This window comes from Gymnoscopelus microlampas, assembly GCF_963454915.1.
Source record: "Gymnoscopelus microlampas genome assembly, chromosome: 2".
NCBI lineage: Eukaryota > Metazoa > Chordata > Actinopteri > Myctophiformes > Myctophidae > Gymnoscopelus > Gymnoscopelus microlampas.
Genome location: NC_139939.1, coordinates 54,676,663 through 54,936,662, shown reverse-complemented (window position 1 = coordinate 54,936,662; position 260,000 = coordinate 54,676,663). Strand labels below are relative to the sequence as shown.

Below are 260,000 nucleotides of genomic sequence, written 5' to 3'. Positions count from 1 at the left end.
TTATTTGGATCACACAGCAGCCAGCATTCCTCAACTGGGAGTTTTTTTTAAACGGGTCTTATATTGGTGCAGTCAAGACTCCAGTCAATTCAATTCAATTCATTCATTCATTCAATCAAGATTTATTTATTCTCGAAATTACACTGAGTAATTAAACTCATTTGCAGTGTCGTCGAGTAATACAATACAGTGCAAATTCAACAACATCACAGTTTAAAAATACATTACATCTGGGAATTGGAAAATTTCCAGATGTAATGTATCTACAAGCTTTGATCTACAAGCTTTGAATTCAATTCAAAGGAGCTTTTATTGGTATGAGAAAACATACGTTTACATTGAGTAAGTTTACAGTGTGTGTGTGTGTGTGTGTGTGTGTGTGTGTGTGTGTGTGTGTGTGTGTGTGTGTGTGTGTGTGTGTGTGTGCGTGCGTGCGTGCGTGCGTGCGTGCGTGCGTGCGTGCGTGCGTGCGTGCGTGCGTGCGTGCCTGCGTGCTTCTGTTACGATACTTGTGATACCATGGCTTTGTTTAGGAAACAAAGCCATGGAAACAAGCCATATAGGCTTTCTTGGGGTTTTAAATCCTATTAGCTGACCTCGTATTGAACTGCACTTCCATGTGCTTTTTTATGCAAACTTATAATAAAGTATATTCAATCAATCAAAGCCAAAGCAAGTGTCAAAATATAATAAAAACAGTTGAAAATGGGGAAAGTATATACAGTTGGAGGGGGTAGAGCATCGTGTTAAACAGAGCTATGTCACATTGCGTTGTTATATACATGTTTATATGTACAGGGTATGAAGCTTTTTGAGACAAATAGCAGCAATCTTTTGCAGTCACTTTGGGACAAATAGCAGCATTTTTTCTCAAAACTATTTAAATAGTAGGCCTATATACCAATAAAGACTCACATGAAGTTTTAGACTATCCATCTATAGTGGTTCTCGAATCTTTTCTTGTCAAGGACCTCCAAATTAATTTTGTTGTTGTTGGGGCAGAAACCCCCTATTTAACTCCATATTTTAACTTTAATTAACGCCCTACTTGATCTACTTGATCATTCTACAGCATCACACGAAAGCATCAAAAGTAGCAGATCTACAAGCTCAAAAACGCGGCGCAATGCGCCACGTTTTTCAGCTTGTAGATCTGCTACTTTTGCTGTTTTTGATTTTGAATCCTGAAAAGTAACAGTTTTGGACATAATATGAGGTTTCCACCCGACAGAGACGATATTGTATTTGACCCCCATCTGAAATATGTCTCTGCCAGCTGCAGCAGGGACCCCCTCCATACAAGATTATGTGTTGTTAAAATGTTTCCAAACTTTACACATTTTCTCAAGATATAAAACTAAACAAAAAACAAACAGCAAATGTGAGCTGGTAGTTCGTTTACTTTCAAATAGCCAATGTATATGGGTTTAACTGGTTACAAAACACTTGAACCCCAGCATCAATATTCTGTGGGAGCCAAAACGCTGCATTGTGAGCTTGTAGATCGGCTATATTTGGCATCGAGATTTGGAGGGTTAAAGTGGTTAAACTAATTTAGCTGGGGACCCACGGGAACCCATTCAAGGATCCCCATGGGGGTGGTCCTGGACCCCACATTGAGAACCACTGTCTCTATCTGATATCAAGTGATAAACATCAGCATTGTCCCAGGATGGAATGCTGTGACCCTTATCTCCTCCCTACAGACCCTCACTACCTTTATGGGCGTGGTGGGCTGACGATCACATTCTGTGGGTGTGTGTGTGTGTGTGTGTGTGTGTGTGTGTGTGTGTGTGTGTGTGTGTGTGTGTGTGTGTGTGTGTGTGTGTGTGTGTGTGTGTGTGTGTGTGTGTATGTATAATGCTATAAGGACAATTCTTTACTTTTCCTCACTAACAAAATTGTTGTTTTTTTTTACAGTGAATCAGGCTTACAACTAGGAAAGGTTTCAGGTTCAGGTTTATTTTAGGTTTGTGGGTCAGGGTTAGAGTTATACGCCTGATTTATACTTCGGTGTCATGCTCCGAGAATAGTAGATCTACAAGCTCACCACACGTCACACAGTGCGCTTGTAGATCTACTATTTTTTGGCTTTAGGGTTATGGTTAAAAATGGCAAAAGAAATTCCAAAATGGCTTTCGTTAAATTGCTGTTCTGAATTGTTGACGTCCTCACAAGTTTAGTGATACATGTGTGTGTGTGTGTGTGTGTGTGTGTGTGTGTGTGTGTGTGTGTGTGTGTGTGTGTGTGTGTGTGTGTGTGTGTGTGTGTGTGTGTGTGCGTGCATGCACATGCATGTGTGCACACACAGGTGAGAGGAACCGGTTTCTGAACAACCTTATGAAGCCGGGGAGCCAATAGGGGACAGGCACGACCAAATATAGACATTATGTTCTGCAGAAAGACACACCTGTCTGTCACCAGCACTGTGTGATGATGATGTCAGCACATCAAGAAAGACACTCCTGTTGATGGCTTCACATAATCTGTCACAGCTCTGTGTGTGTGTGTGTGTGTGTGTGTGTGTGTGTGTGTGTGTGTGTGTGTGTGTGTGTGTGTGTGTGTGTGTGTGTGTGTGTGTGTGTGTGTGTGTGTGTGTGTGTGTGTGTGAGAGAGAGAGAGAGAGAGAGAGAGAGAGAGAGAGAGAGAGAGAGAGAGAGAGAGAGAGAGAGAGAGAGAGAGAGAGAGAGAGAGAGAGAGAGAGAGAGAGAGAGAGAGAGAGAGAGAGAGAGAGAGAGAGAGAGAGAGAGAGAGAGAGAGAGAGAGAGAGAGAGAGAGAGAGACAGACAGACAGACAGACAGACAGACAGACAGACAGACAGACAGACAGACAGACAGACAGACAGACAGACAGACAGACAGACAGACAGACAGACAGACAGACAGACAGACAGACAGACAGACAGACACTCTTGTAAAAGTAAAAATTCAGAATTCAAAATTTACTTGAGTAAAAGTACAAAAGTATTGGCATCAAAATTGGTACCAAAAGTAAAAGTACTAAAATGTTTGAAAATAGCAGATCTACAAGCTCACAACGCGTCGCGATGCGACGCGTTGTGAGCTTGTAGATAGGCTATTTTCAAATAGCCTAGGTATAAAATAGGGCTAAAGTGGTTAATGTGTGTTTTATAATGTAATAATTGATATCTGAAAAGTAACTAGTAACTTAAGTTTTCTAATAATTGTAGTGGAGTAAAAGTACAATATTTGGCTCTGAGATGTAGTGGAGTAGAAGTAAAAGTACTGAAAACTGGAAATACTCCAGTAAAGTAAAATATACCTCAAAATTGTACTTAAGTACAGTACTTGAGTAAATATACTTTACACCACTGTCCCTGGACATGACGCCAGTATGTCACAGAGACTTACCCCAATCCAACCCTTGATGCTGAGTGCCAAGTAGGGAGGCCCTGGGTCCCTTTATTAGAGTCTTTGGTATGACCCGGCCGAGGATCGAACCCCGACCTCCCAGGGCGGACATTCACAAGGCCACTGAGCTGGTAAAGACATAAAGACACACGGTAAACAGACAGAGAAAACGAATGACAGCCAGATAGAAAAAGAGATTGATAGAAAGTGAATTGACTGGATAATGAATGAATCCTCTATTCGTGCCCTTTGGGTGCATGTTGTGCTGGTGTGAGCTGGAGGGAATGTGCACGTGATGGAAATGCATGAATGTGTTTTGATTGATTGAATACTTCAGTCAGAAATGTAAACAACAGGCCTGGGGCGGCTGGCGTAGCCGTCTGGGCACTATAGGACAGCGTGGTCGTGGGTTTGAGTCCCGATCCCGACTACCTTTGCTGGGTGTCACCTCCCTCCCCATCTCTCTCCCCGTTTCCTGTCAGTCTACTGAGAAAAGGCCCAAAAAATATATATATATAATTATTTCTAAGACATAAATGTAAACAACACGTGGTACAGTAAGACATTAAGGCTAAAAAAGGAGAACACAAAAAAGTCCTGGGGACTTGTTTCCATTCATCAACATAGCATACAAAGATTTACAAAATAATACATGTCATCAACAAATACAAAACACGACTATGTACAAAGGAGGAAAATGTGAAGTGATGGTCAGGCCAGGTGAGTTCAGTTCACAAACAGGTTTTTTTTTTCTGGAAAAAGCTACAGAAACCAGTCAGTCAGTCAGTGACACACTTGGGCAAAACAACACGCTTTATTTTTTGACACCAAATATGGACATGTTCTGTTAAAGTGACACACACCTGTCACTGAGTTATTATGTCGCCACATCTTCCCAAAACAAACAAGAACTAATTTTAACACACCGTGCACACATCCTCGTCCGGCTTCAGTGCTGCTGAGCCGACCACATCTTTCTTTCTTTCATCACCAACAACAGGTGAAATCACCCCATCATCATCATAAGCCACTCAAACACACACACATCTAGAGGTGTTGATGCCTGTGAGATTTGCAGCCTGGTAAAAGTTGGCCGTAACCAGTCTTGCCAGGTCTGCTTAATATAAGTGACGTTTTTCTGTAATGTTTGGTAGTTTCAGCTCTACAAGCTCACAACACGTGAGCTTGTAGATCTGCTATTTTCAAATCTCCAATGCATATAGGTTTAAAGTGCTCATGTCGCTTCTTTTGGTCTTGTTTTCATAGACATGGTTGCTCATTTATCCTGCAATATCTGGCAACGCTGGCTGTAACTGTAACCCTTACCCCAGCGAGCTTGACTGGCACATACCAACGTGTGTGTGTGTGTGTGTGTGTGTGTGTGTGTGTGTGTGTGTGTGTGTGTGTGTGTGTGTGTGTGTGTGTGTGTGTGTGTGTGTGTGTGTGTGTGTGTGTGTGTGTGTGTGTGTGTGTGTGTCTTGGCTGGCTGGTATGCAGACAGAGAGGAAGTGTGAGCGCGTGTTAACACACTGCTCTCAGCGGGCCAGGACTGTAATCATCACCTCATATCTGACCGCACACATAATGAGCTTCTGATTACTGTAAACCTGCCTTTCATCACACAGTGGATTTACCCCACAAGCTTCTATCTGTGATTAATGCGCCACTTTGTAACTTTTTTTAATGAATCAAATGTAATTTTGTCCAATCTGTATGGTAGAGTATGTTAATACAGGGGGAACCGGGTTCAGATCCGACTCGAAGAGGAGATGCTGACAGAGAGGAATTACAGTATTTAATTTTATAGCATTTCCCTTGTGGACAATAAAGGACAACTAATCTAATCTAATATAATCTGATATAATCTAATATAATTATCCGTGGCGTCCCTATACATGTTTCAAAAGAAGTTTAAAGTTATTTTTGAAAATCTATCTATAAATGCATGAAACCTCTGTGTGTGTGTGTGTGTGTGTCCACCCTCCAACGGCCCGCATATCTGGAGAAACATCTGACCGGTCGATATCAAACTATAGGCGTTTGTATCACCAGTGGTCGCCAGGACTGGCAGGGAGTGAGAGTGATACTTCACTAAGTACTCTGACAGACAGGTACAATGGTCTGATAACGGATCTGTCTGATAACGAGTACGACAGTTAAGACAGGTAGGCTACAGTGGTTCTCAACCTGTGGGTCCAAATGGTTTTGGGGGGTCCCCAGATGATTAGCTTAAATGTGCAACATTGTTTTCTCATTCCACAGTAAACAAGCCAACATGCAGTATAAGTGTATACAGGGTATGCACATTTCTAAAGTGACAATCTAAGGACTTGTAACAGGACACCTCTGAAATTAAATTTTCATTGTGTCAAAAGTAATCAACAAACTATACTATAAAAAATGGTCAAAAATGTTACCTAAGAAAGAAGCAAACCTTTTGAAAATAGCTGCTCATGCTTGGTAGCATGGTAGATCAGCTATTTTCACAATATTTATCTGTGGATCTGTGAGTCACTAAATGTAACGCCTCAACTCCTACAATTCCAAGTGCTTGTCAGGGTGGGGGGTCCCCAGTTCAACTATGATTATATTGGGGGGTCGCGACTCGCTACCTGAAAAGGTTGAGAACCACTGCCTTAGAGAATAGCTTAGACTAGAAAAACAGACGTCTCATATTCGTCTCATATTTGTTCACTAACATTGACCATGATGTACTGCATTTTATGATTTGTATTGTGATGTGTTTTGCTTGGACCACTATGGTGTAGACTAATGGGGTGGGGATCCTTAATAAACAATAAACAATATGAACTATAATGGCCCTGTGTGTGTAAGTGGTAAGTAGAGTGAGCCAGGGTGAGCAGGCTTTTATAGGCCCTGCACACAAAATAATTAAGTACAATGCCAGGAATTAATCCCATTAAGTCCCGTGACGAATCCACCCCAAGTTTTCCATCAACATTTTCTCATTAGGTCATTGCTGTGCTGCTGACATCTTCCAGTCATGAGTGCATTTAAGGCAGTAGGGTGGCTAGACTGTAAGACATCCCCAGCACTCATTGAACCTTTTGTAAAACTCAGTCAGAGAGGCTATACTGTAATGCAGTCTTTCTCAACCTTTTTCAAGTCAAGCAAGGACCCCCACATTGATATGTATTTGGTCAAAATATTTTGTGCCAGGGACCTCCAGAAGCAAAGATTTGAGTAAAAAAATCTGTTGAAAAAACTACATGTACTCAAAGATTTGCACACATTTTCAAGATTTTTCAAAAATAGCAGATCTACAAGCTCATAGTGACGCACTGTGAGCTTGTAGATCTGCTATTTTTGAATAGCCAAAGTATAAAATATGGTTAAAGTGGTTAAAATGATTGTGACGCTATGTTAACTAATTTAGCTGGGGAGCCCCTGGAACCCCCTCACGGACCCCTGGGGGTCCCCGGACCCCACTCGTGAGAATCCCTGCTGTAATGCAACTATATATGGACCCTTTATTGCACAAAGTTGCAGGTTTACAATACAAATGACTTATTTACTTGCATGAATTCCCATGAGATTCATAATTCATTGTTAAGATGAACTGGGTTATGCTTTGATACACTTGTTTCTCAACCTAGGGTCCGGGGACCCAAGAAGTGGACCCTTATATAGGTCTGTAACTCTGAGGTATAAGATCAGGTAAGATTATGATTAGCAAAGTGGGGACCCCCTGGAACCCCACTCCTTGAGGGGGGGGGGGGGGGGGGGGTTCCAGGGGGTCCCTATAGCCAAATCAGAGATTGATAGTTATATAAGAACCAAATGGACCCATGCAGGTCTGTAACTATGACTCGAGAGTGTACAAATGGAACCAAATGGACCCTTACAGGTCTGTAACTCTGAGAGTGTACAAGAAATGGACCCCTAATAAGGGTCCTTTTAGATAAATAAGCACTGGGGTATTTTATAGACTCTGGGACTTGTCCCAGAGATAAAAATAAAAAAAATAAGTAGGAAAACAAATGGGGGTCCACAGGACCACAATGGAAACAAGCTCCTAGGGTTTTTTGCGTTATCCTTTTAGCGTTATTGTATAACTGTAGGCTACCTTCAATCAACCATCCATGGCCTAATCAATGCATATCAAACTCGGGGTCCCTGGCTTTGTATGATGATGGCATGGCATCTTGCAGTGGTGTAAAGTAACTAAGTACATTTACTCAAGTACTGTACTTCAGTACAATTTTGAGGTGTTTTTTTACTTTACTGGATTATATCCAATTTTCAATACTTTTGCTCCTACTCCACTGCATCTCACGGACAAATATTGTACTTTTTACTCCACTACAATTATTCAAAATCTTGAGTTACTTTGGCTGTATGAAAATAGCTGATCTACAAGCTCGAAACGCATCGCAGCGAGCTTGTAGATCAGCTATTTTCAAAACATTACTTTATACATTTTGAAACCTGAAAATGGACTTTGTGCATAATGAGTACTTTTACTTTTGGTAAGTACAATTTGATACCAAATCCTTTAGTACTTTTACTCAAAGTCAAATGTGAATACAGAACTTTTACGTGTGACAGAGTATTTCTTTATTGTGGTATTGATAATTTTGCTTAAAGTTAAACAATATGAGTACTTCTACTTCTTACACCACTGAGAATCACTGACTTAAGACTTTGTATGATGATGGCATCTTGTTAGTTGTGTTAGGACACAGCAGCAGCACAGCCCCATGCATTCAGATGGTGTCTCTGTCTGTCTGGTCTGGCTGTACTGGGTGGTATAGGCCACACCTTGTGGAAGCCACCCGACCAATCGGGCGGCGCTGTGAGGAAAGATGCCCTTATATGGAGAGAGGGGTTGCGCCCTGCAGCCATGCAGCTCCTATAAAGCCTTCCTCCACACCGGGTTGGGTTGCAGTCACTTCTTCTCTGACATCTGAGCAGCACGCAGCAGGACTTATTGCACTGATCACCACCTTCTACCTGAGCCGACACTACCCTCAACAACACAGGTACGACTACGAGCGGACAGCGCATGATATTACTTCTACAGTGTTTGTTTCAGATGAGATGAGACATCATTTAGATGTTTAGTTTGTTGAGGCTGATCTTTAATTGGAATTGGGGTTCTTTCTATTCTAAGATCTGAGCATACAGTAAACTTAATAAAAGTAACTTCAGCTGTGAGGTTGGGGTAGATGAGTCAATGTCAGCAGTTTTTTAATGTAAAGACATCCTTTTACTTAATGCAAAAAAACGTCTGCTTTAGTTTTGAAGCTGAATGAAGCAGCGTTGCCATGTCTGCTTATTATAAGCGACTTTGGGCTGCTTGTTATAAGCGACTTTGGGCTTGTTTTACAGTCTCTAGTAAAATATTCGATTGTTTTTTTGGGAGCTTATTTCTGAAGTGTAGTACATTTATTGTTTTCACCAGTGGTTGTCAAATATTGTAATGTCATGTACCTCCCAATTCTATTTCAAGTTTTTTTTATTTTTATGGCAGATCTAACAAGCTCGCATTGCGTTGCTGTGAGCTTGTAGATCTGCTATTTTCAAGTGGCCGATGAATTATTATAGGTTTAATGCTGCCAAGTATAGTGTCCTTTTTGGGCTTGTTATCCTAGACCTATGGCTGCTTATTTCTCTCTCACAACCTGGCAACACTAGGTATGAATGATTCAATGAATGAAATCAGCTGATGCGTGTTGAGTCGACGGTGTCTCAGGTGTCACTGTGAACTCTCAGCTTTGTATTTAATACAAGATAAAGACCTTCACTGTTGTACAAACCTAGTTTGATCACTTACTGTAAACAAGAGTTGGACAGCTTATCTAGGATTATTCATGCCAACAACACGTCATAACTTCAGCAGCTTCACTGACAGTTTTGTCATGGATGTATTTGATCCAGTCTGACTTATTTTCATATCTGTGATAGATATGCAGATGTAAAATACATCTCTGATAATTCTGTGACTTTATAATGTAAAGTTTAGATGGTAGACTTATGTAGACTTATAAGCTGTAGGCCTGGATACTTTGTTACAAGTTGACTTACAATGAAAGCCAACTTGTAACAAAGTATCCAGACCTTTCATCCCTCTTGTCTGCATAATGTCTACTCTTTAATCTGTGAGTCCTGACATCTTAATTAGGTTAGTCTAGTTAAAGGAGGGAGTGGCTGGCCTGTCTGTTTGACAGTCCTGTGTTGTTCTCTCTCACACACACACACACACCGGGCCGTGCCGTGCCGGGCCGGGCAGCCGTCATCCCTAAGCTGCTCTCACTATTGCCTTATATGGTCATGGCGAGACAAGGGAGAAAAGAGAATGCCTTTGTTTCAAAGCTATATATTTCCACACTGGGAACTTGCGACACCCAGTGTCCGGTCTGTGTAACTGCAAGGGTGGTTTGACTGGATTACAGGATGGGATGAATGTTTTATAGATGAGTTTCTCACAGGCAGGCCAGGCAGCACACATTCCATTTTCTCTTTTTCTTCTTAACTTATTTTTTCCCCCTGTTCTTATTGCAGACATGGAAGATGAAATCGCCGCCCTCGTCGTTGACAACGGATCTGGTATGTGCAAAGCTGGCTTTGCAGGAGATGACGCGCCCCGTGCTGTGTTCCCCTCCATCGTTGGACGTCCCAGACATCAGGTACACAACGCTGCACTGAAAGTTTAAACTTGGATGGATAGAAAAACATGTCTTATCACCTATAAAATGTATATTATGTACTTAAAATACTCAGGATTCAAAAATGTCAAAAAGCTCGCAGATATGCCACTCTTGTGACGCTGTAGTATGCTTAAGTAGGGCTTTAATTTACAAAAATGAAAATATGGAGATGAGGTGTTTCTGCCCCACAGCAACGATAGCCTCTGCTGTTTGTTAACCCTTTGTGTGCCTTTTCCCTCCTCCCCAGGGTGTGATGGTGGGCATGGGCCAGAAGGACAGCTACGTGGGCGACGAGGCCCAGAGCAAGAGAGGCATCCTGACCCTGAAGTACCCCATCGAGCACGGCATCGTCACCAACTGGGACGACATGGAGAAGATCTGGCATCACACCTTCTACAACGAGCTGCGTGTGGCCCCCGAGGAGCACCCCGTCCTGCTCACCGAGGCCCCCCTCAACCCCAAGGCCAACAGGGAGAAGATGACCCAGGTAAGAAAACAGAACTGGGGACTTGCAGGAAGATGTGGGGCTGGGTTATGAACCAAAAATGTTTCGAAATCCGACAATTAGAAGAACCAATAACCGATTCAGTATGGCTCATATAGGTTAATTAAATCGAAGCAGCCTTTTATTTTTTATATCGATGACTCGACATTAACATATTTTTGTTGGTAAATAATCAAATCAATAAGTCTGACTACTTCACCCTGTATTATACTTTGTTGTGCAATGGTGGTGTACAAAAATGGCAGATCTACAAGCTCACAGCAAGATGCATTGTGAGCTTGTAGATCGGTAACTTTTAAGTGACAAATACAAAAAAATTTAAAGTAGCAGAAATTGCTGCTCTACAAGCTTACAACGTGTGTTCTGAACTTGTAGATCTGCTATTTTTTGAAAATGCATGAACATTTTTCAATATGGAAATGATTATGCAAAATTGGGACATTGCAAATAATTGCAACAGGCCTAATCTAGTGTTCCTCAATCTGCCCCCCCCCCCCCCCCTCCTGATCACCACTCTCTAGGGCTCCTCTTTCCTCAGCTGATCTTTTCTTCTTTAATGGAAGCTTCAGGTTTCTGCCTCCTCTGTGTGCACTTAGACTGTAGTAAAGGATTGGTTGGAGCATGGGCAGATATGGGTCATGTTTGATAAGCCACTCCAGTTGATGTTGCTTGGTAACTAACTGCACCAGCGTTGTGTAACAAGGGTTGTAGTAGTGGAGAGGGAATTGATGTGAAACTACTAAAATCAGTTACATATGAACTAAGGGTACTTGACTGCAATGTTCTGGCATGACGCGTGTGTTCTAAACCATGAACGAGCTGTAAGTGCTGTGACTGACCAGTTTTTAAGTGGATTATTGACTAATTGTGCCGACTAGCTGTGGTTCTCAAAGTGGGGTCCAAGTCTTTGTGGAAATGTATGGAACTTCTTTGCTTTTATTTTAGTTATTTGAAATTTTCATAAATAGAGTAAAAGTTCATTTTTTTTTTACTTTTTTGAAAATCTTTTGAATTTTATTGCATTAAACCAAAAACATAATGAAGAGAAAATGGGATATTACTTGTGACCCATAAAAATGTATCCACGACCCAAGCATGGGCCCTGACCCAGTGTTTGAGAACCACTGAACTTATTCAGTCTTGTGCTAACAGAAGTGACTCATCATCTAACCCTCCCACCCTCTTTTCATTCAGATCATGTTCGAGACCTTCAACACCCCCGCCATGTACGTGGCCATCCAGGCCGTGCTGTCCCTGTACGCCTCCGGTCGTACCACTGGTATCGTCATGGACTCCGGTGACGGTGTGACCCACACTGTGCCCATCTACGAGGGCTACGCCCTGCCCCACGCCATCCTCAGGTTGGACCTGGCTGGACGCGACCTCACAGACTACCTCATGAAGATCCTCACCGAGAGGGGCTACAGCTTCACCACCACAGGTTGGTAAAAACACATTGAAACCAGCCATAACGCCTCATCCACACACAAACCAGCTAGAGACAGCTTTTAGTATTGTTGCAAGAGGTGTAAAACCCTTCAACATCCTGTCGGCGGTTTACACCACAAGCAAAATGTAACCACTTAATCCCTTGGGCAAAAATAGCTGTAGATCTGCTATTTTTGTCTAATATTCTCCACCTGAATATGCATGCTGGGATTTCAAGTGGTTAAATAATATGAATTGTCTTCTGTTAACTAACTCCATTCTCCTCTTCCTCCCAACAGCCGAGCGTGAAATCGTTCGTGACATCAAGGAGAAACTGTGCTACGTTGCACTGGACTTTGAGCAGGAAATGGGCACCGCGTCCTCGTCTTCCTCCCTGGAGAAGAGCTACGAGCTGCCCGACGGACAGGTCATCACCATCGGAAACGAGAGGTTCCGTTGTCCAGAGGCCCTCTTCCAGCCCTCATTCCTCGGTGAGTCACTTTATTCCAGTCATTTGGATTACCTTGCAGCGAGCATGTATTCTATGGAAGCATGTTGCGCAGCGAAAATGGCTGATCTACAAGCTCTTAATGCGTCTTGTAGATTGGCTATTTTGAGTATTTGAAGGGGTCAATTAGCAATATGTTTTGAAGCATTTTCCATAAACCCTAATAGTCTGGGATATTTCATAAAAGTAAACGTTAAAGCCAGAGTCTGATTTCTTCACCTGGTTGGCAGTATGTAAAACGGCAGGAACGATATTACTAAAACATCATAATTTTACGCATGTTCTCACTTTAACACTGTTTCACAGTCACAGAATAATGGGGTTTGGCTATACACATTTAATTATTAATCGATTGGCTCAGAAAGTTGACTTAATGGGTTTAGTGGGTGTATTCTATTAATGTCCACAAAATGTGACTGCTTGTTCCAGTTCTAGTTGATGCCCTAATCTAAACCTTAGACTTAACGCTTGTCTCTCTCTCCTCCTACATGTAGGCATGGAGTCTTGTGGTATCCATGAGACGACCTTCAACAGCATCATGAAGTGCGACGTGGACATCCGTAAGGACCTGTACGCCAACACGGTGCTCTCCGGTGGTACCACCATGTACCCTGGCATCGCCGACCGCATGCAGAAGGAGATCACATCCCTGGCACCCACCACCATGAAGATCAAGGTAAAACCTTGTCCTTAGATCCATTACAATCCCCCTTGTACTGTGTGGCGACAGCTTTGACAACTGCTGCCACTTGGTGGATGGTACGAGTTAATGCAGTAGAACAGCCAGTCTTTATTTCATGAACCTACAGTATGGCTTTGTTTGTAGTGCACTAGTCCAGTGTTTCCCAAACTGGTGCCCAGAGAAGTCTGGGTACCCTTGCACTAGTCACAATTCAAAACCACTGTTAACAAAATCTTACCCATTATCCATCTCTCGTTTTTTCAGATCATTGCTCCCCCAGAGAGGAAGTACTCCGTCTGGATCGGAGGCTCCATCCTGGCCTCTCTGTCCACCTTCCAGCAGATGTGGATCAGCAAGCAGGAGTACGACGAGTCTGGCCCCAGCATCGTCCACAGGAAGTGCTTCTAAACGGACTGTTAAAAAAAAAAAACCCTCGCACCTCCTTCTACAAATCCTTGATACAGCTCTGCGTCTGCACACATAACCTTGGCACACCGACACACACTGGCGTGTGCAGAGCCTGTACCACCCTCCTCTTCCTGACCCCTCCCTCACCACTACGGCTGTGGTACCATGACCCCCCCCCCCCCCCGTGATTGGTGAAAACTTTTTGCAGGAAGTTAACTGGCCGGAGTGAACCAGGTGGTTTGTGTGCGTGTGTGTGTGAAACATGTCATTTGTTTGTGTAGGTCATTCCAGATGTCTGTCTGTTTGTTCACCACCTTATTTGCCTCTATGAAGGTGTATTCACTGGTGGGTGTGCTGCCCAACAGAACGTCTATAGTATTTGCTTAATGTGTAAATTATCTGAAACTTGTTTTTGTACTTTCAGCCTTAAATGATATATACTTGGGGTTCCAGTTTGTTTTTGTCATTATGCAAAAAGACAAAGCTTTTACCTGTTTTGTATGGAGGTGTAAAAGGTTTGTTCATGGGGCCTGTTGCCCCCTCTAGTCTACACTGACCAGTAAGAGCCCAATAAAAGTGCACATGTCTGAAAACCGTTTCTGTCCTTGGTCTTTTAATCCTGATCATTCTCAAGATTTTAGATGTATATTTACTACACCTGTTCTATTGACATGCAATTTGTCCAAGTTGTCCGCCTGACAACAAACGGCTTTAGGATCTCTGTGGCATCAAGAGAAACTTGAGCGTGACTTCTTTCCACTTTGAACCCGTTTCCTGTGCAAGTGCTGCTTGCTCGGGGGATAAATTCAATCAAGGGGCCTTGACACGATCTAAATGGCTCAATAGAAAATCGGGGAGACCGAATACAATTAGGGTTGTTGTTGCATTTGGTCTCCCTGATTTTCTGTTGCATTAAAAAATCATACTCTACCATACAGATTGGCCAAAATTACATTTTATTCATAAAAAAATAAGTTACATAGTGCCCCAAGTTTAATATATCTTAACCACTTCCAGCTTGGCGTCCCTATTTTGGGAATTTTATAATAGAAATAAAATATTAAAGTACAAAATGGAGCTTCAAGGTAGGGCGTTTTGTTAAATGGCTCTGTATTCTGAGACTGTTTAGGAGTCTCCAGCTCTTTAGTAAGCAGAAAAATGCTTCTTCAGGTCAGGATACCAATTTTATCCAATCAGGAAAACTCATATACAGATTGAAAGTTGTGAGACGATGAAATGAGCAGACAAAATTGAAGGTGTTTTGAAGGGTGAATAGAATGGGTACACTCAATAATCATAATGGTGCTTAAGTCTTAACAAAAAAAATATTGTTTTAGCCCCCAAAAAATGTCACCCTACCTAGTTAACATAATGATGAAACACATCAGTGGCTCACATTGTATGGGGTGAATTTCCTTACCGTGATAAATGGCAGTGAATGCATTATCACATTCATCATCCTATGGTGACTCATAGGATGGATGGACCATAGGTCCTATGAATCACCATAGGTGATTAATTTATACTCCTGATGGAGAGAGTAGATTATAGAAGGACAATCAATTGGTCACTGAACAGTAGGATGAGCATAAAAATGTGACAGTTAAAGAATACATTAGTGAAGTCATTCATACATGCCTTTGCACTTGCACCACATTAAATATGGACACATAGGGTAATTTTAAAACATTCTCTCCCCCTTACACTCTAGTTAAAACAAACAAACAAACAATAAATATCAGACCTACAAGCTCATATGAACCAGTGTTGCCATGTCTGCTTATTATAAGTGACTTTGGGCTTGTTTGTTCTGTAAAGTTGCTTGTAAATATTGTTAGCTGCGGGATGCGATGCTGTTTTGCTTGTTTCTAAAGTGTAGTTATTTAGTTTGGGTTGTTTCCTAAATTTAAACCAGTAGCTCTCTCTAATCTGTCAAGAAACAACAGAGGGCGCTGATTTTCCTTTTTATTTGACAATGTGTTCCCAGATTGGTGGCTCTCAAACATTTTCATGTCAAGGAACCCTAAATTAATAAGTATTATTTTGTCCACACGTATCTCCATCTAAACATATGTTGTGCCAGGGACCACCGTACCAGATATGGGTTGTTAAAATGTTTTTAAAAATTACAAAATCTTTTTTTCCCAAGATTTGTTTGAAAATAGCTATTTTTTAAATAGCTGATGCATGATATAGCTTTAAAGTATGGAGTTACATTTGTGTGTTTAATAACTAAACAAATTAAAAAGATTTGAGTCAGAAAAAAATAGTATATACAGAACGAAAAATATGTTTGAATGAAAACAAATTAAAACAGCAAGAAAAAAAAGATTTGCATTCAAAACATTTTTTTTTTTTTGCTTTGTTGATTTGCTTGCTTATTTCTCTCGCAAAATCTGGCAACACTCTAGCCATGGAGCCAAGACGGTTATCTGTCATGACCGTCATGGATGAATTTCAACCTGGTGTTTGCATTTTCTGCCTTTTTGACCCGTACATCTACATAAACGTTCAAATTTCAAATATAAAGTGCATACCTTATGGCCACGGATGTTATAATTATGTACAAATCCTCAGGAGTTCCTGTATTTTCTGTATTGTTCAATGAAAAGCATTTTAATCCGAAGATTGGCCAATTTTCATAGAGTTATAATGTATCAGAGTGCAATACACCTCCCAACCGATGGGTTCGCGTAGTTGAAAGCATAATGGAGAAAATATGGAGAAAATGGCCACCAATCGGACTAAAATGCTTTTTATTGAACAATAAGAAAGATACGGGTACGTTTGAGGACCCGGACATAATAATAACATCCATGGCTATGGGATCAGTACTTTATATTTGAACTTTGAACGTGTATGTGTACGGACCAAAAAGAGAGAAAGTACAAACACTTTGTTGAAGTTCATCCATGACTGTCATATAATATATGACAGTCACTCTGGCTGTAACAGGAAACGTGTCCGTCTATCAAAACGTTCCGGTGGTGTACCGTGGCTCAGCCCAGATTGGATTCCTTCCAGAGAGAAAGCTGTTCCAGTTAAAGATCAATGAAGCTTCTCCTGTCATAAACTGTAGCCTCACATATAACTTTAAAACTATGAGTACATCTATAGCAGGAATAGTAGAGGACATGGACTATCAAATTGAACAGGTTAGACCACATTAATGGACTTATATAACGTTGTTCCCCAACTACCTTTGTGTTTAGCTAACTGTAAACTGTAAGCTAGTTTAGCCAGACCTAGTTATTATTATAACAGCCTCGATGGAAAGTGCTCTGCAATCATTTGTCATTGTAATGAAAAGTGTGATTATTTATCACACGTGTGTGTAATTAACCAATTGATGCTTTTGATGTGTATTTTAGTCCCCCCCCCATTCAACCAAATGATTGTGCTGCTGCACACTAATTCCATCATGCTGCCAAAGCCTGTTTTATTGGCACAGTGTTTATTTATAAAACACATTTAAAGTAGAGTAGGCCTAAGTGATATTTGTTGGATAAAACCAAAAGTGTTTTTTTGTTAAAAGGTTAAAGCACTATATTCTAATACTAATCATTGCTATAGAGTGTTTGTTCAGTCACAGGGGTCTCTATGTCTCTCCAGCTCTTTGATAAACAAAATATATTTTCATGTAGTTGACACAATGTCAGCCAATCAGGAGAGAGTACCCATTTATCAGCTTCATGTTGATAGTGTTCCAGTTCCAATTGTGTCTGCTCATTTCTTTGTGTCATCACTTCCAATTTCACTTTTAATCTGTATCCTGACTGAGTTCTCTATTCTGATTGGATTAAATTGGTATCCTGACCTGAAAATGCATTTTCTGTTTAATGAAGAGCTGGAGAGACATGGAGACTCCTGTTACTGAACAAACACTCTATAGCAATGAGTACTATCACAATATAGAGCTATTTAACACTTATTTTAACCAAAGAAAATCACCTACCTTAACATGACCAGGTCAGCCAAAGTGCTATACAGGTTTTACAATGCAAGCAATATAAAATGTAAACAAACATTTTTAGCATATAACACAAACAAAGGGAAAACAAAACAACAGACAGTTTGAGGGAAAGCATAGGGTGCCTTGCTCAACTGTCACAAGGCCAGGGAGAAGAATTGAACCTTTACTAGATATTTAAAAACATTAAGACCTGAGGCCATCCATTCGAAAATATGTTGTGCCAGGGACCTCCATACCAGATTTGTGTTGTTAAAATGTTTAAAAAATATATTCAAAATGTTTTGCCTTTTAAAAAAAAACATTTGTTTGAAAATAGCATATCTACAAATTTGTAAATCAGCTATTTTCAAATAGCTGATGCATATAGCATTCTGGGGGTCCCTGGAACAAAATAATTTGATGGGGGTCTGCGGCCAAATACATATAATTTTGGGGGTCCTTCACATGAAAAAGATTGAGCACCACTGATATAGAAACATACGTTTTTCAGAAAACTGTTGGATTTAGGAGACTCAATGGGTTAACTGAGCAAAAGAAAAAAGATTTGAGAGAGAAACAATTGTTTATGAAAACAAATTAAATCAGCAAGCAAAAGAAAAAGATTTACATTCAAAATAATGTTTTTGCTCTGTTTATATTTTTTCTATCCCAAATGTTTTTCTTTTTGTTTAGTGAATAAAGACAACCCCAAAATGACATGTATTTGGCCGCGGACCCCCCCATCTGAAAATGTTTTGTGACAGGGACCCCCAGAAGAGAAGAAGTTTAAAAAAAATCAAAACACTTGCAAGATTTTTCAAAAATGTAAAAAAAAAAGAGGTCAAAAGCGCAGAGCGCTATGAGCTTGTAGATCTGCTATTTTTGAAAAATCCCTGGCACAAAATAGTCTTGAGATGGGCGGTCCGCAGCCAAATACATATCGTTTTGGGGGGTCCTTGACATGAAAAAGTTTGAGAACCACTGCCCTAGCCCTAGGTGTGAATTCTCAGTCCTTTGCATCGTGTGTATTATTTATCTTTGTATGTGTGTGTGTTCTGTTCTGTCTGTCCCCCCCCCCCCCCCCCCCAGGCTGTGTGTGACGAGGACGTGATGGCCTCGGCCTCGGTGGGAATGTCGGGTTTGTCCGATGAGATCCTGCTGTGCATCCTGCGTCACGTCCCCGTGGGTGACCTGCTGCTCAACGTGGCGCGCGTCTGCCGCAAGCTGCACACGCTCTGTCGAGACAAGACCCTGCTGACCCACGTCTGTCTGTCTGAGCATTACACGGTAACATAAATAACACCTCATACACAGGCCTCCTGTCACAATTAACCTAACTAGACCATACCCGGTCGACGCATCCGTGGGGGGATATGCGCACATGACACCACTACAGACAAACAGAGGTTACTAGAATTATAGTAGGATGATCGCCCAACCACAAATACTTTGCATAATTATCAGAATCCTTTCCATTCATCTACGACTACGTCAAAGATTCCCAAACGTTTCAGGCTGTGACCCCCCCCCCCCCCCCCCCCCGCCCAAATAATCATCTTTGAACTGGGGACCCCCCCAAAATAATCATATTTGAACTGGGGACCCCCCCAAAATAATTATGTTTGAACTAATCATATTTGAACTGGGGACCCCCCCAAAATAATCATATTTGAACTGGAAACCCCCCTCCCCCCATTATATGTCATATCTGCCCTGTGCAATGTTTGTTTACAAAGCCTAAACACATGAATGTCATTTTGATTTATTTGTTGAACATCGTTTCAATGCCAAAAAAAACAATTCAATCGTTGATCACAAATTGCAATTATTTGCAATGACAGCTGACCGTCAACCAAAATGTCACGATCGTGTCAGCCCCCTGAACTAACTCTATTGTCTCGGTATTTCAGTTCATTTCAAACAAAAATGTTCAACTCAAGTTATATACATCAAATAATAAATAATGATAATAATTCAAAGTTCAAAGTGCAACATCAATACATTGGTCATCGAGAGCTTCATGAGAACACTTATTTTCCTGTCCTATATTCTATACTGCAGTGGTTTTCAAACCTTTTGTGCCCAAGCCACACCAATGGGCAAGTCAAAATCTCAAGCCACACCTGTATCCATAGCAACAAATAGCAGATCTACAAGCTTTTACGGAGCTTGTAGATCAGCTTGTTTATCTTTTATGCCATTTATGACAATTTGTGAAAATAAAAAGAAATAAGGGATGCCAGGGCGTGACCCCCAAAAATTATCATATTTGAACAGGGGACCCCCATTTTGTTTGACTGGTTCCACAGATAAATATTGTGAAAATAGCAAATCTACAAGCCCTCTCTTCTTCTTCCTCTCTTCCTCTCGTCTGTCTGTCTGTCTGTCTGTCTGTCTGTCTGTCTGTCTGTCTGTCTGTCTGTCTGTCTGTCTGTCTGTCTGTCTGTCTGTCTCTCACACAGTGAGATGTCTCTAACATTTGCAACCAAATGGACCTGATTCAATAATCTATGCAGTGGTTCTCAACCTTTTCAGGCTGTGAGCCCCCAAAATAATCATATTTGAACTAGACCCGTGAGCTCCGGTGTGGTCCCGATCCACAGGTTGAGAACCACTGAAGTAACGTGACGTCAAAACCTGCAGATCTCAAAGGGTGCCAGGTATTTTGAGAGAGAAACAAGCAACCAGGTCTATGAAAACAAAGTAAGATCTGTGCTACAAAACACTACATAGTACTACGACTATGTCCACACAGCAGTTTGTGTTGTGTGTGTGTGTGTGTGTGTGTGTGTGTGTGTGTGTGTGTGTGTGTGTGTGTGTGTGTGTGTGTGTGTGTGTGTGTGTGTGTGTGTGTGTGTGTGTGTGTGTGTGTGTGTGTGTGTGTGTGTGTGTGTGTGTGTGTGTGTGTGTGTATGTGCGCGCGCAGTCGCTTCCTTGTCTCTCAATCACGGGCAGATCAGAGCCAAGATGTGTAAACTGTCGGGTTGGGTGCACAGTCTATGGTTGGGTGTAGGGTCAGGAACAGTTCATCCCCGCGCGCGCGCGTTCGTGAGAATTTCACGGGCACACGCATGCTTGCCCCGGGTGCTTTCACTGCTCACAGCACAGTCTAGCAATGTGCTCGCCTGCTCGGTTCAAACTTGATCAACGTTTGATCCGAGTTGAGTGGTGGGCCCCTTATTGCAGCTTTGGTGTTTTGTAATAACTGTTTTGTGTGACTGAAACACGATATTTTTCAACTTCTCCGTCATCTAGATGAATGATATTAAAGTACAAGCTGCGCAACCGTGTAATATCCAGTAAATCAATGAAAAGACCCATCAACGGTTCTAACCGTGGCTGGCAGATAAAGGGGTATATTTTGATTCACGAGTATAACCGTATTTGGCAGGTAATGTGTTAAGACAGAGGTTTTTAGCAAGCGGATGGGAGCCAGATTTTTTGGCACGGTGATCCATCTGTCCCTTACTTCTTAGAGTGTTCATGGGTGATTCCAGTGCTGTGCTAGCCACCCCCCCTTGTGGAAAAAAACGAAAAAAACAAAAAGACTGATAACACAGTTTTAACCGTGTTCGGCACCAAAGCGCTACTCTTTGAAAACACGGTTTTAACCGTGTTTGGCACCCGATGTGTTAAAAAGAAAATGTACTTTTGAATTCTTTCATTTGTGGTTGAGTAATGTTTCACCAGGAGTATTTATAGTTTGACTCAAGTACTGGGGTTGAGTACTTTGGTCCACCACTGCCAGTAGAGCCTCATTTTGAAGCATATAGTGATGTCCAATTGTCCAGGACCCTTCATTTGGGCTGTATTCTTAACAAATACCTGTCAGGTGAAAGCATGGCTACAAAGGTGATCAAAAGAGTTAACCAGAGAACCAGATTTATGGGCAGAGTTTCCTCTTTTATCAGCAAGGATGCCCTCAGGGGTCCTGATCCAGCCCCTCTTTGACTTTGCGTGCACCTATCTTTGGGTCCAACCCTAACCTTAGAAAGGCTGAGAGTTTCACGATCAAAGTGGGTGAAAATGTTATCACAAGAAAGGAGGAAATTACCTACCTGGGTTCCATCTTGGAGGCAAACCTCTCAGGTGACAAAAACGCTGAAAAGACGATCAAAAAGGTCCACAAAATAACACGGAGGATGTGGAGACTTGTTCGTAAAGTCAGTAAGAATACTCTGAAGATTCTTGTAGGGCCCCTCATACAAGGTCATTATGATTATGCATGTACTTCATGGTATCACAACACCTCCAAGGCCCTAAAAACAAGGCTCCAAACATCCCAAAACAAACTTGTAAGGCTACTTCTTGGCCTCAATTACAAAACCCATCTAACCCCTGATCATTTCACTAGGCTTGGATGGCTTAGGGTTGAGGACAGAGTACAGCAACTTGCTATGGGCCTGGTCTTCAAGATACACCACAACATTGGGATCCCCCTGTATCTGTCAAAAAACTCAAAATACTTCCAAAATGTAAATCAAGTCCATGATCATAACACCAGAGGCAGCTCCACAAACCATGTTCAACCCAGATTTGGCACAACAAAGGGAATGAACTCTTTCTCATGCTATTCATCTAAAATGTGGAATGCCCTACCAAAAAGAGTAAAGGAGTGTAAAACCCTACTCACTTTCAAAAATGCCCTAAAGATACACCTTCAGGAGGCTGCAATTCAAAAATGGCCCCTGTCCAAGTCCTAACCTACCCCATGTCCTAACCTAACCTACCCCCCCCCTCTCTTTCTTTTTTGTACATATTTTTCACCCTTCATACCAGTAACCTGTAAACTGATTGTATGACATTCTGTATAGTAGTGTGTATATCTGTCTGTCTCTTATATGTCAACATGATTTGTGTGCATGGGGATCTCATCTTAAACAAGCTAAGTGCTTAATGAGCTATCCAGTTTAGTAGACCTTGTATTGCGAATTTGTACTTCCACGTACTGTTATGTACTGTCATGTACTGTTCTCATGTCTTACTAAATAAAGTACATCAATCAATCAATCAACCTCTTGGTACTCCATCTCGATGTCACTGAAGACTAAGCTTCAGCTTCAAACCTCCCAAAACAAACTGATTCGGCTACTCCTCGGACTGGGGCCCATGACCCACCTTTCTCCCACCCATTTTGCCAGCTTAGGCTGGCTCAGGGTAGAAGACAGGATAAAACAACTAAAAATGGGATTGGTCCTCAAAACTGTAACGCAAATTTGCCCGATATGCCCCCTATTTCCGCATATCTGAGTAAATACCTCCAAAAAGTTAGCGACACCCACAGTCACAAAACTAGAGGGAGCGTTAACAACCATCTGGTACCACCCACCCAGAAAACAAACATGGGCAAATTCTCCTTCTACAGCACTGCCACCCAGGTTTGGAATAGTGTAACCCCATCCCTCAAAAAGTGCAGTTCTCTGGGCTCATTCAAAACAGCCCTGAAAATTCAGGCCCCTGCTTTTTTATTTTTTATTTATACATAGTGCTATCTTTTTCTGTATTTTTGTATTGATATTTGAACTGTGGTGCCACTATATATGACTATGAATTGAATACCAAGGACCTCATTGGAAACAAGACCGCAAGGACTTTTTTGAACGGACCTCTTAGACAAAGTATTTTAAATGTAACTGTGCTGTTTTACATTTTTGCCTAATTAAATATTCAACCAATCAATCAATCAATGACCTGCTACAACAATATCATGTGCCCAGCAGGACCCTAAGGTCAGCTGTCCAGAGTCTATTGGTCATTCCTCGTACCAGGTTGGGCGGCCATAGTTGAATGGTTAGACAGCCCGCCTGGGAAGCCTAAGGTTCGAAGTGTCCCTGAACAAGACACTTACAGTAACCCCTAACTGCTTCCCCCTCCGCATTCCCCCACAAGATGAAGAAAGATAATAAAAAAGAAAAGAAAATGTACGGAATGTCATTTCACAGGTCTTAAGAGCTGGAACGAAAAAAGGTCAGCCACTGTGGTTTTTTTAGAGCCACTTACAAACATTACTGTTAAACAAACATTTGTGGAATGTCTTAGATTTTTTGTTTTTTTGTTGTTTTTAAGCTGGAGGAGGCGGAGGAGGAGTTCCCCTGCGGGACGAAAATATGTCAAAAACTAAATTGTATGGAATGCCGTTCCACGGGTCTTGAGAGCTGCAGCCTCTGGACATTTTTAAGAACCACTTGTGGGATGTCTTAGATTTGTTTGTGTGTGTTTTTTTTGTTTTTAATCATTTGAATGTTTCATGCTGTGTTTTTATTTCTGTTGTATGTCAAGCACTTTGTGAGTTCTCTCTGTGAGAAGTGTTATATACTGTACAAATATAATGTACATACTTACTTACTTCACCACACGTTCATAAGAGTTGTTTAACATGTTTCACCAGGCAGGTCATGTCATTTGTTAATGAGGTAATTAATGAGGTAATCAAACACTGCACTGGCTATAATGCACTGCACTGGCTATGACGACATTAGAGACTATGAATGATGATGGTGCTGTTGTTCCCCAAATGGAAGGAACGTTTTAAGCCTAGCCTGCTCTTAAACTAACAGTGTCTGCCTCCTGGACCAAACCTCGAAGGTGGTTTCAACAGGAGAGCAGCCTGATATAGTTGAAAGTTCTCTCTAGGTTGAGATTCTATAGGAGCCACAAAGTAAGCCTTCATAGCCTACTGGGAATGCAGACACACACACACACACACACACACACACACACACACACACACACACACACACACACACACACACACACACACACACACACACACACACACACACACACACACACACACACACACACGCATAAATACACACTCCAAGGATTATGAGAAAATAGTTGGCAAGAAAACTATCAACTAGTAGTAAAAAGACAAATAATAATCTGAACATTGTTGGCTCAGTTTCTTTTGTTATGGCCATGATTCTGGTTTTACTTATGGATCTAGGTTGGCATCTATCCACACGTTTCGTAGGGCGTTTTGGGCATCACTTCCTGTCGATTTCATTGGATTTCATTGGATCAAATCGACAGGAAGTCATGCCCACAACACCCTAGAAAACTTGTGGATACACAACTGTCCATATAGATTTGAAGTAGTAATATTAAATAAATAATTGTAAATCCTATATTGTTTGTTATAATCTCAAGTGAACAACAGGTCCCTATAACCATATACCCATGAGTGTTTCTTGTGGCAGCGGTGGCCTAGTGGTTAGAGGGGCGGCCTTGATACCGGAAGGTCCCTAGTTCGATTCCCCAATTCATCACATCAATCATGAATCACCGCTGAATAGCCCTTGAGCAAGGCTTCCATGCAGGGTCCGGCTGGAAACAAGCTTCGTGCTTAGTCCGACACCCTGGGTAAACAACAAACTTTGCTTTGCTTTTGCTTTCTCTGAAGGGTCTTGTGACCGTTAGTGTTCAATTCACTGCAGATAAAATGTTGTTGATATACAATAGGCTATTTGCATACGTATATCAATCAAACAAGAAAGAGGAATTACCTGATATCTGACCACCTCATATCTGACAGATTTGATGACATACTGTATTTCTTTATAAATGGTTTCATATCATACTTGACTTTTTCTGACATCTTAATCTTTTCAGATCCTGCATCTTCATTGCATCCCTTAATAAGTGATGGCACATGAATGTCTATTAGGGATCCTTCAGGAACTTAGTGCTGATGACTTCAAGCAATTCCAATGGCTCCTGGAAATGGACTCCGATGGCTCCATTCCGAAATACAGGCTGGAAACTGCAACCAGGCCTCAAACAGTAGATGTGATGACCCAAGCATATTCTGATAGAGGTGGAGGTGGGTCTAGCGACAAGCCAATCAGCGAATATCTGCTAAAACAAGCTGTGCGATGATGTCAGATGTAGGCGGATCCGTGGATCTTTTGTGGTTTAGGGAAATTCAAATCCCCTCCCACTTGTAATCGCAGACACTGCAGCCAATTGTAGACTGAAGCTCCACGCAGCTTCAGGTTGATAATCAGGCTACTCTGGTGGAGGTTACAAGAAACCTCCTGGCGAAGATCAACAGTCTGATCTAGCGGTGACATTTTCAGGTAATTAAATTACATTCTTAATATCACATATTATATTATATCACATTATATCGTCACTGTCAGGCAGAAACCTTGTATCTGCATATTTCAAATGTGTATGCTTTTTCATAAATGAATGCTCAACATGGTTATGCTGTACAACAGTTTCACACAAAAGTATTGTGAAAAACGATTTTCGTGTCGTTTGCAGCGTTGCTGCAATAAATCATATCATATCATATCATTCCCCCCAGTTGATGGCGTTGATTGATTGATTGAAGTACTTTATTTAGAAAGACGTGGAAAAAGTACATGGAAGTACAGTTTACAATACAAGGTCCTCTAAACTGCATTGCCCAGAAAAGCACAATGGCTTATTTAAAATGAGATCCCCACACACTCAAATCATGATGACATTTAAGAAAACAGACTATTGCAATTTTAACACTGTTACGACCTTATATGGAGTCTGGAGGCTAACAGAGGTGGACAAAGTGCTTTTAGATATACTTAAGTTTTCAAAAGTGCATGCTTTTAAAAATTCTTAAAGTAAAAGTAAAAGTCCTTTGAAGTCCTCGACTACCTCGAGCCCTGTCCTGTCGGCAGTACAGGCAATGATGATGTCCTCTGTGTTAAATACAGATACTTTAGTTTGCTTGCCATAGAGCTTGAGTCAGATCTTCCTGCACTCCATTTCTACTGCCAGTAGTACTTCCCTTACATTCTCTGCTGTGTCTGAGACTCGGGCAATGTCATCTGCATAGTCAATGTCAGTAATCATGATGGGAGTTACTAGCTTAGTCTTCCCCGGGACCAGCGTGAACCCCATTGCCTCAAAAGAGTATTATTTTCTGATGAGGAAATAACAGGAGTCACACATAAGTGACACATCGCTGACAAAGCTGCACTCAGATCACATTAATTATATTCCAGTTCTTAATGTACTTTGGTGATAAAGAAAATCTATTTGGTACAAATTTTCAGATCCAGGGCCATCAACTGTGACCTTTTTGTCAAGATACAATAATATTCAGCTTCAAAGATTAGGACATGGAGCTAACTTTAAACTTAGGCCATCTGTTCTAAAAAAAACAAAAAAACAAAAAACAATTCAATGCATAGAGTAACTGTTATCAAGGGCGTTTTGATTGCAGTGATTACACATTTTTTTCACCAGATTATAAGTAACATCTGGTGACATGACACAATACCTTGTGCTCATTCTGCATGCATATAGTTGACATAGAAAACAGAACATTCTCTCTGTTCAGTGTATGTTTGTGCATAGCAGTGGCGTCGTTAGGCGGGGGCTTCGGCGGCTATAGCCACCAATGTTTTATCCAAAGCCACCAATAAAAAAATAAAAATAAAAAAAAAATATTTTTTGAATTATATATCTATCACCCTAACCTAACCCTACCCCTAACCCTAAAACCGAAATAAAGTAACAAAAAACGGGGGAAAAGTACCCAAATCCGCGAAATCCGCAAAAAAACTCACTCGCGGGGGGGGGGGGGGGGCTAAGCCCCCAACCTAGTACAGACCTAGCGACACGTCTGGTGCATAGACCTGCAGGCATTTGCTTCAATCCTGTTGGTACCGGGGAGCCCGAGCACCCAAGGAGAAAGCAGAGCACCCAAAGGGAATGTGTCGGTTGGATGACTATTGTGTGATGCTTTGTAACGTGCACAGGATGCATGATTTACCCGCTCTGATACTGTGTGTTATTGTGAACAGATTTCTGATACCGTGTGTTATTGTGAACAGATTTCTGTCATTCAAACTCTCCCTGTTCTCTGCCAGTTGTGGTTTCATCATCAGCCAATAATCAAATTGTATGACTTGAAATGTAGTAAAAAAACGTCCTTTTGCACACCTACCGGAACAGGTGCATGAGACAGGAAAGAATGGTGATCGCACACACTGTCTTCACTTACAGCCAAAAAAAAGTATTTTATTGCGAGTACAATGTTTGCAACTGCCATTCGTTACATATTTCTGATTAAGGGGTTAAAACTTGGTTGATGTGTGTGTGTGTGTGTGTGTGTGTGTGTGTGTGTGTGTGTGTGTGTGTGTGTGTGACTTGTTGTTGAGTACCCTACCCCACCCAACATAAATCAGCATCCATGGCTGCAGGGATGGTACCTGCAGAGAGGCAGGTGTTGTTTGCAAGGCATGTGGTTAGGTTGAAGGTTTCAACATCTGTCATTTGTCAGTGCTAGACATGATCTACAGCAGGGGTGGGCAAGATTTCTTGCCTGGGGGACATACTGGATAACCCGGGAGGCAGTTTGTCCCATAGCTCGCGGGGCCATCCCACAGCTGGGCAGCCGTAACCATGGCAACATTCTTTTACACAAAAACGCTAATAAACAGCTGAGATTTGGTGAAATCGAGAAAAAAAAGGGCTTTGCTGTTCCGTGCACATGGTAATGGTCAATGGCTGTGTGCAAATTCAGATCAATTGCTCCAGCCACTGAGGAGAACCGGGCAGAAGAGATTTTGGTCTCACCACCACCCACCACAGAGGTTTCTAGAATAATAATATAAATAATAAATGTAAATGGAACCAAATGGACCCATAGGGTCCAACTAAAAATATGATGTATTATATTTTTTCCAAAATGTGCTGTTGTAGATGTCCAGTGCCATATCAAACAATCTGTAAAGACTGGCTACCCAGCTATCAGAGCTGTTCAACACCATGTCAAGTACCCCCAAATTAAAATGTAGTTATAAGTTATTTAAAAAAATGCTTTTTTTCCCTAAGATTTTTTTTAAACAGAAAATACAAAAACACTCTCAGACATGGAAGATGAAATCGCCGCCCTCGTCATTGACAACGGATCTGGTACATGCAGAGCTGGCTTTGCAGGAGATATCGACCCCCGTGCCGTGTTCCCCTCCATCGTTGGACGTCCCAGACATCAGGTACACAACGCTGCACTTTTCCCTCCTCCCCAGGGTGTGATGGTGGGCATGGGCCAGAAGGACAGCTACGTGGGCGACGACGCCCAGAGCAAGAGAGGCATCCTGACCCTGAAGTACCCCATCGAGCGCGGCATCGTCACCAACTGGGACAACATGGAGAAGATCTGGCATCACACCTTCTACAACGAGCTGCGTGTGCCCCCCGAGGATCACCCCGTCCTGCTCACAGAGGCCCCCCTCAACCCCAAGTGGAGAAGGGAGAAGATGACCCAGGTAAGAAAACAAAACTGGGGACTTGCAGGAAGATGTGGGTCTGGGTAATGAACCGAAAATGTTTTGAAACCCGACATTTAGAAGAACCAATAACCGACTTACGAAACGGGGAAGCAGGGTTCTATTTTTTATTATATCAATGAATCGACACAAAGATTATTTGTTGTAAATAATCAAATCAATTTGTCTGACTACTTCACCCTGTATTATACTTTGTTGTACAATAGTGGCGTACAAAAATGGCAGATCTACAAGCTCACAACACGATGCATTGTGAGCTTGTAGATCGGTTACTTTAAAAAAAAACTTTTTTAAAATCTTTTGAATTGTATTAAACCAAAAATATAATAGAGATACAATGGGATATTGTAACCCATAAAAATGTATCCACAACCCAAACATGGGTCCTGACCCAGTGTTTGAGAACCACTGGAGTAGAGCAATAATGCATTCTTTGTGAAACAGAAGTGACTCATCATCTAACCCTCCCACCCTCTTTTCATTCAGATCATGTTCGAGACCTTCAACACCCCCGCCATGTACGTGGCCATCCAGGCCGTGCTGTCCCTGTACGCCTCCGGTCGTACCACTGGTATCGTCATGGACTCCGGAGACGGTGTGACCCACACTGTGCCCATCTACGAGGGCTACGCCCTGCCCCACGCCATCCTCGGGTTGGACCTGGCTGGACGCGACCACACAGACTACCTCATGAAGATCCTCACCGAGAGGGGCTACAGCTTCACTACCACAGGTTGGTAAAAACACATTGAAACCAGCCATAACACCTCATCCACACACAAACCAGCTAGAGACAGCATTTAGTGTTGTATTGTTGCTAGAGGTGTAAAACCCCTCAACATCCTGTTGGCGGTTTACACCACAAGCAAAATGTAATCCCTTTAGACTTGGTAAACAGGACATGAGCTGGCTCTGTACTTCTTTCTGCACAATCTCTTGGACAAAAATGGCTGTGGCTCTGCTATTTTTGGCTAAAGTTTCGCCCCAGAATATGCATGCATGCTGGCGTTCAAGTGGTTAAAGAATATGAATTGTATATTGTCTTCTATTAACTAATATCCATTCTCCTCTTCTGCCCAACAGCCGAGCGTGAAATCGTTCGTGAAATCAAGGAGAAACTGTGCTACGTTGCACTGGACTTTGAGCAGGAAATGGGCACCGCGTCCTCGTCTTCCTCCCTGGAGAAGAGCTACGAGCTGCCCGACGGACGGGTCATCACCATCGGCAACGAGAGGTTCCGTTGTCCAGAGGCCCTCTTCCAGCCCTCATTCCTCGGTGAGTCACATTTATTAGTCATTTGGATTCCATAGCAGCCAGCATGTCTTCTATGGAAGCATGTTGCGCAGGGAAAATAGCCGATCTACAAGCTCTTAATGCGTCTTGTAGATTGGCTATTTTAGAGTATTTAAAGCCAGAGTCTGATTTCTTCACCTGGTTGGCAGTATGTAAAACGCCAGGAACAATATTACTAAACATCATACTTTACATATTGGCTCATTTTAACACAGAGTCTCATAATAGGGTTTGGCCATACACATTTTCAGTTGTGAAATTTTATTTTCCTATATATAATCTAAGAGCCAAGATGACCTGCATCTACAATGGGGTGAAATGATTAATCGGTTGCAGTGGCGTCGTTAGGCGGGGGCTTCGGTGGCTATAGCCACCAATGTTTTGTCCAAAGCCACTGATGGAGTTATTTTGATTGATCATAATTTGTCTAGTGCCCTTAACCTGCTTTAAATGTCAAATTAATATAATAGCTGCTCATATTGGCTTAAACTCTGTCATGTACTATTCTGCTATTTCTCTGTCTATGCAAGGTCAAAGTAGTTACAGGCCTGTTCTGTGGCTATCAGTTGTTTTAAGAACACTGTATCTCGATGTTCTCCTCTGCTAACAATTCCTTCAGCGCCACTGAAGTCATCACTGACCAGTGACAGGTCAGACCCGAGGTCAACGTGTTATTCGAGACATGTGGACGCTGTTTGTTCAAAGATAAACTGTCACACCATCTTCATCATCTTCATCATCTACCATCATCATCCTCATCTGACGACGACGTAATCATCACTATCCACCAATAGCAGGATAACCCCTCTGACGGTTGGACGCTTGATGTATCTTCAATGATGTCATATGTTTATGTTACTGGACGCTGTTAAAGTCCAGGGCTTTCTCTGTTTAACGGCAGAGAGAGACGACGACCGATGATGCGTAAACCTGTGATACTGTAACCTTCCCACTCTCTCTGTCTGAATACAAGATATTTCATTACATCCATGGCTGCCTGTGTCCTGAGTCTGGTTTTTCTTTATCGCCTTTTATGAAAATGTTCTAATACTTATATCAATATCGATGTGATGTTTCGCCCTGTATCGATATTTATATATTTGGTTGATAGGGAAAAAACCTACTTTAACAATTGGTCCTTCGAGCCGGATATGTTTAAAACAGGGTGGACGAGGGGAACTGAGCTATTGACCGGAACTGTACGGTCAGACTCTCTTCCCCTGGCTTCCCCTGTTTTAATACGTATCAAACGAACCAGCCTTGGGTGTAACGATGTATCACTTCTATTCAGATGAAGGTTATCTTTGAACAGTATCACATTTTTTATTTTATTTATTTTGTTTTGGACCTGGACGCGATCGCTGGACCTTTGGACTTGACCCTCGACCTGTCTCAAATTCCACATGGTCCAGCCATCGGAGTCAGGATCCCTGAACCATTGATTTGGTATGTATATCTTTTTATTTTATTTTACCATGGTCCAGTGATTGGGATCTCCACGTAACTTCTCCATGTGAACCTTGATCTGATGAGTATACCTTTTTATTTCTTTTTATTTTAATGTCTTTACCGAACTATTTGTCTCATAAATTATCAGCCTGTTTTTAAATTACTGTTTAACACAGCTCCGCCAGGGAGTCAGTCAAGTAAAAATGTTTTATCACCTTATATTCCTGGGAGGACATTAATATAATGTCTCATAAATTATCCTTTTATTTAGAATAGGCTATAGTGGTCTTTATTTAGGTTGTTTTCTGTATATATATATTGATCACCACCAGACACATCCTCAACGTTTTTTTTACATCAGAGGTGGGAGGGGGATGTCTGTGTGGTGCCTATATGATATGTATACTATTTATCGTTGTCATAATGTACTCATTTTTCCTTCTATACTGATATTTGACCTAAGTGGGTTAATGTTCTAGTCTACTGATAGACAGGCATAATACGTCCACCTTATCGGGTCTCATATCAGCTCACAGTCCGTCCGTCCGTCCGTCCGTCCGTCCGTCCGTCCGTCCGTGTAATTCAGAAACTTCTGCTTCGGCCCGAGTCCGTTTGAAGTTTGTGTTTTACTTACTTTGTCAGTACATTTTTTTTGTTTGTTTGTTTTGTTTTATGTTGACCACTGTTAAACCATCCATCCATTTAATATATTGAGCTTTAAACAATACGTTTTAAATGCCTTAATAATACATTTTATATTCCTTTGAACCAGTGAATATATTTTGCCTTAATAATAAGTTTTAAATCCTAAGTTTTAAATTCTAAGTTTAAATATTTTTAATATAATTTAAACTAATAAGTAGCCTAATACTGAACCCAGTCAGTAAAATATTTCTCATTCCAAATTTAGTTTGTCGCTGAAATATGTATGTTCGGTATGTCTGTGTGTATTAATGAACGATTGTTTTTTTTGTTCTCTCTATCTCTCTCTCTCTCTCTGTGGGTCCGCCAGTGTGTCTGTCTTCTACGGTGTGTGAGTGAGAGAGCGTAAGGTGAAAGTTTCTATCTCTCTTATCTTTTCTATGTGTGTGAGCGATTCAGCTATGCAGGCATGCGTGAATGTTTGAATGCGTTTGTCTGTCTTGCTCGTTCTCTAACAATTTTAGTCCAAATTTCAGTCATTCTCCGGTCAGTTAAAATTAGTTTACCACTCTGGTCTCTAAAACTTCATTTCCCATAATTCCTTACAGGAAGTGTTAGTTCTCGTAATCCTAACTGCCACGTTGCTTGGCAACGACCTAACCTCCATTGAATTCAATGTATAACCCATCTCAGTTAAATTAACCATAATAAGATTCAATATGTTCTAATATCAATATTGGAAAAAAAATAACTATAATATTAAGTTTATTATAAAGTCATTTTGAATTCTTTTAAAAGTTTTGAAAATATTTTATCATTTTAACTTAAGATTTTTTTTTTTTTTTTTGAGCTTGTAGATCTGCTCTTTTTGGAAAAAAAATTGAATTTCGATCTATTTTGGTGTACTTTATCTAACTCTAATATACTCTTCAGAACAAAGATGTTTATTCCTTATTTTTCATTGTTATATTTTAATTTTAAATATTTTAATTATAACTTTAAAAAAATGTTTGTCATTTTATTTTTTTATTTTCTTTCTTTTGATTTTCAGTTGGATTTTTTTTCTTTCTCATCAACAAATTCGTCCTCTGACACACACTATATTACAGATATATGAGTGTCAGATAGAGGGGAGTTTGATGAATGATTTGATTTAAATGTTTAATGCTTTGTTTGTCTTTGTTTCATTTTAGAACGAGAATGTAAGCCAATTCCTGGACAACAATAATGTCACAATACCTGCTAATTGTGACATACAGGGCTAAAACTTTAATTTTATTCCAAACTGTTTTAAACTCTGTTTCATACTATAGTCAACTGTAGGTCTCATGCCAAACAGTAAAATTGATTTCCATCTATCTTACAGATTTCAACCAATGTCTTGGATAGATGTTTGATGCCCCCATGCCTACATGATGCAAGCGGGAAGTATTTCTTGAGTTTTAAGACCATTTCACGTGAGTTTTTCCCTAAATAAAGTGTAAAATGATGTAATAAATACAGGTATCAGGAGTGTACCGTTCCATTTTTCAAATACTTGGACCTACAGGTCAACTTGTTAAATAAAGCACTGGACCGCAGCTTCAAAACGAGGAGGGTAACTTTTCTATTCCTGGACATGCACAGAATCGGATCGGACACGTAGGTGTCTTGTCAGATTTCAATTTGAAATTGTCAGACTGGTCAGTTGTCTCTCACTCTATCTCTAAGCTGCCAATGTCATTAACGGTGCTGAAAATTGATTAATCTAAACATGTTTTGAAAAGGTTTGTTGGGACAGTACATTAGCTGAGATTTTTTTGAATTATAATAAAGTTATTTGCAAGTTGCAAGGGGAAAACTTTGTTGTGTGGTGTCTTAAAATGTCATGAAATATAACCATGTTTTGCTTCCTAATTGAATAAATAACCATTATATACAGTCCTTTTGAAGAAGTACAATTTTGAATTAATATCTGAATAAATTATACAGTCCTTTTGAAGAAGTAAAAATGTGTATGTTATCTGAATAACTAACCATTTATTTTTGCCCCTAAGTCATTTGAAATCTCTGTGTCCTTACCTAGTCACTGTAAGGTTTGTCTGTGTCTGATTTGGTTTGAATAATGTCACAAGGTACAAGACTTGATCAGCTTGCCCTTTGACCCTATCCAAATCATGATAAGATGTAGGCTTGATGGAGTTATTTTGATTGATCATAATTTGTCTAGTGCCCTTAACCTGCTTTAAATGTCAAATTAATATAATAGCTGCTCATATTGGCTTAAACTCTGTCATGTACTATTCTGCTATTTCTCTGTCTATGCAAGGTCAAAGTAGTTACAGGCCTGTTCTGTGGCTATCAGTTGTTTTAAGAACACTGTATCTCGATGTTCTCCTCTGCTAACAATTCCTTCAGCGCCACTGAAGTCATCACTGACCAGTGACAGGTCAGACCCGAGGTCAACGTGTTATTCGAGACATGTGGACGCTGTTTGTTCAAAGATAAACTGTCACACCATCTTCATCATCTTCATCATCTACCATCATCATCCTCATCTGACGACGACGTAATCATCACTATCCACCAATAGCAGGATAACCCCTCTGACGGTTGGACGCTTGATGTATCTTCAATGATGTCATATGTTTATGTTACTGGACGCTGTTAAAGTCCAGGGCTTTCTCTGTTTAACGGCAGAGAGAGACGACGACCGATGATGCGTAAACCTGTGATACTGTAACCTTCCCACTCTCTCTGTCTGAATACAAGATATTTCATTACATCCATGGCTGCCTGTGTCCTGAGTCTGGTTTTTCTTTATCGCCTTTTATGAAAATGTTCTAATACTTATATCAATATCGATGTGATGTTTCGCCCTGTATCGATATTTATATATTTGGTTGATAGGGAAAAAACCTACTTTAACAATGAAGCACTGGACTTTAACAGCGTCCAGTAACATAAACATATGACATCATTGAAGATACATCAAGCGTCCAGCCCTCAGAGGTGTAGTCCTGCTATTGGTGGATAGTGATGATTACGTCGTCGTCAGATGAGGATGATGATGGTAGATGATGAAGATGATGAAGATGGTGTGACAGTTTATCTTTGAACAACAGCGTCCACATGTCTCGGACAACATGTTGGCCTCGGGTCTGACCTGTCACTGGTCAGTGATGACTTCAGTGGCGCTGAAGGAATTGTTAGCGCAGAGAACACCGAGATACAGTGTTCTTAAAACAACTGATAGCCACAGAACGCCTGTAGCTACTTTGACCTTGCATAGACAGAGAAATAGCAGAATAGTACATGACAGAGTTTAAGCCAATATGAGCAGCTATTATATTAATTTGACATTTAAAGCAGGTTAAGGGCACTAGACAAATTATGATCAATCAAAATAACTCCATCAAGCCTACATCTTATCATGATTTGGATAGGGTCAAAGGGCAAGCTGATCAAGTCTTGTACCTTGTGACATTATTCAAACCAAACCAGACACAGACAGGCAAACTTAACATTGTGACAGAGATTTCAATGACTTAAGGGCAAAAATAAATGGTTAGTTATTCAGATAACATACACATTTGTACTTTTTCAAAAGGACTGTATAATTTATTCAGATATTAATTCAAAATTGTACTTCTTCAAAAGGACTGTATAATTTATTCAGATATTAATTCAAAATTGTACTTCTTCAAAAGGACTGTATATAAAGGTTATTTATTCAATTAGGAAGCAAAACATGGTTATATTTCATGACATTTTAAGACACCACACAACAAAGTTTTCCCCTTGCAATTTGCAAATAACTTTATTATAATTCAAAAAAATCTCAGCTAATGTACTGTCCCAACAAACCTTTTCAAAACATGTTTAGATTTGATCAATTTTAGCACCGTTAATGACCCTTAGCCCGTTTCTGTTGATAGAGTGAGAGAAAACTAACCAGTCTGACAAGTTTTCAAATAATCTGACAAGAGACCTACGTAACTTATCAAAGACGATTCTGGACACGTTCAGAAAAAGAAAAAGTTACCCTCCTCGTTGTGAAGCTGCGGTCCAGTGCTTTATTTAACAAGTTGACCTGTAGGTCCAAGTATTTGAAAAATGGAACGGTACACTCCTGATACCTGTATTTATTACATCATTTTACACTTTATTTAGGGAAAAACTCACGTGGAATGGTCTTAAAACTCAAGAAATACCTCCCGATTGCATCATGGGGGCATCAAACATCTATCCAAGACATTAGTTGAAATCTGTAAGATAGATGGAAATCAAATTTACTGTTTGGCATGAGACCTACAGTTGACTATAGTATGAAACAGAGTTTAAAACAGTTTGGAATAAAATTAAAGTTTTAGCCCTGTATGTCACAATTAGCAGGTATTGTGACATTATTGTTGTCCAGGAATTGGATTAATGGAGTGGCTTACATTCTCGTTCTAAAATGAAACAAAGACAAACAAAGCACATTAAACATTTAAATCAAATCATTCATCAAACTCCCCTCTATTTGACACTCATATATCTGTAATATAGTGTGTGTCAGAGGATGAATCTGTTGATGAGAAAGAAAAAAATCAAACTGAAAATCAAAAGAAAAAAAATGAAAAAAAAAAATCATTTTTTTTTTTTTTTTTTTTTTTTTTTTAAAGTTATAATTAAAATATTTAAAATTAAAATATAACAATGAAAAATAAGGAATAAACATCTTTGTTCTGAAGAGTATATTAGAGTTAGGTAAAGTACACCAAAATAAATGCAAATTAAAACTTTCAAAAAGAGCAGATCTACCAGCTCAAAAAAATCTTAAGTTAAAATGATAAAATATTTTTCAAAACTTTTAAAATAATTCAAAATGACTTTATAATAAACTTGAAATTATAGTTAATTTTTTCCAATATCGATATTAGAACATATTGAATCTTATTATGGTTAATTTAACTGAGATGGGTTATACATTGAATTCAATGGAGGTTAGGTCGTTGCCAAGCGTGGCAGTTAGGATTACGAGAACTAACACTTCCTGTAAGGAATTATGGGAAATGAAGTTTTAGAGACCAGAGTGGTAAACTAATTTTAACTGACCGGAGAATGACTGAAATTTGGACTAAAATTGTTAGAGAACGAGCAAGACAGACAAACGCATTCAAACATTCACGCATGCCTGCATAGCTGAATCGCTCACACACATAGAAAAGATAAGAGAGATAGAAACTTTCACCTTACGCTCTCTCACTCCCTCGCACTCACACACCGTAGAAGACAGACACACTGGCGGACCCACAGAGAGAGAGAGAGAGATAGAGAGAACAAAAAACAATCGTTCATTAATACACACCGAACATAGATATTGTAGCGATAAACTAATTTTGGAATGAGAAATATTTTTATACTGAGTGGGTTCTTAGGATTAAGGCAAAATATATTCACTGGTTCAAAGGAATATAAAATGTATTATTAAGGCATTTAAAACGTATTGTTTAAAGCAATATATTAAATGGATGGATGATTTAACATACAGTGGTCAAAATAAAATCGGTCTATGTTCAATATATATATATATAAAGTATAATCGTGTAGGCCCCCCCCACCCGTCAAACAAAGCCCTCAGTGGAGTATCGGACGAATTGGTAGCACGTGCAGGCCCCTACCCGTCACTCATAGTGGAGTATCGGACGAATTGGTAGAACAAGCCCCTACCCGCCCCCCAGGGATGGGTTAGGAGGTGGGGGACACAAATCTATTAATATATCTAGAACATGAAACACTTTGACTGACAAACCTGAAATAGTATATATTCATGTAGGCACCACACAGACAACCCCCTCCCACCTAGTGTAAAACTATTATTAGATAAATCTAATCGAACCGAACACCAATGACGTGATAAAGTGGTAATTCGAGGTACAAAAAAATTAATCCATATGTTTATATATATGGTCACGAATACATTGAAACACCCAAGTTTGGATTGTGGGTTATTTCTAGATGCATTTACATAAATATATATATAAATAAAGACAAATAACTGTAAGTAACAGCTGATAGCCAAACATCAGTGTAAAAAAACGTTGAGGATGGATGTGTCTGGTGGTGATCAATATATACAATGGACAAGCCAGAAAATAAAACAACATAAATAAAGACCACTGTATTCTAAATAAGAGGATAATTTATGAGACATTCAGGGAATGTCCTCCCAGGTGATAAAACATTTTTACTTGACTGACTCCCTGGCGGAGCTGTGTTAAACAGTAATTTAAAAACAGGCTGATAATTTATGAGACAAATCGTTCGGTAAAGACAATAAAATAAAATAAAAGGTATACTCATCAGATCAAGGTTCACAGGGAGAAGTTACGTGGAGATCCCAATCACTGGACCATGGTAAAATAAAATAAAAAAATATACATACCAAATCAATGGTTCGGGGATCCTGACTCCGATGGCTGGACCATGTGGAATTTGAGACATGTGGGAGTCAAAGGGCAAGTCCAAAGGTCCAGCGATCGCGTCCAGGTCCAAAACAAAATAAATAAAATAAAAAATGTGATACTGTTCAAAGATAACCTTCATCTGAATCTCTATCAGCCACCAATAAAAAAATAAAATAAATAAAGAAATAAAAGTTATTTTTTATTTTTATTTTTATTTTTTGAATTATATATCTATCACCTTAACCTAACCCTACCCCTAACCCTAAAACCGAAATAAAGTAACAAAAAACAGGGAATAAAGTACCCAAATCCGCGAAATCTGCGAAAAAAGCGTGCGCGCCCGTGCATGTGCCCGTTGCCTGCGGGGCTAAGCCCCCAACCTAGTACAGACCTAGCGACGCGTCTGATCGGTTGTCTCAGAAAGTTGACGTAATGGGTTTTGTTGGTGTATTCTATTAATGTCCACCAAAATGTGAATGCTTCTTCTAGTATATGCATTTCTCTGCATGGAATTAATGATTAGTTGAAGCCCTAATCTAGACCTTAGGCTTAACACTCGTCTCTCTCATCCTACATGTAGACATGGACTCTTGTGGTATCCATGAGATGACCTTCAACAGCATCATGAAGTGCGACGAGGACATCCGTAAGGACCTGTACGCCAACACGGTGCTCTGCGGTGGTACCACCATGTACCCTGGCATCGCCGACCGCATGCAGAAGGAGATCACATCCCTGGAACCCTCCACCACGGAGATCAAGGTAAAACCTTGTCCTTATATCCATAGACATATAAAGGTAGACGCCTCCTCTGGCTCTGAAGCGTCTGTATGGCGGACGTGCTTCCGCTTCTGGGGGGGCAGCTGGAAATTTCCGCGTGCGTCACAGAAGGGGGCGTTCAGTAGGCCAATCAGGTTGGCCTACTGAGTAGGTTTCTATATCTATGCTTATATCCATTACACTCCCCCTTGTGGCGTGTGTGGCAAAAGCTTTGACAACTGCTGCCACTTGGTGGATGGTACGGTTAATGCAGTAGAAGCCAGTTCTACTGCATTATAGTTGTAGTGCCCTAGTCCAGTGTCTCCCAAACTGAGGGGTCCCCAGATATAAGTGTCTACAGGGTATCTGCGCATTTCCAAAGTGACACTTTTAATTTTAATTGTCAAATATTACATAAAGAGGCAAACATTGTGAAAATAGCCGCTCTACAAGCTCACAACTCTTGGTGTGTTGTTGTGAGCGTGACGTTCGGCTATTTTCACAATATTTATCTGTGGAACCGGGTCAAACCAAATGTAATGCCTACAATTATTTTTGGGGGACGGGGGACGGGGGACGGGGGGGTGCGGTGCTGAAAAGTTTGTGAACCCTTGCACTGGTCTTAATTCAAAACCACTGTAGTGTTTAACAAAAACCCTTGATCCATCTCTCCTTTTTCCAGATCATTGCTCCCCCAGAGAGGAAGTACTCCGTCTGGATCGGAGGCTCCATCCTGGCCTCTCTGTCCACCTTCCAGCAGATGTGGATCAGCCAGCAGGAGTACGACGAGTCCGGCCCCAGCATCGTCCACAGGAAGTGCTTCTAAACTTAAATGATATATATATATATATATACTTGGGGTTCCAGTTTGTTTTTGTCATTATGAAAAAAAACAAAGCTTTTACCTGTTTTGTATGGAGGTGTAAAAGGTTTGTTCATGGGGCCTGTTGCCCCCTCTAGTCTACACTGACCAGTAAGAGCCCAATAAAAGTGCACATGTCTGAAAACGGTTTCTGTCCTTGGTCTTTTAATCCTGATCATTCTCAAGATTTTAGACTTATATTTACTACACCTGATCTATTGACATGCATTTGGTCCAAGTTGTTGTCCGCCTGACAACAAACGGCTTTGGGATCTCTGTGGCATCAAGAGAAACTTGAGCGTGACTTCTTTCCACTTTGAACCCGTTTCCTGTGCAAGTGCTGACATTTTTACCATAGAGCCTGCCTGCTTGCTCGGGATGAATTGAATCTCGTGTTGGGACCTTGACACGCTCTAAATGTCAATAGAAAAGCAGGGAGACCAAATGCAACCACCCTAATTGTATAAGTTATATTGTATTAACATACTCTACCATACAGATTGGCCAAAATTACATTACATGTAGTCATAAAAAAATAAGTTACTTAGTGCCCCAAGTTTAATATTAACCACTTCCAGCTTGGTGTCCCTATTTTAGGATTTTATAATGGGCTCAAAATAAAGTACAAAATGGAGCTGAAAGGTAGGGTGTTTTGTTAAATGGCTCTGTATTCTGCTACTCCATTGAGACTGTTTAGGAGTCTCCATGTCTGTCCAGCTCTTTAGTAAGCAGAAAAATGCTTTCTTCAGGTCAGGATACCAATGTTATCAAATCAGGAGAACTCACTCGTATACAGATTAAACGTGAGACGATGAAATGAGCAGACAAAATTGAAGGTGATAAATGGGTACACTCTGATCATAATATAGAGCTTAAGCCTTAACAAAAAAAAAATGTTTTAGCCCCCCAAAAATGTCACCCTATACCTAGTTAACATAATTATGAACTATATGGTGGTACACATCAGTGGCTCACATTGTATGGGGAGAATTTCCTTACCGTGATAAATGGCAGTGAATGCATTATCACATTCATCATCCTATGATGACCTATGGTGACTCATAGGATGGATGGACAATAGGTCCTATGAATCACCTATGGTGATTAAATGGCGCTGTTTTTCCTTTTTATTTGACGATGTGTTCCCAGATTAACCTGACGCTACCAGATCCAAGAAGCTTGCTCCACACATTTGTTTCACAGCTTATTTGGATCTGGGATCTCGGGAGCCAATTCGATGACGGGGCTGTTCCTTTTTTTCAAGATACTTGGTAGATGATTGGATGGGACCGTCTGTCTATCACCGTGTGGGCGTGCAAACACAACCAATCATATCGATGTGTCTACGTGACGTATGGTAGGAGCGACACCAGGAAATCACCATCGTAGTCCAGTATTTCACCACAACAACAAGAACTCTCAAGAAGTTGCTAAAAAAAAGTTATCATGGAGGTCGGAGATTTTTGCCGATTTTGTAACACGAATCTGCGCATAAAAGGTATTTTAACGGGTACAAGGAAGATATTTGATAAGCCTCAGCCTGCAAACGAAATACGAAGTATTAACGAACGCCTGATAGCGTTCGGTTTAACACTGTTTAAAGACCCCTCCGTATCGTGTCGCATGTTTGGTCATGTCTTCGCTTGCTTCAAAGAATGGAAGACGATTTTTCCATTTTAAGGCGATGGGAAAAAGAGGACAAAGACAGAAGACCTCCAGAAACGGCTACCGCTACAGCAGAAACACCGACGTCACCTGAGGCATCCTGCCTGTGGTCACCAAACTCTCCTCTCAGCGTTAAAGCGTTTTACTCTTGAGTCTGAGTCAGTCAATAATATAGCCTTACAGTCTTTCAACATGTCCACGATACACTTTAGATAACGTAAATCTCATTGTGCTATAAAAGTCTGTGCAATAACTCCTGCCAAGTAGTCAAAAATGTTGCAATAATTCACTGTTGCTGTTCATCAATGACTGGACCAAGTGCATCTTTATTTTTCTCATTACTTTCACACAGAAAATATGTATCTCGAATTTGCACTGTTTAACAAAGGGTACTTGAAAGGGATATGAGAGTGTACATAGTTAGGACCCTATTGAATATAGGCTACGCATGTTGTATTGTTTTTATAATTCTGTTATATATATATTGTTGTGATTTTCCCCTACCTGAGTATGCGCAACTATAGCATTTAGTTGTTTTTTTATAAATAAATATTTTAATTTGCCTCACTTGTTCATGTTTACTTTCTGAAACATCATAACATGTTTGTACAGTATCAAAGTTGGATCCCATGTGTAAAATGGCAAACTGATCAATGCCTCTATAGCCTAATGATTTGAAACAATCAATTTTAACATGGGGGAGAAAAGCAGGGATTAAGAGTCATCATGCATAGTGAAAAGGGTGACATACAGTACCAGGACAGATGTAAAACAATGATGTACTTATTTTGTGATAAAAGGTTATCAATCTAAAAGTGATATATTTGCATACCTGGAAAAGAAACACCAGATTTTTTGCAGCGACAAACTTTTAATCACTTGCTTATGTTCAAATTACATACAAAACCATTTTAATCATGAGCATTCAGTCAACTAAATATTCCACAGCTTTAATTGACAACCAATGTGAGTCTTATAAGAGCCTTTAATGGCCAACTGCTTATTCGTCAGACGATTCTGAGCTGCTGTGCTGTGTTCCTATCTCAAAGTCCTCATCATCTTCATCAAAATACCCTGTATAATCGATGTCTGGCTCAGTGAAGCTATCCTCTTGAGAAGAAGGCTCTACATCCTCAATGTCACCAAAGACTTCATTGATGATTAGCAGAATTTCTCTTGCATGTTTTTTTCTGAATACGGGAAGGTTTCTAAGAATGTAAGACAAGTCAAATATGTGTGTGCAGCGTTCTACTACTGCATCAATGAGCTCAGCACTGAAACCAGTACATGCTGACTTGCTAGTGTAGACATGTGCTGTGTCTTTTTCTAAACAACTCATATACTCCTCTAACATTTCCCCGATAAGAGATTTGTCCTCTTGTGTTACCACTCTACATTTCCCTTGCATGCCAGCATCTTGTTCTATTACCTCATGTTTGGGGCTAGGCTCGTCACAATCTTCACCTGCACATGAACATACAGAGTGGCAATAGCTGCAGCAGACATGCCCTGGCTCTACACTTGTTGGCTGGTTTTCAAAATGGCCGTACAGTGCTTTTCTAAAGCAGCTCTTAGTGCCAGTGTGTATCAGTTCTTTCACTTCTGGACCAGCACTTACAGTTTTTTTTATAGCATACAAAATTGCATGTGACTGTAACCCATTTCTGCCAGCCCTTCCAACTTTTTGAACAATGTCTTCAACATCCTCTGGCAAACCATACATTACAACATGAGAAACATTAGGGAAATTCAAGCCCATCCCAAGAGCTGTTGTTGCAACAACCACTCGGCAGCTCCCCTCTCCCTCTCCACTAAAGGAGGCCAAAACTCTGTCTTTGTACTTTGACAGTGTGTTGCTGTGGAAAATTCCTATAAGGTGGTTCTCAGCCTTCTGATCCTGGTCTCTGTTAACCCAAGCATCTTCTCCCAATTCTGCTTTAAGATAGGTGAACACTCTCCCAACTAACTTCAGTGTTCTGCAATAGATTATGATGGGAGACATTGATAGACCCTTATCTTTGACCTCCTTTACTACCCAGTCCATACAGTTCAAGTTATCAGCAGGAACCCGACTCAGTCCCAGCCGGATGTTTCTCCTGTTTGGGCTAACAGTCACGAGAGTTGCCTCCTCCATATTCAGCATCCTGGTCACACGGCCTCTGTTCTTGTTATCAGCAGATGCTGTCAACGCTAAAACAGGTAAACCTGAAAGACAATAAGTGCACATATATCAGCAAAGAAGCATTAATGAAGAACTGCTGTAGGCTACACTTTCTATTGTGTTATAAAGGGGAAATAATTAGGTTATTTATGTTATCGGGTAGCTTCAGGTAAAGACTGACATTTCCACATATACTGTATTTTCTTTACATGACAAATAACTACACTTGGACAGCACCAACTTCTATGATCTGCTCCTGTACCTGTAGTGTAAACACCCCTCCCCCTAACCTGGCTAAACAGGGGGGTTAACAGTCTCCCCAAGTTGCTAGCACAACACACCCCTCCCCCTAACATTAAAAATAGGGGGATTAACCTAACCAGCCCAATGCACACACAACCCCCCCCCCCCCCCCCAACATTAACCCCCTCAGGTAGCAGCACAATGCAGCCCCCTTTTATGGATTGATATTAATTAATCATGTATTTAATCATGTAGCATTACTGTGTTTCAAAACTCACCTTCTTTGACTATGGATCTTAGTTCATTCAGCCTGGAAAAGGCTTCTCTGAAGGCTGGCTTTCCGTTTGCTCCCAGTCCCCTGGTTGAAAGAAAAAGAAATCCTACATTGAGTCTAGGTAGCAGCAATAGTAACGTGCATAGTTGCATTACAACAATACAGTTAGAGTAAGATCTGTGTTTAACATTTGGTCTGTTTGTGTGTGTTAGCTTATTGTTTATAATATAATGTTTGACCTAAATAAAACATAAATGTTACAAACACTTCGTCTTTGAACTACTGTAACCGTAACACGCTGCTCTGTTTTGTTTTACAGTTTAACATTACAGTGTATGTGTAGTGTAACAATTACACTATACAGCCATTTAACGGCGTTTAGCTTACCATTTGTATGCGACGTGAACTTCATCGACGACAATGCCCAGTAGGTTTTCACGATACACTTGTGAGGAAAGCATATCACGCCATTTATCTTCCAGTAACCACGTCTCCGGGCTACCAAAGACCAGCTGACATCGGCCGTCGAGGATGTCGGTGTGTGCTGCATTATCTACGAGTTGCGCAGCATAGAGTCCCAGATTTGTAGCCTCTTTGATTTGATCTGCTACGAGGGCAGTCAAAGGAGATACGACGATCAATATAGGCTTCGGCTTCGTCCCCAGTTCTTTCGCTACCAGTGGAGCTAGTTGGTAAATTAAACTCTTGCCGAAGCCAGTCGGGAGGAGAGCAAAAACATCTTTTCCACGCAGAAAAGCCTTCAGTGCCAAACTTTGCTCTTCTTTCAAAGAAGAAATATTGTCCAGTTGAGAAATAACTAATGTTATTGCAGCATCTATCGTCATATCGGTGTTGCTCATGGTAGCGGCCATGTTGACTAGTGAAGAAACTACAAAACAACAGACGCTTCTATATGGCGTCACATCCGTTTCTGCCCAGATCACGCCCTTAGCTCACGCTGATTGGTCCGTACCGGGAGCGGTACGGTGTTAGCTCAACCCCTTGAGCGATCTCAGATGTAGCTGTCTTGAGGAACCTGGTTACTCAATACCGCCACCTCTGGCAGGGTCAGGTTATTCCCAGATTGGTGGCTCTCAAACATTCTCATGTCAAGGAACCCTAAATTATTTGCCCTAAGTACCCTAAGTATTTGTCCACGCGTATCTCCATCTAAAAATATGTTGTGCCAGGGACCACCGTACCAGATATGGGTTGTTAAAATGTTTTTAAAAATTACAAAATCTTTTTTTCCCAAGATTTGTTTGAAAATAGTTATTTTTTAAATAGCTGATGCATGATATAGCTTTAAAGTATGGAGTTACATTTGTGTGTTTATTAACTAAACAAAATAACAAATTAAAAATATTTGAGTCAGAAAAAAATAGTATATACAGAGCGAAAAATATCTTTTAATGGAAACAAATTAAAACAGCAAGAAAAAAGATTTGCATTCAAAACATTTTTTTTTGCTTTGTTGATTTGCTTGCTTATTTCTCTGGCAATATCTGGCAACACTCTAGCCATGGAGCCAAGATTTCAACCTGGTGTTTGTAGTTTCTGCCTTTTTGGCCCGTACATCTACATAAACGTTCAAATTTCAAATATAAAGTTCATACCCTATGGTCAGGGATGTTATAATTATGTAGCAGTCCTCAGAAGTACCTGTATCTTCTGTATTGTTAAATGAAAATCATTTTAATCCGAACATTGGCCATTTTATCATAGAGTTATAATGTATCAGAGTGCAATACACCTCCCAACCGATGGGTTCGCGTAGTTGAAATCGCAATGGAGAAAATATGGAGAAAATGGCCACCAATCGGATTAAAATACTTTTTATTGAACAATGCAGAAGATACAGGTACGTTTGAGGGCCCGGACATAATTACAACATCCGTGGCCATGGGATCAGTACTTTATATTTGAACTTTGAACGTTTATGTAGATGTACGGACCAAAAAGAGATAAAGTACAAACACTTTGTTGAAGTTCATCCATGACAGTCATATAATATATGACAGTCACTCTGGTTGTAACAGGAAACGTGTCCGTCTATCAAAACGTTCCGGTGGTGTACCGTGGCTCAGCCACCATTGGATTCCTTCCAGAGAGAAAGCTGTTCCAGTTAAAGATCAATGAAGCTTCTCCTGTCATAAACTGTAGCCTCACATATAACTTTAAAACTATGAGTACATCTATAGCAGGAATAGTAGAGGACATGGACTATCAAATTGAACAGGTTAGACCACATTAATGGACTTATATAACGTTGTTCCACAACTACTTTGCGTTTAGCTAACTGTAAACTGTAAGCTAGTTTAGCCAGACCTAGTTATTATTATAACAGCCTCTACTATGGAAAGTGCTTTGCAATAATTTGTCATTGTAATGAAAAGTGTGATTATTTATCACACGTTCAACCATTCAACCAAATGATTGTGCTGCTGCACACTAATTCCATCATGCTGCCAAAGCCTGTTTTATTGGCACAATGTTTATTTATAAAACACATTTAAAGGTAGAGTACGTGTTTTTTTTGTGTGGATAAAACCAGAGGTGTTTTTTTTGTTAAAGTAATCATTGCTATAGAGTGTTTGTTCAGTCACAGGGGTCTCTATGTCTCTCAAGTTCTTTGATAAACAACATATATTTTCATGTAGTTGACACAATGTCAGCCAATCAGGAGAGAGTACCCATTTATCAGCTTCATGTTGATAGTGTTCCAGTTCCAATTGTGTCTGCTCATTTCTTTGTGTCATCACTTCCAATTTCACTTGTTTAATCTGTATCCTGACTGAGTTCTCTATCCTGATTGGATTAAATTGGTATCCTGACCTGAAAATGCATTTTCTGTTTAATAAAGAGCTGGAGAGACATGCAGACTCCTGTTACTGAACAAACACTCTATAGCAACGAGTACTATCACAATATAGAGCTATTTAACACTCATTTTAACCAAAGAAAATCACTTACCCGATCTTAAACTTGACCAGGTCAGCCAAAGTGCTATACAGGTTTAACAATGCAAAGCAATATAAAATGTAAACAAACATATTTAGCATATAATACAAACAAAGGGAAGACAAAACATACAAAACCAACAGACAGTTTGGGGGAAAGCATAGGGTGCCTTGCTCAACTGTCACAAGGCCAGGGAGAAGAATTGAACCTTTACTAGATATTTAAAAACATTAAGACCTGAGGCCATCCATTTGAAAATATGTTGTGCCAGGGACCCCCGTACCAGATTTGTGTTGTTAAAATTTAAAAAAAAATATATTCAAAATGTTTCGCCCTTTAAAAAAAAACATTTGTTTGAAAATAGCACATCTACAAGCTTGTAGATCAGCTATTTTCAAATAGCTGATGCATATAGCTTTAAAGTATGGAGTTACATTTGTGTCTTAACCCATTAAGACCTGGAACTGTGTCATTTTTAGATTTGAGCTAAAAAGTATTATTTTACACTTTGGGCTATTTTTGAAAATTCGTGAAAATGTGTGCAAATCTTTGAATATATATATTTTTAAAGCGAACATTTTTAACTCAAATTTTGCTTCTGGGGGTCCCTGGAAAAAAATAATTTGATGGGGGTCTGCGGCCAAATACATATAATTTTGGGGGTCCTTCACATGAAAAAGATTGAGCACCACTGATATAGAAACATACGTTTTTCAGAAAACTGTTGGATTTAGGAGACTCAATGGGTTAACTGAGCAAAAGAAAAAAGATTTGAGAGAGAAAAAATTGTATATACAGAGCAATTTTTTTTTTATGAAAACAAATTAAATCAGCAAGCAAAAGAAAAAGATTTACATTCAAAATAATGTTTTTGCTCTGTTTATATTTTTTCTATCTCAAATGTTTTTCTTTTTGTTTAGTGAATAAAGACAACCCCAAAATGACATGTATTTGGCCGCGGACCCCCCCATCTGAAAATGTTTTGTGACAGGGACCCCCAGAAAAGAAGAAGTTTAAAAAAAATCAAAACACTTGCAAGATTTTTCAAAAATGTAAAAAAAAAGAGGTCAAAAGCGCAGAGCGCTATGAGCTTGTAGATCTGCTATTTTTGAAAAATCCCTGGCACAAAATAGTCTTGAGATGGGCGGTCCGCAGCCAAATACATATCGTTTTGGGGGGTCCTTGACATGAAAAAGTTTGAGAACCACTGCCCTAGCCCTAGGTGTGAATTCTCAGTCCTTTGCATCGTGTGTATTATTTATCTTTGTATGTGTGTGTGTTCTGTTCTGTCTGTCCCCCCCCCCCCTCCAGGCTGTGTGTGACGAGGACGTGATGGCCTCGGCCTCGGTGGGAATGTCGGGTTTGTCCGATGAGATCCTGCTGTGCATCCTGCGTCACGTCCCCGTGGGTGACCTGCTGCTCAACGTGGCGCGCGTCTGCCGCAAGCTGCACACGCTCTGTCGAGACAAGACCCTGCTGACCCACGTCTGTCTGTCTGAGCATTACACGGTAACATAAATAACACCACATACACAGGCCTCCTGTCACAATTAACCTAACTAGACCATACCCGGTCGACGCATCCGTGGGGGGATATGCGCACATGATCTGGCAACCCGGGAGGCGACATTGTTTGACACATAAACGCTAATAAGTAGCTGAGATTTGATGAAATTGAAAAACGGGCTTCACAGTTGCGTTCAGATGGTAATGGTCAATGGCTGTGTGCAAAATCAGAGCAATTGCTCCAGCCACTGAGGAGAACCGGGTAGTGACACCACTACAGACAAACAGAGGTTACTAGAATTATAGTAGGATGATCGCCCAACCGCAAATACTTTGCATAATTATCAGAATCCTTTCCATTCATCTACGACTACGTCAAAGATTCCCAAACGTTTCAGGCTGTGACCCCCCCCCCCCCCCCCCCCCCCCGCCCAAATAATCATCTTTGAACTGGGGACCCCCCCAAAATAATCATATTTGAACTGGGGACCCCCCCAAAATAATTATGTTTGAACTAATCATATTTGAACTGGGGACCCCCCCCAAAATAATCATATTTGAACTGGAAACCCCCCTCCCCCCATTATATGTCATATCTGCCCTGTGCAATGTTTGTTTACAAAGCCTAAACACATGAATGTCATTTTGATTTATTTGTTGAACATCGTTTCAATGCCAAAAAAAACAATTCAATCGTTGATCACAAATTGCAATTATTTGCAATGACAGCTGACCGTCAACCAAAATGTCACGATCGTGTCAGCCCCCTGAACTAACTCTTATTGTCTCGGTATTTCAGTTCATTTCAAACAAAAATGTTCAACTCAAGTTATATACATCAAATAATAAATAATAATAATAATTCAAAGTTCAAAGTGCAACATCAATACATTGGTCATCGAGAGCTTCATGAGAACACTTATTTTCCTGTCCTATATTCTATACTGCAGTGGTTTTCAAACCTTTTGTGCCCAAGCCACACCAATGGGCAAGTCAAAATCTCAAGCCACACCTGTATCCATAGCAACAAATAGCAGATCTACAAGCTTTTACGGAGCTTGTAGATCAGCTTGTTTTCCTTTTATGCCATTTATGACAATTTGTGTGAAAAAAAAAAAAAAAGGGATGCCAGGGCGTGACCCCAAAAAATTATCATATTTAAACAGGGGACCCCCATTTTGTTTGACTGGTTCCACAGATAAATATTGTGAAAATAGCAAATCTACAAGCCCTCTCTTCTTCTTCCTCTCTTCCTCTCGTCTGTCTGTCTGTCTGTCTGTCTGTCTGTCTGTCTGTCTGTCTATCTGTCTGTGTCTGTCTGTCTGTCTGTCTGTCTGTCTGTCTGTCTGTCTGTCTGTCTGTCTGTCTCTCACACAGTGAGATGTCTCTAACATTTGCAACCAAATGGACCTGATTCAATAATCTATGCAGTGGTTCTCAACCTTTTCAGGCCCCCAAAATAATCATATTTGAACTAGACCCGTGAGCTCCGGTGTGGTCCCGATCCACAGGTTGAGAACCACTAAAGTAACGTGACGTCAAAACCTGCAGATCTCAAAGGGTGCCAGGTATTTTGAGAGAGAAACAAGCAACCAGGTCTATGAAAACAAAGTAAGATCTGTGCTACAAAACACTACATAGTACTACGACTATGTCCACACAGCAGTTTATAATATTATAAAACATATTAGGAAAATAGCCGATCTACAAGCTCAGAGGTTGTGAGCTTGTAGATCGGCTATTTTCACAAGGCAAAAGACGACACAGTCGACACTCACGACTGTGTGTGTGTGTGTGCGTGTGCGTGTGAGAGAGTGTATGTGTGTGTGTGTGTGTGTGCGCGCAACCAGGTCTATGAAAACAAAGTAAGATATGTGTAGCCTACTACGACGATGTCGATCTAAAATGTACTAATAGTCCACACAGCAGTTTATAATATTATAAAACATATTAGGAAAATAGCCGATCTACAAGCTCAGAGGTTGTGAGCTTGTAGGTCAGCTATTTTCACACGACAGTGTGTGTTTGTGTGTGTGTGTGTGTGTGTGTGTGTGTGTGCGCGCAGTCGCTTCCTTGTCTCTCAATCACAGGCAGATCAGTGCCAAGATGTGTAAACTGTCGGGTTGGGTGCACAGTCTATGGTTGGGTGTAGGGTCAGGAACAGTTCATCCCCGCGCGCGCGCGTTCGTGAGAATTTCACGGGCACACGCATGCTTGCCCCGGGTGCTTTCACTGCTCACAGCACAGTCTAGCAATGTGCTCGCCTGCTCGGTTCAAACTTGATCGACGTTTGATCCGAGTGGAGTGGTGGGCCCCTTATTGCAGCTTTGGTGTTTTGTAATAACTGTTTTGTGTGATCACGTGACTGAAACACGATATTTTTCAACTTCTCCGTCATCTAGATGAATGATATTAAAGTACAAGCTGCGCAACCGTGTAATATCCAGTAAATCAATGAAAAGACCCATCAACGGTTCTAACCGTGGCTGGCAGATAAAGGGGTATATTTTGATTCACGAGTATAACCGTATTTGGCAGGTAATGGCCTGGTCTTCAAGATACACCACAACATTGGGATCCCCCTGTATCTGTCAAAATACTTCCAAAATGTAAATCAAGTCCATGATCATAACACCAGAGGCAGCTCCACAAACCATGTTCAACCCAGATTTGGCACAACAAAGGGAATGAACTCTTTCTCATGCTATTCATCTAAAATGTGGAATGCCCTACCAAAAAGAGTAAAGGAGTGTAAAACCCTACTCACTTTCAAAAATGCCCTAAAGATACACCTTCAGGAGGCTGCAATTCAAAAATGGCCCCTGTCCAAGTCCTAACCTACCCCATGTCCTAACCTAACCTACCCCCCCCTCTCTTTCTTTTTTGTACATATTTTTCACCCTTCATACCAGTAACCTGTAAACTGATTGTATGACATTCTGTATAGTAGTGTGTATATCTGTCTGTCTCTTATATGTCAACATGATTTGTGTGCATGGGGATCTCATCTTAAACAAGCTAAGTGCTTAATGAGCTATCCAGTTTAGTAGACCTTGTATTGCGAATTTGTACTTCCACGTACTGTTATGTACTGTCATGTACTGTTCTCATGTCTTACTAAATAAAGTACATCAATCAATCAATCAACCTCTTGGTACTCCATCTCGATGTCACTGAAGACTAAGCTTCAGCTTCAAACCTCCCAAAACAAACTGATTCGGCTACTCCTCGGACTGGGGCCCATGACCCACCTTTCTCCCACCCATTTTGCCAGCTTAGGCTGGCTCAGGGTAGAAGACAGGATAAAACAACTAAAAATGGGATTGGTCCTCAAAACTGTAACGCAAATTTGCCCGATATGCCCCCTATTTCCGCATATCTGAGTAAATACCTCCAAAAAGTTAGCGACACCCACAGTCACAAAACTAGAGGGAGCGTTAACAACCATCTGGTACCACCCACCCAGAAAACAAACATGGGCAAATTCTCCTTCTACAGCACTGCCACCCAGGTTTGGAATAGTGTAACCCCATCCCTCAAAAAGTGCAGTTCTCTGGGCTCATTCAAAACAGCCCTGAAAATTCAGGCCCCTGCTTTTTTATTTTTTATTTATACATAGTGCTATCTTTTTCTGTATTTTTGTATTGATATTTGAACTGTGGTGCCACTATATATGACTATGAATTGAATACCAAGGACCTCATTGGAAACAAGACCGCAAGGACTTTTTTGAACGGACCTCTTAGACAAAGTATTTTAAATGTAACTGTGCTGTTTTACATTTTTGCCTAATTAAATATTCAACCAATCAATCAATCAATGACCTGCTACAACAATATCATGTGCCCAGCAGGACCCTAAGGTCAGCTGGCCAGAGTCTATTGGTCATTCCTCGTACCAGGTTGGGCGGCCATAGTTGAATGGTTAGACAGCCCGCCTGGGAAGCCTAAGGTTCGAAGTGTCCCTGAACAAGACACTTACAGTAACCCCTAACTGCTTCCCCCTCCGCATTCCCCCACAAGATGAAGAAAGATAATAAAAAAGAAAAGAAAATGTACGGAATGTCATTTCACAGGTCTTAAGAGCTGGAACGAAAAAAGGTCAGCCACTGTGTTTTTTTTAGAGCCACTTACAAACATTACTGTTAAACAAACATTTGTGGAATGTCTTAGATTTTTTGTTTTTTTGTTGTTTTTAAGCTGGAGGAGGCGCAGGAGGAGTTCCCCTGCGGGACGAAAACATGTCAAAAACTAAATTGTATGGAATGCCGTTCCACGGGTCTTGAGAGCTGCAGCCTCTGGACATTTTTAAGAACCACTTGTGGGATGTCTTAGATTTGTGTGTCTGTGTTTTTTTTGTTTTTAATCATTTGAATGTTTCATGCTGTGTTTTTATTTCTGTTGTATGTCAAGCACTTTGTGAGTTCTCTCTGTGAGAAGTGTTATATACTGTACAAATATAATGTACATACTTACTTACTTACTTCACCACACCACACGTTCATAAGAGTTGTTTAACATGTTTCACCAGGCAGGTCATGTCATTTGTTAATGAGGTAATCAAACATGCACTGCACTGGCTATGACGACATTAGAGACTATGAATGATGATGGTGCTGTTGTTCCCCAAATGGAAGGAACGTTTTAAGCCTAGCCTGCTCTTAAAATAACAGTGTCTGCCTCCTGGACCAAACCTCGAAGATGGTTTCAACAGGAGAGCAGCCTGATAGTTGAAAGTTCTCTCTAGGTTGAGATTCTATAGGAGCCACAAAGTAAACCTTCATAGCCTACTGGGAATGCAGGGATGCACACGTGTGCACTCACACTCACTCACTCTCACACACACACACACACACACACACACACACACACACACACACACACACACACACACACACACACACACACACACACACACACACACACACACACACACACACACACACACACACACGCAATCTTTAAATACACACTCCAAGGATTATGAGAAAATAGTTGGCAAGAAAACTATCAACTAGTATTTAGTAAAAAGACAAATAATAATCTGAACATTGTTGGCTCAGTTTCTTTTTTTTGGCCAGATGATTCTGGTTTTACTTATGGATCTAGGTTGGCATCTAGCCACACGTTTCATAGGGCGTTTTGGGCATCACTTCCTGTCGATTTCATTGGATATCATTGGATTTCATTGGATCAAATCGACAGGAAGTCATGCCCACAACACCCTAGAAAACTTGTGGATACACAACTGTCCATATAGATTTGAAGTAGTAATATTGAATAAATAATTGTAAATCTTAAATTGTTTGTTATAATCTCAAGTGAACAACAGGCCCCTATAACCATATACACATGAGTGTTTCTCTGAAGGGTCTTGTGACCGTTACAGTGTTCAATTCACTGCAGATAAAATGTTGTTGATATACAATAGGCTATTTGCATACGTATATCAATCAAACAAGAAAGAGGAATTACCTGATATCTGACAGATTTGATGACATACTGTATTTCTTTATAAATGGTTTCATATCATACTTGACTTTTTCTGACATCTTAATCTTTTCAGATCCTGCATCTTCATTGCATCCCTTAATAAGTGATGGCACATGAATGTCTATTAGGGATCCTTCAGGAACTTAGTGCTGATGACTTCAAGCAATTCCAATGGCTCCTGGAAATGGACTCCGATGGCTCCATTCCGAAATACAGGCTGGAAACTGCAACCAGGCCTCAAACAGTAGATGTGATGACCCAAGCATATTCTGATAGAGGTGGAGGTGGGTCTAGCGACAAGCCAATCAGCGAATATCTGCTAAAACAAGCTGTGCGATCATGTCAGATGTAGGCGGATCCGTGGATCTTTTGTGGTTTAGGGAAGTTCAAATCCCCTCCCACTTGTAATCGCAGACACTGCAGCCAATTGTAGACTGAGGCTCCACGCAGCTTCAGGTTGATAATCAGGCTACTCTGGTGGAGGTTACAAGAAACCTCCTGGCGAAGATCAACAGTCTGATCTAGCGGTGACATTTTCAGGTAATTAAATTACATTCTTAATATCACATCATATCATATTATATCACATTATATCGTCACTGTCAGGCAGAAACTTTGTATCTGCATATTTCAAATGTGTATGCTTTTTCATAAATGAATGCTCAACATGGTTGTACTGTACAACAGTTTCACACAAAAGTATCGTGAAAAACGATTTTCGTGTCGTTTGCAGCGTTGCTGCAATAAATCATATATCATATCATTCCCCCCAGTTGATGGCGTTGATTGATTGTTTGAAGTACTTTATTTAGAAAGACGTGGAAAAAGTACATGGAAGTACAGTTTACAATACAAGGTCCTCTAAACTGCATTGCCCAGAAAAGCACAATGGCTTATTTAAAATGAGATCCCCACACACTCAAATCATGATGACATTTAAGAAAACAGACTATTGCAATTTTAACACTGTTACGACCTTATATGGAGTCTGGAGGCTAACAGAGGTGGACAAAGTGCTTTTAGATATACTTAAGTTTTCAAAAGTGCATGCTTTTAAAAATTCTTAAAGTAAAAGTAAAAGTCCTTTGAAGTCCTCGACTACCTCGAGCCCTGTCCCGTCGGCAGTACAGGCAATGATGATGTCCTCTGTGTTAAATACAGATGCTTTAGTTTTCTTGCCATAGAGCTTGAGTCAGATCTTCCTGCATTCCATTTCTACTGCCAGTAGTACTTCCCTTACATTCTCTGCTCTGTCCGAGACTCTTGCAATGTCATCTGCATAGTCAATGTCAGTAATCATGATGGGAGTTACTAGCTTAGTCTTCCTCGGGACCAGCGTGAACCCCATTGCCTCAAAAGAGTATTATTTTCTGATGAGGAAATAACAGGAGTCACACATAAGTGACACATCGCTGACAAAGCTGCACTCAGATCACATTAATTATATTCCAGTTCATAATGTACTTTGGTGATAAAGAAAATCTATTTGGTACAAATTTTCAGATCCAGGGCCAAGGGCCATCAACTGTGACCTTTTTGTCAAGATACAATAATATTCAGCTTCAAAGATTAGGACATGGAGCTAACTTTAAACTGAGGCCATCTGTTCTAAAAAAACAAAAAACAATTCAATGCATAGAGTAACTGTCATCAAGGGCGTTTTGATTACAGTGATTACACATTTTTTTCACCAGATTATAAGTAACATCTGGTGACATGACACAATACCTTGTGCTCATTCTGCATGCATATAGTTGACATAGAAAACAGAACATTCTCTCTGTTCAGTGTATGTTTGTGCATAGCAGTGGCGTCGTTAGGCGGGGGCTTCGGTGGCTATAGCCACCAATGTTTTATCCAAAGCCACCAATAAAAAAAATAAAAAAAAGCCCCCAACCTAGTACAGACCTAGCGACGCGTCTGGTGCATAGACCTGCAGGCATTTGCTTCAATCCTGTTGGTACCGGGGAGCCCGAGCACCCAAGGAGAAAGCAGAGCACCCAAAGGGAATGTGTCGGTTGGATGACTATTGTGTGATGCTTTGTAACGTGCACAGGATGCATGATTTACCCGCTCTGATACTGTGTGTTATTGTGAACAGATTTCTGATACCGTGTGTTATTGTGAACATATTTCTGTCATTCAAACTCTCCCTGTTCTCTGCCAGTTGTGGTTTCATCATCAGCCAATAATCAAATTGTATGACTTGAAATGTAGTAAAAAAACGTCCTTTTGCACACCTACCGGAACAGGTGCATGAGACAGGAAAGAATGGTGATCGCACACACTGTCTTCACTTACAGCCAAAAAAAGTATTTTATTGCGAGTACAATGTTTGCAACTGCCATTCGTTACGTATTTCTGATTAAGGGGTTAAAACTTGGTTGATGTGTGTGTGTGTGTGTGTGTGTGTGTGTGTGTGTGTGTGTGTGTGTGTGTGTGTGTGTGTGTGTGTGTGTGTGTGTGTGTGTGTGTGTGTGTGTGTGTGTGTGTGTGTGTGTGTGTGTGTGTGTGTGTGTGTGTGTGACTTGTTGTTGAGTACCCTACCCCACCCAACATAAATCAACATCCATGGCTGCAGGGATGGTACCTGCAGAGAGGCAGGTGTTGTTTGCAAGGCATGTGGTTAGGTTGAAGGTTTCAACATCTGTCATTTGTCAGTGCTAGACATGATCTACAGCAGGGGTGGGCAAGATTTCTTGCCTGGGGGACATACTGGATAACCCGGGAGGCAGTTTGTCCCATAGCTCGCGGGGCCATCCCACAGCTGGGCAGCCGTAACCATGGCAACATTCTTTTACACAAAAACACTAATAAACAGCTGAGATTTGGTGAAATCGAGAAAAAAAAGGGCTTTGCTGTTCCGTGCACATGGTAATGGTCAATGGCTGTGTGCAAATTCAGATCAATTGCTCCAGCCACTGAGGAGAACCGGTTAGAAGAGATTTTGGTCTCACCACCACCCACCACAGAGGTTTCTAGAATAATAATATAAATAATAAATGTAAATGGAACCAAATGGACCCATAGGGTCCAACTAAAAATATGATGTATTATATTTTTTCCAAAATGTGCTGTTGTAGATGTCCAGTGCCATATCAAACAATCTGTAAAGACTGGCTACCCAGCTATCAGAGCTGTTCAACACCATGTCAAGTACCCCCAAATTAAAATGTAGTTATAAGTTATTTAAAAAAATGCTTTTTTTCCCTAAGATTTTTTTTAAACAGAAAATACAAAAACACTCTCAGACATGGAAGATGAAATCGCCGCCCTCGTCATTGACAACGGATCTGGTACATGCAGAGCTGGCTTTGCAGGAGATGACGCGCCCCGTGCCGTGTTCCCCTCCATCGTTGGACGTCCCAGACATCAGGTACACAACGCTGCACTGAAAGTTCAAACTTGGATGGGTAGAAAAACATGTATATCCCCTATAAAATATATTATTGGCCAATCTACAAGCTTGCATTTTATGTAAATTGGTTTTCAGTATTCAAAAGTAGCAGATCGACAAGCTCAAAAAGCTTGCAGATCTGCTACTTGTGACGCTGTAGTATGATCAAGTAGGGCATTCATTTACCAAAAATATGGAGACATTTTCTGCCCACAGCAACGATATCCTCTGCTGTTTGTTAACCCTTTGTGTGCCTTTTCCCTCCTCCCCAGGGTGTGATGGTGGGCATGGGCCAGAAGGACAGCTACGTAGGCGACGACGCCCAGAGCAAGGGAGACATCCTGACCCTGAAGTACCCCATCGAGCGCGGCATCGTCACCAACTGGGACAACATGGAGAAGATCTGGCATCACAACTGGGACAACATGGAGAAGATCTGGCATCACACCTTCTACAACGAGCTGCGTGTGGCCCCCGAGGAGCACCCCGTCCTGCTCACAGAGGCCCCCCTCAACCCCAAGTACAACAGGGAGAAGATGACCCAGGTAAGAAAACAAAACTGGGGACTTGCAGGAAGATGTGGGTCTGGGTAATGAACCGACAATGTTTTGAAACCCGACATTTAGAAGAACCAATAACCGACTTACGAAACGGGGAAGCAGGGTTCTATTTTTTATTATATCAATGAATCGACACAAAGATTATTTGTTGTAAATAATCAAATCAATTTGTCTGACTACTTCACCCTGTATTATACTTTGTTGTACAATAGTGGCGTACAAAAATGGCAGATCTACAAGCTCACAACACGATGCATTGTGAGCTTGTAGATCGGTTACTTTAAAAAAAAACTTTTTTAAAATCTTTTGAATTGTATTAAACCAAAAATATAATAGAGATACAATGGGATATTGTAACACATAAAAATGTATCCACAACCCAAACATGGGTCCTGACCCAGTGTTTGAGAACCACTGGAGTAGAGCAATAATGCATTCTTTGTGAAACAGAAGTGACTCATCATCTAACCCTCCCACCCTCTTTTCATTCAGATCATGTTCGAGACCTTCAACACCCCCGCCATGTACGTGGCCATCCAGGCCGTGCTGTCCCTGTACGCCTCCGGTCGTACCACTGGTATCGTCATGGACTCCGGAGACGGTGTGACCCACACTGTGCCCATCTACGAGGGCTACTCCCTGCCCCACGCCATCCTCGGGTTGGACCTGGCTGGACGCGACCTCACAGACTACCTCATGAAGATCCTCACCGAGAGGGGCTACAGCTTCACTACCACAGGTTGGTAAAAACACATTGAAACCAGCCATAACACCTCATCCACACACAAACCAGCTAGAGACAGCATTTAGTGTTGTATTGTTGCTAGAGGTGTAAAACCCCTCAACATCCTGTTGGCGGTTTACACCACAAGCAAAATGTAATCCCTTTAGACTTGGTAAACAGGACATGAGCTGGCTCTGTACTTCTTTCTACACAATCTCTTGGACAAAATGGCTGTGGCTCTGCTATTTTTGGCTAAAGTTTCGCCCCAGAATATGCATGCATGCTGGCGTTCAAGTGGTTAAAGAATATGAATTGTATATTGTCTTCTATTAACTAATATCCATTCTCCTCTTCTGCCCAACAGCCGAGCGTGAAATCGTTCGTGAAATCAAGGAGAAACTGTGCTACGTTGCACTGGACTTTGAGCAGGAAATGGGCACCGCGTCCTCGTCTTCCTCCCTGGAGAAGAGCTACGAGCTGCCCGACGGACGGGTCATCACCATCGGCAACGAGAGGTTCCGTTGTCCAGAGGCCCTCTTCCAGCCCTCATTCCTCGGTGAGTCACATTTATTAGTCATTTGGATTCCATAGCAGCCAGCATGTCTTCTATGGAAGCATGTTGCGCAGGGAAAATAGCCGATCTACAAGCTCTTAATGCGTCTTGTAGATTGGCTATTTTAGAGTATTTAAAGCCAGAGTCTGATTTCTTCACCTGGTTGGCAGTATGTAAAACGCCAGGAACAATATTACTAAACATCATACTTTACATATTGGCTCATTTTAACACAGAGTCTCATAATAGGGTTTGGCCATATACATTTTCAGTTGTCAAATGTTATTTTCCTATATATAATCTAAGAGCCAAGATGACCTGCATCTACAATGGGGTGAAATGATTAATCGGTTGCAGTGGCGTCGTTAGGCGGGGGCTTCGGTGGCTATAGCCACCAATGTTTTGTCCAAAGCCACCAATAAAAAAATAAAAAAAATAAAGAAATAAAAGTTATTTTTTATTTTTATTTTTATTTTTTGAATTATATATCTATCACCCTAACCTAACCCTACCCCTAACCCTAAAACCGAAATAAAGTAACAAAAAACAGGGAATAAAGTACCCAAATCCGCGAAATCTGCGAAAAAAGCGTGCGCGCCCGTGCATGTGCCCGTTGCCTGCGGGGCTAAGCCCCCAACCTAGTACAGACCTAGCGACGCGTCTGATCGGTTTGTCTCAGAAAGTTGACGTAATGGGTTTAGTTGGTGTATTCTATTAATGTCCACCAAAATGTGAATGCTTGTTCTAGTATATGCATTTCTCTGCATGGAATTAATGATTAGTTGAAGCCCTAATCTAGACCTTAGGCTTAACACTCGTCTCTCTCATCCTACATGTAGACATGGACTCTTGTGGTATCCATGAGATGACCTTCAACAGCATCATGAAGTGCGACGAGGACATCCGTAAGGACCTGTACGCCAACACGGTGCTCTGCGGTGGTACCACCATGTACCCTGGCATCGCCGACCGCATGCAGAAGGAGATCACATCCCTGGAACCCTCCACCACGGAGATCAAGGTAAAACCTTGTCCTTATATCCATAGACATATAAAGGTAGACGCCTCCTCTGGCTCTGAAGCGTCTGTATGGCGGACGTGCTTCCGCTTCTGGGGGGGCAGCTGGAAATTTCCGCGTGCGTCACAGAAGGGGGCGTTCAGTAGGCCAATCAGGTTGGCCTACTGAGTAGGTTTCTATATCTATGCTTATATCCATTACACTCCCCCTTGTGGCGTGTGTGGCAAAAGCTTTGACAACTGCTGCCACTTGGTGGATGGTACGGTTAATGCAGTAGAAGCCAGTCTTCTACTGCATTATAGTTGTAGTGCCCTAGTCCAGTGTCTCCCAAACTGTGGGGTCCCCAGATATAAGTGTCTACAGGGTATCTGCGCATTTCCAAAGTGACACTTTTAATTTTAATTGTCAAATATTACATAAAGAGGCAAACATTGTGAAAATAGCCGCTCTACAAGCTCACAACTCTCGGTGTGTTGTTGTGAGCGTGTCGTTCGGCTATTTTCACAATATTTATCTGTGGAAACTAAATGTAATGCCTACAATTATTTTTTTGTTGGGGGGGGGGGGTTGCGGTGCTGAAAAGTTTGTGAACCCTTGCACTGGTCTTAATTCAAAACCACTTTAGTGTTTAACAAAACCCTTGATCCATCTCTCCTTTTTTCAGATCATTGCTCCCCCAGAGAGGAAGTACTCTGTCTGGATCGGAGGCTCCATCCTGGCCTCTCTGTCCACCTTCCAGCAGATGTGGATCAGCAAGCAGGAGTACGACGAGTCCGGCCCCAGCATCGTCCACAGGAAGTTGCTCTAAACTTAAATGATATATATATATATATATACTTGGGGTTCCAGTTTGTTTTTGTCATTATGAAAAAAGACAAAGCTTTTACCTGTTTTGTATGGAGGTGTAAAAGGTTTGTTCATGGGGCCTGTTGCCCCCTCTAGTCTACACTGACCAGTAAGAGCCCAGTAAAAGTGCACATGTCTGAAAACTGTTTCTGTCCTTGGTCTTTTAATCCTGATAATTCTCAAGATTTTAGACGTATATTTACTACACCTGATCTATTGACATGCATTTGGTCCAAGTTGTTGTCCGCCTGACAACAAACGGCTTTGGGATCTCTGTGGCATCAAGAGAAACTTGAGCGTGACTTCTTTCCACTTTGAACCCGTTTCCTGTGCAAGTGCTGACATTTTTACCATAGAGCCTGCCTGCTTGCTCGGGATAAATTGAATCTCGTGTTGGGACCTTGACACGCTCTAAATGTCAATAGAAAAGCAGGGAGACCAAATGCAACCACCCTAATTGTATAAGTTATATTGTATTAACATACTCTACCATACAGATTGGCCAAAATTACATTACATGTAGTCATACAAAAATAAGTTACATTAGTGCCCCAAGTTTAATATTAACCACTTCCAGCTTGGTGTCCCTATTTTAGGATTTTATAATGGGCTCAAAATAAAGTACAAAATGGAGCTGTTTTGTTAAATGGCTCTGTATTCTGCTACTCCATTGAGACTGTTTAGGAGTCTCCATGTCTGTCCAGCTCTTTAGTAAGCAGAAAAATGCTTTCTTCAGGTCAGGATACCAATGTTATCCAATCAGGAGAAATCACTCGTATACAGATTAAACAAGTGGTGAGACGATGAAATGAGCTGACAAAATTGAAGGTGATAAATGGGTACACTCTGATCATAATATAGTGCTTAAGCCTTAACAAAAAAAAATGTTTTAGCCCCCCAAAAATGTCACCCTATACCTAGTTAACATAATTATGAACTATATGGTGGTACACATCAGTGGCTCACATTGTATGGGGAGAATTTCCTTACCGTGATAAATGGCAGTGAATGCATTATCACATTCATCATCCTATGATGACCTATGGTGACTCATAGGATGGATGGACAATAGGTCCTATGAATCACCTATGGTGATTAAATGGCGCTGTTTTTCCTTTTTATTTGACGATGTGTTCCCAGATTGGTGGCTCTCAAACATTCTCATGTCAAGGAACCCTAAATTATTTGCCCTAAGTACCCTAAGTATTTGTCCACGCGTATCTCCATCTAAAAATATGTTGTGCCAGGGACCACCGTACCAGATATGGGTTGTTAAAATGTTTTTAAAAATTACAAAATCTTTTTTTCCCAAGATTTGTTTGAAAATAGTTCTTTTTTAAATAGCTGATGCATGATATAGCTTTAAAGTATGGAGTTACATTTGTGTGTTTATTAACTAAACAAAATAAAAAATTAAAAAGATTTGAGTCAGAAAAAAATAGTATATACAGAGCGAAAAATATCTTTTAATGGAAACAAATTAAAACAGCAAGAAAAAAGATTTGCATTCAAAACATTTTTTTTTGCTTTGTTGATTTGCTTGCTTATTTCTCTCGCAATATCTGGCAACACTCTAGCCATGGAGCCAAGATTTCAACCTGGTGTTTGTAGTTTCTGCCTTTTTGGCCCGTACATCTACATAAACGTTCAAATTTCAAATATAAAGTTCATACCCTATGGTCAGGGATGTTATAATTATGTAGCAGTCCTCAGAAGTACCTGTATCTTCTGTATTGTTAAATGAAAATCATTTTAATCCGAACATTGGCCATTTTATCATAGAGTTATAATGTATCAGAGTGCAATACACCTCCCAACCGATGGGTTCGCGTAGTTGAAATCGCAATGGAGACAATATGGAGAAAATGGCCACCAATCGGATTAAAATGCTTTTTATTGAACAATGCAGAAGATACAGGTACGTTTGAGGGCCCGGACATAATTACAACATCCGTGGCCATGGGATCAGTACTTTATATTTGAACTTTGAACGTTTATGTAGATGTACGGACCAAAAAGAGATAAAGTACAAACACTTTGTTGAAGTTCATCCATGACAGTCATATAATATATGACAGTCACTCTGGTTGTAACAGGAAACGTGTCCGTCTATCAAAACGTTCCGGTGGTGTACCGTGGCTCAGCCCAGATTGGATTCCTTCCAGAGAGAAAGCTGTTCCAGTTAAAGATCAATGAAGTTTCTCCTGTCATAAACTGTAGCCTCACATATAACTTTAAAACTATGAGTACATCTATAGCAGGAATAGTAGAGGACATGGACTATCAAATTGAACAGGTTAGACCACATTAATGGACTTATATAACGTTGTTCCACAACTACTTTGCGTTTAGCTAACTGTAAACTGTAAGCTAGTTTAGCCAGACCTAGTTATTATTATAACAGCCTCTACTATGGAAAGTGCTTTGCAATAATTTGTCATTGTAATGAAAAGTGTGATTATTTATCACACGTTCAACCATTCAACCAAATGATTGTGCTGCTGCACACTAATTCCATCATGCTGCCAAAGCCTGTTTTATTGGCACAATGTTTATTTATAAAACACATTTAAAGGTAGAGTACGTGTTTTTTTTTGTGGATAAAACCAGAGGTGTTTTTTTTGTTAAAGTAATCATTGCTATAGAGTGTTTGTTCAGTCACAGGGGTCTCTATGTCTCTCAAGTTCTTTGATAAACAACATACTGTATATTTTCATTAGGTGACACAATGTCAGCCAATCAGGAGAGAGTACCCATTTATCAGCTTCATGTTGATAGTGTTCCAGTTCCAATTGTGTCTGCTCATTTCTTTGTGTCATCACTTCCAATTTCACTTGTTTAATCTGTATCCTGACTGAGTTCTCTATCCTGATTGGATTAAATTGGTATCCTGACCTGAAAATGCATTTTCTGTTTAATAAAGAGCTGGAGAGACATGCAGACTCCTGTTACTGAACAAACACTCTATAGCAACGAGTACTATCACAATATAGAGCTATTTAACACTCATTTTAACCAAAGAAAATCACTTACCCGATCTTAAACTTGACCAGGTCAGCCAAAGTGCTATACAGGTTTAACAATGCAAAGCAATATAAAATTTAAACAAACATATTTAGCATATAATACAAACAAAGGGAAAACAAAACATACAAAACCAACAGACAGTTTGAGGGAAAGCATAGGGTGCCTTGCTCAACTGTCACAAGGCCAGGGAGAAGAATTGAACCTTTACTAGATATTTAAAAACATTAAGACCTGAGGCCATCCATTTGAAAATATGTTGTGCCAGGGACCCCCGTACCAGATTTGTGTTGTTAAAATGTTTAAAAAATATATTCAAAATGTTTCGCCCTTTAAAAAAAAAACATTTGTTTGAAAATAGCATATCTACACGCTTGTAGATCAGCTATTTTCAAATAGCTGATGCATATAGCTTTAAAGTATGGAGTTACATTTGTGTCTTAACCCATTAAGACCTGGAACTCTGTCATTTTTAGATTTGAGCTAAAAAGTATTATTTTACACTTTGGGCTATTCAAAAATAGCAGATATACAAGCTCATAGCGTGGCACCGAGTGCCGCGCTACGAGCTTGTAGATCTGCTATTTTTGAAAATTCGTGAAAATGTGTGCAAATCTTTGAATATATATATTTTTAAAGCGAACATTTTTAACTCAAATCTTTGCTTCTGGGGGTCCCTGGAACAAAATAATTTGATGGGGGTCTGCGGCCAAATACATATAATTTTGGGGGTCCTTGACATGAAAAAGATTGAGCACCACTGATATAGAAACATACGTTTTTCAGAAAACTGTTGGATTCAGGAGACTCAATGGGTTAACTGAGCAAAAGAAAAAAGATTTGAGAGAGATTTTTTTTTATATACAGAGCAATTTTTTTTTATGAAAACAAATTAAATCAGCAAGCAAAAGAAAAAGATTTACATTCAAAATAATGTTTTTGCTCTGTTTGTATTTTTTCTATCTCAAATGCTTTTCTTTTTGTTTAGTGAATAAAGACAACCCCAAAATGACATGTATTTGGCCGCGACATGAAAAAGTTAGAGAACCACTGCCCTAGCCCTAGGTGTGAATTCTCAGTTCTTTGCATTGTGTGTGTATTATTTATCTTTGTATGTGTGTGTGTGTGTGTGTGTGTGTGTGTGTGTGTTCTGTTCTCTCTGTCCGTCCGTCTCCCCCCCCCCCTCCAGGCTGTGTGTGACGAGGACGTGATGGCCTCGGCCTCGGTGGGAATGTCGGGTTTGTCCGATGAGATCCTGCTGTGCATCCTGCGTCACGTCCCCGTGGGTGACCTGCTGCTCAACGTGGCGCGCGTCTGCCGCAAGCTGCACACGCTCTGTCGAGACAAGACCCTCCTGACCCACGTCTGTCTGTCTGAGCATTACACGGTAACATAAATAACACCTCATACACAGGCCTCCTGTCACAATTAACCTAATAATCTATATTAGATATGTCTGAGCATTACACGGTAACATAAATAACACCTCATACACAGGCCTCCTGTCACAATTAACCTAATGATCGCCCGACCGCAAATACTTCGCATAATTATCAGAATCCTTTCCATTCATCTAGGTCAAAGGTTCCCAAACGTTTCAGGCTGTGACCCCCCCCCCCCACTGGGAACCCCCCCCCCCCACACACACACACACACACACACACACACACACACCGGATTAGCTGATCAGTTGTGCAGATCGGCCGCGGGTGCAGATCTTGGTGGTAGTTGCAAATATTCGAACGAGAACTTTGAAGGCCGAAGTGGAGAAGGGTTCCATGTGAACAGCAGTTGAACATGGGTCAGTCGGTCCTAAGGGATAGGCGAACGCCGTTCGGAAGGGTTGGGGCGATGGTCATTGTTGACACACAGGTCAACAATGACCTGGCATCTGTCTAAATAAAATACTATCTAATTTACATTTTAACCTTTGCATAAGACTGCATGGTCGTCAAGGCTAGACCATTTAAAACAAAACACTTTCAGAGTCTCTAACTATGAGACTCTGAAAGTGTTATAAAAAAATGTAACTTAATGTACCGTGTTGTTATACTTTGCTGTACCGTCTAGCTCGCTCTAAACCCAGTATTCGGAATCTGTATTCTCTGCCTGTTTTGACCCCTGCCTGTATCTGGATTTTCCTCTGCCTAACCCTTCTGTACTTCAGCCTACTAGGACGGATAACCTGTGTTTGGATTTTAATTGGACCCACGGACTACGGCTAAGCTTTACCCCTTCTGGACTAGACGCCACGCTGACTGGGCTTGTTTCTAAAGTGTAGTTGCTTATTTGGCAGGGGAGGGTCTCAAAACAGTTTTATATTCAGTGTAAAGGTCTTTATACACCAGGAGAAGGACATATAAATGATTAAAAAATGCGTAATATTTCACATGAAAATATAGTTTTTTTAATGCATCATTTGTATTGTTGACCTATTTCTACCATATAGTGCAGGTTTCGTTCAACTCCGACCCCTCTGTCACATGGTACTATTGTTTGTGTCCAGAATCACTGCGCCGCGGCAGCCTACTCACCCACAAAATATATGACAAAAAACAAGAAAGAAATGACTTGAAGTCATATTCTACCAGGTGCTCTGTGTGTGTGTGTGTGTGTGTGTGTGTGTGTGTGTGTGTGTGTGTGTGTGTGTGTGTGTGTGTGTGTGTGTGTGTGTGTGTTTTCATAGACCTGATTACTTTTTTCGGATTGCTTGTTTCTCGCCGAACCTGGCAACATATATTCGACAGTAAACGCTAATAATGTTTTGTATATAAGTGGTGGCAACATTTTTAGACACCACACGGGTCTTCCCAACAATAGCAAAGATGAAAGTCAGTGTGAACATGGCCAAATAATAACTTAATATCCAAACTAGGTCTAATGAAGCACGCTAGCATTTAGGCCAACTCTTGCTAACTAACTGTTGCCTATGGCTGCGCTGCAGTGCAACTTGCACTGTCTGAAGTGTCCCCATTGGCTTAAAGGAGTGAAGGACAGCCAGGACAGCCAATGACGAATAGGTGTCGCTTAGGTGTCGCTGCTGATGATGATGTCTCTGTCTCTCTGTAGACTCAGGCGCTCTTCCAGAGCACCTGGTAAAAATACTACCATGTGACAGAGGGGTTGAAGTTGAACGAAACCTGCATGTACATGAGAAAAGAACATTAATAATGTATCATATCGATATCATATGCCCAACATCATGTATCGTATCGTGAAATTACATCTTGACACCCCTAACCCTCCCCATCAAATACAACAACATGACATTTAAAACTGATTATGTCCGATGTTTTGCTTTCCACATTGATTAGAACATTACTGTATACGTCTTGCTAAATGCACAGTGTAGTATCTGTAGTAGTGGTAGCAGAATGGATAGTGTTCTCAACTTACATGTGGGAAACCCATTGAATCCTGGTCAGATTGAAGATCTGAAGTTGAGTATTTGGTAACCAGTAGTTTTACAACATTTGTCACTCTGCCCTTTTAATTATTAACTACAGTGACTACTAGTGATGCGCGGGTTGACCCGTAACCCGCGGGACCCGCGGGTCAACCCGCGGCGCGGGTGGGTCAAGTCAGAATTTCTGAGAATTTTATGCGGGCTGCGGGTGAGCGGGTCAGCCGCTCTCACACGCAAAAAAATAAATAAAATCACATGCTCTTGTTTTGTCTTTATTCCTAATAAGAATAAGAATAATAACAATAAAACAGTTTGAATACACTTGGGGATTATTTTCTAACCATGATTTTACAGAATAAAAAAAAAATCGCGGGTCGCGGGGCGGGTTAATCCATAGATTTATATATGGGTTCGCGGGGCGGGTTGAGGCGGGTCGGGTTCCGTCGCGGGGCGGGGCGGGGCGGGTCATGAAAAAACCCGACCCGCGCATCACTAGTGACTACACTGTTGCCTACATAAAACAAATTAGGCTATCAATTATGCAGGGCTGCCAACACTTCTGGATCCTGCAGGATCTCTTGACAATCTCCTGGATTGACATTTCTCCAGTGATTTTCTCCTGGATTAGGTATCAAACTCCCAAAACCAGAACACAGGAAATCCTACTATGTTAAGTTTCTGGGGGAGGACCCCCAGACCCCCCGCTTGGGGTGTGTGGTCAGTCCATACCATCATACGTAGTCTAGAAAGTGGGGTCCATGCACATAGGGTGGTCACTTGGTTTTTCTTCATCCTTGAAGTGTGTATTTTAAGATTCTGCCAGGTATCAGGGTGAAATAATACTATAATAATATAATATAAATAATAATAACCCTTTATTACACATATCCTGAACCCAAACCTGAAAATGGAGGAAATTGAAAAGGCCACAACTTTTGAAGGACACCAAGGAATTAATTAAAGTGGTTATTATTAGGAGTCAAGCACATCTTGACTCTTATTAGGCTACAGAACAAAAACAGCACCTAAAAAACTGAGCTGAAATGATCACATATATTTCAGTTTTTACTAAATACTTTCTCTTATCTAACTGCATTTTCTTAATCCTTGAAGTGTGTTTTTTAAGATTCTGCCATGATGTACCAAACTGAAATAATGTCCCACTGGTTCATTTTTTTTTTTACCCTATGTTAACACTTATCTTACCTAAACCCAAAAAGGGAAACATAGCAAATATTTGGAAGTATACAACATTCAAATTAACACAATTTCCATACAATTTGGACTCAAGGAATTCATTACAATTGGTATTATTAAGATTATTTTAGGGCAAAAAGTGAAAGAAACTGAGCCAAGAATGTTCAGATTACATCTATATTTGTCATTTTACTAAATACTTGTGTGTGTCAGTCATTGATCATTCTAAATATGCTCTTCGTTGACTTACATTATATGGTGAAACAGCTCTCAAAGTCACTCTTGTAGCATGTAAACGAACGTAAACAGAGTTGATTCAGACAATATAGAGCATCACCAAACCCAATACTATTTGTTTGTTTTTTTATTTTAACTTTCTGTTGATTTCGCTATTTTTATTAGGAAGAAAACACAGACTGGATCCGCGGAACTGGATCCGGATCTTGAAATAGTAAAATGAACAGGAAGTTGTCATTTTTATTAAAAAAACAAACAGTAATGGTTTTGGTGATGTTCTATATATTATTGTCTGAATCAGCTTTGTTTGTGTTTATGTGCTAAAAGAGTGACTTTGAGAGCTGTTTCGTTGTACAATGTAAGTCAATGAGGAGGAGCAATTATGTTTGATTTCTTGTCCACCTTTGGAGTTACATCATGGCAAGGTAACTACACAACCCAAACCTCTACCAAAGTGGTCTTGCCCTTTAAAACGTTCCTTCCATTTGGGGAACAACAGCACCATCATCATCCATAGTCTCTAATGTCATCATAGCCAGTGCAGTGCAGGTGCACGTTTGATCATTAACAAATGACATGACCTGCCTGGTGAAACATGTTCAACAACTCTTAATAATTTGTAGTGTGGTGAAGTAAGTATATGTACATTTTATTTGTATAAGACTTCTCACTGAGATAACTCACAGTGCTATATCAAGTGCTATACAACAGAAATAAAAACACTCAACAATCATTTCTGAAAAAAAAGGAAATTCTTGTAAAGTGTCTACGTGCGTGTGCTCGCCTTGGAGTCCACAGCTCTAAACAGCGCAGCGTTGCAGACGGTGAGTTTTCTGACACCGAACGTAATCTGTTATTATAAAATTCTGCCAATATTCAACCAATCAATCAATCAATGGCCTGCTACAACGATATCATGTGCCCAGCAGGACCCTAAGGTCAGCTGTCCAGAGTCTATTTGTCATTCCTCGTACCAGGTTGGGCGGCCATAGTTGAATGGTTAGAGAGCCCGCCTGGGAAGCCTAAGGTTCGAAGTGTCCCTGAACAAGACACTTACAGTAACCCCTAAATGCTTCCCCCTCCGCATTCCCCCACAAGATGAAGAAAGATAGTAAAAAAGAAAAGAAAATGTATGGAATGTCCTTTCACAGGTCCTGAGAGCTGGAACGAAGAGCCACTTACAAACATTACTGTTTAACAAGCATTTGTGGAATGTCTTAGATCTTTAGTTTTTTTGTTGCTTTTAAGCTGGCGGAGGAGGCTGAGGAGGAGTTCCTCTGCGGGACGAAAAAAGGTCAAAAACTGAAATGTATGGAATGCCCTTCCACGGGTCTTGAGAGCTGCAGCCTCTGGACATTTTTGGAATGTGGAATGTCTTAGATGTGTTTGTGTGTGTTTTTGTTGTTTTTAATCATTTGAATGTTTCATGCTGTGTTTATATTTCTGTTGTATGTCAAGCACTTTGTGAGTACTCTCTGTGAGAAGTGTTATATACTGTACAAATATAATGTACATACTACTTACTTACTTCACCACACCACACAACACATCACATTCATAAGAGTTGTTTAACATGTTTCACCAGGCAGGTCATGTCATTTGTTAATGAGGTAATCAAACGTGCACTGCACTAGCTATGACGACATAGAGACTATGAATGATGATGGTGCTGTTGTTCCCCAAATGGAAGGAAAGATTTAAGCCTAGCCTGCTCTTAAACTAACAGTGTCTGCCTCCTGGACCAAACCTCGAAGATGGTTTCAATAGGAGAGCAGCCTGATAGTTGAAAGTTCTCTCTAGGTTGAGATTCTATATAGGAGCCACAAAGTAAGCCTTCATAGCCTACTGGGAATGCAGGGACGCACACGTGTGCACTCACACTCACGCACACACACACGCAATCTTTCAATACACACTCCAAGGATTATGAGAAAATAGTTGGCAAGAAAACTATCAACAACTATTTAGTAAAAAGACAAATAATAATCTGAACATTGTTGGCTCAGTTTCTATTATTATGGCCTGATGATTCTGGTTTTACTTATGGAGATCTAGGCTGGCATCTATCCACAAGTTTCCTAGGGCGTTGTGGGCATCACTTCCTGTTGATTTCATTGGATATCATTGGATTTCATTAGATCAAATCAACAGGAAGTGATGCCCACAACACAACGCCCTAGGAAACTTGTGGATACACCACTGTCCATATAGGTCCAAATTAATCACATGCACAGAATTACTTCAAATGCTTATGAATATCCAGTTATAAATTGGTCGTTCTAACCCACCTGGTGTATGTAATTCTATGAGCAACAAAAACACACTTGAAAGAGGATATATCTGTGTTGAAAATTGGGATAATGTATCTCTCCAATATGCCTAATGCCTGTTGAAGTTTTGCTTAATTGTTCAACCACCATCGTTAAGACACTGAATAGATTTGACTGGGTCGTTCACTTGCTGTACAAGTGTGCGTTGATGGCTTTTTAACGACCGTCACTGATTCTAAATAGACCAAGTTGTTACTTGATTTGAATTCTTTGTATCCTTTGAAATAGAGATGGGTCATTGACCACTGTACTGTACTAAAAAGGTATATAAAATACGGACTATTTTATCAATTCAAAATTGCATGACCCTCCCTTGGATTCAAAGTCAAATTAGCTGACCCTCCTTTGGACTAAAATTAGAAAGGCACGACCCTCCCCTATTTTCCTCCAGGGACCCCCTTCTGTACATTTCGACTGGTCCCTAAACATAAAACATTTGAGTACATACGGATGGAGGTTTGCAGGTAGATATTGTTCTCAAATGGTACATTTTAACTCATTAACTCATTCACTGCCACTGACTTGAAAAAACGTATTTTTTTCCAATTACCAAATCTGTCACTGACGTAAAAAACGTAATTTTGAAAAACGCTGATTTAAAAAAAAGATCTGACCGTCCTTCATCCCTCGTAGTGATACATTTCATTGTAACACACCCGGATACGGAAATAACGTCAATCCAAGATTTCCATTTACGTCTGCTCCCTTCCTTTTTCACTTCTATTCAATACAAATACAAATATTGTACTTTTTACTCCACTACAATTATTTGAAAACCTTAGTTACTTTGTAGATTTGTATTATTATACACCAAGACAAGACAGACAGGCTGAATAGGCCTTATTATAGCCTAAAGTTTTATTAACGTGCATGAATTTAAAAAATACTGGGAATATTGGAAGATTTATTTTTTACATGATGAATAGATTTGAAGTAGTAATATTGAATAAATAATAGTAAATCCCATATTGTTTCTTATAATCTCAAGTGAACAACACGCCCCTACAACCATATACACATGAGTGTTTCTCTGAAGGGTTACTGTTACAGTGTTCAATTCACTGCAGATAAAATGTTGTTGATATACAATAGGCTATTTGCATACGTATATCAATCAAACAAGAAAGAGGAATCACCTGATATCTGACCACCTCATATCTGACAGATTTGATGACATACTGTATTTCTTTATAAATGGTTTTATATCATACCTGACTTTGTATGACATCTTAATCTTTTCAGATCCTGCATCTTCATTGCATCCCTTAATAAGTGATGGCACATGAATGTCTATTAGGGATCCTTCAGGAACTTAGTGCTGATGACTTCAAGCAATTCCAATGGCTTCTGGAAATGGACTCCGATGGCTCCATTCCGAAATACAGGCTGGAAACTGCAACCAGGCCTTAAACAGTAGATGTGATGACACAAGCATATTCTGATGGAGATGGCGGTGGGTCTAGGGACAAGCCAATCAGCGAATATCTGGTAAAACAAGCTGTGCGATGATGTCAGATGTAGACGGATCCATGGATCTCTTGTGATTGGTTTAGGGAAATTTGAATCCCCTCCCAGTTGTAATCGCAGACACTGCAGCCAATTGTAGACTGAAGCTCCACGCAGCTTCAGGTTGATAATCAGTCTACTCTGGAGGAGGTTACAAGAAACCTCCTGGCGAAGATCAACAGGAGTGATCTAGCGGTGACATTTTCAGGTAATTAAATTACATTCTTAATATCACATCATATTATATTATATCACATTATATTGTCGCCGTCAGGAAGAAACTTTGTATCTGCATATTTCAAATGTGTATGCTTTTTCATAAATTAATGCTCAACATGGTTGTACAACAGTTTCACACAAAGGTATCGTGAAAAACGATTTTCGTATCGTTTGCAGCGTTGCTGCAATAAATCATATCATATCATTCCCCCCAGTTGATGGCGTTGATCGATTGATTGAAGTATTTTATTTAGAAAGACATGGAAAAAGTACATGGAAGTACAGTTTACAATACAAGGTCCTCTAAACTGGATTGCCCAGAAAAGCACAATGGCTTATTTAAAATGAGATCTCCACACACTCAAATCATGATGACATTTAAGAAAACAGACTATTGCAATTTGAACACTGTTACGACCTTATATGGAGTCTGGAGGCTAACAGAGGTGGACAAAGTGCTTTTACATATACTTACGTTTTCAAAAGTGCATGCTTTTAAAAATTCTTAAAGTACAAGTAAAAGTCCTTTGAAGTCCTCGACTACCTCGAGCACTGTCCCGTCGGCAGTGCAGGCAATGATGATGTCCTCTGTGTTAAATACAGATACTTTAGTTTGCTTGCCATAGAGCTTGAGTCAGATCTTCCTGCACTCCATTTCTACTGCCAGTAGTACTTCCCTTACATTCTCTGCTCTGTCCGAGACTCTTGCAATGTCATCTGCATAGTCAATGTCAGTAATCATGATGGGAGTTACTAGCTTAGTCTTCCTCGGGACCAGCGTGAACCCCATTGCCTCAAAAGAGTATTATTTTCTGATGAGGAAATAACAGGAGTCACACATAAGTGACACATCGCTGACAAAGCTGCACTCAGATCACATTAATTATATTCCAGTTCTTAATGTACTTTGGTGATAAAGAAAATCTATTTGGTACAAATTTTCAGATCCAGGGCCAAGGGCCATCAACTGTGACCTTTTTGTCAAGATACAATAATATTCAGCTTCAAAGATTAGGACATGGAGCTAACTTTAAACTGAGGCCATCTGTTCTAAAAAAACAAAAAACAATTCAATGCATAGAGTAACTGTCATCAAGGGCGTTTTGATTACAGTGATTACACATTTTTTTCACCAGATTATAAGTAACATCTGGTGACATGACACAATACCTTGTGCTCATTCTGCATGCATATAGTTGACATAGAAAACAGAACATTCTCTCTGTTCAGTGTATGTTTTTGCATAGCAGTGGCGTCGTTAGGCGGGGGCTTCGGTGGCTATAGCCACCAATGTTTTATCCAAAGCCACCAATAAAAATAAAATAAATAAAAAAGTTATTTTTTTATTTTTATTTTTATTTTTTGAATTATATATCTATCACCCTAACCTAACCCTAACCCTAAAACCGAAATAAAGTAACAAAAAACGGGGGAAAAGTACCCAAATCCGCAAAAAAATCGCGCGCGGGCAGGGGGGAGGGGCACATGCACGCGAAGCCCCCAACCTAGTACAGACCTAGCGACGCGTCTGGTGCATAGACCTGCAGGCATTTGCTTCAATCCTGTTGGTACCGGGGAGCCCGAGCACCCAAGGAGAAAGCAGAGCACCCAAAGGGAATGTGTCGGTCAGATGACTATTGTGTGATGCTTTGTAACGTGCACAGGATGCATGATTTACCCGCTCTGATACTGTGTGTTATTGTGAACAGATTTCTGATACCGTGTGTTATTGTGAACATATTTCTGTCATTCAAACTCTCCCTGTTCTCTGCCAGTTATGGTTTCATCATCAGCCAATAATCAAATTGTATGACTTGAAATGTAGTAAAAAAACGTCCTTTTGCACACCTACCGGAACAGGTGCATGAGACAGGAAAGAATGGTGATCGCACACACTGTCTTCACTTACAGCCAAAAAAAAGTATTTTATTGCGAGTACAATGTTTGCAACTGCCATTCGTTACGTATTTCTGATTAAGGGGTTAAAACTTGGTTGATGTGTGTGTGTGTGTGTGTGTGTGTGTGTGTGTGTGTGTGTGTGTGTGTGTGTGTGTGTGTGTGTGTGTGTGTGTGTGTGTGTGTGTGTGTGTGTGTGTGTGTGTGACTTGTTGTTGAGTACCCTACCCCACCCAACATAAATCAGCATCCATGGCTGCAGGGATGGTACCTGCAGAGAGGCAGGTGTTGTTGTTTGCAAGGCATGTGGTTAGGTTGAAGGTTTCAACATCTGTCATTTGTCAGTGCTAGACATGATCTACAGCAGGGGTGGGCAAGATTTCTTGCCTGGGGGACATGCTGGATAACCCGGGAGGCAGTTTGTCCCATAGCTCGCGGGGCCATCCCACAGCTGGGCAGCCGTAACCATGGCAACATTCTTTTACACAAAAACGCTAATAAACAGCTGAGATTTGGTGAAATCGAGAAAAAAAAGGGCTTTGCTGTTCCGTGCACATGGTAAGGGTCAATGGCTGTGTGCAAATTCAGATCAATTGCTCCAGCCACTGAGGAGAACCGGTTAGAAGAGATTTTGGTCTCACCACCACCCACCACAGAGGTTTCTAGAATAATACCAGTAAGACTCCCTAATCGGGAGATAAGCGACCGTAGGTCACATGTATACAGAAGAGGGCTGTAACGGCGATTAAGAGCTGTTGGTGTGTGTGTGTGTGGTGTGGGAGAGAGAGTGTGTTTATAGGGGAAAGGAGGGATTGTTTGTGGGGGGCAAGCCCCCGAGTTACGGCATTTTATGTGAGCTGCAGTGGCAGGGGGTCCTCCACTGGGGGCGCCACCACTTTTGCATCCGTTCTGGAGCACCAGGAGTGGGTGGTCCCCGGGAATGCCCCGTGAGCAGCCCCGTTGGGGTGGTCATTTGGTAATTTGTCCACATGTGCTCATTTTTTACACTTGGGGGTCCCCGAGGCAGCTGGGGGTCCCTGGAGCTCCGGGGGTCCTTGGAGGGTGTAGTTTGGCAGGTAAGGAGTGTGTGTGCAAAATGTGGCATGGATCGGGGCAATGGGTGCGGAGATATGAGCAGGGCAAAAGTGTGACGTGTGTGACGGAGTGACGGAGTGACGGACGGACACCTGGAGCAGCTTTCTGTAGTAAGTGCGACCTACGGTCGCAAATATAAATAATAAATGTAAATGGAACCAAATGGACCCATAGGGTCCAACTAAAAATATGATGTATTATATTTTTTCCAAAATGTGCTGTTGTAGATGTCCAGTGCCATATCAAACAATCTGTAAAGACTGGCTACCCAGCTATCAGAGCTGTTCAACACCATGTCAAGTACCCCCAAATTAAAATGTAGTTAGAAGTTATTTTAAAAAATGCTTTTTTTCCCTAAGATTTTTTTTAAACAGAAAATACAAAAACACTCTCAGACATGGAAGATGAAATCGCCGCCCTCGTCATTGACAACGGATCTGGTACATGCAGAGCTGGCTTTGCAGGAGATGACGACCCCCGTGCCGTGTTCCCCTCCGTCGTTGGACATCTCAGACAACAGGTACGCAACGCTGCACTGAAAGTTCAAACTTGGATGGATAGAAAAACATGTATATCCCCTATAAAATATATTATTGGCCAATCTACAAGCTCGCATTTTAAGTAAATTGGGTTTCAGTATTTAAATAGAAGGCTTAGTATGGAGTTGATGGGCCAGAAGGACAGCTACGTGGGCGACGACGCCCAGAGCAAGAGAGGCATCCTGACCCTGAAGTACCCCATCGAGCGCGGCATTGTCACCAACTGGGACGACATGGAGAAGATCTGGCATCACACCTTCTACAACGAGCTGCGTGTGGCCCCCGAGGAGCACCCCGTCCTGCTCACAGATGCCCCCCTCAACCCCAAGGCCAACAGGGAGAAGATGACCCAGGTAAGAAAACAAAACTGGGGACTATGCAGGAAGATGTGGGTCTGGGTAATGAACCGAAAATGTTTTGAAACCCGACATTTAGAAGAACCAATAACCGACTTAGTATGGCTGTATAGAAACAGGGAAGCAGGGTTCTGTTTTTATTATATCAATGAATCGACACAAAGATTATTTGTTGTAAATAATCAAATCAATTAGTCTGACTACTTCACCCTGTATTATACTTTGTTGTACAATAGTGGCGTACAAAAAAGGCAGATCTACAAGCTCACAACACGATGCGTTGTGAGCTTGTAGATCGGTTACTTTTTTAAAAAACTTTTGGAAAATCTTTTGAATTGTATTAAACCAAAAATATAATAGAGATAAAATGGGATATTGTAACCCATAAAAATGTATCCACAACCCAAACATGGGTCCTGACCCAGTGTTTGAGAACCACTGGAGTAGAGCAATAATGCATTCTTTGTGAAACAGAAGTGACTCATCATCTAACCCACCCAACCCCTCTCTTCATTCAGATCATGTTCGAGACCTTCAACACCCCCGCCATGTACGTGGCCATCCAGGCCGTGCTGTCCCTGTACGCCTCCGGTCGTACCAACGGTATCATCATGGACTCCGGAGACGGTGTGACCCACACTGTGCCCATCAACGAGGGCTACGCCCTGCCCCACGCCATCCTCGGGTTGGACCTGGCTGGACGCGACCTCACAGACTACCTCATGAAGATCCTCACCGAGAGGGGCTACAGCTTCACTACCACAGGTTGGTAAAAACACATTGAAACCAGCCATAACACCTCATCCACACACAAACCAGCTAGAGACAGCATTTAGTGTTGTATTGTTGCTAGAGGTATAAAACCCCTCAAGATCCTGTTGGCGGTTTACACCACAAGCAAAATGTAATCCCTTTAGACTTGGTAAACAGGACATGAGCTGGCTCTGTACTTCTTTCTACACAATCTCTTGGACAAAATGGCTGTGGCTCTGCTATTTTTGGCTAAAGTTTCGCCCCAGAATATGCATGCATGCTGGCGTTCAAGTGGTTAAAGAATATGAATTGTATATTGTCTTCTATTAACTAATATCCATTCTCCTCTTCTGCCCAACAGCCGAGCGTGAAATCGTTCGTGAAATCAAGGAGAAACTGTGCTACGTTGCACTGGACTTTGAGCAGGAAATGGGCACCGCGTCCTCGTCTTCCTCCCTGGAGAAGAGCTACGAGCTGCCCGACGGACGGGTCATCACCATCGGCAACGAGAGGTTCCGTTGTCCAGAGGCCCTCTTCCAGCCCTCATTCCTCGGTGAGTCACATTTATTAGTCATTTGGATTCCATAGCAGCCAGCATGTCTTCTATGGAAGCATGTTGCGCAGGGAAAATAGCCGATCTACAAGCTCTTAATGCGTCTTGTAGATTGGCTATTTTAGAGTATTTAAAGCCAGAGTCTGATTTCTTCACCTGGTTGGCAGTATGTAAAACGCCAGGAACAATATTACTAAACATCATACTTTACATATTGGCTCATTTTAACACAGAGTCTCATAATAGGGTTTGGCCATACACATTTTCAGTTGTCAAATGTTATTTTCCTATATATAATCTAAGAGCCAAGATGACCTGCATCTACAATGGTATGAAATGATTAATCGGTTGCAGTGGCGTCGTTAGGCGGGGGCTTCGGTGGCTATAGCCACCAATGTTTTGTCCAAAGCCACCAATAAAAAAATAAAATAAATAATTTTTATTTTTATTTTTTGAATTATATATCTATCACCCTAACCTAACCCTACCCCTAACCCTAAAACCGCAATAAAGTAACAAAAAACGGGGAATAAAGTACCCAAATCCGCGAAAAAAAACGCGCGCGCGCGTGCATGTGCCCGTTGCCTGCGGGGCTAAGCCCCCAACCTAGTACAGACCTAGCGACGCGTCTGATCGGTTGTCTCAGAAAGTTGACGTAATGGGTTTAGTTGGTGTATTCTATTAATGTCCACCAAAATGTGAATGCTTGTTCTAGTATATGCATTTCTCTGCATGGAATTAATGATTAGTTGAAGCCCTAATCTAGACCTTAGGCTTAACACTCGTCTCTCTCATCCTACATGTAGACATGGACTCTTGTGGTATCCATGAGATGACCTTCAACAGCATCATGAAGTGCGACGAGGACATCCGTAAGAACCTGTACGCCAACACGGTGCTCTGCGGTGGTACCACCATGTACCCTGGCATCGCCGACCGCATGCAGAAGGAGATCACATCCCTGGAACCCTCCACCACGGAGATCAAGGTAAAACCTTGTCCTTATATCCATAGACATATAAAGGTAGACGCCTCCTCTGGCTCTGAAGCGTCTGTATGGCGGACGTGCTTCCGCTTCTGGGGGGGCAGCTGGAAATTTCCGCGTGCGTCACAGAAGGGGGCGTTCAGTAGGCCAATCAGGTTGGCCTACTGAGTAGGTTTCTATATCTATGCTTATATCCATTACACTCCCCCTTGTGGCGTGTGTGGCAAAACCTTTGACAACTGCTGCCACTTGGTGGATGGTACGAGTTAATGCAGTAGAAGCCAGTCTTTATTCCTAAACCTACAGTATATTTGTAGTGCCCTAGTCCAGTGCCGCTCTACAAGCTCACAACTCTCGGTGTGTTGTTGTGAGCGTGTCGTTCGGCTATTTTCACAATATTTATCTGTGGAAACTAAATGTAATGCCTACAAAAAAAAAAGTTTGGGGGGGGGGGGGGGGGGGTGAACCCTTGCACTGGTCTTAATTCAAAACCACTTTAGTGTTTAACAAAACCCTTGATCCATCTCTCCTTTTTTCAGATCATTGCTCCCCCAGAGAGGAAGTACTCTGTCTGGATCGGAGGCTCCATCCTGGCCTCTGTGTCCACCTTCCAGGAGATGTGGATCAGCAAGCAGGAGTACGACGAGTCCGGCCCCAGCACCGTCCACAGGAAGTGCTTCTAAACTTAAATGATATATATATATATATACTTGGGGTTCCAGTTTGTTTTTGTCATTATGCAAAAAGACAAAGCTTTTACCTGTTTTGTATGGAGGTGTAAAAGGTTTGTTCATGGGGCCTGTTGCCCCCTCTAGTCTACACTGACCAGTAAGAGCCCAGTAAAAGTGCACATGTCTGAAAACTGTTTCTGTCCTTGGTCTTTTAATCCTGATCATTCTCAAGATTTTAGACGTATATTTACTACACCTGATCTATTGACATGCATTTGGTCCAAGTTGTTGTCCGCCTGACAACAAACGGCTTTGGGATCTCTGTGGCATCAAGAGAAACTTGAGCGTGACTTCTTTCCACTTTGAACCCGTTTCCTGTGCAAGTGCTGACATTTTTACCATAGAGCCTGCCTGCTTGCTCGGGATGAATTGAATCTCGTGTTGGGACCTTGACACGCTCTAAATGTCAATAGAAAAGCAGGGAGACCAAATGCAACCACCCTAATTGTATAAGTTATATTGTATTAACATACTCTACCATACAGATTGGCCAAAATTACATTACATGTAGTCATACAAAAATAAGTTACATAGTGCCCCAAGTTTAATATTAACCACTTCCAGCTTGGTGTCCCTATTTTAGGATTTTATAATGGGCTCAAAATAAAGTACAAAATGGAGCTGTTTTGTTAAATGGCTCTGTATTCTGCTACTCCATTGAGACTGTTTAGGAGTCTCCATGTCTGTCCAGCTCTTTAGTAAGCAGAAAAATGCTTTCTTCAGGTCAGGATACCAATGTTATCCAATCAGGAGAAATCACTCGTATACAGATTAAACAAGTGGTGAGACGATGAAATGAGCTGACAAAATTGAAGGTGATAAATGGGTACACTCTGATCATAATATAGTGCTTAAGCCTTAACAAAAAAAAAAGTTTTAGCCCCCCAAAAATGTCACCCTATACCTAGTTAACATAATTATGAACTATATGGTGGTACACATCAGTGGCTCACATTGTATGGGGAGAATTTCCTTACCGTGATAAATGGCAGTGAATGCATTATCACATTCAAATAAAGTTTATTATTAAATAAAGTTTATTATTATTATTATTATTATTATTATTCATCCTATGATGACCTATGGTGACTCATAGGATGGATGGACCATAGGTCCTATGAATCACCATACAGTAGGTGATTAATTTATACTCCTGATGGAGAGAGTAGATTATAGAAGGACAATCAATTGGTCACTGAACAGTAGGATGAGCATAAAAATGTGACTGTTACAGTATACCATAGTGAAGTCATTCATACATGCCTTTGCACCACATTAAATATGGACACATAGGGTCATTTTAAAACATACTCTCTCCCTTACACTCTAGTTAAAACAAACAAGCAAACAAACGATAAATATCAGACCTACAAGCTCATATGAACCAGTGTTGCCATGTCTGCTTATTATAAGTGACTTTGGGCTTGTTTGTTCTGTAAAGTTGCTTGTAAATATTGTTAGTTGCGGGATGCAATACTGTTTTGCTTGTTTTTAAAGTGTAGTTATTTAGTTTGGGTTGTTTAAACCATGCAGTGGCTCTCTAATCTCTCAAAAAACAGCAGAGGGCGCTGTTTTTCCTTTTTATTTGACAATGTGTTCCCAGATTGGTGGCTCTCAAACATTTTCATGTCAAGGAACCCTAAATTATTTGCCCTAAGTACCCTAAGTATTTGTCCACGCGTATCTCCATCTAAAAATATGTTGTGCCAGGGACCACCGTACCAGATATGGGTTGTTAAAATGTTTTTAAAAATTACAAAATCTTTTTTTCCCAAGATTTGTTTGAAAATAGCTATTTTTTTAAAATAGCTGATGCATGATATAGCTTTAAAGTATGGAGTTACATTGATTTGTGTGTTTATTAACTAAACAAAATAAAAATATTTGAGTCAGAAAAAAATAGTATATACAGAGCGAAAAATATCTTTCAATGGAAACAAATTAAAACAGCAAGAAAAAAGATTTGCATTCAAAACATTTTTTTTGCTTTGTTGATTTGCTTGCCTATTTCTTTCGCAATATCTGGCAACACTCTAGCCATGGAGCCAAGATTTCAACCTGGTGTTTGCAGTTTCTGCCTTTTTGGCCCGTACATCTACATAAACGTTCACATTTCAAATATAAAGTGCATACCCTATGGTCAGGGATGTTATAATTACGTAGAAGTCCTCAGAAGTACCTGTATCTTCTGTATTGTTCAATGAAAATCATTTTAATCCGAACATTGGCCATTTTATCATAGAGTTATAATGTATCAGAGTGCAATACACCTCCCAACCGATGGGTTCGCGTAGTTGAAATCGCAATGGAGAAAATATGGAGAAAATGACCACCAATCGGATTAAAATGCTTTTTATTGAACAATGCAGAAGATACAGGTACGTTTGAGGACTCGGACATAATTACAACATCCGTGGCCATGGGATCAGTACTTTATATTTGAACTTTGAACGTTTATGTACATGTACGGACCAAAAAGAGATAAAGTACAAACACTTTGTTGAAGTTCATCCATGACAGTCATATAATATATGACAGTTACTCTGGCTGTAACAGGAAACGTGTCCGTCTATCAAAACGTTCCGGTGGTGTACCGTGGCTCAGCCACCATTGGATTCCTTGCAGAGAGAAAGCTGTTCCAGTTAAAGATCAATGAAGCTTCTCCTGTCATAAACTGTAGCCTCACATATAACTTTAAAACTATGAGTACATCTATAGCAGGAATAGTAGAGGACATGGACTATCAAATTGAACAGGTTAGACCACATTAATGGACTTACATAACGTTGTTCCACAACTACGTTGCGTTTAGCTAACTGTAAACTGTAAGCTAGTTTAGCCAGACATAGTTATTATTATAACAGCCTCTACTATGTAAAGTGCTTTGCAATAATTTGTCATTGTAATGAAAAGTGTGATTATTTATCACACGTGTGACGTGTGTGTAATTAACCAATTGATGCTTTTGATGTGTATTTTTATTTTATAGGCCTGTCAAAAAAAATCGATTCATGAATAAATCGCGATTCTTAATGCCACGATTTTAAAAATCGAATCAAAATATTAAAATCGATTTTTTTATAAAAAAAAAAAAAAAACTTTTTTTTTTTTTTTTTTTTTTTTAATTTTTTTTTTTATAAGTTAGTACCTTTTTCACTGGCACTTTGTCTGAAATCAATGTCAGAAAGACTAGATGTTCTAGTATAATTAAAGAAAAGTGATTTGGGGTAGAAAATCGCAATAAATCGCAGAATCGAATATCAATTAATCGCAGAATCGCAATTTTAATCGAATCGGCACCCTAGAAAATCGCAATAAATCGCAGAATCGAATCGAATATCAATTAATCGCAGAATCGCAATTTTAATCGAATCGGCACCCTAGGAATCGATTTTGAATCGAATCGTGAGGTAAGTGAATCGTGACACCCCTAGTATTTTAGTCCCCCCCCCCCCCCCCCATTCAACCAAATGATTGTGCTGCTGCACACTAATTCCATCATGCTGCCAAAGCCTGTTTTATTGGCACAATGTGTATTTATAAAACACATTTAACGGTAGAGTAAGTGTTGCTTTTTTGTTTTTATAAAACCAGAAGTGTTTTTTTTTTGTTAAAGTAATCATTGCTATAGAGTGTTTGTTCAGTCACAGGGGTCTCTATGTCTCTCAAGTTCTTTGATAAACAACATATATTTTCATGTAGTTGACACAATGTCAGCCAATCAGGAGAGAGTACCCATTTATCAGCTTCATGTTGATAGTGTTCCAGTTCCAATTGTGTCTGCTCATTTCTTTGTGTCATCACTTACAATTTCACTTGTTTAATCTGTATCCTGACTGAGTTCTCTATCCTGATTGGATTAAATTGGTATCCTGACCTGAAAATGCATTTTCTGTTTAATAAAGAGCTGGAGAGACATGCAGACTCCTGTTACTGAACAAACACTCTATAGCAATGAGTACTATCACAATATAGAGCTTATTTAACACTCATTTTAACCAAAGAAAATCACTTACCCTATCTTAAACTTGACCAGGTCAGCCAAAGTGCTATACAGGTTTAACAACGCAAAGCAATATAAAATGTAAACAAACATATTTAGCATATAATACAAACAAAGGGAAAACAAAACATACAAAACCAACAGACAGTTTGGGGGAAAGCATAGGATGCCTTGCTCAACTGTCACAAGGCCAGGGAGAAGAATTGAACCTTTACTAGATATTTAAAAACATTAAGACCTGAGGCCATCCATTTGAAAATATGTTGTGCCAGGGACCCCCGTACCAGATTTGTGTTGTTAAAATGTTTAAAAGATATATTCAAAATGTTTCGCCCTTTAAAAAACAACAACATTTGTTTGAAAATAGCATATCTACATGCTTGTAGATCAACTATTTTCAAATAGCTGATGCATATAGCTTTAAAGTATGGAGTTACATTTGTGTCTTAACCCATTAAGACCTGGAACTCTGTCATTTTTAGATTTGAGCTAAAAAGTATTATTTTACACTTTGGGCTATTCAAAAATAGCAGATATACAAGCTCATAGCGTGGCACCGAGTGCCGCGCTACGAGCTTGTAGATCTGCTATTTTTTAAAATTCGTGAAAATGTGTGCAAATCTTTGAATATATATATTTTTAAAGCGAACATTTTTAACTCAAATCTTTGCTTCTGGGGGTCCCTGGAACAAAATAATTTGATGGGGGTCTGCGGCCAAATACATATAATCTTGGGGGTCCTTGACATGAAAAAGATTGAGCACCACTGATATAGAAACATACGTTTTTCAGAAAACTGTTGGATTTAGGAGACTCAATGGGTTAACTGAGCAAAAGAAAAAAGATTTGAGAGAGAATTTGTTTTATATACAGAGCAATTTTTTTTTATGAAAACAAATTAAATCAGCAAGCAAAAGAAAAAGATTTACATTCAAAATAATGTTTTTGCTCTGTTTATATTTTTTCTATCTCAAATGTTTTTCTTTTTGTTTAGTGAATAAAGACAACCCCAAAATGACATGTATTTGGCCGCGGACCCCCCCATCTGAAAATGTTTTGTGACAGGGACCCCCAGAAGAGAAGATTTGTGTTAAAAAAAAAATCAAAACACTTGCAAGATTTTTCTAAAATGTAAAAAAAAAAAGAGGTCAAAAGCGCAGAGTGCCGCGCTATGAGCTTGTAGAGCTGCTATTTTTGAAAAATCCCTGGCACAAAATAATTTTGAGATGGGCGGTCCGCAGCCAAATAGTTAGAGAACAAAGTTAGAGAACCACTGCCCTAGCCCTAGGTGTGAATTCTCAGTCCTTTGCATTGTGTGTGTATTATTTATCTTTGTATGTGTGTGTGTGTGTTCTGTTCTCTCTGTCCCCTCCAGGCTGTGTGTGACGAGGACGTGATGGCCTCGGCCTCGGTGGGAATGTCGGGTTTGTCCGATGAGATCCTGCTGTGCATCCTGCGTCACGTCCCCGTGGGTGACCTGCTGCTCAACGTGGCGCGCGTCTGCCGCAAGCTGCACACACTCTGTCGAGACAAGACCCTGCTGACCCACGTCTGTCTGTCTGAGCATTACACGGTAACATAAATAACACCTCATACACAGGCCTCCTGTCACAATTAACCTAATGATCGCCCGACCGCAAATACTTCGCATAATTATCAGAATCCTTTCCATTCATCTAGGTCAAAGGTTCCCAAACGTTTCAGGCTGTGACCCCCCCCCCACACACACACACACACACACACACACACACACCGGATTAGCTGATCAGTTGTGCAGATCGGCCGCGGGTGCAGATCTTGGTGGTAGTACCAAATATTCAAACGAGAACTTTGAAGGCCGAAGTGGAGAAGGGTTCCATGTGAACAGCAGTTGAACATGGGTCAGTCGGTCCTAAGGGATAGGCGAACGCCGTTCGGAAGGGTTGGGGCGATGGTCATTGTTGACACACAGGTCAACAATGACCTGGCATCTGTCTAAATAAAATACTATCTAATTTACATTTTAACCTTTGCATAAGACTGCATGGTCGTCAAGGCTAGACCATTTAAAACAAAACTATTATATATTAATATTAATGAATTTGTATTGGGCGTTATCTGAGTAGATAGAAAGGTGTTTTATTATCTCCTAGAGAGAGAGAGAGAGAGAGACTCTGAAAGTGTTATAAAAAAATGTAACTTAATGTACCTTGTTGTTATACTTTGCTGTACCGTCTCGCTCTAAACCCAGTATTCGGAATCTGTATTCTCTGCCTGTTTTGACCCCTGCCTGTATCTGGATTTTCCTCTGCCTAACCCTTCTGTACTTCAGCCTACTAGGACGGATAACCTGTGTTTGGATTTTAATTGGACCCACGGACTACGGCTAAGCTTTACCCCTTCTGGACTAGACGCCACGCTGACTGGGCTTGTTTCTAAAGTGTAGTTGCTTATTTGGCAGGGGAGGGTCTCAAAACAGTTTTATATTCAGTGTAAAGGTCTTTATACACCAGGAGAAGGACATATAAATGATTAAAAAATGCGTAATATTTCACATGAAAATATAGTTTTTTTAATGCATCATTTGTATTGTTGACCTATTTCTACCATATAGTGCAGGTTTCGTTCAACTCCGACCCCTCTGTCACATGGTACTATTGTTTGTGTCCAGAATCACTGCGCCGCGGCAGCCTACTCACCCACAAAATATATGACAAAAAACAAGAAAGAAATGACTTGAAGTCATATTCTACCAGGTGCTCTGTGTGTGTGTGTGTGTGTGTGTGTGTGTGTGTGTGTGTGTGTGTGTGTGTGTGTGTGTGTGTGTGTGTGTGTGTGTGTGTGTGTGTGTGTGTGTGTGTGTGTGTGTGTGTGTGTGTGTGTGTGTGTGTGTTTTCATAGACCTGATTACTTTTTTCGGATTGCTTGTTTCTCGCCGAACCTGGCAACATATATTCGACAGTAAACGCTAATAATGTTTTGTATATAAGTGGTGGCAACATTTTTAGACACCACACGGGTCTTCCCAACAATAGCAAAGATGAAAGTCAGTGTGAACATGGCCAAATAATAACTTAATATCCAAACTAGGTCTAATGAAGCACGCTAGCATTTAGGCCAACTCTTGCTAACTAACTGTTGCCTATGGCTGCGCTGCAGTGCAACTTGCACTGTCTGAAGTGTCCCCATTGGCTTAAAGGAGTGAAGGACAGCCAGGACAGCCAATGACGAATAGGTGTCGCTTAGGTGTCGCTGCTGATGATGATGTCTCTGTCTCTCTGTAGACTCAGGCGCTCTTCCAGAGCACCTGGTAAAAATACTACCATGTGACAGAGGGGTTGAAGTTGAACGAAACCTGCATGTACATGAGAAAAGAACATTAATAATGTATCATATCGATATCATATGCCCAACATCATGTATCGTATCGTGAAATTACATCTTGACACCCCTAACCCTCCCCATCAAATACAACAACATGACATTTAAAACTGATTATGTCCGATGTTTTGCTTTCCACATTGATTAGAACATTACTGTATACGTCTTGCTAAATGCACAGTATCTGTAGTAGTGCTAGCAGAATGGATAGTGTTCTCAACTTACATGTGGGAAACCCATTGAATCCTGGTCAGATTGAAGATCTGAAGTTGAGTATTTGGTAACCAGTAGTTTTACAACATTTGTCACTCTGCCCTTTTAATTATTAACTACAGTGACTACTAGTGATGCGCGGGTTGACCCGTAACCCGCGGGACCCGCGGGTCAACCCGCGGCGCGGGTGGGTCAAGTCAGAATTTCTGAGAATTTTATGCGGGCTGCGGGTGAGCGGGTCAGCCGCTCTCACACGCAAAAAAATAAATAAAAACACATGCTCTTGTTTTGTCTTTATTCCTAATAAGAATAAGAATAATAACAATAAAACAGTTTGAATACACTTGGGGATTATTTTCTAACCATGATTTTACAGAATAAAAAAAAAATCGCGGGTCGCGGGGCGGGTTAATCCATAGATTTATATATGGGTTCACGGGGCGGGTTGAGGCGGGTTGGGTTCCGTCGCGGGGCGGGGCGGGGCGGGTCATGAAAAAACCCGACCCGCGCATCACTAGTGACTACACTGTTGCCTACATAAAACAAATTAGGCTATCAATTATGCAGGGCTGCCAACACTTCTGGATCCTGCAGGATCTCTTGACAATCTCCTGGATTGACATTTCTCCAGTGATTTTTCTCCTGGATTAGGTATCAAACTCCCAAAACCAGAACACAGGAAATCCTACTATGTTAAGTTTCTGGGGGAGGACCCCCAGACCCCCCGCTTGGGGTGTGTGGTCAGTCCATACCATCATACGTAGTCTAGAAAGTGGGGTCCATGCACATAGGGTGGATTTTTTCCGTCACTTGGTTTTTCTTCATCCTTGAAGTGTGTATTTTAAGATTCTGCCAGGTATCAGGGTGAAATAATACTATAATAATATAATATAAATAATAATAACCCTTTATTACACATATCCTGAACCCAAACCTGAAAATGGAAGAAATTGAAAAGGCCACAACTTTTGAAGGACACCAAGGAATTAATTAAAGTGGTTATTATTAGGAGTCAAGCACATCTTGACTCTTATTAGGCTACAGAACAAAAACAGCACCTAAAAAACTGAGCCGAAATGATCACATATATTTCAGTTTTTACTAAATACTTTCTCTTATCTAACTGCATTTTCTTAATCCTTGAAGTGTGTTTTTTAAGATTCTGCCATGATGTACCAAACTGAAATAATGTCCCACTGGTTCATTTTTTTTACCCTATGTTAACACTTATCTTACCTAAACCCAAAAAGGGAAACATAGCAAATATTTGGAAGTATACAACATTCAAATTAACACAATTTCCATACAATTTGGACTCAAGGAATTCATTACAATTGTTATTATTAAGATTCAAGCATATCCTGACACTATTTTAGGGCAAAAAGTGAAAGAAAATGAGCCAAGAATGTTCAGATTACATCTATATTTGTCATTTTACTAAATACTTGTGTGTGTCAGTCATTGATCATTCTAAATATGCTCCTCGTTGACTTACATTATATGGTGAAACAGCTCTCAAAGTCACTCTTGTAGCATGTAAACGAACGTAAACAGAGTTGATTCAGACAATGTAGACTCTAGAGCATCACCAAACCCAATATTATTTTTTTTATTTTTTATTTTAACTTTCTGTTGATTTCGCTATTTTTATTAGGAAGAAAACACAGACTGGATCCGCGGAACTGGATCCGGATCTTGAAATAGTAAAATGAACAGGAAGTTGTCATTTTTATTAAAAAAACAAACAGTAATGGTTTTGGTGATGTTCTATATATTATTGTCTGAATCAGCTTTGTTTGTGTTTATGTGCTAAAAGAGTGACTTTGAGAGCTGTTTCCTTGTACAATGTAAGTCAATGAGGAGGAGCAATTATGTTTAATTTCTTGTCCACCTTTGGAGTTACATCATGGCAAGGTAACTACACAACCCAAACCTCTACCAAAGTGGTCTTGCCCTTTAAAACGTTCCTTCCATTTGGGGAACAACAGCACCATCATCATCCATAGTCTCTAATGTCATCATAGCCAGTGCAGTGCAGGTGCACGTTTGATCATTAACAAATGACATGACCTGCCTGTTGAAACATGTTCAACAACTCTTAATAATTTGTAGTGTGGTGAAGTAAGTATGTACATTTTATTTGTATAACACTTCTCACTGAGATAACTCACAGTGGTATATCAAGTGCTATAAACAGAAATAAAAACACAGCATGAAACATTCAAATGATTAAAAACAACAAAAACACACACAAAAAATGTCCACAGAGGCCGCAGCTCTCAAGACCTGTGAAGTTTTTTTTTTACCGTTTTTCGTCCCGTGGGGGAACCTCCGTTTTCAGCTATAAGTGCTGCCGGGTGCATTTCGCCTTTCCGACGTTAACGAACCGTATACCTAACCCTAACCCTAACCGCACGCGGAAGCCACTAGTCGGAGTGGCGAGATGTCGGAATGGAAGGAGAACCCCAGTGCTGCCCACAGAGGAGCTCGGAGGGGGGAGCAGTTAGGGATGTGTGTCCCCGAGCAGTGTCTTGCTGGGGGACATTTTGACACTTAAGCCCTATTTACAAAAAATGAAAATAAGAGATCTACATGCTCACGACGCATCATAGTGAGCTTGTAGAGCTGCTATCCTCACTATTATTTATATTGTATTTACATTTCTGAAAAAAAGGAAATTCTTGTAAAGTGTCTACGTGCGTGTGCTCGCCTTGGAGTCCACAGCTCTAAACCGCGCGGCGTTGCAGACGGTGAGTTTTCTGACACCGAACGTAATCTGTTATTATAAAATTCTGCCAATATTCAACCAATCAATCAATCAATGGCCTGCTACAACGATATCATGTGCCCAGCAGGACCCTAAGGTCAGCTGTCCAGAGTCTATTTGTCATTCCTCGTACCAGGTTGGGCGGCCATAGTTGAATGGTTAGAGAGCCCGCCTGGGAAGCCTAAGGTTCGAAGTGTCCCAAGACACTTACAGTAACCCCTAACTGCTTCCCCCTCCGCATTCCCCGACAAGATGAAGAAAGATAGTAAAAAAGAAAAGAAAATGTATGGAATGTCCTTTCACAGGTCCTGAGAGCTGGAACGAAAAAAAGAGAGCCACTTTTAGAGCCACTTACAAACATTACTGTTTAACAAGCATTTGTGGAATGTCTTAGATCTTTAGTTTTTTTGTTGCTTTTAAGCTGGCGGAGGAGGCGGAGGAGGAGTTCCCCTGTGGGACGAAAAAAGGTCAAAAACTAAAATGTATGGAATGCCCTTCCACGGGTCTTGAGAGCTGCAGCCTCTGGACATTTTTGGAATGTGGAATGTCTTAGATGTGTTTGTGTGTGTGTTTGTTGTTTTTAATCATTTGAATGTTTCATGCTGTGTTTATATTTCTGTTGTATGTCAAGCACTTTGTGAGTACTCTCTGTGAGAAGTGTTATATACTGTACAAATATAATGTACATACTACTTACTTACTTCACCACACCACAGAACACAACACATTCATAAGAGTTGTTTAACATGTTTCACCAGGCAGGTCATGTAATTTGTTAATGAGGTAATCAAACGTGCACTGCACTGGCTATGACGACATAGAGACTATGAATGGTGATGGTGCTGTTGTTCCCCAAATGGAAGGAAAGATTTAAGCCTAGCCTGCTCTTAAACTAACAGTGTCTGCCTCCTGGACCAAACCTCGAAGATGGTTTCAACAGGAGAGCAGCCTGATAGTTGAAAGTTCTCTCTAGGTTGAGATTCTATATAGGAGCCACAAAGTAAGCCTTCATAGCCTACTGGGAATGCAGGGACGCACACGTGTGCAGTCACATTCACTCACACACACACACACGCACACACGCAATCTTTCAATACACACTCCAAGGATTATGAGAAAATAGTTGGCAAGAAAACTATCAACAACTATTTAGTAAAAAGACAAATAATAATCTGAACATTGTTGGCTCAGTTTCTATTATTATGGCCTGATGATTCTGGTTTTACTTATGGATCTAGGCTGGCATCTATCCACAAGTTTCCTAGGGCGTTGTGGGCATCACTTCCTGTCGATTTCATTGGATATCATTGGATTTCATTAGATCAAATCGACAGGAAGTGATGCCCACAACGCCCTAGGAAACTTGTGGATACACCACTGTCCATATAGGTCCAAATTAATCACATGCACAGAATTACTTCAAATGCTTATGAATATCCAGTTATAAATTGGTCGTTCTAACCCACCTGGTGTATGTAATTCTATGAGCAACAAAAACACACTTGAAAGAGGATATATCTGTGTTGGAAATTGGGATAATGTATCTCTCCAATATGCCTAATGCCTGTTGAAGTTTTGCTTAATTGTTCAACCACCATCGTTAAGACACTGAATAGATTTGACTGGGTCGTTCACTTGCTGTACAAGTGTGCGTTGATGGCTTTTTAACGACCGTCACTGATTCTAAATAGACCAAGTTGTTACTTGATATGAATTCTTTGTATCCTTTGAAATAGAGATGGGTCATTGACCACTGTATTGTACTAAAAAGGTATATAAAATACGGACTATTTTATCAATTCAAAATTGCATGACCCTCCCTTGGATTCAAAGTCAAATTAGCTGACCCTCCTTTGGACTAAAATTAGAAAGGCACGACCCTCCCCTATTTTCCTCCAGGGACCCCCTTCTGTACATTTCGACTGGTCCCTAAACATAAAACATTTGAGTACATACGGATGGAGGTTTGCAGGTAGATATTGTTCTCAAATGGTACATTTTAACTCATTAACTCATTCACTGCCACTGACTTGAAAAAACGTATTTTTCTCCAATTACCAAATCTGTCACTGACGTAAAAAACGTAATTTTGAAAAACGCTGATTTAAAAAAAAGATCTGACCGTTCTTCATCCCTCGTAGTGATACATTTCATTGTAACACACCCGGATACGGAAATAACGTCAATCCAAGATTTCCATTTACGTCTGCTCCCTTCCTTTTTCACTTCTATTCAATACAAATACAAATATTGTACTTTTTACTCCACTACAATTATTTGAAAACCTTAGTTACTTTGTAGATTTGTATTATTATACACCATGACAAGACAGACAGGCTGAATAGGCCTTATAGCCTAAAGTTTTATTAACCTGCGTGAATTAAAAAAACACTGGGAATATTGGAAGATTTCTTTTTTACATGATGAATAAATTTGAAGTAGTAATATTGAATAAATAATAGTAAATCCCATATTGTTTCTTATAATCTCAAGTGAACAACACGCCCCTACAACCATATACACATGAGTGTTTCTCTGAAGGGTTACTGTTACAGTGTTCAATTCACTGCAGATAAAATGTTGTTGATATACAATAGGCTATTTGCATACGTATATCAATCAAACAAGAAAGAGGAATCACCTGATATCTGACCACCTCATATCTGACAGATTTGATGACATACTGTATTTCTTTATAAATGGTTTTATATCATACTTGACTTTGTATGACATCTTAATCTTTTCAGATCCTGCATCTTCATTGCATCCCTTAATAAGTGATGGCACATGAATGTCTATTAGGGATCCTTCAGGAACTTAGTGCTGATGACTTCAAGCAATTCCAATGGCTTCTGGAAATGGACTCCGATGGCTCCATTCCGAAATACAGGCTGGAAACTGCAACCAGGCCTCAAACAGTAGATGTGATGACACAAGCATATTCTGATAGAGATGGCGGTGGGTCTAGGGACAAGCCAATCAGCGAATATCTGGTAAAACAAGCTGTGCGATGATGTCAGATGTAGACGGATCCATGGATCTCTTGTGATTGGTTTAGGGAAATTTGAATCCCCTCCCAGTTGTAATCGCAGACACTGCAGCCAATTGTAGACTGAGGCTCCACGCAGCTTCAGGTTGATAATCAGTCTACTCTGGAGGAGGTTACAAGAAACCTCCTGGTGAAGATCAACAGGAGTGATCTAGCGGTGACATTTTCAGGTAATTAAATTACATTCTTAATATCACATCATATTATATTATATCACATTATATTGTCGCCGTCAGGAAGAAACTTTGTATCTGCATATTTCAAATGTGTATGCTTTTTCATAAATTAATGCTCAACATGGTTGTACAACAGTTTCACACAAAGGTATCGTGAAAAACGTTTTTCGTATCGTTTGCAGCGTTGCTGCAATAAATCATATCATATCATTCCCCCCAGTTGATGGCGTTGATCGATTGATTGAAGTATTTTATTTAGAAAGACATGGAAAAAGTACATGGAAGTACAGTTTACAATACAAGGTCCTCTAAACTGGATTGCCCAGAAAAGCACAATGGCTTATTTAAAATGAGATCTCCACACACTCAAATCATGATGACATTTAAGAAAACAGACTATTGCAATTTGAACACTGTTACGACCTTATATGGAGTCTGGAGGCTAACAGAGGTGGACAAAGTGCTTTTAGATATACTTACGTTTTCAAAAGTGCATGCTTTTAAAAATTCTTAAAGTACAAGTAAAAGTCCTTTGAAGTCCTCGACTACCTCGAGCACTGTCCCGTCGGCAGTACAGGCAATGATGATGTCCTCTGTGTTAAATACAGATACTTTAGTTTGCTTGCCATAGAGCTTGAGTCAGATCTTCCTGCACTCCATTTCTACTGCCAGTAGTACTTCCCTTACATTCTCTGCTGTGTCTGAGACTCGGGCAATGTCATCTGCATAGTCAATGTCAGTAATCATGATGGGAGTTACTAGCTTAGTCTTCCTCGGGACCAGCGTGAACCCCATTGCCTCAAAAGATTATTATTTTCTGATGAGGAAATAACAGGAGTCACACATAAGTGACATATTGCTGACAAAGCTGCACTCAGATCACATTAAATAATTATATTCCAGATCTTAATGTACTTTGGTTTAAAAAAAAATCTATTTGGTACAAATTCTCAGATCCAGGGCCTTCAACTGTGACCTTTTTGTCAAGATACAATAATATTCAGCTTCAAAGAAGAGGACATGGAGCTAACTTTAAACTGAGGCCATCTGTTCTAAAAATAAAATAAAAAAACAGATTATAAGTAACATCTGGTGATATGACACAATACATTGTGCTCATTCTGCATGCATATAGTTGACATAGAAAACAGAACATTCTCTCTGTTCAGTGTATGTTTGTGCATAGACCTGCAGGCATTTGCGCCAATCCTGTTGGTACCGGGGAGCCAGAGCACCCAAGGAGAAAGCAGAGCACCCAAAGGGAATGTGTCGGTTGGATGACTATTGTGTGATGCTTTGTAACGTGCACAGGATGCATGATTTACCCGCTCTGATACTGTGTGTTATTGTGAACAGATTTCTGATACCGTGTGTTATTGTGAACAGATTTCTGTCATTCAAACTCTCCCTGTACTCAGCCAATAATCAAATTGTATGACTTGAAATCCTTTTGCACATCTACCGGAACAGGTTTATGAGAGGAAAGAATGGTGATCGCACACACTGTCTTCACTTACAGCCAAAAAAAAGTATTTTATTGCGAGTACAATTATTGCAACTGCCATTCGTTAGGTATTTCTGATTAATGGGTTAAAACTTGGTTGATGTGTGTGTGTGTGTGTGTATGTGTGTGTGTGTGTGTGTGTGTGTGTGTGTGTGTGTGTGTGTGTGTGTGTGTGTGTGTGTGTGTGTGTGTGTGTGTGTGTGTGTGTGTGTGTGTGTGTGTGTGTGTGTGTGTGTGTGTGTGTGTGTGTGTGTGTGTGTGTGTGTGTGTGTGTGTGTGTGTGTGTGTGACACTTGTTGTTGAGTACCCTACACTACCCAACATAAATCAGCATCCATGCCTGCAGGGATGGTGGTTGCAGAGAGGCAGGTGTTGTTTGCAAGGCATGTGGTTAGGTTGAAGGTTTCAACATCTGTCATTTCTCAGTGCTAGACATGATCTACAGCAGGGGTGGGCAAGATTTATTTCCTGGGGGACATACTGGCTTCCATAAAGTGAGTGAGGGGCCACACATTGTACAATTGAATTGAAACTTGAAACCCATAGTGCTGAGTTATGTTCAAACTGCATGGATTTGGTAGACATGCCAGACTACTTTACAGTAAGGTACTAGCTTTCACAACAATCATTTTCAGTTACAAAATGTTGTAACTGAAAATTGTTAAGTTAAAACATTTTTTTTTTTTACAGCTTTACTGTATCACTCTGGTGTACTCTGGCCTTACAAGAGAGAGAGAGAGAGAGAGAGAGATCCTTTCTTTATCTTACTTGCTTTAGGCAAAGAAAAGATAAAACGCGTCCATTCTGTTCTCAATAATAAATAAATAATTGCATTCAGAGGTTTCTAGAATTATAGAAGGATAGGAGGATATAACTAATAATATATAATATAAATAATATAAATATAAAGGGTCCAACCAAAAATATGATGTGTTATATTTTTCCAAAATGTGCTGTTGTAGATGTCCAGTGCCATATCAAACAATCTGTAAAGACTGGCTACCCAGCTATCAGAGCTGTTCTAGACCAGTTGTTCTCAAACCTTTTCATGTCAAGTACCCCCAAATTAAAATGTAGTTAGAAGTTATTTTAAAAAATGCTTTTTTTCCCACAGAAAATACAAAAACACTCTCAGACATGGCAGATGAAAACGCCGCCCTCGTCGTTGACAACGGATCTGGTACATGCAAAGCTGGCTTTGCAGGACAGTTCGCGCCCCGTGCCGTGTTCCCCTACATCGTTGAACGTCCCAGACATCAGGTACACAACCCTGCACTGAAAGTTCAAACTTGGATGGATAGAAAAACATGTAAATAAAATAAAAAATAAATAAAATATATTATTGGCCAATCTACAAGCTTGCATTTTAAGTAAATTGGGTTTCAGTATTCAAGTAGCAAATCGACAAGCTCAAAAAGCTTGCAGATCTGCTACTTGTGACGCTGTAGTATGATCAAGTAGGGCATTCATTTACCAAAAATATGGAGATATTTTCTGCCCGACAGCAACGATATCCTCTGCTGTTTTTAAACCTTTTGTGTTCCTTCGACGGGGCCCAGAACAGGAGAGGCAGCCTGACCCTGAAGTACCCCATCGAGCGCGGCATCGTCACCAACTGGAACGACATGGAGAAGATCTGGCATCACACCTTCTACAACGAGCTGGGTGTGGACCCCGAGGATCACAACGTCCTGCTCACAGAGGCCCCTCTCAACCCCAAGGCCAACAGGGAGAAGATGACCCAGGTAAGAAAACAAAACTGGTGACTTACAGGATGTTGTGGGTCTGGGTTATGAACCGATGTTTTTCGAAACCCGACATTTAGAAGAACCAATAACCGACTTAGTATGGCTCATGTATCGAAGCAGGGTTTTATTTTTTATTATATCAATGAATCTACACAAAGATTATTTGTTGTAAATAATCGAATCAATTAGTCTGACTACTTCACCCTATATTATGCTTTGTTGTAAAATAGTGGCGTACAAAAATGGCAGATCTACAAGCTCACAACACAATGCATTGTGAGCTTGTAGATTGGTAGGCTGCACCAACGCTCCTGATTTCGTGTATAGAGGGGCGGGTGTATAGAGGCGCAGAGAGATTGCGCCTGATCCCATTGGTTCACCGATCAGTCCGTCAACCCCCGCCCTGTTAACCCCATGGTTGGGGAAATGAAACACTTCCTATACCGGGTACACCGACGCGTTCCTCCAGGCTTTTATTTTTTAGCAAAACTAAACAATAAAAGTCTGGAGATCGAGGCTAGTAGATCGGTTACTTTCAAGTGACAAATACTACAAATACTTAAAAAAAATAATAAAGTATAGTAGCAGAAATGGCTGCTCTACAAGATCTGTAGATCTGCTATTTTTGGAAAATGTTTTAAAGTGCAAAATTTTTCAATATGGAAAGGATTATGACGCTTATGCAAAAATAATTGCGACTATCTCAAATAATTGCACTTGTCACAGGCCTAGTCTAGTGTTGTTCCTCAATATGTCCTTTTTTCCTCCTGCTCGCCACTCTCTAGGTCTCCTCTTTCCTCAGCTGATCTTTTCTTCTTTAATGGAAGCTTCAGGTTTCTGCCTCCTCTGTGTGCACTTAGACTGTAGTAAAGGATTGGTTGGAGCATGGGGAGATATGGGTCATAAGCCACTCCAGCGTTGTGTAACAAGGGTTGTAGTAGTGGAGAGGGAATTGATGTGAACTACTAAAATCAGTTAAATATGAATGTTCTAGCATGACGTGTGTTGTGTTCTAAACCGTGAATGAGCTGAAAGTGCTGTGATTCTGACCTGTGTAAGGATAAGGATAATTCCTTTTAACAGGTCGTTCATGAAAGTCCTTACGGTCTTGTTTCCAATGAGAACCTGTGAGCAATTAGGGGTTAAGAGTCTTGCTCAGGGACAAATTTCATTTCATCGACACATATGCTGGCCTGGCCTGGAATCGAACCTGGGGCAACCAGGCCTCTGGCTCCCTAGGCGGGCTCACTAACCACTCAGCTATGGCCGCCCCTGTTAATTGGATTATTGACTATTGTGCTGACTAGCAGTGGTTCACAAAGTGGCATAGACGCCGATTTATGTGCGCGCTACTGGGGGCGCAACCAGGGACGAAAATGTGCAGTTTTTTTGGGAGGGGGGGGGGGGGGGGTTTGTTACTTTAATTGGGTTAATTCGGTACAAAAATGATTTTCTCAAACTGTAGTCTTGTGTTCTTTGAAATGTATTTTTCATTTCTGAAAATGTTAGATTTAAAAAAAAAAACTTTTTGAAAATCTTTTGAATTGTATTAAACCAAAAATATAATAGAGATAAAATGGGATATTGTGACCCATAAAAATGTATCCACAACCCAAACATGGGTCCTGACCCAGTGTTTGAGAACCACTGGAGTAGAGCAATATTCATTCTATGTGATCACAGAAGTAGACTGAAAGAACGAGCCCAATCGATGGTCTTGAAGGGCGGATCCAAACCCAGGCGCTGGATTCCAGCGCCGCTCCCTATTGCTTCACCAATCTATGTCCCCGCCTCTAGAGCGACGCCCCTCTGCACTCTGATTGGTTAGGAGATAACAAGGTCCTAAGACCAGCGTTCCTGCAAGGTTCTCCCAGGCTTTTTTTCTTTTGAAAAAAAAAAAAGGCATGGGTTTCCCAGGCTATCACAGAAGTGACTCATCTAACCCTCCCACCCTCTTTTCATTCAGATCATGTTCGAGACCTTCAAGACCCCCGCCATGTATGTGGCCATCCAGGCCGTGCTGTCCCTGTACGCCTCCAGTTGTACCACCGGTATCGTCATGGACTCCGGTGACGGCGTGACCCACACAGTGCCCATCTACGAGGGCTACGCCCTGCCCCACGCCATCCTCAGGTTGGACCTGGCTGGACGCGACCTCACAGACTACCTCATGAGGATGCTCACCGAGAGGGGCTACTACTTCACCAGCAAAGGTTGGCAAAAACACCTTGTAACCACACTTTAAAACCAGCAAACGCCTCATCCACACATTGAAACCACCTAGACGGCTTTTTGTGTTGTCTTGTTAAAATGTGTGAAACCCCTCAACATCCTGTTACTGGTAAATACCACAAGCAAACTTAAACCTTAGTCAGTGTTGCCATATCTGCTTATTATAAGCGACTCTGGGCTTTTTAAAATGTAGTTGCTTATTTGGGCTCTTTTTAATTGTTTAAACCAGTAGTGCTCCTACATGTCAAGGACCACAAATACATTAAATGTGTAATTCCTAGGTCGCTTCTTTTGGGCTTTTTTTTTCATAAACCAGGTTGCCTATTTCTCTCGCAAAATCTGGCAACACTGATTTAATCCCTCTAGACTTAGTTAAAGAATATGAATTATTATTGTCTTATGTTAACTAATCACCATTCTCCTCTTCCTCCCATCAGGCGAGTGTGAGATTGTGCGTGACATCAAGGAGAAACTGTGCTACGTTGCACTGGACTTTGAGCAGGAAATGGGCACCACGTACTCGTCCCTGGAGAAGAGCTACGAGCTGCCCGACGGACGGGTCATCACCATCGGAAACGAGAGGTTCCGTTGTCCAGAGGCCCTCTTCCAGCCCTCATTCCTCGGTGAGTCACTTTATTTCAGTCATTTGGATTCCATTGCAGCCAGCATGTCTTCTATGGAAGCACGTTGCGCAGCGAAAATATTCGATCTACAAGCTCTCAATGTGTCTTGTAGATTGGCTATTTGTATTTGAATGGTTCAACTAGCAATAGGTTTTGAAGCATTTTCCATAAAACCCTAATGGTCTGGGATATTTCATGAAAGCAAACGTTAAAGCCAGAGTCTGTTTCTTCACCTGGTTGGCAGTATGTAGAACAATATTACTAAAACATCATAATTTTACGTATTTGCTCATTTTAACACTGTTTCACAGTTGCATAATAGGATTTGGCCATACACTTTCAGTTGTAAAATTTATTTTGCTTTAATCTATGAGCCAAGATGACCTGCATCTAAACTGGGGTGAAATTATTAATTGATTGGCTCAGAAAGTTGACGTAGTGGGTGTATTCTATTAACCCATTTTGGGCGGGAACCCCTATTTGTAACTATACCTTTCAGGACGGGAACCCCTTCTGGGGTTCTTGTCTTGTTTTTCAGAAAACTTAGGTAAGGATTTAGAAGGCGTTTTTAGAATCGGCCTCAGGTCTAAATGGGTTAATGTCCACCAAAATGTGAATGCATGTTCCATTATATGCATTTCACTGTAATTATACTTATAGTTATCTGAATTCACTGCATTGATTAATCAAATCATGGAATTAATGATTAGTCGAAGCCCTAATCTAGACCTTAGGCTTAACGCTTGTCTCTCTCCTCCTACATGTAGGCATGGACTGGGCTTGTGGTATCCATGAGATGACCTACAACAGCATCATGAAGTGCGACGTGGACATCCGTAAGAACCTCTACGCCAACACGGTGCTCTCCAGTGGTACCACCATGTACCCTGGCATCGCCGACCGCATGCAGAAGGAGATCACATCCCTGGCACCCTCCACCATGGAGATCACGGTAAAACCTTGTCCTTATATCCATTACACTCCCCCTTGTGGCGTGTGTGGCAAAACCTTTGACAACTGCTGCCACTTGGTGGATGGTACGAGTTAATGCAGTAGAAGCCAGTCTTTATTCCTAAACCTACAGTATATTTGTAGTGCCCTAGTCCAGTGCCGCTCTACAAGCTCACAACTCTCGGTGTGTTATTGTGAGCGTGTCGTTCGGCTATTTTCACAATATTTATCTGTGGAAACTAAATGTAATGCCTACAATTATTTTTTTGTTGGGGGGGGGGGGTTGCGGTGCTGAAAAGTTTGTGAACCCTTGCACTGGTCTTACTTCAAAACCACTTTAGTGTTTAACAAAACCCTTGATCCATCTCTCCTTTTTTCAGATCATTGCTCCCCCAGAGAGGAAGTACTCTGTCTGGATCGGAGGCTCCATCCTGGCCTCTCTGTCCACCTTCCAGGAGATGTGGATCAGCAAGCAGGAGTACAACGAGTCCGGCCCCACCATCGTCCACAGGAGGTGCTTCTAAACGGACTGTTATAAAAAAAAAAACCTCGCACCTCCTTCTACGAATCCTTGATACAGCTCTGCGTCTGCACACATAACCTTGGCACAACGACACACACTTGAGGAACTTCGCAAAACCATATCTCAGATGACTTCATCCTCATGTTCTCTGGATACAATCCCCACTCCCTTCCTCAAAGAGGTTCTGGACGGTGTGCTTGGGGACATTTTAAGAATTGTTAACTGCTCACTACAATCAGGTATATTCCCAGACTCACTTAAAACAGCTATTGTTAGGCCCTTGCTCAAGAAGCACAACCTTGACCCCTTGGTGCTGAGTAACTACAGACCCATCTCTAATCTGCCCTTTTTGGGCAAGGTCATAGAAAAAACGATCTTCCGTCAGCTAGAGGTGTACCTACAGAACAATAAAATCCATAACAAATTCCAATCCGGCTTTAGGAAAGGGCATAGCACTGAAACAGCACTTGTGAAAGTAATGAATGATCTCAGGGTGTCAGCCGACAATAAAAATGTATCCGTCCTCCTGCTCCTTGACCTGACGGCTGCATTTGATACAATCGATCATGCCATCTTGGTTCAACGTCTGGAGGACTGGATAGGTTTGTCAGGCACGGCCTTGTCATGGTTTATTTCCTATTTATCAGGCAGAAGCTACGTTGTCAACTTAGCTGACTTTGACTCAGAGAAACATGACATCTGCTCTGGTGTTCCACAAGGTTCAATCCTTGGTCTGCTATTATTCTCCCTGTACATACTGCCACTGGGTGAACTTATCACTAGACACGGAGTGAATTTCCACTCCTATGCTGATGATACCCAGCTATACCTCTCCGTAGCTCCAGATGACCCCAGTGCTCTTGACCCATTGTTGTCCTGTCTGTCCAGCATCAAATGCTGGATGAGCGAGAACTTTCTGAAGCTAAATGAGGACAAGACAGAAGTTCTCATAATTGGCTCTAGGGAACAGAAAGAATCAATAAGAAGTAGGCTCGGTAACATCACTGTAGGAAGTAACTCTACAGTCAAGAACCTGGGAGTTATAATAGACTCTGAAATTAATTTTAATACACATATCAGTCAAGTTATCAAGATTGCCTTCTTCCATCTGAGGAATATTGCACGAATTAGAGCATATCTGTCGCTGGATGATGCAAAAACATTGATCCACGCTATTGTTTTCTCTCGCCTGGATTACTGCAATGCACTTTTCTCTGGCCTGCCAAAGAAAACAACCGACAGACTACAACTCGTTCAAAATGCGGCAGCCAGAGTTTTAACTAAAACTAAGATGAGGGAACACATTACTCCAGTTTTAGCTTCACTACATTGGCTCCCGGTTGTTTTTAGGATCGATTTTAAAATTATTTTGCTTGTTTATAAGGCTCTCAACAGTCTGGCACCCTCCTACCTCTATGACCTCCTCCCCAGATACGTCCCAAACCGTCCCCTCAGGTCTTCTAGTGCAGGCCTACTTGAAGTGCCTGAAATGTCATATAAAAAATACGGCGAAGCAGCATTCTGCTTCTACGGGCCGATGGCCTGGAATAAGCTTCCTTTTCACTTAAGACAGGCACCCTCTGTAGACAGTTTTAAAGCACAGCTCAAGACTCATTTATTCACTCTTGCTTTTAGTTGATTCTGTTTCTTCTGAATCTCTGTGCTGTTGTTTCTGTCTTTTATCGTTGCCTGACCCACTGCCTTTTATCTTTAGCTTTTATCTCTTGCCACTGTACTTTGCCACTGCTCTATTGTTTCACTTGTTTTGCTTGACCCGCTGCCTCTTATTTGTAGCCATTAATTCTTGCCATTGTTCTTTTTGCCATTGCTCTATTATTGCCATTGCTCTAATGTTTTTTGTTTTTACCCTGTGTTTTGTTTTCATTTTTTCTTTCTTTTTCTGTAAAGCACTTTGAGCTGCATTTATGTCATGAAAGGTGCTATATAAATAAAGTTTATTATTATTATTATTACTGGCGTGTGCAGAGCCTGTACCACCCTCCTCTTCCTCACCCTGACCCCTCCCTCACCACTACGGCTATGGTGCCATGACCCCCCCCCCCCCCCCCGTGATTGGTGGAAACTTTTTGCTGGTAGTTAACTGGCCGGAGTGAACCAGGTGGTTTGTGTGCGTGTGTGTCAAGCCCCCAGAACCCAGTGGTTGCATTGAAGCGCATTGGACTTGCTGGCCATTCGTAGGTACTGCAGCTTAAACGGAATGGGCCACTGCACAATGTACGAGCGGAAGCGGTTTCGACCAATGGGCTCGACTCACGAGCTTGCGCACAAGCTTGCGCACGGGGCCGCGCACTTCTGTGACGTAAAACGCGTCACTTCTGTGACGCAGAACGTATGACAGTGGCCCCCAAATAGGCTACGCTCATCACACTTTCCAACCCGGAAGAAGGGGTGATTTCGCCTCATGCGCTGGGTGAGCAACTCAATGCAAGTGGATGGGAGGCGATATCCGGTGCCCTCTCTATTCTTTTTAACTCTATGGTGTGTGTGTGTCTGTCTGTTTGTTCACCACCTTATTTGCCTCTATGAAGGTGTATTCACTGGTGGGTGTGCTGCCCAACAGAACGTCTATAGTATTTGCTTAATGTGTAAATTATCTGAAACTTGTTTTTGTACTTTCAGCCTTAAATTATATATACTTGGGGTTCCAGTTTGTTTTTGTCATTATGCAAAAAGACAAAGCTTTTACCTGTTTTGTATGGAGGTGTAAAAGGTTTGTTCATGGGGCCTGTTGCCCCCTCTAGTCTACACTGACCAGTAAGAGCCCAATAAAAGTGCACATGTCTGAAAAAACGTTTCTGTCCTTGGTCTTTTAATCTTGATGATTCTCAAGATTTTAGACGTATATTTACTTGTTGTTCTATTACCTGTTCTATTATTGACACGCATTTATTTGGTCCAAGTTGTTGTCCGTCTGACAACAAACGGCTTTGGGATCTCTGTGGCATCAAGAGAAACTTGAGCGTGACTTCTTTCCACTTTGAACCAGTTTCCTGTGCAAGTGCTGACATTTTTACTAGAGCCTTCCTGCTCGGGGGATAAATTCTATCTCGTGTCGGGGCCTTGACACAATCTAAATGTCTCAATAGAAAATCGGGGAGACCAAACAATTAGGGTTGTTGCATTTGGTCTCCCTGATTTTCTATTGCATTAACATACTCTACCATACCGATTGGCCAAAATTACATTTTATTCATAAAAAAATAAGTTACATAGTGCCCCAAGTTTAATATAGCTTAACCACTTCCAGCTTGGTGTCCCTATTTTGGGAATTTTATAATAGGAAAAAAATATGAAAGTACAAAATGGAGCTTAAAGGTAGGGTGTTTTGTTAAATGGCTGATGGCTCTGTATTCTGCTACTCATTGAGACTGATTAGGAGTCTCCATGTCTCTCCAGCTATTTAGTAAGCAGAAAAATGCTTTCTTCAAGTCAGGATACCAATTTTATCCAATCAGGAGAACTCGTATACAGATTAAAAAAGTGGTGAGACGATGAAATGAGCCGACAAAATTGAAGGTGATAAATGGGTACACTCAATAATCATAATACAGTGCTTAAGTCTTTTAACAAAAAAAATATTGTTTTAGCCCCCAAAGAATGTCACCCTATACCTAGTTAACATATGAACTGTGGTACACATCTAAAGTGGCTCATTGTATGGGGTGAATTTCCTTACCGTGATGCATGGCAGTGAATGCATTCACATTCACCATCCTATGATGACCTATGGTGACTCATAGGATGGATGGACCATAGGTCCTATGAATCACCATAGGTGATTAATTTATACTCCTGATGGAGATAGTAGATTATAGAAGGACAATCAATTGGTCACTGAACAGTAGGATGAGCATAAAAATGTGACAGCTACGGTACCATAGTGAAGTCATTCATTGATGCCTTTGCACCACATTAAATATGGACACATAGGGTCATTTTAAAACATTCTCTCTCCCTTACACTCTAGTTAAAACAAACAAACAGACAAATACATTCCAAAGAAAGCAGTCAAAACGAAAAAAAAAAGACCAACAAAGGCAAAAAGAAAGAAAGTGTTTTTTTTCCACTTTTAACTTTTTGCAGCACTGTTGATATATACGTATAACCTACAATATGCTCTGGGCTCTAGTTGGCAAAATAAAGTTGTTATGACGTCAATGTGGGCGTGGTAAATCCAGAGAAAAATATCAGACCTACAAGCTCATATGAACCAGTGTTGCCATGTCTGCTTATTATAAGCGACTTTGGGCTTGTTTGTTCTGTAAAGTTGCTTGTAAATATTGTTAGTTTCGGAATGCGATGCTGTTATTTATTTGGGCTTGTTTCTAAAGTGTAGTTATTTAGTTTGGGTTGTTTCCTAAATGTTGTTTAAACCAGTGGTTCTCAAACATTTTCATATCAAGGAACCCTAAATTAATAAGTATTAATAAGCCCACACGTAACTCCATCTAAAAATATGTTGCGCCAGGGAAACCCCGTACCAGATACTGTATGGGTTGTTAAAATGTTTTAAAAATTACAAAATGTTTGGCCTTTTTTTCCCCCAAGATTTCAGACAGAAAAAAAATGCATATACAGAGCGAAAAATATTTTTGAATGAAAACAAATTAAAACAGCAAGAAAAAAGATTTGCATTCAAAACATTCTCTTTGCTCTGTTGATTTGCTTGCTTATTTCTCTCGTAAAATCTGGCAACACTCTAGCCATGGATCCTAGACGGTCATCTGTCATGACCGTCATGGATGAATTTCAACCTGGTGTTTGCAGTTTCTGTTTTTGTGGCCCGTACATCTACATAAACGTTCACATTTCAAATATAAAGTGCATACCTTATGGTCACCGATGTTATAATTATGTACAAGTCCTCAGAAGTACCTTTATCTTCTGTAGTGTTCAATGAAAAGCATTTTAATCCGAAGATTGGCCAATTTTTATAGAGTTACCAGAGTGCAATACACCTTCCAACCGATGGGTTCGCGTAGTTGAAAGCACAATGGAGAAAATATGAAGAAAATGGCCACCAATCGGATTAAAATGTTTTTTTTATTGAACAATACAGAAGATTCGGGTACGTTTGAGGACCCGGACATAGTTATAACATCCGTGGCCATGGGATCAGTACTTTATATTTGAACTTTGAACGTTTATGTAGATGTACGAACCAAAAAGAGAGAAAGTACAAACACTTTGTTGAAGTTCATCCATGACTGTCATATAATATATGACAGTCATTCTGGCTGTAACAGGAAACGTGTCCGTCTATCAAAACCTTCCGGTGGTGTACCGTGGCTCAGCCCAGATTGGATTCCTTCCAGAGAGAAAGCTGTTCCAGTTAAAGATCAATGAAGCTTCTCCTGTCATAAACTGTAGCCTCACATATAACTTTAAAACTATGAGTACATCTATAGCAGGAATAGTAGAGGACATGGACTATCAAATTGAACAGGTTAGACCACATTAATGGACTTATATAACGTTGTTCCACAACTACCTTTGTGTTTAGCTAACTGTAAACTGTAAGCTAGTTTAGCCAGACATAGTTATTATTATAACAGCCTCTACTATGTAAAGTGCAATAATTTGTCATTGTAATGAAAAGTGTGATTATTTATCACACGTGTGTGTAATAAACCAATTGATGCTTTTGATGTGTATTTTAGTCCCCCCCCATTCAACCAAATGATTGTGCTGCTGCACACTAATTCCATCATGCTGCCAAACCCTGTTTTATTGGCACAATGTTTATTTATAAAACACATTTAAAGGTAGAGTAAGTGATATTTGTTGGATAAAACCAAAAGTGTTTTTTTGTTAAAAGGTTAAAGCACTATCTTGTGATAGTAATCATTGCTATAGAGTGTTTGTTCAGTCACAGGGGTCTCTATGTCTCTCCAGCTCTTTGATAAACAACATATATTTTCATGTAGTTGACACAATGACAGCCAATCAGGAGAGAGTACCCATTTATCAGCTTCATGTTGATAGTGTTCCAGTTCCAATTGTGTCTGCTCCTTTCTTTGTGTCATCACTTCCAATTTAATTTCACTTGTTTAATCTGTATCCTAACTGAGTTCTCTATCCTGATTGGATTAAATTGGTATCCTAACCTGAAAATGCATTTTCTGTTTAATAAAGAGCTGGAGAGACATGGAGACTCCTGTTACTGAACAAACACTCAACAAATGAGTACAAACAGAATATAGAGCTTATTTAACACTCATTTTAACCAAAGAAAATCACCTACCTTAACATGACCAGGTCAGCCAAAGTGCTATACAGGTTTAACAATGCAAAGCAATATAAAATGTAAACAAACATATTTAGCATATAATACAAACAAAGGGAAAACAAAACATATAAAACCAACAGACAGTTTGTGGGAAAGCATAGGGTGCCTTGCTCAACTGTCACAAGGCCAGGGAGAGGAAATGAACCTTTACTAGATATTTAAAAACATTAAGACCTGAGGCCATCCGTTCGAAAATATGTTGTGCCAGGGACCCCCGTACCAGATTTATGTTGATAAATTGTTTAAAAAATATATTCAATATATAAAAAAGCTATTTTCAAATAGCTGATGCATATAGCTTTAAAGTATGGAGTTACATTTGTGTCTTAATTGAACAAAAAAAAAAAGTTTTGAGAGAGAAGAAATTGTATATACAGAGCTTCTTTTTTAATTAAAACAAATTAAATCAGCAAGCAAAAGAATAAGATTTACATTCAAAATAATGTTTTTGCTCTGTTTATATTTTTTCTACCTCAAATGTTTTTCTTTTTCTTCAGTGAATAAAGACAACCCCAAAAATGACATGTATTTAGCCGCGGACCCCCAATCTGAAAATGTTTTGTGACAGGGACCCCCAGAAGAGAAGAAGTTAAAAAAAATCAAAACACTTGCAAGATTTTTCAAAAATGTAAAAAAAGAAAAAGAGGTCAAAAGCGCAGAGTGCTGTGCTATGAGCTTGTAGATCTGCTATTTTTGAAAAAACCCTGGCACAAAATGGTTCTGAGATGGGCGGTCCGCAGCCAAATACATATCGTTTTGGGGGATCCTTGACATGAAAAAGTTAGAGAACCACTGCCCTAACCCTACAGTAGGTGTTAATTCTCAGTCCTTTGCATTGTGTGTGTATTATTTATCTTTGTATGTGTGTGTGTGTTCTGTTCTCTCTGTCCGTCCCCCCCCCCCCCCCCCCCCCTCCAGGCTGTGTGTGACGAGGACGTGATGGCCTCGGCCTCGGTGGGAATGTCGGGTTTGTCCGATGAGATCCTGCTGTGCATCCTGCGTCACGTCCCCGTGGGTGACCTGCTGCTCAACGTGGCGCGCGTCTGCCGCAAGCTGCACACGCTCTGTCGAGACAAGACCCTGCTGACCCACGTCTGTCTGTCTGAGCATTACACGGTAACATAAATAACACCTCATACACAGGCCTCCTGTCACAATTAACCTAATAATCTATATTAGATATGTCTGAGCATTACACGGTAACATAAATAACACCTCATACACATGCCTCCTGTCACAATTAACCTAATGATCGCCCGACCGCAAATACTTTGCATAATTATCAGAATCCTTTCCATTCATCTACGTCAAAGATTCCCAAACGTTTCAGGCTGTGACCCCCCCCAAATAATCATATTTGAACTGGTGCCCCCCCCAAAATAATCATATTTGGACTGGGGACCCCCCCCCCCCCCCCAAAATAATCATATTTGAACTAATCATATTTGAACTGGGGACCCCCCCCACACACACACACACACACACACCCACACCCTCACTCACTCACACACACACACACACACACACACACACACACACACACACACACACACACACACACACACACACACACACACACACACACACACACACACACACACACCCTGGCAAGCCCTTGGAATTGTAGGAGCTGAGGCGTTAAATTTAGTTTGATTGGGTTCCACGGATAAATATTTAATGTTAAAATAATTAAATGTGTTATTAAATGCATTGCCTGTTGTGTAAATATAGTACATTATGTATTTAGATTATTGACACCAGTCACGGTCAGTCATTTCTGTGTATATTTATTTATTTGTCATATCTGCCCTGTGTGTAATGTTTGTTTACAAAGCCTAAACACATAAATGTGATTTTGATTTATTTGTTGAACATCGTTTCAATGCCAAAAAAACACAATTCAATCGTTGATCACCAATTGCGATTATTTGCAATGACAGCTGACCGTCAACCAAAATGTCACGATCGTGTCAGCCCCCTGAACTAACTCTATTGTCTCAGGATTCTAATTCAAAAGCATCAAAAGTAGCAGATCCACAAGCTCGAAACGCGTCGCTTCGCGCCGCTTTTCGAGCTTGTAGATCTGCTACTTTTGATGATTTTATGTGACGCTGTAGTATGATCAAGTAGGCCGTTAACTCTCTCAGTGCCACACAACGAGATATCCAGAGTTTTTTCTGAATGCCCTCAGTGCAAAGAACGAAAAATTCAGGGTTAAAAAAAATAAAAAAAATAATAATATTATTATTTTTTTGGGAAAAAAATGTTCAGAACCCAAGATATCATTATCTGAAGATTTGCAGCTCCATCTACTCCTTGTTTAACTTATCACTGAAAAAGGCTGTATCTCGCTTCCTAAGCCCTTTTTTTTTACTTTGAAAAAACATTTTTGCTGGCACAGTATGAACATATTTTTTTATTTCGTTGGCACTGAGAGAGTTAATTTATGAAAAAACACAAGAAGTTAGAATACGTAGATAAGAGGTTTCTGCCCGACAACAACGATATATCTTCCGTCTCGTGTTTTTTCCCCTCCCTCTCCCTCTCTCCCTCCCTCCCTCCCTCCCTCCCTCCAGGCCAGTGACCTCTCGGTGCGGCAGATCCTGAAGCAGCTGGCCAATCACGCGCAGTCCCTCAGCCTGAACGGCTGCTATTGGCTGTCGGGCTCCACCATGGAGCACCTGGTGCGTTGCCGGGCGGTGACGCGCCTCGACCTGGGCGGCTGCCGCCTCACCTCCCTGCGCCTCTCGCGCCTCCTCTCCTCCCTGACGCTCCTCCGGTCGCTGGCGTTCGACGTGGCGCCGGGCTTCAACGCCGCCCAGCTGGGCTCCGAGGCGGTGGACTCGCTGAGCCGCCTGTCGGACCTGCGGCAGACGCTGCTCACGCCCAGCTACGGCGTGGTGCCCTGCTGTGCCCAGCTACGCAGGTGAGAGGAATGTGTCGTTTTTTTTTGGTCGCGGACCCCCATCATCACAAAATATTTCTTTGTTTCCAGGGACCCCAGAAGCAGTGGGTGGTAAAAGTACTCACATGTTTTTACTTAAATAAAAGTATCAATACTGCAATGTAGAAATACTCTGTTACAAGTAAAAGTCTAGAATAAAAACTTTACTTGAGTAAAAGTAAAAAAGTATTGCTATCAAAATGTACTTAAAAGTAGAAAGTACTCATTATGCAGAATGTCCTGTTTCACAAGTTTTCAAATGTCTAAAAAGTTAATTTCATGTTACAAAGCATTCAGGCAGTTTACCTTTATTTTTTATCTTTAGCTTTGACAGATGTATTCATTTTCAGACGTATGAAATATTTTCAGTGGCATATCCATCTTAATCATGAATGAATTCATAATCAGAGACATTAGTTCTTATCACATGCTCCTGATCAGGCGAGAGGATTATGTCTTTAGGCGTTAATAAAGTCTGACCCAAGTCGTGGTGCTGGTGGGAGACAGTTCTGGTCCCATGCAGCAAAACGCTGAAAGAAAACAACACATATAATTTATGTGTTAAGTTTGGAGTATAAGATACAAATATAATGATAATAGTAATAATAATAATGGTAAAGTAAGCTAATAAAAAAAGTTTAAGTTGGGACGTTTAATCCCTTTTTTACTATTTTAAAAAGAGCTAAAATAGCAGATCTACAAGTTCACAATGCATCACATCACAGCACATTGTGAGCTTTTGATATGCTATTGCACTATATAAAAAAAGATTGCTTGTGAAATGGACAAATGAGATTGGTAAGACTGGTAAGGACAGACATTAGAAACATAGAGACATATTTACCGATCCCTGATCTGCATAGCGAACACAGTCGATGTAAGGATCTCTGGTGTTTGGATCCGAGCTACACACAAAACAACGAACCTGGAGCTGACAGACAGACAGACAGACAGACAGACAGACAGACAGATTAACAGACAACTTCAAATTATGCTGGTTCAATCTGCACATAATTTATACATAATTTAAAAGAAAAAAAAGTGCATTTTGCTGAGACTTTGTATTTATTTATGGGAGATGAAAGTCCTTCCAGTGATGTCATCAGAAGGATAATAATAATAATAATAATAAGGGTGATAATAATAATAATAATAACTAGAAAAAGTGCTCCTCAGAGCACAGGTCTCCGCCAGGTCAGGTAGGTTATTGTGGGCCAGCAATGTTCGGAATTCGGCAATCAGGATGGAATATGAAAAGCCGGACAGATCCGTCTTGATCACATGACTATATGATAATGTGTACCGATTTGCGTAATTTTGGGACAAAATCTGTAGGAGTAATATAAAAATATGTGTTTTGCAAAAATCGCCCTCCTGATGGCGCTAAAACAGGATAATGTTAAAAGGGTGGCATTTCTTCCTCTGCATAGTGGGAATGTGCGTGCACATTCACGCCAATCGGACATGAATTGAGGCATTTTATTCAAAACGGGCAACTCCTACAAACTTTAGATGCCAATCTTAGCCAATCAGGATGGAATATGACAAATCTGATAGACCGGTTTGGTTTAATGACGATAGAGACACTGTGTACCGATTTGTGTGATGTTTGGGAAAGAGCTGTAGGATTAATAGTTTGGGGGAAAAACAGCCTCCTGGTGGCGCTATAACAGGCCCATGTGAAACATTTGGGGCAGAGGTTTTGCTCTGGCATCCAGGGAGTGTGTGTGCACAGTTTCACGTCGATCGGGCCAACGATGCCGGAGATTAGCTGTCCACACACACACACACACACACACACACACACACACACACACACACACACACACACACACACACACACACACACACACACACACACACACACACACACACACACACACACACACACACACACACACACACACACACGGACGGACGGACGGACGGACGGACGGACAGGGTGCAAAACATAGTCTCTGCCACACCTTCGGCCTGGTGGAGACAATAATAATAATAGTATTTTGTTACGTCTTTAGACTTCACTGAGCCTTCATTGATCAGAGTTTCATAATGAATGTGATGTAGCCTATTTCACCAACCCGTTTGAATGGACACTCAGGACGATGTGTGTGGTCATTTGCACCCGAAGCCTTTTCACAGACTGTGTTCTTCAAACGTACGTCAATGTGCACCCGGGGTTTGAGCTACAAGAGAACAAGACAAGACACCCAATTCAATTCAAATGCCAAATTCAGTGGTGTGTTCTAGATTTTTTGGAGGGTATACTATAACTATTCCCCCCCTAGTTCCTCCCACACGCACGGCACGCACGCAGTAGAATTACCGTATTTTCCGCACTATAAGGCGCACCGTCAGTGCGCCTTATAGTGCGGATGCGCCTTATAATCCGATGCGCCTTATATATGTATCAATATTGTTTCCCTTGGTTTCCGCACTATAAGGCGCACCGTCAGTGCGCCTTATAGTGCGGATGCGCCTTATAATGCGGTGCGCCCTATATATGAAAATAATACATTTATTTAAGGTGCGCCTTATACTCAGATGCGCCTTATAGTGCGGAGAATACGGTAATTAATGTAAAACAATTGCTTTGAGCCCAGCCCATCCGCTCCTGGGTGCATCGTATCAGATGCATATCAACGTACCAGATAGGCCGTTTCAAACTGTTTTAGGATGTTTACGGTGGCGATGAAAAAAATCTGCAGGCCACACGGCGTATACAGCGTACCACAGTAGAACACACCACTGGCCAAATCCCACTTCAGCATGCTAACTTCCCAGTAGGAGAAAGGCTGTAGTTTCTATCAGCTTGGAATCCCCATTGATGATGTCACTGGTAGGCAGGCAGGCTTCTCAACAGCCCACCAGTGAGACGACTGAAACGGTGCCATCCAATAATGAGCATTAGTGAAGATCAATTATATGAAGATAAGGTTGAACATATAGAGCAAAGAGTTTGTCGTCCCAACGCCCTGAGTAAGCATGTTTAGGGACGGTGACTGGGGGAAAAACCTTTAAGAGGAAGAAAGTTCAGTCAGAAAACATCTTTATCTGTGGTGTTCATGGGTGCATTTCTCCTTTCCGACATGTCGCCTTTCCGACGTTGACGAACCCTATACCTAAGCCTAACCCTAACCCTAACCGCACGCGGAAGCCACTAGTCGGAGTGGTGAGATGTCGGAATGGAGAGTGAACACCGGTGTTCATGTCCTTAAGTCTTCTTATTTCAAACTGTGAGATGAAACATGACATGACACAGTGCTTTACATGTCAGTGTTTCCCATTGTTCACATATCATTATCATTGTCTTCCGGGACCCCCTTGGTGGCGGGCGTAGGGAAGGGAGAGGGTTGTGGGGGGTCTTGCCTGTTTGGAGGTAGTGCAACATTTTAAATATGTTGCACAACATCATAACTTGATTTTGTCCATTGTCTGCCTCGTTGTAAAAAAAAAAAGGCAAAGCTCAAGTTTAGTAAGGCTTTATGTGGTTAAATGTCTAAAAATGCACATTATCCCATTAAGACCTGAGGACTCAATTCTACAAATGTCTTATAAATCAGTTTTCTGAAAAACCTATGTTTCTATGTCAGTGGTTCTCAAACTTTTTCATGTCAAGAACCCCCAAAATTATATGTATTTGGCCGTGGACCCCTATCTGAAAAAAATGTCTTCCAGGAACCCTCAGAAGCAAAGATTTGAGATACAAAAATCTAAAAAATAGCAGGTATACAAGCTCAGAGAGTGTCACTTTGTGCCGCGCTATGATCTGCTATTTTAGAATAGCTAAAGTCTAAAATAATGAAATAATGGTTAAAGTGGTTAAAATCTAAAATGACACAGATGCTTTCCCGGTTTTAATGGGTTAACATCCAACATATTAATAGAAAAGATGATGTGTAAACAAACGAAAAAACATTAATTTACACAACACTGATGATAGTGATGTCAAACAAGTCTATATCTTTTAAATCTATGAAAACGTTTAATCTGCAACACACTTTTTTACATTAGTGAGGTTCCTTGCTTCATCTCTCTCTTAGCTAAGGCGTCCTTAGTTGCGTCCTTATTTCAATTTATCCCCTGAGCAAGCAGGCCGGCTCTATTAGTTCAATGGTAGAATTGTCAGCACTTGCGCAGGAAACCAGGTTAAAATCCGGGGTAGAAGAGGAAAGTTACATAGTGCTGCTTTAAGTTACCAGCAGATACATTGGAACAGTTCTGATAGGTGTTTCACAAGAGAGCACACTTACTCTATCATAACGTAAAGCTACACTAATTAAAACAAAACACAATGCAAAAGTAATTATTCAAAACACGATGAATGCATTAATAGGAGGATATTACCTGTTTTACTTCACCGATTTCAAAGAAGTTCAGATGTCCATAATCAAGTTGTTGATTAGCTTTATTCACAGCCAGATCAACAAAGCTCTTCAGGCGAGGTTCCATCTGGCTGTAGCTGTTGTGTGTCTGTCCTGTCGCCAGGCAGAACACACAGCTCAGGAACAACAAGCACACGCTGAGTCTCATCATCTTCTGCAGCATGGATCCTGAACAGGAGAATATAGGGTTAATTGTGTAGACCATTGGTTCTCAAAGTGGGGTCCGGGGACCCCCAGGGGTCCTTGAGGGGGTTCCAGGGGGTCCTCAGCTAAAGGTGTTAATCTAGCCTTTTCCCTTTTTTTCAAAGCAAACATTTTTAACTCAAATCTTGCACAACATATCTTTGAGATGGGGGTCCGCAGCACAAATAATACATATCATTGTGGGTGGTTCTTGAAATAAAAAAGTTTGAGAACCACTGGTGTAGACCTTCAGAACAGAGTTATTACTATTGACTAGAAATAATGAAATACCGTAAGAGAAACTATAATTGACAAATTATTTTAGTTAAAGGTAGGGTAAGTGATTTCCTTTGGGTAAAATAAGTGTTAAATAGCTCTATATTCTGATAGTACTCATTGCTATAGTGTGTTTGTTCAGTAACAGGAGTGTCTCTCCAGCTCTTAAAAAAACAGAAAATGCATTTTCAGGTTGGGATACCAATTTTATCCAATCAGGATAGAGAACTCAGTCAGGATACAGATTAAACAAGTGTAATTGGAAGTGATGACACAAAGAAATGAGCAGACACAATTGTAACAGGAACGCTATAAAAAATTAAGCAGATAAATGAGTACTCTCTCCTGAAATACCTTAAAATTTATTTTCTGTTTATTAAAGAGGTGGAGAGACCGGGAGACCCCTGTCTGTTATTGAATAACTGCTCTATTATGCTTTCTATCAGAATATTAACCTTTTAACAAAAACCTTTTTGTTTTAACCAAAGAATATCACTTACCCTACCTTAAACTGAAATTAAAACAAAAACTAGGCTTCACAAAAAAAACAATAGCTAACTGCATCTGTATTGTCTGTTTACAAAACTAACTACAATCATACAGAAATTGTCTTTTATTTTTTGTCAGTATCCAATTTTTTTCTTTAATAATATAGCAAAAATAGCAAATCTACAAGCTGTGGTGGAAGAAGTACTCACATGTGTTACTTATTTAAAAGTATCAATACTGAAATGTAGCAATACTTTGCTACAGGTAAAAATCAGGTAATAACATTTTACTTCAGTAAAAACTATACGAGGATTGGCATCAAAATATACTTAAAGTACCAAAAGTAAAAGTACTCATTATGCAGAGTGTCCAATTTCACAAGTTTTAAAAAGTATAAAAATCATTTGAAAATAGCCGATCAACAAGCTCACAACGCATCGCGACGCATTGTGAGCTCGTAGATTGTCTATTTTCAAAAAGCCAAAGTACCAAAAGTAAAAGTAGTGTACTCATTATGCAGAATGTCCAATTGCACAAGTTTTAAAATGTATAAAAATAATTTGAATATAGCCGATCTACAAGCTCACAATGCATTGCGACCCATTGTGAGCTTGTACATCAGCTATTTTCAAATACTGTAGCCAAAGTAAGTGCTGTGGCATCAATTAAAGGGACAGAGAGATTAGCAATGGGAAATGTAATCTAGCACAGTAAATGTATTCCAGTATACAGAATATGTATTCGAGTATAAGGATCACGAGTGAATGTCACGAGATAATGTGATTATGTAAGATGTTCTACTATATTGGCACCAAGTTAGGAAATATCAAATGGCACCATCGCACGGAACACGTACCAACTAAGGGACCCCAGAGGGCGCCAGATGTAGATCGATACATCTACATCTGGCGCCCAGATGTAGATGTAGCCCAGAAGGATAAGGATAGACAAAGTGGCATGCCAAACCAAGGTCCTGGGTGGGCATAGCGTGCCTACTAAACTTGGTGGGAACCAGTGGAAAAACATGTATGATGCCAAGAAAATAGGTAGTGGCTAGTACATATGCCACGTACACCAAGTCCCTAATGGCCAATATTATGACAGATGAATGACCGTGACATGACAGAATCTATTGTTTAAGAAATAGCTTACTAGAAATAAAAACGAAATAGAAACTAAACCATGATTACTATAAAACTGTGACTAGATATATTGACAATTTTAGTAATCAAATAAAAACTAGACTAAAATGTTAGTGAGGGACTTGTGGAGAAGAGATCCAGTAGAACTAAGACAAGTTATTTTATGCTTGAGCACAGAGTTCCGTACTATGAGCTTGTAGATCTTCTATTTTTGAAAAATCGTGAACATTTCTGCAAATCTTTGAATATATATTTTTCAAAGCGAACATTTTTAACTCCAACCTTTCCTTCTTTCCATATTTTGAGATGGGGGTCGCGGCCAAATACATTACATTTTGGGGGTCCTTGACATGAAAAAGTTTGAGAACCACTGATTATAGATTATTATTACGTTTTTTTATACATATGTTTTATGTATATTAAAATGTTCGCTTTAAAAAATACATATTGAAAGATTTGCAAAAATCTTGATTTAGAAAATAAATAGCCAAAGTATAAGATAATGGTTACAATCTTAAATGACAGATGCTTTCCCGGTCTTAATTGGTTAAGCAATACTACAGGAGAGGGTGTGTGTTATCGTGGTTATTGTTAGGTTTAGGCATAGTTTTGTGAAGTTAAGGTTAGGTTTAGGCATAGTTTTGTGAAGTTAAGGTTAGGTTTAGGCATAGTTTTGTGAAGTTAAGGTTAGGTTTAGGCCTAGTTTTTGTGAGGTTAGGGTTAAGGTTAGGTTTAGGCCTAGTTTTTGTGAGGTTAGGGTTAAGGTTAGGTTTAGGCCTGGTTTTTGTGAGGTTAGGGTTAAGGTTAGGTTTAGGCATAGTTTTGTGACGTTAAGGTTAGGTTTAGGCATAGTTTTTGTCAGGTTAGAGTTAAGGTTGGGTTTAGGCCTAGTTTTTGTGAGGTTAGGGTTAAGGTTAGGTTTAGGCATAATTTCGCCACATTAGGCATACTATCCAAAAACTCGCGGCAGAAGTCTCACAAGGCACAACTGCCAGTCAAAGTCACTACTCTCACTGATTGGACGGACGGGAGAACCAATGACATTAAATGCTGCCCCAGAAGGCATTCCAATGAATATAAGTCTAATGTGCGTTCCTCATATCAACACAGTCGGGTGTTACTTTTCAGGAAATGGACAAAAGAATCAGTGTTCCAATGGATCCAATGTAGTTATTAGATCCATTGGGTGGACAGCATGGCTCTCACCGCGGATTTGTGCCCACAATGTGTACCAATACATGATGTGTGCATAGATGCACTGCCATGTACACACATTAAGTGCATGCACACACATACACACGTGCACATATAGAGCACCGAAGTCCTGACGTCACTGCCAGTAGAGGGCGCTTTTCCGCAGGTTCGGGGCTTTACTTTTTGTGTTATCCTCATTGGGGAATCTTAGATCGCTTTATATAAGAACTGTGTTCCAAAAATAAACACACCACCCCGGCGATTTTACTCATATGGATATAAAGCATCGACTGAAGGTGTAAATGTACATATTTACCCAGAGAGTAACACAATATAAACACTAGAAACAAGTCAAACAACCCAAAGACTACATTTCCCATGAACACGGTTTCTGTAGGGACAGTGATATCACACCCGGAAGACTTTTAAGGCAGAATTCATCACATTTTCGCCAGAAACAGGCTGTATCAAATATGAATGAATATCATAAACGATGCAGAGCCACCCCCCTGACAAAAACGCCAGGGTGGTGTGTTTATGTTTGGAACACAGTTCTTATAATGTCGTGATCTAAGATTCCCAAAAGGGGATTTCAACACATTTTTTTTTTTTTTTGTGTTGAACGAACCCGTGAAACAGCGCCCTCTAGTGGCAGTGATGTCAGACTTCAGTGCTCTATGAACTTTATACATTTTCTAAAATGGCACATCTATAAGCTCACACAACGCATCGTAATGCGACGCGACGTGTTGTGAGCTTATAGATAAGCTATGTTTGCGTGACATTCCTGTACAACAAGGTAGCTCATAACGCGTCCTAGCGCGATGTGTCGTGAGCTTGTAGATCGGCTTTTTTCAGCTTTAGGATTCTGAATCAGGATTAAGGTTATGGCAAAAACCAGCATCCTAAAATGTTGATGTCCTTACGAGCAGTGGTGTAAAGTAACTAAGTACATTTACTCAAGTACTGCACTTCAGTAGTTTTGAGGTATTCTTTACTTTATTGGAGTATTTCCAATTTTCTGTACTTTTACTTCTACTCCACTACATCTCAGCAAATATTGTACTAACCGCTTCAGTCCTATATATATTTTGGCCATTTGAAAATAGCCGATCTACAAGCGTAGATCGGCTGTGTGAGCTTGTAGATCTGCTATTTTACAAAAACTTGTGAAATGGAAATACAATACTTTTGTACCTTTACTCAAGTAAATTTTGAATTCCGGACTTTAACTTGTAATGGAGTATTTCTACATTGCATTATTGATACTTTTACTTCAGTACAAAAGTTGAGTACTTTTTTCACTACTGCTTACGACAGGGGAGGGCAAGATTTCTCTCCAGGGGGCCATACTGACTTCCATAAAGTGAGTGAGGGGCCACACATTGTACAATTGAATTGAAACTTGAAACACATAGTGCTGAATTATGTTCAAACTGCATGGATTTTAGACATGCCAGACTACATTAAAATAAGGTACTAGCTTTCACAACAATCATTTTCAGTTACAAAATGTTGTAACTGAAAATTGTTCTGTTCAAACATTCTTTTTCTTCTTCTTTTTTTTTTACAGCTGTACTGTATCACTCTGGTGTACTCTGGCCTTACAATAAAAAGATGACTTGCATTAAACAATCCACATCAATGCCGTATCAACTTTTAAATGAGCCTATAAATGTGTACAGCATCTTATCTGATATGAACCACTCCATAGGTCACTGATCAAACACATTGCAGTATGTTATAAATATGGACTCACGGCAGACTGTTTCACTGTTACATTATAAACATTAAACATTTGAGTACATATGGATGGAGGTTTGCAGGTAGATATTGTTCTCAAATGGTAAATATTAACTCATTAACTCATTCACTGCCACTGACTTAAAAAACATATTTTTTTCCAATTACCAAATCTGCCACTGACGTAAAAAACATAATTTTGAAAACCGTTGATTTTATAAAAGATCTCACCGTTCTTCATCCCTCGTAGTGATACATTTCATAACCCGGATACGGAAATAACATCAATCCAAGATTTCCGTTACCGTCTGCTCCCTTCCGTTTTCACTTCTATTCTACTACATCTCAGAGGCAAATATTGTACTTTTTACTCCACTACAATTATTTGAAAACCGTAGTTACTAGTTACTTTGTAGATTTTTCTTATTATACACCAAGACAAGACAGACAGGCTGAATAGGCCTAATAGCCCAAAGTTTTATTAACGTGCGTGAATAAAAAAAAACACTGGGAATATTGGAAGATTTCTTTTTTACATGATGAATAGATTTGAAGTAGTAACATTGAATAAATAATAGTACATCCTATATTGTTTGTTATAATCTCAAGTGAACAACACGCCCCTACAACCATATACACATGAGTGTTTCTCTGAAGGGTCTTGTGACTGTTACAGTGTTCAATTCACTGCAGATAAAATGTTGTTGGGGCGGTGTAACCGCCCCCTATAAGTGAGTTTTGGACACTGACCAATCCTGCACCGTGATTGGCCAATAGTCTACAACGCAGTCTACACCCCTAACCCTTCCACAGTCAATGCAAATCTATACTTTTGCAAAGTCAGCCAATCACATTACAGCTAGTGTCATCACCACTAGCTGTAATGTGATTGGCTGACTTTGCAAATTCAGGACTGTGATTGGCTAGCGAAACACATGACACATGTGCAGCCCTATGAATAGCAGTATGGACTTAAAAAAAAGTTTTTTTAAGTGAGTCATGTTGTGATGACCACACACCGCCCACTTCACACTGGGTGTGATTTTTGGGGCGGTGTAGCCGCCCCCTATAAGTGAGTTTTGGACACCGACCAAAAAATGTGTGTACCCCCTAACCCTTCCATTGTTAATGCAAATCGATACTTTTTTCATATCAGCCAATCACATTACAGCTAGTGTCATCACCACTAACTGTAATGTGATTGGCTGACTTTGCAAATTCAGGACTGTGATTGGCTAGCGAAACACATGACACATGTGCAGCCCTATGAATAGCAGTATGGACTTTAAAAAAAGTAATTTATCCTTTTTTTAAAGTGAGTCATGTTGTGATGACCACACACCGCCCACTTCACACTGGGTGTGATTTTTGATATACAATAGGCTATTTGCATATGTATATCAATCAAACAAGAATGAGGAATCACCTGATATCTGACCACCTCATATCTGACAGATTTGATGACCTACTGTATTTCTATATAAATGGTTTTATATCATACTTGACTTTTTATGACATCTTAATCTTTTCAGATCCTGCATCTTCATTGCATCCCTTAATAAGTGATGGCACATGAATGTCTATTAGGGATCCTTCAGGAACTTAGTGCTGATGACTTCAAGCATTCCAATTGCTCCTGGAAATCGACTCCGATGGCTCCATTCCGAAAGACAGGCTGGAAACTGCAACCAGGCCTCAAACAGTAGATGTGATGACACAAGCATATTCTGATAGAGGTGGAGGTGGGTCTAGCGACAAGCCAATCAGCGAATATCTGCTAAAACAAGCTGTGCGATGACGTCAGATGTAGGCGGATCTGTGGATCTCTTGTGATTGGTTTAGGGAAATTCTAATCCCCTCCCAATTGTAATTGCAGACACTGCAGCCAATTGTAGACTGAGGCTTCACACAGCTTCAGGTTGATAATCAGTCTACTCTGGAGGAGGTTACAAGAAACCTCCTGGCGAAGATCAACAGGAGTGATCTAGTGGTGACACTTTCAGGTAATTAAATTACATTATTAATATCATATCATATTATATCACATTATATCATATTATATCACATTATATCGCCGCTGTCAGGCAGAAAACTTGTATCTCCTTATTTCAAGTGTGTATGCTTTTTCATAAATTAATGCTCAACATGGTTGTACTGTACAACAGTTTCACACAAAAGTATCGTGAAAAACCTCCCAGCAGCGTTGCTGCAATAAATCATATATCATATCATACCCCCCAGTTTATAGCGTTGATTGATTGATTGAAGTACTTTATTTAGAAAGACATGGAAATGGAAGTAGTTTACAATACAAGGTCCTCTAAACTGAATTGCCCAGAAAAACACAATGGCTTATTTAAAATGAGATCCCCACACACTCAAATCATGATGACATTTGTATCACTCTGTTGTACTCTGGCCTTACAATAAAACGATTAGTTGCATAAAACAATCCACGTCAATGCCGTATCAACTTTTAAATGAGCCTATCATTTTTTACAGCATCTTATCTGATATGCACCACTCCATAGGTCACTGATCAAACACATTGCATTATGTTATAAATATGGACTCAAGGTTGACTGTTTCACTGTTACATTATCAACTTAAAACATTTGAGTATACATACGGATGGGGGGGGAATGCAGGTAGGTATTGTACTCAAATGGTAAATATTAATTACTATTAATTGGAGTCTAGTTAAATATTATTTTCTAAAAAACACTAACATACGGCAGCCTTTTTTTGTACATTTTTGGTGGGGGTCATTTTGTTTTTCTTTGAGGACTTGGCGGGCCGGATTAAGATGGTCAAAGGGCCGGGTCCGGCCCCCAGGCCGTATGTTGCCCATGTGTGATCTACAGCCTTCTTTGTGACCACATCCTCTGCTCTCAAAAAAATAAACAAGATGGCACAGAGACAAGTCGACTTGCTTGGTCTCCACACAAACAACCTTTGATTTCCTATACTAACACATCTGGCCAAAATTCATGTCAGATCCTGTGTCTAGGTAAGACATGACCTTTGACACAATCTAAATGTCTCAATAGAAGAGCAGGGAGACAAAATATAACCGCCCCAATTGTATACGTTATATTGTATTAACATACTCTACCATACAGATTGGACAAAATTAAAATGTATTCATTAAAGACGGGGTGCCGTGATTTTCAGTGATTCCCCCCCCCCCTCCTAAAACATAATCATCAGGTATTATGGTTTTACTAGGAGGAAGATTTTTTTCAAAAAAGTGTACAGAAATTGTTAAAATTATGTTTTTATGTGGACACGCCTCCAGTTCATTAAGTATACCTGGTTCTCACCTTAGCACCTCCTCCACCACCTTAGCACCACCCACCTGTCCTAGTCCCTCCTCCTCCTCATGCCCACACCTGTTGTGTCATGATAATGAGGGGGAGGGTATGTTTTCACTATGTCACTAAAGCGCTGTTTCTCTATTGGCACGTTTGACCCTCAAGGTTTCAGCCTCCAGGTAGAAACTCAAAATAGTCAGAGAAGACATAAAACACCATAAAAACACCACCAGGGGGCTTAATGAAGTTCTATCAACCTCATAGACACATGAAAAACAGAAAAAGTGCAAAACCATGGCACCACCTCTTTAAAAAAAAGTAAGTAATTAAAAGTATATTTCTTCATTTTGATATCAATGAATTGCTGTAATGTTTTCACAATGAATTTATAGGACCTTGTAACTCTTGTTTCAGAGAAGTAACTCTCTGAAACCACCTGCATTGCATGCACTGATGTACTTGCTTGTAGAACCACTACGTTATACAAACTCAAAGCCTGCAGAGACACCTATAAAAACATAGAAATGACTGATAGACCCATACAAGATGAAAGAGGCGAGTGGAGGGGGAAGCTAGAAACACGGCTAGTGTGAGAGAATTTTAGAGAAGAAAAAGAAACAGCAAACCTAAAAGTACTCAGTACTTTAAAGCCCTCCTAGAAATGTACTTGAGTAAAATTAAAATATTTGTCTTGGAAATGTACTCAAGTAAGAGTAATAAGTATCAAAAAATCGAATACTCAAGTAAAATACAAATCCTCAGAATCTGTACTTAAAGAGGTGGTGCCATGGTTTTGCACTTTTTCAGTTTTTCATGTGTCTGAGGTTGACAGAAATCCAATATTTTTTTAATGTATAATGGTGTCTTCTCTGACTATTTTGTTTTTTCCTGTCAGCTGAAATATTTTGAGTCAAAGGTGCCAATCAGAAAACAGCGATTTACTGACGCAATACAAACCATACCCTCCCCTTCATTATCATACCACAACAGCTGTGAGAGAGAGAGAGAGAGAGAGAGAGAGAGAGTGAGTTTGATTGAATACTTTATTTAGAAGTTTGCAGATGAAAAGCACATGAAGGTACAGTTCAGATACAAGGTCAACTGTCGTCTAAATAGGATTAAAAAACCACACCCAGTGTGAAGTGAGCGGTGATATTTATGAGTTAATTTCATCATGCATCTCGGTAGCCAATCACAGCACGTCCTGCGAAGTGACGTGCTTAACATTTTTTACATTATTATTAATTTCATCATGCGTCTCGCTAGCCAATCACAGCGCGTCTGGGAAGTTTGAAGTTAATTTCATCATGTGTCTCGCTAGCCAATCACAGCACGTCCTGCTGGGTGTGATTTCTTTTTAGCCTATGGGCGTGTTTTCCACAGCATGGCGTCACAGCGAAAGACAAATTGTCACGATGGAAAGAAAAACTTTCACCACGGATGGGTCCTAAACCCTCTCATAGGAGTGGTTGCACTGCTCAAAAACACAATGACAATACTCAATTCATAGTGACATTAAATGACAAGACAGATACTACTATGCAGAACATCATATAAACAGTTTACAATTGAAAAATAAGAAAAACAAAAAATATGTACGGTAAAAAGTTCGAAAAAGAAAAAGAGAGATGGAGAGAGAGAGATAGAGAGAACACGCAGTAAAACTCACCGCTACTGCAACAGATGATTGAAAGATCAGTACTTCCAAATTGCATGGTGTTCACGTTGGTAAAAAGGTTAATATGAGCGATCCAAAAACATAAACCATTCATTCATGTCCCTTTTATCACAGTCAGACTTCTTGTAGTGGTCTTTACAATCTGTAAAGACTGGCTACCCAGCTATCAGAGCTGTTTTAGACCAGTTGTTCTCAAACCTTTTCATGTCAAGTACCCACAAATTAAATTGTAGTTATAAGTTATTTAAAACAAATGTTTTTTTCCCCTAAGATGTTTTGAAAACAGAAAATACAAAAACACTCTCAGACATGGAAGATGAAATCGCCGCCCTCGTCATTGACAACGGATCTGGTATGTGCAAAGCTGGCTTTGCAGGAGATGACGCGCCCCGTGCCGTGTTCCCCTCCATCGTTGGACGTCCCAGACATCAGGTACACAACGCTGCACTGAAAGTTCAAACTTGGATGGCTAGAAAAACATGTATATCCCCTATAAAATATATTATTGGCCAATCTACAAGCTTGCATTTTATGTACATTGGTTTTCAGTATTCAAAAGTAGCAGATCGACAAGCTCAAAAAGCTTGCAGATCTGCTACTTGTGACGCTGTAGTATGATCAAGTAGGGCATTCATTTACCAAAAATATGGAGACATTTTCTGCCCACAGCAACGATATCCTCTGCTGTTTGTTAACCCTTTGTGTGCCTTTTCCCTCCTCCCCAGGGTGTGATGGTGGGCATGGGCCAGAAGGACAGCTACGTGGGAGACGAGGCCCAGAGCAAGAGAGGCATCCTGACCCTGAAGTACCCCATCGAGCGCGGCATCGTCACCAACTGGGACGACATGGAGAAGATCTGGCATCACACCTTCTACAACGAGCTGCGTGTGGCCCCCGAGGAGCACCCCGTCCTGCTCACAGAGGCCCCCCTCAACCCCAAGGCCAACAGGGAGAAGATGACCCAGGTAAGAAAACAAAACTGGGGACTTGCAGGAAGATGTGGGTCTGGGTAATGAACCGAAAATGTTTTGAAACCCGACATTTAGAAGAACCAATAACCGACTTACGAAACGGGGAAGCAGGGTTCTATTTTTTATTATATCAATGAATCAACACAAAGATTATTTGTTGTAAATAATCAAATCAATTAGTCTGACTACTTCACCCTGTATTATACTTTGTTGTACAATAGTGGCGTACAAAAATGGCAGATCTACAAGCTCACAACACGATGCATTGTGAGCTTGTAGATCGGTTACTTTTTTTAAAAACTTTTTGAAAATCTTTTGAATTGTATTAAACCAAAAATATAATAGAGATACAATGGGATATTGTAACCCATAAAAATGTATCCACAACCCAAACATGGGTCCTGACCCAGTGTTTGAGAACCACTGAACTAGAGCGGTATTCATTCTTTGTGAAACAGAAGTGACCCATCATCTAACCCTCCCACCCTCTCTTCATTCAGATCATGTTCGAGACCTTCAACACCCCCGCCATGTACGTGGCCATCCAGGCAGTGCTGTCCCTGTACGCCTCCGCTCGTATCACCGGTATCGTCATGGACTCCGGTGACGGTATGACCCACACTGTGCCCATCTACGAGGGCTACTCCCTGCCCCACGCCATCCTCAGGTTGGACCTGGCTGGACGCGACCTCACAGACTACCTCATGAAGATCCTCACCGAGAGGGGCTACAGCTTCACCACCAAAGGTTGGTAAACACCTTGAAACCACACATTGAAACCAGCCAAACACCTCATCCCGACGCTGAAACCAGCTAGAGACAGCTTTTAGTGTTATATTGTTGCTGGAGGTGTAAAACCCCTCAACATCCTGTCGGCGGTTTACACCACAAGCAAGTCCTTAAGACTTGGTAAACAGGACATGAGCTGGCTCTGTACTTCTCCAGTGCACAATCTCTTAGGCAAAAATAGCTGTAGATCTGCTTTTTTTTTTTGGCTAAAGTTCTCCCCCAGAATATGCATGCTGGGAATATATAGTCTTCTGTTAACTAATCTGCATTCTCCTCTTCCTCCCAACAGCCGAGCGTGTGATCGTGCGTGACATCAAGGAGAAACTGTGCTACGTTGCACTGGACTTTGAGCAGGAAATGGGCACCGCGTCCTCGTCTTCCTCCCTGGAGAAGAGCTACGAGCTGCCCGACGGACAGGTCATCACCATCGACAACGAGAGGTTCCGTTGTCCAGAGGCCCTCTTCCAGCCCTCATTCCTCGGTGAGTCACACTTTATTCCAGTCATTTGGATTACCTTGCAGCGAGCATGTCTTCTATGGAAGCATGTTGCGCAGCGAAAATAGCTGATCTACAAGCTCTTAATGCGTCTTGTAGATTGGCTATTTTCGAGTATTTAAAGCCAGAGTCTGATTTCTTCACCTGGTTGGCAGTATGTAAAACGGCAGGAACAATATTACTAAACATCATACTTTTACATATTGGCTCATTTTAACACAGAGTCTCATAATAGGGTTTGGCCATACACATTTTCAGTTGTGAAATTTTATTTTCCTATATATAATCTAAGAGCCAAGATGACCTGCATCTAAAATGAGGTGAAATGATTAATCGGTTGTCTCAGAAAGTTGACGTAATGGGTTTAGTTGGTGTATTCTATTAATGTCCACCAAAATGTGAATGTTTGTTCTAGTATATGCATTTCGCTGCATGGAATTAATGATTAGTTGAAGCCCTAATCTAGACCTTAGGCTTAACACTCGTCTCTCTCCTCCTACATGTAGGTATGGACTCTGAGTCCAGTGGTATCCATGAGACGATCTTCAACAGCATCATGAAGTGCGACATGGACACCCGTAAGGACCTGTACGCCAACACGGTGCTCTCCGGTGGTACCACCATGTACCCTGGCATCGCCGACCGCATGCAGAAGGAGATCACATCCCTGGCACCCTCCACCATGAATATCATGGTAAAACCATTGTCCTGTAATATCCATTACAATCCCCCTTGTGTGTGGCAAAAGCTATGACAACTGCTGCCACTTGGTGGATGGTACGAGTTAATGCAGTAGAACAGCCATTCTTTATTTCATAAACCTACAGTATGGCTTTGTTTGTAGTGCACTAGTCCAGTGTTTCCCAAACTGGTGCCCAGAAAAGTCTGGGTACCCTTGCACTAGTCGCAATTCAAAACCACTGTTGTGTTAACAAAAACGTATCCATCTCTCCTTTTTTCAGATCATTGCTCCCCCAGAGAGGAAGTACTCCGTCTGGATCGGAGGCTCCGTCCTGGCCTCTCTGTCCACCTTCCAGCAGAAGTGGATCAGCAAGCAGGAGTACGACGAGTCCGGCCCCAGCATCGTCCACAGGAAGTGCTTCTAAACCGACTGTAAAAAAAAAAAAACCTCGCACCTCCTTCTACGAATCCTTGATACAGCTCTGCGTCTGCACACATAACCTTGGCACACCGACAGAGCCTGTACCACCCCCCCCCCCCCCCCCCCCCCCCGTGATTGGTGGAAACTTTTTGCAGGAAGTTAACTGGCCGGAGTGAACCAGGTGGTTTGCGTGTGTGTGTGTGTGTGTGTGTGTGTGTGTGTGTGTGTGTGTGTGTGTGTGTGTGTGTGTGTGTGTGTGTGTGTGTGTGTGTGTGTGTGTGTGTGTGTGTGTGTGTGTGTGTGTGTGTGTGTGTGTGAAACATGTCATTTGTTTGTGTAGGTCATTCCAGATGTCTGTCTGTTTGTTCACCACCTTATTTGCCTCTATGAAGGTGTATTCACTGGTGGGTGTGCTGCCCAACAGAACGTCTACAGTATTTGCTTAATGTGTAAATTATCCGAAACTTGTTTTTGTACTTTCAGCCTTAAATGATATATACTTGGGGTTCCAGTTTGTTTTTGTCATTATGCAAAAAGACAAAGCTTTTACCTGTTTTGTATGGAGGTGTAAAAGGTTTGTTAATGGGGCCTGTTGCCCCCTCTAGTCTACACTGACCAGTAAGAGCCCAATAAAAGTGCACATGTCTGAAAACGGTTTCTGTCCTTGGTCTTTTAATCCTTCTCAAGATTTTAGACGTATATTTACTACACCTGATCTATTGACATGCATTTATTTGGTCCAAGTTGTTGTCCGTCTGACAACAAACGGCTTTGGGATCTCTGTAGCATCAAAGAGAAACTTGAGCGTGACTTCTTTCCACTTTGAGCCCGTTTCCTCTGCAAGTGCTGACATTTTTACCATAGAGCCTGCCTGCTTGCTCGGGGGACACGCTCTAAATGTCTCAATAGAAAATCGGGTAGACCAAATACAATTAGGGTTGTTGCATTTGCTCTCCCTGATTTTTCTATTGCATTAACATACTCTACCATACCGATTGGCCAAAATTGCATTTTATTCATAAAAAAAAAAAAAAATTACATAGTGCCCCAAGTTTAATATATTAACCACTTCCAGCTTGGTGTCCCTATTTTAGGAATTTATAATAGGCTCAAAATAAAGTACAACATGGCGCTGAAAGGTAGGGTGTTGTTAAATGGCTCTGTATTCTGCTACTACATTGAGACTGTTTAGGAGTCTCCATGTCTGTCCAGCTCTTTAGTAAGCAGAAAAATGCTTTCTTCAGGTCAGGATACCAATTTTATCCAATCAGGAGAACTCGTATACAGATTAACAAGTGGTGAGACGATGACATGAGCAGACAAAATTGAAGGTCATAAATGGGTAGCCTACACAATGATCATAGTGTTTAAGCCTTAACAAAAACATTTGTTTAGTCCCCAAAAAATGTCACTCTATACCTAGTTAACATAATTATGAACAACATGGTGGTACACATCAGTGGCTCATTGTGTGGGGTGAATTTCCTTACCGTGATAAATGGCAGTGAATGATCAGATTCATCATCCTGTGGTGACTCATAGGATGCATTGACCATAGGTCCTATGAATCACCATAGGTGATTAATTTATACTCCTGATTGAGAGAGTAGATTATAGAAGGACAATCAATTGGTCACTGAACAGTAGGATGAGCATAAAAATGACTGTTACAGCATACCATAGTGAAGTCATTCATACATGCCTTTGCACCACATTAAATATGGACACATAGGGTCATTTTAAAATATTATCTCTCCTTAACACACTGGTTAAAACACAAGCAAACAAATAAATGCCAAAGAAAGCTTTCAAAACGTACTAATTTCTAATTGATAATTGAACTTTGGTATTAACCCATAATTCTGTCCCAGTGCACGCAATACTTTATTTGTGTCTTGTCTTGTTAAAAGGTCAGAGAGCGTGTGTCTCATACTTTTTCTAGTCCAAATGTATTTGTACTATTTTTATGAACTTTTTTCAAAAGAGAAAAAACAGACAAAGGGTTAAAATGGGGGGGAGATGGAAAAGAAAAAAAGAAACACAAAAATGACCAACAAAGGCAACAAGAAAGAAAGAAAGAAACAGAAAGTTTTTTATTTATTTTTTACTTTTTTTGTTTTACTTTTTGCACCACTGTTGATATATACGTATAATAACCTACAGTATGCTCTGGGCTCTAGTTGGCAAAATAAGTTGTTATGACGTCAATGTGGGCGTGGTAAATCCAGCGAAAAATATCAGACCTACAAGCTCATATGAACCAGTGTTGCCATGTCTGCTTATTATAAGCGACTTTGGGCTTGTTTGTTCTGCAAAGTTGCTTGTAAATATTGTTCGTTGCGGGATGCTATGCTGTTTTGGTTGTTTCTAAATTCTAGTTTAACTAGACTTTAGAAACAAACAGACTAAATAATATTTAGTCTGTTTGGGTTGTTTCCTAAATGTTGTTTAAACCAGTGGCTCTCTAATCTCTCAAGAAACAGCAGAGGGCGCTGTTTTTCCTTTTTATTTGATGATGGGTTCCCAGCATAGAGGTTCCCAGATTGGTGGCTCTCGTGGACAATCTCCATCCAAAAATATGTTGTGCCAGGGACCCCCGTACCAGATGTGTTGTTAAAATGTTTTTAAAAATTACAAAATGTTTCGCCTTTTTTCCCCCAAGATTTATTTGAAAATAGCTATTTTTAAATAGCTGATGCTGATGCATGACATGGCTTTAAATTATGGAGTTACATTTGTGTCTTTATTAACTAAACAAAATAAAAAGATTTGAAAAAATAGTATACAGAGCGAAACATATGTTTGAATGAAAACAAATGAACAGCAAAGAAAAAAGATTTGCATTCAAAACATTTGTTTTGCTTTGTTGATTTGCTTGCTTATTTCTCTCGCAAAATCTGGCGACACTCTAGCCATGGATCCTAGACGGTCATCTGTCATGACCGTCATGGATGAATTTCAACCTGGTGTTTGCAGTTTCTGTTTTTGTGGCCCGTACATCTACATAAACGTTCACATTTCAAATATAAAGTGCTTACCTTATGGTCACCGATGTTATAATTATGTACAAGTCCTCAGAAGTACCTTTATCTTCTGTTTTATTCAATGAAAAGCATTTTAATCTGAAGATTGGCCAATTTTTATAGAGTTATAATGTACCAGAGTGCAATACACCTCCCAACCGATGGGTTCGCATAGTTGAAAGCACAATGGAGAAAATATGAAGAAAATGGCCACCAATCGGATTAAAATGTTTTTCATTGAACAATACAGAAGATACAGGTACGTTTGAGGACCCGGACATAATTATAACATACATGGCCATGGGATCAGTACTTTATATTTGAACTTTGAACGTTTATGTAGATGTACGGACCAAAAAGAGAGAAAGTACAAACACTTTGTTGAAGTTCATCCATGACAGTCATATAATATATGACAGTCACTCTGGCTGTAACAGGAAACGTGTCCGTCTATCAAAACGTTCCGGTGGTGTACCGTGGCTCAGCCCAGATTGGATTCCTTCCAGAGAGAAAGCTGTTCCAGTTAAAGATCAATGAAGTTTCTCCTGTCATAAACTGTAGCCTCACATATAACTTTAAAACTATGAGTACATCTATAGCAGGAATAGTAGAGGACATGGACTATCAAATTGAACAGGTTAGACCACATGAATTGACTTCTATAACGTTGTTCCCCAACTACCTTTGTGTTTAGCTAACTGTAAACTGTAAGCTAGTTTAGCCAGACCAGACCTAGTTATTATTATAACAGCCTCTATGGAAAGTGCAATAATTTGTCATTTTAATGAAAAGTGTGATTATTTATCACACGTGTGTGTACTTAACCAATTGATGCTTTTGATGTGTATTTTAGTGCCTCCCCATTCAACCAAATGATTGTGCTGCTGCACAATAATTCCATCCTGCTGCCAAAGCCTGTTTTATTGGTACAACGTTTATTTATAAAACACATTTAAAGGTAGAGTAAGTGATATTTGTTGGATAAAACCAAAAGTTTTTTTTGTTAAAAGGTTAAAGCACTATATTGTGATAATAATCATTGCTATAGAGTGTTTGTTCAGTCACAGGGGTCTCTATGTCTCTCCAGCTCTTTGATAAACAACATATATCTTCATGTAGTTGACACAATGTCAGCCAATCAGGGGAGAGTACCCATTTATCAGCTTCATTTTTTATAGTGTTCCAGTTCCAATTGTGTCTGCTCCTTTCTTTGTGTCATCACTTCCAACTTCACTTGTTTAATCTGTATCCTGACTGAGTTCTCTATCCTGATTGGATACAATTGGTATCCTGTCCTGAAAATGTATTTTCTGTTTAAAGAGCTGGAGAGACATGCAGACTCCTGTTACTGAACAAACACTCTATAGCAATGAGTACTATCACAATATAGGCCTAGAGCTATTTAACACTTATTTTAACCAAAGAAAATCACTTACCCTACCTTAAACTTGACCAGGTCAGCCAAAGTGCTATACAGGTTTAATAATGCAAAGCAATATAAAATGTAAACAAACATATTTAGCATATAATACAAACAAAGGGAAATCAAAACAACAGACAGTTTGGGGGAAAGCATAGGATGCCTTGCTCAACTGTCACAAGGCCAGGGAGAAGAATTGAACCTTTACTAGATATTTAAAAACATTAAGACCTGAGGCCATCCATTCGAAAATATGTTGTGCCAGGGACCCCCGTACCAGATTTATGTTGTTAAAATGTTTAAAAAATATATTCAAAATGTTTCGCCTTTAAAAAAAAAAAAAACATTTGTTTGAAAATAGCATATCTACATGCTTGTAGATCAGTATGGAGTTACATTTGTGTCTTAACTGAACAAAAGAAAAAAGATTTGAGAGAGATTTTTTTATGAAAACAAATTAAATCATTAAGCAAAAGAAAAAGATTTACATTCAAAATAATGTTTTTGCTCTGTTTATATGTTTTCTAGCTCAAATGTTTTTCTTTTTGTTTAGTGAATAAAGACAACCCCAAAAATGACATGTATTTGGCCGCGGACCCCCCCATCTGAAAATGTTTTGTGACAGAAAGAAGAGAAGATTTGTGTTAAAAAAAATCAAAACACTTGCAAAAGTCCAAAAAGCGCAGGTCAAAAGCGCAGAGTGCCGCTATGAGCTTGTAGATCTGCTATTTTTGAAAAAACCCTGGCACAAAATGGTTCTGAGATGGGCGGTCCGCAGCCAAATACATATCGTTTTGGGGGATCCTTGACATGAAAAAGTTAGAGAACCACTGCCCTAGCCCTTGGTGTTAATTCTCAGTCCTTTGCATTGTGTGTGTATTATTTGTCTTTGTTTGTATGTGTGTGTGTGTGTGTTCTGTTCTCTCTGTCCCCCCCCCCCCCCCTCCAGGCTGTGTGTGACGAGGACGTGATGGCCTCGGCCTCGGTGGGAATGTCGGGTTTGTCCGATGAGATCCTGCTGTGCATCCTGCGTCACGTCCCCGTGGGTGACCTGCTGCTCAGCGTGGCGCGCGTCTGCCGCAAGCTGCACACGCTCTGTCGAGACAAGACCCTGCTGACCCACGTCTGTCTGTCTGAGCATTACACGGTAACATAAATAACACCTCATACACAGGCCTCCTGTCACAATTAACCTAATGATCGCCCAACCGCAAATACTTTGTATAATTATCAGAATCCTTTCCATTCATCTACGTCAAAGATTCCCAAACGTTTCAGGCTGTGACCCCCCCCAAATAATCATATTTGAACTGGTGCCCCCCCCCCCAAAATAATCATATTTGAACTGGGGACCCCCCCAAAATAATCATATTTGGACTGGGGACCCCCCCCCCCCCCAAAATAATCATATTTGAACTAATCATATTTGAACTGGGGACCCCCCCCCCACACACACACACACACCCACACCCTCACTCACTCACACACACACACACACACACACACACACACACACACACACACACACACACACACACACACACACACCCTGGCAAGCCCTTGGAATTGTAGGAGCTGAGGCGTTAAATTTAGCTTGATTGGGTTCCAGGAATAAATATTTAATGTTAGAATAATTAAATGTGTTATTATGTGTATGTTTATTTGTTATATCTGCCCTGTGTGCAATGTTTGTTTACAAAGCCTAAAAACATAAATGTTTTATTTGTTGAACATCGTTTCAATGCCAAAAAAACACAATTCAATCGTTGATCACAAATTGCAATTATTTGCAATGACAGCTGACCGTCAACCAAAATGTCACGATCGTGTCAGCCCCCTGAACTAACTCTATTGTCTCAGGATTATAATTCAAAAGCATCAAAAGTAGCAGATCTACAAGCTCGAAACGCGGCGCGAAGCGGCGCGTTTCGAGCTTGTAGATCTGCTACTTTTGATGCTTTTGTGTGACGCTGTAGTATGATCAAGTAGAACGTTAACTCTCTCAGTGCCACACAACGAGATATCCCGAGTTTTTTCTGAATGCCCTCAGTGCCAAGAACGAAAAATTCTGAGTTTTAAAAAATTAAAATAAAATTAATATTATTATTTTTTGGGGAAAAAAATGTTCAGAACCCAAGATATCATTATCTGAAGATTTGCAGCTCCATCTACTCCTTGTTTAACTTATAACTGAAAAAGGCTGTATCTCGCTTCCTAAGCCCTTTTTTTTTACTTTGAAAAAAAAAGAATTGCTGGCACAGTATGAACATATTTTTTTATTTCGTTGGCACTGAGAGAGTTAATTTATGAAAAAACACAAGAAGTTAGAATACGTAGATAAGAGGTTTCTGCCCGACAACAACGATATATCTTCCGTCTCGTGTTTTTTCCCCCTCTCTCCCTCCCTCCCTCCCTCCAGGCCAGTGACCTCTCCGTGCGGCAGATCCTGAAGCAGCTGGCCAATCACGCGCAGTCCCTCAGCCTGAACGGCTGCTATTGGCTGTCGGGCTCCACCATGGAGCACCTGGTGCGTTGCCGGGCGGTGACGCGCCTCGACCTGGGCGGCTGCCGCCTCACCTCCCTGCGCCTCTCGCGCCTCCTCTCCTCCCTGACGCTCCTCCGGTCGCTGGCGTTCGACGTGGCGCCGGGCTTCAACGCCGCCCAGCTGGGCTCCGAGGCGGTGGACTCGCTGAGCCGCCTGTCGGACCTGCGGCAGACGCTGCTCACGCCCAGCTACGGCGTGGTGCCCTGCTGTGCCCAGCTACGCAGGTGAGAGGAATGTGTAGCTTTTTTTGGTCGCGGACCCCCATCATCACAAAATATTTTTTGGTTCCAGGGACCCCCAGAAGCAGTGGGTGGTAAAAGTACTCATTTTTACTTAAAGGGACTACACCATGAATTTCAAACATAATAATAATATTTAATATCATATTGTTTATGTCCCTGAAACGTTTTTCAAAATGTTCCAACTAACTTCTCTCTGGCTTATAAAGCACTTTCACCTACAATACCACATTGTCCTGTTTGGCACGGGGCGCTATTGAGCCAGTTTGTATGCATGTTATCGCCTGGTTCTGTGTGGAAAAAGTAAAAAAAAAAAATACATTTTTGGTTGCCTGAGTGTTTAAACTGGGGTATTTTTGGGGATAGAAGAGAGGTAGGGGAGACCAAAAGCACACAAAAAAGAAGAAAAGAAAATCATGGTGTAGTCCCTTTAAATAAAAGTATCAATACTGCAATGTAGAAATACTCTAGTCTGTAAAAGTTTCCACTGCTATGCCCTATATACTGTCAGAATCAGCTTTGTTTGTGTTAGTTTTGGGGCTAAAAGAGCCTTTGAGAGCTGTTTCACCGTACAATGTAAGTCAATGAGGAGTATATTTAGAATTAACCAATTATTTTTGATTTCTTGTTCACCTTTGGAGTTTCGTACATCCTGGCAAGGTTAACTACTCAACACAAACCTCTACCAAAGTGGTCTTGCCCTTTAACATTGAGTGCCAGAATTGCCAGAATTATTTCAGAATTAGGTTGTCCCAGTGCCAGAGTTTTTTTCAATGTAAAAAAAAAAGTGCTTAGGAAGCGTGATACAGCCTTTTTCAGTTATAAGTTAAACAAGGAGTGGATGGAGCTGCACATCTTCAGATAATGATATCTTGGGTTCTGAACATGTTTTTCAAAAAAACAAAAACAAAAAAAAAACACGTCAAACACGTCATTGGCACCCAGCGCCATAGCGGTAAAAACACGTGAAACACGTTAATGGCACTCATGAGTACCAGAATTTTACGAAAATATATCACTTATATCACTTTAATAAAGATTGAAGATAATTTCATATTACAAAGCATTCAGGCAGTTTATTTTTGATCTTTAGCTTCAACAAATGTATTCATTTTCAGACGTATGAAATATTTTAAATGGCATATCCATCTTAATCATGAATTAATTCATAATCAGAGACATTAGTTCTCATCACATGCTCCTGATCAGTGGTCATGTTTAAACTCATTCTCGTTATGCTGTCAGTCATCACTGGTATTCATCGCTTTTATCCCTTGTCGTGGTGGGAGACAGTGCTGGTCCCATACAGCAAAACGCTGAAAGAAAACAACACATATATATATTATGTTTGGAGTATAAGATACAAATATAATGATAATATCAATAATAATAATGGTAAAGTAAGCTAATAAAAAAAGTTTAAGTTGGGACGTTTAATCTCTTTTTTACTATTTTAAAAAGAGATTAAATAGCAGATCTACAAGTTCACAATGCATCACATCGCAGCACATTGTGAGCTTTTGATATGCTATTGCACTATATAAAAAAAGATTGCTTGTGAAATGCACAAATGAGATAGACTGGTAAGGACAGACATTAGAAACATAGAGACATATTTACCGTCCCCTGATCTGCATAGCGAACACAGTCGATGTAAGGATCTCTGGTGTTTGGATCCGGGCTACACACATAACAACGAACCTGGAGCTGACAGACAGACAGACAGACAGACAGACAGACAGACAGACAGACAGACAGACAGACAGACAGACAGATTAACAGACAACTGTTAATAATAATAGTATTTTGTTACGTCTTTAGACATCACTGAGCCTTCATTGATCAGAGTTTCATAATGAATGAGATGTAGCCTATTTCACCAACCCGTTTGAATGGACACTCATGGCGATGTGTGTGGTCATTTGCACCCGAAGCCTTTTCACAGACTGTGTTCTTCAAACGCACGTCGATTCTCACCCGGGGTGTGAGTTACAAGAGAACAAGACAAGACACCCAATTCAATTCAAGTGCCAAATCCCACTTCAGCATGCTAACTTCCCAGTAGGAGAAAGACTGTAGTTATTAGCTTGGAACCCCCATTGATGATATCACTGGTAGGCAGGCAGGCTTCTCAACAGCCCACCAGTGAGACACAGAGTGAGTAGACTGAAACGGTGCCATCCAATAATGAGCATTAGTGAGGATCAATTATATGAAGATAAGGTTGAACATATAGAGCGTGCCAAAAATCCTCAAGGGGGCGTCAACAAGTGTCATTTGGTGGTAGCGGCGGACATCTTTGAGGGGTATAAAACAGGTTGACTTAACATTGCCCCCCTCAAGTATGTCTGCAGCTACTATGCCACGCCCCCCCCGTGGTGACGAGTCGTTGGCACGCTCTATAGAGCAAAGAGTTTGTCGTCCCAACGCCCCGAGTAAGCATGTTTGGGGACGGTGGCTGGGGGAAAACTCCCCTTTAAGAGGAAGAAAGTTCAGTCAGAAAACATATTTATCTGTGGTGTTTTTGTCCTTCTGTCTCTGGCTCTTGTGAGCTTGTAGATTGGCTAATTTTGCTTTAAATTACCAGCAGATACATTGGAGCAGCTCTGATATGTGTTTCACAAGAGAGCACACTTACTCTATCATAACGTAAAGCTACATTAATTAAAACAAAACACAATGCAAAAATGATGATTCAAAACACAATGAATACAATAATAGGAGGATATTACCTGTGCTACTTCACCGATTTGAAAGAAGTTCAGATGTCCATGATCAAGTTGTTGATTAGCTTTATTCAGAGCCAGATCAACAAAGCTCTTCAGGCGAGGTTCCATCTGGCTGTATGTCTGTCCTGTCGCCAGGCAGAACACACAGCTCAGGAACAACAAGCACACACTGAGTCTCATCATCTTCTGCAGCATGGATCCTGAACAGGAGAATATAGGGTTAATTGTGTAGACCATTGGTTCTCAAAGGGGTCCTTGGGGGGAGGATACCAGGGGGTCCTCAGCTAAATGTGTTAATCTAGCTTTTTCCCTTTTTTTCAAAGCAAACATTTTAACTCAAATCTTTGCTTCTGGAGGAGGCCCTTGGCATAAAATATTTTTACATATAAAAATAATAATAATACATATCATTTTGGGTGGTTCTTCACACTTCACCTTCAGAACAGAGTTATTACAGTTGACTAAAAATAATGAAATAACAGAAACTATAATTGACAAATTATTAAATAAAGGTAGGGTAAGTGATTTCCTTTGGTTAAAATAAGTGTTTAATAGCTCTACATTCTGATAGTACTCATTGCTATAGTGTGTTTGTTCAGTAACAGGAGTCTCTCCAGCTCTTAAAAAAACAGAAAATGCATTTTCAGGTTGGGATACCAATTTTATCCAATCAGGATAGAGAACTCAGTCAGGATACAGATTAAACAAGTGTAATTGGAAGTGATGACACAAAGAAATGAGCTGACACAATTGTAACGGGAACGCTATAAAAATTAATCAAATAAATGGGTACTCTCTCCTGTTTGTCACCTACCTGAAAATGTATTTTCTGTTCATTAAAGAGATGGAGAGACCGGGAGACCCCTGTTAACTGCTCTTTTATGCTTTCTATCCAGAATATTAACCTTTTAACAAAAACCTTTTTGTTTTAACCCAAGAATATCACTTACCCTACCTTAAACTGAAATTAAAACAAAAACTAGGCTTCACAAAAAAACAATGGCTAACTGCAACTGTATTGTCTGTTTACAAAACTAACTACAATCATACAGAAATTTTCCTTATTTTTTTGTCAGTATCCATTTTTTTCCTTTAATAATATAGCAAAAATACCAAATCTACAAGCTCACAATGTGTTGAGAGCTTGTAGATCTGCTATTTTCACGATATTTCTTAAATCCCACCACTGAATGCCTAAAGTACTAAAACTTTTTTTCACAAAATGTAAAATGAAACTGGCACATTGGCTTTAAAAACTGATTAAAAGTCAAAACGAATGACAAATAAAAACAAATAAAACATTCAAAACCATGATTACCTTTTGTTTCAGAGGAGAATATAGTGATGTCTAGTTGGTCAAAGCTCGGTCTATAGAGAAGTGGTTCACAAGATTGTTTTTCCTGGAAGCTCCCCTTACTTATATCTGAGACAGGCTGAGACCACTCCCATCACACACGCACACACACGCACGCACGCACGCACGCGCACGCACACACACACAGACAGGTTTGTATTACTATACTTGTGAGAACATCAACATTTTAAAGAGTGATTTTATGAATGCCATTTTAAAACAAACTGCCATTTAGACCAAAAGCCTAAAACGACACGATTGCGCAACTAAGTGTGAATGACACAGCATTTCAGACATGTTAAGCCAAAGCACGCTTTCTGGCAGTGGTGGAAGAAGTACTCACATCATGTGTTACTTATTTAAAAGTATCAATACTGAAATGTAGAAATACTCTGCTACAGGTGAAAATCAGGTAATAACATTTTACTTCAGTAAAAGCTATACAAGTATTGGCATCAAAATATACTTAAAGTACCAGTAGTAGTGCAGAGTGTCCAACAAACAGCCCAAACAAAGTAGTCCATTGAAGTAGATAGGGACAACTCCTGTTGTCGAGGTAAGCACAACATTTTAGATCCCTTTTAGAGCAGGGGTTTTCAACAGGTGGTCCGTGGACCACTTGTGGTCCCTGAAGGTATTGCATGAGGTCCCTGACCATGTTGCAATATGTTTTTTTCTTCTTGTTCCATGGAACAGTGCATATTATCGACATGATGACATGTCAATGTTGTCAGTTTTTGGGAAGTGGGAGGTCAAGAAATTCCACAGAAAAGGGAGTTAGAATCTCAAGAAGGGGAAGTGTACCGGATTGCCTGATGGAGTCATCATTATTAGGAAATGTGGCCATATAATTGCATGTGTCTGTGTATCCATGGACCACTGGTTGAGAAACAGTGGGATGTATCATGGGATGCATGCATACAGTAGAAAGTGTTAGCAAAGCACTAATCTTAGCTCTAATCTCACCCAACACAACAGTGGTCCCCAGGTTGATTCTTAATCAGGGTGGTGGTCCCTGGTTCACAATCAGTTGAAAACCCCTGCTTTAGAGAGTTTCAAACTATACATTTCACTGGAGTTTAGGCTAGCACTAGTATTTAGCACATAGCAGTGACATATGGTACGTTTTTGCCTTGAATACACCCACTAACTACATTGAAAACATCACTGCTACTGCTTAGATGAGGAGTTATTTTGTTGCATTGGAATTTCTGAGGTTTTAGACATATTTTAGTTTGTTCAAGACAGTATATTTAAATTTAATATTTTTTGGTTATTTTGTGCTGCACCACTAGGCTATAAAGATACTAATTTAGTTTACTCGTTTTTAACCAATGCTGCACTAATTTGACTTGTGATTTAAAAAATCCCCATAAAAAATGACAGCAATTCATTGATGTGAAAAATAAGAAATGTACTTTTACTTTTATTTGTACTTAAGTATTTTTAAAAGCATTTACTCTTGAATACTTAAGTACATTTAAAAGCAAGACCTTCTTTACTCTTACTTGAGTAATATTTTGTCTGAGCTACTTTTACTTGTAGTGGAGTAAATTTAACCAGGAGTACTCTGATACATCCCACTGTTTCTCAACCAGTGGTCCATGGACTACACAGACACATGCAATGATATTGTGTGGGTTAAGTAGGTTGTGTAGCATGGAATGGCCTTCCTCTGCGCATAAGGGATTGTGCTACATTTCCATCTTTTAAATTCAATCTGAAAAGATGGTTGCTTGAAAACCAAAGCTGCAACCATTTGTGATCATGTTTTAGGTTTATTTTTGTGCTGTGTTCCCTATGTAATGTTATGTAAATGTATTGCACAGTTTGTCTGTCTGTTTTTCTGATTTCATGTTTTGTGTGAGGACTGCGGATGAAAATTAGCATCTTTGCTAAATCCGGTGTATTTACGTCCATGTGACGTCCATTAATATGCATTGTCCTGTCCAAATAAACAAAACAAACATGGCCACATTTCCTAATAATGATGACTCCATCAGGCAATCCGGTACACTTCCCCTTCTTGAGATTCTAACTTCCTTTTCTGTGGAATTTCTTTTAAAATTTTATATCAATCATTATAAGCAATCATTTATACTCAGATATGGCTCAGCTCTAGACTGAGTGTAGTGTACTGCAAGGGTTCCCAAACTTTCTAGGCCTCGACCCGGGTGCAGTACGTTAGTCCGACAGCGCATTCCTCCGACAGCGCAGCGCTCCGACGTTTCCAATACTAAACCCGAACCAAACCCGCACCCTAACCCTAACCGCACGCGGATGCCACATAGTCGGATTAACGCATGCCTCCCCCTCGACCCCCCCCCCCCCCCCCAAAATAATCATATTTGAACTGGGGACCCCCCCCCCCCCCACCCTGACAAGTACTTGGAATTGTAGGCATTACATTTAGTTTTGACTCGGTTCCACAGATAAATATTGGGAAAACAGTCGAACTACAAGCTCACAACGCCTCACACTTGTGAGCTTGTAGATTGGCTATTTTCACAATGTTTGCCTGTTTCTTACGTATTTGACAACTTGGCCAGTTTGGTATTAAAAAGGCCTTAAATGTCCTTAAATTGTAACTAGAAATGTGCAGATACCCTGCATCACACATTTATTGTTTGTTGGTTTGTTGACAATTTAGATCACCAAACCCAGTACTGTTTGTTTTTAAAATAAAAATGTAAATTTCCTGTTGATTTTACTATTTGAAGATCCGGATCCATGAATCCAGCCCAGTTTTCTTCCTAATAAGAATAGCTAAATCAACAGGAAGTTATTAATTTTTATTTAAAAACAAACAGTACTGGATTTGGTGATGTTCTATAGGGCATAGCAGTGCCATTTTCTGCTTCCATCGTTCCAGACTCCATTCATTTTTCCCATATAGAGATTTCCAAAGATATTTATATCAATTAATTTAAGCCTAGAATCAAGCCATCCAGGATCCTGATGAATCATGACCATAAAACATTTGATTCTGTGAAGAAAAAAAAGGATATTTAATTGTATGATATACTATATTTAATAAATTCCCTTTGTTTTGCGGTTTAAAAAAATAATAATCACAGAATCAAACGTTTTATGGTCATGAATCACCAGGATCCTAGGCTGGAGGAACCATAGGCTTTCCAAGGCATAGACGGGCGGATCCAAACCTAGTTAGTGCTGGGAGACAACGCCGCTCCCTATTGCTTCACCAATCTATGCCCCCCCCCCCCCCCCCCCCCGGCCTGTGCACAGAACACTGAGCTGTTTCACCGTACAATGTAAGGCATTGAGGGGTATATTTAGAATTAACAATTTCTAATCGATGGAGCAATCATTTTTGATTTCTTGTTCACCTTCGGAGTTACATCATGGCAAGGTTAACTACACAACACAAACCTCTACCTTTAATGAGTACTATCAGAATTTTACAAAAAGATAACACTTACCCTACCTTTAATAAAGATTGAAGATAATTTCATATTACAAAGCATTCAGGCAGTTCACCTTTATTTTTGATCTTTAGCTTCAACAGATGTATTCATTTTCAGACGTATGAAATATTTTCAATGGCATATCCATCTTAATCATGAATTAATTCATATTCAGAGACATTAGTTAGTTCATTTTCTGGAGTGACCCAGGTGGTGGTGGCATACAGTGCCGGTCCCAGACAGCAAAACGCTGAAAGAAAACAACACATTTAATTTATGTGTTAAGTTTGGACTATAAGATACAAATATAATGATAATAGTAATGATAATAATAGTAAAGTAAGTAAGTAATTAAGTTGGGACGTTTAATCACTTTTTACTATTTTAAAAAGATCTAAAATAGCAGATCTACAAGTTCACAATACATCACATCGCAGCACATTGTGAGCTTTTGATATGCTATTGGACTATATTTTAAAAAATGCTTGTGAAATGCACAAATGAGATAGACTGGTAAGGACTGACATTAGAAACATAGAGACATATTTACCGTCCTCTGATCTGCATGGCGAACACAGTCGATGTAAGGATCGCTGGTGTTTGGATCGTGGCTACACACAAAACAACGAACCTGGAGCTGACAGACAGACAGACAGACAGACAGACAGATATGAAACACAGACATATTAACAGACAACTTCAAATTATGCTGGTTCAATCTGCACATAATTTATACATAATTTAAAAGAAAAAAAGGTGTATTTTGCTGAGACATTTTATGTATTTATGGGAGATGAAAGTCCTTCCAGTGATGTCATCAGAAGGATAATAATAATAATAATAATGTGTACCGATTTCCGTTATGTTGGGACAAAATCTGTAGGAGTAATATAAAAATATGTGTTTTGCAAAAATCGCCCTCCTGGTGGCGCTATAACAGGATAATGTTAAAAGGGTGGCATTTCTTCCCCTGCATAGTGGGAATGTGCGTGCACATTCACGCCAATCGGACGCTGCGTTCATGAATTGAGGCATTTCATTAAAAACGGGCAACTCCTACAAACTTTAGATGCCAATCTTAGCCAATCAGGATGGAATATAACAAATCTGAAAGACCGGTTTGGTTTAATGACGATAGAGACACTGTGTACCGATTTGTGTGATGTTTGGGAAAAATCTGTAGGAGTAATAGTTTTGGGGGGAAAAACGGCCTCCTGGTGGCGCTATAAGAGGCCCATGTGAAACATTTGGGGCAGAGGTTTTGCTCTGGCATCCAGGGAGTGTGTGTGCACAGTTTCACGTTGATCGGGCCAAAGCAAAGCAAAGTTTGTTGTTTACCCAGGGTGTCGGACTAAGCACGAAGCTTGTTTCCAGCCGGACCCTGCATGGAAGCCTTGCTCAAGGGCTATTCAGCGGTGATTCATGATTGATGTGATGAATTGGGGAATCGAACTAGGGACCTTCCGGTATCAAGGCCGCCCCTCTAACCACTAGGCCACCGCTGCCACAACGATGCTCGAGATTAGCTGTCACACACACACACACACACACACACACACACACACACACACACACACACACACACACACACACACACACACACACACACACACACACACACACACACACACACACACACACACACACACACACACACACACACACACACACACACACACACACACACACACACACACACGGACAGGGTGCAAAACATAGTCTCTGCCACACCTTCGGCCTGGTGGAGACAATAATAATAACAATAATAATAATAGTAGTATTGTGTTACGTCTTTAGACATCACTGAGCCTTCATTGATCAGAGTTTCATAATGAATGTGATGTAGCCTATTTCACCAACCCGTTTGAATGGACACTCAGGGCGATGTGTGTGGTCATTTGCACCCGAAGCCTTTTCACAGACTGTGTTCTTCAAACGCACGTCAATGTGCACCCGGGGTGTGAGCTACAAGAGAACAAGACAAGACACCCAATTCAATTCAAATGCCAAATTCAGTGGTGTGTTCTAGAATTTTTTGGAGGGTATACTATAGACCACCAAAGTCCTGACGTCACTCGTTCATCCCCAGGTTCGTAAAGTAATTTCTCTATGGAGAATAACATTGGGTCATCATAGAATCGTCTCATATAAGAATTGTGGTCCAAAAATAAACAAACTGTCTCGGCGATATTGTCAGGGAGGAGGTTCTGTATTATTATTATATTTGATACAGTCTGTTTCTGGCGAAAATGTAACTAATTCGGCGGAAGTAACATTATCGTTTTCTCACCGTCAGTTGATGCTTCATATCCATAAGAGTAAAACCGCCGGGGTCACTTGTTTATTTTTGGAACACAGTTCTTATTTGACGCGATATTAAAGACGTCTATGGGATTCAGAATGGGGGTGGAAAACCGCGAACCAGGTAGACAAGCCAAGGATGTGTAAATTACGTCAGACTTCGGTGGTCTATAACTATTCCCCCCCCTAGTTCCTCCCACACGCACGGCACGCACGCACGCAGTATAATTAATTAGTGTAAAAAAAGTGCTCGCGCTCCGTGCGCGTTTCCGCCCCGCACAAACTCGGCCAGGCCCACTCAGGCCCAGTTTCACAGTAACACTGAGTACACTTACAATATGCTTTGTACTGATTTTCTACTGTTTCTAATGTTAATCACCCTGTAACTCAACCACTTCGGAGCTGCTTTTAGCCTTAGATGAATTTTCTTTTTTTTTTATTACCATAGAAGTGCAAGGATTGTTATAAATAAATCCTGCTTAGGCTTATCAGATATAATAGCAGTGTTAACAGCGAGCATTCCTGTGTCTATTACAGAATAGTATTAACTTGGCATTGAAGACACAAACTGTATTGAAGATTCAAGATGTTTTGCTGTGCTATGACGTGCAATTTGAATACTAATGAAGTACTCAATTCAGTGGCCTACGTTCACTGAAGTGAATGGCAGGTCGTTGAAATGTGTGAATTCCTTCGCCAGTAGCCATTAATTAACACCTCAAGAATAACAGCCACACACATGATAAGCCTTCACCTCAGAGTTAGACTAGTCAGACCACATTCTTACTGTTTGTATATATAAAACATATTTATCTGTGGTGTTCATGTCCTTAAAGGAGAGTTTTTGATAACATTTTTCTTACCTTTTCTATGATGTTATGATATCTTAGGATGAATGGTACAGTTGAAAAAATTCATAACTCCTTCCCAGCTCCTTCCCAGCTTAAAACGTGCGCGGATAGGCCTTGCGCTAGATTGCATATTTGAATAGCTTTTTTTTTGCGAGATCTGACGTTCTAGTCTCGCTAGACGAGATTGAAATCTTAAGATTTCAATCTCGTCTAGCGAGGAGTTATGACATTTTTCTACTCTACCATTCATCCTAAGAGATCATAACATCATAGAAAAGGTTAGAAAAACTTAGTCCAAAATTCTCCTTTAAGTCTTCTTATTTCAAACTGTGAGATGAAACATGACATGACACAGTGCTTTACATGTCAGTGTTTCCCATTGTTCACATATCATTATCATTGTCTTCCGGGACCCCCTTGGTGGCGGGCGTAGGGAAGGGAGAGGGTTGTGGGGGGTCTTGCCTGTTTGGAGGTAGTCCAACATTTTAAACATGTTGCACAACATCATAACTTGATTTCGTCCATTGTCTCGTTACAAAAAAAAAAAGATCTCAAAGCGTCACAATACATGTTGTGAGCTTGTAGATCGGCTAATTTTGATATTCATCGTACAAGAAGCATATGGGGCTTCAGTGGTTATCACACAGTATTTTAGGTGAAGAGCTTGGTGTAGAGGGAAAAACGAGCAGACCATGTACAGAGGCAAAGCTAAAGTTTAGTAAGTATTGAGGGTTTACGTGGTTAACATCCAACATATTAATAGAAAAGATGATGTGTAAACAAACAAAAAAACATGAATTTACACAACACTGTTGATAGTGATGTCAAACAAGTCTATAAAGCTATCTTTTAAATCTATGAAAAGGTTTAATCTGCAACACACTTTTTTACAATATGTAGTGGGGTTCCTTGCTTCATCTCTCTCTTAGCTAAGATGTCCTTATTTACGTTCTTATTTCAATTTATCCCCTGAGCAAGCAGGCCGGCTCTATTAGTTCAATGGTAGAATTGTCAGCAGGAAACCAGGTTAAAATCCGGGGTAGAAGAGGAAAGTTACATAGTGCTGCTTTAAGTTACCAGCAGATACATTGGAACAGTTCTGATATGTGTTTCACAAGAGAGCACACTTACTCTATCATAACGTAAAGCTACATTCATTAAAACAAAACACAATGCAAAAATGATGATTCAAAACACAATGAATACAATAATAGGAGGATATTACCTGTTTTACTTCACCAATTGCAAAGAAGTTCAGATGTCCATAATCAAGTTGTTGATTAGCTTTATTCACAGCCAGATCAACAAAGCTCTTCAGGCGAGGTTCCATCTGGCTGTAGCTGTTGTGTGTCTGTCCTGTCGCCAGGCAGAACACACAGCTCAGGAACAACAAGCACACAGTGAGTCTCATCATCTTCTGCAGCATGGATCCTGAACAGGAGAATATATGGTTAATTCTGTAGGGGTCCTTGGGGGGAGGATACCTCAGCTAAATGTGTCAATCTAGCCTTTTCCCCTTTTTTTCAAAGCAAACATTTTTAACTCAAATCTTTGCTTCTGGAGGAGGTCCCTGGCACAACATATGTTTGAGATGAACTGAACTCAGTCAGGATACAGATTAAACAAGTGTAATTGGAAGTGATGACACAAAGAAATGAGCAGACACAATTGGAACAGGAAAAATTAAGCCGATAAATGGGTACTCTGTCCTGTTTGTCACCTACTGTACCTGAAAATGTGTTTTCTGTTCATTAAAGATGTGGAGAGACCGATAGACCCCTGTTAACTGCTCTATTATGCTTTATATCAGAATATTAACCTTTTAACAAAAAAACTTTTTGTTTTAACCAAGCTTTAAGCTTGTAGATCTGCTATTTTCGCGATATTTCTTAAATCCCACCCCTGAATGCCCCATATTACAATCAAACTAAAACCAACACTAAATCTAATTAAAAAACGTAACTAAAACTAAGCCTTTTTCACAAAATGTAAAATGAAACAGGCACATTAGCTTTAAAAACTGATTAAAACACAATTGACAAATAAAAACAAATAAAACATTCAAAACCATGATTACCATTTGCTTCAGAGGAGAATATAGTGATGTCTAGTTGGTCAAAGCTCGGTCTATAGAGCAGTGGTTCACAAGATTGTTTTTCCTGGGAGCTCCCCTTACTTATATCTGAGACAGGCTGAGACCACTCCCATCACACACACACACACACACACACACACACACACACACACACACACACACACACACACACACACACACACACACACACACACACACACACACACACACACACACACACACACACACAGAGTGTGTGTGTAAAACATGTTTGATGCCAGGAAAATAAGTATTGGCCAGTAAATATGCCACGTACACCAAGTCCCTATGTTAACAATTTCAGTCAACAAATAAAAACTACACAAAAATGCTAGTGAGGGACTTGTGGAGAAGAGATCCAGTAGAACTAAGACAAGTTATTGTCTTTCGGCCTGGCGAGAGAGTATGTTCTACCCTCCGTCCGTCCGTGTGTGTGTCCGTATGTCCTGTCCGTGTTTTAGCAGCTAATCTCTTGCACCGTTGGCCCGGTCGCTGCGAAACTGTGCACACACACTCCCTGGATGCCAATTCAGAACCTCTGCCTCAAATATTTCACATGGGCCTGTTATTGCGCGACCTGGAGGCCGATTTGTGCAAAACCATTTTTGTTTTTACATTACTCCTACAGATTTTATCCAAACGTCATGCAAATCGGTACACAGTATCTCTATAGTCATGTGATCAACACGGATCTGTCCGATTCTCCATATTCGATCCTCATTGGTTAAGGTTCGCTTCCAAAATTTGCAAGATTGGTCCGTTTTGAACAAAATGCCTCAAATCATGAACGCAGCTTGCGATTTCCGTGAAATTTAACAAACACATTCCCACTAGGCCAAGGAAGAAATGCCACCCTTTTTCACATTGGCCTGTTATAGCGCCACCAGCAGGTCTAATTTAGCAAAACACAGTTTTTGCAACAAAATGCCTCAAATCATGTATGCAGTGTCCGATTGCCGTGAACGACCTAAGAATAAATGGCACCCTTTTCACATTGGCCTATTATAGCGCCACCAGGAGGCCACAATAACGTACCTGACCTGGCGGAGACCTGTGTCCGAGGAGCACTTTTTCTAATTTTATGCTTGGTTGCGCGTGGGTGTCATGTTCTGAAAGTAGCCAGTCTAGAAGCCCACAACCCATCGCTCTGCCATTTGTTGTGAGCTTGTAGATTGGCTACTATCCGCATGCAGCCACGTATACTGTATAAATCAGGCATTACGACGCCATCATGGCCTGTCAAAATACACTTTAGTACACTAAATAGACTGTAGATTTAGTTGACTAAAATCTGTGGATATAAGAGTTTGTAGATCGGCTATTTTCGACATGTTGCTAAGTAGGCCTACTGTAAATCAGGCATTACGACGTCATCATGGCACGCCAAAATACACTTTCTTCTGATATTTAGTCAACTAAAACTAGAGTAAAGGGCCGTTCACACTGAGCACTGAGCACTGTAACTATATTGTTCACCATTGTATTTGTTATAGTTGGTGTGAACTCTGCCATCCACTTGACTTAGAAGGATTTAAAACAAATATTTTTTATAGTTATAGCCTATAGTTATAGTGCTCAGTGTGAACGTCCCTTAAAACTAAAACATTTCAGATGACTAAAATATGACTAAATCTAAATACAATACACTCCCCCTCCCTCCGTTCCTTCAAAACCACCCTCAAAACCCACCCATTCATAATAGTTTTCCCAGTTGCCTTTTTTTTTGCCGTTTTAATTAATATTCTTGTATTATACTTATTCTGTACTTTACTTGATTATTTTGCACCACTGCATATTATGTTGTTAACATGTCAGCTGTGCGCACCACCACCATAATATTAATAATAATAATAACAAGTGTTATTATTATTATGAATGTAATAAAGGATTTGGCTCTAAATGTTCAAATGTAACACTACGCCACCTTGGCGATGGTTAACCAAGGAAATGAAATAACGTATATGACCTCTTTAAATCGGGCTCCCCAACAATGTAAGTTCGCCAATGAGGTTTGAGACGAGCGCTTTGTTTCCCCAAACGCAAGGAGTTTTATTAAGTTTGGCACGGCACAATATTTCAGTGTCAGCACAAATATGTATTAACGGCTTACTTAGAAATATAAAAATGCAGTGCTATACAATCCAATCATAAAAACCCAGTCACAATAATTACATGAATGTTTACAGTTTACAGTTTAGGCATTTAGCAGACGCTCTTAATCCAGAGTGATTTACAGTAAGCAAGGACACAAGATAATACATCATAATACATCATAATACACATAATACATCATAATAGGGCTTTCACGACTAGAAATTTTTACTGGTCGACTAATTTGACCCAGTGGTAGTCGACTAGTCGATTTATATAGATTTTTTTTTCTTTTTTTGCCATTGTTCTAATGCTATTACTATTATCCTCCTGCCTTTATTTTTATGCCGTTTTAAGGGAAGCGCTTCTGGCACAGCAGCACAGCAGCGTCTCCAAGGATCCTCAAAAGGGGTTATTGCCCAATAATAGGCTATTATTGAGCATACCTTTGACCCCCTTTTGATACAAAATTAAGGCAGGAGGATAATAGTAATGGGCCATTACTATGGAATTAAAACAATGGGGGAAAAAACAAAAACAAAAAAGATTTGACTAGTACCAACAAGGTCGACTAGTGGTTATATTGGTCGACTAGTCCACTAGTTGGTGAAAGCCCTACATCATAATACACATAATACGTCAAATGCTTAAAAATAGTAATCTAATAATAAAGTAATACATAAGTAAACCAATAATCTAATAATAACTACATACGTAAACCAAGAACCTATCATCAGCCTGTACATCGAAACTATACACACTGTAGGATGCCAGTTCAACAATGACCTGGCATCTGTCTACATAACATGCCATCTAAGTTACATTTTAGCCTTTGCATAATCCTGCAAGGTCGTCGAGGCTATGAGGCAAGTGGTGCAAGTACGGGCTGAGGTGGAGTCTGAAGAGGTTAGTTTTAAGATTACGGCGTAAGATTGGAAGTGATAGTCTGCAGTTCTAATTGCTATGGGGAGTTCATTCTATAGACCCCTTAACAGACGACGTCACACCGATAAGAACCAGCATGCGCGCAACCAGTATGCGCTCAATGAAACCCATTCTGTCAGGTCTCGCTATAGGACGCGCCTCACTAGCCAACACACAAGAGGGGGTTGGGGTGTGCTGAAACCAGCGCACCCCGAAACAACAGGTTGAGAATTGATTGCATGAAACAATCACCTGTGCATCCAGTCTCAATGTTAGTAAACAATTAATTTGTCTATAATTTGGGAGCCAGAAGGGAGAAGAGTCTGGGACGTGTGGAGCGTTGTCCCGGATGTTTTAGCGAAGGTTCTGACAGCTTCCCCGTGTTCTCAGTCATTTGGAGTCTATAGAAGCCATGGAAGCATGTCGCGCACCGAAAATAACTTGTAGATCGACTATTTTCAGTTATATTAACCCATTCAATCTGGGAACGCATCTGTGTCATTTTAGATGTCTTTGGCTGTTCAAAAATAGCAGATATACAAGCTCATAGCACGGCACTCGGTGCCGCGCTATGAGCTTGAATATCTGCTATTTTTTTTTAAATCATGAACGTTTGTGCAAATCTTTGAATATATATGTTTTTTTAAAGCGAACATTTGTAACTCAAATCTTTGCTTCATGGGGGTCCCTGGAACAATATTTTGAGATCCGCGGCCAAATACATATCTATAAATGTTTTCTAAATCCTAACAGTATGTTGCTATATCAGTGGTGCACCAAGTTTTTCATTTCAAGGACCCGCAGAATCATGAAGTTGGCCGCGGACCCCCATAATCGGAGACTTTAGTTCTTATCACATGCTCCTCAGTGGTCATGTTTAATCACATAATGATATCAACTCGTGACCCAGGTCGTGGTGGGAGACAGTTCTGGTCCCATACAGCAAAACGCTGAAAGAAAACAACACATATAATTTATGTGTTAAGTTTGGAGTATAAGATACAAATATAATGATAATAGTAATAATAATAATGTTAAAGTATGCTAATAAAAAAAGTTTAAGTTGGGGTGTTTAATCACTTTTTTACTATTTTAAAAAGAGCTAAAATAGCAGATCTACAAGTTCACAATGCATCACATCGCAGCACATTGTGAGCTTTTGATTTGCTATTGCACTATATTTAAAACATTTCTTGTGAAATGCACAAATGAGATAGACTGGTAAGGACAGACATTAGAAACATAGACATATTTACCGTCCCCTGATCTGCATAGCGAACACAGTCGATGTAAGGATCTCTGGTGTTTGGATCCGAGCTACACACAAAACAACGAACCTGGAGCTGACAGACAGACAGACAGACAGACAGACAGACAGACAGACAGACAGACAGAGATGAAACACAGACAGATTAACAGACAACTTCAAATTATGCTGGTTCAATCTGCACATAATTTATACATAATTTATAAGAAAAAAAAGTGTATTTTGCTGAGACTTTGTATTTATTTATGGGAGATGAAAGTCCTTCCAGTGATGTCATCAGAAGGATGATAATAATAATAATAATAATAATAAGGGTAATAATAATAATGATAGTCCTTGCTCCTCAGAGCACAGGTCTCCGCCAGGTCAGGTAGGTTATTGTGGGCCAGCAATGTTCGGAATTCGGCAATCAGGATGGAATATGAAAAGTCGGACAGATCCGTCTTGATCACATGACTATATATGATAATGTGTACCGATTTGCGTAATGTTGGGACAAAATCTGTAGGAGTAATATAAAAATATGTGTTTTGCAAAAATCGCCCTCCTAGTGGCGCTATAACAGGATAATGTTAAAAGGGTGGCATTTCTTCCTCTGCATAGTGGGAATGTGCGTGCAAAGTTTCACGCCGATCGGACGCTGCGTTCATGAGACACTGTACCGATTTGTGTATGTTTGGGAAAAATCTGTAGGAGTAATAGTTTTGAAAAAAACGGCCTCCTGGTGGCGCTATAACAGGCCCATGTGAAACATTTGGGGCAGAGGTTCTGCTCTGGCATCCAGGGAGTGTGTGTGCACAGTTTCACATCGATCAGGCCAACGATGCCGGAGATTAGCTGTCCACACACACACACACACACACACACACACACACACACACACACACACACACAGACACAGACACAGACACACACACGGACGGACAGGGTGCAAAACATAGTCTCTGCCACGCCTTTGGCCTGGTAGAGACTAATAATAAAAATAATAATAATAGTATTTTGTTACGTCTTTAGACATCACTGAGTCTTCATTGATCAGAGTTTCATAATGAATGTGATGTAGCCTATTTCACCAACCCGTTTGAATTGACACTCATGGCGATGTGTGTGGTCATTTGCACCCGAAGCCTTTCTGCAGACTGTGTTCTTCAAACGCACGTCGATTCTCACCCGGGGTGTGAGCTACAAGAGAACAAGACAAGACACCCAATTCAATTTTATCGTCCCAACGCCCTGAGTAAGCATGTTTGGGGACGGTGGCTGGGGGAAAACTCCCCTTTAAGAGGAAGAAAGTTCAGTCAGAAAACATATTTATCTGTGGTGTTCATTCATGTCCTTCTGTCTTCTTATTTCAAACGTGAGATGTGAGATGAAACATGACATGACACAGTGCCAGTGTCAGTGTTTCCCATTGTTCACATATCATTATCATTGTCTTCCGGGACCCCCTTGGTGGCGGGCATAGGGAAGGGAGAGGGTTGTGGGGGGTCTTGCCTGTTTGGAGGTAGTCCAACATTTTAAACTTGTTGCACAACATCGTAACTTGATTTCATCCATTGTCTGCCTTGTTGTAAAAAATTAAAAAAAATATCTCAACGCGTCACAATACATGTTGTGAGCTTGTACTGTAGATCGGCTAATTTAGCTATTCATCGTACAAGAAGCATATAGGGCTTCAGTGGTTATCACACAGTATTTTCGGTGAAGAGCTTGGTGTAGAGGGAAAAACGAGCTGACCACGTACGGAGGCAAAGCTCAAGTTTAGTAAGTATTGAGGGATTACGTGGTTAAATGTCTAAAAATGCACATTATCCCATTAAGACCCGAGGACCCGATTCTACAAATGTCTTATAAATCAGTTTTCTGAAAAACGTTTCTATATCAGTGGTTCTCAAACTTTTTCATGTCAAGAACCCCCAAAACTATATGTATTTGGCCGTGGACCACTATCTGAAAAAAATGTCTTCCAGGAACCCTCAGAAGCAAAGATTTGAGATACAAAAATCTCAAAAATAGCCAAAGTCTAAAATAATGGTTAAAGTGGTTAAAATCTAAAATGACACAGATGCTTTCCTGGTTTTAATGGGTTAACATCCAACCTATTAATAGAAAAGATGATGTGTAAACAAACAAAAAAAACATTCATTTACACCACACTGATGATAGTGATGTCAAACAAGTCTAAGAAGCTATCTTTTAAATCTACAGTATGAAAAGGTTTAATCTGCAACACACCTATACAATATGTAGTGATGTTCCTTGCTTCATCTCTCTCTTAGCTAAGGAGTCCTTACGTCCTTATTTACGTCCTTATTTCAATTTATCCCCTGAGCAAGCAGGCCGGCTCTATTAGTTCAATGGTAGAATTGTCAGCACTTGCGCAGGAAACCAGGTTAAAATCCAGGGTAGAAGAGGAAAGTTACATAGTGCTGCTTTAAGTTACCAGCAGATACATTGGAACAGTTCTGATATGTATTTCACAAGAGAGCACACTTACTCTATCATAACGTAAAGCTACATTCATTAAAACAAAACACAATGCAAAAATAATTATTCAAAACACGATGAATGAAATGAATAGGAGGATATTACCTTTGCTACTTCACCGATTGCAAAGAAGTTCAGATGTCCATAATCAAGTTGTTGATTAGCTTTATTCAGAGCCAGATCAACAAACTTCTTCAGGCGACGTTCCATCTGGCTGTAGCTGTTGTGTGTCTGTCCTGTCGCCAGGCAGAACACACAGCTCAGGAACAACAAGCACACAGTGAGTCTCATCATCATCTTCTGCAGCATGGATCCTGAACAGGAGAATATAGGGTTAATTGTGTAGACCATTGGTTCTCAAAGGGGGGAGGATACCAGGGGGTCCCCAGCTAAATGTGTTAATCTAGCTTTTCCCCCCTTTTTTTCAAATCAAACATTTTTAACTCAAATCTGAGGAGGTCCCTGGCACAACATATTTTTGAAATGGGGGTCCGCAGCACAAATAATACATATCATTTTGGGTGGTTCTTGACATGAAAAAGTTTGAGAACTTAAAGTAAGAGTAAAAAAAGTCCTTGCTTTTAAATGTACTTAAGTATTCAAGAATAAATGCTTTTAAAAATACTTAAGTACAACAAGTAAAAGTAAAAGTACATTTCTTATTTTTCACATCAATGAATTGCTGTAATTTTGTATATGGCTTTTTAAAATCACAAGTCAAATTAGTGCAGCATTGGTTCAAAACGAGTAATCTAAATTAATATCTTTATAGACTAGTGGTGCAGCACAAAATAACCAAATAACCACAAAATATTACATTTAAATATACTGTCTTGAACAAACTAAAATATGTCTAAAACCTCAGCAATGCTAATGCAACAAAATAACTCCTCATCTAAGCAGCAGCAGTGATGTTAGGTTTTAATTGTAGTTAGTGGGTGTCAGGACCCACGAGTGGTCATTTGAATGGGTCCCAGCCCAGGGACATTTTGTGATTTTATGAGTCCTAATAAAATAAAAACGTTTCCCCATTCAAGGCGCATGCATTTTTTTCAAGGCAAAAAACAAAGCATGTCACTCTTTCCCTTTCAAGAATATTCAAGGCAAAAAAGTACCATATGTCACTGCTATGTGCTAAATGCTAGTGCTAGCCTAAACTCCAGTGAGATTTAAAGTTTTAAACTCTCTAAAGCAGGGGTTCTCAACTGATTGTGATCCAGGGAACACCACCCTGATTAAGAATTAAGATTAAGAATCAACCTGGGTACCACTGTTGTGCTGGGTGAGATTAGAGCTAAGATTAGTGCTTTGAGTGGTCCATGGACTACACAGACACATGCAATTATATGGCCACATTTCCTAATAATGATGACTCCGTCAGGCAATCCGGTACACTTCCCCTTCTTGAGAGTCTAACTCCCTTTTTTTGTGGAATTTCTTGACCTCCGACCTCCGACTCAGAAACTGACAACATTGACATGTCATCATGTCGATAATATGCACTGTTCCATGGAACAAGAAGAAAAAAACATATTGCAACATGGTCAGGGACCACATGCAATACCTTCAGGGACCACAAGTGGTCCACGGACCACCTGTTGAAAACCCCTGCTCTAAAGGGATCTAAAATGTTGTGCTTACCTCGACAATAAGAGTTGTCCCTATCTACTTCAATGGACTACTTTGTTTGGGCTGTTTGCTGGATTTGAGGCAATATTGGACACACACACACACACACACACACACACACACACACACACACACACACACACACACACACACACACACACACACACACACACACACACACACACACCCGTCCTGGCTGCACTGACACAGACTGAGTGATTGCTTTTTTAGGTGCGAGACAGATTTCAGCAGGGATTTTTTCATTGTTCGGCCGTGTGTGCGTGGGTGCACGCTACAGGGAACATTGGATAGGGTTCCTTCTTTGACGAATACAATGTGTGGCCAATTGCATTGTAGGGGGAAAATGTACTCGAGTAAGAAAGAGTAATAAGTATCAAAGACATCTGATACTCAAGTAAAGTACAGATCCTCAGAATATGTACTTAAGTACAGTACTCAAGTAAATGTACTCCGTTACTGTCCACCTCTGTTAAAGAGCTGGAGAGACCGGGAGACCCCTGTCTGTTATTGAATAACTGCTCTATTATGCTTTCTAACAGAATATTAACCTTTTAACAAAAACATTTTTGTTTTAACCAAAAAAATATCACTTACCCTACCTTAAACTGAAATTAAAACATAAACTAGGCTTCACAAAAAAACAATAGCTAACTGCAACTGTTCCTTTATTTTTTGTCAGTATCCAATTTTTTTCTTTAATAATATAGCAAAAATACCAAATCTACAAGCTCACAATGCGTTGAGAGCTTGTAGATCTGCTATTTTCACGATATTTCTTAAATCCCACCACTGAATGCCAGATATTACAATCAAAAAACTAAAACCAACACTAAATCTAATAAAAAAACATAACTAAAACCTTTTTTTCACAAAATGTAAAATGAAACTGGCACATTGGCTTTAAAAACTGATTAAAACTTGAAGTCAAAATGAATGACAAATAAAAACTAATAAAACATTCAAAACCATAATTACCTTTTGTTTCAGAGGAGAATATAGTGATGTCTAGTTGGTCAAAGCTAGGTCTATAGAGCAGTGATTCACAAGATTGTTTAGCTCCCCTTAATTATATCCGAGACAGGCTGAGACTACTCCCATCTCTCTCTCACACACACACACACACACACACACACACACACACACACACACACACACACACACACACACACACACACACACACACACACACACACACACACACACACACACAGTAAATATGCCACGTACACCAAGTCCCTATGTTGACAATTTCAGTCAGCAAATAAAAACTACACCAAAATGCTAGTGAGGGACTTGTGGAGAAGAGATCCAGTAGAACTAAGACAAGTTATTTTATGCTTGGTTGTGCGTGGGTGTCATGTTCTGAATGTAGCCAGTCTAGAAGCCCACAACGCATCGCTCTGCCATTTGTTGTGAGCTTGTAGATCGGCTACTATCCGCATGCAGCCACGTATACTGTATAAATCAGGCATTACGACGCCATCATGGCCTGTCAAAATACACTTCACTCAACTAAATAGACTGACTGTAGATGACAAAAATCTTCTGATATTTAGTCAACTAAAACTAGAGTAAAGGGCTGTTCACGCTGAGCACTGTAACGATAACTATAACTATATTGTTCACCATGTATGTTTTTTTATAGTTGTTGTGAACTCTGCCATCCACTTGATTTAAAACAAATATTTTTTATAGTTATAGCCTATAGTTATAGTGCTCAGTGTGAACGGCCCTTAAAACTAAAACATTTCAGATGACTAAAACATTTCAGGCGACAGTGGAAGAGGGTAGGGTCAGGGGTAGAGTGGCCGGGTAGAGTGAACTGGAAACTGCAAGGTTCCCAGTTCGATCCCGGGTTGGGGCGCTCCCCCAGAGTTAGTGTCGAAGTGTCCTTGAGCAAGACCTAATTGCCCCCTAATTGCTCCCGATGAGCAGGTTGGTGCCTTGCATGGTTTCCTCCGCCATCGGTGTATGAATGTGTGTGTGAATGGGTGATTGTAATGCAAAATGTATGTAAAGCGCTTTGGATAAAAGCGCTATACAAATGCACCATTTACCATTTACTAAATGACTAAAACTAAATAGAATTTGATATCAAAAGAAAAGACTATGACTAAAACTACATCAAAATCTGATGTCAGAATTAACACTGTTCTCAGGACCAAGCTCGGAACCTTGGCTTTTTCTGTGGCTGCCCCCTCCCTCTGGAATACACTCCCCCTCCCTACATTCCTTCAAAACCACCCTCAAAACCCACCCGTTCATAATAGTTTTCCCAGTTGTTTTTCCGTTTTAGTTATTATTCTTGTACATATCATTTTTTCTTTTTCCACCTTTTTTATTCCCACCCTCTGTGTGTGTGTGTGTGTGTGTGTGTGTGTGTGTGTGTGTGTGTGTGTGTGTGTGTGTGTGTGTGTGTGTGTGTGTGTGTGTGTGTGTGTGTGTGTGTGTGTGTGTGTGTGTGTGTGTGTGTGTGTGTGTGTGTGTGTGTGTGTGTGTGTGTGTGCGTGTGTATTTCTGCTCATAGGCTGGCACTGCAGTTTGATATTCCAGAGGTGACCAGAGAGGGCGCCAGCGTGTGCTGCCAGTTGATGGTGGGCCAGAGTAGCGTGCCGCATTACCAACAGTTGGAGGAGTTCACCGCTAGACTGGCCCCAGGAGAGGTGATTTATTATTATAATAATAATAATAAAAATAATAATAATAATATCTAAAATTCATATAGCGCTTTTCTAAGTACACAAAGACGCTTTACATGGGGGTGGGAGGAGAAAGAAAAACATCATTATTAGGAAAAAAAAACACTAAGAAAAGGCTACTTAAAATCAATAAAAACATGGCACCGAGTGCCATGCTATGAGCTTGTAGATCTGGTATTTCAGAAAAATCGTGAAAACGTGTGCAAATCTTTGAACACGCTATGAGCTTGTGTAGAAGCAAGTAAAGGTTTAAAACAGTGCAGATGCTTCCCCCGGCCGTAATGGCAGAAACAGAAGAGACAGAGAAACATCTGGATTCTGGTAGGGAGGACCACGGATGAAGGAATGTGTGAGGCAGACAGAGAGAGAGAGAGAGAGGAGAGTATTGCACAATGAGGAGAAGGAAGAGAGGCAGGGTCCCCACGGTCATGAAATTCCGTGGGGAAATCTTTGGCTATCGTGTCTGTCGGGTGGAAACCTCATTATGTCCAGGATTCAAATTCTAAAATGGCAAAAGTAGCAGATCTACAAGCTCGAAACGCGTCGCTTCGCGCCGCGTTTCGAGCTTGTAGATCTGCTACTTTTGATGCGTTTGTGTGACGCTGTATGATTTACGAAAAAACACAAAAAGTTTTAAACTTACGGAGGACTGTACGGAGATAAGAGGTTTCTGCCCGACAGCAACGAAATACGTTGTTTTTGTCTAACATCACGTGAAAGATGGGTAAAATGCAGTGTTACTTGATACGTCGTTAGCTTGTAGATCTGTTCTTTTTGTCACGTGACGCCTTCGTTCGAGTCTGTCTTGGGGCATTGATGGCAGACTGGTTTAAGAGTCTCATTATTGCACTGTATGATTTCTATAGTCCTGGAAATGGGGTAAAATACTTTGGAAAAGTTATGGAAAAGTTTTGATCCAGGAGACAGTGAATCTAGGGTACGCTTACCCTAGATTCACTGTCTCCTGCCTCAAAACGTTTCATTAGGAGACATTAGGAGACATGGAGAGTGTTTATAAAGGTGAATCTCATGTCGTACTAAAATGTCAGATAAACATGTTTGTGTGCTTTCTGTGTTCCACTGAGAGTAAGGAAAAGAACAAATGTTGTGTAATAATGACGCATGACCCCTCAGAGAAGTGGGGAGACAGGGAGGTGCCACGAGTCAGGAAGGAGGGGGACATAGATTCTGGGAGCCCCGGAACCGATATAGAGTACAGAGGTCCTGATGTCTGTCGTTCATCCCCTGGTTCGTAAAGTAATTTCTCTATGGAGAATAACATTGGGTCATCTTAGAATAGTCCCATATAAGAATTGTGGTCCAAAAATAAACAAACTGTCTCTGCGATATTGTCAGATATCGTTTATGACATTGGTTCTCAAAGTGGGGTCCGGGGACCCCCAGGGGTACTTGAGGGGATACCAGGGGGTCCCCAGCTAAATAATTTATAGGAACCAAATGGACCCTTATGGGTCTGTAACTCTGAGAGTGTACAAATGGAACCAAATGGACCCAACGGGTCCATTTGGTTCCATTTGTACACTCTCAGAGTTAAATTAACATTGATTTTACAATATGAATTGGGGTCCCAGAGATAGAAATGCCATTAAATGGGGGTCCGTAGCCTAATGCATGTCAAACTGGGGGGGTCCTTAGATTACAATGATTGAGAATCACTGCGAGAGCCGTAAAAATCTTCTCTTATGGGGGTCCCTGGCTTATCTTTTCAAATGGGCGTCCGCGGGCTAATAAGTGTCAATTTGGGGGTCCTTGACATGAAAAAGTTTGAGAACCACTCGTTTATGATAGTCAGTCACTCATATTTGATACAGTCTGTTTCTGGCGAAAATGTAACTAATTCGGTGGAAGTAACATCAGCGTTTTCTCACCGTCAGTTGATGCTTCATATCCATAAGAGTCAAACCGCCGGTGTCATGTGTTTATTTTTGCAACACAGTTCTTATTTGACGCGATATTAAAGACGTCTATGGGGATTCAGAACGGGGGTGGAAAACCGCGAACCAGGTAGGATTTGTAAATTACGTCAGACTTCGGTGCTCTATATAAGGGCCATGCAGAGGAGAGAGGAGAGAGAATTCGGACCATTGTTGCTGCTCACTATGCTGCCTGCTTATCTTCTGATGCTGTGAACCTTTCTATAATAAACCTTTGTATGATGTAACTTTCACGACTGGACGTACGTTCTTATACCAGCCCACCCGAAGTGATGATAATGGAGGACCTCTAAATAAATGTAGATCTGCTATTTTAGAGAAAATGTGTGCAAATCTTTGAACACGCTATGAGCTTGTAGATCTGCTATTTTAGAAAAATCGTGACAAATGTGTGCAAATCTTTGAATATATATATTTTTTAAAGCGAACATTTATACAATATTTTTTTCCAGGGACCTCCAGAAGCAAAGATTTGAATTTAATATATATATATGTATTCAAAGATGTGCACAAAATGTGCTCTGGTTTTTGCCCGACAGCGATAAATATATATATGAGCGTGTGTAACTTGTGTAACTTGTGTAACTGGTTATTTCCTGTTCCCAGGTCAACCAGACGTTGCTGCTCCTCTACCTGGCCGTGTTCAGCGTCCGCGTTCCGGAGCACCTCCGCGTCTTCCTGGTGTCCATCCCCGGTCCCAACCCCGCCCACTGGTCCGCCGCCGCCTCATTGGCCCAGAGCTTGGGGCACCACGGCGACCTGGAGGCCCTGCAGCTTCCTCGCTCCTGGCTGGACCCTCGGTCCCTAGAGCGCGCCCTGCAGGTAAGGAGGAGGGCCTGTCAATTAACTCTTTCGGCGCCAGACTTATTTCTGGCTGTGTTTGCCCAGTGTCAGTGTTGATTTTGACAGCAACGTTTTGATTTAGTTTCAGTCATAGTCTTTTGAATAAAATTCCATTTAGTTTTAGTCATATTTTAGTAATCTGAAATGTTTTACGGTTAGTCTAGTTTTAGTCGACTAAATATCATAAGATTATAGTCGACTAATTCAACTGTTGATTTAGTAGACTAAAATGTATTTTGGCGGTGCCTTGACGGCGTCGTAATGGCTGATTTTACACTTGGTTGCATGCTGAAAATAGCCGATCTACAAGCTCACAACGCGTCGCAGCGCGACGCGTTGTGAGCTTGTAGATCTGCTATTTTCAGAGCGCAACACCCGAGCGCAACCAACCATAAAATGACTTGTCTTTTAGTTCTACTGGATCCCTCACTAGCATTTTAGTCTAGTTTTTATTTGTTGATAAAATTGTCAATATATTTAGTCTTAGTTTTAGTCATCATAGCTTAGTTTTTATTTAGTTTTCGGCAGTGAAAAAAGGTAGTCGACGAACATTTTTCGTCATAGTTTTAGTCGACAAAATCAACACTGGCCCAGTGCCAGCGATTTTATCGATTTTCTTACCTTTTCAAGTAGTCACAGAATATTTATCTCCAGTATGATCGATCCCCTGATCACGGAGGGTTTCACTGTGCTTCCGCAACAAAAAGAAAAAAATGTCATCGCGACCTCCCGTTCGCTTTTTATACGCCGTTGAAAATCGCATATTTTGACAAAATTCCCCAATAAATAATAAATAAACACAGGAGCCGAGATAGAGGCTTTTTAAGTAATAAGTTAACCAGGAAGTGGATAGGAGTCGAAATCTTCGGACACGTTATCTCCTGGTTCTGATTGAATTTATTTTTTTATAATATACTTTTTTCAAAGCGCATCTAACGCGTCAATGGCACTGTGGACCAATTGACGCGTTATCATGTCAATGGCAGTAGTACCAATTGACGCGTTATCATGTCAATGGCAGTAAAATAGTTAAGTAGGGTAAGTGATTTGCTTTGGTTAAAATAAGTGTTAAATAGCTCTATATTCTGATAGTACTCATTGCTATAGAGTGTTTGTTCAGTATTAGGAGTCTCCTTGTCTCTCCAGCTCTGTATTAAACAGAAAATGCATTTTCGTTTCAGTTTCAGTTTCAGTAAACAAGTGAAAGTGATGACACTAAGAAATGAGCAGGCAAAATTGGAACTGGAACACTATACAAATTAAGCTTAAAAATGGGTACTTTCTCCTGATTGGCTGAGATTTTGACACCTACCGAAAAATGTATTTTTTGTTTATTAAAGAGCTGGAGAGACAGGGAGACATCTGTTACTGAAAAAACACTCTATAGCAATGACTACTATCAGAATATAGTATTTTAACCTTTTAACAAAATACTTTTTGTTTTAACCAAAAAATATCACTTACCCTACCTTTAACATAATCACCTGTGATCGCAATACAGTGCTTTAACCTTATAACCAAAACACTTTTTTTTTTACACCAATACATAACATTCATATAACAGACTTTAACCTCCTTTTAACCAATTTTAATGAACCATTTCAAACCCCGCAGGGCAACAGCCCCAAGCACCTGAGCTTCAGCCGCTCCCCGGCGCTACGCGCACAGCTCTTCCAATCGCTGCTGGAGGGCGGGGTGAAGGACGCCACGCGACTGGTCAGCCTCAACCTGAGCGGGATAAGCCACACCCCTTACCCGGAGTGCGGGGGAGGGGAAGACCAGCTGTTCGCCGGGACCGTGAGCCGCCTGGCGCTCCACTGCTGCAACCTCAGACACCTCAACCTCATGCACACGCACTACCACCACGACAGGTTACAATAGTTTGGGATTTTTCATTTTACTTTAGTTTTAGTTCTTTTTTATTCATTTTTTTCTAATTCAGTTTTTAGAGTGGATTTGATAGTTTTTATTTGTTTTTATTTTTGAAAATGCTTTGTTTTAGTTAGTTTTTATTAGTTTTAGTGTATTTTTTTTATACTTTGGGTTATTTGTCAGGTGCAGGATTGAAAAAGGTAAGTAGTAAAACTTTAGCATTTATTTATATATAAAATTATTACAGCGTAATCAATAAATTCATATCCTCCCAAAAACCTTACAAATAAACGAAAACTAAGTAATTTATTTCAATAATTTCAGTTAGCCAGTTTTAGTTAGTTTTGTAAACACACAATACAGTTTCAGTTAGTTATCGTTTTTTTATTTTTTATTCTAGTTATTGTATTATTTATTTAGTTCAGTTAACGAAAATGTTTTTTCAATTTTAGTTTTCGTTGTTTCGATGGTTTTCGTTAACTATAATAACCTTGCAGCACGCCCGGCCTCGGCGGAGAGACGCACCTGTGCGCCAGCCTGTCCAAGCTGAGACACCTGCGCTCGCTGGCGCTGCCCGCCTGCGCCGTGTCCGACGGCTCCGGCGCCCACCTCTCCGTGCACGCCACCTCGCCCTCCTCGCTGCTGCTGGGGTTGAAGAAGACGGCCCGCGTGGGCGTCCAGACGTACAGGCCGGAGATCGACAACACCTCCTTAGCCAGGGACAGCGCCGCCTCTGGGCTGGCGCAGCTCGTGAGTGGCTGCCCTTCGTTGGAGGCCCTCGAGATCATCTGCCCCGGTTTCATCTCCGTCCTGCCGCGCTTGGAGCCGTGCACGCGTGCGTGCGCCGAGCCACGCGGCGTGTGCGCCTGGGCCAGAGGAGTCGGGGACGTGCACGTGGCGGCGCTGGAGGCGTTGCCCCGCTTGTGTCGCCTGACGTTGGCGGGTCTGCCGGGGATACTTAAAGGGACGGGGCTGCTACAGCTGGCTAAGGGCTCCAAAGACCTACACACTTTATCGCTTGCCAACCTGGGCTCCCTAAAGACCATGAGCTACACTGCCGCCCTGCTGGACACTCTCAGACACTGCACACAACTGCGGGAGCTCAGGTTAGAATGTACTTCATTCACTATTTGAACAAAAGCCAGATCACAGCCAGACTACAGCCAGATCACAGCCAGATCACAGCCACACTACAGCCAGATCACAGCCAGACTTGCAGCCACACTACAGCCCCACTACAGCCAGATCAGATCACAGCCACACTGCAGCCAGATCGCAGCCAGATCGCAGCCAGACTGCAGCCTGATCGCAGCCAGACTGCAGCCAGATCACAGCCAGACTGCAGCCAGATCGCAGCCAGATCACAGCCAGATCGCAGCCAGATCACAGCCAGATCACAGCCAGACTGCAGCCAGATCGCAGCCAGATCACAGCCAGATCACAGCCACACTGCAGCCAGATCAGATCACAGCCACACCGCAGCCAGATCGCAGCCAGATCGCAGCCAGACTGCAGCCAGATCACAGCCAGATCGCAGCCAGATCGCAGCCAGATCACAGCCACACTGCAGCCAGATCACAGCCAGATCACAGCCAGATCACAGCCACACTGCAGCCAGATCACAGCCAGATCACAGTCAGACTGCAGCCAGATCGCAGTCACACTGCAGCCAGATCCCAGCCAGACTGCAGCCAGATCGCAGCCACACTGCAGCCAGATCACAGCCAGATCCCAGCCAGATCACAGCCAGATCACAGCCAGATCACAGTCACACTGCAGCCAGATCCCAGCCAGATCCCAGCCAGATCACAGCCAGACTGCAGCCAGATCCCAGCCAGATCCCAGCCAGATCACAGCCAGACTGCAGCCAGATCACAGCCAGATCACAGCCAGATCACAGCCACACTGCAGCCAGATCCCAGCCAGATCCCAGCCAGATCACAGCCAGACTGCAGCCAGATCCCAGCCAGATCCCAGCCAAATCACAGCCAGATCACAGCTAGATCACAGCCAGACTGCAGCCAGATCGCAGCCAGATCACAGCCAGATCACAGCCACATCAATATTTGTCCGCAGAGGCGCAGACCTCCCCCTTCTGAAAATATGTTGTGCCATAGACCCCCATACAAGATCTGTGTGGATTTGGAAAATACTCCACAACCCCCCCCCCCCCATGTCTTCTTTAAAAATAGCCTATCTACAACGTGAGCTTGTAGATTGGCTATTTTCAAATATCCAATGTATTTGTAAATAGGTTTAAAGTGCTCAAGTGGCCTTATCTTGGGCTTGTTTTCATAGACCTGGTTGCTTATTTCTCTCGCAACATCTGGCAACGCTGTTCAGACACAGCTTGTGTCACAGGCATGCTGCACTCACAGATACACACACACACACACACACACACAGAGAGAGCTCTCGCTCTGTCTCTGTCTCTCTGTACAATTCCTCTAAAATAAACAGCCCACCAGGCTCGCTCACTCTCTCATTTAGTTTTATAATGTTAACTTAATACAGGACTGGACGGTAATATTGTGGTAGGGACTGTTTGTTGTGGTCAGATCCAGCGACGCTCCCCTAGCCACGGTTGCTGTAATGTGCTCTCATTGGCTGTAGCGTGGATCTGCTCGCAGAATGGTCTCGGCTCCTTTCACACTGTATGATATTGTCTGATGTCCTCTCTGCGACATATCTGAATATCTAACATGGTAGATATCTGAAAACGGTCGGACAGCCGTCGCAGAGCGGATAATCGCGGCCAAATCGTCTCGCTGAGCCTTTCACACACAGCGAGCTAATGCTCGCAGATCAAAGGTCGATCTGTGTCAGATCGGGAGGTTTTGTCGGCGAGCGCCAAAAAATGTCGGCGACAGCAATATCGGACCAAATCTCCTGCAGTGTGTACCTGCCCTTAATGTCTAATGCAGTGTGGTTCACAGCCAGATCACAGCCACACTGCAGCCAGATCACAGCCAGATCACAGCCAGATCACAGCCACACTGCAGCCAGATCACAGCCAGATCACAGTCAGACTGCAGCCAGATCGCAGTCACACTGCAGCCAGATCCCAGCCAGACTGCAGCCAGATCGCAGCCAGATCGCAGCCACACTGCAGCCAGATCACAGCCAGATCCCAGCCAGATCACAGCCAGACTGCAGCCAGATCCCAGCCAGATCACAGCCAGACTGCAGCCAGATCCCAGCCAGATCACAGCCAGACTGCAGCCAGATCACAGCCAGATCACAGCCAGACTGCAGCCAGATCCCAGCCAGATCCCAGCCAGATCACAGCCAGACTGCAGCCAGATCACAGCCAGATCACAGCCAGATCACAGCCACACTGCAGCCAGATCCCAGCCAGATCACAGCCAGACTGCAGCCAGATCCCAGCCAGATCCCAGCCAAATCACAGCCAGATCATAGCCAGATCACTGCCAGAGTTAGGGCAGGTACACACTGCAGGACCTTAAAGTGGTCGGGGGGTCATCTGGTCGTTAAGCATAACACACTGCAGGAGTTTATTTCTTGAAATCGGCTGTCATAATGTCGTTGTGGTCTTCACAACACGATTGATCCCCGACAAGGGCTGACACACTGTAGGATAGTTCACTAGGATGCTATCTCCAGAGTCAGACCCAATACATACATTTGTGTTTATTCCAATTCATTTTAATCAACGTATTCCGTGATATGCCTTTCCCCCTCTCCCCCCCCCCCTCTCTCTCTCTCTCTCTCTCTCTCTCTCTCTCTCTCTCGCACGTCAAGTGCGCTGAAGCAGTCAGTGACAGTGCTGCCATGTCCGCTTATTATAAGCGACTTTGGGATTGTTTTTCTGTAAAGTTGCTTGAAAGTGTAGTTGCTTTTTTGGCCTGGTTTCCTAATGTTGTTTGAACCAGTTCTCAAACATTTTCATGTCAAGGACCCCCAAATTAATAATAAGAATTAATTGTCCGCAGAGGCGCAGACCTCCCCCTTCTGAAAATATGTTGTGCCATAGACCCCCATACAAGATCTGTGTGGATTTGGAAAATATTCCACAATGTTTTTTTCCCCCCCAAAATGTCTTCTTTAAAAATAGCCTATCTACAACGTGAGCTTGTAGATCGTCTATTTTCAAGTATCCAATGTATTTGTATATAGGCTTAAAGTGCTCATAGTCGCTTTTGTTGGGCTTGTTTTCACAAACCTGGTTGCTTATTTCTCTCGCAAAATCTGGCAACACTCACAGACAACGACACACACACACACACACACACACAGACGCGTCGCTAGGTCTCTACTAGGTCGGGGGCTTAGCCCCGCAGGCAATGGGCACATGCCCCTCCTCCCGCGCGCGCGCGATTTTTTTCGCGGATTTCGCGGATTAGGGTGCTTTTTCCCCCATTTTTTGTTACTTTATTTCGGTTTTAGGGTTAGGGGTAGGGTTAGGTTAGGGTGATAGATATATAATTCAAAAAAAAAAAAAAAACTTTTAATTTTTAATTTTTTAATTTTTTTTTATTGGTGGCTTTGGACAAAACATTGGTGGCTATAGCCACCGAAGCCCACCCCTAACGACGCCACTGCACACACACACACACACACACACACACACACACAACACACACACACACACACACACACACACACACACACACACACACACACACACACACACACACACACACACACACACACACACACACACACACACACACACACACCGTCGCTCGCTCTCTGTGTCTTTCTCTCTCTCTTTATCTCTGTGCAATAGTCTCAAATATTATTATAAGACAGAATGAGAGTGGCTCGCTCGCTCTCATTCTGTTTTATAATAATGTTTAACTTAATACAGGACTGGACGGTAACTATGCGGGGGATGATGAGGATCTGTTTGTTGTGGTCAGGTCCACAGACCTTCCATAGCCACGGTGGATGTAATGTGCTCTCATTGGCTGTAGCGTGCATCTCCTCGCAAGGTGGTCGCAGCTCCTTTCATACTGTACGATATTGTCTGCTGTCCTGTCTGGGACACATCTGAATATCTAACAGGGTAGTTATCTGAAAACGGTCGGAAAGCCGTCGCAGAGCGGATAATCGCGGCCATATCGTCTCGCGGAGCCTTTCACACACAGCGAGCATTAGCTCGCCGATCAAAGACCGATCTGTGTCAGATCGGGAGGTTTTGTCGGCGAGCGCCAAAAAAGGTTGGCGACAGCAACATCGGACCAAATGTCCTGCAATGTACCTGCCTTAAGGGCTGGTACACACTGCAAGACATTAGGTCCGATATTGCTGTCGCCGACATTTTTTGGCGCTCGCCGACAAAACCTCCCGACCTGACGCAGATTGGCCTTTGATCGGCGAGATAATGCTCTGTGTGTGTGTGAAAGGCTCTGCGACCCGATGTGGCCGCGATTCTCCGTTCTGCGACGGCTTTCCGACCGTTTTCAGATATCTAAATTGTTAGATATTCATCTCTGTCTGGGACAGGACAACAGACAATATCATACACTATGAACGGGGCTGCGAGCACCTTGCCAGGAGATGCACGCTACAGCCAATGAGAGCACATTACAGCCACCGTGGCTATAAGCGTCGCTGGACCTGACCACAACAAACAGTCCCTACCGCAATATTACCGTCCAGTCCTCTAATAAGTTAACATTATAAAACAAAATGAGAAAGTGAGCGAGCCTGGTGGGCTGTTTATTTTAGAGGAATTGTACAGAGAGAGAGAGAGAGAGAGAGAGAGAGAGAGACAGAGAGCGAGAGCGAGCGCTCTCTCTCTCTCTCTCTGTGTGTGTGTGTGTGTGTGTGTGTGTGTGTGTGTGTGTGTGTGTGTGTGTGTGTGTGTGTCGTTGTCTGTGTTGCCAGATTTTGCGAGAGAAATAAGCAACCAGGTTTGTGAAAACAAGCCCAGCAAAAGCGACTATGAGCACTTTAAGCCTATACAAATACATTGGATACTTGAACATAGACGATCTACAAGCTCACGTTGTAGATAGGCTATTTTTAAAGAAGACATTTTTTTTGGGGGGGGGTGGAATATTTACAAAATCCACACAGATCTTGAATGGGGGTCTATGGCACAACATGTTTTCAGAAGGGGGAGGGAGGTCTGCGCCTCTGTGGACAATTAATTATTATTATTAATTTGGGGGTCCTTGCCATGAAAATGTTTGAGAACAACTGGTTCAAACAACATTAGGAAACAAGGCCAAAAAAACAACTACACTTTCAAGCAACTTTACAGAAAAACAATCCCAAAGTCGCTTATAATAAGCAGACATGGCACTGACCGCTTCTGCGCTCTTGACGAGCGAGCGAGAGAGAGAGCGAGAGAGGGGGGAGAGAGAGAGGGCCCGGGGGGAGAGGGAGAGAGGCATATCACGGGATACGTCGATTAAAATGAATTGGAATAAACACAAATGTATGTATTGGGTCTGACTCTGGAGATAGCATCCTAGTGAACTATCCTACAGTGTGTCAGCCCTTGTCGGGGATCAATCGTGTTGTGAAGACCACAACGATATTATGACAGCCGATTTCAAGAAATAAACTCCTGCAGTGTGTTATGCTTAACGATCAGATGACCCCCCGACCACTTTAAGGTCTTGCAGTGTGTACCAGCCTTAAAGCCAGATCACAGACAGATCACAGCCAGATCTCAGCCACACTGCAACCATACTACAGCCAGATCACAGCCAGATCACAACCACACTGCAGCCAGATCACAGCCACACTTGCAGCCAGATCGCAGCCAGATCACAGCCACACTGCAGCCAGATCACAGCCAGATCACAGCCAGACTGCAGCCAGATCACAGCCACACTGCAGCCAGATCGCAGCCAGATCACAGTCAGATCACAGCCAGATTCCAGCCAGATCAAAGCCAGATCGCTGCCAGACTGCAGCCAGATCGCAGCCAGATTCCAGCCAGATCAAAGCCAGATCGCAGCCAGACTGCAACCAGATCGCAGTCACACTGCAGCCAGATTGCAGCCAGATCACAGCCAGGTCACAGCCAGATCACAGCCAGATCACAGCCACACTGCAGCCAGACTGCAATCAGATCACAGCCAGGCCACAGCCAGATCACAGCCAGACTGCAATCAGATCACAGCCAGATCACAGTCAGGTCACAGCCAGATCACAGTCAAGTCACAGCCAGATCACAGCCAGATCACAGTCAGGTCACAGCCAGATCACAGCCAGATCACAGTCAAGTCACAGCCAGATCACAGCCAGACTGCAGCCAGACTGCAGCCAGATCACAGCAGTTCTGCTGCCAGACTACAGCCAGATCACAGCCAGATCACAGCCAGACTGCATCTACAGTAGATCGCAGCCAGATCACTGCCAGAGTTAATATCTATCTAGTCTTACAATTTCGGAATATGCTATGCCTAGTACCTTCCTTCTGTGTGCACAATTCATCAAGTGAAATACTCGTGTTTATTTGCTGTTTACTTACATACCATAGTTTGTACCTAGAACTAAAAATAATGTAAATAGGTATTAAAAAAGTTTTTTATTCAGTGTAAAGGTCTTGATATTTTAACTGAAAGGACAGCTTTTTTTTTTACAACAAGGGTTATTTTATTAGTTTGTAATGATAATAATTAAAAGATGAGTGTTAAAAAAAAATCATGTTTCTATCGTTATAGTGATTTTTAACTGGGGGGCGGGGGCACTTGATCCATTGGTAAATAGTCATGAACGCAGCCTCTGATTTCCGTGAAACTTTGTACGCACATCCCCACTAGGCCAAGGAAGAAATGCCACCCTACATTTTTCAAATCAGCCTCATGGTGGTGCTGTAACAGGCAGATTCACGTTTTGGCCTATAACTCTTGAACTGTATAGGCCAAAACGTGAATCTGCTTGTAACCCTTGTTGTAAAAAAACAAAGTTGTCCTTTAAGTACGTAAGTTGAGTACTTTTTCCACCACTGCTTACGAGTATAGTATTACAAACCTGTGTGTGTGTGTGTGTGTGTGTGTGTGTGTGTGTGTGTGTGTGTGTGTGTGTGTGTGTGTGTGTGTGTGTGTGTGTGTGTGTGTGTGTGTGTGTGTGTAGGTTGGAGCAGCCGCACCTGAACGCCAACGCGGCGTTCTTCGAGGCCCTCTCGTGTTGCCCTCAGCTGCAGCGCGTGTGCGTGGTGTCGCGCAGCGGCACCTTTGACCCCATCGCCACGGAAACCTTCATGTCGCGCTGCCACTCCGTCACGGTGTGTCACATGTTCATGGGCGGGACGCTGGCGGCGTGTCGCACACTACAGAGAGTGTTACTGGACAGGTCAGTGTGTGTGTGTGTGTGTGTGTATGTGTGGTGGAAAAAGTACTCACATTTCTTACTTAAGTAAAAGTAGACCTGTGTTCAAAATGTTACTTGAGTAAAATTACAAAAGTATTGGCATCAAAATGTACTTAAAGTACCAAAAGTAAAAGTACTAAGATGTTTGAAAATAGCAGATCTACAAGCTCACAACGCGTCGCCATGCGACGCGTTGTGAGCTTGTAGATCTGCTATTTTCAAATAGCAAATAGCAGATACATCTGCTATTTTCAAATAGCAGATGTATAAAATAGGGCTAAAGTGGTTAAAGTATGCTTTATAATGTAATAATTTATATCTGCAAAGTAACAATTAACTAAAGTTTTCAAATAATTGTAGTGGAGTAAAAGTACAATATTTGTCTACACGCGGCGCGAAGCGAATTGGATTTGAATAAAATCATCGATTTTCACACACAAAAAACACAAAAAAGGGGGAGACCAATTCAAAATAACTGTGAAAATTGCAGATTTACAAGGTGGCTATTTTCACTATTTTTTGCACAACACTAGTTATACACTGTTGTGTGAATTTTGTTTGAATAAAGTAGGGCTTACATTTACATACAAACCTATATCTGATGGATATATACAGTAGGTTTAAAGTGCTCATGAGGCCTATAATAGTCTCTTCTTTTGGGCTTGTTTTCATAGACCTCCTGGTTGCTTTATTTCTCTCGCAGACAATCCGACAACGCTGATCGAGGTCTCTCTGCTTGTGTGTTTCCTTCCTTCCTTCCTGTGTCCTCCTCCAGGTTCTCGGCAGAGCGGGCAGCGCTCAGCGTGGTCATCTATCCACTGCAGCACGAAGACCTGCCTCTTGTCATCAGAGACATCCCGCTCACTCTGCTGGACCACATCACGCTGTTCCAGAGCCGCGTGGCCCAAGCCCCGCCCCCAACCGCTGCTAGTGCTACTGCTAGGCTAGCACCACGGTGACTAGCGACGGGACCGTTAGGAAAATGACACGATGTCACGATTATTGTTGCAAAAACGAATTGCCAAAAAATGCTTGAAACTTAAAATGGCACTTTTGTGAACCCCCAGCATCCCTTATTCTGGGGGGGGGGGGGGGGGGTGGACGTTCGCCAAAACTAGCCGATGTACAAGCTCACGACGCGTTCCGTTGCAACGCGTTTTGAGCTTGAAGATCTGCTATTTTTGGCAAATCGATTTGTGTAGAGTGAAATCAGAGCGCACCAAATGCGCTCTTTACAGGTCAGTTCTATCAAAGTATACAGGGTTTAAGTGGTACTGAATTTGCAGCTCAACAAAAGTTAATTCATCCTGGTGTATGACGGAAGACAAGTTCACGATAAATTAAAATCTCCACAAATCTATCACGATAAACGATAACGATTATCGTCCCATCCCTAATGGTGACATTGACATTCTGATTCCAGTTCCGGGATTCCTACTCCCACATCCCCCAAATGATTCAAACATTAGTCCAGGGCTGAGTAGTGTGTGAACCTTTGACCTCAGGGGTTTGTGCAAATATTGGTCATTTGTAAGTCGTTGCTGTCGGGCAGAAACCTCTTATCTCCATATTTCAACTTTTTGTGTTTTTTTCCCCCGTAAATTAACACCCTCAGGTGATTGTACTACAGCGTTACACAAAAGCATCGAAAGTAGGAGATCTACAAGCTCAAAACGAGGCGCGAAGCGACGCGTTTTGAGCTTGTTGATCTGCTACTTTTGATGTTTTTGAATTTGAATCCTGAAAAGTAACAAGGGTTTGTCTGCAGCATGTTTGAAAGTCGTGGTAAAATGATTTTTTTTGCTAGCTGGCCAGCTCATTTTTTAAATGAAAACGCTGGTCAAACCAACCACAGATGCAACCATGTAGCAACCGACCGCGCCCCCATCCACTCGGGACTATGGGATCTAAAGACACATGCTGAGCGCACCAGCGCAGCCGTTTGCCTCTCGTCAGGAGAGATAGAGGCTTGTTTTTCACCTCAAATGTTTTCAGATACATATTTTAATGTGCTGTTTAAGGTCACGTTTACATCGGTAACGATCAGAACAGAAAACGACAAAGTGCCGTTACGTTCTCACCTTTTATTCTGCGTTTACACGGAGACACAACAGTGATTGAAAAACGCTGTAGTGTGCATGCCAGGTGGCCAGGTGGCGTGCTGTCAGATACACCGGTCACACATGCGTAGAACCACTTCCGTTCTACTTCCTATCACAGCTGTTTGTTTACTTAATGTGATAGCATTAGTCCCCCATATTGCCTGTTTACATGGAGATCCGAGGCGGAGGATTTTCAAAGATTTCCACTCTGGAAGGGGGTTTAACTTTTTTGCCTTTTCAAACCACCGAAAACGCCCTTGCTGTCTAAACGGAAGGCACATGTGATTTGAGTTTATTTCGCTGTGTTTTCTCTAGAGACTGTTGTCGTCTGAACGGGGCCTATACTGTAAGTTTAAAACGAGTAATGCTCCGTCTGGCCGTCGTCTTGAGTTAGATAAATACCGTACCAGCCCAAGAGCGTCTCCCTTATTAAATTCGGGTGCGAGCGGAGGAACGTGCAGCTATGGGAATCAAGCAGGCGAATGGGTCTGGATTCCAGGCTAGTAAAATGGGATCCACTGTGTGATTTCTGTCTATAGTGTACAGTATGTGAATGTTGTAATAAACTCCTTAAAACTGGTGTTTAATACTTTGTCTGTCATGGGGGTCCATCATAAACATTACAGAAACACACTACGCGTATAGATAGCTACAGGTAGTTGAGGGAAGTGTACTGTACTGCTTCAGAGGACCCTAATAAGGGTCTAGTTGTACGATGAATCCTATATTGAAATTGGAGGGCGGGCGGGGAGACGGGTAGCCCTCGTGGTCACACTCATATCACCATGACTCAGCCAGAACCATATAAGGAGTTCCCAATGTGGCTACGGCCACATATGGAGTGTGTTGTCTAACCTCACGTCAATGTGTTATGGCATCAGGCGCAAACATATCAGTCAGCTCCATATATGGGCACAAAAGGGGGCATGCCCATATATGGGCATACCGATATACTGATGACATCAGGGATCTGCATATCATGGGCAAATGCGGGATTACTATTGCAACAACACATCATCAGTAGGGTAAAACTAACCTGTCTCACGACGGTCTAAACCCAGCTCATGTTCCCTATTAGTGGGTGAACAATCCAACGCTTGGTGAATTCTGCTTAACAATGATAGGAAGGATTTTTTTTTATTTATATTTTTCATTTTTGTTGGCCTTAAATATTGCTGCTGTTCCTCTATCTATGCAGAGCTGCAATTGTTTTATTTGATGGTTGTTTACATCATAGGAAAGCCTTTTCAAGGCGATGTTGAGATTATATAGTTTTAAATATTGAGATTGTGTCTCTAGAACTTGAACTGAATTGTCATCCTGAAACGTTTTTAAGTGAAAAGATATGTCTGAACAAAATGTCTGTCGGTGTGAGGGTCGCATAGCGATATGGGCATATGCTGATGACATCAGGGATCATCTCCATATATGGCCATTAAAAGGACAAGAGGGGGCACGCCGATATATGGGCATACACCGATGACATCAGGGCACTCCATATATGGGCATATCGGTCGGACCGGCGTTGCAACATAGGTGTGAGGGCCGTGTAGCCGCAGCAGGGAGGACCGGTCGGCGGGCGGGCGGACCACGGTGTCACAGTTGTCGAGAACCGCCGATCCAAACAATGTGTTAATATACTGTATGGGCATGCCAATATACAGGGTATGGGCATATACTAATGACATCAAGGATTTCCATATATGGCATAAAAAGGACACAGCAGATACATAAATCTCCATATATGGCCACAAAAGGGACGGGTACAACAGGTACTCTGACAAAGTCACCAACACTTACTCAGACATGTCGGATCAGCGGTGCAACGTATAGGTGTGAGGGCCGCGATGATCCATCTTCAAGATGTCGATTTTCTTTTTACATATTTTATGTTTATTGATTTCTCGATTTGACAAAAAAGTAGTTGTACAAATATTCCTGTTTTTTACCCCCATACACACAAATTGCAGTACATACTGTATATTTAAAATCTTTAAAGAAAAACAATAATTTCCTATATTATTTTTTAAATGTTTCAAAATAACCAAAAACATGGCAAAAGGAGATCAAAATATATTCCATAGAATTAAATAAACTTACACATACACAAGATCCACAATATGTAGATCTATGTTTGCTATTTTGTAAATTAATGTCCTGCCCAAAACAGGGATGCCAGGGTTAATGCACTTAAGACATTACCTTTAGTTAAAAAGGTTTTTGTGGGTGGGTTGGGAGAGTGGGGGGATTTAACCTTATCTTACCATCCTCCCCCACTTTCACCCTCGACCCCCATGCTGGAAGCAGGTCTCATGCTCCCATTTACAGTAGAACACATGCATCTCTTTTCCTTTTAACCCGTCGTCGAGGTTTTGAGATGGCCGCCCTGGTGGCCATCTCAAAAACCTCCCTCACACCCTCCTTTGTTTTGGTAGAGCACTCCATGTATCCAAAGGCACCGATCTTGTTTGCCATCTCACGCCCCTGCTCCGGTGTCACGGGTTCCTCCTTCATCCTGGCCAGCTCCCTGCGGGTGTACTCGTCGTCGAGCAGGTCCTTTTTATTCCCCACCAAGACAACAGGAACAGTAGGGCAGAAGTGTTGGACCTCCGGGGCCCACTTCCCTAGGATGTTCGCGAGACTAGGCGGACTGTCGAAGGAGAAGCACATAAGGACGACATCGGTATCCGGGTAGGAGAGAGGACGTAGTCTGTCGTATTCCTCTTGACCGGCGGTGTCCCAAAGCAGTAGCACGATCTGTTTCTTGTCCACTTCGATGTCAGTGGCGTAGGTCTCGAACACCGTAGGCACATAGTGCTCTGGGAAGTGGTCCTTAATGAACACAATGAGTAGACACGTCTTGCCACAGGCTCCATCTCCCACTACCACCAGCTTCTTCCTAATTGCTGTCATAGCGTACGATGCAGAATGGTTATGGTGTTAACACTAGTGAAACTTTTATTCTGAGTGATGTCAGGGTCACTACTCTCAATACTGACCTCACACTCTTGGGTGGGCTGGTTTTATAGTTGAGCTTCCTCTGTGCTCGCGTCATCGTCACTATGATGTCAGCCATGCCCAAATATGGAGTTCCTCACTCATCAGTATATACCCACACATGGAACCTGTCTGTCAGTCTGTGTCCCTTTATGCCCATATATGGAGATTTCTGTATCTGTCTGTCTGTCTGCCTGCCTGTGTCTATTTTATGCCCATATATGGAGATCTGTGTTGGCATATCGGCTGGATCGGCTGGCAGCCATATAAGGAGAGCTGCGTCACCTCCGTTCACTTCATCGGGCCAGTCTTCTACAGAGCCTTCTATTGGAGAATAGTGACAAAGCCCTGAACCGGGTAGTGTACGGAATTCACTGGAGTCTATGAGCGTTTGTCACTATTTCGAGTTTCCATAAACCACGTGACCGCCTCTGTTTCTGCCCCTCATTGACGTAACTCTCCAATAGAAGGCTCTGGCGCGCACCAAGTTTCAAGTCGTCGGACCGTACGATCCGAGTCGGACGGACGGTTCTTGAGATGCGTGAACTACACACAGACGGACGGACAGAGAGAGATGTCATGCATTCATTGTAAGATTTGTATTTGTCTACGCCGGGACAAAGCACGTTGGAGGTTGAGGTAAACATCTGATCATCTGGGGTTAAAATCACTCACTGTTCCATATATTGTATACAGTGGGCGGGTCTAACATTCAGAACTCAGAGCAGAGCTGCAAATTTAAGAACTTTTGTTCGGTAAGCCCTGACGAAGCCGAAAAAAATTGGACTTGACAATGCTGCCAGCTTAACTTAGTAGTAGTACCCCCACTATTCATATAATACTAGACCGGTCTACGGCCTCGTTGACCGGTCTAGTTTTAACGATTCCGGTTCCTTAACGATTCCCTCTTAATGGTCCGGTTTCCTCCAGTTCCGGATCCCAACCCTACGGCCTACTCAGGAACCATGCACGTTGGAAATGCGTGTCTGCATCTGTCTGACATATCGTTCTTAGTTAGTCTGTTTTTTTTTCTTGTAAAACATTTATTGTCAATTAAGGATGATGAATACAAAGTTGTAAGGACTATTAAATTGGCAATTTCTGAGATGCACAATGACAATTATTAGTGATGAACGCGTGTGCGTGTGTGTGCGTATGTAAACCTTCAAGGTGTAAACTGAAGCCCATTGTTTGGGTATCCCAGCAGAAAAACAGATGGGCTTGTTATTCGGTGGCAGCGGGGGCATACTGCAGCGTTAGTCTGTCAAACTCATTCTCCTTGGCTAAATAGTCTCTCAGGAAAGGGTGGGCTCTGTGGGCATCCTTCAACTGTGAGAGGTACCTACCGGTCACCTCGGTAGCTCTGCCCAGGTGCTGAGTCAGCACTATGAGATTGACCAGCGTCTCGGGGTGGCTGCTGTCCTTGTCCAACGCCTCCTGCAGCACCCCCTCGGCCTGCTCCCACTTACCCTGAGCCATGCAACAGGCCGCCTGCCCGTTGAGAAGCAACACGGTGGGGGTGTACTTGTCCGACATCTCCTGGAAGATGTAGAAGGCGTCCTGCAGCTCCTCTCCTCCGCCCATGGCGATGTTGACCCACGCCGTGGCCAACTGCGTCAGAGTGGCGTCTTCGTCCCGCATCCGCTTCAGCTCCTTCCTCGCCAGGTCGACGCGGTCCAGGCTCAGCAGTACCTGAATGGTCATCGCCGTGCACTCCTCCGGCACACTGCACCAGGGAGAAACCCGCTGGAGTGTCCTGAGAGCGCCGTCCGTGTTCCCCTCGTGGTAATAAACGGAGGCGGCCGCGAGGAGGAAGGCGGTGTTGGCCGCGCAGTCACTCTTTGCCATCGCTCTGTCTAGATCAGCGACAATAGAGTCTCTCTTGCTTTCGCTGGACAGATATTCAGCAAACATCCGTACTGCCTGCAGTTCAGGTGCCGAGCCTGGCTTGATATCGTCCAGGACTACGGCGTACTTCCTCTGGGCGATGTATGCTCTGTACAAAAACATGTCCCTCTCAATCTCCTTTTCTGGGGTTGAAGGCTTCGCCCTCTGAGCCTCTTTGATACATTGTTGATAACCACCAATGTAATATGCATTCTTCACATCGAAAAGCTCATCGATATCTGATTGTTGCTCTCCCATGTTGACTACTGAACAACATCCTAGTTAGAATTTTAATTTTATACTCTGGAGGTCAGGTGGTCGGAATGGACTGAAACCTTGCCCAGATATGGAGTTGACTGACGTCATAGTACTGATAGTCATAGTTGTGACGTCATAGATGACGAGATCCGACATGGTAGCCATGCTGTCATTAGACTGGCCTTCCAGGTAGTCACACTAGTCTTCCTCTATCTATCTACTATATTCTTATCTACAAGTCACCAAATCTCTGCGTGTCAGTCTGTCTGGGGCATAACTCGGAGGGCGATAGACCAAACGGTCTCAAATTCAGGGTGTGTGTCTCTTGAGACCCCTTGATGGGTCGTGCCGAAAGCCAATTGGGGAGGGGGGGGACCTATGGGTTCCGAGAACTGAAGAAAAAACACATATACTGTATGCTGAGTGGCCTGAACTCAGGTCTGAGGGGGAGACAGAGGTTCTGGGCTTCCTGATAGGCCAAACAGACCCTCGGCTTGCCTTATTGTGGCGGCTTCGCATGACGTTTGTGCAAAGCTTAGTGATTCGTCAGTCAATGACAGAAGAAATTACAGAAGAAACCCGACTAGGCTGGCGCCCTCCTAGTGTAAATGTAATGCAAAGACATGAATTATGCACAAATGATGCAGTAGTTATGACGCGATATGACTATATGAGTACTGCCCTAATGTATAAAAGGAAGTGCCACCAGTTGATGTGTCACTTTGTCTACAGTGTTGTAGAAGCGGTCTACTCCGCCAGCACACATGGCTCTTGATAGAACTTTACTGTTCAAAGCCAGCGTAAAAACTGTTAAAGTTCTAAATAAGGCGATAGGGGGCGGCTTTCATTTTCCCAAAGATGACATTTCTAAGCACAGCAGCAGCCCCAAGAGTGGATTTTCTACCGAGGCAAAAGGGGTGATCACAAACATCACCAAACTGAAAGACTTCCTCCTGCGGCACAGGAAAGCCTATGTGAACGCCAGAAGCCTCCTCTCGTCGGACCTCGCCGGTATGACGGACTGCGAACGAGACAAGATTGACCAAGACGCTCATATCTTCATGAGAACCTGCTCGGAAGCGATCAAACAGCTACGCACTCAATCTGAGAAGCAGGTGATGTCGGCACAGTCGAAGGAGCACAGGGGAGCGGTCCTGGACATGGTCGAGACGTATCTGAAAGGAGTGTGCAAGTTGTACTCTGAGCAGAGAGCGATAAGGTTCAAGAGAGTGGTGGACAAGAAGAGACTGTCGAGACTGTCTCCACAGCATCACAGCAAGACAGAGAAGAGCCATATTATGGAAAGCTTGGCGGAGAAGGGAGCCAAAGAAAAGGGATTGTCCGAGGTCCAACTCGACACCAGTGCCGACCTGTGGGGGGAGGAGGGCAGCGTGGAGGACGAGCTCTCTCCCGAGGAGATCCAGATGTACGAGCAGGAGAGCCAGAGGTTGGTGAGTGAGATGAGCGGTATGGCGGACGAATGTAGACACATCGAGGGCAACGTCGTGGAGATCTCCCGACTCCAGGAGATCTTTTCCGAGAAGGTCCTTCAGCAAGAGACGGAGATTGACAGCATTCACCAGCTGGTTGTGGACGCTACGGAGAACGTCAAAGAAGGCAATGAAGACATACGAGAGGCCATCAAAAACAACGGCAGCTTGCGCATATGGATCCTCTTCTTCCTGGTCATGTGCTCGCTCTCTCTCCTTTTCTTGGACTGGTACAGTGGCTAAGCGGTGTTGCCAGATTTTGTGAGAGAAATAGGTCTAGGTCTATGAAAATGATCCCAAAAGAAGCAACTATAGCCTACATGAACAGTTTGAACACTTTGAACACTTGACCTGAACGCTTGACCTAAGCTCACAACGCGTCGCGATGCGACGTGTTGTGACTATTTTCAAAAGATTCAACAAATGTTGAATATATTTGGTTTAGCTTTATTACAAAACATACGTTAAACATACATTAAATACCAGTTAAGCCCTATTTAAACTTAAGATTTTTTATGCATTTTAGACATGACAACTTGTGAAACACTTTTACTTTTGGTACTATAAGTATATTTTGATGCCAATACTTTTGTAATTTTACTTAGTACATTTTTATTACCAGACCTTTACTTGTAACAGAGTGTTTCTAAGTTGCAGTATTGATACTTTTAATTAAGTAATTAAGTACTTTTTCCACCTGCGTGTGAGACATATCTTACAAGTTTTATACTTCAAATAAAGCCAAGTCAACATCCCCTCACATCTTTCCCTTTCCCATCTTTCCCCTCACATGTTACAACCATATAAGCATGGATGTATTAAAATAACTACTGTAAAATCAAGGGCTATTGCCAGGCAGAAACACCACACTACCCCCAGTAGAAGGGTGAGTTCAGGTTATATGGGACATAAAAGAGGGACAGCTATACTTTGTAAAAAATATTTAATATCTGCAAAATCATCAGCCAATAACCAAAAGTGTTCTTCGTTGTTCTTCTGGCCAGTGGCCACTAAATAATGTTTTGGATTTAGTTCGGCAGCAACATAATTCTCATTGATAGATTAGGTACGAACTTGTGCTACTGGGTAACGTATAGGCCTACAATTAGACTACTAGGTCAAGAATGTTCAATCGGCGGCTACCCATTAGTCAGACGGCCCATTTTTCTGATGTCAGTTAGTGTGAGGCTAGGGTTAAGGTTACGTTTAGGGTTAGGCTTATAATGCGCCTTCTACTCTCTTGTCTAATTATAGCGGATTAGTAACAGCTGAATTGCCATCTTTGCATTTTTGGGAACCAGCAGTTGACATGGTCTAAATCAGCACTATCAGGGCTAGTGAATGTATGTACAATTTGTCCAGAAAGCCTTCTAGACCTTTATATAAAACAATTAGCCGGATATTCATATAATCCCGAATCTAAATCAACTAATTAAATTAGAGTTGAGCAAAGCCCTAGTCTGACGTCATGGAACTCCACATTTGGACAATACTGACACGACCATCCTACAATAGGAACCACTAGAGCGGAGATCGGAAGACAAACCCATAACCACCCTTTCCACCTAATACCCATTCCTGGATGGTAAGGGCCAGTTTACCCCCCAGTTAACTAGTAGTTTTGACATGGTAAAAGAATATGAAGATTCCTGACATCACAACACTGACGTCATAGATTACTGATGTCATAGACGAGCACAATAAGAGTTTGTGGCTCCATCAAAGAGAAATCTGATCTACACAGAAACTGCATTGATGGAGTGGCAGCCAGATGAGCAGGGTCTCCAGCAGGTCGTCCAACTTCTCAAGGACTCCCAGTCGGCCAACACAGCTACACAGAGAGCTGTCCAACAGAAACTTGAACAGCTCAACCAGTTCCCCGACTTCAACAACTATCTCATTTTTGTCCTCACACGACTGAAAACCGAAGACGAGCCCACCCGCTCTCTGAGTGGTCTGATCCTGAAGAACAACGTTAGGACCCACTACCAGAACTTCCCACCGACGGTAGCCGACTTTATCAAGCAGGAATGTCTCGACAACATCGGCGATCCCCTCGTCCGTTCCACCATTGGGAACCTGATCACGACTATCACCTCCAAAGGGAAGCTGCAGGCTTGGCCCGAACTGCTGCCCCAGCTCTGCAGCCTGCTAAGCTCGGAGGACTACAACACCTGCGAGGGCTCGTTTGGCACGCTGCGGAAGATCTGCGAGGACTCGTCGGAACAGCTGGACAGTGATGCTCTGAATAGACCGCTCAACGTGATGATCCCCAAGTTTCTCCAGTTCTTCAAGAACGGCAGCCCCAAGATCAGGTCGCATGCCATAGCCTGTGTGAACCAGTTCATCATTGGCAGACCTCAGGCCCTGATGGACAACATGGAAACCTTCATAGAGAGTCTGTTTGCGCTGGCAGCAGACGAGGACTCGGAGGTGAGGAAGAATGTGTGCAGGGCTTTGGTCACGTTGCTAGAGGTCCGCATTGACCGCGTCATCCCCTACATGCACCCCATCATCCAGCACATGCTGCAACGAACTCATGACCCGGATGACAATGTGGCACTGGAGGCCTGTGAGTTCTGGCTGACCCTGGCGGAGCAACCTATTTGTAAGGAAGTACTATCTGAACACCTGGTGCAACTGATTCCTATCCTGGTGAACGGGACAAAGTATTCAGAGATTGACATCATGCTCAAGGGCGACGTGGAAGAGGATGATGCCGTGCCGGACAGCGAACAGGACATCAAGCCAACTTTCCATAATTCACGCACCGTCACATTCCAGCATGAGGGGGAGGAGGGTGGGGAAGCTGAGGACATAGATGAAGATGGTGACACATTGTCCGACTGGAACCTCCGTAAGTGTTCGGCTGAAGCCTTGGATGTGCTGGCCAACGTGTTCCATGATGATCTACTGCCCCACCTACTGCCCCAGCTCAAAGATCTACTCTTCCACCCGGACTGGGTCATCAAGGAGTCTGGGATCCTTGTGCTGGGAGCAATCGCAGAAGGCTGCATGCAGGGCATGGTTCCCTACCTGCCTGAGCTAATCCCCCACCTCATCCAGTGTCTGAGTGACAAGAAGGCGTTGGTGCGTTCCATCACCTGCTGGACCCTGGGTCGCTATGCCCACTGGGTGGTGTCACAGCCCCCCGACTCCCACCTCAAGCCCCTCATGACCAATCTGCTGAAACGCATCCTGGACGGCAACAAGAGTGTGCAGGAAGCTGCCTGCAGTGCATTTGCCACCCTGGAGGAGAAGGCATGCACGGAGCTGGTCCCCTATTTGAGCTTCATCCTGGACACGTTGGTCTTTGCCTTTGGGAAATACCAGCACAAGAACCTGCTCATGCTGTACGACATCATAGGTACCCTGGCTGACTCTGTGGGACATCATCTAAACCAGCCTGAGTACATACAGAAGTTGATGCCTCCCCTCATCGCCAAGTGGAATGAGCTGAAGGATGGAGACAAGGATCACTTCCCTCTACTGGAGTGTCTGTCATCAGTAGCTACAGCCCTGCAGAGTGGCTTCCTGCCTTACTGTGAGCCTGTGTTCCAGCGCTGCACCACTGTAGTCCAGAAGACACTTGCCCAGGCTGATATGTACAACCAGCACCCAGACGAGTACGGGGCTCTCGACAAGGACTTCATGATCGTGGCCTTGGACCTGCTGAGTGGCTTGGCCGAGGGCCTCAGGGGCCACATGGAGCAACTGGTGGCTCACTCCAACATCATGACCCTGCTCTTCCAGTGCATGCAGGACAGCATGCCTGAGGTAAGACAGAGCTCCTTTGCGCTGCTGGGAGATCTAACCAAGGCCTGCTTCCCTCACGTCAAGTCCTGCATTGCCGAGTTCATAGCCATCCTGGGACGCAACCTGGACCCAGAGTTTATTTACGTGTGTAACAACGCCACCTGGGCAATGGGCGAGATCTCCTTACAGATGGGCGCGGAGATGGAGCCCTATGTGGGCACGGTTCTGCCTCACCTGGTGGAGATCATCAACCGGCCCAATACCCATAAGGCCTTGTTGGATAACACGGCCATTACGATTGGCAGGCTGGGTTACGTCTGTCCACAGGAAGTGGCACCACAGTTGCACCAATTCATCAGACCGTGGTGTATGTCAATGAGGAATATCCGAGAAGAGGAGGAGAAGGATTCAGCATTCAGAGGAATCTGCATGATGATCGAGCGCAACCCTGGAGGAGTCGTGCAGGATTATATCTTCTTCTGCGACGCGGTGGCTTTCTATGTCGACCCTAAAGATGACCTGAGAGACGTGTTCCATAAGATCATGCACGGCTTCAAGGACCACATGGGCCAGGAGACCTGGCAGCAGTTCTCCGAGCATTTCCCCCCTGTGCTGAAGGAGCGTCTGTCAGCTTTTTACGGCTTGTAGCCCACCCTCTAGATGGTCCACAAGCGAAATAGGGGAAAGCTCTGCAAAGCAAGAATGCCCGCAACACTCCAGATTGAACAAAAGTCTCAAAGTGCACGGGTCAACAATATCATGAAACTGAGGAAACAGCCAGCAACACAATAAATGTCCTTTAAACATATTTGTATTTACCTCTCCATGGACAGCGCGACGCTGAGGAAGACCTGTTAGGTTGAAACACGTCCATTGCTCTGTCCGTGGAGAGGTAAATAAAGCTATGAGAAAAGGACATTTATTGTGTGCTGGCTGTTCTCTCAGTTCCACAAGGGAAATAAGGCTTGTTAGTTCATCTAAGGGAGGATTACTAGGGGGAACTCATCCACTCACTGCCCTGACCGCAGGAGGGGGCAGTGAGTGGCTGGTGGGTGACCAAGGGTAAACCAGGGATTTACACATACCTCTTTATACCTCAAATGATAAGCAGAATTTGACACTCAAAAAGACATGCCAACGACACCTGAGGGATCCCAGAAAGGGTTAGGGGAGATGATGGTATATGCCAGTGGTTGTCAACCGAGGGGCCGTGTCCCCTAACCTGACTCCGCCAGATGGGAAGCTTGCTTCACACTTGTTTCACAACCTACGTGTGAACTCAATACCTCCCCATCTGGCAGAGTCAGGTTACGTGTCCCCCTGAGGGGTCGGCAAATCATTTGGAGAGTTTATTTTTTGTTTTCTCAGTTATAGGACGAAGATAGATTGAAAATAGGTGAAGTCTTCTTCATTAGCATTAGCATTGTTCAGAGGAGGAGAGAAGTTAGGCGAGGTGGGTGCGTGTGTGTGTGTGTGTGTGTGTGTGTGTGTGTGTGTGTGTGTGTGTGTGTGTGTGTGTGTGTGTGTGTGTGTGTGTGTGTGTGTGTGTGTGTGTGTGTGTCCACACTGCAGGCTCTTCCATGTCCCCCCAAAAACTTGCCCAGCCAAAAGTAAAGAAGTAAAATGATAAAAAAAAAACGCACGATAACAGCGAACCGGTAATCTACGGTAAGGTAATATTGTTTATTCTGTGGCTACAGATGAGGAATAGCAATATCCATCTAAAAGTACCACACCTGACACCGATACCGTCGGTACATTGGACCAGCGCCCATGTACCTGTTTGACTACTTCAAAACAGTGAGTGACGCCCACGGGTACAATACCAGAAGGAGCTCCGCTGAACTCATTCCCCCCAGATTCGGCACAAACATGGGGATGAATCAATTCTACTATTATGCCACCAGCATGTGGAATGCCCTACCAACAGCCATCAAAAAGTGTGACTCCCTACCCTCCTTCAAAACCGCCATAAAAGAGCACCTGTCCTTAATTTTAAGTGGTACTGAATTTGCAGCTCAACAAAAGCTTAATCTTAGAGTATGACGGAGGACAATTTCACGATGAATTGAAATCTCAGCGATATGATTATTGTGAGCGGATTTTTTATCACGATAAACGATGATAACGATTAACCTCCCATCCCTACACCTGACTGGCCTTTTCTTCACTGAAATGTATATGAAAAACAAACACAGATGCCAGCCAATCAGAGTGAAGGATGATCTCTGTGTTGTCGTGTCCAACAATCAAGATGTTCAACCAGTGTTGCTACATTTTGCGAGAGAAATAAGCAACCAGGTCTGTGAAAACAAAGCCCAAAAGAAGGGACTAGGCCAAATGAGCACTCAAGGGGCTAGCCCACTGTTTCTACATTGAGGCTATTTAGGAAGTGACAGTTCATATGAATGACTAATAGCTAGTTTAGCTATTTCCCCCATGATTTCCCCCCCTGCTGGCTGCAGAAGCAATAACTCTATTCAAGCGAATGGGTTTTTGGCCGGACTTTACACTTGATTTTATTACCTTAATAAACATTATCATAAATAATATGCTTTCAGTCGCTAGTTTGAACTCTTCTTTCAAATACCATGATATGCGTTTAGTAAATTATCGTCCCATTGTTTTTTTTTTATTAATGATTAAGTAGGGTATGATTCTAGGGCTTCTACCGGTTCAACCAAGTGAAGACCCGCCCTCGCTGCGGTTACAGCCAATAACGGTCGTTTCCGGTTTCATTTCGGGACCGGAAGTCCACAGATGGCGGGTTTCAATTCGCCGAAAAAGTGGCTTTGTGAGCACTATTGGCTATTTGAAAATAGCCGATCTATAAGCTCACAACGTGTCGCAATGCGACGCGTTGTGAGCTTGTAGATTAATAAAATCAAGTATAATGTCCGGCCAAAAACCCATTCGCTTGAATGGAGAGTTATTACTTCTGCAGCCAGCAGGGGGGAAATCATGGGGGAAATAGCGAAACTAGTGGCCATTCATAAGAACTGTCACCTCCTACATGTCCTCAATTTAAAAACAGGATGCTAGCCCCTGGAGTGCTCATTTGGCCTAGTCGCTTCTTTTGAGCTTTGTTTTCATAGACCTGATTGTAACACTGGTTCTTATCTTGATTGTTGGACACGACAACACAGAGATCATCCTTCACTCTGATTGGCATCTGTGTTTGTTATAGATTGGGGAGGGGTAGATTTCCCCCTTTAGTCCATGAGCCAGACAAGATTTCATTATCGAAAGAGTGGGCAAAACCTATATTAAATTGTTCATAGGGTCAATACAATAAATATATGATAACCTTTCCACAGGAGTAGCTTTTTCATGGTTATCACACATTTTGTTATTTTCCCCATACGTACATGAAGGGTGAAAAAAATGACAAAATTTAAAAAAGAGTTATCATAATGAAACTTCCTGAGTTGATTACTTACATGAAGACAATGATTTATCTTATAACAAGTTTTCTGAAATTGTATATTTAAATATGCAAATTAGGCATTTAGTCCATGAGCCAGAGCCCCAAAATTGAGCCAGATATTGAATATTCCCTTGTTAAAAACCTTTGACTCCAACATCTTTACAAAATGAAATAAGTATGTTGACTCTGGCTTTGTCCAATGTTCCAATGTTGATTCTGGAAAGTTATGCAAATGTGGGCATATTTTCCTAATGCCTAATTTGCATATTTAAATATACAATTTCAGAAAACTTGTAATACGATAAATCATTCTATTACAGGTTTGGTCTTGCCCACTCTTTCGATAATCATTGCTCAATTTTGGGGCTCTGGCTCATTGACTACTTCCCCAACCAAAAACCCCCCAAAAAAAAAATCTTGGGGGAAAAGGGACACATTTGGAATTATATATATTTAAAAAAAACACAAATCTTGTATGGGGGTCCTTGGCACCAAATACATATTCATTTGGGGGTCCTTGACATGAAAATGTTTGAGAACCACAGTATACATTTACATTGTACATTTTGATGCCAATACTTTTGTAGCCTACTTTTACTGTACATTTTGAATTCCGGACTTAAACTTGTAACAAAGTATTTCTACATTGCAGAGTGTATTGATACTTTTACTCAAGTACAACATTTGAGTACTTTTTCCACCACTGGAAAGTGCTCATGTGGCCGCTTCTTTTGGGCTTGTTGTTTTCATAAACCTGGTTGCTTATTTCTCTCACACAATCTGGCAACACTAGACGCTCCATGCTGGACATTGAACAAACTAAACAAAGAGCGAGGAGGAGGTCTGCAGCTAACTCTATTATATAACTACTCTATTACTCTATAACTAACTCTATGGTCTGCAGGAGGACTTTTTCTCCTTCAACTGAACACAGAAGAGGCTGATAATACCATCCTGGTAGGAGATCAGATCTGTTGTTGAATCATGCCATCCTGATAGCAGGAGATCAGATCACGTCAGACATGATTGAACAGAACACAACAGGTTTGTTTTATTTAAAACACATTCTTACTTTAGATCAGGGGTCTTTCAACGTTTTCAGGCCAAGGACCCCCTAGCTAAGAGAGAGATGAAGCAGCTAGGGACCCCCTCTATATTGTATGAAATTGTGTTTCAGATTGAACTTTTTTTGTTTACTTGGTCTGCTCTTTTTTCCCTCTACAAAACACCTATTTTCAAAAAAAATAGCCGATCTACAAGCTCACAGCGAGGCGTTGTGAGCTTGTAGATCTGCTATTTTTTGGTAAAGTTCTCCGAAAAGGGATGATAGGGTTCAAGTGGTTAATGTAAAAAAGAAAAATCATATCACACAAAGATTTGGCGGACCCCCTGTAGAAACTCTGAGGACCCCCTAGGGGGCCCGGACCCCCTGTTGAAGACCCCTGCTTTAGATAGTTGATCTACAAGTCATCGTGAGAAGATATGTGGAGTTTTTTTAAACCGATCGTGATGTATTATTATTTGTGTTGGCCTGTGTGCTTAGCCCTGGTCCAGAGCATGTACAAGGAATTCCACTGCCCTGTGAGGGCTCCAACTGTAGTAAAACAATAAACAAAACCACTTTGCTACTCACCAAAACAAAGGCTGTTTTGGGTTGTTGAAAGTCTATTCTAGGAGGTGGGAAGCCTCTCAGCACCCCACCTACTCTGTAAAATACACGTTTTGGACAGAAAATAAAATATTTCACCGGAAGGAAAACATTTTTTGGTTGCTCCACTGCGCCCTCTACAGATCTGGTTAATGGGATTTCTCTATTGACCAGATTTTTCCTTCCGGTGAAATATTTTCTTTTCTGGACAAAAAGTGTATTTTACAGAGAAGGTGAGGTGCTGAGAGGCTTCCCACCTCCGAGATGAGACTTTCAACAACACAAAACAACCTTTGTTTTGGTGAGTAGCGAAGTGGTTTATTTAATTTTTTACTACAGTTGGAGCCCTCGCAGGACAGTGGAATTCCTTGTCTATGAGCAGAGCCGACCGGCTGGCAGAGCGTTAGAGAGAACTCACTAACGCTCTGGATGTAGGCCTGTGCTAATGTTAGCTTGATGTTCGATGTTTTCATACAAGCTACCCCTGACTGTACCAGTGGTGAAAGTAGTTTAGTACATTTACTTAAGTACTGTACTTTAGTACAATTTTGAGGTATTTTTAGCGGCGCTAGGATATTAGCCCTCTATACCTGGCTTTTGCGTCAACGTTCTGATTGGTCAGGCTCGCCAAGGTTCTGATTGGTCAGGTCCGTCAACGTTCTGATTGGCCAGGCTCGCCAAGGTTCTGATTGGTCAGGTCCGTCAACGTTCTGATTGGTCAGGCTCGCCAAGGTTCTGATTGGTCAGGTCCGTCAACGTTCTGATTGGTCAGGCTCGCCAAGGTTCTGATTGGTCAGGTCCGTCAACGTTCTGATTGGTCACTATTCATGACATCACTATGTTACTATTCATGACATCACTATGATGTCAAAATTAGATGGTTTATATAAACTGTAAAAGTCCGGAACATAAACACTCTGGGTACGGCTTATAAATTGTATAGATTGTTTCATAACACATACATATCTTTCTGGTACCACATTTATACACACGCACACACAAAGTTTATTTTTTAGGTACCCACTCTATCAGCTATGACAGATCGGTTTTTGCCACTTACCTTGGAATGCATTTGGTGATTCGCTTCCAATGGCACTATTTAGTGCCACTGGAAGCCTTGAAATAAATTTACAGAGATTTAATATTGTTTCTCTAGTAGAAACACATATCTATGACAAAATATATCAAAGGCGCCGCTACCTTCACACAGGTGTGATTTTTTTTACTTTACTTGAGTATTTCCAATTTTCAGTGCTTTTAATTACTTCTACTCCACATACATGCAGAGGACAATAGTGTACTTTTACTCCACTACAATTATTGGAATACTTTAGTTACTAGTTACTTTGCAGATATGTATTGTATTATTACAAAACATACATTAACCTCTTAGCCCTAGATCGGTTATTTGAAAATAGCCGATCTACAAGCTCACAATGTAATGTCGTTCTCAACGGTCACCAGATGATTCGACCCAGGACAGTGCTCATTGTGCAGAATGTCCCATTTCACAAATTTTCAAATGTATGTAAATGTATTAAAATCTTTTGAAAGTGGCCGATATACAAGTTCACAATGCGTCACGATGAGCTTAGATCGGCTAGTATTTTCAAATGGCCGAAATGTATAGGGCTGAAGTAGCCTGGTAAACCCTCCCTCCGGAAATCTCATTTCCATTTAAATGGAAATGAGATTTCCGGAGGGAGGGTTTACCAGGCTAGGGCTGAAGTGGTTAATGTATGTTTTGAAATAATAATCAAAATCTACAAAGTAACTAGTAACTAAAGTTTTCAAATAATTGTAGTGGAGTAAAAGTACAATATTTGCCTCTGAGATGTAGTGAAGTAGAAGTAAAAGTATTGAAAATTAGAATTAGAATACTCAAGTGAAGTAAAAGTTCCTCAAAAGTGTAGTTAAGTACAGTACTTGAGTAAATGTACTTTCCACCACTGACGACATATACCTGAGTCGTATGTATATAAGTACCTGAGATTAAAACATTTTGTTTTATAAACATTAATTTTGCTATCTATGTAAGATGAGGTCTTTTGGTATGAAAACCCACGTTAATGTAACAAAGTATCCTATATCATAATATAACACCAGAGCCTCCATGTATTCCACCTCCAGTGGGCCCCGTTGGTGGGTCTGTGGTCCAGAAGGACGGCGATCACGGCGACCCGGTGCCTCTTCGTCGGAGTACCAGGAGGCGATCGGTGCCGCTCCCCCCCGCCTCAGGAAGTGAAAAGGACGAGGATTCGTCTTTTTCAGGCTGTGATGACGGCTCTGATGAGTGGGAACCTACCAGTGGTAAGAATACATATCTTTTATCGTATTGCATTGGTTATCTAGTTGATATTACATGGAGAAAACTATCAGAAACTCCTGTGTTTCACATTGTTGTTGCCAGGTTTGTTTATTATAAGCCACTCTGGGCTTGTTTTTCTGTAAAGCTGCTTGTAGTCAATCAGGTTGCGAACATGGTTGCTATCAAATATGGTTTTATTGAAAGGCAATCCAAGGTTGGAGCTTAGAAAGGAAACGTCGGGGAATGTCCGACGCTCTACAGCTTGGAGCGCCTCAGTGCGTGTAAAGAGTTCATGTCGGAATTGTATTATTGTGAATGTAATTTTCACGGCTATTTTCCAATAGTTTTGAAGTGCTCATGTGGCCTAATAGTGACTATAGGCCAGATGAGCACTTGAAACCTAGTTGAAAATAGCCGTAACAATAGTAAAGTCTCTTCTTTTGGCATATAGTCGCTTCTTTTGGGCTTGTTTTCATAGACCTGGTTGCTTATTCCTCTCCGAAAATCTGGCAACACAAAACAAAGCAGGGACTTCTCACTCACTGCACTGTCTAAGACCCGCCCACTCTAAACAGTGATCGGTCTCCATTCAGATGAAATGATGTATGTATTCTGTATACATAAGCATGTGATTGATGACAATTTTGACAATGTAGCCTATTTACAATGACAGAATGACAGTGCAGTAGGCTAAACTATGTATTGTGTGGTTCCATAAAAATGGCAGATCTACAAGCTAGTTGTGAGCTTGTAGATCTGCTATTTTTATTTTGCTTTATTTGATGCAATAATGAAACCTGTAGTGAAGTTGTACAGGATCGGTATGTACAGTTTCGTTTTGTTTTTTAAACTGTTGGTTTCCACTTAGCTCTGGTCCATAGCGTTAGAAGGAGTTCTCCTTAACGCTACGGTACTTTCGATTCTTTCCCCTCGCACCGCAGTAGCGCAGCCTCTCGTCTGTAGTAGAAATTAAAAATACACTTTAGCTACTCACCAAAACAAAGACTCTTTTATGGAGTTGAAAGCCTACTCTACTAAGTGGGAACACTCTGAGCCCTCCACCTCACGTCTAAAATACACTTTTTGGCCAGAAAAGAAAATATTTCACCGGAAGGAAGAATCTGGTCAATAGGAAAATTCCATTGACCGGATCTGTAGAGGGCACTGTGGAGTAACCTGAAAACATGTTTTTTTGTGGCCAAAAAGTGTATTTTAGATGTGAGGTGGGGGGCTCCCACTTAGTAGAGTAGGCTTTCAACTCCATAAAACCGTCTTTGTTTTGGTGAGTAGTGAAAGTGCACTAGTGCTACCGCGGTGCGTGGGGAAAGAATCGAAAGTACCGTAGCGTTAAGGAGAACTCCTTCTAACGCCATGGACCAGAGCTAGTTTCCACTTAATACTGCAGAGAATGATCTGTAACAGACACTCAAATAGTCATTGATTTTATCAAATACATTTGCAGTGTAATTATTTGTTGGCAGAGTGTGGACAAAGTACTCAATCCCGATACTTGAGTCGTTGCCTTTATTTGAGAGGGTCAGTATGTATTAATGAACTAGGCATTCAAATACAGTACATTAAAGCACAGTTATGAAAGCAGTGTAAATATGAAGGAGTTAGCAAGAATGCCGTCCTAATTGTCATCTGTAGTCTCTGACATTTAACAATAAAAACAAGATGCCACTGAACACAAGGCAAAAACAAGCTCACAAGTATCGTGATGAGATGAGTTGTGAGCTTGTATTATATTTTCTCTATTTTTGAAATAGAGCTGAAATCGTTCATTCACTAATCATTTTATCTCTTTGGCTGCATTACAGCTCCAATTTATGGAAAAAGTATTAAATTGATGTCCTTTCAGTAAAGTTTACCCTTTGGTTTAGTTATCCTTGGTTGTAGCAGTGTTTTCCAAATTGGACTTTTTCCAAAATGTTCCAAATTAGAATTTTTCCAAATCGGAATCTTTCCAAAATGGAATTAGTTGAACACCCTGAGCAAATTGGAATAATACTAGTATGGCATCTCACACTTGAAATAAAAAAACAGGCACAGATATGCTACCAACAGCAGAAATTCTTCCAACTACCACATCACCAAAACAGCGGAAGCTGCTCGGGAAATGTCGTTGTAATGATTTCTCTCATTTTATCTTTTGCCTCTGTGTGTAAAGAGGTTTCCCCTGAACAGCAGGAGAGGAGCCGCATTCTGGTCAAGGAGGAACCAGATGATCCACTTCAAAGATCAATAGAGCACTGTGCTCCATTGATCTCTGAATGTGACACTGAAGACAGTGATGCCGAGTGGGATGAGACCAGGGAAGATCAGTCGTCTTCAAATGGAAGGAAGTCACACAAGACACAAAATGCGGAAGGGACTCATACGGGGACATTTAGTTGTACAGAGTGTGGTAAAGGCTTTCGTCAAATGTATCATCTGAAAGTACACATGAGGAGTCATACAGGGGAAAAGCCCTTTAGTTGTACAGTTTGTAGCAAAAGCTTTACTCGTAATCTTACTTTGAAAATGCACGAGAGAATCCATACTGGAGATAAAGGGAGGTTTAGTTGTACAGTGTGTGGCAAAGGCTTTCCTGTCATGTTTCTTATGAAAAGACACTTGATGATTCATACAGGAGAGAAACCCTTTATTTGTAGTGTTTGTGGTAAAGGCTTTAAAATACAAGATTATTTGAGGAAACACATGAAGACTCATACAGGAGAAAAACCCTTTAGTTGTACATTGTGTGACAAAAGTTTTAATCAGAGCAAAGGTCTTGAGACGCATATGATGAAGCATACAGGGGAAAGGAGTATGATTACAAGGAAAAGAAGTAAGACTACAAGGAAAAGAAGTAAGACCACAAAGAAAACTACCTGTATTTGTGAAGTTTGTGGCAAAATATATATGCAGCGTCAAGGTCTGGCGATACACATGAAGACACATTCAGAGGGAGTAGGGTGTACAGTGTGTGGCAAAGTCTTTAGTCCAGGTTACCTGGAAAGACACATAAAGATTCACACAAAGCGTCAGCGTTCATTTAGTTGTACAGTTTGTAGCAAAAGTTTTCTAGCAAAGGCTAATTTGAAGGTGCACATGAAAAGACACATGGAGCGTCATTCAGGGCATCGTCCGAGCCCCCGTTGCTTTATTTGTACAATTTGTGAAAAAAAGTTTTCAGTAAAATGTAATTTGAAGACACACATGAAGATTCATTCAAAGGATGAACTCTGTTGTTGTACCGTTTGTGGTAAAGACTTCAGTCAGACGAAGTATCTGAACGCACACATGATGGTTCATACAGGGGGAGAATCCTTTACTTGTACAGTTTGTGAAAAAACCTTCAATCGCAAAGGAAGTCTGAAGACACACATGCTAATTCATAACAGGGATAGTTCAACATAATTAAACAATTAATAAAAGCTTTTCTCGGACATCCGAGTTGACAAGATATCTCAACATGACTAAATTAAATTAATATAATTTCTGTTTACTGGTTTTAGCTCGATCTGCTGTGATGTTGTGTACAGCACATCATTTGATTATATTACAATGTATGCGTATTGCTTTTGTTTTAATGAATTTAATTCTAGTGAAGCTCCTTCTGCTCCCCCCCACCCCCTTATGTGACACACACACACACACACACACACACACACACACACACACACACACACACACACACACACACACACACACACACACACACACCTAAAGACCACTGTGGAAATAAGCTCTGACCTACATTTATGTGTTTTTGTTTCGTTTTTTATCCCATATGTCAATAAAGATGGCAATCAAACTCATTTAAATGTTTGTGCTGTTTTCCATGGCTAGGGTGCTCCATAATACATAAAAACAATACTTAAATAACAATACTAAACTAATAACGGATGACCTGAAGCCATTTCTAAAAAAAGGTTAAAAACATCCCTGTCCTTATACAGGAGTCAGGAGGAGTCAAAAATCTACCAAACAGCCAATGAGCTTGTTGATCGGCTATTTCCGGTGCGCGACCCCGCCGTACGAGTACGACAAAGTATACATTTTGTATTAGATGTCAGTTCAATCTTCACAGTCAGAGACCACGTCCGCGGTTGAAAGCAATTAGCCTGCCCTATGCTGCCCTGTACCCGCACAAAGTTTACAATGGACAACAAGGTTTGTATCTTCGAGTGAAGCATAACATAAAATTATGACAATACTGCCAAGTGTTGAAAGTATGCATGTGTACATGGCTTTTTTTTTTCAGGTCAAGGAGGTCTGACCAGGGGCCTCCGTCTTTAGTAAAAAATAAACAAAACTACTGGAGAATAGACTTTCAACAACACAAAACAGCCTTTGTTTCGGTGAATAGCGAAGTAGTTTTGTTTATTTTTTACTAAAGATGGAGACCTCACACGGCTGCTCCACGGATCTGCAGCATGTCAGCTAGACACAGACAGACCATCAGGGAGAATAGCTAGCACTTTTATCTCGGGTCAGAAACAAAAACAAATTACATTGCTACGAGTAACGCAGCGTTACTTTATGCAGAATAAAAAGCAAAATTCCCCTCCTTGTTTTAATGGATAGTTGATATAGGCTACAGGTTGGATGAATCTAAAAGGATAAAGTTAACGTTTAATAGACCAATTATTTGTTTACTAACATTGAGCCTGGACGCACAGGTGATTGTTTCACGCAATCAATTCCCAACCTGTTTCGGGGTGCACTGGTTTCAGCACACCCCAACCCCCTCTTGTGTGTGTTGGCTAGTGAGACGCGTCCTAACGAGACCTGATATAATGGGTTTTGTTGCGCGCATACTGGCTGCACGCAGCCAGTATGACGTCGTCTGTTAAGGGGTCTATATTGCAGCTCATGAAGAAAGATCAGCCGTCACATCAGCTGCAGCCTGCATATCAAAGACATGCTTTTAGAACTAATTATTAATCCGGAAAGATTGATGAGTGTAGTGTGTAAGCAACCCCGGCTGATAAAGGATGGTTTCTCAAACTGATTATTTTAGAACATTTATTCCTAGAACTACCATAAGAACTGCAGGTGGGAAAACAACAAAACAAAACATACATTACAAATATGGCTGCTGCAACATACAGTATCTGACAAAAAACGTACTGTAACAAATGCAAAAAATACAGATAAATTAACATTTGACAAAGCCTGTGAGTTACAAAACCTCAGCATAAATCGTTTTAGCTAAATTATTAACTATCTTAATCACAATAATAATGTCTTTTATCTTCTTAAACCAACAATAAATACATTGTTATTTTACTGTTATTTGTATTATGTATGTCAGTGTGACCGCACGCACGCACGCACGCACGCACGCACGCACGCACGCACGCACGCACGCACGCACGCACGCACACACACACACACACACACACACACACACACACACACACACACACACACACACACACACACACACACACACACACACACACACACACACACACACACACACACACACACACACACTGCGGTGATCCAATCATCAATCAGTTTACAATGACAAATCTCATGATCAAAGGATCCAATCATTGATTGGCTCTGTTGAATTGTTGAGGCTGCTGGCATCAAGCACCCTGATTACACACACACACACACACACACACACACACACGCACACGCACACGCACACGCACACGCACACACACTTTCAATTATGAACAAAAAAGGAAAAACTGAGCCATTTCCTATTTTTTTGTTACAAATAAAATAAATTAAGAGATAAATGGACCGAAAGAAGGGGTCATTTTTGTGATTTTTTTCTGTTAGCGTTTTCACTATTTTTCAATTCAGAATGTAAAAAGGCAATACTTGGCAAATTTTAGTTTGTTTTTGGAGGACAAAAATCACAAAGGTTTTTTCTGTTTGGTTCAAATTGAACATACAAATTATACCATTTTTATGTTAGCATTTTCAAGTTTTTCAATCCTTAACAGAAAAGGCAAAAATTAGCCTTTTTTCTTTGGTTATTAAAAAAAAGACCAATAGACCGAAAAAAGGGGGCATTTTTGTGATTTTTTTTATTAGCGTTTTCTCGATTTCTTTTATTCAGATAAAAAAGGAAAAATTAGCAAATTGTTGTGTGTTTTGGGAGGATGAAAATCACAAATTGGATTTAAATTTTAGCCCAGACAGTTATACTGAATTACATTTTGACACTTTAAATAACAAATATCAAATTAATAGTTTGCAGTACAAATATTTCTGGGTCAAAAGAAGGGTATGAGTTGAGTTATTTAATATTGTATTTATCTTGTAATATAGATCTATATTAATGTTGTCTCTGGACAACATGTCGCCTTTGACCCATGTGTGTGTGTGTGTGTGTGTGTGTGTGTGTGTGTGTGTGTGTGTGTGTGTGTGTGTGTGTGTGTGTGTGTGTGTGTGTGTGTGTGTGTGTGTATGTATGTATGTATGTATGTATGTATGTATGTATATATATATGTATATATATATGTATATATATATATATATATATATATATATATATATATATATATATATATATATATATATATATAAAATGACCCTGAGTTCAACTACTATATGTACGACAAACGTTTTCTCCTTTTGGGGGGAAAAACATATTTTGCTTTTACTTGAAGTATATTTTGTTGGGTAAAGTGTGTCCCTTATCAGTTCAGTAAGGGACACGTCTTTTAGTTTCCAAACAAGGGTCAATTCCGTATTTCAAGGGACGGTTGGCAACCCTAAAGGTCCTTACACACCGGGGGCGTTTTTCTCATGCGAATAATATGTTTTTTTTAAAAACCTTATAAAGTCAATGCAAGCTTCCACATCAGTTTCGCGGAGCTTCGCGTATTTTATTTACTTCGGACCGAGTCCGAATTTTGCGTATATTCGCATAATCGCCAGTGTGTAATGACCTTTAGAGTGACATATATCTCATGTGTCTTCTTCAGACGGTTGAATAACGAGGAACTAGTTTGTGAGGCTGGACTGATGCTACGTGCAGAGAGCCCCTATGTTATGATGATCCTGGGGGTCTTCAGGGGCACTATATCCGGTAGCCCCTACATACATGTGGGTCTGGTCACGGAGCTGATGGAAAGAGGATCCCTCACCACCTTGCAGGTCAGGTTTTTTCCCCTGAAAAGCAAAGATTATATCAGATAACAGAGCAAGAAGGCAGTAAAGCAACAATGAATTGAACATACATAGGTTATAATTTGAGGAACTTGCACGAAGGGCTTTAAAGGTTAACGGTCATATCTTAAAACTATTCTAAAAGTATCCATTGAGAAGTCATTTTCTGTCTCTCTACATGTATTCCTTACCTTTTAAAGGAATACTTCACGCAAAACCTTTTTTTTTTAACCTATCAGAATTACTCACCCCATGAAGCCTTGAATTCATGTCACATTCCTGAGCCAATAATTCAATATACCTGGCGTAGGCTGCGGTAGGATACCAATGCAAAACTATATAAAAGAATAATAAAAACTCCAAAACATATCTCACTGATGAGCCTATTGACGGTCCAGGTTCAAATATATTTTTTGTTTGTTAAGTTTGGTCTCCTATTAACTTCAATCAGTCAAATGTTGGATTATTGGCTCAGGAACAACAAAACAAAAATCTCCATGGATCCAAGGCTTCATTTTTTTGGATGAAGTATTCCTTTGAGGTAAATTCAGTTTTATAAAGCAGAACAGCCCTCATCTGAGGCAGTAAGTAGATGCCATCTTGTAATGTGCATTAGTTAGGGCCAATTATATGAAGATAAGGTTGAAAATTAGTGATGTGCTCCTTCACGGATTATAGCTTTATTTGTATTTGTGTCTGAGAATGTGAATTCAATGTTTCTGTTAAACCCCAACCCTCAACAGAAGAAACTAAACCGCCTGCCACCCTGGTCCCTGATATTTCGACTGGTTCACCAAATGGCTCTGGGCATGAAGCACCTTCATAGTCTCAGCCCCCCTCTCATCCACAAGGACCTGAAGCCTGACAACGTACTGCTGGACACGGATCTAAATGTCAAGGTGAGTCCCAGGCACCTTTTGGGGGTGATTAATATTATTACCACCAATGATGGGTCAAGCATGTCCCTCCTCTGGCAATGTTCAAATTAATCTCTGTTCTATTTTTTTTTGTATGAAGCGAATGCAACTGAGATTCACTATTAGTACACAATAATCTTTGTTTATTTTATTTATTTAAAATGGGCGCTTTTTTTCTGTGTTTTTTTTATGGGGCTAACACAGTTAATACTTTTTTACCAATTGATTGTGTACTTTGATCCAAAGGCAAGTAAACTATCCAAAGGGGCAGGGCATGAGAGATTTTGAGGGCGAAGTGTGGTGGAAATTGGAGAGGTGGTCTTGTTTTGGCATCTGGCAACACTGCAACTCCGCCCGGACGTCTTGTACTGACGCACGCTTGAAGACAAAAAAAAACGGAAGTCGGTTGATAAGCCCCTTTTAAATGATGACAAGTCTTATATATTTCACTGATCACAGCAATGGTCACTGGGTTATGGCCATTTGAAGTGTAAAACACTGCTGTAGTGTCCCTCATGTGTGTGTAAAGTTTTATTTTGGTGTGGCTATTCTCATGGCAGACCATTGAACACTGTTTGTGCCAAGTTTGGTGTGGATTGCAGCAATGGTGTGCCTCCTTGAGAATGTGTGGCCCCTGACAAAGTAAGCTTGGTTGGACAACGTGGCCCCTGGTGTGAATACTGTCATGGTAGAACCCTGAACTGTGTTTGTGCCAAGTTTGGTGTGAATGGGTGCAACAGTGTGCCTCGCAAGTAGGGATGTCATGTCTCTGACGTCCACTGTCGACCCATTCTGCAATTTTAATATAGGATAGGACAAGATAACCAGAATTCCCCAGGTACAAATAGGGCTTTTGATTCCAATGACAAGCCATGTGGCCTATTTCCTCCTCTTTCTCAGAAAAGTCACAGTGAGCAGGAAGTTATTTCAGGTGCCTTGTTCAACAGACTCACTTCCTCTTGGGTCCGTGAGTTGAATTGTGCATGCTCAGAAATCACGTGGAAAGTCCCATCACTCAGTCAGAATCATTAGCCTTCTGTTCATCCACCAAGCCAAATCAATGAAGTGCCTCTTGTCCCATAGAGTATATCAGTGCATCAGCTGCATTGCATGGCTCCTTGTTGAGCATCAATACTAACCATCCAGTCTTCTGGCTTGGCAACGTGAAACTGCTCCAATGTCCAAAACTTTGAAATTCTGGACTGTAGACACGGAAATGTAATGTCCCAATAAGCGTACCATGTCGGCTTCACTTCTGACTAGGTATATCCGCATGAGGAAGAATGAGTGTAACTCACAGGAATACTAGACCGACATCATTATTTTGTTTGACAGGCCAGACTGGTAGCAGGCGGTGTTCAGCAGTCTGATGGTAGCCGGGTAGAAACTCTTAAAAAGTTGGGTGTTCAGGCATTTGATACTGTGGTAGAGCTTGCCTGGCCGTTGTCTCAGTAGTGTTGTATCATCATTTATTCACTCTCTTGCTCTCTCTCTCCTTCCCCTCTGTCTATTCCTCTTCTCTCTCTCTCTCTCTCTCTCTCTCTCTCTCTCTCTCTCCCCCCCCCCCCCCCCCCCCCCCCACTTCATTCCCCCGTGTTCCCTTTATTTTCTCTCCAATCTCCTCTCTTATTCATCCAGATCGCTGACTTTGGCCTTTTTGCGTTTTGCTCCAACGTGGGTATGTGGTTACCCAGGTTACCCTTGAATGCGCCCATATTCTCGCCACCATGCAGCACCAGAGCACTATGTGATGATGTCTACAGGTATTTATCATTCCCTTTGCAATTTTCTGTGTGGCTGCAATTCAACAAGTCAGCTGTGTGTCACTGCAAAGCCCTGTGAATATCCAGCATGATGTTTTGACTGCTCCTTACCTGTTGTGGATGATACGGCTCCAGACCAGCAAGTAGAAACTTCAACAGTCATGTTCATATTTCTGTTTCATTAGATGTTTTATTTTACAGGAAGTAGATAGGTGTAGCTATGTGCAAACTAAACAAATGTCCCATTATGTGCAAATGAACACTGACAAATACCCCCAAAACAGCAACATACAGTATAATTGGCGGTTTCATCCAGTTGCTATTTAGTTTTTTTTGTAAGTGTTCTTATTTGGCTAACTATAACGCTGATGCTGAGAATTTGTTGCCAAAGCTATCTGTCCCATGTGTGATAATTATGTGAATATGTACGCTAATTGCTGATCAATGTCTCTTTATTTTAGTTACGCAATACTGGTGTGGACCATTTTAAGTGAGTAATACTCTCTCTCTCCCTTCTTTATTTTGTCTTGCTTTCTCCTTCATTGTCTTCATTTTCTGTTCTCTCTCCATCAATCTCTCCCTCCTTTAGAGGCTGTGTCCACCAATGTGTTTTTCCCCCGCCACGGTGCTTGCCTAAAAACATCTCCAAACGCCCGAGTCGATAACATTATCTGAGCAAAATAAATGCTCAGCAACTCATAACGCTGCTGGGGTATAATTCTAAACAGTGCTCAGTAAAAAAAAAAGGCTTGGTGGACACTGCCCCTTCATCACTCATTGACTCGGCCTCACAGATTCCATTCTTTGACTTAATGTTAATTCGATAATAAGAATCATTAGAAACACGTTAGTGTAGCCGGTCTCTTATGTATTACAATTCCCATTCCAATCATCTATCTTTCCCTCCACTCTCTCAGATACTGGCCAGAGACATGCACGGTATGATGTCCACCAGGGGAGAAAGGCCGTCCCTAGAGTATATTAGAGAAATGCAGGCCCCGGGGCTGGAGGAGCTGGTAAATCTCATGGTGAGGTGCTGGAACCAAAATCCAGATGAAAGACCCAGTTTTGCAGGTGAGAAGATTGCCCTGCAACCATCACTTGGAAAGTTGAATAGTTTTATACCTCCCACCTGTACGCGATACTGGTGAAATGATCACCAACGGGAGAAAATGTTATGGGGCTGAATAGAACAGAACGAAAGAGAAAATAATAGTGTTAGGAAAGTTGGGAGAGCAGAATAAAAGCATTTCCTGGAGTAACTGTGTGCTTGCTGAAAGCAATACAGAAAACATGCTCAGTATATCTAGCATTTGTGTTCAAATGTACAAAGAGTGTGTGTGTGCAAACCAGAGAGCTGAGTTCAAATACTGTTAAAACTAAAAGTTGTCTAGATGGGGTATATTAGGTGGTTGCTACTGTATCATTAACTGTGGTTGATGTGTTCCATTCAATAGAACACCATCTAACTTTCTTGTTTTCAGAGAGGGAGAATAAAAAGGAGGGGGGGACAAGGAGAGGGAGCGCAAGAACAAAGTGATTACAGCATAGTAATGTACATACAAACGAAGATATCTATGTAAACGTATAGCATTAAACCAGCAGATACAGTATGTGTATGAGGTTAAACGTAAGGTGTGAAAGTGCACACACATCGGTAGGTCCACATAGCAGCAGCCCCCCCCCCCCCTCTGATGTTTCACCCCTCCCGTAAATGAATGTCCTACTTCGCCATACTAGTGTCACACAAAGGTAGCACACATTGTTTGTGTGAAGTGTGTCTGTGGATATTCAACCAATGAAAAGTATTAATATGAGCTTGTGACAAAATAATAAATAACTACATTGGATACATTGAAACACGGGTATGTTTTTTTTCCTTCCGTTTCCTGAAAAGTTACGTTTTTTGACATCAAGGTTTACACCCAACAGCGACAATAAACGCTTTCACCTGAAAACTGTGCAGTTTAGTTTGATGTTAAGTTTCAGTTGAATTTTCTTTATTGAAATATAAATATTGAATCATAATTAAGTTTGATGTCATGTTAAATTTCAGTTTTTTCTATAGTTTCATTACCTTTAATTAATTCAGATGTTTTCCACGTCATATTGCACATTAAGGAATAATTCCACCATCAGTGAAATATTCACTGATTCATTTTATTTATTCATTTACTTTAAAAGTAGCAATACCACAATGTAGAAATACTCTAGACTGTTCCAAGTAAAAGACTTGTATTTAAAATGTGACTTGAGTAAAAGTAACAAAGTATTGACATCAAAACACGCTTCAAGAACAAAAAAGAAAACATTAACGTTTTGCAAAATGTGTCAAACCTTTTCTACACGCTGTGAACTTGTAGATCGACTATTTAAAAAGAATGTTTGACACATTTTTAAAAATACACATTGAACTCCATACAGGAGGTATGGTCATTCATCATAAATATACAAACAAACAAATACACGCAGACACACACGCACGCACGCATACTTCATTCAAACCTTATATAAAGCAAAACAAATGACATAGAGATGATTTATTATGATAATACATTAACGATAGATTGTAAGCCAGCAGTACAACATTACCGTTAAGGAGATTGTTGTTATGTTGACATCTGTCATAAAACACGTGGATTTACACAGTTTAATTCTAAACGGTTTGGGGATCTTAGTATAATTAGTATGTTCAATTTGAACCAAACAGAAAAAAAACATTTTTGTGATTTTTGTCCTCCCAAAACAAACAAATGTTTTCCTTTTTTCATTCTGAATTGAAAAATAGTGAAAACGCTGAAAACAAATGACAAAAATGACCCCTTCCTTCGGTCCTTTTCTCTTTTTTTGATTTGTAACAAAAAATTAAGAAATGGCTCTGTCTGTATTCCTCCCCTTGTCTATCTCTCCTTCCCTCTGTCACTCACTACAGAGGTCTGAAGTCACCAATCCATCAGCTGTCAATCAACCTGTTACCTGGCCACCTTCATCCAATCACCACTATCTGCTGTCTATAAAATGCTGGGTCCCACCCACCTCAGCTCAGTCTCTCAACCATTTCACCTGTTTGTAGGCCTGTCCTTGTAGCCTTGTTTGTAGCCTTCATTTATGTTCCCAGAGCCAACTTTGGTATAAAGTGTCTGTTCTCCTACCTTTAATTTGCTTTGTATATGCTTCTGCCTTGGGACAGGAAAGACAGAGGCCTCTATACATAGACACCACTAGGCAGAACCTTTGTTAAGCACACCAGGTAAGGGGTGGTTGCCACTTGTGTATTTTTAAACATTGTTTGGTTAGATTAGTTAGGTAGGCAGACTTTTGTTTTCTCTATACTACTTAGTTAGTTAGTCTATCTTTTGTTTACCCTAGCTGCTTTTTTGTTGTTTTGGCAACACCAATGGTACCTTTTTGTTTGTGCACTGTGCATATGGTAATGTCAATATTGTAAATAAAGAGGTGGAGAGACAAGGAGACTCCTAATACTGAACAAACACTCTATAGCAATGAGTACTATCAGAATATAGAGCTATTTAACAATTATTTTAACCAACGCAAATCACTTACCCTACCTTTAAGAGTAAAAGCACCCTCCACCTTTTTTGCTCCAAGCCAGTGTGGTCTCCCTTGTTTGCACCTCTCATTGCTCAACATCCCGGTTATGCTAACTGTATTTCATTATGTTACCAATCATCCATCCCTAGACCCAAAAGGGTTTCGTAACATATATAAATAAAGTTATTTTATTATTATGTAGCCTACCTTTACCCTGTAGGCCTATTCTCAGTCAAAACGGACTCACCAAATTTCTCTGCCAAGGTGTATTAAAGACATAGTTCAATGTTGAAAATGAATGGTATTCCCCTTTAAGTAAAATATCAATTAGAAATACATGTAGAAATACTCTATTACGAGTAAAAGTCAGAAATTCGGAATTTACTTAAGTAAAAGTACACAAGTATTGGTATCAAAATGTACTTAAAGTACCAAAGTAGAAAGTACCTTATGTAGAATGTCCCATTTCACAAGTTTTCAAATGTCTAAAAATCATTTGAAATGCGATACATTGTGAGTAGATTGTCTATTTTCAAATGGCCAAAGTGGGTAATGTATCTTTATAATTTGTATTAATAATCAAAATCTACAAAGTAACTAGTAACTAAAGTTTTCAAATAATTGTAGTGGAGTAAAAGTATTGGAAATTGGAAATACTCAAGTAAAGTACAAATACCTCAAAATTGTACTTAAGTATACAGTACTTGATTAAATGTAATTTACACCACTGGTTTTCATAGACCTGGTTGCTTATTTCTCTCTCACACAACCTGGCAACACTGGACGCTGTATGTATGCTGTCGCACTGGACGTTGAACAAAGAACGAGGAGGAGGCCTATAACTACTCTAGAGTCTATAACTATTCTATGGTCTGCAGGAGGACTTCTCTCCTTCAACTGAACACAGAAGAGGCTGTTTATACCATCCTGGTACTAGGAGATCAGATCAGATCTCTTGAATCGTGCCATCCTGATAGCAGGAGATCAGATCACGTCAGACATGATTGAACAGAACACAACAGGTTTGTTTTATTAAAACACATTCTTACTTTAGATAGTTGATCTACAAGTCACCGTGAGAAGATGTGTGGAGGTTTTTTAACCGATCGTGATTTATATATTTATTTGTGTAGGACCTAGCCTAGCCTAGCCCATGGACCCACGTGTTCCTGGTTTTAGATTTTGTTTTCCTTTTTTACATTAACAACTCTCACATGTACATAAACGTTCAGATTTCAAATATAAAGTGCTTACCCCCGAGCCACGGATGTTATAAGTTGAGCCGGACCGCGATACGTACCAGTATCTCCCGTATTGTTCAATAAAAAGCATTTTAATCCGATCGGTGGCCATTTTCTATTATTTTGTTTATTTTTTTTTGTAATGTACCAAAGTGCAATACACCTTCCAACCCGTAGTGTCGCATTGTTGAAAGTTTCGGAGAAAATGGCTGGCGATCGGATTAAAAAGCGTTTTATTGAACAATACGGAATATTCAGGTACTTAGACCTTTTGCGGCTCAACTTGTTACATCCGTGGCTTGAGGGTCAGCACTTTATATTTGAAATTTGAACGTTTATGTAGATGTAACAGTGAATGTAAAAAAAATCAAAAAACAGGAACAAGTGGGTCCATGACTGTCATGGTATGACGGTCATGTTTAAGGGCTGTAGGCCTGTGCTAATGTTAGCTTGATTTTCGATGTTATCATACAAGCTTTCCTATCAGTGGTGAAAGTAGCTAAGTACATTTACCTAAGTACTGTACTTTAGTACAATTTTGAGGTATTTTTTACTTTACTGGAGTATTTCCAATTTTCAGTACTTATACTTCTACTCCACATACATCAGAGGACAATATTGTACTTTTACTCCACTACAATTATTGGAATGCTTTAGTCACTACTTTGCAGATTTGTATTGTATTATTACAAAACATACATTAACCTCTTCAGCCCTATATATATATAGATCGGCTATTTGAAAATAGCCAATCTACAAGCTCACAATGTACTAATGTCGTTCTCAACAGTAGTGTAAAGTAACTTAAGTACATTTACTCATTACAATTTTGAAGGATTTTTTTTACTTTACTGGAGCATTTCCAATTTGCAGTACTTTTACTTCTACTCCATCTCAGAGGCAAATATTGTACTTTTATTCCAGTGCAATTATTTGGAAACTTAAGTTACTAGTTACTTTGTAGATTTTGATTATTATTATAAAATATACATGAACAACTTAAGCCCTACATACATTTTGGCCATTTGAAAATAGCAGATCTACAAGCTCACAATGCGTCGGTCGCATCCAAGCTTATAGATCGGCTATTTTCAAAAGATTCTTTATACATTTTGAACTTGTGAAATGGGACATTCTGCACGATGAGTACTTTTACTTTTGGTACTTTTAAGTATATTTTGATGGCGATACTTTTGTGCTTTTACTCAAGTGCATTTTTAATACGGGACATCTGTAACAGAGTATTTCTACATTGCAGTATTGATAATTTTACTTAAGTAAAACGTTTGAGTACTAAAGGCATGGGTTTCCGAGGCTACACTGCCAGTGGTTCTCAAACATTTTAATTTCAAGAACCCACAATTTCATATGCATTATGCCACTAATCCCTATAATAACAGAGTTACTCTGAGAGGTTTCATATTCGTACACTCTCAAAGTTACAGATCGCTAAGGGTCCATTTGGTTTCTAATTATCTGTAATTTTAACTGCTTTAGACCGCCTGGAACCCTCAAGGACCCCTGGGGGTCCCCTGACCCCACTTTGAGAACCAGTGGACTTACAAATGTTGTTTCATTGGCCACTGGGCCGCACGTCAATACCGGCCACTCTTCATATCAAGTACAATCACCATATACCATAACTCCACTGCACGGCATACAGTGGTGGAAAAAGTACTCAAATGTTTTACTTAAGTAAAAGTATCAATACTGCAATGTAGAGAAATACTCTGTTAGAAGTACAAGTCTGGAATCAAAATTTTACTTCAGTAAAACACAAAAGTATTGGCATCAAAGTAACCAAAACTAAAAGTACTCACTATGCAGAATGTCCCATTTCACAAGATTTCAAATGTATGTAAATGTTGTAACAATCCGCCTTTTATAACCGAAAGGATAATTATTAACTATTAAAGGGAATTATTAAAGGGAAAAAAACAGGATTGGTAGGTTTTTACAGCTCAGGTGAATAGGAAAAGTTCATATTTCCCACGGCTTCAATCATGTTACATACATTCAACAAATATAATAACATGGATAGGTCGAGTGGAATAATAATACAATAATGTGCAATTGTCACCACCACCAGAGCCTCCATGTATTCCACCTCCAGTGGGCCCCGTTGGTGGGTCTGTGGTCCAGAAGGACGGCGATCACGGCGACCCGGTGCCTCTTCGTCGGAGTACCAGGAGGCGATCGGTGCCGCTCCCCCCCGCCACAGGAAGTGAAAAGGACGAGGATTTGTCTTTTTCAGACTGTGATGACGGCTCTGATGAGTGGGAACCTGCCAGTGGTAAGAATACATACATTTTATCGTATTGTATTGGTTATCTAGTTGATATTACATGGAGAAAACTATCAGAAACTCCTGTATGGTTCACATTGTTGTTGCCAGGTCTGTTAATTATAAGCCACTCTGGGCTTATTTTTCTGTAAAGCGGCTTGTAGTCAATCAAGATGGTTGCGAAGTTGCGATTGTGAGCTTGTAGATAACAATGTAGGTGAAAAGTATGTCTATCAAATATGCTTAGAAAGGAAACGTCGGGGAATGTCCGACACTCTACAGCTTGGAGCGCCTCAGTGCGTGTAAAGAGTTCATGTCGGAATTGTATTATTGTGAATGTGATTTTCACAGCTATTTTCCAATAGTTTTGAAGTGCTCATGTGGCCTAATAGTGACTATAGGCCAGATGAGCACTTGAAACCTAGTTGAAAATAGCCGTGACAATAGTAAAGTCTCTTCTTTTGGCATATAGTTGTTTCTTTTGGGCTTGTTTTCATAGACCTGGTTGCTTATTCCTCTCCAAAAATCTGGCAACACAATAAAAAAGCAGGGACTTCTCACTCACTGCTCTGTCTAAGACCCGCCCACTCTAAACAGTGATCGGTCTCTATTCAGATGAGATCATGTATGTATTCTGTATATATATGCATTTGATCTATATGATGATGACAATGCAGCCTATTTACAATGACAGAATGACAGATGCAGTAGGCTAAACTATGTATTGTGTGGTTCCATAAAAATGGCAGATCTACAAGCTAGTTGTGAGCCTGTAGCTATTTTTATCTTGCTTTATTTGATGCAATGATGAACCCTGTTGTAAATTTGTACAGGATGGGTATGTACAGTTTTGTTTTTTAAACTGTTGGTTTCCACTTACTACTGCAGAGAATGATCTGTGTTAACAGACACACTCATATGGTCATTGATTTGATCAAATACATTTGCAGTGTAATTATTTGTTGGTGAAGTCGTTAATTCACTAATCATTTTATCACTTTGGCTGCCTTACAGCTCCAATTTATGGAAAAAGTATTAAATTGATGGCCTTTCAGTAAAGTTTACCCTTCGGTTTAGTTATCCTTGGTTGTAGCAGTGTTTTCCAATGGTTTCCAAATAGATTTTCTTCCAAAAATGTCCGAATTGGAATTTTTCCAAAATGGAATTAGTTGAACACCCTGAGCAAATTGGAATAACACTAGTATGGCATCTCACACTTGAATAAAAAAACAGGCACAGATATGCTACCAACAGCAGAAATTCTTCCAACTACCACAACACCAAAACAGCGGAAGCTGCTCTGGAAATGTCATTGTAATGATTTCTATCATTTTATATCTTTTGCCTCTGTGTGTAAAGAGGTTTCCCCAGAACAGCAGGAGAGGAGCCGCAGTCTGGTCAAGGAGGAACCAGATGATCCACTTCAAAGATCAATAGAGCACTGTGCTCCATTGATCTCTGAATGTGACACTGAAGACAGTGATGCCGAGTGGGATGAGACCAGGGAAGATCAGTCGTCTTCAAATGGAAGGAAGTCACAAAAGACACAAAATGCGGAAGGGACTCATACGGGGACACTTAGTTGTACAGAGTGTGGTAAAGGCTTCCGTCATATGTATAATCTGAAAGTACACATGAGGAGTCATACAGGGGAAAAGCCTTTTAGTTGTACAGTTTGTAGCAAAAGCTTTGCTCAGAATCGCTCTTTGACAATGCACGAGAGAGTCCATACAGGAGATAAAATGAGATTTATTTGTACAGAGTGTGGAGAAGGCTTTCATCACTGGTCTTTTCTGAAAAGACACATGAGGAGTCATACAGGGGGGGGTGAGCCGCCCTATAGTTGTCCATTTTGTAGCAAAAGCTACAAAAATTATGGAAATTTGATATTGCACAAGAGAAACCATACTGGGGAGAAACTGTTTAGTTGTGCAGAAGGTTGTGACAAAAGGTTTACGACTTTGTCTTGTTTGAAGAATCACATGATGATTCATACAGGAGAGAAACCCTTTATTTGTAGTGTTTGTGGTAAAGGCTTTAAAATAAAAGGTTATTTGAGGATACACATGAAGACTCATACGGGAGAAAAACCCTTTAGTTGCACATTATGTGACGAAGGTTTTAATCAGAGCAGAGGTCTTGAGACGCACATGATGAAGCATACAGGGGAAACAAGGAAAAGTACCTGTATTTGTGAAGTTTGTGGCAAAACATTTAGCAAGCGTGGAAGTCTGGTGACACACATGAAGTTACATTCAGAGGGAGAAAACTATAATTGTACGGTGTGTGGGAAAGTCTTTAGTCAAATGAGTTACCTGAAAGGTCACATAAAGATTCACGCAGAGCGTACGCGTTCATTTAACTGTACAGTTTGTAGCAAAAAATTTAATTTGAAGGTGCACATGAAAAGACACATGGAGCGTCATTCAGGGCATCGTCCGAGACCCCGTCGCTTTATTTGTATAATTTGTGAAAAAAGGTTTTCAGAAAATTTTAGTTTGACGGCACACATGAAGGTTCATTCAAAGAATGAACTCTGTTGTTGTACCGTTTGTGGTAAAAACTTCAATCAGAGGAAGTATCTGAACGCACACATGATGGTTCATTCAGGGGGAGAGTCCTTTACTTGCACAGTTTGTGAAAAAAGCTTCAATCGGAAAGGAAGTCTGAAGACACACATGCTGATTCATAACAGGGATAGTTCAACATAATTAAACAATTTCTCAGACATCTGAGTTGACAAGATATCTTACCATGACTAAATTAAATCAACATCATTTCTGTTTCCTTTTCATTCTTTTATGTATTGTTTTTACTGTACAATATATTCAATTGCTTGATCATACATCCCATGCACACCATGTTGTGTGCATGTTGTGTCCATATTGATCTGACTTAGTTATGGTTTTACTGTGTGCTGGATTTGCTGTGATGTTTTGTACATTACATCATTTGATTATATGAAAATGTATGAGTATTGCTTTTATTTTAACGGATTTGATTCTAGTGAAGCTCCCTCTGCTCCCCCCTCCCCCTTATGTGACACACACACACACACACACACACACACACACACACACACACACACACACACACACACACACACACACACACACACACACACACACACCATACACACGGACCACAGTAGCAATAAGCTCTTAACTTGCATTTGTCAAATTAATTTAAATGTTTGTGCTGTTTTTTTTGGTTTTCATTTGTTACGCAGAAAAATGATGGTCCTTTAAGTGGCTATATGGTTCCACAAAGAAACATAACTCACTAAAGAACCACTTTAGGCAGCCTCTGTCGACAGGCAGCCTCTGTCGATAGCTTTAAAGCACAGCTCTTGCTTTTAGCTGACTCTTTGGTTGATTTTTAAGTCCTCACTGTATTGCCTATTTTAATGTTTCATGCTTTTGCTTTTGCTTTTATTTTATTTTATTTTTTGTTTGCTTTATTGTTAAATTGGTTGTAACTAACTGTATTCTTGCTCTGTAAAGCACTTTGCGCTGCATTTCATGTCATGAAAGGTGCTATACAAATAAAGTTTATTATTATTATTATTATTATTTATTATTATTATTTATCTAGTGAATAGTTTGCCATTTTTCTCATATGGTTGTAGAGAACTCAAATTCTTTGAGGAATCAGAAATGGTTCCTTAAAGAACAATTTTGAGATGGCTTTTAAAGTCGCAGTGAAATATACATATCAGAAGTTTCAGTCTGAAACGGCCTCGCAACCAATCAGAAGGTCCCATCCCTTCAGGCTATGGAAGGCTATGGAATGGTGGAATCGCACTCACTGCAGCAACAGTGTTTAGGCTGGTATGCTCAAGTACTGTATTTGAAATCACTTTTTTCCCTTTTCTTTTCTTTTCTCGTTTTCCTTTTCTTTTCAGGCATTAATGCACGTGTGGAGTTATCTTACAGTATATGTCATATAAAACATTTGTTTTAAAAAAAAATGAAGGTGATATATCATGTTTTTCTTCTTTCTGAAGATGGAGGGAACATGTTCCCACCGTCCTCCCCGAGCTCAGTGTCCGTGTTAACAGGAGAGATGATCAGAGGAGCAGAGTTTCTACCACCATCGTTAAGACATGGACTGAAGTATGGAAAGAGTTTCTCAGTGAAGGTGCAGCCAGTGAAAGAGTAGAGATGAACTCTGGTCTCCACATCGTAAAAGGAGACCGGACCCTTCTCATAATCCACAAACACTCCCACTTTCTGGAAATATTGTTTATTCTGTGGCTACAACATGGAGCAGCAGATTCTCAAAAAGCCAGTCAAAGATGAGGAATAGCAATATCCATCTAAAAGTACCACACCTGACACCGATACCGTCGGTACATTGGACCAATGCCCATGTACCTGTTTGACTACTTCAAAACAGTGAGTGACGCTCACAGGCACAATACCAGAAGGTCTCATTCCCCCCAGATTCGGCACAAACATGAGGATGAATGCTATTATGCCACCAAAATGTGGAATGCCCTACCAACAGTCATCAAAAAGTGTGACTCCCTAGTCCCTACCCTCCTTCAAAACTGCCATAAAAGAGCACCTGTCCTTAATTTTATGTGGTACTGAATTTGCAACTCAACAAAGCTTCATCTTAAAGTATGACGGAGGACAATTTCACAATAAATTAAAATCTCTGCGATACGATTATTATGAGCGTCTTTCTATCACGATAAACGATGATGACGATTAACGTCCCATCCCTACACCTGACCTGAATGGCCTTTTTGCCACTGAAATGTGTGAAAAACAAACGCAGATGCCAGCCAATCAGAGTGAAGGATGATCTTTTTGTTGTGTCCAAAAATCAAGATGAGAACCAGTGTTGCTACATTTTGTAAGAGAAATAAGCAATCAGGTCTATGAAAACAAAGCCCTAAAGAAGCGACTAGCCTAAATGAGCACTCCAGGGGCTAGCATCCTGTTTCTAAATTGAGGCAGAGGAAGTGACAGTTAAAATAGCTAGCAAATAGCTAAACTCACAAGTTTTCTGATGTGTAAAATGTCTAAAAGTCTTTTGAAATAGCAGATCTACAAGCTCACAATGCGTCGAATCGCAACGCATTGTGAGCTTGTAGATTGGCTATTTTCAAATAGACAAAATGTATAGGACTGAAGTGGTTAATGTATGTATTGCAATAATGATTACAATCTACAAAGTAACTAGTAAAGTTCAAATAATTGTAGTGGAGTAAAAGTATAATATTTGATTGATTGATTGATTGATGTACTTTATTTAGACATGAGAACAACAGTACATGGAAGTACAAATTCACAATACAAGGTCTGCTAAACTGGAAGACTCTCTGAGCTTGTTTAAGATGAGATCCCTATGCACATTTGTCTCTGAGATGTAGTGGAATACAAATAAAAGTATTGGAAATACTCAAGTTAAGTACAAATACCTCAAAATTGTACTTGAGTGTACTTTACACACCACTGGTTTTCATAGACCTGGTTGCTTATTTCTTTCACACAACCTGGCAACTCTGGAAGAACTGGAAGGCATTGGAGTCACCACGTTGGATTATAAATCTCTGTTCAGCCAGGAAAAGGAGCGTCAAGCTGTGGAGAGGAGAGTGTTGGCTTTCTTTCCTCCATAATACAGACCTCTATCAGAGGATATGAGAAAGCATTAAGCCTAAGGAGTGTAATTCCATCCGGAACTGTGGAGGGCAGTAATACGCAATATCGTCTACACTGCCTGAAATCTAACAGAAGAAGAAGAAGAAGAACACTGGACGTTGCATGCTGTCGTAGCTGTAGTTTACAACCCTCGTAGACGTATTTACGATTCTGACGTCTTCAATCTACGAGAGTTGTAGGGTGCACCCCCCCATGGATTCGAGCACTTTCGGCACTTTACCCCGCTACACTCCAAACATGTACAAATTGAAAATAAAAGGTGCTTACCGCAAAGCCCCAAATGTTAACGACCTCGGCGGGGTAGTAGTGATCCCCGTCGAGGTATATCTTTCAATAAAGAAGTCTTTTAATCCATCTTGTTTTCGGAATCTTCACTGTTCTTCTTTTGTTTTAAATGAGTTTGAACTGCGCATTAGCGATTTGGCGGTCGGGAGGTGTATTGCGCACTGCTTCTTCTTTTGTTTTAAATGAGTTTGAACTGTGCAACAGCGATTTGGCGGTCGGGAGGTGTATTGATACATTGTAAGTTCAATGCGCAATACACCTCCCGACCGCCAAATCGCTAATGCGCAGTTCAAACTCATTTAAAACAAAAGAAGAACAGTGAAGATTCCGACACAAGCTGGATTAAAATACTTCTTTATTGAAAGATATACCTCGACGGGGATCACTACTACCCCGCCGAGGTCGTTAACATTTGGGGCTTTGCGGTAAGCACCTTTTATTTTCAATTTGTACATGTTTGGAGTGTAGCGGGGTAAAGTGCCGAAAGTGCTCGAATCCATGGGGGGGTGCACCCTACAACTCTCGTAGATTGAAGACGTCAGAATCGTAAATACGTCTACGAGGGTTGTAAACTACAGCTAATGCTGTCGCACTGGATGTTGAATAAAGAACGAGGAGGAGGAGGTCTGCAGCTAACTCAGTGACTATAACTAGCAGGAGATCAGATCACATCAGACATGATTGAACAGAACACAACAGGTTTGTTTTATTAAAACACATTCTTACTTTAGATAGTTGATCTACCAGTCACCGTGAGAAGATATGTGGAGGTTTTTAAACCGATCGTGATGTATGTGTAGTTCTTAGCCTAGCCATGGTTCAAATGATGTTCGTCTGTCACAAGCGTCATGGAACCACTTGTTCCTGGTTTTTGATTTTTTTTTTTTTAACATTCACAAATGCTACATCTACAGAAACGTTAAAATTTCAAATATAAAGTGCTGACCCTCAAGCCACGGATGTAACAAGTTGAGCCGCAAAAGGTCTAAGTACCTGTATATTCCGTATTGTTCAATAAAAATCGTTTTAATCCGATCGCGATCGCCGGCCATTTTTCGTCCTATGCTTTCAACTATGCGACACTGCCGGTTGGGGGGAGTATTGCACTCTGATACATTACAAACAAAAAAATAATAATAATAGAAAATGGCCGCCGATCGGATTAAAGTGTTTTTTTATTGAACAATACGGGACATACGGGTAATTATCGTGGTCCGGCTCAATTTGTTACATCCGTGGCTCAGGGGTCAGAACTTTATATTTGAAATTTGAACGTTTATGTACATGTGAGAGTTGTAAATGTAAGAGAAATCGAAAACCAGGACCAAGTGGGTCCATGACTGTCTGTATGTCAGTCATGTTTCAGGGCTAAGAACTCACTAACGCTCTGGACCAGGGCAGGGCTATGTAGGCCTGTGCTAATGTTAGCTTGATGTTCGATGTTTTCATACAAGCTTTACCACTGTACCAGTGGTGAAAGTAGCTAAGTACATTTACTTAAGTACTGTACCTTAGTACAATGAAATGGGACATTCTGCACGATGTGTACTTTTTACTTTTGGTACTTTAAGTATATTTTGATGGCGATACTTTTACTCAAGTGCATTTTTAATACGGGACATCTGTAACAGAGTATTTCTACATTGCAGTATTGATAATTTTACTTAAGTAAAACGTTTGAGTACTTTTTCCACCACTGCCAGTGGTTCTCAAACATTTTAATTTCAAGAACCCACATTTTCATATGCATTATGCCACTAATCCCTATAACAACAGAGTTGCTCTGAGAGGTTTCATATTTGTACATTCTCAAAGTTACAGATCTCTAAGGGTCCTTTTGGTTCCTAATTATCTACCATACCATAACGTACCATAACTTACCATAACGCCACTGCACGACGTACAGTGGTGGAAAAAGTACTCAAATGATCAATACTGCAATGTGGAGAAATACTCTGTTACAAGTAAAAGTCAGGAATAAAAAATGTACTCCAGTAAAATACAAAAGTATTGGCATCAAAGTGTACTTAAAGTACCAAAAGTAAAAATACTCATTATGCAGAATGTCCCATTTCACAAGTTTTCAAATGTATGTAAATGTATTAAAATCTTTTGAAAATAGCAGATCTACAAGTTCACAATGCGTCGCGATGAGCTTGTAGATCGGCTATTTTCAAATGGCTGAAATGTATATAGGGCTGAAGTGGTTAATGTATGTTTAGTAATACAAATTTAAATCTACAAAGTAACTAGTAACTAAAGTTTTCAAATAATTGTAGTGGAGTAAAAGTACAATATTTGCCTCTGATATGTAGTGGAGTAAAAGTATTGAAAATTGGAAATACTCGAGTAAAAAAAAAAAATCATCAAATGTGTACTTAAGTACAGTACTTGAGTAAATGAGTCGTATGTATATAGGTACCTGAGATTAAAACATTTTGTTTTATAAACATTAATACTGCTATCTATGTAAGATGAGGTGTTTTGTTATGAAAACCCACGTTGTTAATGTAACAAAGTATCCTATATCATAATATACCACCAGAGCCTCCATGTATTCCACCTCCAGTGGGCCCCGTTGGTGGGTCTGTGGTCCCAAAGGGCGGCGACCCGGTGCCTCTTCGTCGGAGTACCAGGAGGCTATCGGTGCCTCTCCCCCCCGCCTCAGGGAGTGAAAAGGATGAGGATTCGTCTTTTTCAGGCTGTGATGACGACTCTGATGAGTGGGAACCAGCCAGTGGTAAGAATACATACATTCTCTCGTATTGTATTGGTTATCTAGTTGATATTACATGGAGAAAACTATCATAAACTCCTGTGTGTTTCACATTGTTGTTGCCAGGTCTGTTTATTATAAGCCACTCTGGGCTTGTTTTTCTGTAAAGCTGCTTGTAGTCAATCACGATGGTTGTTAACTTGCGATTGTGAGCTTGTAGATAACAATGTAGGTGAAACGTATGTCTATCAAATATGGTTTTATTGAAAGGCAATCCAAGGTTGGAGCTTAGAAAGGAAACTTCGGGGAATGTCTGACACTCTACGGCTTGGAGCGCCTCAGTGCGTGTAAAGAGTTCATGTCGGAATTTATTGTGAATGTGATTTTCACAGCTATTTTCCAATAGTTTTGAAGTGCTCATGTGGCCTAATAGTGACTCAGACGACGTCACACTGATAAGAACCAGTATGCGTGCAACCAGCATGCGCGCAATGAAACCCATTCTGTCAGGTCTCGCTAGGACGTGCCTCACCAGCCAACACACAAGGGGGTGTTGGGATGCACTGAAACCAGCGCACCCCAAAACAACAGGTTGAGAATTGATTGCGTGACACAATCACCTGTGCATCCAGTCTCAATGTTGGTAAACAAATAATTGGTCTATAGGCCAGATGAGCACTTGAAACCTAGTTGAAAATAGCCGTGACAATAGTATAGTCTCTTCTTTTGGCATATAGTCGCTTCTTTTGGGCTTGTTTTCATAGACCTGGTTCCTTATTCCTCTCCCAAAATCTGGCAACACAAAAAGCAGGGACTCCTCTCTCACTGCACTGTCTAAGGCTCGCCCACTCTAAACAGTGATCGGTCTCCATTAAGATGAAATGATGTATGTATTCTGAATACATTATGCATGTGATCTATATGATGATGACAATTTTGACAATGTAGCCTATTTACAATGACAGATGCAGTAGGCTAAACTATGTATTGTGTGGTGCCATAAAATGGCAGATCTACAAGCTAGTTGTGAGCTTGTAGATCTGCTATTTTAATTTTGCTTTATTTGATGCAATAATGAACCCTGTAGTGAAGTTGTACAGGATGGGTATGTACAGTTTCGTTTGGTTTTTTAAACTGTTGGTTTCCACTTACTACTGCAGAGAATGATCTGTGTTAACGCACACTCACATGGTCATTGATTTGATCAAATACATTTGCAGTGTAATTATTTGTTGGTGAAGTCGTTAATTCATTAATCATTTTATCACCTTGTCAAAAGTACTCAATCCCGATACTTGAGTCGTTGCCTTTATTTTAGAGGGTCAGTATGTATTAATGAACTAGGCATTCAAATACAGTACATTAAAGTACAGTTATGAAAGCAGTGTAAATATAAAGGAGTTAGCAAGAATGCCATCCTAATTTTCATCTGTAGTCTCTGACATTTAACAATAAAAACAAGATGCCACAGAACACAAGGCAAAAACAAAGTAAAAACAAGCTCACAAGCATTGTGATGAGATGAGTTGTGAGCTTGTGGATTGGCTATTTTCTCTATTTTTGAAATGGAGCTGAAGTCGTTAATTCACTAATCATTTTATCACTTTGGCTGCATTACAGCTCCAATTTATGGAAAAAGTATTAAATTGATGGCCTTTCAGTAAAGTTTACCCTTCGGTTTAGTTATCCTTGGTTGTAGCAGTGTTTTCCAATGTTTTCCAAATTGGATTTTTTCCAAAAACTTCCAAATTGGAACTTTTTTATATCTTTCCAAAATGGAATTAGTTGAACACCCTGAGCAAATTGGAATAACACTAGTATGGCATCTCACACTTGAATAAAAAACAGGCACAGATATGCTACCAACAGCAGAAATTATTCCAACTACCACATCACCAAAACAGCGGAAGCTGCTCTGGAAATGTCATTGTAATGATTTCTCTCATTTTATCTTTTGCCTCTGTGTGTAAAGAGGTTTCCCCAGAACAGCAGGAGAGGAGCCGCAGTCTGGTCAAGGAGGAACCAGATGATCCACTTCAAAGATCAATAGAGCAGTCAGACACTGATGCCGAGTGGGATGAGACCAGGGAAGATCAGTCGTCTTCAAATGGAAGGAAGTCACACAAGACACAAAATGCGGAAGGTACTCATACGGGGACATTTAGTTGTACAGAGTGTGGTAAAGGCTTTCGTCGAATGTATCATCTGAAAGTACACATGAGGAGTCATACAGGGGAAAAGCCCTTTAGTTGTACAGTTTGTAGCAAAAGCTTTACTCGTAATCTTAATTTGAAAATGCACGAGAGAATCCATACAGGAGATAAAGGGAGGTTTATTTGTACAGTGTGTGGCAAAGGCTTTCCTTTCATGTTTGTTATGAAAAGACACTTGATGATTCATACAGGAGAGAAACCCTTTATTTGTACATTGTTTGACAAAAGTTTTAATCCGAGCAAAGGTCTTGAGACACACATGATGAAGCATACAGGGGAAAGGAGTATGACTTCAAGGAAAAGTACCTGTATTTGTGAAGTTTGTGGCAAAACATTTATGAAGCGTGGATCTCTGGTGACACACATGAAGTTACATTCGGAGGGAGAAAATACGGTGTGTGGGAAAGTCTTTAGTCAAATGAGATACCTGAAAGGTCACATAAAGATTCACACAGAGCGTACACGTTCATTTAACTGTACAGTTTGTAGCAAAATATTTCTAGCAAAGGCTAATTTGAAGGTGCACATGAAGCGTCATTCAGGCCCCCCTCGCTTTAATTGTATAATTTGTGAAAAAAGGTTTTCAGAAAAATGTAATTTGAAGACACACATGAAGATTCATTCAAAGGATGAACTCTGTTGTTGTACCGTTTGTGGTAAAAACTTCAATCAGACAAAGTATCTGAACGCACACATGATGGTTCATACAGGGGGAGAATCCTTTACTTGTACAGTATGTGAAAAAAGCTTCAATCGCAAAGGAAGTCTGAAGACACACATGCTGAGTCATAACAGGGATAGTTCAACATAATTAAACCATTTCTCAACATCTGAGTTGACAAGATATCTCACCATGACAACATTAAATCAACATAATTACACACACACACACACACACACACACACACACACACACACACACACACACACACACACACACACACTTGAGGACCACAGTGGAAATGAGCTCTTACTTGCATTTATGTGTGCGGCTGCATGTTTTTGTTTAGTTTTTTATCCCATACTGTATGTCAATGAAGATGGCAATTAAAAAATCATTCAAATGTTTGTGCTTTTTTTTTTGCTTTTCATTTGTTTCACAGAGAAAATATGGTTCTTTAAATGGCTGTATGGTTCCACAAAGAAACATAACCCACTAAGGGCGCGCTCCCACCAAAACATGGTTGACTGCTGTTAAACGCAGGTTGTGCGCGGCCACAGTTTTTTGCAGCCAGCGGATTCTAAAGAACGGGAGTGACCCCCCTGTCACTCACTTTCAGGACCCTCCCCATAGCCCGCACCGCCTTCTGCCTTGAGCACCATGGTGCTTCCTGAGTCTTGGGACGGTCCGCCTTCGACTCACCCGATTGGACAGAGGAGGAAAAGCAGCTCCTGCCTCCAGCAGTTATATGCTTCTAATGGACAAGTCGTGTAGAGCGGAGAAACGCACGGTCTGCGCGACAGGCGGAAAGATGCGCTCTTACGTGAATCCACGCATTTGCTTTGACAAAGCATTGGCAGATTCCGCCCCAGAGGTAAAATAAAAGTGCGGTGGGAGCGCGCCCTAAATAACCAGTTTCAGTCTGAAACAGCCTCTCAACCAAGAAGAAGGTCCCATCCCTTCAGGCTATGGAACGCTACAGAACGGTGGAATCTCACTCACTGCAGCTGTGTGGAGCAGTGGGCTAGCTGTGTTGCCATGTCTGCTTATTCTAAGTGACTTTGGGCTTGTTTTTCTGTATAGACTTGTACATTTTGGTAGAAGCTTATTGGGCTGGTTTCTAAAGTGTAGTTTCTTCCTAATGTTTAAACTGATGTTTCTCAAACTTTAATGACAAGGACCCCCAAATTAATGTTTTTGTCCGCAGACCCCCATCTGAAATTATTTTGTGGCAGGGACCTCCCATGCAAGATTTGTGCTGTTAAAGAAATTATTCCTAGAACTAGAAAAAGTGCTCCTTGGAGCACAGGTCTTCGCCAGGTCAGGTAGGTTATTGTGGGCCAGCAATGTTCTGAATTCGCCAATCAGGATGGAATATGAAAATTCGGACGGATCCATCTTGACCACTTGACTATAGGGCATAGCAGTGGCGGCCATTTTCTGGTTCCACTCCAAAATAGTCAATGCATTTTTCCCATTGACATTTCCAAAAATATTTATATCAATTCATTTAAGCCTAGAATCAAGCCATCCAGGGTCCTGGTGAATCATGACCATAAAACATTTATTTCTGTGATTTTTATTTTATTTTATATTTAATTATATGATATACTATTTAATAAATACCCTCAGTTTTGCCGTTTAAAAAAAAAAAAAGTTTTTTCACAGAACCAAACGTTTTATGGTCATGATTCACCAGGACCCTGGATGGCTTAATTCTAGGCTTAAAATAATTGATATAGATATTTTTGGAAATGGCAATGGGGAAAAATACATTGACTATTTTGGCGAGTGGAACCAGAAAATGGCCGCCACTGCTATGCCCTATAGAGATTATGTGTACCAATTTGTGTGATTTTTGGATAGAATCAACAACAAAAAAAGAGTAGCCTAATATATATATTTTTTTTTTACATAAGACGAGGCCTCCTAGACGCTAAATAAGGCAGATGTGGAAAATGCAGGGCAAAGGTTTTTCCATGTCCTCTAGGGAGTGCGCATACAAAGTTTTACACAGATCGGCGCAGTTATAGGTAAAAACAGGAATCGGCCTGTTATAGCGCCACCAACAGGCCCATGGGAAAAATGTGGGGAAAAGGTTCTGCTGCTCTGGTGTTGTTATGTGCTAGCACATGTGCACACCTCAGTCTATAGTGTTTCTTGGCTTGTGTGTTCACTAATACTTTTGTCCTGTGTTTAGTGTCTATCCTGCCTTGCTGGCTCTGCTGCCCTGGTCTGGCTAGACACCTGTCTAGACACCCTCCCTTTTCCCAGCTGTGCTTCATGTGTGATTAGGGCCTAGGCTATAAGAGGAGCTGTTGCCAGCTCCCATTATCTCCCCAGCACCCCAGCAGAGCACACCTGTATATTTGATCTCTTGCATTTGTTTATTTGTAGTTCTTTATTTCAGTTCCAATGGGCTGGTTGTAAGTATTGTTTGTTATGATTTTCGTTACTGGTTAGTTTAGTTTTAGTATATGTTTTGGTAGTTTATGGGAGTCTGGTGAGGCGACGGGCACATAGTGCCTTGCTCACCAGACTCCCCACTTTTTAGTTTGGCCAGCCCATTACTACTTTTGTTTGGTTAGGACATTTATTTAGGTCTTTGTTTTGGTTAATGTTTTATACCTCTACCCTCCTGGTATATTTATTGACATGGTTTCTCACAAGAACCCTTTGCACATGTTTTTTCTGAATATAAAATAAATTTCATTGCAATTGAGACCTGATTTTTGTCCTATTATTATGTTATGGTCACTGGTGTTCGAGCCAAGTGTAGTGGCCGTAACAGGTGTGCACAGTTTTGCTGCGATCAAGCCAACGGTGCCTTAGATTAACTGTTCACAGATGGTAGGACGGACACACGGACGAACAGATGGACGGACGGTGCAAAACGGTCTCGGCCATGCCTTTTGGCCTGGCGGATGCAAAATCGGCCACTAGTTGGCTGGACCAGTTGTTCTCAGCCTTTTCAGGCTGTGACCCCCTCAAAATAATCATATTTGAACTGGGGACCCCTCACCCTGACAAGCACTTAGAATTGTAAGAGTTTGAGGCATCACATTTAGTTTGACTCGGTTCCACAGATAAATATGGTGAAAATAGCTTGTAGATCGGCTAATATCACAAATGTAGCATCTTTCTTATATCATTTGACAATTTGGCCTATTTGACCAGTTCTTATAGAATAGTTGTTTAGTACTTATGATTCAGTAATGGTATTCCCCCCGCCCCCCTTTCTTTTGGTATTAAAAAGGTCTTAAAAGTCCTTCAACCGGAAGCATGAGCTCGGCCCTGGCCTCCCCAGGCTGTGGGGGACTAGTGCTGGTGTAGGGCTGGTGTAGTGCCCAGGATCACTTAGGAAATTGGCACCGGGTGAAAAAAATGGGTTACAAAAATCGCGGGATAAAAATCATATATAAAACAAAACAAAAAAAGTCCTTCAATTGTCACTTCACTGTCATCTGAGGCCGATTCTAAAAACGCCTTTTAAATCCTGACCTGATTTTTTTTTTAAACTTAAAATATTGTAGAAATTACCAAAAAAAAGTATGTTGCTATATACTGTACTGTAGCACCAACAACCCCAAAAGGGGTTCCTGGATTGAAAGGTAAAGTTACGTATAGGGGTTCCCGGTCTAAATGGGTTAGTTATTATTGGATTATTATTATTATAGTTATTAGAAGTGGAGTTATTATTGAGATAATTCACTTCTTTCCAGATTTTTACTGGATTTCCCTGAGAGCATGTAATTACGTTTTTGAAAAAAATGCAAGAGAGGAGGTGCATTTATTTCTAATTTGGCGAAAGCAAGCCCAAAGAGCTGAGTCTCCAGAGCGCCTAGCAAGAGACAATGCTCTGTTCCTCTCATTAAATAGAGCCGCCAAAGCAGGTGAAAACCACGGGGTGACTCTATCCTTATTTCTCAGCTTCTTAACTGGAGCATGTGCATCCACAATAGAGACACAGGTGTCTGTAAACAACTCTGATGCCAAATTGACATCTGTAAATTCAGAATTAAAAGTGACAGGAGAAATGATCAGAGGAGTAGAATTTCTACCGTTACTGTTGGTCCAAGGGCTGAAGAATGGAAAGAGTTTCTCAGTGAAGGTGCAGCCAGTGAAAGAGTAGAGATGAACTCTGGTCTCCACATCATAAAAGGAGACCAGACCCTCCTCATAATCCACAAACACTCCCACTTTCTGGACCTTCTCTCTTACAGGGAGGAGGACATCAGGGTCATCAGCGGCCTTGTATTTATTTCCATTCCTTAACGCTATAGTCCAGTAACCATTGTTGGGAATCAGTGTGTTTTCACCTTTCCTGTTGATGGTCTCTCTGGCCACTCCTAAATTCCACTCAGTATTCCCTGTAACTTGAACCTCATAGTAAAACCTTCCTGAAGAGAATCTTTGTTTTCCTAAGACATTGGCATATAGAGAGAATCTCTCTGTGTTGTCTGGGAGATTCCTCTTTACGTTTCCAAAACCTACTTGTTTTCCATCCCCAGACAGGATGAGGTAAGGATGTGCTGTATCAGGGTCCAGAGTTACATCCACTGCATATCGCTGGATCCTCCTCAGCTCAGCATCACGCAGATTCTTCTCCAGCTGAGCCACAGCTATATCCTCACTGTCCCCAAATATGAAGACAGATGGACATTGACCTTTGTCCAGTTCTGGGTGGGTCTCCACCCTGTGTTGATGGATTTGAAGTTCTGGGGGAGGTGGAGGTGGTCTTCAGTGTGTGAGAGCTGTTTCAGCTCAGAACTTCTCGTCTCTAATCGAGTGACTTCCTGTTGCAGCTCTTTAATGAAGCCTTCAGCCTGTTTCTCTGTTTTTTCTGATTCTCTTCATCTGCATCTTTGCTGCTGAGCTCTTCTGAGCGTTTGACCTCCATTTCTTGAGGTTGTCTTTCCTGGATTATCTGCTGAATTTCAGCCACAGTCTTAGCCTCATATTCTTTCAACTTGTGACTCCTGAACTGAAAAACCATCTCAGAAATATTGACAGATAATGCGGGTCTCTTAGCGAAGATCTTTGCACATAGTGGACACTGACACACATCATCAGTGTCCCAGAAATGTGTGATACAGGCTTTGCAGTAGTTGTGTCCACATGGAGGGGCGACTGGATCAGTGAACGCATCCATACAGATAGATATCGGAATACTGATATATTATTTATTTCAGCTGTTACAATTCCAAACATGCAAACATGACCCGCCTTAATTACTTCAGTCTATATTAGTAGCTTAATGACTAGTATTACAATTCTGTTGTTTTTTTTATGTCCATTGTATTTAAGTTCATAAAGTTAACATATAACTAAATGCATTTGAAAAAAAAATGCCGATCTACAAGCTCAAAACACGTCGCACTGCGACGTGTTTTGAGCTTGAAGATCGGCTATTTTTTCTACTTTTGGGTGACAGAATATGCGACGGAATATTATGGAATGTGGCCCTCTGGAGTGAGTGTGGAAATATAGTGGCCCTCTCCATCATCAAAGTTGCCCACCCCTGCTCCAGACTGACCTCCAAGTAAATATAGGGTAACCCACTGGTTCTCAACGTTGGGTCCAGGACCACCAGGGGTCCAAATGGACCCTTATGGGTCTGTAACTCTTTTCTACCTATTACTATATTGGTCCAAGAATGGACTGAAGAATGGAAAGAGTTTCTCAGTGAAGGTATACCGGACCGTCCTCAGATCGTTCTTCTGTCCCCTGCGCACTGCCTGAAACAGATCAACGATGTGTGTGTGTGTGTGTGTGTGTGTGCGCGTGCGTGCGTGTGTGTCAGTGTGTGCATGCTATATAATTTTTAACACTGCATTTTGTTTATGTCAGTTTCTGTCAAATCCGGCTTAAACGTTTGCCAAATATGGAGTAATACGTCATAGATATCAGCGTGATCTATATGAGAGTGACGACACTAGCATAGACTCCCATTGTGGAAGAATGGAATGTGGAAATGCTCTGTCTGTCTCAGTGAGGAGGTTCCAATGTTTGGAACTACAGCCCATAGCAGCCCCGCTTTGCAGTGAGATCAAAGCGTGACGGACTCTCGCTCTCTCTGTATGGGTCTGATACATATGTCATAGATGACTGATGTCATAGACTGGCCACACTTCCTGATAGAGATGTGCGCTCCACTGAGCATGTGAATCTTTCTAGTGTTTGTTAGTCATGACGGCCAGTTCCCACTTGATGTTGTGTCGGAGTTCCTTCTGCTCCACACCGTACTGAATAACTGCTAGCTTGCATAACGTCTTCAGTGTTGGACTTAAATCTAAGATGTACAGATCATCAGCGCGTGTGAAAGGAGCTTGAAATCCTCCAAAGAGGATGATACGGTCTCCCACCATGCAACAGTTCATCCAATACCTCCGCGATGGACCTTTCCCCTTGGGCTCAAACTTCTTCCAGGAGAAGGTAACTGGATTGAATTTCCACAGATCCTTGATATCCCAGCCGAAGGCACCAAATATGTATAGCTCTCCATTGTAGGAAAAGGCTGAATGACCACAGGAATCTGCACGAATCTGTGCAGAAGGCGTGTTCAGCCAGCAGTTCGTCTCTGTGTCAAACACTCCAATCTTTACCTTCAGGTGCTTTTCGGCCCCAAATACAAACATCTTTGTTCCAATGATGGTGGCAGAGTGACCTGTTAAAACAGATGGTGGAGTGCCTCTGGTGGTAATTAAAGACCAGACCATTGTGGTGGTGTCCAACTTAAAGATGTCGTCATTAGTGAGTCCAGTCAGCTGGGTGGTTCCTCCATAGATATACATGACCTTCCCAAAGACACAGGCTGAGTGGTTCTGCCTCGCACCTGGAACGGTTCCAGAGATCTCTGGCTTGAACCATCTGTGGGAGTCGACATCAAAGGAATAGAGAAGGCTGCAGGCAGGAAATCCTCCCCAAACGTAGATGATATATTCTATAAGCACAGCTGTGTGGTTGGAGCGCCCGGAGGGAACCTCAACAGGACGTCTTCCTCTTCCAGTCGTCACTGGGGGTAACTTCGTCCAGCATAGTGACACAGTGTTGAAGACGTGGACTTCAATCTGATCGCTGTCGTTACCTCCCACTCCAAAGTAGTACACCTTGTGTCCTACTGTGACAGCACCACCTCTGTCTGCCTTTGGTCCTCCTCTCAGATGTATCGTCCAGTGAAGCATTTCACACATCAGCACCACTGTCAAACAGTGTCATAAATTAATGATCCCGGGTTAGTTGATGAAGACACCACGCAATTATTTTCTAAATGACCTCTGGTTTAGTTATCAATTCAATTATATGGTTAGATAGATAAATGGTTGCGATGATGATGGTGTGATGTCATTGCATATTAACATCATTAGAATAAACAGTGACGTTGGTAACAACTTTAACTTGATATGTGTCAGGCTGGAATTGTTCATGAGCACCATGACATCAGTCATCTCCATATTTGGGCATATCGAAAAAAAGACACGTGGACATATACAAAGACTATCCTTCTATAAATTATGCAAATCCATCACCCATCTCGAGAACCGCTCGAATGATCATAAGAACACTGCATCTTAAGAACACCGAACATGTTGCTACTTATAATCTCGCCTCATGGTGGCACGTTTATGTACCCCTCTGCAAATGTTGCTATATTGTTCTAATCATCATTTACATATCTGCCACTACGTATGGTATCTGTATATAGCTCTCTTTTACATCATGTTTTGGCTCAATGAGCCAAGAGAGAAATTGGGACTCTGAGAATTTATTGAACTATCAAATCTCAACAACACAATCACTCTGAAAATAAATGTCTTACAAGTTCAAAACCTTTCAGTGCTAAAAGAAAATCACTGTTTTTCAAAACCTTTCAGTGTTACTAAAACGTCACTGTTTTCCAAACCTCAGTGCTACTAAAAGTGCACTGTTTTCAAAACCTCTCAGTGCTACAAAAAAATTGCACTGTTTTTCAAAACCTTTCAGTGCTACTAAAACGTCGCTGTTTTCATCTTCTTAAATCTCGCGAGTAAAGCTCTAGACAAGAGAGCTAACACTGGCCCACTGCATGCAGTGATGGAAAAAGTACTCAAATTATTTACTCTAGTAAAAGTACCAATACTGCAATATAAAACTACTCTGTTACAAATGAATGTCCAGAATTCAAAATTTACTTGAGTAAAAGTACCAGAATATTGGCATCAAAATGTACTTAAATTACCAAAAGTAAAAGTACTAAATATTTGAAAATAGCAGATCTACAAGCTCACAACACGTCGCGGTGCGACGCGTTGTGAGCTTGTAGATCGGCTATTTTCAAATAGCCTATGTATAAAATAGGGCTTAATGGTTAATGTACGTTTCATTATATCATAGTTTATATCTGAAAAGTAACTACTAACTAAAGTTTTCAAGTAAATGTAGTGGAGTAAAAGTACAATATTTGCCTCTGAGATGTAGTGGAGTAGAAGTAAAAGTATCGGAAATCGGATATACTCAAGTAAAGTACAAATACCTCAAAATTTTACTTAAGTACAGTACTTGAGTAAATGTACTTATAGTTACTTTCCACCACTGTCCAGATCACACAGCTCAGCCCACTCCGCAACCCACAGCCCGGGATAAAGCGGCCGTGTGAAAGTGGTCTGCGCTCTGTGGACGAGGGTCATCGAGGCGTCCGTGACGCCGTAGTAAGCCAGAACCCCCGCAGTGTGGTCCAGGTACACCCCTATTCTGCTGCCCTGCAGGTCTATCACCGTCGTCTCCACGTCGTTGTGTCTGAAACATTTATCGTTGTGCCTGTTGAGGTCCAAACTCCACGACCGGTCGTTGCAGCCGAACGCGCACTCGTGGAAGTACCCGTCTCTGCTCAGGTCTTTGTACGCCACCGCTATTTCGACGGAACCTTTAGATTCCACCTCCCAGTAGTGGCGGCGGCGTCCGGACAGACCTTCTTTACACAGCACCTGGTAAAGGTGAGTGAATCTGTCGGGGTGATCGGGATACGACTGAACCAGGGCTGTGAGTTCTGCCCTTCTGTCGCCCTCGGACACGACCATTTCTCTGTAGGCAGTGTTTGGGTCCAGTGTGAGCCGACGGTAATCTGGGGAGGAATCAAAACCGAGAATTACATAAATAAATAATATTTAAAAAATCACACCCAGTGTGAAGTGGGCGGTGTGTGGTCATCACAACATGACTCACTTAAAAAATAAATAAAGTGTTTTTGGGGCGGTGTAGCCGCTCCCTATAAGTGAGTTTTGGACACCGACCAAAGAAATTGTGTACCCCCTAACCCTTCCATTGTTAATGCAAATCGATACTTTTTTCATATCAGCCAATCACATTACAGCTAGTGTCATCACCACTAACTGTAATGTGATTGGCTGACTTTGCAAATTCAGGACTGTGATTGGCTAGCGAAACACATGACACATGTGCAGCCCTATGAATAGCAGTATGGAAAAAAAAGTCATTTATCCTTTTTTTAAAGTGAGTCATGTTGTGATGACCACACACCGCCCACTTCACACTGGGTGTGATTTTTTTCCATACTGCTATTCATAGGGCTGCACATCATGTCATGTGTTTCGCTAGCCAATCACAGTCCTGAATTTGCAAAGTCAGCCAATCACATTACAGCTAGTGGTGATGACACTAGCTGTAATGTGATTGGCTGACTTTGCAAAAGTATAGATTTGCATTGACTGTGGAAGGGTTAGGGTTGTAGACTGCGTTGTAGACTATTGGCCAATCAAGGTGCAGGATTGGTCAGTGTCCAAACCTCACTTATAGGGGGAGGTTACACCATACACCGCCCCAAAAATGAGTTTTGCCAAAAATCTGCCTCCTGGTAGCGCTTTAACAGGCCAATCTGAAGAATTTGGGGCAGAGGTTTGGCTTTGGCATCCAGGGAGTGTGTGTGCACAGTTTTGACCAAGCCAACAGTGCTGGAGATTAGCTGTTCACAGACGGACGGACGGACGGACGGACGGATAGACAGGGTGCAAAACCCTTTCGGCCTGGCGGAGACAATAAGTCAGTCAGATAAAAGCAGTGGCAGTGGTACAAGTAAAAGTCTGGAATTCAAAATTTACTTGAGTAAAAGTACAAAAGTATTGGTATTAAAATGAACTTAAAGCACCCAAAGTAAAAGTACTAAAATGTTTGAAAATAGCAGATCTACAAGCTCACAACGCGACGCGTTGTGAGCTTGTAGATCGGCTATTTTCAAATAGCCTAGGTATAAAACAGAGCTAAAGTGATTAATGTATGTTTTATAATGTAATAATTTATATCTGCAAAGTAACTAGTAACTAAAGTTTGGAGTAAAAGTGGAAAAGTGGAGTAAAAGTACAATATTTGCCACTGAGATGTAGTGGAGTAGAAGTAAAGGTATAGACAATTGGAAATACTCCATTAAAGTAAAAGTACCTCAAAATTGTACTTAAGTACAGTACTTGAGTAAATGTACTTAGTTACTTCACACCACTGCTCTACCCATTCAGCAATGGCTGCCCCTTGCCCTTGTAACAGTAGTATGGAGAGAGACTGCGAGCTGCTACCTCCGGATAAAGAGTCACTCACATTTTAAGAATTCATCTCTAGTCTTCGGCTCTGGTGGCAATGGAACATCCACGGGTTTCTATACGGATGAGCAGAAACACAAACACACAGGCATTGAGTATTGATTGATTGATTTTATTTGGTGATATCAAATAAAAACAGAGTACAATAGCACAACACAATTATACAAATTGTATGTATTATTATTATTACATCAGACAGACATACATAAAAAAATAGAGTCTAAGAAATGTGCAGTCAATACAATTTAACTTATTTTTAACCTATAAATGTGCAGTCAATGCAATTTAACTTATTTTTAACCTATAAATGTGCAGTCAATGCAATTTAACTTATCTTTAACCTATAAATGTGCAGTCAATGTATTTAACCTATTTTAAATAAAGTGCTATGTACCTACACTACATAGTACCTAATAAAGTTCACAGTTTATCATTTAAGGTAGACCAAACAGTCTATTCAAGTGCATATTAGGCTATAGCATTTAATAGTAACCATTTGGGTAACTAGCAGCAGCAGGGCAAATTAAGGGATTGTATAAAATAATTTGGCCAAAAGAGAATTTGCCAAAAAACAACAACAAAAGACTAGGATTTTGTTATTTTTTAAGACTATTTTAAAGGTGCTCAGATTATGACATTTGAACTTGCCGTGGGTGAGGCAAAACATGCATCGCAGAAAGTAGCTGTATGTTAAATGTTATTTGTTCCACTTCATTCGTGCGTATGTCCTCCCACATATGACTGACAAGGTTTGGTTTATGAAGGTGTGTCTCTGACAGCTGACAACAGTGTATTCATTTCATTAAAAGGCTGTATCCAAGTTGTCTGCTTTTTCACCTCAGGTTAAAATTCCAGTCAGTCCACAATTTATGCATTCATGCAATTCAATGCATCTACAGTTGACATGACTGAATACTGAATAGTAATGTTTAAATGAGTTCCAAAATCTCATCTCAGAGAGAATGTTTCACAGACAGACAGACAGACAGACAGACAGACAGAGACACACACACACACACACACACACACACACACACACACACACACACACACACACACACACACACACACACACACACACATTATACTTTTACCTGGGACACAGGGTGTGTGGGTAATCTTTGGTCCATTGCTGTTCTTCGTGCTTCACTTCTACACTATGTTTATTTTATGGTGGATCCGTCCAGTCCTCGCACCCCTTGTACTGTATAAAGGCTACTTGTCAGGGTTATATAATCTGCCTTGTGTTTGACTCATACTGGACCATGGACTTCTGGTATATTTGTTTAATACATGACTCATACAGGAAGAAACAGAAGCAAATCTACAACATCACCACTAGGGGGCAGTAATCTGTAAATATCCATGCTGTAATCTGTGTATCGACAGTCCATTAGCCAGGTCTATGTGTGCTGTAGCGACATTAGTGTTGCCATGTCTGATTATTATAAGCGACTTTGGGCTTAATTTTCTGTAAAGTTGCTTGTAAATATTTTTGTGTGCATGTAAAGTGTAGTTGTTTATTTGGGCTTAATTGTTTCCAAATTTTGTAATTTACTGTTTAAAGTCAAGGACTCCCAAACTAACCATCTGAAAATATTTTGTATATTTTTATTTTCTTTTTTTCAAGATGCTTTTGAAAATAGCTGATCTACAAGCTCACGCGTTGTGAGCTTGTAGATCTGGTATTTTCAAATAGCCTACATATGCATAGGTGTGTAGCATATTTGGCCTTTTTACGGTTTTATAATAAAAAAGTAAAGTTTTACTCTCATGTACCTGTACGAGATGCAATAATAAAGTAGCCTACAACCTTGAACCTTGAACCAGTGGTGTGTTCTACCGTCAGATGCTGTGTACGGAGTATACCTTGAGATTTTTTTTCGTCGCTACCGTATACCTTCAAAAACTGTTTCATCCATTGAAAACGCGAGAGCGTATACCCACGACCACGCGCATCGTATCGTAGCGTATACCTTCAGAAAAAAAATAGAACACAACACTGCCTTGAACCTTATTTATACGGGGATCTCATCTTAAACAAGCTCAGTGCTTAATGAGTCTTCCAGTTTAGTAGACCTTGTATTGTGAATTTGTACTTCCATGTACTGTTGTTCTCATGTCTTACTAAAGAAAGTACATCAATCATTTCGGGGTAGTTTTCATAGACCCCGTTTGCTTATTTCTCTCGCAAAGTCTGGCAACGACACTGATCGACGCTCCATTAGCCGGGTCTTATCAGAACTCACAACAGACACATGATGGCAGCATGTTGTTGTGAGTCTCTTCTGTTTAGATCAACTTTACATTAATAACCAGACATCATGTTAAGATGTGTGTCCTCTTCTCACATCATGAGAGACTGGAGAACCATAGCAACGCTGCTGAGAAGAGTCTCCATGGTTACCACGGCTAAGAAGAACCCATCTTCTTCATCTTTATTATCTTCATCATCATCCAGAATACTGAACCTCTCACCATGGGTCACTGAAGGTCACTGGAGGAGAGGGGTCACCACTGGGTCAGTCACGTGTTTGGCCCCTTCTAGGTAAGTCTGCATCAGCTGGGTCTTCAACGTTTTTCAGCCCAAGGACCCCTTAGCTGGACCGCCCACTACATATTGTGTACAATTGTGTTGCACATTAAACTTTTTCATACTTAGATTTCATAGACAGCTATAAGCTTCATAGACTTGTTTGACACACATGTATGTTTTCTATTAATATGTTGGATTCATGTTAATGTGTATTTTCAGACAGTTAACCTTTAAAACCCTCATTATTTAGTCAACTTGACCTTTGGCTCTGTACTTGGTTTGCTCTTTTTTTCCCATCTACACCAACTCTTTGAAAATAGCAGATCTACAAGCTCACAACGCCTCGCGCTGCCAGGCGTTGTGAGCTTGTAGATCTGCTATTTTTGGCTAATGTTCCCCATCACTCAAGGATTTGGTGGACCCCCCCGTACTTACTCTGACGACCCCCTAGGGGTCCCGGACCCCCTGCTGAACACCCCTGGTCTACATCATTATTAGCCCTGAAACATGACTGTCATTGTGAACCATGGCTACATCATTATCAGACCTACATTATAGTTACCCCTCCAGCATCCTGTTATTTATGCCCATATGGCTAACTAACTACAGGTTCTTTTGTAGAAATATTAGGCGTTAAAGGTATGGTAAGTGATATTTGTCTGTTAAATATGTTGTGATAGTAAGCATGGCTATTATAGAGTCTCTCCAGCTAGCATATCAAAATTACATTTCTGTTTGCCTCGAAAGGAATGACTGACATATTGAACAACTTAATATGTTAAAAATAAATAGAAAAATTGTGGAAATAGGTTCACAATGCGTTGTTGTGAGCTTGTAGATCTCCTATTTCCGCTTTTTTAATTTTTATTAAAAATGTACGAAAATGTTTCAACATGGAAACGATTATGACGATAATCGTTATATATATATACAATATATATATTCAAAGATTTGCACACATTTTCACGTTTTTTCAAAAATAGTAGCTTGTATATCTGCTATTTTTGAATAGCTCAAAGAAATCTAAAATGACACAGATGCGTCCCAGGTCTTAATGTGTTAAGACCTGAGGTTCCGATTCTACAACATTTTGTGTGTTGTAACAAAATGTCTTCTTAATCCTTACAGTAAGAAACGTATGTTTCAAGGCTATCAGTGGTGCTCAAACATTTTCATGTCAACGACCCCCAAAATGATATGTATTTGGCCGCCGACCCTCATCTCAAAATATGTTGTGCCAGGGACCCTGAAAAGATTTGCACAAATGTTCAAGATTTTTCAAAAATAGCAGATCTACAAGCTCATAGCACGGCACTCGCACTTGCTATTTTTGAATAGACCAAGGTATAAAATAATGGTTTAAGTGGTTACACAGATGCGTTCCCGCCGGTTTTAATAGGTTAATCATTGTCACAGGCCTTCTTCCAGGGGAGACGTGTCGTCCCCCTGGGTGTCCCCTGAAGGGTCTTCAGAGGACGGCCAGGAGGGACAGGGTCACTTCGGGGCGCTGTCCGCCGACGTGGCCTCCAGGAGTTCGTACCGAAAGAGCAGCGTGGAGCTCCAGAACGCCCGGTACGCAGAGGACGATGATGATCGTGACGTACTACGGGCGGAGGGAGAAGAAGAGGCGTTCAGGTCCCGCGGGACAAACACCACCTACTGGTACTTCTTACAGTGCAAGAAACTGATCAAGGCCAACAAGGTATCTGTCTGTCTGTCTGTCTGTCTGTCTGTCTGTCTGTCTGTCTCTCAGTGTGTTCTTAAACGAACACACTCTAGCCTAGGATCAAGACTATCATAGATGTATTTTAATCGATTTTGACATTTGCATATCTAGATACTATAGTAAAAGTCAGACTCGATAAAATACATCTATGATAGTCTTGATCCAAGGACTAGGAAACACTAATTTCTGCCTGTTAGATCATGACACGTGTGTGTGTGTGTTTTTCTTTGGTGTGAACTCGTGCCATTATTTGAAATGCATATTTACAACAATTTAATTTACAGGAGGCTTAGAAGAAATATAACAATACCTCCACAGAGAGTGTAAATCCCTACTCTCCTTCAGGACCGCTCTAAAAGAGCACTTATTACAGGTGGCTGAAATTCGAAACTGGCCCCTGTAAAAGTCAAAGCCTAGCCCCCCCCCCCCCCGGAAAACATTTGTCTGTCATTAAATGTTTCGATGAATTGAGTACAAAGGACCCCAATGGAAACAAGCCATATAGGCTTTCTTGGGTTTAAAATCCGTATTGAACTGTATTTTCATGTGCTTTTTTTTTGCAAACTGCTAATAAAGTATTCAATCAATCAATCAATCAGTCTCCTACTAGAAACTCCGCCGGTCATCAAATTATTGGCTTAGGAATGTGAAAAAAAGGGGGGGGGGAAATCCATGAATTCAAGGCTTCATGGGGTGTGTAATTGATAGACAATAAGTCATTTTTTGGTTGAACTACTCCTTCAAAGTTGTCCTCAGTGTTGTCTCTCAGCTCAGAGACATGTTAAAGTTGTCCTCTATGTGTCTCCTGTGGTGTCTCTCAGCTCAGCGACATGTTAAAGTTGTCCTCTATGTGTCTCCTGTGGTGTCTCTCAGCTCAGAGACATGTTAAAGTTGTCCTCTTGTGTGTGTCCTCTGTGTTGTCTCCCAGCTCCAGGAGGCATTGGATGTGTTCAGCAGAGACATGTTGAAGGTAGAGAGGCTGCAGCCAGAAGAATACAACTACACTATTCTGATAGGAGGCTGTGGGCGCGCTGGACGCCTCAAACTCGCCTTCAAACTGTATAATGACGTACGTGCGCGCACACACACACACACACACACACACACACACACACACACACACACACACACACACACACACACACACACACGTACACATGTACACAAACACGCACTTTTTGAATGTTAACCCACAAAGACCTGAGGCCGATTCTACAAATGCCTTCTAAATCAGTAGTTCTCAAACTTGTGTGAGCTTGTAGATCTGCTATTTTTGGCTAAAGTTCTCCTCACAATAGGGATGCTAGGGTTCAAGCGGTTAATGTCAAAAAACATCCTATCACACAAAGATTTGGTGGACCCCCCTGTATTAATTCTGAGGACCCCCTAGGGGTCCCAGACCCCTTGTTGAAGTGCTGCTTTAATATACAAGCTCACATCGCGTCGTGATGCGACACGTTGTGAGCTTGTAGATCAGCTATTTTCACTATATTTGAACATTTCTGACCTTTGCCTATAATGACATGCCCAAAATATTGATCGATCATTACTCAATTATTGTATTAAATAAGCAATATCAATCGATAAATCGATTCGATTGATTTTGTTTGATTAAACTGGTTTCTCCCTCTTTATTCCCAGATGAAGAAGCGTGGTTTAGTTCCCACCGATGCCACGTACACCGCCCTGTTCAACGCCTGTGCACAGTCGTCGCACAAAGAGGCGGGCCTTCAGCGGGCGCTGCAGCTGGAGCAGGAACTGCGTCGTAAGAACCTCCCCCTCAGCACCATCACCTACCACGCCCTGCTGAAGACCCACGCCATGACCAACCACCTGCTCGCCTGTCTCCACACCATGAGGGTACGCTACTCTGTCTGCTGTGTGTCTGTGGTTTGGGTTCGTGTTAGGGATGCAAATTATCGATTAATTCATTAATTGATAGTTGATAACCTTATTGATCGCTTAATCGATTAATTGATAAGCGGCGTTTTTTAGGACCAAAAGGAAAATTCTTCCGAAACCGGAAATGAGTACAGAAACATAATTGCTTTGATGTTTATAAAAGTAACGCGAGCATCAGCTAGACTCAGACACACACACACACACACACACACACACACACACACACACACACACACACACACACACACACACACACACACACACACACACACACACACACACACACACACACCTACCAACCACCTGCTCGCCTGTCTTCACACTATGAGGGTACGTTACTCTGTCTGTGGTTTGGGTTTGTGTGCACACTGCGCTGAAGAGTCGTATCACAACGATCCTAAGCCGTGAATTCATGCCTTTATTTGTGTCTATAGAAACAAACAATAAAGCACGCACATCCACTCACTAAAAAAGAAGGTGCTGGGCTGAGGTCATAAGGTCAGAGACCTTTTGCGAGCTTGTGGATCTGCTATTTTCACTTCTTTTTAGGGCGTTCATTTACGAAAAAACAAAAAGTTTAAAATACGAAGATAAGAGGTTTCCACCCGACAGCAACGATATAATATAAGTGTGTGTGTGTGTGTGTGTGTGTGTCTATAGGAGATGCTACAGAATGGCCACGCTGTAACACAGGAGACGTTCCACTACCTGCTGATGGGATGCCTGAAGGACACAAACACAGGGTTCAGGCTGTCCCTGCAGGTAAGGTACATGCATTACATGCTGACATTAAAGCTACAGTCCACAATCCGACAGAGAGAGGTAAATTATAACCGTAACACCTGGGATTTTAACGTGGCTGTCCAAATTATGTTCGGCTCATACAAGAGGAAATTCTCGCTAGGTTTGATTGAATACTTTATTAACAGTTTGCAAAAAGGTACAGTGGTATTATTGTACTGTCATTGTCAATCTTTTGGGGATCTTATGGAGGTCACGAGGGATATTGGGTTTTTGACCTTCAGGCAAGTAGGTGTTCTATCTGAATCCAGGCATCGCAGGGTACAAATTTCTCAATTGAGCGTAGAGCGGCCACCTCCAATCAATCACTGTTCTTCTAGAAATAAGATTAATGGCTAATACTGCTCCAATGCGATGCTGCCTGCGTTGCCTACCTTCAAAATAAATGTTTTGGTTGTGGTGATGTCGTCATGACGATTTGGTCTATAGATTTGTGCCGCGCTTGTAGATCTGCCATTTTTGAAAAATCTTGACAATATGTGCAAATCTTTGAATACATATATTTCTTTAAAACAAACATTATTAACTAATTATTATTAACTTAGCTTTGGGCACCACTGATATAGCAACGTGTGTGTGTGTGTGTGTGTGTGTGTGTGTGTGTGTGTGTGTGTGTGTGTGTGTGTGTGTGTGTGTGTGTGTGTGTGTGTGTGTGTGTGTGTGTGTGTGTGTGTGTGTGTGTGTGTGTGTGTGTGTGTGTGTGTGTGTGTGTGTGTGTGTGTGTGTGTGTGTGTCAGGTTTGGCGTCAAATGCTGATGTCAGGGATCAGTCCAGACTACAGGAACTACAACCTGCTCCTGCGTACGGCGAGGGACTGCGGCATCGGAGAGCCCGCCTTGGCCTCTGACCTTCTGCTGAGCCCCCCGGTTTGGGCAGGTCAGCGAGGGGGAGACCACACCACGGACACCGAGTCAGGAGGTCAGGGCCGCAACTATCAATTTAATGTTTTAATTATGTGTGCAATTATTCTATAGAGGGTATGTGCATGCTTAAAGTGAATGGCACATCGAGTGGCAAAGCGAGTGGCAAAGCAACATGCAAAGTGAGTTTAACATTGTATAATGTTGTTTAATGCAATCAGATATGACTTTTCTGTTTGGATGCATGGGCTGTCAAGGCCAGAAAGTATTTTTTGACACTCGGTAGGCATTCCTGCATAACTTCCGGGTTTGATGATGATGTCACACGCATACCCTCTATTGATTACTTTTTGGATTAATTGGATAACCGAGAAGTGGTGTTTTACTTTAAATATATTTTAAAATTATTTTTGTGAAAATAGCAGATCTTCAAGCTCACAGCACGTAGCGATGCGGCCCATTTTGAGCTTGTAGATCAGCTTTTTTCACAGGTTGTACTGTTTTTAGAATTTGTTTGGGGATAGTGACATCCCCCAAAATAGGGAGCGATTTATTTTATTACAAAAGTATCGATTCTAATGATCAAACTAGTCGATATAATCGATTATAAAACCTGTATAATTGATTCAATGAGGCGATTCTTTAAAAAAAATTAAACAGTTTTTGGAAAAAAATCTAAAAATATATATTTTTAAGATTTTTCAAAAATAGCAGATATACAAGCTCATAGCGCGGCACTCGGTGCCGCGCTATGAGCTTGTATATCTGCTATTTTTGAAGAGCCAAAGAAATCTAAAGTGACACAGAAACTGTTGCACCCCTATCAGGAGGACGCAGTCCTATAGACGTGGATCTCCTGGAACAGCAGCTGTTCATCCAGCCTTCCCCTCACAGTGACCGGTCAACCGGTCAACAAGACGACAGCCTCCATGGTCTGGACAGTGCAGGTACTATACCAGGTAGGTCTTTTTAAAACGGAGGAAGGAAGCGCTGCCTGGATTCAGTCACAGTGGCTTTTGCAAACAGGTGTTCTACAGTGCAGTTCGGTAGGTATATATAAAAGCAAATATATACTAGGGCTTTCACCAACTAGTCGACTAGCATAACCACTAGTCGACCTTGTTGGTACTAGTCGAATAGTTGAAAACTATTTTTTTTATTTTTTATGCTATAGTAATGGCCCATCTCACTATTATTATTACCCTCCTGACTTTATTTTTTATCAAAAGGGGGTCAAAAGTATGCCCAATAAAAGCCTATTATTGGGCAATGGGGATCCTTGGAGACGCTGTTGTGGTGCTGTGCTGCTGTGCCAGAAGCGCTTCCCTTAAAACGCCATAAAAATAAGGGCAGGAGGATAATAATAATAGTAATATAGTAGTAGGACGGCATTAAAACAATGCCCCCCCTAAAAAAATAAATAAATAAAAACCTTTTTTTTGGGTAACATTTCGACTGGTCGACTACCACTGGGTCAAATTAGTCCACCTGTAAAAATCTCTAGTCGTGAAAGCCCTAATATATACATGTATAGTATATATAAAATCATTTAGATTATTGGTACTGGTCATTGTCGGACATTTGTCTTTTTTAATATTTCAGTCATAGGTTTTTTATATTAAAGTTTATGTCTGCCCTGTGCCATTGTTAGTTTACAAAGCCTAAAAGGCAAACAGAGAAGAGCTTTTTTATACATTCCAATGCTCAATGCCAAAAAATATATAATTTATCGCAATTATTATGACAATTAATGGTCAACTAAAATGTCATGATTGTGACAGCCCTATTACCAGGAGCACAGGAGGAGCCCTTTAGTGGACCAGGCGGCTCCGTGCAGCTGGTACCAGCGAGGGAGATGCCGAATGACCTCCCCAGGGGTCCACTAGAGGCCCCCGGCTCTGCGGCGGTCCCCAACCTCCTGGATGTGTTTGAGGGGAAGAAGAGGGGCGGACTGGTCTCCCTGGGCACCGTGGCCGGGCCGTCCGATCGGCTCACCCTGATCGGAGGGGCCAAAGGCATCCTGGAGAAGATGGAGGCGGACGGACTCCGTCCCGACATCAGAACCCTGACCCTGTTGGCCGACACCATGGAGCCCGGCGGCCAATCGCTGCAGACCCTCCTCCAGGCCGCCAAGCTGCACAAAGTGAGGCTGGACGTCGGCTTTTTCCACTCCGTGATGCGCCGAGCGGCGAGAGCCGGTGATATGGATTCGGCGAAGGTACACGCTACTAGGCATCTCACACACCTGCCCTACAGTACGATTAGAGAAGCCTTGTTCAAGGACCCCCCCATATCAATATGTAGTATTTGGCTACGGACCGCTCGTGCCAGGGACCCCGCCTCCATACAAGCTGTTTTAAAAATATTGCAATTTTTTTCACATTTCTTTCAAGAATCTTTGAAAATAGCAGATCTACAAGCTCACATACAGTACATCGGCTCACAATCAGCTCAAGTATTTTATACTTTGGCTATTCAAAAATAGCAGATCTACAAGCTCCTAGCACATCACTTCGTGCCGTGCTAAGAGCTTGTAGATCTGCTATCTCTTTGGAAAATCTTGAAGATTTGTGCAAATCTTTGAATATTGTTTTTTAAAAGGGAACATTTCTAACACAAATCTTTGCTTCTGGTGGGGGGTCCCTGGCACAAACTTCTGGTGGGGGTCCGCAGCCAAATGCATATCAATTCGGGGGGGTCCTTGACTTGGAAACAGTTTTAGAAGCGGTACTGATTTAAACCATGCATAATGTTTGCGTTGATGCTTTCTCCTCTGCCCAGGCCGTGGTGTGTGCCATGAAACAGAGGGGTTTCAGCGTGGACGTGAGGAGCTATGGCTGTCTGGCTCTGGGCTGTGTGCGACAGGCGGACGGTCTGCAGCTGCTCTCTGACATGCAGGTGAGTTAGTTCAGTGGTTCTCAACCTGTGGCTTTACATGACAGTAAAGTGACTATTTAACACATTGAGACCTGAAGCCGATTCTACATGTCTCCTAAATCTTAACAGTTTTCTGAAAAACGCATGTTTCTATATCAGTGGTGCTCAATCTTTTTCATGTCAAGGGCCCCCAAAATGATATGTATTTGGCCGCGGACCCCCATCAAAATATTTTGTTCCAGGGACCCCCAGAAGCAAAGATTTGAGTTAAAATTGTTCGCTTTATAAATATATATATTCAAAGATTTGCACACATTTTCACGATTTTTCAAAAATATCAGATATACAAGTTCATAGCGCGGCACTCGGTGCCGCGCTATGAGCTTGTATATCTGTATTTTTTAATAGCCCAAAGTGTAAAATAATGCTTTTTAGCTCAAATCTAAAAATGAGACAGTTCCAGGTCTCAATGGGTTAATGACTTTTTAATACCTAAAAAAAAATGAAAAAAGATCATGACTGCATCAAAAGTAATCAACAAACTATACTATAAAAACTAGTCAAACATTGGCCAAATTGTCAAATAATATAGAAAGAGGCAGACATTTTGAAGACTGCCAAACAACAAGCTCACAACGCCGTTGTGAGCTTGTAGATCGGCTGTTTTCAAAATATTTATCTGTGGAACCGAGTCAAACTGAATGCAATGCCTGAACTCCTACATTCCAAGTGCTTGTCAGGTTGGGGGGTTCCCCAGTTCAAATATGATTATTTTGGGGGGTTGCGGCCTGAAAAGGTTGCGAACCACTGCTCTACAGTGAAAAAGTGGGCGTTAAGCATGTTTTTAAAAGTCCCTACATGGTGGGGGCCGCTTCGATCCTCAAAGGGAGGTTTTTCCACAACTTTGGTGCCAACACGGCAAAGATCCGCTGCTATTTTCCACAAATGTCACTGAAGCATCTTTCTTTTTGTAGCTGACCTCTATGTGCTTCTTGTAGGAGGCGGGACTGAGGCCTAACGTCCAGGTGTTCTCTGCTCTGATTGGCCAAGCAGCTCGGAGGCTGGACTACGTCTACCTGAAGGAGCTCCTCAAGAGCATGAGAGACCTGGAGGTGTGGCCTAACGAGGTCGTCATCAGACAGCTGGAGTTCGCCTCGCAGTATCCACCCAATTACGACAAGGTGTGTAAACTTTTCAGTATTACCCGTATTGCTTCTAAGATCATCAGACTTCCCACTCCCACACATTCTGTTGTGAACAATATATCTGTATCCGTATTTTTTGTCTGAAATTGTTGCACGTTAAGACCCGAGGCCGATGCTACAAAATGCCTTCTAAATCAGTAGTTCTCAAACTTTTTCATACCAAGGACCCCCCAAATTGATATATATTTGGCCGCGGACCTCCATCTGAAAATGCTTTGTGCCAGGGACTCCCAGAAGAAAAGATTTGTGTAAAAAAAGCTAAAAGAAAGCAACATGTCTCAATAGAAGAGCAGGGAGACAAAAAATACAACCACTCTGATTGTATAAGTTATATTGTATCAACATACTCTAACCGTACAGATTGGACAAAATTAAATTTGATTCATAAAACAATTGTTACACCGCTTTAACATTGTACCTACAGTATTATATGGACCCCCATTGCTCTGCTTACCCTTGTTTGTTCTCTCCATCTCCCATTCCATCTCGCAGTTCAAGACCAGGAACAACTACCTGGTTCAGATCGATGGTTTTCGTGGTTACTACCAGGAGTGGTTGAGGAGCATGCCTGCCCACAGCACTGAGCCAGGGTAGGAGGAACTGTCACAGTTATTACTAGGGTTGTGGGATCCTTTAGGATTCCCTCTCAACGGTCCGATCCTTTTAACCCATTCAAATACACGCATCTGTGCCATTTTTTGATTTATTTGGCTTTTTTTTTTTTTTTTCAGATTTAGATTTGCTATTTATTTGAAAGATCTTGAAACATTTGTTCAAATTCTATTTACATTTATTTGTCATAATCTGCCTTGTGCAATTCCTGTTTACAAAGGCTAAAAGCCAAACATAAATGTCATTTTTGAGTGGTGCCAACCACTCCTATATCTGACTTTGTCTGTGTGTCTGTCCGTATGTCCAAAAAACAAACATTGATGACAACATCAATACGGGGCTCATCAAAGGCACTACTCTCTTCACACAGGGTGTGATTTTTTTTGTTTATTTCGTCTATGTCGGGTGGAAACCTCATGTGTCTTCAAATTCAAAAACGGCAAAAGTAGCAGATCTCGACAAGCTCGAAACACGTTGCTTCGCGCCGTGTTTTGACGCTGTAGTATGATCAAGTAGGGCGTTAATTTACGAAAAAACACACAAAGTTAGAATATGGAGATAAGAGGTTTCTGCCCGACAGCAACGATATGTTCAATGCACCCCCCAAAAAAACACAATCAAATCGTTTAACAGTTAATTATTTGTGTGACAGCCCTGAGTCAGAGCACATTGAAGGGATGGAGGCTGAGACGCAGGAGGAGGAGGAGACCTCACAGACCTCACAGACCTCACAGGAAGCACGACCCCAGGCAGAGAGAGTAATAATGGCTCAGAGGAGTAAGTCAAAGGTCAAAATGTTTTAAAGAATACTGAAAATATCAGATCTGCAAGAACAACACCCAAGAACATCCGCCCTCAACAACAATAGGAGCTTGTAGATCTGCTATTTTCTGTATTTGTGGCACAACACTGTTGTGCCACAAAGTGTAAAATACGGCTTAAGTGGTTCATCGATTCGTCGAATTGTTGAGGTAGAGATCCTTTTTTTTTCACAAAATGTATTTTAACACATCGGGTGCCGAACACGGTCTGGACCGTGTTTTCACATAGTAGCGCTCTGGTGCCGAACACGGTCCGAACCGTGTTTGGTGTCTTTTTTTTTTTTTTTTTTTTTTTTCATACAGGAGGGGCTGGAGCAGCTTTGGGATCACCCACGGTGAATCTGAGAAGGATGGGCCAGATGCATCATCGTGTCAAAAAACATGGCGCACATCCGCTTCCGCTCTATTTCCTTCTCTAAAACCCCTATAACTCCGAAACTTTTTACGCTGGGGAAAACGACTCATTTTGTGTGCACGATCGCTCCGCCATTGTTACTCGCGTGAGCGATTTTATCGTTCCAGGCGTAACGTAATCTGTTATTATAAAATGCTGGCACCCGATGTGTTAAAAAAAACTCTTCTCCAAAATTTTGATTAATCAAAAAAATCAATTGATAAAATCATGGCTAAGAAAATAATGGGCTTACGTTTTATCTCCATCTCTCTTTCCTGTGACAGTGGCTCAGAGGAGCCAGCAAGAAGGAGCCACAAGCAGAGATCACTTTCCTAAGAGAGACCAGCGAGAAGGAGCCACAAGCAGAGATCACTTTCCTAAGAGAGACCAGCGAGAAGCATCCACAAGCAGAGATCACCTTCCTAAGAGGGACTGGCAAGAAGGAGCCATAAGCAGAGATCACTTTCCTAAGAGAGACCAGCGAGAAGCATCCACAAGCAGAGATCACTTTCCTAAGAGAGACCAGCGAGAAGCAGCCACAAGCAGAGATCACTTTCCTAAGAGAGACCAGCGAGAAGCAGCCACAAGCAGAGATCACCTTCCTAAGAGAGACCAGCGAGAAGGATCCACAAGCAGAGATCACTTTCCTAAGAGAGACCAGCGAGAAGCAGCCATAAGCAGAGATCACCTTCCTAAGAGGAGCCAGCAAGAAGGAGCCACAAGCAGATCTCATCTTCCCAAGAGGGACTGGCAAGAAGCATCATCAAGTAGAGATCACCTTCCTAAGAGGAGCCAGCAAGAAGCATCCACAAGCCGATCTCATCTTCCCAAGAGGGGCCGGCGGAAGTCCACTTAATAACTCTCTCACACACACACACACACACACACACACACACACACACACACACACACACACACACACACACACACACACACACACACACACACACACACACACACACACACACACTAAGCCTAACACAGTGGCTCCCAACCTGTGGGTCCCCAAATGTTTATCTGTGGATAAACATTTCAGTCAAACTAAATGTAATGCCTCAACTCATACAATTCCAAGTGCTTGTCAGGGTTGGGGGAATCCCACGTTTAAATATGATTATTTTCGGGTTGGCATAGTGTTCTGTGGCAGTTTGTCCGTCTGGTCCATCCATCCAAATATATCAATTTGGATGTTTACATGGCTTTCGTTTCCCTTTGTCCGTGTGGTCCGCACCAAAACATTTCCCTGCACACGCCGAGCTAGACTTAAAGCCCCACTTCTCGTGGCCGGCCACCTTCAGCGTTCCGGCGTGATTGACAGACCCTTCAAAATAAAATAAAAATCCGTCCCCGGGTCCGTTACACTGCCACCAAAATCATACTGTGGTCATAAACGGTTAATGCAAATCACTAATTATTTTACCTTCAAAACAAACCCATCAACACAAACGTTACAGCGTACAAACCATACGAAACCTTTAAAACTATTTGGATGATCGCAGGTTCGAGTTAAGTCCAATGAAACTTAAATCAAATTGCATTGTTATACTCTGGAGCTGTAGAAGGTCTGGGCGTTTCCGTCCCATAATTGTACTCGTCAAAAGGAGGTTGAGAGCGGCCTTGAGGGGGCCGAGAGAGAGGTGCCTCGATGAGTCGCCTCGACTCAACCCGCCGCCCGGGTCGAGTCCTCCGGGCAGACTGCGCGGACCCCACCAGTTTACCTCTTTAACGGTTTCATGCCCTGTTGAACTCTCTCTTCGGGCGCGGTCCCACCAAAACATGGTTGCCCGCTGTTCAATCTGGGAACCCATCGCCAAATGAAAAGGAAAAACAGCGCACTCTGCTGTTTTTTACTTATTCACTTGGCTCTGGGAGGAGCTCAACGAAGCACCCGTGTGCAAGGAAACCAGGGTTTTTGGTCTGCCTTCAGCCTTTCACTTCCGGTGGTGCAAATGTTTTCATTCCCACTAACATTCTCCACGGAACAGTAACACCAATTCTCCCAAAGAACATGGATCGTTTTGGTTATAAGCCCACTTGTTTCTATGACGAAAGAGCAATTTAAAATGTAACTAACTTTCCGTGGTCTTGTCGGCTTCGAGGACGCTATTGTTAAATGAGTTTCGGTTTGTTTCTAGTGGGGAACGAACGGCACACACGTAAATCCCGCCCACTACATTTGATTGGGTAAAGGGCGGCCTGCTTCCTGATCTGATAGCACGCCCACTTGTAACTAATGCGCAATATATGTTCAAAAATATTTGCACAAAATGTCAGCAGATAGATAATAGCAGATCTACAAGCTCACAGACGAGTGTCCATCTCGGTCAGGGTGATGTTGAAGTCTCTCAGGTATCCCAGGAGTCTGGTATCTCTGAGGCCCCTCCAGTACTCGTTCTTCTTGTGGCTGTTGCAGTGACACGCCTCGGTGACCGTCCACGTTTCACACTGGAAACACAAGACAAGCAGCAGGATCGAGTTCAATGCAGTTGTTGATTTCGTCGACTAAAAACTATGACGAAGAGTGTTCGTCGACTACCTTTTTTCACAGGACTTCAAAAACGAAATAAAAACTAAGCTATGATGACTAAAATAAGCTATGATGACTAAAACTAATATATAATAATATAATTATTTATATATAATAATATAATATAAATAATATATTGACAATTTTGTCAACAAATAAAAACTAGACTAAAATGTTAGTGAGGGACGAGTGGAGAAGAGATCCAGTAGAACTAAAAGAGAAGTAATTTTAGGTTTGGTTGAGCTCTGGGGTGTTGCGCTCTGAAAATAGCAGATCTACAAGCTCAATGCGTCGCAAGCTTGTAGATCTGCTATTTTCAGCATGCAACCAAGCGTAAAATCGGCCATTACGACGCCAAGAAGGCACCGCCAAGATACATTTTAGTCGACTAAATCAACTGTAGATACTGTATAGTCGACTAAAATGTTATATTTACTCGACTAAAACTAGACAAAAACTAAAACATTACAGATGACTAAAACTAAATGGATTTTTATTCAAAAGACTGGTGTCAAAATCAACACTTGTTCAACGCGACCACAGCATCAGTGGTGGAAGAAGTACTCCCATTATTTACTTAAGTAAAAGTATCAATACCGACAAGAAGTTTACCAGAAGTAAAAGTCCGGTATTAAAAAGTACAGGCATGAAAATGGTACCAAAGGTACTCAATATGTAGAATGTCTGTCCAATTTCACACAAGTTCAATAGGTTTGCAAATCTTTTGAAAATTGCCGAGCTCTGTAGATCGGTGAGGATATTTTTTGGTTTGTCTCATTCCTAAGCCAGTATGATTTTCCACCCACCTGAGAAGCTGGTTTGTCACATATATATAACAGTAACACTGCTCGTATACGAGGAAGTTACTGTTGACGGGAAACCTTTTCTCGTCTGTAAACTTGCGGAAGACACAAATGTAGAATGGACAGAACGGTTACTCGAAGGGTGAGGAGGAGCACAAAGAATGGCGACGTAAATATTCACCTTAAAGTATTATGCCAAACGATTTAAAACCACAGCAGGACCCCCATTTAATGGCATTTCTATCTCGGGGACCCCGATTTATATTGTAAAATCAATGTCAATGTAGCTCTGAGTGTACAAATGGAACCAAATGGACTCTAACGGGTCCATTTGGTTCCATTTGTACACTCTCAGAGTTACAGAACCAAAAGGGTCAATTTATCTACCCCCCCCCCCCCCCCCCCCACCGTTTTTGTCTCCTTCCGCCTCGACGATGAAGACGGACTGGTCGGCAGGGTTCGTTAGTTCATCCTCACAGTCCGTTTCTGAGTCACTGTTTATTACGATGAGCTCCTGCATCAGCGGCTTTGGTAGGTTAGACTAGGTTAGACAGAATAAAACTTGTATATCTGCTATTTTTTTTATAGCCAAAGAAGTTAACTTGAGTTAAAGTACAAAAGTATTGGCATCAAAATATACTTAAAGTACCAAAAGTAAAAGTACTAAGATGTTTGAAAATAGTAGATCTACAAGCTCACAACGCTTCGCCATGCGAGGCGTTGGGAGCTTGTAGATCTGCTATTCTCAAATAGCCTACTGTATGTATAAAATAGGGCTAAAGTGGTTAATGTATGTTTTATAATATAATAATTGATATCTGCAAAGTAACTAGTAACTAAAGTTTTCAAATAATTGTAGTGGAGCAAAAGTACAATATTTGCCTCTGAGTTGTAGTGGAGTAAAAGTATTGGATATTGGAAATACTCAAGTAAAGTAAAAAAAAATCCTCAAAAGTGTACTTAAGTAAATGCACTTAGTTACTTTACACCACTGGTGAGTGGCACTTGGTTTTGTGGGTTTGTCAGAAGGACAGGGGAGGTGCGGGTGTCTTCTTCAGGGCCTGCCTGAGTGATGCCAACAGGAGAGGAGCTAGTAGCGCTCTCCTTTGTCTTGTGACTGGTTTCTTCCACCAGTTGGTTGTTGGGTGGAGGCCCCGTCAGGATTCGGTGGGATTTCTAAATCTAAAATTACCATACACAAAAGTGAAACCTTGAATTGAAAACTTGTATTGTGCAATACCGTACAACATTAAAACATGTATGAACCCTTAATGAGAGGTAACGCCACCTTGCGTATGAACAGTGTCGGCCCTATGGGGGGGCATTGGGGGGCAATGCCCCCCCAGATTTGTTGTTGGTGCATATAGGGGCAAGGTAAATGAACCGAATTAACCGAAATAGAGTTACAAAACACCTCAAAAAAGTAAAATATCCATCCAATAACCGAAGAAAATCGCAAATATTTTTTTCCAAAAAAACTTTTAGGATTTTAGATTTTTTTTAGAAGCGGCCTCATGTCTTAATGGGTTAATGTAACCGTTCACTAAATGATCGATTAGACCGTGCACCGCCTGTTCGATGCGATGCAGGCTTGATGGTGTAGTTCAAGCTCAGGTGTACGTAGATTCCTCAAACTGAGGCTGAGCGGTTGGAGAGTCGCAGAAGACAGCAGGCCATGCGGGTGAAGTTTTCACTGTAGCAAACCCAGCTGGTCACGAAAAGAGGTTTAAGTCCGACTGATGAGTTGTAGACAGTTTATTGGAGACTCAACCTGAAAACTAAAGAAAAAGGCATAAATACAAAAACAAAAATCAATGAACATCATCAATGAACCTTGAACACGGTGTATTTGCAAACTTCATATGACATTCGAATTATTCAGCGTTCCAGCATGATTGACCTTTTCATGCCAAGGACCCCCAAATTGATATGTATGTGGCAGCGGACCCCCATCTGAAAATGGGTTGTGCCAGGGACCCCCAGAAGCAAATACTGTTCACGATTTAAAGAAAATAGCAGCTCTACAAGCTCATAGCGCGCAACTCAGAGCTTGTATATCTGCTATTTTTGAATAGCCAAAGTATAAAAGGTTAAAATGATTGTGATGCTATATTAACACATTTTGCTGGGGACCTCCTGGTATCCCCCCCAAGTACCCCTGGGGGTCCCCGGACCATACTTTGAGAACCAATGTGTTACATTCACTGTTCTAACACACAACATGCACACACACACAACACCCACTACAGATAATAAAGACATGTTTGGAAATCGGGTTGGAGCAGTTATTCGAACTAAACCATTTAAACAACTGCAAACAAGTATGTTGTGTAACATTGTAAGTGTATTTATGACATTTTGATAAATATGAAAGCAATTCTATGAAAGATTTCAGTGTGAGTGAATTCTTCTTTTACCAAATTCTTTATGGCCCAATACTGGACTAGCTTCCCAGCTCTGCATTAAAAAACTTCTACCATATCATCTCATTCGGGTGGAAACCTCACATCCAAAACTTTTGTGAGTACTACTTCAGTCAGCACTTTGATGCAAGTAGTACTGGGTATACACACTGTCCTCTGGTAAAGAAAGTATTCAATAGCCTCTAAGCCACCATGTTGAGGAATGTTTGTATAAAGACTACATCAAGTGTGTAACCAATAGTGAATCATTTATTTCTACAGTCTCTATTGTTTGTAAAACCTGAATAAAGGAAGGAAGTGAGAGAACATGTGGCCTAAGAAAATAGTCTACAAATGATGATATATTTTCTGTATTAGAGACAATTCCTGAAACAATGGGTCTGCCAGGAGGAACAGTAGTGAAACTTTTGTGAATCTTCGGCAGAGTATAAATGACAGGTGTGACTGGACAATCTACTCTCATGTATTCATATTCACCCTTGCTGCTATCACCTATATCAAAGTACTGTTTAAGAGTGCCATGGATATGGTCTTTAAACCCTGGAGTAGGATTTGCACAAAAAAAAACACATTGGAAAGTATTACACCAACATAGGCTTCCCTGTCTAAAACTACAATGGTGCCCTCTTTGACTGCAGACTGTACCACAATAGACAATTATATTCTATTACACTACATCTCAGAAGCAAATATTGTACTTTTTACTACTTATTTGACAACTTTATTAACTAGTTACTTAGTAGATTTTGATCATATAAAACCACTTCAGCCCTATATATATATATGCTTTGGCAATTTGAAAATAGCCGGTCTACATGCTCACAATGCGTTACTTTTGCGACACGTTGTGAGCTTGTAGATCTGCTATTTTCAAATGATTTTCATACATTTTATAAATTTGAAAACTTGTGAAATGGGACATTCTGCATATTGAGTACTTTTACTTTTGGTACTTTAAGTACATTTTTATGTACTTCATACAGTACTTTTGTACTTTTACTCAATTAAAATTTAAATTAAAATTGAATACTGGACTTTTACTTGTGACAGGGTGTTTCTGCAATGCAGTATTGATACTTTTACTTAAGTAAAACATTTGAGTACTTTTTCCACCACTGGGCGGTGGTGGTGTATTTGCACATGACAGACAGATCCGGGGTTGCCATGTCTGCTTTACTATAAGCGACTTTGGGCTTGTTTCTAAAGTGTAGCTTGTTTCCTAAATGATGTTTTAAACCAGTGATTCTCTAATGTTTTCAAGTCAAGGGCCCCTAAATTAATATGTATTTGTCTGCGGACCCCCGTCTGAAAATATGTTATGCCAGGGAGGGACCCCCTTCCAGTGTTGTTAAAATCTTTCAAAGATATTCCAATTCTTTTAAAATTTTCTTCAAGATTTATTTATGAAAATAGCCGATCTACAAGCTCGGGACGCGTTTTGAGCTTGTAGATCGGCTTATTTCAACCATTAAGACCTGGAACGCATCTGTGTCACTTTAAGATTTCTTTGGCTATTTTTGAAAAATCGTGGAAAATTATATGTTTTTCTTTTTCAAAAAACTGTTAGGATTTATTCATTTTTTTGAGAATCGGCCTCAGATCTTAAAGGGTTAAAGGGCGAAGGTGGAGCTCGCTTCTTTTTGGGCTTGTTTTCTTCATAGACCTGGTTTTGCTTGTTTCTCTCACAACAATCTGGCAACACTATCCCATATAACCATAGCATATAACTAGCCAAAGAAGAAACTCAGGCGCGTCACTTCCGAAGAAAAACGTCACTTCCTGTTTGTAATCACCTTCTCTTGTATCCACCCGGCGCGCCAAACATGAGCGGAGGAGCAGGACCATCAAACATGGTAAATAAACTACTTAGATTAGTGTTATTAATGATCATAAACCCTGACATTCTGTCATATTAACACACATAAACGTGTGTAGGGTCAGTGTAGAGGAACACGTGGAGAGGAGACATGTTACAGGCGTGTTTAAGAGACTTAAGATCCGTTTGTTTGTATGTTTGTGACGTTAGCCCTGAAACATGACTGACAGTCATGGTGCCGAGTCCCCCTGGTTTATAGCGGTGTTCGATTTTTTTTTACATTGCCAACTCTCACATGTACATAAACGTTCAGATTTCAAATATAAAGTGCTGACCCCCGAGCCACGGATGTTACAAGGCGATCCGGACCGCGATAAGTACCCGTATCTCCCTTATTGTTCAATAAAAAGCATTTTAATCCCATCGCCGGCCATTTTTTTGGTAAATGTATCAGACTGCAATACACCTCCCAACCATCAGTGTCGCACGGTTGAAAGTATCGGCGAAAATTTGGAGAAAATGGCCGGCGATCGGATTAAAATGCTTTTTATTGAACAATACGGGAGATACGGGTACTTATCGTGGTCCGGATCGCCTTGTAACATCCGTCGCTCAGGGGTAAGCACTTTATATTTGAAATCTGAACGTTTATGTGAGAGTTGGCAATGTAACAAAAATCGAACACCGCTATAAACCAGGGGGACTCGGCACCATGACGCTTGTATACAAGCGTCATGTGAACCATGGCTAGTTTGTGACGATAACCGGTGGTGGAAAAAGTACTCAAATGTTTTAAAGTATGAAGTAAAAGTATCAATACTGCTATGTTAGAAGTGCCGTTACAAGTAAAAGTCCGGAAAGTACAAAAGTATAGGTACCAAAATTAACTTTGAATGTTTGAGAATAGGCAGATCTACAAGCTCACAACGCGTCGTGAGCAGGGACGGATTAACCCCTGCATGGGCCCCTGGGCTGCCAATTCTTTAGGGCCCCCCCTAAAAAAATGTTTTGGGAAAAAAATAAATTGGGATTTATTTTATATTGCAAAAATATTTTTTTTTTGTGGGGGGGGGGGCTAGTGACAGTTACAGAGATATGGTGTCTATGATATGAAATCCTTAATCATATTCCATCATATATGGAAGGACCCGCAGGACCCCAGGGGCCCTTGTCGAGCCCTCAAACCCATCGAGAATCACTGCTGTAAATACAGAGGAGGGGACCACACATTCCATATTTGATTAACCTATCCATTTAATTTTAGTAAATTGTCGATGGCCGCGCGGCCCAGTTCCCCTGAAGGGCCCCTGAGAGCCAAGGGCCCCTGGGCCATGGCCCCGGCGGCCCAATGGCTAATACAGCCCTGGTCGTGAGCTTGTAGATCTGCTATTCTACTATCTCTGATGCATAGCCGTTGAACTCCTTAACGGCTATGAATCAGAGCTGCTATTCTACAAGCTTCAAAACGGTTACGTGGATGTATTATCTACTTTGACGTGTGTGTGTGTGTGTGTGTGTGTGTGTGTGTGTGTGACTGTGTGTCTTTTGTATTACTATACTTGCGAGGACCAAGTATAGTAGAATTTGAAGAAATATACATTGTGAGGACCGTTTTCCTGGTCCTCACAAGACAAATGGATGTTTTATAGTTAAAAAAAACATTTTTTAGAGATAAGTTTACAATTAGAAAAACATTCAGGTCCGGATTAGACATTTAGGTGTCTTAGAGGTTAGGTTTAAAGATTGGAATTAGAGTTCAACATGATTTATACTTAGTTGCGTGCCAGTGTCATGCACCGAAAAATAGCTGATCTATAAGCTCACAACGCTTGTAGATCTGCTGTTTTTCGGCTTTAGGCTTACGGTTAAAAATGGCAATTATTATTTTTAAATGGCATTCATAACATGGCTGTCCTAAAGTGTTGATGTCCTCACAAGTATAGTAATACAAACGTACGTGTGTGTGTGTTGTTCTGTCTAACCTAGTCTAACCTGCCAAAGCCGCTGATGCGGGTCCAGCAGGAGCTGATCGTCATAAATAGTGACTCGGAGACGGACTGTGAAGATGAACTAATGAACCCTGGCGACCAGTCCGTCTTCATCGTCGAGGCGGAAGCAGAGAAAAACGGTAACATTCAGATATATCATGTCTTATAAAAGCTGAGAAGAACCCCACGATCCGATACTCTCATTGGTAAACAGAAGCACATAGCCAAAGGAAACGAAAACCAAATGAATAAACAAAGGTTTGGTAAGACTAGAATAAATCTTGTTTTTATAAGGCATTCATAAATCAGAAGTCAATTGCAGTCTGTGGTTGTTTATTGATTTATATTTATTTATACATATGGGTGTGTGGGGCGGGGGTGCATTAATGACATTATTGGTTCCCATAGTGGGTTCCAGGGGGGTGCCCTGCTAAATGATAGATACATTGACCCTTTTGGGTCTGTAACTCTGAGAGTGTACAAATGGTTTCGTCCATTTCAATTTGGTTCCATTTGTACACTCTCAGAGTTACATTGACATTGATTTTACAATATAAATCGGGGTCCCAGAGATAGAAATGCCATTTAATGGGGGTCCGTAGCCTAATGCATGTTAAACTGAAGCTCCTTGAAATTTAAATGGTTGAAAATCACTGCTAGAGCCGTAATAACTCTTCTCTTATGGGGGGTCCCTGGCATATCTTTTCAAATCTTGTCGGGCTAATGAGTGTCAATTTGGGGGGTCCTTGACCTGGATAAGTTTGAGAACCACTGAATTACATAACAACTAAATTGGGGTAAAAAAAATACTGCTGTAAGTGTGTGTGTGTGTGTGTATGTGTGTGTGTAGATGTACCACAGCAGGCTCCAAAGGTAGTGGATGAAGACCTGATCATTACCTTCTCCCAGCGTGCTGAAGTTCTGCCCCATGCACGCTACGACTGTCCTGTTTACCCCTTCCAGTGAGTATTATTGAAGTGCTAGCCCATGCTTCCAGTGTGAGTAGACTCAACGCGGACACAGAGTGCCGCACTATGAGCTTGTATATCTACTGTTTTTGCATAGCCAAAGAGATTAAAAAAATGACACAGATTCTTTCCCTGTCTAAATGGGTTAAAATTGTATTGTTTTGCCAATGATTTTTTGGGGGGGCCCGCGGTAGAACAGAAAGCCAGCAGTACAGTACCAGACGGAAGATAAGATGAGGACAACTTTGTTTTTTTACAACCAAGGTTTATGTTTTAGTTTGTAATTGAAGTAAATAAAAGATGAGTGTTAAAAAAAAAAATCATCTTTCTATCTTTCTATATTTTTAGCAATTTTCGCTCTTTTTTACAGTGGGCGGGTGCATTTGGGCAGGTGGCTAAATGTCTTTTTTTACACAATAACCCGGCGATTTCTTTATCATTATTTACAGTAGCTCTTCTAGCCCCCAATAACTCACATCTATAATATCAATAACTCGCCATCAAAGACCACGGGACCTTTTTTATTGTGTAAGAAAATACATATTTAGCCACCTGCCCGAATGCCCCCGTCCACTGTAAAAAAAAGATCGCGAAAATTGCTAAAACTATAGAAAGCAGTAAATTAAAAAAATGTAACACTCATCTTTTTACTTTAATTACAAGCTAAAACATAAACCTTGGTTGTAAAAAACAAAGTTGTCCTTAAGGTGAATATTTATGTCGGCATTCTTTGTGCTCCTCCTCACCCTTCGAGTAACCGTTCTGTCCATTCTACATTTGTATCCTCCGCAGGTGGACCGATGAGAAAAGGTTTCCGGCCAACAGTAACTTCCTCGTTTGCGAGCAGTGTTACTGTTATATATGTGACAAGCCAGCTTCGCAGGTGGGTGGAAAAATCATCCGGGAGAATGAATGAGTCGGTTCACGGGTTGAGATGTATACCCATAACTTGCATATCGGTCGATACCAGTGAGTAATTTAAACAAACGAACAAATCTAGGACTGTGGTTCTCAACGTGGTGACCTTGCGGTGGTTCCAAATGGACCCTTTGAGGTCTGTGACTGTACAAACGGTCCATTTGGTTCCATTTGTACCCTCTCAGTGTCATGGGGGCGAACAACTGATCTAGGAGTAAATTAATTCCATTAATGTTCATTCATGGGTATGTTTAAGTTTTTGTTGCATTCCTAAGCCAATAATTTGATGGGCAGCGGACCGGTAGGCAGCGGAGGAGACTCTTCTACCGGAACCGCTGCCGGTCAACAAATGATTGGCTTAGGAATGCGACAAACCAAAGAGATATCCTCACCGAAAATAGCCGATCTACAGAGCTTGTGGATCAGCAATTTTCAAAAGATTCGCAAACCTATTGAACTTGTGAAATGGGACAGAGAGACATTCTACATATTGAGTACTTCTACCTTTGGTACCATTTTCATGCCTATACATTTTAATACCAGACTTTTGATGCATCAAAGATGCTTTGATGCTTTTAATACCAGACTTTGATGCGACCACTGATGTTGTGAGATCATAACATCATAGAAAAGGTAATAAAACTTTAGTCCAAAATTCTCCTTTAAGACCTGGAACGCATCTGTGTCACTTTAGATTTCTTTGGCTATGAGCGCCACGCTATGAGCTTGTAGATCTGCTATTTTTGAAAAATCTTGAACATTTTTTTTAAACTTTTTTCAAAAAAACTGTTAGGATTTAGATTCTTTTTTTTTTTAAAGAATCGCTTCAGGTCTTAATAATAATGGGTTAGTTTAGTCATCATAGCTTAGTTTTTATTTAGTTTTTGAAGTCCAGTGAAAAAAAAGGCAGTCAACAGTTCTCGTCATAGTTTTGGTCGGCGAAATCAACAACTGCGTTGAACTCGATCCTGCTGTTCTTGTCTTGTGTTTCCAGTGTGAAACGTGGACGATCACAGAGGTGTGTCACTGCAACAGTCACAAGAAGAACGAGTACTGGAGGGGCCTCAGAGACACCAGACTCCTGGGATTCCTGAGGGACTTCAACATCACCCTGACAGAGATGGACACTCCCCTGCGAAACGCGGGTCGGTGTACCGCTACAGTACTACAGTATAGTCAATCACAATCACATCACCAGGATTTAATCCAGGGCTCTTCAACGTTTTCAGGCCAAGGACCCCCTCTCTGAGAGAGAGAGAGAGATGGAGCAGGGACCCCCACTATATATTGCATAAACTTGTGTTGCAGATTAAAGCTTTTCATAGGTGTTGGTTTCACATTGATGTGTATTTTCAGACATTTAACCACTTGAACCATCGACACCTAAGTAAACTTTCACTCTGTGTACTTAGTCTGCTCTTTTTCCCCCTCTCTTTGCCGAAAATAGCCGATCTACAAGCTCTCAACGCCTCGCAGCACGAGGCGTTGTGAGCTTGTAGATCGGCTATTTTCGGCTAATGTTCCCCTAAGAATGGGGATGCTAGGGTTCAAGTGGTTAATGTAAAAACAAAAATCCTATCACACAGAGATTTGGCGGACCCCCTGTTGAAGACCTCTGATTTAATACATTCGTTCCGGGAATGCATCTGTCATTTTAGATCTGTTTAGGCTATTCAAAAATAGCAGATATACCAGCGCATAGCGTGGCACAAGGCCGCGCTATGAGCTTGTAGATCTGCTATTTTTGAGTGGTGCCAACCACTCCTACATTTGACTTTGTCCGTGTGTCCGTCCGTCCGTATGTTTGAGCACGGCTGATTGGTCAAGCTACACGTGACAATAGTTGTCACGTGACAACATATTGTTGCTGATTGCAACACAAGGATGCAACCAGTTACACTTTCAAAGGCACCACTCTCTTCACACTGGGTGTGATTTGTTTAAAAAAATAATAATGACATTTTGTGCAAATATTTGAATATATATATTTTTTTAAAGCGAGCATTTGTAACAAAATGTTTTGCTTCTGGGGGGTCCCTCCAACAAAATATTTTACAAATGTTCGCTTTGAAAAATATGTATTGAAAGATTTGCACATTTTCACTATTTTTCAAAAAGATATACAAGCTCATAGCGCGGAACTCGGTGCCGCGCTATGAGCTTGTATATCTGCTATTTTTGAAGAGCCAAAAAAATAAAAAAACACACCCAGTGTGAAGTGAGCGGTGATATTTATGAGTTATTAATTTCATCATGCATCTCGGTAGCCAATCACAGCACGTCCTGCGAAGTGACGTGCTTACATTATTATTAATTTCATCATGCGTCTCGCTAGCCAATCACAGCGCGTCTGCAAAGTGTCTCGCTAGCCAATCACAGCACACCCAGTGGGTGTGTGTTTGTTTGTTTTTTGCCAATCAATCACTAAAACATAATTTGGCATAAATGATTGTGTTTAATTGTTTGGGAATCACACAAATCACACATTAGGACTTGGCCGTTCAACATCTTTTATATTGTGCTTTTATTCCATGCTTTGTTTGTGTAGAGGTGATGTTGGGGAGCTTCGCCGTGGAGCTGGCGAAAGTGTACGGCGTCTACTTTATGGGAAAGTCTGTCTCCATGCACGTTATGTTCTATGAGTGAGTATGCTGCTCTTTATTAGGGCTGAAAGTGGCAAGCATTGTTTGCCTGGAATAACCTGACCAGTGTTTCTAGATGTTAAGATAATTATCTTATTATTGTATGATAATTTTACCCTCTGTGATGCCAAAAATGTCCAACTGTACGATCATTTTGCCAGCTCACAAAAAGGTGCATTAATTTACTAAATTCCCTGGTTGCTCATTCGGGATCGGTATAGAGCACCGGAGGTCTGACGTCACTGCCACTGCGTTTGTGGCTTTATTTTTTGTGTTGAAATCCCCTTTTGGGAATCTTAGATCACGTCATATAAGAACTGTGTTCCAAACATAAATACACCACCCTGCCGTTTTTGTCAGGGGGGTGGCTCTGCATCGTTTATGATATTCATTCATATTTGATACAGCCTGTTTCTGGCGAAAATGGAATTAATTCTGCCTTAAAAGTCTTAAGAACTACTACTTCCGGGTCTGGAAGTGGTCACTGTCCCTACAGCAGCCGTGTTCATGGGAAATGTAGTCTTTGGGTCGTTTGACTCGTTTCTAGTGTTTTATATTGTGTTACTCT

At 41.2% G+C, this 260,000-nt stretch overlaps 17 protein-coding genes and 1 long non-coding RNA gene across 28 annotated transcripts in view; 14 read left to right on the top strand and 4 right to left on the bottom strand.

The window, feature by feature from the left end:
- Window positions 1–8,278: 8,278 nt before the first annotated feature.
- Window positions 8,279–14,169, top strand: LOC311035109 (actin, cytoplasmic 2). Its single transcript, XM_084043189.1, has 7 exons — window positions 8,279–8,375; window positions 9,898–10,022; window positions 10,291–10,530; window positions 11,743–11,989; window positions 12,276–12,467; window positions 12,979–13,160; window positions 13,431–14,169. The coding sequence occupies exons 2-7, from the start codon at window positions 9,900–9,902 to the stop codon at window positions 13,572–13,574; spliced, it is 1,128 nt and encodes a 375-aa protein (XP_083899315.1). The 5' UTR covers window positions 8,279–8,375; window positions 9,898–9,899; the 3' UTR covers window positions 13,575–14,169.
- Window positions 14,170–16,600: 2,431 nt separating this feature from the next.
- Window positions 16,601–40,211, top strand: LOC311035078 (actin, cytoplasmic 1-like; the record flags this gene model as incomplete). 4 transcript variants are annotated; one of them, XM_084043159.1, is made up of 8 exons in its annotated part: window positions 24,754–24,891; window positions 25,141–25,607; window positions 28,357–28,517; window positions 28,551–28,790; window positions 29,298–29,544; window positions 29,895–30,086; window positions 39,207–39,388; window positions 40,068–40,211. In XM_084043159.1, exons 3-8 carry the CDS (start codon window positions 28,395–28,397, stop codon window positions 40,209–40,211), a joined length of 1,128 nt encoding a protein of 375 aa, XP_083899285.1. In that variant the 5' UTR covers window positions 24,754–24,891; window positions 25,141–25,607; window positions 28,357–28,394. The 4 variants fall into 4 exon arrangements, with proteins under 4 accessions (XP_083899282.1, XP_083899284.1, XP_083899285.1 ...); XM_084043156.1 differs by lacking the exons at window positions 24,754–24,891; window positions 25,141–25,607; window positions 28,357–28,517 and adding exons at window positions 16,601–16,729; window positions 18,616–18,813; XM_084043158.1 differs by lacking the exon at window positions 24,754–24,891 and adding an exon at window positions 18,743–18,813 and having other exon boundaries at window positions 28,357–28,790.
- Window positions 40,212–57,802: 17,591 nt separating this feature from the next.
- Window positions 57,803–61,698, top strand: LOC311037521 (actin, cytoplasmic 1-like; the record flags this gene model as incomplete). The annotated part of the gene is made up of 6 exons (XM_084046704.1): window positions 57,803–57,925; window positions 58,219–58,491; window positions 58,999–59,245; window positions 59,595–59,786; window positions 60,623–60,804; window positions 61,466–61,698. The coding sequence occupies 6 exons, from the start codon at window positions 57,803–57,805 to the stop codon at window positions 61,607–61,609; spliced, it is 1,161 nt and encodes a 386-aa protein (XP_083902830.1). The 3' UTR covers window positions 61,610–61,698.
- A 15,517-nt stretch (window positions 61,699–77,215) lies between these two features.
- Window positions 77,216–80,426, top strand: LOC311065334 (actin, cytoplasmic 1-like; the record flags this gene model as incomplete). The annotated part of the gene is made up of 5 exons (XM_084085609.1): window positions 77,216–77,449; window positions 77,971–78,217; window positions 78,567–78,758; window positions 79,565–79,746; window positions 80,283–80,426. 5 exons carry the CDS (start codon window positions 77,216–77,218, stop codon window positions 80,424–80,426), a joined length of 999 nt encoding a protein of 332 aa, XP_083941735.1.
- Window positions 80,427–99,263: 18,837 nt separating this feature from the next.
- On the top strand, window positions 99,264–101,771 carry LOC311035156 (actin, cytoplasmic 1-like; the record flags this gene model as incomplete). Its single annotated transcript, XM_084043235.1, has 4 exons — window positions 99,264–99,507; window positions 99,964–100,149; window positions 100,917–101,101; window positions 101,481–101,771. The coding sequence occupies 4 exons, from the start codon at window positions 99,264–99,266 to the stop codon at window positions 101,622–101,624; spliced, it is 759 nt and encodes a 252-aa protein (XP_083899361.1). The 3' UTR covers window positions 101,625–101,771.
- A 5,190-nt stretch (window positions 101,772–106,961) lies between these two features.
- Window positions 106,962–110,863, top strand: LOC311065323 (F-box/LRR-repeat protein 18-like; the record flags this gene model as incomplete). The annotated part of the gene is made up of 3 exons (XM_084085598.1): window positions 106,962–107,090; window positions 108,852–109,049; window positions 110,510–110,863. Exons 1-3 carry the CDS (start codon window positions 107,037–107,039, stop codon window positions 110,861–110,863), a joined length of 606 nt encoding a protein of 201 aa, XP_083941724.1. The 5' UTR covers window positions 106,962–107,036.
- A 209-nt stretch (window positions 110,864–111,072) lies between these two features.
- LOC311035120 (uncharacterized protein) lies at window positions 111,073–158,160 on the bottom strand. Of its 5 annotated transcripts, XM_084043199.1 has the most exons (10): window positions 158,037–158,137; window positions 157,053–157,110; window positions 155,517–155,725; window positions 145,238–145,342; window positions 143,928–144,014; window positions 139,914–140,028; window positions 138,599–138,795; window positions 137,751–137,855; window positions 137,487–137,573; window positions 136,900–137,182 (listed from the first exon to the last, which is right to left on the bottom strand). In XM_084043199.1, exons 3-10 carry the CDS (start codon window positions 155,718–155,720, stop codon window positions 137,108–137,110), a joined length of 975 nt encoding a protein of 324 aa, XP_083899325.1. In that variant the 5' UTR covers window positions 155,721–155,725; window positions 157,053–157,110; window positions 158,037–158,137; the 3' UTR covers window positions 136,900–137,107. The 5 variants fall into 5 exon arrangements, with proteins under 5 accessions (XP_083899326.1, XP_083899325.1, XP_083899324.1 ...); XM_084043200.1 differs by lacking the exons at window positions 136,900–137,182; window positions 137,487–137,573; window positions 137,751–137,855; window positions 157,053–157,110 and adding exons at window positions 111,073–111,407; window positions 111,722–111,808; window positions 112,959–113,063 and having other exon boundaries at window positions 158,037–158,160; XM_084043198.1 differs by lacking the exon at window positions 157,053–157,110 and having other exon boundaries at window positions 158,037–158,160.
- Window positions 125,589–128,735, top strand: LOC311035167 (actin, cytoplasmic 3). The gene is made up of 6 exons (XM_084043246.1): window positions 125,589–125,713; window positions 126,007–126,246; window positions 126,753–126,999; window positions 127,331–127,522; window positions 128,044–128,231; window positions 128,500–128,735. Exons 1-6 carry the CDS (start codon window positions 125,591–125,593, stop codon window positions 128,641–128,643), a joined length of 1,134 nt encoding a protein of 377 aa, XP_083899372.1. The 5' UTR covers window positions 125,589–125,590; the 3' UTR covers window positions 128,644–128,735.
- Window positions 132,183–173,747, top strand: fbxl18 (F-box and leucine-rich repeat protein 18). The gene is made up of 9 exons (XM_084043145.1): window positions 132,183–132,299; window positions 134,032–134,229; window positions 135,502–135,851; window positions 159,589–159,724; window positions 162,322–162,537; window positions 164,173–164,429; window positions 164,928–165,536; window positions 172,489–172,707; window positions 173,501–173,747. Exons 1-9 carry the CDS (start codon window positions 132,246–132,248, stop codon window positions 173,682–173,684), a joined length of 2,223 nt encoding a protein of 740 aa, XP_083899271.1. The 5' UTR covers window positions 132,183–132,245; the 3' UTR covers window positions 173,685–173,747.
- A 3,402-nt stretch (window positions 173,748–177,149) lies between these two features.
- LOC311055808 (rho-related GTP-binding protein RhoA-A-like) lies at window positions 177,150–177,740 on the bottom strand (the record flags this gene model as incomplete). The annotated part of the gene is made up of 1 exon (XM_084072076.1): window positions 177,150–177,740. One exon carries the CDS (start codon window positions 177,738–177,740, stop codon window positions 177,150–177,152), a length of 591 nt encoding a protein of 196 aa, XP_083928202.1.
- Window positions 177,741–179,048: 1,308 nt separating this feature from the next.
- On the bottom strand, window positions 179,049–179,975 carry LOC311055797 (coatomer subunit epsilon-like; the record flags this gene model as incomplete). Its single annotated transcript, XM_084072066.1, has 1 exon — window positions 179,049–179,975. Exon 1 carries the CDS (start codon window positions 179,967–179,969, stop codon window positions 179,049–179,051), a length of 921 nt encoding a protein of 306 aa, XP_083928192.1. The 5' UTR covers window positions 179,970–179,975.
- Window positions 179,976–180,733: 758 nt separating this feature from the next.
- Window positions 180,734–181,702, top strand: LOC311061460 (syntaxin-18-like; the record flags this gene model as incomplete). The annotated part of the gene is made up of 1 exon (XM_084080113.1): window positions 180,734–181,702. One exon carries the CDS (start codon window positions 180,734–180,736, stop codon window positions 181,700–181,702), a length of 969 nt encoding a protein of 322 aa, XP_083936239.1.
- Window positions 181,703–183,214: 1,512 nt separating this feature from the next.
- LOC311055786 (transportin-2-like) lies at window positions 183,215–185,863 on the top strand (the record flags this gene model as incomplete). Its single annotated transcript, XM_084072055.1, has 1 exon — window positions 183,215–185,863. The coding sequence occupies one exon, from the start codon at window positions 183,215–183,217 to the stop codon at window positions 185,861–185,863; it is 2,649 nt and encodes an 882-aa protein (XP_083928181.1).
- Window positions 185,864–189,526: 3,663 nt separating this feature from the next.
- LOC311063670 lies at window positions 189,527–195,149 on the top strand. Its single transcript, XR_014602630.1, has 3 exons — window positions 189,527–189,686; window positions 192,397–192,600; window positions 194,769–195,149. It is a non-coding gene; the product is annotated as an uncharacterized lncRNA (long non-coding RNA).
- An 11,685-nt stretch (window positions 195,150–206,834) lies between these two features.
- Window positions 206,835–212,447, top strand: LOC311063659 (uncharacterized protein). Its single transcript, XM_084083189.1, has 3 exons — window positions 206,835–206,977; window positions 209,286–209,489; window positions 210,840–212,447. The coding sequence occupies exons 1-3, from the start codon at window positions 206,956–206,958 to the stop codon at window positions 212,189–212,191; spliced, it is 1,578 nt and encodes a 525-aa protein (XP_083939315.1). The 5' UTR covers window positions 206,835–206,955; the 3' UTR covers window positions 212,192–212,447.
- A 17,011-nt stretch (window positions 212,448–229,458) lies between these two features.
- On the bottom strand, window positions 229,459–232,826 carry LOC311057737 (tripartite motif-containing protein 16-like). The gene is made up of 3 exons (XM_084074781.1): window positions 232,708–232,826; window positions 231,612–231,669; window positions 229,459–230,127 (listed from the first exon to the last, which is right to left on the bottom strand). The coding sequence occupies exons 1-3, from the start codon at window positions 232,741–232,743 to the stop codon at window positions 229,586–229,588; spliced, it is 636 nt and encodes a 211-aa protein (XP_083930907.1). The 5' UTR covers window positions 232,744–232,826; the 3' UTR covers window positions 229,459–229,585.
- Window positions 232,827–233,886: 1,060 nt separating this feature from the next.
- On the top strand, window positions 233,887–248,965 carry ptcd1 (pentatricopeptide repeat domain 1). Of its 3 annotated transcripts, none has more exons than XM_084042264.1 (13): window positions 233,887–234,161; window positions 235,578–235,851; window positions 236,804–236,944; window positions 237,517–237,735; window positions 238,438–238,539; window positions 239,316–239,496; window positions 240,266–240,397; window positions 241,220–241,656; window positions 242,220–242,336; window positions 243,314–243,496; window positions 244,013–244,110; window positions 244,785–244,909; window positions 245,632–248,965. In XM_084042264.1, the coding sequence occupies exons 1-13, from the start codon at window positions 233,938–233,940 to the stop codon at window positions 246,201–246,203; spliced, it is 2,805 nt and encodes a 934-aa protein (XP_083898390.1). In that variant the 5' UTR covers window positions 233,887–233,937; the 3' UTR covers window positions 246,204–248,965. The 3 variants fall into 3 exon arrangements, with proteins under 3 accessions (XP_083898390.1, XP_083898389.1, XP_083898388.1); XM_084042263.1 differs by having other exon boundaries at window positions 235,566–235,851; window positions 240,266–240,385; XM_084042262.1 differs by having other exon boundaries at window positions 235,566–235,851.
- A 3,934-nt stretch (window positions 248,966–252,899) lies between these two features.
- The window catches only part of LOC311060722 (uncharacterized protein), a 26,734-nt gene continuing 19,633 nt past the window's right edge, over window positions 252,900–260,000 (top strand). For both annotated transcript variants that reach the window (XM_084079024.1, XM_084079023.1), the window contains exons 1-6: window positions 252,900–252,953; window positions 254,903–255,044; window positions 255,755–255,866; window positions 256,665–256,755; window positions 257,785–257,935; window positions 259,339–259,432. In XM_084079024.1, coding sequence (XP_083935150.1) covers window positions 252,924–252,953; window positions 254,903–255,044; window positions 255,755–255,866; window positions 256,665–256,755; window positions 257,785–257,935; window positions 259,339–259,432 — 620 coding nt within the window. In that variant the 5' untranslated portion in view covers window positions 252,900–252,923. The remainder of the gene's footprint in view (window positions 252,954–254,902; window positions 255,045–255,754; window positions 255,867–256,664; window positions 256,756–257,784; window positions 257,936–259,338; window positions 259,433–260,000) is intronic.

Coding starts and splice junctions, on each gene's coding strand:
- LOC311035109 (XM_084043189.1), top strand. CDS start 9,900: ATGGAAGATGAAATCGCCGCCCTCGTCGTTGACAACGGATCTGGTATG. Junction 10,023..10,290: donor TTGGACGTCCCAGACATCAG/GTACACAACGCT, acceptor CCTCCTCCCCAG/GGTGTGATGGTGGGCATGGG. Junction 11,990..12,275: donor CTACAGCTTCACCACCACAG/GTTGGTAAAAAC, acceptor TCCTCCCAACAG/CCGAGCGTGAAATCGTTCGT.
- LOC311035167 (XM_084043246.1), top strand. CDS start 125,591: ATGGAAGATGAAATCGCCGCCCTCGTCATTGACAACGGATCTGGTATG. Junction 126,247..126,752: donor ACAGGGAGAAGATGACCCAG/GTAAGAAAACAA, acceptor CTCTTCATTCAG/ATCATGTTCGAGACCTTCAA. Junction 128,232..128,499: donor CCTCCACCATGAATATCATG/GTAAAACCATTG, acceptor TCCTTTTTTCAG/ATCATTGCTCCCCCAGAGAG.
- fbxl18 (XM_084043145.1), top strand. CDS start 132,246: ATGAGTACATCTATAGCAGGAATAGTAGAGGACATGGACTATCAAATT. Junction 135,852..159,588: donor TGCTGTGCCCAGCTACGCAG/GTGAGAGGAATG, acceptor TTCTGCTCATAG/GCTGGCACTGCAGTTTGATA. Junction 165,537..172,488: donor ACACAACTGCGGGAGCTCAG/GTTAGAATGTAC, acceptor GTGTGTGTGTAG/GTTGGAGCAGCCGCACCTGA.
- LOC311035120 (XM_084043198.1), bottom strand. CDS start 155,720: ATGCTGCAGAAGATGATGATGAGACTCACTGTGTGCTTGTTGTTCCTG. Junction 138,796..139,913: donor ATTCTCCTCTGAAACAAAAG/GTAATCATGGTT, acceptor TCTCCTGTTCAG/GATCCATGCTGCAGAAGATG. Junction 137,574..137,750: donor ATGAGTGTCCATTCAAACGG/GTTGGTGAAATA, acceptor TCTGTCTGTCAG/CTCCAGGTTCGTTGTTATGT.
- LOC311063659 (XM_084083189.1), top strand. CDS start 206,956: ATGATTGAACAGAACACAACAG. Junction 206,978..209,285: donor GATTGAACAGAACACAACAG/GTTTGTTTTATT, acceptor CACCACCACCAG/AGCCTCCATGTATTCCACCT. Junction 209,490..210,839: donor TGAGTGGGAACCTGCCAGTG/GTAAGAATACAT, acceptor CTGTGTGTAAAG/AGGTTTCCCCAGAACAGCAG.
- LOC311057737 (XM_084074781.1), bottom strand. CDS start 232,743: ATGGACCAAAGATTACCCACACACCCTGTGTCCCAG. Junction 231,670..232,707: donor CCACACACCCTGTGTCCCAG/GTAAAAGTATAA, acceptor TCATCCGTATAG/AAACCCGTGGATGTTCCATT. Junction 230,128..231,611: donor TAGAGATGAATTCTTAAAAT/GTGAGTGACTCT, acceptor ATTCCTCCCCAG/ATTACCGTCGGCTCACACTG.
- ptcd1 (XM_084042262.1), top strand. CDS start 233,938: ATGTTAAGATGTGTGTCCTCTTCTCACATCATGAGAGACTGGAGAACC. Junction 241,657..242,219: donor GTGATATGGATTCGGCGAAG/GTACACGCTACT, acceptor TCCTCTGCCCAG/GCCGTGGTGTGTGCCATGAA. Junction 244,111..244,784: donor GCCCACAGCACTGAGCCAGG/GTAGGAGGAACT, acceptor TTTGTGTGACAG/CCCTGAGTCAGAGCACATTG.